Source organism: Siphateles boraxobius, unplaced genomic scaffold (assembly GCF_051911475.1).
Source record: "Siphateles boraxobius isolate OS27281-9 unplaced genomic scaffold, OSU_SipBor_1 7, whole genome shotgun sequence".
Taxonomy (NCBI): domain Eukaryota; kingdom Metazoa; phylum Chordata; class Actinopteri; order Cypriniformes; family Leuciscidae; genus Siphateles; species Siphateles boraxobius.
Window position 1 is genome coordinate 33,858,892 of NW_027509197.1, and position 226,927 is coordinate 34,085,818.

A 226,927-nucleotide genomic window follows, 5' to 3' on the forward strand; every position below is an offset into this window, starting at 1 on the left:
CGACGACTTGCAATAGAAAAGTGAACAATGATCTTTTCATTTTGTCAGACATTGATGGCACTCAAACTTGTTCAATGTCAACAAATATAAGCTGCCTCAGATATGCACGCTTGAATTTCTTTACATATATTTCATGATAGAGGCCTGGTTTATTTGGTGTGCTTAAAAATGAGCCATCATAGGCCTACTAAGTGAACGGGTGTGGAAAAGTATTCCTCAGGCAGCACCTTGGACAGTTCCTGGGTGTTGCCAAAGCTTCTGAGTCCCAGTGGATGTTTCTCCTTCTGTGCCAGCTGATTTTTTTTTTTAATGTTTTGTCTATATATGCAACAGTCTCAATGTTAAAGTCGTATAAACTAAAAAAAAAAATCTTATGGACGATGTTAGTCGTGATTTCTCATTGCTCTATCTAGCCTCCTAAAATCTTTCACCCCGCGCAAGTGTGACTACTTTACAGGAATTTACAAGATTTTAGATTATATTTTTTTTATTATGTTTACCAGATTTTAGATTTTATTAAATGTTGTTTTCTTTTACTTTCAAATTAAGTTCTATTTTTGTATATTTATCTTCGTATGCTCGTCCTAAATGTGTTGTTGGTAAGCTATTTCGATAACTCCTTTCACACCATTAGCTTCTTGTCTTCATTATAATTTGCGTGAGTGATAACTTGGACTTCATTTAATAATGGACAAAGGCTTTCTGCTCTTCAAATAAAACACAAATATCCAATATATTTTAAGAAGATTTTGTTTGCACGAAAGGCACGAACAGTTGTGGATTATAGACGCTTCGAGGACAAATTCATTTACACTTATTTAGAAGTTCCAATAAGTGTTTGTAGATGAAAACCTCTTCTATACAAAAGTGGATATCTGCGCAAACTCTCCGCTGACTCTTGATGCTTTTTAACGGGATGTCGTTCATTCGTGTAATAATGAGATCTTATTTTGAGGAGACTTTCTGGTTTCAAATAAACCTGGGTAATGTCACAATTTTGGAGGTGCATTTATATTGTGTCTCTGCATCGGGCTCCTCCTTGCTGATTTCATTTTTATTTTGGCATTCAGGTAAGAAACATTATTATTGCGCAGTAAAGGACCAAATCGATAGAGCATCTTAAGACTATGTTAAAAACTACTGACAGCGAATAGTAATGTGTTTAATAATATTCAAGCGTATAAATTCGCATGACCTTGAGTAGTTCCAAAATGTAGCTAACAGTTTCAGAAGTCTAAGTTACAGATTCATCACACGGAATCTTTGATACTAGCCTAAATGTATTATGTTTATTCCTGAATAATTAGATTAGCACACATATGTGTGTTAATAAAATAAAAATCACAATAAATAAAGATAATCATTATTCTAGAGGAGTGGGCGTGGTGTATGTATTTTACATAAATGATTATACCAATGTTAAATTCAAAACCATCTGTTTTATTTTTTAAACCTTCATCATGAACTTATACACACATACAACAGTCTCAAGAATCACTTTTAAATCAACCTCTCTCTCTCTCTTTTTTTTTTTTGGTTGCATCTTCGTTATTTGTTCTTTCGTCACAGCCAATAAAAATGCAGTCGAAAATACCCGAATAGTTTGAGCAGACTAATTCAGTCCATTATTTATTTTCCATCTTAGAAAGACGGGCCTTTCGATCAGCTTTTACACAGGGTGAGTTTAAAAGGTGATAGTCAAGCTTTTATGTACAACACTGAGACTCTAACACCGAATTTTCCCCCATCACTCAAGCAATTCGAAATTCCACAAAGGATCACTGATTGAACATAACATTAGACGGGATTCAGAGGATGGGATTTGTGCAACTCTGCATGATTTTACAGTAATGCAATGCTAAGGCAACATTACAGATTTTGAAGCACTTGCCTGCTGGTTATTACTGGAATGAGTTCTGTTTTTATATAAACACAGGAGATAAATCAGTTTTATAAAACATTAATATGGGGGTTGCATGGAATGATGCTAGGATTTGACTTTATAAAAATGAACAATTCTATACAAAATCACAACAAAATAATTCAGTATGGGATAGATAAGTAGTAAAATGTAATAGGTTGAAAAATATATCAATCTCTATTCATTTCTATAATTGGCCCAGTATTGGATTAAAAATTGCATAGTTTCCAAATTATTGCTTGTGATTTTGTAGCATGGATAATTAACACATTCTGAAGAAGGTCACTCCTGTTCCCACCTGTGTGTGACCGCAACGTAGAAGCGCTATAGAATACAATACATAAGGTGAACGAGAATAAACGAATTCTCTTTTCTCCTAAAGGCAGTAACAACAATAAATACGTACATAAGATTAAGCATATAATGTTGTTGCTCTTTTTGCATCAGCCATAACAGAATACCGTAACGAGCAGTCTCACAAATGTCCATTAGAATCACGACTCGTGAAATATCGCGTTCAGCTGGGCGTTCATGACCCGCTCGTGATGAGAGTGCCCGTCGTACGACATAATGTTCTCCATCGGTATATCACAGCGTTGCGTAGAGCCCGCGTAAAGAGACGCGTGTGTCTGCGCGCCGGCCAAGCCCGCCGCCTGATAGTGCATGGTAAAGGCGTAGTTCTTCTCGAATTCCGAAGAAGCCTCGTGTTTGAAGGAAAAGTTCCCATTGACGCTCAAAGGTGGGCTTAGAGGCCCGTCAAACGAGGGGCTGGTGCAGTCTGTGAGCGCGGTGTCAAAGAACGGCTCCAGCGCGCTCCCGTACGAGTGAGGCTTGACGTGAAAGATGTGAGAGCTGTCCATTGTACCGTACGGAGGACTGGGAAGACCGGGCGTCTGGTAGGAGTAGGGGATAGCGGAAAAGGAAGCACTTGCTGTTTGCATATGAGGGGGCATCTCCTGGCTCTGCTCGGGCAGAAAAGTTCTGGGGTTTAGTTGGAGGCATCCTGCGACCAAATTGGTCGTCGGCTGGGACAAGCCCTTGCACAAGGCCTGCACAAAAGACATCAAATCAGGGCTTTTGCCAGACCTCAGGATTTCCGAAAGAGCCCAAATGTAGTTTTTGGCCAGTCGGAGCGTTTCGATCTTGGAGAGCTTCTGCGTTTTGGAGTAGCACGGCACAACTTTGCGCAGGCTCTCGAGCGCATCGTTGAGACCGTGCATGCGGTTCCTCTCCCGGGCGTTCGCCTTCATACGCCTCATTTTGAACCTTTGCACACGTGCCTTTGTCATCTTCTTCTTCTTGGGTCCCCGTCTTTTCGGCTTGGTATCATCGCCGTCTTCTTCCTCCTCTTCTTCCTCGTCATCCTCATCTTCGAGTCGGTTGAGTTCCACATCGTCGTCGTCCTCCTCCTCCATGTCCTTGTGCATGGGCTCGTCGGTCTTGTCCACGTCTCGCTCGTCTTGGGAGCTGCTGTGACACTTGTCGGTCCAGTTTGTGCTGGTTTGAGACTCCAGCATCATGCTTTCCTCAGTGTAAGACTTCGTCATGTTGGAACTCTGAAAATGGTACATAAAGCCTTTAAATATTCATTTCTCCGTGTCGTCTTTCATAAGAGAGTCATGCAACACTTAAAGTATGACATGCACTAGACTGCACATCACCTGTGGATGAATCATATGCTTATTTATGCAGCTTTATTATGTAACACCGTCAGTGTTTCCTAATCAGATAGAGCCCTTCCTGTTGTACATTTTGAAATAAAGAATTGATTCATTTAAAAAGGATTGTGCTTCCTACAGTATTATGCAAAATGAAGAAAAACATATATAAAAACTGCAATAAATGTGTATTTTATTATATGGGTATTATAAGAAAAAAATCTGAATAATTGAAGAACCTTAATTTTTTTAAGAGAGTAAATAGTTTGAATGTATATTCTCATAAGTAAATTGGTATTGGCTTCCTGCTTATCTGTGCAAGCGATATATCATATATTAACAAGATATATCCTGACTTGAATCGTATTATTCCCAACAACACATATTGCACCGTATATCAGATAGAAGTTTATAAATTTAAACTGTAGACTTTATCTTATTAGTCCCTTTCTTGTGTGATTGCACATAATTGATTCCTTATATTTAAATGTTTGCTACATTTTCCTCAACAGTAATGCAATTCAAAGTGCAATAAACTTATCAGTGCAGGTTGGCACTTCTTCACCAATTTAACATATATATTTTAATGTATACATGCATCAGCTAACACAATATAGGCCCTTCATAATTAAATGTCCGTTCAACTAAGTTCGACGTGGACAATTATCATCTTCATTATAAGAATGATCTAAACGATTTCGAGCTAATAGTCTAAATAGTTCAACACAAATGAGTGAAATACAGACAGTAATAATGAAGACAGTAACATCACATACCTAGAATTTGTTGAATGTCTTGTTATGGTAGTTTCATGCCCCTCGTGGTGTGGGAAGTCCTGCGGATTGAAGCCTAATGTGTCTGCGCCGATGTGATGCTCTGGTTATATAGCGGTGCTGCTGATGCTGGAGGATGCGAGTGGATGTCTGTCTGTGCCACTGCCTCTACAGTCCCACCCTGAGCCCGTGATTGACATCTGGCCCCGCCCCTTCCCCCGGCACGCGCCATATGGCCGGCTACGTCAGGAAAACGGCCTCAAGCGTCACGTGATCTCTTCCATTTGTATTCGCCAGAGCTCCGTATTCCGTCCCTTTGTGGCCGAAAGAAAGTGGCCATCTGTCGCCAGTTAGAGACTCCGTGGACCTGTTTGTACCCGCAGGATGGATTAACCCTTTCAAGCGTGGGACACATTCAATCACAGCCGACTCTTTCTTTAGCCACATCCCGTTGTCTCAATGCGGACAATTCTTTATGCGTGTCCATAAATTAGCTCATAATCACCGAGTAGTTTTTGTCACTAATTATCAGTGGAAATAGGTCCTGTCTAAAAGAATAGGATAAATAAGCCTAAGCCTATATTATTATTATTATTATTGTGTTCTAATATGTAGGTCTATGTGTAGCCTATAGCCTACTTGTAATTAGGGCTAGGCCTATTTACAAATAAAACAATCGATTTTTTTTTCTATTACAGGAGAAGTTATAATATTGATGTTTTTGTGGTTTGTTTGGGGTGCTTGGGGGATTTGTCCCTAATATTTTACAAATATCTCATGCAATTGATTAAACAGTAGGCTAATTGCAAAGGCTCGAGACCCCGGTAATGAGTTCCCCTCTTTTCGACGCTGTTCGGTCGGCACGCGAGCCGCACGCGCACTGACAAAAAGCCTGTTTCACGGCTCACTAACCTGATTCAATGTCCGAAATCTGCTGTTTTCTATTAAATTTAATATCATCGCCCTTCCAACCCCCTGAAAAAAATATAGACCACCGCGATGACCGTTGAAAAGGCGAATATATAAATGAGAGAATAACTATAGACAATGGCATTTAAACGCACGTGGAGCGTGCATTTGTGCTCTGAGGAAATTAGATATAATGGAATATTTTTTTCTGGAACTATTTAATGTCAACAGGATGACATCTGACAAGTAACAAAAACTGTAATCTAATCATGCCTTAAATAAATAATTACGTTAGTTTTAGGATAGGCCTACTGTTTAAATAACCTAATTTCGCATTTTAATTAGTTCAGAAACACACCTTAAAATCAGTCCAACGAATATATCCAGAAATAATTATAGGTTTGCTCAGCTTCATAAGAGCATCTTAAAGATTGATTTTTGTAGATTTCACAGTTCTTTCATCGAGGTGGGCTGGTGCAATTATTTTTATTCTGAGTAGGGCGTCTCGGCTATATCCACATGCTGTTTGTTCATGCGTGCAACATATTTCATTTCCATTGTTTGCTTATCTGTGCTTATCTCTCCTGACATCTGTTAATGGCCCACCGCAGACATTTGATAACCAGGTAACCGTGAATTGTCCACGCACACTCATGGGCCCTGAGTGCTGCTAATCTTTCTCATAAAAATCGACAAGTTTGTGCTGGTCAAAGGTCCGATAGGAAGCCGTCTGTCTGTTTGCTTGTGTGTATCTCCCTGTTACCATGCAAACCAAGAGACGTGAGGAGAGTGATTTCAGCACCACTGACAGCAACTCGGTGGACTTCTGTCACATTAAGCTCATGCTTTACTTCTGCATTTCTCATTTCTTCCACGTCATTGATACTCACATTGGCACTCTTTATTTGTATGTGGTGTTTATTAGTCTATAAATTACAGGCATATAAAAATATACAGGCTCTGTATGATGTCATATTACATTGAAAGGCTTTGCACTGAGTAGCCTATTTGCACTGAGTTTCTCAGGCTTAATACTGAGGCGAGTAAATAAAGAGCTATACAGTTAAGATGCCTAAAATAAAAGCGTACTCCTAATATATATATACTGTATATAAACATAGGCTTATGCTATATAAATACAATTTTAAAAAAATCATGATTTTACCGATACCAAAGGAACAGAAGTAGGTCGATTCCTAAACGCTTTCTTTAACAAGATGTTCTCCTCCTCCCCAACACAACACAATATGAGGTCATACCGATGATATTTATTAATTATTTGACCTTTAACACCCTCTGCTTGAACCAACAGACCTTTCCTCTGACGGAAAGAAACAGTGAATCCAAAGCAATCTCTCTCTGCTTGAATGGGTCTCCCGACTGATCTCCTGTTTCACTGCGAGTTTCGTTGCTCTAATTACTTATGCAAAAATGCAGATTTGTATTAATTAGTTTGTCCGCTGATTAGTTCCGTGGTATTTTGGCGCAATAAATCATGCAGAGGCACTCATTTTGGCTGGTGACCCATCTGTGCAGCTCTGTGGATGCGGGGTTTCTCTAGTTCAAGGGCTGGTTTGGGTTGCAGGTAAGGGCACCTGCTGCATGACGGGGCCAGTGCGGCCTCGAGAGCCCGTCAACATCACTTCCAACGGATGACTCTTTTAATTCAGACATATTTAACAATAAAATTAACGGGTAACAAAGGTAAATCATTTCCATTACGAAGTCGTTAAAATTATATAATACAACAGATCATGTAAGGCCTTTAATAGCACACACAGACACGTAGGCTATATATAGCCTATATAAACTAACGATCTGTAAATCTAATGAATAATGCTTGTTATAAATTGTATTAAATAAAGTGCTTGTGTATTATATAATAGGCCTACACAAGCACTTTTTAAATAATATATATATATATATATATATATATATATATATATATATATATATATTATTTAAAAAGTGCTTGTGTAGGCCTATTATATAATACACAAGCACTTTATTTAATACAATTTATAACAAGCATTATTCATGTTTAATGTTTAATTTCTGATGCATTAAATTATAGGCTATCAAAATAAATAAAGAGTAAAACCTTGGCGTTTGCTTTATTAGCCTATTTAAATGTAGGCTATTGCAAATATATTTTTATTTAAAAAGCTTAATATTCAACGCATTTTACGTTTAATATGCTGGAATTCACTTAAAGCCTCAATTCGCTGGAACCCTGTGTGTGAGATCAGAAGCTTCGGTCTACAATTCTGTAGAGTCTAATCATGGTCACGAGCGACCTCTTCTGATTAAATGGAGAAACTACCTTCTGTTTCACAATTGCCTACAGCTTTCCCAGACACGTAAGGGTAGAATAGAATAGAATAGAATAGAATAGAATAAAATAGAATAGAATAAAATAAAATAAAATAGAATAGAATAGAATAGAATAGAATAGAATAGAATATTAAACAGTTCATGAAATATATAGCTATATTACATATTATATTTCCTAATTATTTATATTTATGAAATACATATGTCCTGAGACCACGCTTTTTGAGCAAACAAGCATCCGAAAAATATCCCCATGTGACAGCTCCGGCCTCCCCTACCTCAATAATCTTTAACATCTTTAATCTTTAAGTTTTACTGTTAAATATAGCTACTAAAGTTTTTTTTTTACTTCACAAGCAAACATTTTAAAGGTCCTCAGCATTATTTGGGAAATGCAAAAATGTATAGTGAACTCATGCATTTCTGCAGTTTTATGGCATACGTTGCTTTTTTTTAATCTTGCAATTATGATGAAACCTATCCTGCTAAACAGCACTGTAAATTCAGCTTATAAAATTGGGCTAATGAAGGCATATTGTGTTTTTTTAATGTTCTACTCATATATCATATTTTTTGGAAACTTTTAGGATTCATAATATCAAAGGGATAACAATTGTTACGCTCATCTGATGTATATTGCTTCAGAAATACTGACAGTGGTCCATAAATCAAGTTGTAACCATCCACTGGGTAATAACATGAACACAATACCTCTTCCCATCTGTTTTATGGCAAAAGAACAGTAATTAAGATTCCACTGAGAAATGTTGGCAATACAATTCAATTGAATTAGCAATTACTTCAATTTAGCTGCAACAGTCAGGCATCACAAAAACAAATTTCAGCAATCCTATGTTATATTAATCATTCTTTGTGAATTATTCTGGAGTACTTAACATAGACTGAAATAATTACATTACAGATGTTTTAATATATGTCTGTTTAAAGAAACAGTGTGCTATTCTGATATAAATATATCTCTTCCCAACAGCTCAAGGGCTGTTGTAAATCAGTTGTTCTCTTTTTTCAGCCATAGATTTCATACACTGACCATCATGCAGGGACGCACTGTGGTTTTAAGGTTAGATGTCTATCACAGGTGCTTCATCTCAGCTGGATTGGTGGGTTAACCATTTCCTTGCTCAGTGATGTAACTTCCTTTCTATCTGCTCAGTAGATTTACAGCTGTAGGGCATTAAAGGTTTACTTTACATCTATCTATCTATCTATCTATCTATCTATCTATCTATCTATCTATCTATCTATCTATCTATCTATCTATCTATCTATCTATCTATCTATCTATCCATCTATCTATCTATCTATCTATCTATCTATCTATCTATCTATCTATCTATCTATCTATCTATCTATCTATCTATCCATCCATCCATCCATCCATCCATCTATCTATCTATCTATCTATCTATCTATCTATCTATCTATCTATCTATCTATCTATCTATCTATCTATCTATCTATCTATCTATCTATCTATCTATCTATCCATCCATCCAACAGAACGGTAATTAAAAATAGATTTTTATACTACTTTACACTTGACTTCACAATTGCAAATGTCACGTGTAACTCTTAATGATAAATGAGTGTTGGATAAGGTATGGATGGTGCACTGCATATCTTCTTCCAGCAGGTTTCAGGCCAGGCGTATTTTTGGGCTCCGTCTCGACCATGTTGTAACTTTTCACTTTTTTTTTCCGGAAGCGGAAGCATTGCACTTGAAGTTCTGGAATAGTTTTGGCAGATGATTCAGTGCAGATACTTTCTAACTATCAGCGCGCAATCATCATCACGTCTTGTTAAGAGATGGTAAGATACATTTTTCTGCTTTTTGAGGGCTATTGCTTTCTTCAATGTTTCTTTTAAATTCGCATGCTTTCCTATTAGCTTGAGGTTGTTTTATGCGCAGATGTTCACTGAAATACAGACATTTAAGCGCTCGTCCTAGTTTAATGCGTGTTATGGCTTGTAAGCACGCGCGCGCTTATTTCTAGTTTAGTTTAGTAGAGTTGTTTTGCATGCGCGTGTGATTGAAACATATAGTTAATAGTATATCCATATTTTAGAAAAGTAAAGTAAAGGGAACTTTTGCACAGTGATGAATATGCATCTAGAATCGGGATAAGTTTCGCGACTGATCGGATGACATTACATTTTTTTTTTTCGTGAATGCCTCTTTTAGTTGACACTGATAATCATGGCTATGATGGGTCATGTCCATGTCACCTGCTACACTCTCCGGTTTGTGTCTGGAAAGTTGAAACCGACCAACAAGTTTACAGCCTCGATAGTATCCTACTCTTGATTTGCTAGAACGTTTATGTTGTTTATGGGAATGTTGATGACATGCTCTTCATAGCTGATAGTATCTGCTTCATTGCATTTTTGATACATTGCTAATCAAGCCAGATGACTAGAAGAAAGTATATAGAAGTCATTAGGGCCATCCAACGCTCAGCTAAAGTGGCAGCTGTATTTAGGCCTATGTTTATGGTATGTTGATCATCCCAAATGACAGAATCATCAAAAGTTTGTCTGGAAAATGTGTTGGATTGTGGACCACCTGAAGAGTAAAACAAAACATGTGGACCATTAACATCTTAACTCTGTGGGAAACTACTTCAGAACAATTACCTCCAGTTAAAGTTGTAAACAAAAGTTCATGCAATACATCTTTAAATAGCCTTACTTTCACCATAATCTTGCCGAATATTGGTTCCAACATTTTCACATTTATAATGTTATTCTGTTCTTTTGAACTTTCTATTCATTAAGTAATCCTTATTTAAAGGGATAGTTCACCCAAAAATAAAATAAAATTCTGTCATCATTTACTCACCCTCAAGCTGTTCCAAACCTGAACATGAAAAAAACCCTAACCCAAACGTTTGAACAGTTGTGTCGCTTCATTATAATAATTATTTTTAATTGCCCATCATCTTGCAGACCACTTGGGATCTTTCAAGGACCACTAGTGCTTCACTGACAGCAGTTTGAGAACCACTGGTTTCTGATCTGAAGTTTTAGTGCTCTTAACCATTGTCAGTGTTCCTAGTTTTAGCCTAGTGGCTCTCTCAAGTCTCCTTAAAAGTTCATTCCACTCTCTCATGTTCGTGACTTTTCCAGAGTTTTATTGCAAGTAGGGCAGCTGTGTTCTATGCAAACATAAAAGTCAGGACTGTGGACTGTCTTCTGGGTGTCTTCAGATAACATTGGTCGGGTGTAAACACAGCTGACGTATGTGTGCGTGAAAGAGTGTGTTTGATCAAGTGATAGCGTTGGTGTGTATTTGCAGAGATAACACGGGTTGAATCCGTGTGTTGTCGCATGATTTACCGCATTCCTGCCACAGGTAGAGACCGTGTAAACATGTTCTTTAAGGAAAAGTTCTCCCAAGATTTAAAGAAATCAGTCATTCACCCTTGTAGATGACTTAGTGGTAGGAAGAAACTGAAATTTAAGCTGTTATTGACTGTAAGAGCTCTCATTCCCATTTGCTGTTGTGTTATTCAAACTTGCTGCATTGCAATCAGTAGAATTTCCATTTAGGTGAGCTATCTCTTTAACAAGCGAAATCAGCAGTAGAGGTTGAAAGTAAGCCGAGTTTTTGTTAACAAGTCTCGAGTTGCTTTTCGTGGAAAATGTGTCACGCTAACTAAACAAAAGGTGTGGCTCTGTTTCCTAAGCAAAGTACTGTTATTTACAATAGGAAGTTAGATTATATTAAAGAGAACCATTTCTATTGATGCTACTGAAAGTCACTGCAACAGCGTATTACGTTTCCTTCCCTGGTCTAGATGCCATCCTGATTAGTTTGGCTTAATGCCTACTGTTTCACAACCAATGTACAATTTTACAAGCCATCAGCTACTATATTCCCATATTAGACATGCAAAACAGTTGCTACATGCCGACTGCTGCTGATGCTGTTATAGTTACTTATTACACGGTTCTGTGGAATACTTGATTCTGATTGGTCAATCGCGCCGTCCAGACACAGGCTCATCTGGGTAATTGAAAACAGCACTATATGCTTGCTAGGAATGTTTTTGCTTCATGGAAGTTTTGCGTTTGGTTTACTAATAAAATATTAAAACTCAAATCAATATTTTGTGTTCAATTATTTAATTATGTCATCAGGGTATCAGGGACTCGCTGTCTTGTTTCGTACAAACACAGCTGGTGCCGTTTTGCAACGGTTTTGTGCACTGGTACTGTAATGGATTGTAAGGATTATAAGTTAACAAACAGGTAAATTTAATCTCAAATCAGTCAATCTCCCCATAATTATTTATGTGGTGAAATGCCATGTAATAAGTGACATTACAGTACCGTATCCCTTAAATGTTCATCTAGTTTGAACTTGCCGCTTACTAGCAACGGTTTTCTTCATGGAAGCTTTGTGTTTATAGACCTTTTAAATATTTCAACTCAATTGTGTGTCTAATTATTTACTTATGTGGCAAGTAGTCGTGTTATCACAGAATAAACCCCGGCATGGTGATCAGTACCCCGATGTGGCGCAGAGATTGTTTTATAGCGTACATTGTACAAAACAATCTTTGCAAATTGGCAGCAGCTGCAGTTGTATGAAACGAGTCCGAGCGAGTCCACGATACCCGAATGACATAATTAAAAAATTGAACGCAAAATATTGATTTGAGTTTTAATATTTTATCAGCTTGCCAAACGCGAAACTTCCATGAATTCCTAGCAAGCGGTTACCCCGGATGAGCCTGCGTTATCAGTTTTTACTGGTTGTTACCGGGGAATAACATACCGTTGGATGGCACAAATCACGATATACCAATCAGAATCAAGTATTCCACAGGGCTGTTTAATCTGCGATAACTACCTGTTGGATGTTCATTATTCCTTACATGAAGAAGGATGTTTTTGTAACACTAAAGCAAGAATGAGAGTGCTAAAATGCATCGGAAAACTTCCTAACCTTCTTCATTCATCTGCCTCATGCTTAAGCATCTTATAAACGGCTTAATTCAGGAGAAGGTTGTCCTAAATTGGTTGTTTGTTTTTATGCACAGGGGAGAAAAACAAGTAAAGGTCCTATGTGGCTAATGTGAATGGCTATCGGAGGCTTTGTCCACAGGAAATGAATTCAGCTAGGGGCCTGAAACAGACACGGCTTATTGAAACCTCGAGAGAAAAGCTTCAAAGAGAATTGAGGGAAATGACACTGTTGTGTTGTACAGTCTACATTACTCTCACAATAATTGTAAGATGAGGGTTTGGTAAATACTTTATAAACCCCACAAAAATATATGGTGACGAGCACAGTTTTCTTTTATTTTCTTCTTTAAACAAAATATATATATTTTTTTTTAAATGGTCAAATAGGTTGTGAACTATGATTTACTACTTGCTATAGCTAGTCAGATGCAGAGGGAGAGATATTTTTATTCTAGAGAACTAAAAAAAAAAATAACACGGCCATAAGTGCGGCAGTATTGAGTCAATATTTTTGGTCGATTTTGCTGTTCTTTTATAAATGCATACGCTACCATTCAAAAGTTTGGGGTCTGACTCGTGCTTTTATTCAGCAAGGATGGACTAATTTGTTCAAAAGTGACAGAGAAGACTTGTATAATGTTACAAAGGATTTCAAATAAATTTTGTTCTTTTGAACTTTATATTCATCAAAGAATCTTGAACAAATAATGTATCACGGTTTCCACAAAAATATTAAGCAGCACAACTGTTTTCAACAATGATAATAATTAGAAGTTTAGTTTCCTGTGCACAAAATCAACATATTAGAATGATTTCTGAAGGATCATGTGACACTGAGGACTGGAGTAATGATGCTGAAAATTCAGCTTTGCATCACAGGAATAAATTACATTTTACAATATATCCACATAGTAAGGAGTCATTTTAAATTGTAATAATATTTCACAATATTTAGCTTTGAGCATAAAAGTCTACATTGAGTGTTCAGCAGAAAACATTAAAAAATATTACCGCCCCCAAACTTTTGAACAGTAGTGTATCTGCCAAATGTTAATTGTCAACTGTTGTCAACTTTTAGTTTTACATGTGACCTTTAAAGCCTGATAGATGAGATATTTTTGAAAAATAAGAACTAGTTTACCTGGTCTCAAAAGCTTTAAGCCCTAAGGCCAGTGCTTGTTAAAGCAAAAACAGTGAATGTTATAAGTTATATGTCCCCCTTTACTGTGGGATAATCAGAATAATGCACAGCTTTAACTGGCTTATTACTTTTATAAAATGTGATTACATTATTAAAGGGATAGTACATCAAAAAAAATCTGTCATTTACTCACCTCATGTTGTTCAAAACCTGTATGACTTGACTTTCCTTCTGTCGAACACAAAAGATGTTTTGAAAAATCTGTGTGTGTGTGTGTGTGTGTGTGTGTGTGTGTGTGTGTGTGTGTGTGTGTGTGTGTGTGTGTGTGTGTGTGTGTGTGTGTGTGTGTGTGTGTGTGTGTGTGTGTGTGTGTGTGTGTGTGTGTGTGTGTGTGTGTGTGTGTGTGTGTGTGTGTGTGTGTGTGTGTGTGTGTGTGTGTGTGTGTGTAAAATGATGACAGAACTTTCATTTGGGGAAACTTTCCCATTATTGTGATTAAGAAACACCAATGTTAAATAAATGTTTATTAATAATAAAAAATGTCATATAATATAGTTTATTAACCTAACTGTAGACATTTTACCGCCTTTGAATGTTAATAAACGACAGTGTTCACAGGTGTCTGTTTATCTACGTTTTCCATTTACTTTAAAAATGACCCATCTAGTCATAATTTAGAGTTTTATAACGACATTTTAAGCTATTTGACATTTGTATCCCCCCACTCCCCCTTGAAATTCATGTGAAAGTGCTGTCATTAAATATTCACTACTTGTACTTCAGGCAATGCTGTAGGCAAGTCCGCGTTCTGAATTAAGCAGGGCGTCGTCTAAGAGTAGTTGGAATGAAAAGCAGTGCACTCATAATCCATCAGGACCCTGTGCTGAGATGTTTACAGTGCTGTTCTAAAGAAGCGTGGCGGTCTGATGGATCTTGCATTGGTTTTTCTCATCAACTCCTTCCTATTGCTTTCCATATTTCTTCCATAATCAGATCCTTAGCTGAGGCCTAGTTCCTGGGATTCCAGCCAGCCCTCCTCTGGATCCAATGTCAGTGCTATTCATCACAAAGAGTTTGTGTGCGTGCATTTGTAATGGTATGAAAAAATAAAACGGATTATTATTATTATTCACTTAAGCTTTAAATGTTGCTGATGAGAGTTAGATATTTCCACCAGTTATGAAATCGGAGCCTCACCTGTTCCAGACTGAATCCCAGTGTCTGGTAAACTACCATGCTCATGGTAACACCCCTGGGCGCTCCATATGTTTGTTTCACACTGCGCAAATTGAAACCCTGGGAACCGCTGACCTTGTTCAGGCTAATGATTAAACGGTTTTATCATAATGCCTGGTACATGGTGTGTCTCTGTGTCTGGATCTTTAACAAACAGGCAGCCGATGATGAGCCTATCTTGTATAATCAGTTTTTTTTGTATGTTGCTGTTCTATTCTGCCTCTAGTTGTCTTTATTTTGGACGATTGTTGTGTTTCAGATCTGATGAAACTCTTAAATAAGGAAACGATTAGGATTAGAAAATTCCAGAACAATGTCATTTCATGACTGTTTCCTGCACCACTATTTTGAGTTGAGTTTTCCCCTGTCTTTCTACTGGGATCTCCTCATTGTATAAAGTCTGTCTCATGAACTGTTATGAGCTAATTCTATTTAATGAATCGTTCAAAAACAGGTCAGTTATTGGTTTGAATCACTCTTGTCTTGTCCTGAGGTCCATGTCTTGAGGTCCATGTCTTGAGGTCCATGTCATTACTTGCATCATGTCCGACCCAAAACTATGCAAAAATTATTGTGATATTATGTGACACTTAAATCAGTTTAGTTACTGACTGGTTGTTCATTTAAGTGTACCAGATAATAGCATTGTTTAGAATATTTGTAAGGTATATACCCTACCTTTCAAATGTTTGGGGTCATCAGATGAAAAAAAGTCTCTCATGCTGACCAATTAAGGCTGTATTTACTTGATAAAAAAGTAACAGTAATATTGTGAAATAGTAAAATTTATGAATTTTCAGCATCATTACTCCATTCTTCAGTGTCACATGATCCTTCAGAAATCATTCAAATATGCTGATTTGCTGTTGAATGTTGAAAATAGTTGTTCTGTTTACTATTTTTGTGGAGCCCATGTTTTTTCATGATTCTTTGATGAATAGAAAGTTTAAAATAACATTTATTTGAAATAGATATTATTTTGTAACATGTCTCTACTGTAACTTTTAATCAATTTAATGCATCCTTCATAATAAAATGAATAATTTCTTTAAAATAAAAATAAATCTTACTTACCCCAAACATTTGAATTGTAGTGTAGTTTGAGCCAATCGTTAAAGTACTTAACCAACATTAAGTATATAACAGTATAACTGTTAAGAAACAATGTTGTTTTGCTACATTTTTGCCATAAGTTGGATGTCGACAGTGGTACACACACACACACACACACACACACACACACACACACACACACACACACACACACACACACACACACACACACACACACACACACACACACACACACTTTGAGGTATGTTGTTTAGGTCTAAGATAATCTGACCAACTTCACTGCACTATAGATGCTGTGTGTTGATTCTGTAATTAATTTACATCATCAGCTCTCTAAACGCTGATCACATCCCACACATCCCCCATCTCACTTCTTGGGTGGTAGAGTTACTGTGACAGAATGTCCTGTTGCTTTCGCCACTTATAAAGTATCAAGATCCATCAAATGGTTTGTTTGACCTTGTGCGTTACCCTGGCACCCTGTTCTCTCTCATTTTACCCTTGCTCTCTTGCAAGCTTCAGGAAACCCAGTGTCTTGACTACAAAGTGTGCCATAGAGCAGACACTTAGATTAAAAAAAACATTAATCAGTGCCTCTTGCTATTATAAACATTTTTCATTAAACTAACAGGGAAAATGAGCAGGTCCAGGTGGCATCAGTGTATATCCATTTTCTGCGCTGATTTATGTGAATAGTTATGATAACAATCAAAAACAAAGATTTTTAAATCAAACTTTTGGTGCTAATTCATATGTTGCTTTTAAGAAACTATACAAATTAGGTAGGTGCCTGACCTTGTCCAAGAAAACGTACAAAACTGCGCAGGGTAAAATAAATGTTTATAAACTTCATTTTGTTTACCTGAGTATCACAAACAGTTACGGTAATTTGTTGGGTCGCCACTTGATGTTGAAAGTATAGTGGATCTTGAAGCAAAAACATTTGAGGATTGCTACAATAACACACGTGATAACTGGACTGCATGAAATGATTTTGCTCTTGTCCATTAGCACTGTAAGAGAACTGTAATGAAAGTGTGTGTGCATCAACAAATGTGAATAGCAAAGACAAATAAATTGCTAACAATAATTTAAAGGGTTCACCCAAAAATTATCCCATAATTTACTCGGCCTCAAGCCATTATGTAAAACAATATTCTGCCTTTTCCAAGCTTTATAATGGGAGTGAATAGTAACTTAGATTTTGAAGGCCAAAAAAGCGCGTCCATTCATCATAATAGTGATAGTCATATAGTCATATAACATTACTTTTTAAAAATTCTCGTTTTAGACCTCTAAATCATGACCGGTGTTTTGTTTTGCGTTTCTCTATCCTCTCCGCTCCCACCTTTGCCAATACGTCATGCGTCGTGTCAGAGGATTCTCTTCCGCCGGAACTCAACTTGCGTATTGAAGCCAGTGATTCTATTTTATATTTATATAAAAATATAAATATATTTTTCACACAAAACGCATCGCTTTGCTTCAGAAAGCCTTGGAGCTGTATGGGTTACTTTTATGATGGATGGATGTGCTTTTTTTGGCTTCAAAATCTCAGGCTCTATTCACTCCCATTATAAAGCTGGGAAGAGCCAGTATATGTTTTAATATAACTCAGATTCTGTTTGTCTGAAAGAAGAAAGTCATATATATCCAGGATGACTTGAGGCTGAGTAAATTATGGGATAACTTACATTTTTGGGTAAACTCACCCTTTAATTAGTATTTTAGTATTACTTTTTCCTTTATCTTGTTCCAAAGACGTTTAAATATTTGTACTGGGAAGCAAGACAAACATACTGATTAAGAACAGGATTTTTTTGGCTGAGAAACCTCCAGCTGCTCTGGCTCTTGAGGACACACTGAGTTTGATAGTGTCTTAATTTATTGTCTCAGTCCATCTTCTCACTCGCTGTCAGAAGACAAGTGGAAAAAGACTCCAGTGTAAGCAGAGAGGGAGAATTACCCAAAGTGCCATTACTATAAGCACAGTGTCACATGTTCAAAACAAAGGAACATCACATTCTCACAAGAGATTGATGTTTAGACTTTAGCCCTCCGGTGAACACTTTTCTGGTTGAATAACAGAGATATTCTGGAATTGTTTCCTCTTCTTCGTCCTTGATCTCTTTTGAAGCTAAAAGCATTTAAGTAGTTTAGGTATGTTTCATGTATTTACTGTCTGCATTGCATAAGTAAGTGACATGCATTTTTGGTGCTCATATTAGGATGTTGTGATATTTACACTGCACATGGAAGACCTGAAACAGTCTATGCAATTAATTAAAACATCATCTATGGAATGCAATGTTCTTCTAATCCTAGAAATAAAGTCTGGGGATCAGCAACTACCTCATACACATCATGTCACGGTAGGGCTGGATGATTAATCGAAAAATAATCGAAAACCGAAATTCGGTTTCGTTTTTTTAATCAATATTTCCGCCCACTGTGTGTTAATGTACTTTACCCTTAAAACATATTACCGCGTGTGTAGTCACGTAACTCCGCCCCGTCCAGTCTGCGACATTGAAGCAACATGAGCCCCTTACACACAGCGCGTTGATCCCGGGAAATTGCCAGAACAAACACCTTCTGTGTGAACGCAAACACTACCCGGTATTGATGCCAGGTTGGGGACATAGTAACATTGCCGTGTTCAGTCCCGGAACGCGCGCTGTATGAACAAAAGCCATAATCAATGCCGTGTCGTAATGATGGCGCTAAGCCGGGAGCGTTCACCAGCGTGAAACGGTTCGTAATGCGCTAGTTTTTGATCGAATCAGAGAAAAACAAATGCACAAGCGTGGTTTCTCGAGAGAAATCGCAGCTCATAAGCAAACTATAGACGCCGCTGGGACATGTCACGTGTCTTTGCGGTTTGTGTGTGTCTGTGTCAACGCACTCTGTTGATTCCGGAAAATCACTGGCAGTGTGAATTAACCACAGTCAAACGAACCCGGGTCAAATCCCGGTCCACTTTATCCGTGTATTTTCCGGAATCTCTGTGTGAAAGGGAACTCAAACACTGAGTCACGCTGAATGCGTGAGAGTTGGCAGCCCTGTCATGTCGCCATTTCAATTAAGTCATGTCATGTCACCATTTCAGTTAAAGGGACACTTCAGCTCTGGGAAGATTAATGACTGTGTATTTAATAGTGGTCATTTATATAGTAGAAATGTGAAATTATTTTTGAAATTGAAGCATTCTAGACTGAGAAAAGGCAGAAAATGTATATTTTACTCATGTGGCTAAAAGACAACAACTCCCAGAATGCACTTGCATTCCCTTAAAGGTGCAATGTGTAAAAAATTTGAGTATCTATTAACAGAAATGCAATATGACATCCATAACTGTTTTCAGTGGTGTATAAAAAACGTACTTAATAAACCGTAATGTTTTTATCTACATAACCGCGGGCACCCCCTTCCATGAAGGTCGACATATTGTGACGCCATGTTTCTACCGTAGCCGACAGCGAACAAACAGCGCTACAGAGCGCGTTTCGTCACTATCACAGTGACATAATTGGATTGTGATTGACACTTGGTCAACTTCATGGATGCGAGAGAGAGTGGTATCACTTTCATTCTTTCTCTTCCGGTTTGCTTCACTTTTGGCCAGTACCGCATCTCAAAGAAGAGACCCACCATTTATTGTCAAAAATGATGAGTGAATGCAAAAATAAATAAATATTTATAGAGGATCCTGATGTATTGGTGCATATTGTAAAAAAGAAAAAAGATTTGAGATGTTTGGATTGGATATATTTTTTTCAATTTGTGCATAATATCCCTTTGAATTGTGGCTCTTAGCTCACCATTGTTCATGTTTGCATTCCTCAGAGAGAAATCTGATGGTTCACGGCATGTGGACATTGATCTTCTGGTGATCTTTGCAGAGATATGGAGCATTATCAGTTTAGAAATGCTGAGCATCAACAATACATGATTGTTTTGTTTTAGGTGTACCACAGGGCGTTATATTTAGCCCTAAAATTGTCAACAGCAGCATTTTACACCCCTTAGGGACTTATGGGAGGGCTACAGAATAACCTTTTCTTTTTACAGATGCCGTGGTCTCTAAAACAATATCACAATGAAGAACTTAAACAGAATGTTATGTTATTTCACATACTAGGCCTTGGGCTTGTGTCTAGAGCCAATACTAAAGGTCATTGAGGGTGGCAATTCACCAAGTCTCTGGCGTAGACTGGATATTGTGTTTCTATTTTGGGAAGAAAACATTTCAGGTGTGGTTCAAAAAGAGCAGCTTTCTGGGTAAGGCTTATCTTGTTCTGCTTTAAAGCTCTTGACATCACTGCATGACTGCAAGATAACATTTCTTTCAGGTCACCTGCCACTCTTTCTTAAAATAAGTTGTGTTTTCCTCACTAGCATATTGTTTTAGCTCCATGTCTGTTAAAATGGATTAAGCTCCTCTTAAAGGTTAAAGTAGCTGAAAATTATGCCTGGGTGAAATTTCTAAAAAACAATAACATCTCAATATTTTTCAGCCTTTTTGGCCATGTTTAATGAAATATATTACAGTATTTGGGTATTAGAGCTGGAACCATCATTTTAACCAAACAAGTGTTATTGCCAAGTATATTTAAAGTTTTTAATGCAAGACGTAAAAAATGCATTATATATGTAGTTAAAAATAAGAAAGCCATGTTTTCACCACTTGAAGAATGATATAATAATTTTCATTAGTCAGATGCAATGACCAATGATGTGATTTTGGAGTTGAACTATTTGTTTGTCCATCCAGTCGAAGATGGTATTAAATTATAATTAATTGTTTTTGTAATTCCATTTGATGATGCTAGTGAATTACATGCATTATGTAATTCACCTTCATGTTTAACTCAGAAGCAGTAATAATTAATCTTTCTTAATACTTTCATACTGGATGAGACAAGGAAGGATCTGGGAACTATTCTGACGATGCTGTCCTTTGGAAACATGCATAAATATTCATGTTTAATTTTATATTTCCAGTGAAGTTATCCTGAATATTCAATGAATCACTCAGTCCTACTAAGAATCAACCTGTTTGGACCGGATGTGTTCTTAATCATTAGTTCTATGTGTAAGCATGATGTGTTAATTGTGGGATGTTTCTTAGGATGCGCTTTGATGTGCTGTTGTTTGTGCCTGATTGACTTGGAGCCCCGGGCCTGTTTTTGTTTGGGGCCTTTGGGACGTGGGGACGGAGACAAAAAGCAACCGGTCAGATCTGGAATGAGATGTGGGAACTGGGACGTCCTCAGTTCAACAGAAGGAGGTCATAGCGAGTGCATGTGTGGGGTGCATGCAGCATTTTAAAAATAGTCATTGTTTTTCAAGGAATTTTCAGCTGAACAAGCTTTTGTTGACAGGTTTGAGAATAGTGAAGTATGATCGCGACAGCGTGTTTATTCAATGGAATTGAGGAGGTCACTGATTTTTCTCACAGCTCTGACATCCAGCTATTTTTCATAGACTCTTTTGGTTTACAAGGTTTGGAGTTAGTCTACTTCCTTTAACAGCACTGCAGGATATGGGTTTTATCACTATTTTTTTTTCATCTTTAAGTCTGTTCACTCATAACAAGAGTGCTGACAAGGCAGTAAAAAACATAAGCTTGCAGAAGAGGGGTTTAAGCAACTAAATGCAAATGTCACCAGAAAGAAGTGGCAGTTTCACCGGAAGCTCCACTTTGACAATTTGATTAAACATTACGAGGTCAATTTCTTTTTTAAACATGCCCTGTCACGTATGCATTTAGAAAATGGGGTGAATTAAAGCGATAGTTCACCCAAAAATGAAAATTCTGTTATTAATTACTCACCCTCACGTCGTTCCAAACCAGTAAGACTTTCGTTCATCTTCAGAACACAAATGAAGATCTTTTTGAAGAAATCTGGAGTATTTTTATGAACTTTTTGAAGCATCAAAGTGGTAGTTGTGAGGTTGTCAATGGAGAGACCAAAAGCTCTCAGATTTAATCAAAAAGATCTTTCATTTGTGTTCCGACAATGGACAAAAGTCTTACGGGTTTGGAACGACATGAGGGTGAGTAATTAATGACAGAATTAAATTTTTTTGGTGAACTAAACCTTTTACTTTCATTTCATGCTGTCTGTCTCTAAACAGTCAAACTAATGCAAATATCTTATATAATGCAACGTTCATAACAAAAACAAAGTTGGATTCCCCGGGAATATTGGAACATTTGGTTTACTCTTGGATGTGTGTGGGGTTTTCTGCAAATGTTTCCTCCTATTTAGCATTCTGCATCTGTTCTGTGATTGGTGGATACAGGGCATGCTTGACATTGCTTAGTATGTTATGTTAAGTCGCTGCTTTCCCCATCCTTCTTCCCCAAGTCTCTACCCATTTAAAGCAGAGTATGTAACTGTTTACAAATCGCAAGCCCATATGGAGCGGAGAGCATGAGTTCTGCTGTGTTTATGGAACTAAACAACTACTACGCTGTTTGTGAAAGGGAATGGACCGTGTTGCTCTCATGTAGCTGCTGTTACATGGGTTATTGACAGATTTAGTAAAGAGACAACAAAAAAGTCTCTATCAACATGCTTGACTGTTTTGATACTACTTTTGTCGAAGTGGCCATGTATCAAACTGTTTTTAGGACTCACATTACTCATATTGCAGTATTTACACACTTTTTGGTAGTATTTTTAAGTTTGAGATGAATGTTTCCCATGAGCTATGTAAAAGATATGAACAAACCTTATTAACTGCAGTGGGAGGACGCATCTCTTCAGTGGGTTGTACCGTTATTTCATGTTTTTAAAGCACTCTGCTGACGAAACCCTGCAAAAAAAATTCTTTCCAAGAAATTTCAGTAGACAAAAAACTCCAGAAAATATGAGCTGAAAATTATAAGTGATCTAGGAGCTTTATACAGCGTTATAAAGTGGATGCCATTGAAAACACAGTAAGTCTATCCCTCACAGCCTCGCTTTCATGCCTGTCATGGAGCTGCTCTGAATAAGGGCTATTGACACTCTGGCAAAGCAACATTTGCTGATGTGATGTATAAATTGGACATTAGAAAAGGTTTATTTGTGTACTAATGTAATTAATCATTGTGTGTTGCAAATTAACAATTTGTTTTTAATGAGAAATGGGGTGTTTGGCTTTTTAAAAAAAATTTTTTAGGAAATCTACATACTGAAGGACACCGTTTGCTTCCTTTTAACTTTCTCCAGGTTGATTTGACATCAATTCTGTCATTGCGTCAACCTAAAATAACAACCTCTGAAGAGATTTCAACATGTGAACAGACATGCAGCTAAAAATGAGACTCTGTTTGCATTATTAGACCTTTTTTCATCAACCTAGTACATATTCAACGAAATTAGGAAATGCCTCTATGGAATACTTGGTTGTATGATTGTTTGTTTGCAGCAGTTTTCAGTCTAATATTGATTGTACGAAGAGTGCTAAATATTTGACTCTGCTAGTTTTTGTCTTTTGTGTATTACTCTGCAGTCTTAAAATTTAAACTCTAATCAATATACATGATCATTTCGATCTAGTTTTTAATGGATCCATGCAATAAGGAGGTGAATGTACAATTAGCCAGATGTTATCGCAAAATAAACCTCTTTATGGTGATATGAGACATTATCTCCCTATTTTGAGAAAATGACTATGACAGGTCAGTGTTTCACAGCATTTTTTGTTTTCCATTGTCCACAAATCTTTTTTAAATTAAATTAAATTGAATTAAACAATTTGCCATAGTTTTGTTTTCATTTAATCGATGGGCTTAATGTAACTTTCTGTAATCTCAGAAAACTAAAATATTATATTAGTATTATATAATATACACGCATAATATATTATTAAAATATTTAATTAATTTAAAATAATAATTTAATTTCAGGATTGCAGAAGTTTTAGGAGCTGCATTTCTTTTAGGGACCCCGCTAATAAGTTTACACGAGTCTTCCAGTCATTTGTGATTTTCTGCATAAGATTTTTTTTTACTTACAGTTTCTGTCTTGTCATAACTATTAAAATGTATATTCATTATACAAAAAAAAAAAGAATTTTCTTCTTTTAGAATTAGGCTACATCATATATCCAGGTTTTCCAAGACTTCTGATTTTTAGCTTATTTTAATATTTATTTTTGTCTTATTTAAAGGCCCCCTTGGAAGTTTGCTTATGCCTCTTGGTTGTAGATTATATAACTTTGTGAAGGCATATATTTAGGCAGGTATATTCTCTAATGTTGATCTGTTTCCTTGTCAATATACTTTGATAATAAAATGAGGTGGTCATGCTGGCTGACAAGATTTCGTTTTTGTCCTACATCTTTATCAGTCTGAAAATAGACACATGCTATTAATAGCAGTGTGTTAATTGTGGGAGATCACACCGCTGAATTATAAATCCATCCCATTTGGTCAGGCTCATCTGTTCCTTCATAAAGTGCCAGATCCAAAACAGGAAATGACTCCGCACCAGCTTGTAATCTTTCAACTAAACAGACATTTCCTGCTCAACATGTTTTTTGACTTTTTCTTTCTACCATCTATTCCAGCTAAGACCCTCATCCCGCCCCCATCTCTCTCTCTTTATCTCCCTCTTCCTCCCTCTCTTTCTTCTGTTTGCGTTGTATTGACAGGAATCTCTGTAGATGTTATTAGTTTCTCATGCTGGTTATTTGTTGTTCCAGTGCTGTCACATGGCCTTCATCTCTTATTTGATTTTCCAATAATATCTGGAAGCAAATGTTCCCTCTAATTTTTGTTCTTGCTAAGCAAAACATATTCCTTTTGGACAGAGCCTTGGACTATGTAACAATTTAGTTCTAAGGTTATCACATTTTGTAGACTCTTTGAAGATTTTTTTTATATATATTAAAAAAATAGAAACAAAAAAATATATATATTGCAAAAACATGCTCTTTGATTATTTAGACTGACTCTATCAGGATGATTGTTATTTAAATCTGCAGTGTGTCATTTCTACACCTCTAGCATCTGCTATTGGACAAAAACATGGCTCCGATAATTAGAGCTGCACGATTAATGGTTGTAAGATTGCAATCTTGATTCAAACACAAACGCTATCTTATTCCTAAATCGCAACGAATCGCCTGTCTATTACCTTTGCAAGTACAATCCCAGGGAACATTCAGATCTGCGTTGGCGCTGCCGCTGAGCCAGAGAGAGCAGTTGTCATCTATGAAGCAGCTTCATAAACAGTCTTTTCAACCACGCAGTATCGTTATATCTGTTTTAATAATTCAAACTATCACAGAAGTACTGGGATAAAAGTTTACATTTTGGATATAAACATTAATGTCTGCCCTAGTGATCAAAATAGATTGATTAACCTTTTGAAAGTAACTTTCAATCGATTCAAATCAAGATTGTATCGATTACATTGTTACGCCAGTAGGTGGCGACAAGCGAAATGTATTATCATTGAATCATTCATTCAAGATATTCGTTCAAAAATGCTGATTCATCCAGTAATGAAACGTGTGAAGGATGTATGAGTGAGTCATTGAATTATGTATTCAGGTTTTTTTTCTTGAAGAATTTTCACTTTTTTTTCATTCAAATTAATTAAACATTTTAAATCGACTGCAGTAATTAACATTCATGTTACTTTTAGTTGTCTGTTCAGAATCGTGATCTCTATTTGAAACAAAAACGAGGTGCTTTTATGCAATTTTTCCACATGCATTATACCACTGTAGATTTCAGATTTACATTTATCATCATGCCAGCATTTATGAGGGTTTATGGGCTCAGCAATAATTACAGAGAATTACAAGTGAGAAGTCATACACATTTAGGATAATATATGTAATTTCAGAGTCTGTTTTTGATTGCGTCCATTTATGCTATGCATGCAATTTTGGCTTTGAGAGTCTGTGTGATTGGAGACGGTGCTGTTTAATGTGCTGGCACCTGGTCTATTACACATTCTGTTTTCAGTTAACACCCTTCACCAAATTCATGTGCAAGTAATGCATCAAAGACATGTCAGCTCATGCATTTCTGTTCTTGCTCAGACGAGCATATGATGTGTGCAAAGTTTTGGTTTTTGTGGCTTGGTTCAGTAGAAGAAGACTTTTAAAAGTCTGCTTCATAAGACACAAGACAGTCATAGCACTCTTCTTCGGACCTGCCCCCAATCCCTCTGGAGAGATGCCTGGATATTGTTGCGCAATTCAGATCTGAGTCTGTCCCTCTTTGCTTTTTGTGCAGGTGAACCGTCCCCCACTGTAGTTTCCCATCCGAGCCAAGGACATGGAGGAGTGCGAGTCCGCCCCTGCCAGTTTCAAGAGGAGGGCCTGGGCTCACAGCCGAGACTCCTGGCAGGCATCTGAGTCTCAGGACCAGGGAGCAGAGGAGCCGCTGTCTGCACAGCCTATGGAGGATAAGACTTCGACAGCCTCGGAAACAGGTACAGTCTTTCTGTTAATGGTATAACGGTTTCATTTTTTCAGGTCTGTTCAGTTCTGTGGTTACCTTCATACTTATCTGACCTTCTTCATATCTAAACTTCTACTCGTACTTTGAGATCATCTTCTGCACTCACTCTTGTTCTCCCTCGAACTTGCACAACTTCTATAGGGAACAACTTCTTATTTATGGAACTTGTTGCCACAGGATGTGCGAAACAATGAAAGTCTTCTTGTTTTTAAATCTCGCCTTAAGACCCATATTTTTAGGCAGGCTTTTAAGTGATTGCTTTTATGCTTACAGTGTGTCCAGGCTGTAAGAATGATTAATTGTCATTTAAAGTTGATTGTTTTATTGAGTTTTTTAGGTGTACTTGAGTGTCATGTAAGGTGCCTAAATAAAATGTATAATAATAATACATAGTATTAGGGTTGAATTTTCAGAAATAATATGTAATCTCAACCAATTAAGCAATGATTGGCGCAGCCATGTGGTTTCAAAAATGCAGAAAATACAGTAGAAATCTTGTTAAAATATTGATGGTATGTTTAAATTTAACAACATGGTAATGAACAGCAATATTTAACATTGTATATTGTTGCGTAAATGTTTCAATATATGAAAAATACCACACAAAAACTTATACTACACAGAGATTTAGCGGTGCAAACAAATAGTTTTTTAATTTAGATTTTAAATCATTTGATTGAAATTGGACAGTTTGAACTGATTCATGAAAATAAAATGTATTATTATATTAACTATATTTTTGGAAGTTTTAGCCAGAGATGTTATTAAATACTCTTGATTCTGTAGAAACTGATTAATTAATCTCCAAATAATCAATATATTTGATATGCTAAGTTTGTAAATTGCTAATAAGGATGTTAATTGCACGCACACAGTTACTGATAACTAATATTTTAACATATTGTTTGCTTGATATGGATTGTATTGCCTCTTTAAATGTCATGGAGCTTTTTTTTTAACCACGATTTTGCATGAATTAAGCCTACAGAATAACAGTCTGCATTTTGTAAATGTTAACATTTATTGGCCTTTAAAAATTCAGTGATACAGAGAAATATCATTAATACTCTTATAAATGGACACCTAAAAAAATGTATGCAACTTTAGGCTGATATTTATATGCAAACCAGAATGGCAAACCATACGATTGTTGTTTTTATCATTTGAATCTGAGTTATCAACGCGGCTTTTGGGGGTTTACTGGAAGTCGTAATGAACACAGTAGACAGAGAGATTACAGAGGTTTGTCTGATTGGTTTGGCATTTGATTCTCCATGCAAGTCATGATAAACCAATTAAGAGCAAAGAAAGTTTTTTGAAAAACAGGAATCACAGAACAGAACACAGTGGTAGTTCAGAGAATGCCGTGTTTGCCGTCACAGTCAGATTTGATGTCTGTTTGTTTGATGTTGCTTTTAGGCAAATTAATTTGGTTATTACACGGAACGGTTATTTGTATTTTTTTTTCCTCAGGTCCTAATCCAAATCAAGTAGAAAACTGGCTCAGGACCTGCAGGTGAGTTACCTAAAAAAACACACTGCTCATAAAATACAAAGGCAAATAGTGTAAGAAAGATGTGTGTACACGCCATGGTGTGACGTGAATTGGTAAGTAAACAAATCGCTCAGATGCGTTCTGGCAGAGAAAAGCCTCCTGTCTCTGACAAGCTGTAAATTTGAGAGAATTGTGTGAATAGTTCAGTTGGTTCAGACCGTGATCTTCCCAGAGTCAGGAAAGTCTTTACTTGTGAGGACTGACTATTGTCCTTTGTATTTGCAGGGCTTTTTTTTGGTGCCTTTTCTGGGTCTGTAGGGGCCCATTAATGCTGAAGCTGTCCTCAGAGAGTTTTTAGTCTTTCTCTCTGTACTGCCAGGCTGTTTTTCTTTTAGATGCAGGACTGTTTAGCTCTTAAACGCAGGAGGAAAGGGCCATTTATTTACTTTGTAGATATACGTCCCTCATGACCAACATAAACCTTCCACGTGAAAAACAAAACCGAGATTCCAGAGTTGTTGGTGCGTGTCCCTGACTGTCGTTTCATCTTGTGATCTAAAAAGAAACCTTGCATGTTTGTTTGAACACTAAAAGAAATTTGGCTTAATGTCATTTACTCAACTTTTTTCGTTGAAGACGCGAGAATCGTTTGTTGTCAGTGATGCGATTAATATTTTATTGCGGATCATAATCTTTGAGTTTAAAAGCTGGTGTGCTTGTAAAGGTTTTACCAACATGTTTGGAATTATTCACATTGATGAAGTTATGTTGCTGTTCCAAAGTGAAAAAAAATAAACTAAAATAAAAACCGAGCCAAACCACATTTGATATGGGCCATTATAATGACATGGTTTGGTAATATATATATTTTTTAAAGTTTTTGAAAGAAGACTCTTATGCTCACCAAGGCTGTGTTTATTTGATGAAAAAAATGCAGTTAAAAAAGTATATTGTGAAATATTATGACAATTTAAAATGACTAATCCCCATTTGAATATGTTTTATAATGTTATTTATTCCTGTGATGGCAAAGCTGAATTTTCACCATCCAGTCTTCAGTGTCACATGAACCTTCAGAAATCATTCTAATATGCTGATTTGCTTCTCAAGAAACTTTTATTATTATCAATGTTGATGAATAGAAAGTTTGGTTACACTTTATTTTATGGTGCATGTGCCAGTGTAATTATACATTTAAATACTGAGTAATAATAATTAACTAGCCTACATGTACTTACTATAGGATTAAGGTTAGGAATAGGGTTTGGTTTGGGCTAGTTACATGTAATTATGCATAATTTGCTGTTTTTACTGAAGTAATTACATGGAACACATGTAACAAGGACAGTGTAAAGTAAAGTGTTACTGAAAGTTCAAAAGAACGGGATTTATATGAGACTTCAATGATGAAATGATGAGTAAATGCCATAATCTTATTTTTGGGTGACATGTTCCTTGATAGTTGATTTAATCAAATGCTCAGAACTAATGTAAATTTCCCCCGTCGAACCCAGTGCCACACACTAGGTCAATAAAAATACCTCGTGCTCGTCCTATTCCCAATTCCTGCTCATTATCATTAAACACACATGAGACAGACATCCTCCTACAGGCTGACAGGAAATGTAAGTGTCTCTACCACCGAGAGTTTGCTGGATATCCGGAGTCTGAAAGTCTTTCGGTGGTGCTGCTGGTGTTGTGAAACATGGCGTGAGCTATTCTTAGCCTTGTTGTACGTGGTGTGTTTTTTTTTTTCTTACGCCGTTCGGATCTCCAGGTGTCTGGATGAAAGTGGCAGGGGATTTCGAAGGCAGCGTTTTGTAAGTGCCAATAGAGTCTGTGTCAGGGCTTTTGCAGTTCTGTGTGTGCGAAGAAAAGAGCACGAGAGGGAAGGATGTTTGAGCTTGTTTTTAGGGAGAGATCTGGCGAGTGTAAGGAGAGGATATGACGTGTTATTGATCTTTCAACAGGACTCCTCTCGGGGCCTCTTTGGATGAACAGAGCGGCAGTCCGTCCAGAGGTGAGTTCATCTTCTTCAGACCAAAAATGATGCGTTTATTTGCATTTACATAAGTTGCATGTCGACGTTCTGGGATCGGTTTTACTGTTAAAGGTTACTCAACTGCTGGCTGACTCTCTTCTCCACCACTCCTTGTGAACTTTGGAGCAAGACCTCACAGTGCACTACAGCGCACATGCACATTCATTGGCACACACACATGCGCGCACACGTATGCTGCTCTGGGGCCAATAGCAGACCCCCACACACTCCAGGCAAAGTAGTGCTTGATTAGATGAAGGGTTCTTCAGAGATTTCAGGACTATACAGGACTGAAGCCAAGAGCCAGATAATGTGTTATGGATCAGGTCATTCGAAACTGCATCAGCAGTCTTTCTGATAACTTTTTAGGTAAGGCAATTGCATTTAAGAGTAAATATTTACTTTTAATCTCTCAGTGCGTGCAAGCCATAGCCACATTCGGGCTCTGGAGTACTTGGATGTATTTAAGTGTTTTTTTTATGTTGAAGAGAATGGGAAATCATCACTTGTTCGTCGCAATTGGTCAGTGTAAAGTGTTTGCTCTCTGAAAGCTGTTCTCTTTGTTTTTCAGGGCCATTAAAGAATGGCTGTAGCTTTGAAGATGACCTGTCCCTGGGAGCTGAGGGTAAGTACCCGCCACTTTATCCCTTATCAGATGTAATTGCTCTTAAGTGTGCTCCTTTGTGTGGAATGTGCCGAAGTATTCCAAGAATCCCACGTAGCTTCTCAGAGGTTAATGAACTGATTGACAAACAAGAATGACTGCTGGCCGCCTTGTGTTATGGCTGTGTTGTTGTTTTTAAAACCTACTGGGTCTGTTGTCAGTTTTTGTGCTGTTTAGTGTTAACTTTCTATTTGGATTATGTGCTGTTAAGGACACACAGTGACATGCTCACACATGTATGTGATATTCTGGTTGAAAGACTGGTCTTGGCACATCAGATAACTTATCTCTGGTTTCATTGTGCACCTTATGGACCGTGTGTTAGCGGGAGAGGAACGCTTAAATAATAAAAGTGACTTTGCAGCTCACTTTTAATTCCACTAGTTCTCAATGTCATAGCAGAGGTGTAGCAGAAGTCTGATGTTAGCTAGGAATTATTTGTGGTGAGGAATTATTTAATTCCGATGTGTAATGTCTAATTAGGGAGTGGATTTTTTTTGTGCTACACTTGTTTTTTGTTTGTTACATTCTGAGGGTCCAATATGGCACATTTTCAAGCCATAGATTTTGCTGATCGGCCATTAATTATTATATTTTCTTAATTATTTATGGTGTTTTTCAAAAAAAAACATTTATTCTTTCATATTATATTTAAATAAATATATTTTATTATATATTTTAAAAACAAAATGTAAAATATATGTATGTATATTTATCTGTGTGTGTGTGTGTGTGTGTGTGTATATATATATATATATATATATATATATATATATACATGCAGAAAAAAGTTTCTCCTCAACTTGTTGTGTTGTTTAAACTAGTCATGATTCTACAACTGTAAAAATACACCCACACATAAAAAAGCATAATTAACCAAGAACATACAGTATAATTGATGGCCTATTACACAAGCAAACAATGCAAGTGCTTTTCATACTATTAATATTGTTTTTACATTAATTTGTCATTAATAATGTTTAAAAAACAACAGTAATAAAACAATATTTAAGTTTTAAGTAGCACACACAGGTTCCAAAGTTAACACTCACCAAGCAAAGACGTGCATGATTCAAAACAAACAATACAGCATACAAAAAATTACATTTAAAAAAAAAAATATATATATATATTTACTTTCATTTTATTTTTTTCTGGAGGGAAAAATGTAGGCATCCTAGATTTTTCGCGGTGGAAAACAATTTTTTGAATGCTGTATTGTTTGTTTTGACTCGTGCACGTCTTTGCTTGGTGAGTGTTAACTTTGGAACCTGTATGTGCTACTTAAAACTTAAATATTGTTGTATTACTGTTGTTTTTTAAACATTATTAATGACAAATTAATGTAAAAACAATATTAATAGTATGAAAAGCACTTGCATTGTTTGCTTGTGTAATAAGCCATCAATTATACTGTATGTTCTTGGTTAATTATGCTATTTTATGTGTGGGTGTATTTTCACAGTTGTAGAATGACTAGTTTAAACAACACAACAAGTTGAGGAGAAACTTTTTTCTGCAGACTTGCCACAAGCCATTGTGCAACTGCATTCGACCAGTTTTCACCCCTCACTGTGTCTGTATGTGAAGAAGCGAGTCCAGACTAGTTCCACTGAATGACTCAGCTCCGATCCGCACTTATTGACAAAAGCACAGGAATCAGGCAGCACCAGTTGTGGAGATTTCTGTGGAAATTCGAGGTTGAGCATTTACACCTGAGGCTGATGGATGAGTGCATGTAAACCAGGATTCTTCAGGCCAGAAAAATCTCTGGCTAATGTCCTCAGCGTCTCTGTGTTCAATCCTGTCCTCTTTAGTGAACTAAAACCTGGTGTCTAATGTGATTTGTAACACGAATCGTTTGGCAGGTTAGGATGTGTGCACATATAATTCTGTCATTGTGCTCTAAGTGCTGAGGAAAAGTGGATTGTCGTCCAGAGTGGATGTTCTCAGCTGAATAAATCACTTTTGGAAATTAACATTATCACAACGTTAAATAAGGCTCTTTCGTAAAAAAAAAAAAATCGGATTAATCACACAATGCTAAAATGACAGCCAGGGCTTTTGCTAACTGCACTTGTTGTGTCAAAGGTCGACAGGTGGTTTGAGAGGAATTTGGTATCAAATTAGGTAGGAATCCAGCACAGTTAATCCTATATTCTTCTTTCTCTCTCTCGTCTCTACAGCCAATCACCTCCAGAACCGCACCACAAAAACAGAGGCCAATGGGTAAGTAGGACTTCCAAAATGTTCCCATCTTGTGTTTTGGTCTAGTCACAGGTGGATGACTGTCTTCTTTCCTCAGCTATGAAATGCCAGCCAAGGCCAAAAGGAGCCAGTTCAAACAGAGAGGCAGAAGTATGAACTCCACAGGCTCTGCAAAGAGCAGCACCACAGTGTCCAGGTACTTTACAACAATGACCATACTAAAGTTATTAACACATGTCAAATCTATGTGCTTGTGAATCAGCAACAACTCAAACAGTGATTGGGCAATGAGTTTGAATACAATAAATGTATAATCATTTTAATTTACGTTTTACTATAGTTAATGATAATCTAGCTATATTTAAATAACTTTTACTTCTGTTTCACATTAGTGATAGACCAGTTAGTCAGCTGATATTTGGCTAGTTAGATAGCTATGGCTAATTATTTTATATGCATTAGACATGGTGTGTATAAGAGTTCAGATGCAAGAGCCTCTGAGTGCCATCTGAAATTTTCTTCTAGAATGCGCATTTTTATCAAGCTCGTGTATTTAAGTTCAGTAATTTCACTTAAATGACAATTAATAGTTAATTTTCATTGCCATTTAAGTGAAATTACTGAACTTAAATATACGAGCTTGATAAAAATTATCATTCTAGAAGACCATTTCAAATGGCACTTAGAGGCTTTTGCATCTGAACTCTTCACTGTAAGTACAGTATATGTACAGTGTGTGTGTATGTGTGTGTGTATATATATATATATATATATATATATATATATATATATATATATAGATGTGTGTGTGTGTATGTGTATATATATATATATATATATATATACACACACACATATCTATATATCTATATATATATATATATATATATATATATATATATATATATAATGTGTGTGTGTGCTAAACAGGAAAAAAAAAAATCCATTTCATTGTATATTTCCTACATAACTGTGCTACAGTAGTTCATACATCTCTCATCATAAAATCTTGATATCATTTTTATAATAAATAAGCGGTGTAGCAACTACTGCATGCAAAGATGGTTGAAAATCACCAAACTTGTCCTTTAGGTGTCCAAATATTTTTGGCGGCCTTGAACTGTAAGCCATGCTTCGGCTGAAGTGTCTTCTGACAGAAGGTTTATGCAGAGTTGTTTGAACTGGACTTATGTTAATATTTAAAATTGCATCTGTGTTAAAAGTAATGTGAAATTTCTGAAATAACCCATGTTGCTAACACTTTACAATAAGGTCTCATTTGTTGACATTAGTTAATGCATGAACTAACATGAACGAACAACTATAACTATTTTTACAGCATTAATTAACCTTTGTCAATGTTAGATAATAAAACATATTCATGTTAGTTCACAGTGCATTAACTAATGTTAACAGACACAACTTTTGATTTTAATTTAAAAATGTAGATGTAAATGCAGAGATTAACATTAACTCAGATTAATAAATGCTGTTGAATTACCATTATTTTTCATGGTTAATTCATGTTAACTAATGGTAACCTTATTGTAAAGTGTTACCTAGATCTTTATATGCAGTGTCTGTTTCACTTTGGCAAATGTCGTTTGGCTGATGCAGATGTGTGTCTTCACGGATGTTGTTTTTCCTGCAGTGTTTCGGAACTGCTGGACCTGTATGAGGAGGATCCAGAGCAGATTTTATACAACCTCGGCTTTGGACGGGAGGAGCCTGACATTGCTTCAAAAATCCCTTCTCGTTTCTTCAACTCGTCTTCTGGCGCCAAGGGCATCGACATCAAAGTTTACCTGGGAGCCCAGATTCAGCGCATGGAGTTGGAGAACCCGAACTATGCCCTAACAAGTATGTCAACTGAGCTGTCAATAGAATCTATCATGTTGGATAGCGTTTCTGCCCCCGTGGTTCACACCGATCGAAATGTTTAATTGAGGGAAATTTTAAATGTTATATGCAGGGTGTAGCGAGCATTTAGAAATGCCTACATTTGTCCCCGCACCTTTTATTAATCTGAAAAATAATCATTACATCATTGTTTCGTTTTGCATGCCTTGATGCTTAGAAATAACATTTTAGCTAGGCAAACGGACAACAGTTAAGTCGACATAGTAAAAATAGACTGTTTACCTTCTTAATGTGCACAATTCATTGTGCATGTAATTGCAAATAAAAAATGTTTGTCCTAGAAATCTTTTATCAAAATAACTTAACTTCCTCTGCTTTTTGAAATGACTTTTCCACCACACACGTTTTCAAAAATTCTCACTCCTCGCTCGCTCTCTGCTCTCAAGTGAAAGCGAAATTTGCACCGTTACGATCTACTGTACATTTTTTTTCTATATTTTTTTTGCATCTGGAATGCCTATGTATTTCTAAGTCTTTTTTCTTAATCTCAGTAATATTTCACAAAACATACTTGTATTTTGTTTGCTTTTAGTCTACTAATGCAGTTTGATTAAATGCATATTAATGACATGCAATTGAATTTAGTGATGAATGATATATCATTATTGACCAATATTTGTTTAATTTTTTTCTTTGTCAGTCTTGGCATCAATTGTTTAATTGTGCATTAAAAAATCTAATAATTGACACTGTTAAATATTAAAACAGCGGTAACATTGCAAATCTCAAAATGAATATCCACTTTTCATTCTGTACATTTATGCCTACATATATTCCTAAATTCACTTCCAGCATTTCAAAAAATAATTTAAAAAAATTCTGTTTTAATTCATATATTTTGACAAAATAGTGTAGAATTTTAATATTGGACATGTATTAAAATGATCAACCATAACTGTTTACTAACCATAAAAATATATATCGACATCATTATCAGCCAGGATTTTAATATCAATTCATCTTTAATTGCATTATCGATCCTCGGGCGAGAGTGAGAAAAAAAATAAACGCTGCTTACACTCGACAGTCTTACGCCACTGCATACAAGTATTTAACCATATAAAGATGTAAGACAAAGACAGCAAGAGAATAGTTGAGGGAAGTTGTGGTGCCTAGAAAAGAAGTGCGTTTGACTTTAAGACCACATTGCAGAACATCTAATCCATGGCGTTTCTCAATTACTCCATATCTTCAACCAAACACTGAGCTCCTAACCCTCAAACACTCGCTGTGTGTGCATGTGCAAGGGCTGTTCAGACTCAGTAGAAGTAGAGCACAACAAAGCCATTGTCCTCCGTGGGCACAGAAATGAGAGGCAGAGACAGACGGCAACGGAGAGAGAAAGTGACAAGCAGGCTGTGGCACAGCAGAGCTGATTCTGCCATCCGCTCACATCAGGATTCGGCCTGTGTGCCAGCTCTGTGCCAGCTTTTGTGTTGGCCTACATTTGCATAATTCTCACTGAGCCAAGACAAAGCATCGGAACAGGAAGAACCTTGGTGAGGGTAGGGATGTGTGAAGTCTGTAATAAGGCCTGTTTTGTTGATCGTGAGGACACTGCATTTGGCTTCAGGTCCGCTTGGTTGCTTAGTTTTAGTAAGTGCTGGTCTGGCTGTGAACCGTTGGGGTAAAATTTAGTAAAAATATTTTGTAAAATACCAGTTATAAATTAATTTACTCACCCTCTATCTATTTCCAAACCAAGAAGAGAATCATAAAAGCCTCTAATTGCATTAAAAAGTGAATAATGTTTAGTTTATCACAAAAAGCTATGATATGACTTTACAGAAGTCATCTATCATTCTATCTATTGTTACATCTATCTATCCATCTATCTATCTATTGTTCTATCTATCTATCTCAAACAAATTATAATTATATTTGATGGTGCAAATGGTGCAGAAAATTGTACACTTTACCTTTTCAATATTCAAAAATTAATATAAATATTAACAAAGAATGTATGTTATGTAAATTATTTTAATTTAACATTTTATTTATTTGTTTGTTTATTTGTTGAAGCCCAATACAATTCATGATATTTTTATATTGATGTTTCATTATATTCATATTTAATATAATTATTTGAAAAGCTTTGTTTGAATGTAGTTGTCAATTTTCTTAATTTATTTTTTAAATAAACAGATTTAAATTCCATTTGATGGTGCTAATAGTGCAGAAAATTTTACACTTTAACTTTTAAATATGAAAATATTAGTATTAATAAAGACTCTAATTTAGGTCAAATCTTTTAAAATAAACATTCCGATTATTAATTCAAGTAATTATTAAACGTACAAGGTATTATTCAACAATTATTGCTGTCAATATTAAAATAAACAACAAGGAAACAATTTACAAGTAATAGAACAAATAATATTACTGACAGACAGCAACCGTTTTATTAGGTTAGTAGTAAACCGTTATTTTGACACTCTTTTTTTAATGCCACAACCTAGACTAACCAACTGTTTATGCTCATACCTCACTAGGCAGGCATTTCGACCAAGAAGTGGATTTGAATGTTTATTCCCGTTTTGTGGACTTGTTCCCCCATGTCTTGTTGTCTTTTCTTGCATAACTCTTGCTTCTTCCTCCCTAAATGCTGGGGGCTGGGATCTCGAATCGGACTTGCTTGTCCCTCTTTCACAGAAAACCACACTCTCTGTTCCTCTTTTCTTTTTCTGGCTCATGTCCTGCGAGCCGTTCCTGAACGCTGACTCAGACAGCCTGGCTGCATTGCAGGAGATAAATGAAGACGATTGATTTCTGAGCACCACACATCACTGGCTTGTTATCACTTGTTATCATTCCATTACATGCCTGCAGTATTTTCAAATCTTTTTCCTTTATGTCAGCCATAATGACAAGCTTGATGTTGATAAAAACCAAATACAAAAAAACTGTCACACAAAAGTTAACCGGATCTTGTTTTTTGCACAGAGAGATCATAAAATACACGCTTCACTTATATAACTCCCATATGAACAACAATAAGTAATTACACTGCTTTAGAAACCAACCATTTGCCTTTAGAAAATCAGCATTACAGAGAAATTGACAATACAATTATTGACTCATTTTGAGTCTGACATGTTTAACCTGCAGTTAAAGTGAGTCAATTCTGTCCATGATTCAGAATAAGGATTCCTGTAGTCAATTCAGTCTAATTTACAATGCGGTTTGACCGTTTCAGAGATTACTTTATTTGTCTGTTAGTTATTTATTTATTTATTCATTTGTTTATTAGTTTGTTTATTTGTTGAAGCATTATATAATTCATATATTATAATATATTATTATTACAATCAATCATTTATTGTGCTTTACTATAAAAAAATGCAATATATTATTAAAATATGTATTTTTAAAGACTTTTTTACTATAGCAGGTGTAGGAAACACTGTTTGAAAAGTGCTTCCTATTGTTTCTGTTTTCATTTCTTAAGTTTCTCCTTTTTTTCTTGACTAAATCATTTAAAGGGGCATTCGGCAACTATTTCAACTTAATAAAACCGTTTAGAAATCATTTGGATGGTTTAACAACCTGTTCTGGTGAGAATGGTGACTTTCCCCGCTCCCCCCAGCTTTCCCAGGTGGAAAACCAAACTTGCAACATGGGGACTAACGTCCCGGTAAGTTGGAAATAGTAAGTCTCGTGAGAAGCGAGAACGAGAGAGAAACACAAACTGCTTTACGGCAATTCGGCATAAACACACACGCCGCCCTCAATATGTATGATGTGTTACCCACCTCAGTAGACTTAGCTCCACACGATAAAGTTGGCCGGCTCCGATAATAACAAATGCACATGAGCAGCGGTAGAAAGCGAGAGGAGTGCGCCGCAAGTGAGATTTTTTACGACATTGTTGTGAAATATACGCCTCACAGCTGTAGGGGGAGCTAGTTGACAAAACATGCGACGACAAAAGTGAAAATCAGCAAAGATATAGCTAGAGTTGCGGAATGCCCCTTTAAAGTTTTGCTCTCCTTTTTCTGTAGGTCGATTTCGTCAAACAGAAGTACTGGCTACGGTGGCAAACGTTTTCACAGAAATCTACTCCCACGTGTCCGGAAGACCCATGGAGAAAATCGGCAGTGGCGACATAGAGGTTAAAATACCTCCATTAAAAAGGAATAATTCCGCTCTGAATGTGGCTAAAATTCTAAAACGGAACATTACGAAACAAAACCTGATGGTCTCCGGCACAGAAGGATCAGCCAAACAGCCTTCAGCGCCTGATGCTGACAGCGCAGAGTGTGAGAACTCTGACATACGGGACGGGCTGACGGATACCGAGCACAAGCCACAGCAGAAAGTCTTTAGGAAAAAAGATTCATCTCTGGCAACAGTGACTGAGGAAGCACAGCAATGTATCTCAGAGGCCTCACTCAACGGAGAAATCCCAGAACCTCTAGCCAAGGACTCTACGTTAACGAATGGTGATCACTCCAGTCCGTCACCAGCTCTGGACAAAGACACGCCACTTTCCCCGGTCCTGGTGAGCATCAGTCGGGCTTCTGACGAGAGTGAACTCAAAGAGCACGAGTGCCAGAACACCATCACTTCCACCCCAGATAAAGAACCATCCAACCTGCTGCCCAACCCACACATAGCCCACCTGCTCAGCCAGCCCAGAGACTCCTTTGAAATGGAGGAGGTACAGTTCCCTCTTGCTTCCACTTTACCAAAGCAATCCTCCCTGCTTTCCCTTGTCCAGTTCTCACGCTGACAATCATCTTAAAGTTTCCCCTAAAGTTTCTTTTGTGTGAGTTTTGTTGTAAAAACAGCAGAGGGTCATGACACTTAAAGCTAAAAATAAGTAGGGAACATGGAGCGCCTGGAGTATTTTCTGGGGATTATGGTTTTGCCTTTGATTACTATGTTGGAGCATGATACTATTTCCTAATAGCAGACAATTTTAACTAGTGATACTTAGAGTTGGGAATCAAAAATCGATTCCAATTCTGGAATCAGAAACGCGTTTTAGAAAATTAAAAAATTTCTATTCCTCTTATTGATTCCTTTGTATGCATTTTAATATGACTTTAAACCATTCAAGCGCAAGAATATCCACACACTGTTTTCTATGCTATGCACACATCCAAAGCATGCGCACAGAAAGCTATACTGTATAGTGCGCGATACAAAACTGAGTTGTCCTCGACGTCTTTTTGCACTTGAACTGACAAATACACAAAAAAATGTACAAAATATCCTCGTAAACACCGTTGGTTATGTCTTAAGTGAACGAAAAAAGTTGATAAGAAAACACGTGTAACAGTATATTGTATTTGTGCAGCTCTTAAAGTGACAGCAGCCTAATATTCCTGCTGCCTTATCTATAATAGCGTTAATAACAAACAACAAGACAGAGAATATGTACTCGCTGTTTTTGAGTGAATAACTTTTGTAACGATATTTTTCTAATGTATATTTTATTTATAAAGTGCAGTGTTATTTTTACATTTGATTAGTGTCTGTATCTGAATAGTACATGAAAATCTTAAAAAACTGTTGTATCTTTGTTCAGTTGTATTTATTTGTGCGAATGCTAATTTGTTTATTGTTTATAGTTTTTAATTACTGAGTGTTTAGCTGTCTTTAATGCTTGAAATTTATATTAGTTAGGCTAGTTGTTTTTGCTATGGTATTTTTTAAACCATAGTCACAAGTTCCTTCTTTAAAATTATATTATTATAAATTAATTGAACAGTCAAATATTAATTTTAAATTACTAGTTAAGGTAAAATAATAATAATAATAATAATAATATACTTTTATAATATTAATGCTTGATGTTTAAACTGACAGGACTTAAAATACATGCAAATGATAAACTTTCACTATATGATGGTTAAACTTTGCAATTACTCCGCGAATCGCAAACGTTACGGGCCGGGGAGCTGCTGGCCCGTACTGATCATGAATTTACTGATCAACTACGATCCCTAAGGCTACTTACAGTAGTGATGGCCGGTTCGTGAACGAATCGTTCTTTTGAACCGGTTCTTTTTAGTGAACCGGTCGAACCAGTACACAATAGGCTTGTTTGAGATGCGCCTTGCCTCGCCTGAAATGTAGTCGAGAGTAGGCGGCTGCAGTGAGAGGAGGTGTGAAAAAAGCGCAGGCAAGCCGGACAGTTCTCGCTTCTCGCAGTGGATATGACACCTGCGAGATCAATGATGGATATTGCGGGATTCACGCTCGTGCACAGTGTTGCTTATAAACTGGATGTAATTTAAGTTATGTTGCCTTTATATGAAAATAAATATAATGAACAAGACAATAACAAGTACTTGTTAATTAATTCCATTCCAAATAAGTGTTTATCAATAATTTTTTCTTTAATACAGACATGGGCTATGTGTTTTTTGTGTGTTTTTTTTATAATAAAATGACATTGCATAAATCATAGATATCGCACTGTCCGAGAGTACATATACACATAAAACATGACATCCGAGTTTTAAAATCAAACATTTTAAAAGAGAACAATACATCACGGTTGTTTAAACCAATCAACATTAAGCTGTGTCGTCAGCGAGTCGTTTCCCATCATGCGTTTGATCAGCGCAGGCGGTGGAGAGCAACTGCGCGCGACTGCAGAATCCGACACGTACGCCTTGCGCTCGCGAGAGTTTTTTGACACACGTCACCGGTGATCGGTTCTGCGCAGATTTTGCTAATCTCAAACAAGCCTTAAATCGGACTGAATCATTCGAAACAGTTTGCGTCTTGCGTCAGTGCTGATCCACAAGTTATTAAAGTTACTCTCAGACATGCCTGACAGTCCCTCGGACTCGAAATAAACCAATATCCCGGAGTATATTTTACTCCAGTAACTCCAACAGTTCACTGAACTGAGACATCAGACATGTTGGTGCTGACTGCTGAGAGAGAAGTGATGAGCATGAGCAGCTGATACTGCGCATGCGCGTACTACCGAACCGAACGCACAGGTACAGCGCCTGCAGCACGTTTTTCGATAATCGAATCACCAGTATATTGAACACAGATTTGATTAGGCTATTTAACATTCAGAAATATGAATGTTGTTTATAAAGCATTACAGCAAAATAATTAACATGAAAGCACAACTGCTACATTTTAAAGGTTTGAAACGCAATTAATGTTTTGTAAAACTGTCAAACTAAACATTTAGGGTATTTGTGTTAACATTAATGCATGATATTTTAAGGAACAGCTTATTTCTAAATAAGTTCATTAAAGTACAGCGAGAGCGGTTCAAAAGCATGGAGCTGCCAGCTCTCTCTCGCGCGTGCCCGCGCTATCAGCACCGTTTTGCTACAGCAATTCTCAAGAATTGTTGCAGTTTCGAATCACCAGTACACTGAACCGAAAACTGTTTCTTTCGGACCCGATATCGATATCGATGCTAAAACGATTCATCGTGTAGGCCTATTCCAAACCGTTATGACTTACATTCTTCTTTCAAATACAAAAGATGGTAGCTTGAAAAATGTCTGTATTTTGTCCATACAGTGCAAGTCAATGGGTACAATGTTGTTTGGAAGCCAGCATTGTATAAAATATATATATTTTTATGTTCTCCAGTAGATAGTAAGTCTTACAGGTTTGGACCAACATAAGGGTTAGTAAATGATGACAGAATAATCTCGTATTGCTCTGTTTGTTTTAGCATCCCGAGGCATGATATAGCAACATTGACTCAACCAATAGTTTGAGTTTGGGGTGTGACTGTCTGTCAAAACCACCCAGTACTTTTACCAGGTCATTTTATACACTGGCCCTTGGTCATACCACATTTTCTAACATTGGCTTATGAGCAGCATCTTTTGAGTATCTAAAACTGGTGTAATGTTTAAGTGTGACTGAGCTGCTGTGTTGTAATCTGTCAGAATGGTAATAATCTATTTCTTTGCAGTTGCAGAGTAATGAGGATGAATCTCTTCCTGGTCCTGGTGGCATGTCTCGAGATGGCAGTGGTGAGTGTGGACTGACTGCGGTTATCAGTTATGCTACCAGGAAACTGAATTTGTATTCGCTATTTGCAAATTTGAAGCATTCAAAACGCATATCATGTAAAGGAGACCTCTTAGCAACAGGTTTTGTATTTATGTTGTTTACAATATGACAACCAGTAAGATTTAAATTTGAATTAAGATAAAAATGCCTTCAGACTCATTCCTCATGAGAATCCAACAGTGTGTGATCATATCGGGTTGTCTTTCCCACGGAGAAAACGGAGGAAATTTTCTTTTATTCATAACTGTGATTCTGTCTATCATGCTGTCCTATAGCCCAGCCCTAAAGAGCTGAAGGGGACTTTAATTATGTCTTTTAGAGACATTATAGAGCAAGTCTGCCCTCGTGTGGTAGAATTTAGTAGATGTTGACTATAAGAATGTTCTAGATTCAAGTTGTTTGAGTCATAATTATGTTCTATGATATGCAACATTATGCTACCAAACTTGTTATTATTACAGTGAATAAGTGTTAGTAAAACAGTGAATAAGTGTTAGTAAAACAGACAAATATGTGGCAATAATTTACAATATTCACCACATTGAACCTATATAATGAGATGTAAGCCTTAAAACAAGCATGAAAGATAAACTGGCTTTAATTTTGAGAAGTCTTCTACCGCCGGGAAATTAGTCATTCGCACTCAGTTTTGCTGCTCGTGTTGTTTTTCCTACAGAGCGGTTATTGAGGACTGCCAGCCAGCAGTCTGACAGCAGCGGGTTTGCAGAGGACCCATCCACAGACGGTTTGGGTTATCACCTGAAGGTACGTGAATGTGGGCATAACCATCTGGGCTCTCAACAATCTATGAATACAAAGTGTAATCCTCCTCGGATTCATGTTTATCAGACCCATGTTTATGTGAATTTAGTTTGCACTGATATCATAAAATGTGTGTGTGTGTGTGTATATATATATATATATATATATATATATATAGTAAATAAATCTGGTTCTGATTGATGGCCTGTCAACTGGTGCATAGCTACTGAAAACTCTACATCTTGAAAATGTCCTCTTTAAGATGCACCAGAACTTGTGCCATGTGTGTTCTCAGGGAAATTCTCAAAACATAAATCTAACTTTCACCATTAATTTTCCTAAGAACCAGTTCTTCATTGGATAATGGAAGTGAAACTTCTCTCTTTTATTAGGTACAAGAAAGCTCAGACAGCTGTGACAGTGAAACTACAGTGACATCGCATGCAGGTGAAGTCAGCACTCCAGTAGCGTTGGAGTACCCCAACTTTAAAATATTTCTGGGGGAGGAAGCCCATCCTCTGCCCAGAGGCACATCTAGCCAGAGTGGAGCCAACAGACAAGTCCCTGAGATCCCCAGCCTCCAGATTCCCAATCCAAACTCTGAAAATATTAGCACCAATGGACCACTCCTTTCTCCTGACTCTGATAGGGCTTCCAACATAGTGCAAGAACCCATAACAGACTCTCCAGAAGTGGATTTGACCGTGATTGTAAATCCTACAACAGATTTAGATGTAACTCATGAAGGCAACATATCCCAGCCTGGTTTGGGCATGGATCCAGACTCTCCTGAAGATCCAGAGTCATCGGATCTTGAGCAATGCCACCCCACGGCTCAAAGGAGGCAGATGCCCCTCCACACGGCCCATCAAAGGTCATCCTCAATGGACGAGGAACGTCCTGGCCGAGTATGGGTGAGGGACAAGGACTTGCTGAGGGAAAGCTTGGAGAGGAATCCTTTAAGGAGATCCAGCTCCCTCCCAATGTCTTCGCTCAACCCAGCTCGAGTGGTCACCTCCATGCGCATCCAACTTGGAAAGGGTTCGGTCAAGCACTGTACCCCACCCTCGTACTCATACCGCTACGATGAGGAGAATCGCAGTGACCGGGAAGAAGTGGATTCCATCATGGAAGAAGACGAAGTTGATCATGCTGACAGACAATCTACGCTCTTGAATTCTGCTCCAGCAAGTAGATCAAAGACTGATAGGGGAACACCACCACCACCACACCATCTCAACATACCCCAACATCTGACTCGCTCTTCCAGCTCGCTTTATAGTGTCCCTGCCGAATGGCCCCAGAGGCCCCTGGGAGAAGGTCCAAGCTGGAGCACATGTAGCGTCCCAAACCTTTCTCATTATACAGGTCCAGCCCACCCTCTTACTCATCCTCCTCCTCCTCATGGGTCCTTCTACTCCCCACAACATGGATTGGCCTACAACTTCTCATATCCAAGACTTCCCCACCACCCTCCCTTCCCACAACCGCAGAGCTCGCCTTGTCCTCAGCCACTTCAGAGCAATACATTTACTCCACCACAGGGGCTGACCTTTGCACCCCAGCACAATATGCATTATGCGCATCCGCACGGCACACCATATAACCCATACTCTTCACCTTATAACGTTTCTCAGGGAGCTCCCTACGGCCCCTCATTGAACATCCAAGGCAGTCCGTACCAAACTCACATCACCCTTGCGCAGTCCCACAGTGCCCCTTACAATTTGGGGTACAACAATTCTTCACATCAGCCCGGAGCCCCCTACAGTCATCCATATCATCCGTCTCCCCTCTACCCTTTCTCCTTTGGGACTCCTCCAGCACCCGCCCCTGTGATGGGCAGCACAGAGATGCAGCTCAGGAGGGTCCTCCATGACATCCGTGGGACAGTGCAGAACCTTGGTCAGGTGAGAACTGCCAAAATTATTTGTAAACCTGTGTGTTGCATCCAAATGGTCTTAACCTATGGTAAACTTGGTTAGGCTGTGCCTGACAAAGCTGTATTAGTAAACGTTTCTGATTCGGATGGTAGAATGGAGTTCTGATGGAGTCTTTGCTATAGCACAGTAGATATATTTGCATGGGGTGGACTTCGGAAGCATCAAGGTGTGTGTGTGTGTGTGTCTGTGTCTGTCTGTCTGTCTGTCTGTCTGTCTGTCTGTCTGTCTGTCTGTCTGTCTGTCTGTCTGTCTCACTTTTTTTGGTCCCCATGAGGAAAACAGCTTATAAATCATATTAAGTGACTTTTTTGGGGGGGAAATATAAAAAGACCTGCGATGGTTAGGGTTAGTGTAAATGGATAGAATATACATTGTACTTTGTACAGTATAAAAATCATTGGGAAATGGAAAGTAATGGGAAAGTCCCCATTAAACATGAAGTGGTTGTGTCTGTGTGTGTTCATGTTTTCCTATCCCGGTGGGGACTTCAACCTGAATGCAGACTGACTCCAGGGGACTCGTGTCACCGTGTGGACCTAAATCGAGGTCCCCATGATGAAACCAGCTTATAAATCATACAGAATTATTTTTTTGAAAGTGTAAAAATGCAGAGAAAATGCAGTTTTCTGTGATGGTTAGGGTTAGTATTAGGGTATTGAATATACAGTTTGTACAGTATAAAAACCATTAAGATAGTGAACCTGACGTGTGTTTGTGTTTAACCTATGACCTGTAATAAGTGTTATGTTTCACACAAAGTTATATATACATCTACATAAAGTAGAACAAGAAAGTGTGTTCCGGATTCTTGCGAATCCCACCCTAAATGCAAATATTCAGCCGAGTCAGCATGCTGCATTATCCTGGGCTCAGTTTATACATGTATTTCCTGCGTCACTCATACGTGATAACTGATCTGTGGTTTTGTTGGCAGAGCTCATCGGTGCATGGAGGGGACACACCCATTGACAGGATCAGTACACCACATTCTGTCCAACTGCTTTATGAGGTACATCATTTCCCCAAAGAGGAAGCAGTCACATGGTTTATTTTCATAACCCTGAGTTGCATCAGTAGAAGCCTCTTATGAAATTGAGATGATAATATAGCTTGTGCAAGAGTTTTTTGGGTAGTTAACCTAATGTTTATGTCCCTACCAACTTGCTGCAGGAGCTCCAAATGCGGCGCAGGAGTCTGAACGTCTTCCGGACTCAGATGATGGATCTGGAACTGGCTCTCATGAGACAGCAGTCTATGGTCTACCAGCATCTTAGTCCAGATGAGAGGTGAGGAACAAAATCACAAGCCACAAAGGGCAAAGTGCTTCACCCTCTGCCTCCTTTTGCCCAAGTCTCACACACTGGTATAGAAAGCCAAAACACTTCTTTTTAAACTGGGGGCCCTAAGGGCGTCTGTAAAAATAAATAAATTCAAATTGAAAAGATATAACAAAATGTTCCTTGTTGCACTGAAGTGAAAGCCACTAAATTAATTGTCAAAGGAATCATACATGCTAATGATTTATAGGCATATTAGTATGATTTCTAAAGGACATGACGTGACACTGAATACTAGAGTAGGCCTAATTGCTGCAAAAATTCAGCTTTGCCATCACTGGGATACATTACATTTTAAAATGTAATAAATAGAAACAGTTATTTTAAACTAATATTTAATATTCCTGTTTTTACAAAAGTAACGTTAAGTTAGTTAGTTTCAAGTAGCACTGAACAGCTGTTGTTTTTCTGTTTCAACCTCAAATTGATAAGATCGCTGCACCTCTACTAGCGATTTACCAAGTATTTACTAGCTGTCTGCAGAACTGATACAAACTTGAACCTGTGCTGTTGCAGGCGGGAGGCGGAACATCTGGAAACCCTGCGGACTGCAGTCAGACAAGAGCTGCAGGATCTGGAGCTTCAGCTGGAGGATCGCCTGCTCTCTCTGAACGAAGAGATGCGCAGCAGCTCCCAGCACAGCAGCCTCTACCGCCACCACATGGTCAGTGGATGTGACTGCAGCTGCCTCATAATAAATTATAAAGGATGCTGTAATAGCTTAGCTTAGACCTATTCTGCTTTAAATACTTTACAAAAAGTATGTATCTGTTAGCAGGTAGTAAAACAAAATATGCATTTCTCATTTTTTAATATAGCCTCTCAGGGTTGGAAGTGCAGAATAAGTCTAAATGTGAATTCTAATGTGAGGTTCACTGGACCTGATATATTTAGAATAACCATAAACTGACATTGCATTTTGATAACGTAATATATAAAACATTGTTGAGTTGAATTTCAGCAAAAAATCTATTATATATCATTAGTGTGATGACAAATTACACTACTGTTCGAAAGTTTGGGGTCAATAAGATTTTTTTTTATTATTATTAATAAATAATAATACTGTTATTATTACCTTTATTCAGTAGGGATGCATCAACTTTGAGAGTAAAGGCATTTATTATACACAAAGGATTTTAATTTCTTATAAATGCTGTTTTTATACTTTCTATTCATCAACGAATCCTAAAAACCAAACATATCCCAGTCTCCTCAAAAATATTAAGCTGCACAACTGTTTTCAACATTAATAATATTAAGAAATGTTTGAGACATGTTTATTTTAATGCTTTCAAAAGCATTAAAATGAATCTTTCAGACCCCAAATTTTTGAACGGTAGATTTTTTGACTCTTTAATAACAAACGCATATCTCACAGGGCATGCAGAGAGGTCACAGCATGGAAAGCCTGTCTAATTCTTCAGCACTGCGAGCCATGGAGCCGGTGAGTGGATTAGTCTCATGTTACAGGGTCCTATACAGAGATCATTTCCATGCCTTATTCTACTCTGTTTGCTCTTCTAATTCTTGTATATGAATGTACAGGTGACGGACCTCCTGAAGGAGCAGATGTACCTTCAATCTGAGCTGGGATATGAGGCTGCCACACTCAGTTCAGGCCGCTCATCGAGAGCATCCAGCCCTGGCAGATCCTACCGATCACACGACTGTTGTTCTCCTTCCCTGCAAAGAGGCAGCGTTTACCGGGCCACCCTCAACCTCACACCCACAGTCCCTCCACGGCCTGGAATGGAGGTTCCTCGGCCCGAATCCCCGGAAAGGATAGACCCGAACCTGACACCCTCTACTTTGGAGTTCAGCAGAGATGAAGACGAGTCGTCACTGGATGGTCGCAGGAGCAGGACGGCGGAGGACTGCTGTCCCACCGAGTGGAGGAGTAGAAGTAGAGGGAATGGTGACCTGCAACATCTTATACAAGAGGTGAGAGAACTTATAGATTTAACCCAATGAGCCGACTGATGTACAGCATTTGTCATGTTATCGCAAAATAAACCCCGGCAGGATGATCCAGGCCCTGAAGGGGTTAGTATAGAGTGCCGAAGTTATGACGTCACTTTGTAGGCCAAAACGCGGAAGTGAGTTATCATTTTAGCACTTCCGGTTCCCTCGCCCTAAAGTCTATGGGTTTTTTGAATGGATTTTTGCTAAATCGCCTGAAATAAGGTCCGTGGTTAGCAAAGCCTCTAAATATTTTCACGTTTTGATCTATGACATAAAACACACCAGTTATGACCTGTTTGTGGTTTTTTAAACTTTATTGTGTCTGCTTGTAGTTTTTTAAACTTTATATAGGCTTCAAAATTTATAAATTTTGGGATAACTTGTAAAGATTATCTTGATAGACAAAACGTGTAAGGGTCACAACTCTTTGTTGAACACGGATCTTATTTTTTGCGAATTTCCAAAAGTCTATGGGGAAAATGAATTGCTTTTCGATCGAGGGAACCCATGCGCCGCTAACTTCCAGGTTGTCCTACAAAGTGACGTCATAGCTTCGGCACTCTATTGTCATATACGTTATTCCGTGCATTGCATGGCTATTTGCCACATAGATAAATAATTAGACATGAAATATTGATTTGAGTTCAAATATTTTATCAGCTCTTTAAACTCAAAGCTTCCGCGAAGAGAAACCGTGGATATCAAGCAACTTTTAGCCAGGGTTATTATGGTGAACTGAAACTAAAATTAAAACCATAAAAAATTGTGTGGCCTGAAATTAAATATTTAAATATATATATATATATATATATATATATATATATATATATATATATATATATAATTTTTATTTTAGCCAAGGCAACACTTCTTATTTTCATTTAATTTAACTTGATGTACTAAAATAACTAAAACTAAAACTGAAATAAAAATTAATAAAACTATACAGACATATTTTTTTAAAAAACTTATAAAAATGACAAAATCATACTGCAAAATTACTAAAACTAACTAAAATTAAAAGGAAAACGGAAACTATAAAATAAATACTAAATTCAAAATATTAATAAAAACTATAATATGATACTAAAATACTCAATTATAAAACTACTCAATGATACTAAAATAACACTGCAAACAAACAAGTTAAAAAAGACAGACATTTAAGGGTTAATTTACTACACAGCTTTTCACTACTTGCATAATGACGGGGACTTGCAATATTAATTTGAGAAGAAACCGTTTTAAAATTGTACCTGTTTATTATCTAATAATCCATTACAGTGGACAAAACAATCGTTCTAGCAACAGAAATGTTGTGACTGACAAATCTGAATCAAGCATTGTAGAGAGCGGTGGGATGTAATAAGACATTTCTGACAGCTAAATGCCACGACTGACCCATCAGAATTGAGTACTCCAGAGAGACATGGAAGAAAAATACTGTTAGATTCTGCCAAAAAATCTAGAAACGATGATATGGAGGCACAAATGCAGCATGTGTTTTCCGTCCCCGTCTCAAAAGAAAGTGGAAAAAGCATATTTGACTGTCTTTGGCACCGTTTGAGCGAAACCTAGCTGTAATGGTTTTTGGTGTTTGTGATGATTGACAGATTTGCTCGTGAAATATCATGCATCAGTTTAGGCTGATTTACAAGTCTGTCATGATGGTCCAGCAATTCTGATGCTTCTAAGGGAAACTTGGACTGAATTGGTTCCTTGAAGTAAATTTCAAGTCCTGTGGGGTGATGTAACAGCCTGGCAAGACCTGATGTTTTTCATCGGCGTGTCAATATGTATTTGACACTTTACAGCACTGCTTGTTCTTGGTATTTCATGGAGGGAGAAAAAAAAATGTAACTATACTTTTCGGTAGTATGATAGTAGTTTGTTTTTTAAAAAATAGTGTTTTCTTTTTTAAAAATAGTGCTTTTCTAGAAACGTTCAGGACAGTAATGAATCTATAAAATGAACATAAATTACAGTGGTAGTCAAAATAAAGAACATTTATTATAATCTCCAAGCCTAAACAAATTTATTCAAAGTAAACAGAAACTAGCGACTTGTGGGGAATGTGCTATACAAATAAACTTGGTCTCAAGTTACTCTCACATCCGGGACGGATCCAAATTTGTGCGCTTTGTGCATGTTTTGCATACTTGATTATAACTGCATTATCTTTAGCAAGTCACTTTGAAATATAATTTCATGTAAATAATTCAAATGATTCCCATTTTAGGTGGTCTTACTGTATATTTAGAGTTTGATTTTCCTGCCTTTAAGGCGGTCTAACATCATTTATTGTATCCTCCCGCAGATTAAAGAAAGCATCGCTCATGAAATCAGGCAGGAGATTGTGAACGAGCTTCTGGCTGCTGTGTCGCCACGTAGATCTCCTCTTCCAGCCAGGAAGCCTCCTGTGTAAGCAGCAGAACAGAGGATGGAGGTTGGTTTGATGAATCACATTATGCTCAATACAGATCTGTTAAGGGCTTGAAAACTTTTCATCTTGGACACGTATACATGTCTGTATGTGTATATATATATGTATGTTCTGTATGTATGTATATATATATATATGTATATATACAGGGGTTAAATTGGGATTTATTATGTGGGGGTGCTCTCCGTAGGGGGGTCCGGGAATTAAAACAAAAACAAAAAATAAACCATTAAATAGCACTTTCTGAAGAGTTTTGTGCAAAGAAATGGAGAAATTGAGTATTACATGATATGTGAAAAACTGCAAGGTTAAGAGCATATACTTTGCATTGTTGTAGTATCAGCAGGTATTAGGACATTTAGCATTTACATTACTGTTAATCAGTCATCACTTGATTACACATTGTATTACCTTGTTATGATATAGTGACCCACACAATGTGCCAAACATAATGTGCCACATGAAGAGACAGTGCAGCATATGACCGTAGCAACAGCTGAGAAGATTTGGGTCTGTGGTGATCAGATCCACCTCACACACACTTATTTCTCCAATTCTCTCTCTTTACTACTACAACACACACACACACACACACACACACACACACACACACACACACACACACACACACACACACACACACACTCATCCTACTCTGCATCATTTCTCATCAAGATATGCACAAGTCACAAAAATAAAATCAATCTATCCTTGTGGAAAGGTTGCTTGGTAGCTAAAAGTAGGTCTAGCAAGTCTGATATTTCTGTAATTCACACAGATCAAATACAAATATGCTGACTGAATAGATTGCTAGTTTATTTTCAGTAGCCAGCTAAGTTAGCAGTTCTCTTGGAAGTTTGCTGATTATCTGGTTCCTGAAGTAAAATGCTCAAAACATCTCCTGAGAAAAATCACATGATCATCAACTTAGTCTTCTTGGTTATTTAATTTTGATTTAGTCTTATATAGTCTTATATATATATATATATATATATATATATATATATATATATACATACATATGACACAGTCAAACCAAAAGTTAATCAGACAACGGAAATTTTTATTTTTATTTTTTTTTACTAGTGGGTGAAACCATAGTTCATTTATGTAAGTGAGGATAGCAAAATAAAGTAAACTGTGACATATTATACCCAAAAAGTCTTCATACAGTGGACTACCAGTAAAATGTATAAAAATTTGGGACCAAAAATTATTCAGACACTTTGACCTGACCATGATTTAGTGTTTTTTTCTTTAATTGCTAATGCGACCTTTTTACACCACATACTGAACAAAATTAAGCATTGCTTGGTAATTGGTTGACCTAAATCGGTATTATCTAATTGTGTACTTTAACAGCTGACAGCAATTCAACCTAATTCATTTGTGAGACAGTCTAACAGAAGGATGGCCAAAACCAGTGAAACGTCAACTGATTTGATAACTCTGAGTTCTTGTCATTTTATTACCATTTTCTAAACTATAGCGAATAAACTGTTATAATGTGAGAAATGTTGAAGGTGACTGTGTGTGTGTAACATATATGGTGTTTATATATTAACATGAAATCTTGATGTTTGGACGCAAAAATTTTGTATTTCTCAAATACTTAGGAACACTTCTTAACTCTAGTGAGCTGCCTACATAGACAGCATATTAAGACATCATAAGCATGCAGCAGTAGTTGTTCCAAAATTGTAGATGTATTCAAAGATACGTTTTTGGAATTCCATATATTCTTCACATAGAAGGTAAACTACTGTAGAATGCATTGATGAGCTTAGGCCAAGATGGCAGGATATTGAAGCAAGTGTTTGTGGATTATAAATATAGGTCCTTCTCAAAAAGTTAGCATATTGTGATAAAGTTCATTATTTTCCATAATGTAATGATCAAAATTAAACTTTCATATATTTTAGATTCATTGCACACCAACTGAAATATTTCAGGTCTTTTATTGTTTTAATACTGATGATTTTGGCATACAGCTCATGAAAACCCAAAATTCTTATCTCAAAAAATTAGCATATTTCATCCGACCAATAAAAGAAGTGTTTTTAATACGAAAAAAGTCAACCTTCAAATAATTATGTTCAGTTATGCACTCAATACTTGGTCGGGAATCCTTTTGCAGAAATGACTGCTTCAATGCTGCGTGGCATGGAGGCAATCAGCCTGTGGCACTGCTGAGGTGTTATGGAGGCCCAGGATGCTTCGATAGCGGCCTTAAGCTCATCCAGAGTGTTGGGTCTTGCGTCTCTCAACTTTCTCTTCACAATATCCCACAGATTTTCTATGGGGTTCAGGTCAGGAGAGTTGGCAGGCCAATTAAGCACAGTAATACCATGGTCAGTAAACCATTTACCAGTGGTTTTGGCACTGTGAGCAGGTGCCAGGTCGTGTTGAAAATGAAATCTTCATCTCCATAAAGCTTTTCAGCAGATGGAAGCATGAAGTGCTCCAAAATATCCTGATAGCTAGCTGCATTGACCCTGCCCTTGATAAAACACAGTGGACCAACACCAGCAGCTGACATGGCACCCCAGACCATGTGGGGACTGTGGGGACTTGACTGTGGGTACTTGACACTGGACTTCAGGCATTTTGGCATTTCCTTCTCCCCAGTCTTCCTCCAGACTCTGGCACCTTGATTTCCGAATGACATGCAAAATTTGCTTTCATCCGAAAAAAGTACTTTCGACCACTGAGCAACAGTCCAGTGCTGCTTCTCTGTAGCCCAGGTCAGGCGCTTCTGCCGCTGTTTCTGGTTCAAAAGTGGCTTGACCTGGGGAATGCGGCACCTGTAGCCCATTTCCTGCACACACCTGTGCACGGTGGCTCTGGATGTTTCTACTCCAGACTCAGTCCACTGCTTCCGCAGGTCCTCAGAGGTCTGGAATCGGTCCTTCTCCACGATCTTCCTCAGGGTCCGGTCACCTCTTCTCGTTGTGCAGCGTTTTTTGCCACACTTTTTCCTTCCCACAGACTTCCCACTGAGGTGCCTTGATACAGCACTCTGGGAACAGCCTATTTGTTCAGAAATTTCTTTCTGTGTCTTACCCTCTTGCTTGAGGGTGTCAATGATGGCCTTCTGGACAGCAGTCAGGTCGGCAGTCTTACCCATGATTGCGGTTTCGAGTAATGAAACAGGCTGGGAGTTTTTAAAAGCCTCAGGAATCTTTTGCAGGTGTTTAGAGTAAATTAGTTGATTCAGATGATTAGGTTAATAGCTCGTTTAGAGACCCTTTTCATGATATGCTAATCTTTTGAGATAGGAATTTTGGGTTTTCATGAGCTGTATGCCAAAATCATCAGTATTAAAACAATAAAAGACCTGAAATATTTCAGTTGGTGTGCAATGAATCTAAAATATATTGAAGTTTAATTTTTATCATTACATTATGGAAAATAATTAACTTTATCACAATATGGTAATTTTTTTAGAAGGACCTGTATATGTAGAATTCAATCTAGGGCTGTCACTTTTGAGACGAATCAAATTCAACGGTTATCGAATATCAGGTAATGTATTCGAATATATTCGAATTTCTACGAGACCCCCCCCCCAATCACAAATTTATTAACAGTCTGACAGTCATAAACAGGACTCAGGCCTGTCTGAAATATTTTTTTTGACTTAATGTTTTTAACAGCAGGTTATCAATTTTATCTATATAAAGTGCCACTAAGCTACATGGAAAAAAACTGCATCGGAACAGCACGGCACAAACAATAACGTGACGGCTTAAACAGCAGGAGTAAGGCCTATAGCCTAGCCTCATTTCTTATTTCAATTCATTTCTTAATATTGTTAGCTAGAAACACCAATTTATCAACTTGATCTGGGTCAAGTGCGGCTCTCTTTTTATTGGCGATGTTCCCCGCGGTGGAGAACACGCGCTCAGTGCGCACACACGTGCCTGGCACACACAGATTTGCGCGTCAATGTTGAGAGAAGTGGTATACGGTGTAGCTGCAGAACCCAAAATAATTCCAGACTCGACTTTTTAGATGAGTTGAGGTCGTAATTCTCCGCTCGGGCTGTCGTTCTGTGCGTTATCTTCCATTTTCAAAACAGGGAGGCTATTATTCGCTTGATTTGGTCGTGGGCTTACGCTACAATACGTTTAGAGCGCCCGCTCCTGGATGAGATGGCAAACAATAATAAAAAACAAAAAACAGTCTAATCATAGACTGTAAAAAATGCGCTAAACATGGCACTTTAAAAACCGGATAGTTTATTTATAGTTCGAATACGGATATTTCACGTCATGTTCGAATGCATATTCGAATATCGAATAAAAAGTGACAGCCCTAATTCAATCAGTCCCGAAATGCATCAATAGAACGGTTTAATATAATTGTAAAAAGGTCTGTGTAATTTTATGCTCCTTTGAGTATCAGACTATATGCTTTGGAAGGCAGTAGGCAGGTTACAGTCTTTTCATTCAGTATCACTGTTTTGTTTCCTTCTGCAGGTGATGAAGTTGTAAATCCTGTGAAATAGTCGCAACGAACACTGGTTAAAGCTTTGCACTGAGAAAGGCCTAGCACCTCTTTCTGGTTCTGTCTGTGAAGCCCTTCCAGACTCCACTGCTTCTGGACTGTCGAGTTGCAGTGAATCTGCTTATGTGTTCAAGTCCAGATTCCACATTTGCAGCGGTTGAGATCTTCCACTGTCCAAATTCGCAAAGGGCACACGGCTTATTGTGGCATCCACCTGGTACATATTACAGAAATGTAATGAATCTTTTGGGATGTATTTAAGTATGTGATGCAGGTCTTGTCGAATGTTTGAAAAGACTTGTGGGTGACTAAAGTTTTCTGTGTGAGCGTTTCTTCGTCTGTCTAGGACAAAAATGTCTACTGTAATCAGACTTGTTTTCTAATTCAGCCTCTGTGAGGAACTAACTGTGCAATACATTTCACTTTTTTCTCTTAAACTTGAACTGACCAATCACAACTACTGTTCTACTCAAAATGCACACAGCTGTCTTCATTTCCTGTTGATAGTCTATCACATACTGTATGTATAGATAAGACACGTAAGCCTTCGGAGCACATTCATAAACATTTTGTCTTGTGAGAAGAAAAAGCACTAAATTCTCTTTATTCATACAATATATATACACTAGCACGCTTTTAAAATATTTTTTTTTATTCTTAAAGACAGCAGAGGCTAGTCTGTCAAATCTGCTTCTGGATTTAAAGTGTTCAACTTAATTTTCCTCAGTGTGAATGAGTTTTTGTTGTTGTTTTTGTTGTCTAAGATTAAATTAATTGTAATACTAATTGATTTATGCGACTAAGGGGGTGTGTTCCCTTTCCGCCTGGGATGCATGAGGGATAATCTTTAATGCAAATCATTAATAAAGATTTATTTATTTTGTACGTACACTTGCCGAGTCATAATTTTGTATGGTTTTTCCTGAACAAAATGGTGTACAAAAATACTGAATGTTCCTGGTTACCACAGAATAAAATGCTTATTAATCTTTTCTTTGTAGAATTCCATCAAACCATTAAACCTTTTGATCGAGATGTGCAAGTATGCCGGAAAGGGGCTTTGTGCATCTAGCAAACTCCATGGTAGTAATGCATAACTAGCAAATTCATCCAAGCTCTAATAACACTCAATTTGTTCAGAAGAGTTCACATAAGCATTTTAATAAAAGTGAGCTGCACATTTCTGCTTTGAAACCATCTATGCCTCGCCTCATCATCTTCTGAAGGGTAGAATTACAGTGCCTACCGTTTTATTTTATTATGCTTTCCTATTTGGTTTATGAATGAGTTTGAAATTAAATTTACTAATGATTGTTATTATTGAGCTATCAATAGTTAAACAGTCTTCTTAATTAATTGCATTTATTCACTGCATGTTTTAAATGTTTTATTATTTACAATTTATTTTTACAGTGCATTTAGGATCAGAATATCTTGCCCAGGCCAAGAATCCATTAGTAAGGGACAATCCACTACTAGCTGTGCATTAAACTGTTTTATTGCACATATTCCAGCCAATCAAAATAGTAATCAGACAGACAATTGTATTAGTGTTTAATCTGGTGAATTGGCTTTTGGAAAGTAAATATGCACTCATGTTGAACTTCTTTTGTTGATCTTTTTAAAATCAAGAATTACATTTTAGAGAATAGTTTTTAATGTATGTTCCTCTGGTTTGTTGTGTTCTAATTAGTGATATCAAATCGATTAATCACATCTAACATAAGTTTGTTTATTTATATATACACACACACATATATATATATATATAGTCTTCAGTGTCACATGATCCTTCAGAAATCATATGCTGATTTGAAACATTTCTTATTATTATAAATTCTGACAAACAGTTGTACTGCTTCATATTTTTGTGAAAACCAATAATTTTTTCCCCATGGTTTCTCTGGTGAATAGAGTTCAAAAGAACACAATTAATATGAAAGAAATTTGTAATGTTATAATTGTCTTTCCTTTCACTTGTTTATGGAAATTAATCCATCTCAATTCCCCAACGAAAGAGCGGGGACGAGACGAGAGAGAGAGACTTTTCAATGGAAAGCTTAAAAGGGGTTGAATATGAAACCTTTTTAAGTGTTCTAAATATTAAGCACCTGATAAAACCTTATTGTGCTTGATCTGATACAGGCCCACATAATTTCATCTGAACTGAAAAGTTCTTTCGTTCCCGATCGAACTTGTCCTTTTTAATGCGGGTAACAGTGTTAATGACAGACTCCTACTGCTGTGTTTAGCCAAGTATGACGATGAAAATACCTGTGGGTCAGAAAATTATTTTGATACATAACTCAATCCGGCCCACTGTTACCATGGAAACATGTCTCTGAGATAGTAGGTTGGCGGGAGAGTGAGTTTGATACTGCGGGCACGCTTGAAATGATTCAGAGGGTGTACATTAACATAAAAAGGCTACATTAGACCTGCGGGATACTGATATAACAGAAATGGGTTGAATAACTCTACAATCGAGTGGATTTTCATTTTGAACTGTTTGAGCAGCTCAGCTGTGTCCAGTCAACAGTATGAAGGTGCTTTTTGTTTGTCTACAAAGGAGACAGACTGAAAATTAACTTTATTACAGCGGCTATTGGATTTCAGTCACCGTCATGAATGTTTCCCGACCACACAATCCCACTTTTCTTTCTCACCCTGCCTCTTAAGGAAAAACACCAGTGAGCACAAGGACATGGTTGTACTTTTGTCCTTGTGTGTTCTTGAACGCACAAACGGACTCTTGGACAGGACAGCCTGGTCTGATGACATCACCTGACATCTACTCTTTGCGTTTTCATCAAACTTCAGTGCACAAAGATTTTGACAGCTTGTGTGACTGCTGTTTAGATTAATTGCACTCGCTGTGTAATAAAAGCATATCTGTTAAAGCTTACTCAACGGTCTGTCAGACGAACTGGGACGTGGGTAATGAACAGTGCCTTTTTTGTGCCTTCTCCACCCTTTGACGTTCATTAAGCTCTAGTAATTTCCTCCCTGATATTACCTGCTCATCGTGCGTGATGAGGGTCATAAGGTCAGGCCTCAACCTATAAATGGGCAGCAGTGATGACAGGGTGTAAACATGAGTCAGGTCAGGTGGTGTAGTTCTGTTTGTTTCTGAAGTGAACAGGTTGAACTGGTGTGAGTTTGTTTTTTCGGGCTTTCTATACTCCCTCTTTTTTTTCACAAGACTTGCCTCATACACTAGCTGACTCCTAAATATAATACTATCTGTTGAATCTAGTCTAACGAGCGGAAAAAAACTAGAAAACAGCTTGTTTCGGAATGAGCTTTGGCTCGGTTGTTTTTATAGAAGAGTTAAAAAATTAAAGAATAAAAAAAAAAACGAACCAGTTTTTGTTTGGTCATATTTTTTCAATGCTTTTGAAAGAAGTCTCTTATGCTCACCAAGACTGCATTTGATTAATACAGTAAAACAGTAATATTGTGAAATATTATTACATTTTAAAATAACTTTTCTATTGTCAAATATACAGTACATTGTAAAAAGATTATATAATCAATTGGTTGACAACATGTTTTTACATTACTTTAACTCGTCGAAATAAGTTAAGCAATTTTCAAATTTTCTTTATAAGTTATACAAGATTCAACTCGTTTTTTTATGTCAGTTTAATGTAATATAAGTTGAAATGACTTAAACATTCAAGTTCATTGTAATTAAGACGGCAACTTTTTTTACAGTGAAATGTAATCTATTCCTGTCACAAATCAGAATGACACAAACAGGTAAAGTTAACAAGAGGTTTATTTGAATGCACTCGGGGACAGATACGGCAGGTGAGTAGCAGGTTTGAAGTCAGATGAATCTAATGATGGTAGCGTTATGGTTGATTAAGTCTCTTATCTGATGCAGGTTGTAGAAGATCTGGTCGAAGGCTGATGGAGGACTGGTTGAAGAAGGACCGCACTGGAGAGGAAGACTGGATCGAGGGAGCAGACGGGTAAGTATCACAACAGGAAGGTAAACAGCAGGTTGAAAGGGTTTCTTTATAGGAGTCAGGTTTGTCATGTGGATAGACGAGACCAGACAACTGGGAAGGTGAACTGGTGTGGCTTTTAAGCAGTGGGTGAAGTGAATGTGGATTGCAGACAGGTGGTGAAGACAGGTGCGGATGATTAGAATTCGGGTGAGGCTGAACGAGTGGGCGGAGTGTAAAAGTCTGGCACTGAAACTGGTGTATCCGTGACAGTAACCCCCCCCCCCCTCCACGGCCAGCTCCTGATGGCGAAAGGGTCCGACGATGGGGACGACCACGACCTCTTGGCGCAGGACGATTGGGATGTTCAGAGTGGAACTCCTGTAGGAGATTGGGGTCCAGAATATCCTCTCGGTGAACCCAGCACCTTTCTTCAGGACCGAATCCTTCCCAATCAACGAGGTATTCCAGGTGGCCGCCCCGTCGTCGGGAGTCTAGGATATCGTGGACCCGGTAGATGTTTTCGTCCTCAGGGTCCACGGGAGGAGGAGGAGGTACGTTCTCAGCACCAGACCCTGGGGAAGAAGGAGTGAGAGGATTAGTGTAGGGTTTGAGTAGGGACACGTGAAATGTAGGTGAGATACGGTAGTGAGCAGGGAGTGACAACCGGTAGGTGACCTCGCTGAACGGTGCCTCTGTATGGTGAACGGACCAATATACCTGGGACTCAGCTTACGACAGGGCTGTCGGAGACGGATTTTCCTGGTGGAGAGCCAGACCATTTGCCCCGGTTGGTATAGGGGCGTAGCAGACCGTCTTGCGTCGGCCTGGCTCTTGTGTCTCCGAACAGCCCTTTGCAGATGGACATGTGCTGAGTCCCAGACTCTCTTGCTCACCTGGAACCAGTGGTGGATTGCTGGAACGTTGGAAGGCTCTCCTGACCAGGGAAACAGGGGCGGCTGGAAGCCGAGTATGCACTGGAAGGGCGTGAGTCCTGTGGTGGATTGCTGGAGAGAGTTTTGTGCATACTTGGCCCAGGGAAGGTAACGGCTCCTGCAGTCCTGATGATCGTGACAATATGACCGCAGGTATCTCCCGATCTCCTGTATTTTCCGCTCAGTCTGGCCGTTGGACTGTGGATGGTAACCAGAGGTTAAACTGACTGAAACCCCCAAGAGGTTGAAGAAGGCCTTCCAGACACGGGAAATGAACTGAGGTCCACGGTCAGACACAATGTCTTCAGGTATGCCGAAGTGACGGAATATTTGATTGAAGAGTGACTCAGCGGTTTCAAAGGCGGTGGGTAGACCAGGTAGAGGGATGAGTTTACAGGCTTTGGAGAATCGATCAATTACAACCAGGATGCATGTATGGGAATCTGAAGAAGGTAAGTCGGTTACGAAGTCCACGCCGAGATGAGACCGAGGCCTTGTGGGCACTGGAAGTGGTACTAGTTTTCCCTCCGGTAGGCGACGAGGAACCTTCGCCATGGCACAGACTGAGCAGCCCCTTACGTACCGGGAGACATCCTGGGTCATATCGGGCCACCAGTAGCGTTGTTGGATGAGCGAGAGGGTTTGTTGGATGCCTGGGTGTCCAGAGCCCGGAGATGTATGGACTGAGTCCATGAGGGACAGATGCAGACGAGTGGGAACGTAGGTCCATCCCTCAGGACCTTCCGGCGGTGATCGTGTGGCCGCGGCGATGTGGTCATCAAGGCTCCACTGTATGGGACTGACAACCAAGGCTGGAGGGAGAATGGGTTCCGGGTTGGAGGTGATGGTATCAGGTTGGTATAGGCGGTAAAGAGAGTCGGCCTTGATGTTCTTGTCTCCTGGGCGGTAGGTAACCTTGAAATTGAATCGGGTGAAGAATAGTGACCAGTGGGCTTGACGGGTGTTGAGTCTCTTTGCATCTCGGAGGTATTCTAGATTGCGGTGATCGGTGATGACGTCGAATGGATGTTTTGCTCCCTCCAGCCAGTGTCTCCACTCCTCCAGGGCGAGTTTAATAGCCAGCAGTTCTCGGTTGCCGATGTCATAGTTCTGCTCCGCCGGGGAAAGCTTTTTGGAGAAGAAGGCACATCAAGTTCAAGTTCGTTTATTTATGGAGCACATTTACTACCGGCTGGCAACAGATCAAAGTGCTGTACAAAAATTACAATAAAATACACAATAAAACAAACAGTGATCACTTAGGATCACTTACTCACTCAGTGAGTACAAAATCCAATTACGTATTAAAAGCTGAGTCAAACAGATGAGTTTTCAGAGCAGATTTAAACTCAGATAAGGAGGAGGCCATTTTAATTTGGATTGGGAGTTTGTTCCACAATGTGTGGCCCGCTGCTTCAAACGCTCTATTTCCCCTGTTTTTCAATCGGGTTCTTGGAATCTGAAGGAGGAATTTGTTTACCGATCTAAGCCCTCGCTTAGGGGTATATAAGTGAAGTAGGTCCGACAGGTATAATGGTGCAAGATTATTTAGTGATTTGTAGACCAAACTTTTTAAATCCCTTCAGGAATCTCGCTGCTGCGTTTTGAACGACTTGAAGGCGTGAAATTTGAGTCTTAGCCACACCATAATATAGAGAGTTGCAGTAGTCCAGCCTCGATGTTATAAAGGCATGGACAGCAACCTCTAATGAGGCGTTAGAGAGAAAAGATTTAATTTTAGAAAGAGAGCAGTAAGTAGAAGAAGCTAGAGCCCACTACAGAGGCAATTTGCCTATCAAATTTCAGACTATTGTCGATCATCACACCTAAATTACGCACTTGGGATGAGGTACTCAAATTTAAGAATTACAAATTTTGTGAGGTTTGTCTACTAGTTTTGGAGGGGCTAAAAACAATGGCTTCCATTTTATCTGAATTTAAAAACAGGAAGTTATTTGAGAGCCATGATTTTACGTCGTTCAAACACGCCGATAAGACCCGGGGAGCTTTTTAACTTTGTAATTACTTCTTTAAGAGATTGCAGGGAGATGGAATTAAAAGTAGTCCAAGAGACCGAAGGAATCTTTAGCAATGTCATTTCACCCTTGGTCACATATATTTGAGTTCTAAGATTGGTAATTTTTGTTCCAAAATAATTTTAAAAAATCTTCGCATAAAGCAGTGGTCGCATTTTTTAAAAATCGATACAGAAGGATTGAGTACTGAATCTATAACCGAAAAGAGAATTCTTGGAGTTTGATGGTGTTTTTCAATCAAGTTGGAAAAGTAGACAGACTTGGCTTTCCTAGCAGCATTCTGATATATCAACAAACAGTGTTTGAGTATATTAAAAGATATTTGCAGTTTGTCTTTCCTCCATTTCCTTTCTGCTTACCTACATGATTGTCTCAAGGCACGAATGTCATGATCTTTCCAAGGCTCAGATTTACGCTTTGGCTTTAGAGACTTGTAAGGTGCAACATCATTCAGTGTTTCCAACCATATCATATTTATATATGCAAGAGGCTGCTCAACATCTAAATCAGGTAACAAATACTCATATGACCAGAAGGAAATATTTCCATTGTAGCGTTCATTAAAAGCCTCGCAAAAACGAGGTGAGTACACACGGACCTGTTTAATGTCAGAGACAATTCTGCAAGGGATTGCGGGGAGAGACATTTTAAACATGATAGGAAAGTGATCAGAAATCAGAGATTCAATCACTTCCATATCAATAATAGACAGACCCAAGGATAGTATTAAGTCCAACGTGTGACCTTGATTGTGTGTAGGTTTTTTAACCAATTGTATCAGATTAAAAGAGTCAATTATATTTAAGAAGTCTGCCGATAGATGTTTTAAGCACAGCATACCTGAACATTAAAGTCTCCTAAGAGTAGGATCTGATCATGTGCAATAATTAGATCCCCCACAAACTCAGAGAATTCTTCAATAAAGTTTTTCGTCAGATGCGGGGGTCTATATATTACAGCTATGACAATCGGTTGAAACCAGTCAAGCAATAATAGCTGTACTTCAAAACTTGTGGGGTTAGTGGAGGATAGCATTTGACAGCGTGCTCAAAAGCTTTCTTTGGTAATAATAGCTAACTCTCCACCCCTGCCAGCAGGACGGGAAGCATTGTAAAAACAATAGTCAATAGGAACCAGTTCTGAAAAAGGGCTCAGATCTCCTACCTTCGTCCAAGTTTCAGTAATAAACATGAAGTCCAAGTTGTGGGATAGAATAAAATCCTTTAAGATAAATGTCTTATTAACCAAGGAATGTGCGTTTATCAGCACGATTTTAGGAGAATGTAGAGTGCTGTATGAGGTCGAAGATTTCTTCAGGGGACGAAGATTAGCAGTGTTTACCCCCGTCGGGCGAGCTCGAATAATCAACCGTTGATAAAAATCCTCTGGAAGTTGAGCCAGCGGATCGGGAGGAACTGGGAAGTCAGTCTGACTGTATGTAAGCCAGCGAAATGAGGGTACCGGCACATACCGAACCACGAAGCCGATCCGCTCCATGGTCTGCGGCCGAGACGTAGAGTTGAGAAGACGACCAGCTCGTAGGTGGATCTTTAAACTGACCATTTTCCCGCTCCGTTTCCCACGTCTTCTCCGACGTTTCCTCGGGGTAACATCCACTTGCCAGCGACAAAGAAAATCTGGGATGTCTCTTAAAGTGCTCCTGTAAGTTTTGTTTGCAAAATTTTACAGTTTTGCGTCGAAAACGTCCATGCAGTAATTGCGAATATCCAGTAGTGGATGGATGGCATCCACATGGATGGAGTCGGAGTGGTGTCCCCTACCGCTGCGAGAGAACCGCTCCTACCCCGGTGGTGGAGGCGTCCACCTCGACGAGAAACGGTCGATCAGGATTGGGATGGACTAGGGTAGGAGCGGAACTGAAGGAGGCTTTGAGCTTCTCGAAGGCGAGGGTGGCTTCAGTGGTCCAGGACAGAGACTTGGCCCCTTTCTTTGGAAGTGAAGTGATAGGTGCACTGATTTGACTGAATCCTTTGATGAAACGGCGATAAAAGTTTGAGAAGCCCAGAAAACGTTGTAACTCTTTAATGTTGGTGGGTTGTGGCCAGTTGGAGACGGCTTCATCGATGTAGATGATGACGAATTGATGTAGGTAGTCACGGAATATCTCGTTCATGAACCCTTGGAAGACCGCGGGAGTGTTGGACAGTCCGAAGGGCATAACCCTATATTCATAGTGGCCATAGTGATCACACAGTCCCATGGCCGATGAGGTGGAAGCTTGGTCGCCAGTTGCTTGTCGAAGACATCCTGGACCGCCCGGTAAGGGACTGGTACCTCAGGGAGTTTGTCGGTAGGCCGACTTTCGATAGAAGTGGAGCCAATGGAGATATCAGGAACCGAAGTGGATGATGAACGAGGAACCTTCATGACGGAGTGCAGGCAGCGATTGAAGTAGTCATCTCCCAATTGCAATATCTCATCTGAGGACCAGTGGATGTTGGGAGAGTGGAGTTCCAGCCACGGGCGTCCAAGGATGATCTCTGCAGTAGAGCCCTCCAGCACCAGAAACGGAATGTCCTCCTCATGTAGACAGCCGATCTTCATGGAAACGAGGGGACTGCTATGACCGATCCGCCCACGACCGAGTGGTTTCCCCAGGATGGATTGCACATGGAGAGTCTGAGGAATGGGTTTCTTACAGGTCTGAAGTCTTTGCAGAGTCGATAGGGAAATTAAGTTGCCCGCGGAACCGGAATCAACTAGCGCTTGCGCTGGAAGAGATCGTTGTTGGTAAGTGAGGATAACTGGAGTCTACTTCATTGGTGAAATGGAACAGTGGAGACAGACTGTTCTCACCGCCGGTCGTGGGGTACAAACAGGGCAGGAAATGAATTGATGACCGGAGGATCCACAGTACAGACACAAACTGCTGGTGATGCGACGTTGGCGTTCAGCGACAGACAGATGGGTGGAACCGACGTCCATGGGTTCTGGTGCTGAAGGGCTGAGCGTAGACGCAGGACGAGGAGGAGGCAGTGCAGGGCTGTCTAGCTGGCAGGCAGTGCGGCGTTGATCCACGCGAATGAAGCGCTGGATGAGACTCTCAAGCCCGATGACATCGTCATAAATGGCCAGCTGTAAACGAATCTCCGGATTGAATCCATGGCGGTAAGCTATTATAAGCGCCGACTCATTCCATCCCCTGGCGGCCGCCAGGGTGCGAAACTGTAAGGCATATTATGAAACAACAGATTTACCTCGTCTTAACCGGAACAGTTAATCCTGCACTGAGAGAGCGTTGGTGGCTTGGGAAAACACTTCCCGGAAGTGTCCTGTGAAGGTGGAGAAAGATCGCGTAATGGGGCCGTGATCCTCCCATAGAGCATGTGCCCAGAGAAGGGCTCGACCAGTGAGGAGGGAAATGACAAACGCCACTTTAGCTCTTTCGGTGGGGAATTGAGATGGATTAATTTCCAAAAACAGCTCGCACTGCAACAGAAATCCGCTGCACTCCCCCTCCTCGCCTGAGAAGGGCGCATACAGAGGCAGATGAATAAGAACTGGTGATGGATGGTGATGGGTTGTGATGAACCCGAAGTATCCGGGACTGTTATCGGGGGTGAATCTTCCTCTCCACCGTGATCTGCCAGTTCGTGCATAGTGGTCTGGTCTTCTGTCACAAATCAGAATGACACAAACAGCTAAAGTTAACAAGAGGTTTATTTGAATGCACTCGGGGACAGATACGGCAGGTGAGTAGCAGGTTTGAAGTCAGATGAATATTAAGGATGGTAGCGTTATGGTTGATTAAGTCTCTTATCTGATGCAGGTTGTAGAAGATCTGGTCGAAGGCTGATGGAGGACTGGCTGAAGAAGGACCGGACTGGAGAGGAAGACTCGATCGAGGTAGCAGACGGGTAACTATCACAGCAGGTAGGTAAACAGCAGGTTGGAAGGGTTTCTTGATAGAGAGTCAGGTTTGTCGTGTGGATAGACGAGACCAGACAACTGGGAAGGTGAACTGGTGTGGCTTTTAAGCAGTGGGTGAAGTGAATGTGGATTGCAGACAGGTGGTGATGACAGGTGCGGATGATTAGAATTCGGGTGAGGCTGAACGAGTGTAGAAGTCTGGCACTGAAACTGGTGTATCCGTGACAATTCCTGTGCTAAAATGTCAGTTAATTTATTTGAAATAGAAGTGTTTTGTAACATTAAAAATGTCTTTACTGTCAATGTTTACAAATTTAATACTTGCTAAATAAAAGTATTATTTAAAAAAAAAAACTTTTAAAAAGTAGTATATGTTTTATTTAATTCATATTTCAAATTTCTCTCATGACAACTCTCTGAGTGTTTGGCATGGTAATGGTTATGACAATGTTGATATATTTTGGTCTAGGTGGAATAAATCTGCTACACTGCTGCTGCAGAGCAGGTCCGAGACTTGCTACTGCCAATACATACTCGACACGCTGCTGTGAGCAAGACATGCTGCTGCTGTACTATATAGCGTACATGAATTGCCTGTAGCAGATCTACGTATACAGGTGGAGCTGGAGGGTTTCTGAAAGAGAGCTGAATCTCCTATAGCAAATGCTGACTAAGTATATGAAGACTGAGCAGCGAGCTCATTGGCTACTGATACAGCAGGAACCAATTAGCTGTGTCCTATAGAGAATGATGAGATTTTGAAGGTTGCACCTTCTAGAGTTTCGTGACAGAACTTTGTATTTAAATTTAACAATAAAATAATACATTTTTAATTATTTTTAAATGCAACTTTTACATTGCATTAAAAAATTATTTGCAATTGTTTGTCTGTATATATACACACTGCAACTAAATAAGGTTATCACTCCTCTTCTTAATCTTATGTAATGGACAGCATTGCAAATATCCATTTATCCATTCTCTAAACCGCTTGTACTCTGTAGGGTCTCAGAGATGCCCTGTACAATATGTGTGTCTAGTAAAATTGAACCAACTGTACGTTTCATTTTCATTCATATTAGTTATTGTTTCCAGACATATCTCCATTTTGCTCCTTGAGGTTGTGTTTCAGACAGGCCACAGACTAATGACCTATTTCAAAGCAGGCAGGTTGATCAATAACAGTTATCTCACTGGCAGATGTCCAGTAGCCCGAGCAAACAGCACAGGTGGCGTCTGTCCTGTAACGTTAGGATCCATACGTGGTCACACTTTGAATCATTACACCTAATATTAAGCCAGTTTTTACATTCATTATCAAAAAAAAACAATGCCATTGCTTCTTTTTTAAGGCATATTAGAAAATTAAGATTTTAAGTAGTTCAAGTTTTTGTAATTATGCTGTGTGCTTTTGTTTATTTTTATTACTCTAAAAAATCTATTTTAATATTTTATTTGTTTTTATTTTATTTGTTTTTTTTATTTGTTTAAGTTTGTTTAAATTACTAAACTTATTTTAGAAACTTATTTCTTAATTATAACCAACTCATTTCAGTGAATAATTATAACCAACACATTTCAGTAAGTTGCCAAGGCAAGAATTTCCTATTTAATATTTATATTTTATGTCATATTTACTTGTGAACAAAAACAATTTAATTTTGGCTAGCAATAACAACACTGTTACATGGATCCTGGGGTTATTGAAAACCTGGAAATACCAAAGGAATTTTCTAATTATGCTCAACTTTAAAATATTAATATTTAAAGCTACATTTCTACATATTCTTAGGGGTTTTTTACATGTGCAAAACTCAATTGCACAAAGCTCTCTATTATATTACATGTGATTTTCTTTTTCTAAAGGACGGCTAATAGAAAATACAGTATATCAGCTAGAAATTGCTCTTTGTGAGGGCAATCTTTATTAAATTAATAAATAAAAAACCTATATCAGTCACAGATACCTGGAAAAGGCATGGAAATCCTTTGGATCAAAAGTTATAGGAATCTTCATTTTATATTTTAAAACATTACTTCACAAAAACATTCTTCACTTTTGTCTTAAACCCTTGATTCATACTACATCCACTCTGCCTAAAAATAAAATGGCAGGTTTAGCAGGGCAGTGATTCATTCCCACCTCCCAAGAATCCCTGAATAATTAAAAATCCATAAATGAAGTGCCAGTGTGATCAAGCATGTTATACATTATAAAGAACATTCTCTTGTCTCACAGTTTACCCGTGTCCATGAAGAGAAATCTGGCCATGTGATGCGAAAACTGCCGATAGCATCCTGAATCAGGATCATAAATAATGTAGGAGCATCAGCAGGTCCCGGTGGGGGCTTATATTGCATTGCTCTGAGTCTTGCTAATGATAGTGAGAGAGAGCGAGAGAGAAACCAAAGCAGAGAGAGATCTGAGCGTGTCCCAGAGCAGTCGGAAAACTCACACTGAGAAAGTCCTGCAGCCAATCTTTGCTTCTGTGAGGTTTATGGGACACGGGACCAAAGCAAAGTGAGTGGGACAACTGGACAGACTGACTGTTTGTTCTGCTGTTTGCCTCTGTGGCTGATCCTCTCTCTCTCTCTCTCTCTCTCTCTCTCTCTCTCTCTCTCTCTCTCTCTCTCTCTCTCTCTCTCTCTCTCTCTCTCTCTCTCTCTCTCTCTCTCTCTCTCTCTCTCTCTCTCTCTCTTCTCTCTCTCTCTCTCTCTCTCTGAGTAAAGGAAGGCGGGCCATACAGGAGAGAGTGAAAACACAGGGGCTGATAAGTAGGGTTCCAGTTTGTCTCCATCTCTCTCTCCGTCAGCTCTCTCTTTCAGCATGGAGCCCAACAGCCCCAAGAAAATTCAGTTTGCCGTTCCACTCTTCCAGAGCCAGTTGGATCCCCAGGCGGCCGAGCATGTAAGTAGAGAGAAGCTCTTTTATTGCATTGTGCCTAATGGAGACTGGCCTGCATTGCTCTTTGGCTCCCTTGAGACGGTCTTGAAGCATCAGATCTGTGGAGATTGGTGCCAAAATCAGTTTTATGATATGATGTCATGCATTGTGGGATTGCAGTGCTTGGTAAATATGTAATTTTTTAATGCACAGAACAGTTATGCGTCAAACAAATAGGGTATTGCATGCACTTTAGTACGAGGAAGAAATTAAACATTTACTCTTCGCTTTTAAATTTAAAATAGTTATTGTCTTGCAATGGGTGTGAGTTTGGTGGTAAAGGGAAATCGTGCATCATAAAAATTGTAATTGTGGTTGCATGCAGCAGACTACATTTTTGTTGTGTTCCAGCTATAGTAGAGCTGTTCATTGATGGATCTGGATTCAGCGGAGAGGCTGCATGCCTGGCAGTAAAAGTGTTTGATGTTCGTGCTGTTGCTGAGAGTGTGATAACAGGAAAGTGCTGGGCTGATTTTATGATGATGCCGGTATGTCCAATCAGTGGCACGCTCTCTTGTGCTGAGTAAGTTCTCCATCAGTTACTGTAAGGCGGCATTCACTCTTGCTTCTTGGAGACTTTTTTTTTTTTTCTTTTTTTTTTAAAGGAACCTGGACCAATGCAGGTTCAAGGCTTAGTGATTTTATGTGCTGGAGCAATCAGGCTAGTAGTAGGTCAGATTGTTCAGTAAAAAGATTTTGACTCTGATTTTGAAAATTTTGATATAAGCCTTGTTACAACTGGCTTTGGTCTCCTTTATATTATAATTTGCAGAAATAATTTTTTTTTTCTTTAAAAGCTGATAGTGCATTCATCTTTTTCACAGGAATCAACATACCAAAAATCAACATATGCTGGATAAACGTTTGGCCAGCTTATTGGCTTTTGCTGGAAACTGACCAGTTTTGATTTGCTCTATCTGCATCCAAGACGCTTGGAATAGTCGTTTTCAAAAAGCTATTTACCAAACTAAAAAACATTACCTTAGTGACACCACCAGCATTCGCAACATTCAGTAAGGTCATGAGAAACTTCGTGCAACCAGTGAGTTGGTTGGGGATTGATGTACAGTACATGATGTTGTGAGAACGCAGTACTGGCCTGATAGGTCAAGTGATGGCTCCTGAATCTCTTTCACACTCTGGGTCATTCTTATAGGTTATCTGTTAGGTATATTTAAAGTTTAGGTATATTTAAAACACATGGATGGAGGACGACATTGTTGAGTGTGAGCTCATGCTGTTTCCCATGTGTTAAGACAGCATGTTGTGAGGCTAAATGTGATCTAAACCCAGCAGCCTTCTTCAGGGAATTGATTATATTGACCCAGTGAATCACCCAACAAATGCTGGTGTCCGGACACATGGGGTAAATCAGTCAGCATGAACATTTTACGCCCATGTTCCATCTGTTATTGTCAGCTAACACTTACAAAAGTACTAAAAGTATCATGTTATACTACAACTAGAGTAGATAGAGATCTAAATTGGATGAGCCATGTTCAAAGTTGTCGGATATCTTGGATCACAGGAAAAAAAAACCTCTCTGAAAAGGTGACAGAATTATTCCTACATGTGTTATTCATTTGTAAACAATTTGAAAATGTGTAAACAGCTTTTCACCATGTCTGGACTCTTAATCATATGTCATATCTTAATCATATTGATGCTTCTTTAAGTAACATTTTGAGGTAGCCTACATGTGAAATGAACTATATAAGCAGAAGAATTGCTCTTTATGTCTAAATGTGATTTGTACACATCTAAGCCTTAGCTGGTTTTCTGGTTTATTATCTGTTTTAGAGGGCATTTTCCAGCTGGTCAGGCCGGGGGACCAGCTTAAACCAACTAAGATCAGAAAACCAGCTTAGGCTTAGGATTTGTTTTCCCAGATGGATGCTGTATAATATTAAACTAAAAAGCCACTTAATGCTGTGTATCAAAGTGATTTTACCACAGTTAAAGGGGTTTTAGACACTCTGCTCCGTGTCAGGCCTAAGAATCCCTCTTATATAGTATACCTCCACTTTTTTGAATAACAATATTATTATAGAATTGATTTATTTCTCTCTTCAGATTCGCAAACGCAGACCAACTCCAGCTACATTGGTTATCTACAATGATCCCAGTGCATCAGGTAAAACCCTTAAACCATTAAACATGTTGCATGCCAGTTTATATTCACTGAAAGCGCTGGTTCAACCTATATGGGCAGTTGGGTTGTAGCAAACAAAGCCCTATTGAACTACTATTGAAGCCCTTGTGCAACCTACATGCATCTAAATTAAGACAATAATCTACTGTGAACTCTTAATGAATGTCTCTCATTAAGCAGAACATTTAGGGTAAAGTTCCCAGTATTCACTCATCGTACAGATCTCAAAATCTATTCGTTTGCTTTGGTTATTTAGCATCCCTAATTCATTAGGGCTAGAACTCATGACTGCTCTTTTCCAAAGCAAACCAGAGTTGGTGTATTTGAGCATCATTTGGTGGTGTTTTTCAAGGTTTGGTTGCTGTAAGGGTTCAGCTGTGAAGTATTCCTTTTGAATTTCTGCCTTTGTTTACATAAAGCCGTGGGTTTCTGTATTGTTATGAAAATAGGCCCTCTCCAATTCTCATGTACAATCATTATATGATATTGCCGGAGGAAATGTGCTCTTCTGGTTTAAAGGACAACATGATAGGCCTGGCGAGGTCATTTCACGTCGGAGCATCTGTAATCTAGCCTTGGGTCGGAACAGGACAACACACTGAGAATGTGGCAATGGTCAACAGGCTGCTATCAGCACAAACAACCCACCTATGGCGTCAGCATATGTGAGCGGCCAGTCTGTGTAGACCGTTGAGCCGTAGCTCTGTCCTATTTTTCAAGTGTTGTCTCTTCTGGGTGAACTTTCAGTTTAACCTCACTGTAGAACGATAGGGCTAATCTATGGGAGGAATTCAGGGTTGTTTGGGAAATGGATGGGATGTATTTTGCTGAGATTCAATTATACCTACACTTAGAATGTGCTTCAGCAAATGACCCTTGATAGAAGCCCGTTCTCACCTCAGAGTAAATAAAAAAGGGAATTGTGATTTTATATCCCATCATTGTGACTTAACAATTACCATCTACTCCACAGTTTCACAGACAAGGCTTAAGTCTAGTCCCAGACTAAAATTACTATTTGAGCTGTTTTAACTGAAAGCAACTGGCATTGACATATCATAAAATATGTCAGTGCCATTGTTTTGTCTCAAGATGCACACCAGTAATGTTTTTTCTAAGGCACTCTTGTAAAAGCTACCTAAATGCCCTAAATGAACTAAGGCCTAATCCTGGCTTAGTGTAAGCACTGTCTGTCTTAGTGTAAGCCTGTCAACTCACAATGTGACTTTATATCTTCAATTTTATATCTTACAGTATGACAATATCTTTCAATATGACTTTATTATCTCCAAATGTGATCTTATGCCCCAATGTGACATTAAATCTCAAAATGTGACTTTATATTTCACAATTGTGACTTTAAATCTCACAATGTGTCTTTATATCTAGCATTAGTCACTTTATTTCTCACAATAGTGACTTTATATATCACAATATGATGTACCTCACAATACGACTTTATTATATCCAAAATGTATCTTTTATGTCCAGATGTAACTTTAAATCTCACAATATGACTTTATATCTCACAATTATGACTTTAAATCTTACAATTTTATCTAAAATCTTTCAAGGTGACTTTATATCTCATAATGTGACCTTGAATCTCACAATTTGACTTTAAATCTCACATTATAACCTTACATCTCACAAGGTGACTTTGTCTAGTAATGTAGCCTTAAATCTCACAATGTGACTTTTATCCACGACTTTATATCCCACAATATAACTTCATATCTTCAAATGGGAGTTTATATGTCCCAATATGTCTTTTTATCTCACAATATGGCTTTAAATCTCACAATGTGACTCAGTATCTACCAACCTGAGAGTTTTTATCTCATAATTTTATCTCACAAACACAATAGTTTTCAAGAATTTGGAAAAACATTGCAACTTCATTTCTCATGATTGCACATTTTAAATCACAATTGCAAATTCCGATCTTACAGTGTAACATTTTATCTCACTTCATTTCTATAATTTAAACTCACAATAACTTGCATGGAACATTCATGTAGTCTTTACCTGAGAACTTTTGCCATCAAACTTACATTATGCTGATGAATTTCATATGTGTTCCAAATGCAAGCAGAAACGATAAAGTTTTCCACTTGAGGGAAATACCAACACACTGCGTCATCTGTAAACACGGTAACCTCGACCCTAATCCCACTCAACAGCCCACATGAGAAAGCGTTTTTTTTTTTGGCACTGTAAATGTGGAGAAATCATTCCAGAATCCAAACAAATGTTGCCTTCGAGTCGTGTCAGAACGATCATGTTCAAGATTTGAGCCCTACTGCAATGTTTTTACTTGGGGAAAATAAAGAGTGATAGCTAATTGGCATTGCTCATACTTAAGTTTTAATTGTAAGACTGTATAATTTACTTTGTTTACATTTTGATAAACAGTAATAAAGATTGACAGAAAGCACATATAGCTATGTTTATGAGGCGCCAGGCTTGTGGGACAAAACGTGTGGTTGCATGAAAATGATAAAATACACTGACAAATCATCATTTCTACACCTAATGCACATCCTTTGATCTCCAGTCTTGCATTAGCGCTAAAAAAGCTTCCTGTTTTTGTCAAGTGAAAAGAGAGAAAGAATTATGAAATTGCTCAATGCCTCCAATTTATTCTGACCTAAAATCTATAACACATCACATCGTAATTTTGAGTTCCAAGCTTGTAAGTCAGAAGCACTTGAAGGCATAAAAAACTTTACAGAAGCATATGAAGTTTTTTCACATTGTGACAGTGAATCTTTTGAATTCTCTGGGTACTTTGAGATCAGACATGAGGGATTGTTGAGAACTGCAAAACAGGCTACAGAACAGAAAAAAAAAACAGTTTATGTATCAGTTCAAATAGTTTCAAATTAATCTGTCCTGCTTCTTACACTTCCTCACAAAATTAGTGATTTTACTAATAAATAATGGTAAATTAATTATTCACATAATTGAATGAATAAATTGACATACAGGATGGTTTCAAACTGATTTTCAGCTCTATAAATTAAATTGTCACCTCGGGCAGTGAGAAAATCATATTTTTGCATATTTTGCATATCACAAATGTATTAAATCCGGATTCTGATAGGTCCAAAAAAATAATTGTCTTCCCAAACCTTTTTTACAATGTTAGTTGATATGATATGATTGTGACAGAAAATATAAGCACAATTACTTAAAATGAAATATATAAATCATTATAGACTATGAGTCTGTTTGATGTTGTTGAAATCATAGCCAGTAAAATATGGAAAGATGATCTTTGATCTTGCCTGATTTTTTGTTTTATTTTTAAATAAATATCTGGCATTGTTTACTAAAGGTAGAGACAAAGCTGTGAAACATTTTAGATCTATTATTTATATTAACCATTTCATTTTGTCAGAACAGTGTTTTTCAAAAATATTATTATAATTTTTTCATATTTACATTATATTATATTGTATTATATCATGTTATATTATATTATATTATTTTTTTAATATGAATAAAGTATTGGTTTGAGGCTATTTTAGGGGTGGTGAGTGATCATTTAATGTAATAATTTTGATCAAATAAATGGTAAATAAAATTGTATGTGTGCACGAACGTTGTAGTGATAGTATCTGTTTTCAGAACTAATGGCAGATAAAGCCGTGACATGTTTTGTTTTGTGTCTCAAGAATCAGTGATATATAATCTTCAAACATCCAGTGTCTTCATAAATTGTTTAATATCAGTGAATAAACATAGCAATGATCCGCCTCATCCGAGTGCTGTGGACTCTTGGCTGGAAAGTCACAGAGATCATATGTGCCCATACTCTTGTGTTTGACTTGGCAGGGTGTCATGATAAAGCTAAACTAAACCCTCCTGCTAGAGCCAGTATTGCCATCTGCCAGTTCTGCTTGAGAAGAAGGCTTTTTTTATGAGCTCACAAGCTTCCCTTCGCTCGCCAGGTCTTACTCAACAGAGATGACATGCTCTCTAGCAAAGCCATTCAAACCTGACAAATGACTGGGAAATGTTGTTCATTTGTTTTCCCTGATTGATGTAGATTGCTTGTTGTTGAGTTGCGGTTGTGATTTTGGATGTAGATCGCAGGGGCGTGTAGAGGAGGTGGGACGCACAGAGCTGCATTCACAAAACAAGCACCTCTTTGTTTGGCTGGCATTTCTTCCTCTGATCCAAAACACTTGGAATCGGTCCCTAATAAAGAGCGTTTTTGAAGCTTTAAGAACTTGCGTCACACGAGCGCCGCTTGTCATAAACTGGGAAACGTGTAACTGCGAGCAGAAGATGAAGTTGATGAGCGGCTTGGCTTGTTATTGCGTTTAGAGGGGTAATTTGGTGCCGTGCTCATTGAGCAGAACCTGTGCCTATGGCTGGGACGTTTTGTACGATTCGTCTTTTTAACAAGGTCCTCATGTGTGGAGCCAGTGGGCCCATAAAAGAAGAAAGCTCTTCTGGCTACTGTGGTTCACTGTGTACCTCTGGTTCTACTTAAGATCAGGTCTGAAGTCATAATCCAGCGTTTGCTCAGACTTCATTTATGGGCTTAAGTGTCTATTAGGTCAGGGAATAAAGATGTTCAGTGGCTTTAAGAGAAACCAGGGGCTTTTAAAGTCTTCTTTCCCCCTTAAACAAGTGGAACGTCAGTCCTGTTGATGGTGCATACGCTCCTCACAGTACATAATAGCTTTCATTGTGTGAATGTACGATACAAAACAGACTACATTAACAACAAATTAGTGTTAAAAACATAGTGGCCCCCAAAACGTATCTGGATTTCATTCAAATTAAATAGCATTAACAAACAAATGATTTTGTCGGAACTAATTTCACTTTTTTTAAATCATGTTTTGCAATGACTCTTAATCACACAGTAAATCAGATTGATCAAGCAATATTTCTATTGTTTTTATTGATGAAAAGGGCTATATTTCTTCAATATAAATACAACTTTCAGCTGCAGCTTCGTTGAGCATAAGAGACTTCTTTCAAAAACATTGCAAAGATATGTAATATTATATCTGGATGTTTCATCTGAACACATTTTTTTGTGTGCAATAATATCTGTGAACAAAATGATAAGGAGTAATTTGACGTTTCTGGTTCATTGAAGCTGCAGCAATAACAACCTTCCAGTGAATATCAGATTACGAATGTTCCAGATCCTCACTGCATACTATGCAAATTTAGAAAGGTTTATAAGAACACTCCAGTTTTTATAAAATCATTCAGAGCCCATAGACCGCTAAAGAGGGGCATCCATACGCTTTGAGAGCATGCATGAATCTGTAAGTTGCCCTGAGAGAAATATAATGACCATGGAAGATTAAATTTGTCTTTCAAGTCCTGAAATGAACAAATATCTCCACTTTTCAACATCTGAAATAATGTATAAGCCCCACTTAGTGCAGTCAGGGAAAGAAATGGGTCAGCCTCCTAAAAGCAGTTTGCATTATGAAAAAGAAACTTGGGAGTCGCCTATCACATTCCATTCTTGAATCAAATAAGACATAATTGCATGGTCTAAATTTGGCTTTACCCCTAGTGTTCTTTAAAAGAATTTGTGGATATATAAATTTAGAATAAATGAAGCACAGATTGTTTACATCATGTAACATATTACATTGTAAATTCCAAAAAAAGTGAAATGAGAATAGTATGTTGTGCTAACAAATGCATATTTAGTGTTGTACACTTACACTTACATTTTCAGTGCAATATACTATGTGTGTTTTCCAAACAACAAATTTATTTAAGTTGAGCTAACTAATGTAACATTTTCTGCAACTTGCATTTCTCGGTTGTATTTACTTGAACAGCAATTGGATTTGCTTGTTAAAACCATGCAAACCGATTGCCTTTTGCAAAAACATGTTACTCAAGAAACTTTACTTGAGATTTAAACATCCATAACAAATCAATGAAAAAAGGTTCCATTAATCACATTTACAATTATACACACAGAGACAGTTCAAAGTTAAATAAAATATGTTTTTATGGTTCTTCTACACCAACTGAGATTGCACATTTGCTATTATGAATTACACTCGCAATACAGTATTAGCTTGTATTAGAATTATGTTTAAACAGATCAAAAACAGAATCTAATTTAGTTTGTGCTTCTTAGCTGTAGGATGAGCTTAAGTATGGCACAGGGTTGGTCACCACAAGTTGGCATGGTTTACATAATTATTTTCAAAAAGTCACTTTAGTTTTAGTTTTTTTAGTTCTGTCCCAAGTCAAGCATCACTCTTTGGATGAACTTGAAAGTGTTTCTCATGCCTTTAGGGTATTCCAAAAGTAGCAGCAATCCAAATATGGCAAATACACTTACCTAAAGGATTATTAGGAACACCTGTTCAATTATCATTAATGCAATTATCTAATCAACCAATCACATGGCAGTTGCTTCAATGCATTTAGGGGTGTGGTCCTGGTCAAGACAATCTCCTGAACTCCAAACTGAATGTCAGAATGGGAAAGAAAGGTGATTTAAGCAATTTTGAGCGTGGCATGGTTGTTGGTGCCAGACGGGCCTGTCTGAGTATCTCACAATCTGCTCAGTTACTGGGAGTTTCACGCACAACCATTTCTAGGGTTTACAAAGAATGGTGTGAAAAGGGAAAAACATCCAGTATGCGGCAGTCCAGTGGGCGAAAATGCCTTGTTGATGCTAGAGGTCAGAGGAGAATTGGCCGACTGATTCAAGCTGATAGAAGAGCAAAGAGCAACTTTGCCTGAAATAATCACTCGTTACAATTGGTATGCAGCAAAGCATTTGTTAAGCCACAACACGCACAACCTTGAGGCGGATGGGCTACAACAGCAGAAAACCCCACCGGGTACCACTCATCTCCACTACAAATAGGAAAAAGAGGCTACAATTTGCAAGAGCTCACCAAAATTGGACAGTTGAAGACTGGAAAAATGTTCCCTGGTCTGATGAGTCTCGATTTCTGTTGAGACATTCAGATGGTAGAGTCAGAATTTGGCGTAAACAGAATGAGAACATGGATCCATCATGCCTTGCTACCACTGTGCAGGCTGGTGGTGGTGGTGTAATGGTGTGGGGGATGTTTTCTTGGCACACTTTAGGCCCCTTAGTGCCAATTGGGCATCGTTTAAATGCCACGGCCTACCTGAGCATTGTTTCTGACCATGTCCATCCCTTTATGGCCACCATGCACCCATCCTCTGATGGCTACTTCCATCAGGATAATGGACCATGTCACAAAGCTCGAATCATTTCAAATTGGTTTCTTGAACATGACAATAAGTTCACTGTACTAAAATGGCCCCCCACAGTCACCAGATCTCAACCAAATAGAGCATCTTTGGGATGTGGTGGAACGGGAGCTTCGTGCCCTGGATGTGAATCCCACAAATCTCAATCAACTGCAAGATGCTATCCTATCAATATGGGCCAACATTTCTAAAGAATGCTTTCAGCACCTTGTTGAATTAAGGCAGTTCTGAAGGCGAAAGGGGGTCAAACACAATATTAGTATGGTGCTCCTAATAATCCTTTAGGTGAGTGTATATGACAGGCGAATTGCTCTGTAGGCTCTGGAGATTGTCCAATACTTCCCCCAACAATGATGACAGTAGACTCTGCGTCAGGGTAGAGAAGATTAGAAGAGAGATGCACATCTTCATCCAACGTCAGCACCCCAACAGATACTTGTGCCCAGACTTCATTAATATCAGACGCCTGTATAAAACCAAACAATAACAATAACAGGGAAATCTGGATAGACGTGATCAGTTGTCACAGTTTTATCTCTACTGCCTTTCAGCCATGCTCATTGAAGGGTTAGTTCACTCAAAAATCAAATTTGTCATCAATTACTGACCCTCATGACTTTCATTCATCTTCAGAACACAAATAAATATTTTTTTTAATGAAATCAGGGGGTGGAACAATATCATTTGTGTTCTGAAAATGACATATTTATGGGTTTGGAATGACATGAGGGAGAGTAAATTACATTTTTCATTTTTAGGTTAACTAACCATTAAATGTTTTTAAATTAAGACCTTGCTTATGTTTCTTCATCTTGACTCATCAAAAATATGAAAGGTCAAGTAATTAAATGACGTTTTTGGAAGATCACATCACCTAGGCTGGTAGCTTCACCCTGCTGGCTTACACTGAGCTGTCACATTGCAGCCAATGCCATTTTTGTACTGCGCTCACAAGGATTTAATATCTCAGTAATATGTCAGCAAATACAAGCAACTTTTACACTACTGTTCTTCTTTAAGGTGCAACTATGAGAACTTACAGTACAAGCCAGGTGTTGTAAAATTTACTGGGGTTACCAAGCAAAACTGGGACAAACTTTTTAACCTGAATATACTGTGTACCCACCTGAAAAACTTACAGCTGTGTTTATTTCATATTTCTCTTTATTCTATTGCATTTATTTGTGCTGTGGTTTGAAATTGTGTTTGACTTTTTACTTGTTTTTTTGTTTTCTTTTAATTTTTAATACAATTTTGCATTGAAGAAAAGTAGATTTTTGTTTGTATATAATTCTTAGAAAGAAAATCGGAAAGCGCAAAAATCGCTATCGGCAGGTCACACTTACAAAAAAAAATCAGAAATCGGAATCGGCCAAGAAAATTGCAATCGGTGGATCTCTAGTTATCATTAATAACGTGAAAACAGTTGTGATGCTTAATCTTTTTGTGGAAACTGTGATAAAAAAATTTCAGGGTTTTTTGTTTTTTAAAAGAATGACATTTATTTGAAATATAAATTCTTTGTAACATTATAAATGTATTTTCTGTTACCTTTGATAATTTTATTGCATCCTTCCTAAAAAATTAAAAATATATATAAAAAAATTGGGTGGCACTTTATAGTCCACTTTAGACATCCTAGCTTTGGGAACTAACTCTCCTTATTAGTAGACTGTTAGGATAGAGTTCGGGTTAGTAGAATAAGTTGACATTTACTTGCAAAGTTACTTATAGTCAGTCAAATGTCAGTTGGGGGATAGCAGTGTTAGCAGATATTAAGCAGAGTAGTTGACTTGTAGTTGCAAAGTTACTTGGTAGAATGTCTAAAGTGAACCATCAAACCAGTGTTACCAAAAATCGTACTGGCCCCAAACTTTGGAACTCATATAAGAACCTTTTTTGTGTCATTGAATGAACTTTCAGTGAACAATTCCTAAAAGAACGACTGTTTTTTTTTAAACCTTTTTCCACCTTAAAGAACCTTTAAATAAATGGAAAGGTTCCGTGGATTTTAAAGATTCTTCGTAGAACCATAGAGATGCCAATAAAGAACTCTATTTTTGATAATGTAGTATCTTTTTTCTCACTTTGGAGTGCTAAGTTACTTTTTAGCTACATTTTCTGCATCTATAAAGCACCGATAACAGTAAGTCCCCCTTCTGTTTTTTCCCCCTTCAGGAGATGACAAGCAGACTACAGGAAATCAAACAGAGGTGAGTACTCTAAAGCAATAACAGAGAACCCAGCACTTAACATGACCATTAGATTTGATCTTTCTCACTCACACCGTATCAGACATCACACGCTATTTCTTCTCAGCCGTCTTAGTGGATGTGGCGGTATGTAAGCTAAGCCTCCGGGTTCTCCTCTGCACAGCTCTCTATGCTAAGATGCTCAGCTTTACTGCGAGATGGATGGAGTTCTGATGCAGTTTTCATTGATTACCTGCTGGAGCAAAGCTCCTGAAATAGAGTCTGTGTGAAATCAGATCCCCTCTCTCACGCTGTGCTTTTCCACTGTCCACGCCAGGCCCAGAGTGCCCAGCTGTCTCCAGCCCAGAGGAAACAGAGCGTCTACACGCCACCGACCATGAGAGGTACCATATACACCATCTGCATATTTTGTGACGTTTCAGGCTCTTACGTAACCATACACCATCTGAGTCATTCCTGTTATGCAGTACCTGTTTGAGCTCTTAAAAAATGCATGTGCTTGTGGGATACACCAGACTTTTAGAAAAAAAGGCCTTGACCAAACTCAATACTTAAACTTTTTAATTATAACTTGATTATATTTATACAATAGCTAGAAATTTAATTTGATGAACAAATGTCTCAGTGATGATTGAGAGTTAGCTAAACTTTCATATTTGTCTACACCGTTAATAATATTGATATAATCATGCTCAAGTCAAACAAACCATTTAATATTTAGACAGTTATTTATAATATAAATAAATGTATTATAAACATTATTTGAATAACAGTTGTATACTAGTTAAAGGCAACATTTTTACTTAAATTAACGTCAATAACTTAAATTGAAATAAAAAAAGTTAAAAAAATTATTAAAATTTTAAGTAAAATGAAATGAAAACCGAAAATATAAAAATAAAAACTATTCAAATATTGATAAAAACTATTATATTATATCAATTATACTAAAATAACACTGTGCTATGCAGACATGCACATTAGCCTTCTGCTTACTTTATTGTAATATTTTTTCATTATTACTTTAATTCTTCGTCCTATTTATTTAATTATTTGTGTGTGTGTGTGTGTGTGTGTGTGTGTGTGTGTGTGTGTGTGTGTGTGTGTGTGTGTGTGTGTGTGTGTGTGTGTGTGTGTGTGTGTGTGTGTGTGTGTGTGTGTGTGTGTGCTTGTTTATATGATTTATAAGGACACAAATGTGTATAATGACATGGGTATTGCACTTTTATAACACTTTTTTATGTTTTTGTTTTCTCTCCAAAAGGATGTCACCTCCTGAAGGATTATGTCTTTTTTTATTATTATTATAAGGATTTTACAAATGATTAACAGGATGGAAAATGATTCTGATGACAGGACACAGGAAAAATCTATTAACTGATTATCAATTAAAAATAACATCAGCTCAAAATTGAGAGAACATTGTGTAAAATTAACTTAATTATTATGCAATTTCAATCTTTTAAAAAAGACTATATTAATGCAATAAATGTACTGCATAGTAGGAATGATCTGTCTATGCCATCTGTGTGTTTGATCCACAGTACACTTACTTACTCAGCCATGCCATCTTCACCATTAACATTCACACTACACATAATGCAGCGATGGAGGCGGTGATTTGCATCCAATGACCCACACATGCAGCCCACTCAACAGACTACTCACACTGTTCGTGCTTATGGATCAGTCGCTAATATTAACACAGTTCCTCCGCTCTCAACCACATACACTCCCAGAGGTCTGACAGCATAGTGAATATGCGTCTATTTTGCAGCATGTGTTTTTTTCCAGCATGATTTGAGAATAATTCAAAGAGCATCTTGAGCTTCATTGGAAGCAATGACATCTGAGAGTCACAATTTCACAAATGTAATTATTTGATTAGTGGCCTAGAAATAGTGCAGTGTTTAAAATTTAAACTGAACATTTCCTTAAATATATATATAAAATTCAGGTTTAAATAAGATTCTAAATCCCAGATTTTCAATGTGGTCTCAGACTTTTCAACTATACTACATAATGATATATAATGGGATATAATAAGACAGTAAACTGCATTTGACCATAAATAGTTCTTAATTAAAAAGCATTTTCATTCGTAAAATGTATCCTTTATAAGCTTAATTCAAAGTAAAGACTTTAGTATTTTGCACATATTAATATATGAAATATATAGTTAAAAGCTTTTCAGATTTAATTTTATTTCAATTTTAGATTATTAAGGTATTTTTTAAGCAAATAGCCAGAGATTCATTTTGAGTTTGCTCTTTCCTGATTTTCAGCTGCAATGATTTTATGGTAACACTTGCAATAAGGTCTCATTTGTTAACATTACTTAATGCATTATTAGCTAACATGAACAAACAATGAGCAATGTGTGTTTTACAGCATTTATTAATCTTTGAGAATGTTAAAGGGTTCACCCAAAAATCAAAATACTGTCATTAATTACTCATGCACCCTCATGTTGTCGCAAACCCGTAAGACTTTCGTTCATCTTCGGAACACAAATGAAGATCTTTTTGATGAAATCTAAGAGCTTTCTGTCCCTCCATTGACAGCTGCGCCACTACCACTTTGATGCTTCAAAAAGTTCATAAAGAGACCATACAACTAATCCATATGAGTTGAGCAGTTTAGTCCATATTTTCAGAAGAGACTCGATCTCTTTATATGATGAACAGATTGAATTTATGCTTTTATTCGCATTTAAACATTCATCAGCTCACACATCAGTTGTGGTAAGTGGAAGTTCAAGCATGTTCACTTGTCGTGCGAGAACCAATGAGGTTCATTCTTGTGTTACACAGCACGTTTGAGCTTAAGCGATGTTGGATGACATCACTTCTTGTTGACGTTTGAAGTATTGTCAACAAAACGAAGGCTAGCTGTTATGTTTTGTGGTGCGGGTTAGCCCAGTTTGTTTTTGTTGCCGTTTGTGGAGCCTGGGGTGTCTGCAGAGACCGCGTTTTTTTACAGTGTGTTCAGGGGACAGGCAGCTAGCGGATAGTGAGGAGATGTTTGCTGTATGTGACAAAAAATGTTTTGGCCTAAAAACGCGTGACATCGCTTAGAGCACCTTTAATAACCAATAAGGGTTCATTCTCATTTGTTATGCAGCACGTTTGAGCTTCTGTAAGAACCAACAAGGTTTGTTTTCGCACTTCAAGCAAGCATCTGCAATCTTCTGTTTATGTTCGCTGATCAATGTTTATATGTGAATAAAAGCCTAAATTTAATCTGTTCATCACATACTGTAAAGCGATCGTGTCTCTTCAGAAAATTTTGACTAAAAATTCGTTTTACGATTTCTTTATGAACTTTTTGAAGCATCAAAGTTTCAGTTGCGTAGCTTTCAATGGAGGGACGGAAAGCTCTCAGATTTCATCAAAAAATTCCCTTGTTCATTTTTAGTTCATGTTAAGTGCCCCTATTATGTTATTTTAAATGTTCCTAGTTGTGTTCTGGAGGTCTCCTACAAGCTCTCCAAGATCGAAAAACACTTGAATTTCTAATAATATACACTGGCCCAGTCTGTTGTGATTGGTCTACCGCTTACAGCCCATGTCGGAAACGAAATGTTAATTACCATACCTGAATTTCAGCTCTGGATTTCTCAGAATTTGATACACAGTGATACGAACAATGACGCGGTTTTACCGTATCAATTTGAGACAGAGTCCTCATCCTTTGGAAGTGCATGCAAAGTGGATTTGCTTTTACATTGCAGAAAACGGTGTCTTCTTAACATGTTTATAACAGAAAACAAACTTTTCCAGACCTCGCTACGACTAGTGTTTGGGGGCGAGTCAATGTAGACATTGTTCACAGGCAGCCAATGAAGACCATAGACTGTAGGTTTGTGCAGGAAGTTAGACTGAAACTACTGATGACTCGTTTCAGGCAGTTCAGAATCAGTTCATTCTTTTGGGAGACAATAACTTCCTTTGTCGTGCACTTTGATTTTTGAAACTTTGCGGACCTTTTACATTCAGATCTATTACACACTATGAAAAGTCAAATCTGAAAAAGCATAATAGGGGTGCTTTAAATGATGTAGTTAACTAATGTTAGCAAATTAATCCTTATTGTAAAGTGAGGCCGACTTTATTTATGTTTAGTTTATGCAGTATTTTAGTAAGCCAACAACTGTGAATCGAAGATTGTGACAATTCTAGATGTCACTCCTTAAAACTTTGCAGTGTTTATGTAGCCATTGTTTCTTTTTTCTTGTGGGGTTTCAGCTCCAGTGAAATGTGTCATTTTCTTTTTCTCTTTTTTTATCATTGCACATGCAATGTTATGAGTGGAGTATTTATTTTAATTCGTGTTTTAATGTTACGGCTTTCTTTTTGTTCAATTAATGGGGCAGAATAGAGCAGAAAATGACCCAAGCAGGATTCAAACTCACGTTTTCTGCACATAAGTGCCACCATGCAACATGATGAAGCATGTGTACTGCCCGTCAAGCCACGTTTGCGACAAAGTAGAGGTTTTAAGACAATGAAATGGGGGAGGGAGAGTGGTGAAGTCCGCCTCGCTGACTCATGGACAAGGCCATTTCCTGGCATGGACGTGCTAAATTCACATTAGCTTGAGCTATTGATTGGAGTGGGGGGAGGAGAGAGAGATACATCATTCTAGAAAGATGGCCACAAATGGACAGCCTGGCAGAGCAGTTTTGAATGAACACTCAGCATCCTTTGGGTCGGTGCAGGGCAGAAACAGCTAAAGCAATCGGATTTGCGCAGATGCCAAGCTTACTCGCTCTGCTGGTGCAGGCTAGTTGTGGTTCAGTGGTGTCAAAACCTCATTTGTGTAAGTAGGGATCTTCTGTCCATTAGCCAGAGATTGTGAAAAGTTTTGGGAAGATTGCTTTGAATAGTGACCAAATAAAACAAATACATATATATATATATATATATCGACTACATTTAAAATCATTTTTTAATCGCTAAATTCCTTTTGAAGAATGACATACTATTTGTATGTCATTTTTCAACAGGAATTCTGAAGTGATTTTTTTTTATTTTTTAAAGCTGCTGTAGGTAACTTTTGTAAAAAATATTTTTTACATATTTATTAAAACTGTCATTATGTCCTGACAGCAGAATATGAGACTGATAATCTGTGGAAAAATCAAGCTCCTCTGGCTCCTCTCAGTGGTCCTATTGCCATTTGCAGAAATACACCGCTCCCGGTCAGAAACAACCAATCAGAGCCAGGAGGAATGTCTTAGCAGTTTCAATCACGCTCGTGTACTGTGCTAATGGCGGAGAAACAACCTAAACTGCCAATTTGTCAAGTGGCACCTGCTCATAAAACAAAGAGGTAAAAGGAAAAATACCGATGACGATAAACAAGCGAAAAAGAAAGAATTTGACAGAGCCCATTGACTCGGTGTCAAAACTCTAGCAGCATAACATGTAGATAAAATGTCACGCACTGTGCTAACCAACAATTGAAACCTGCTAATTCACTGGCTTGTCATGATGCTGAAATAATGTACTAGCAAACCTTATCTAGTTGTGGAGGGAGGAGCTGTGGAGGGAGGAGCTGTGGAGGGAGGAGCTGTGGAGGGAGGAGCTGTGGAGGAGCTGTGGAGGGAGGAGCTGTGGAGGGAGGAGCTGTGGAGGGAGGAGCTGTGGAGGGAGGAGCTGTGGAGGGAGGAGCTGTGGAGGGAGGGCTGTAGTACAGCAGAGAGCAAGGGGGTGGGACCTGTAAGTTGTGCTTATTCAAATTTTCAGGCTAAAGGCCCGTTCACACCAAGCACGATAACTATAAAGATAACGATAAAGATAACTATATAAGCGTCCACACCAACGACCGATAACGGTCTTTTAATTCTAAGCACGGGCGCGCCCGCGCTGGGGTTTCAAATTAGCAAAAATGGATGCTGCTGCTTTACGTTACAAAAAAATATCAAAAGAAAAACAGGCGCTTTTGGATACACGATATCCTTAAAAGACGAGAGGAGTTGGGAGAATCCGTATTTTATTATAATTGTTGTTTACAACATGTCGTTGAATATGTTTTTGCGGTTCTTATTGCCTTTACACCTCTTTGCCAGCAGATTTCCTCAGCCAGCATGCTATGTTCCGAGCGAATCTAAACAGTGAATCTACCAAGTCTAATCGATCTAATCTAACAGTGAATTTAGCTGACGAAGTCAACGATGGGTTAAAAACATCGCCTAGTCAACACCTATATGTAGGCCTATAGCCTACAACGCCTTTTCCACTGCAACTTCAGCAATGTTGTCAAAACTAGCGCTGGATAGCCTACCTTAGGTAATTTTGTTACACTATGCTAACTGCATAATATCTCATCATTAATACTTCTCACCATTTATTCCCAGGATACGACCGATTGCTTTCCATATATCCATCTTTTTTAACGTATCCTTGAAAAGGGGGTTTGACTTGTCAAACAGTGGAGGATTTTTTTGTACTTCGACGTTTAACATCTCTGCAATGTCATCTGCCATTTTAAATGCACGAGACCTTTAAATTAGAATGGATTCTGATTGGCTGTCAGTGTTTTATCGTTCGACAGCTGGAAAAAAATCGTTCTGAAAGTGATCCCAACGATATCGTTCCTCATATCTTTATCGTTATAGTTGTGGTGTGAACTTTGTTATTCTTTAATATGGAGAACGATTTTTAGAATTATATCTTTATCGTTATCTTTATAGTTTTCGTGCTTGGTGTGAACGGGCCTTAAGTCAACGTTTTCTCAAAACTCCCTACTGCAGCTTTAAATGCAGTTGAAATCACATTGATTCTGTGGAATTTATTCACATTTAATTACTGAACAACTTCAAAGCTAATGGTACGTCTGTCTAAAGTGATATTTTTGTTAGTATTAAAATCTTAAGGTTAAAATAAATGGTATTTTTTTTCTGTTGTAACTCAACTGTTGCGCTCTATTATCTATGTGTAGATCATAGTTCTTCTATTTAGTTAGTTTATTATTCAGGAATTGCTGTTTTGTAGCTTGGTTTTATTTTACTTAGCTTTTTCATAAGTTTTTTATTAGGGTAGATTCTTTCTTAAACAAGGAAATATTGTTAAACCATTTTTAACACTTTGGTAAATCATGTCATTGTCTTCTGACAATGAGTATGTTGTATAAATGAGAACTGTAAGCGTTAGGGATCAACATAATCATCATCTTCAGGTTTGCAGATGAAACCTTCTGAAAGCTCTTAAGATGCTTTCAGACCTGCTTCATGAGAGAGCTATCAGCTTACAGTGCATTAGCTCTCTATTCTGATACGTCAATAAGAAATACTGTGCTGTTGATAAAAACTAGGGCTGGGCAAAATATTGAGAATGTAAATGATTTTATTTTGCTTATTTGCATTGATTTTGCTGGTGATATAAAATTAAGCAACATTCTGAATATCATCATTTTAATGAGATTTTATAAGTTACCTGAAGAGCTTGTCATTAGACTAATTTTTCAATCTTGCATTGTCTTATGACTTGCTAATATACACAAAGCTGCATTAAAGCTAGCAGGTTTGATTCAATCAACTGACTTCAGTTTTAATGAATCGAGTCAAAACAATTTGCTTGTGTCATCATATATATATATATAAAGGTATTAATAAAATAGTAAAATTATGTGTAGGTAAATTGCTGATTTTCTTTTCTATTTTACCCAGCCCTATGCCCAAATGATGAAACAAGCCTAATGTACTCTTTTTAAAAGTGAATATAAATATGTTTAATGCATAAACACTCTCCTTTAAGTTGAAAAACGTTTTGGTTTGAGACATAGCATGCATACATATCGTAAGTCATTCATTTTCAATTTCATAGCCGACCATTGAGTGTACTTTGATTGATGTCATACATTTGGATGGGGTTCAGAGGTGTCACTTCGCACGCCTGTGCTGATAGCCTGTGTCCACTGTGTGGCGCTGTGCTGTGTGTCCTGTGTTGAGTGCAGAGCTGCAGCTGGTGGTGGAGCAGCACTTTCAGAGGCAGGAGCAGCAGGAGGCGGGGCTCTCTGACAGCCCAGACACGCCCAGTCCAATCACAGCACAGCATTTTGCCAACGAAGCTAAGTGGGCCAATCACAACAGCTCAGAGCCCAATGGCAATGAGTCTTATGTCAGTACTGAGGGGCAGCCAGGCAGCAGTGGGGCCGGGGGTAAGTCCAGAACAAAAACTGGGAAGGGACAAGGTTAAATCTCAGGGTAAAATAAATAAATCATTATGGAGGACCAAAGTATGTTAAATTAAACAATGAAACCAATTAACAATTAAATAAATAAATAAATTAGTAGTTCAATCAATGTTATTATTCTTAAAGATGTTAACTACTGTCAGAAACTACTGAATGTAAATAATAATTGTGAAAAATATTTTAAAATCTCTCGTACCGAAAGTGCATGATTCATCCAGGTGTCATTCAGAAATTAGCCTTTTATTATTAAATTATTTAAATGCAGTTTTATTTTTGCATAAGTGGATAAACATGTTTTAACAATAATTGTGTTTTTATTAAATATTACAAAATAAATGTGTACATTTAATTATTTTGATATTTAATTGTCAAAAAATAATTATTGATTGTATCATTGCAAAATAAATGGGTGCCTTTACTTTGTTATTACAAAATAAATTGATACATTTATTTATTTAATTATGTATTGATTTTATTACTTAATTTTTAGTGCTTTTACCCTCCATAAACAATCTCTTGGTGCACGAGCATGTAGTAGAAAAGCTGATTGCTTGGACGGAAGATCTGCTGGACTTTACTGACAAGTCTTTTTTTTGTCTCTGTCTCTCCTCCACTTTCTTTTAAAATCCACATTCTTTTTTCTATTATTATTTTCAACATTATTATTATCCATTGTTTTGTATATTCATATGCAGGAGACACAGCAGACACCTCAGGAAGTGAACAGAAAAACTTGAGCAGTCCTTCATCTGTCTCTCGATAGCCCTAATAATGTACCTGGCACACCGTAGGCCCGTCCCAAACATTTACTGTCCCCTCTACTCTTTGGAATAAGAAGATATGTTTTCTCTAAATACATGCATTGTACTTTCTGAGCTCTTTCTAAGTTCCCTTCCAGTGATGACTTCCTTTAATTCGTTTTATTTGTGTCAAATGTAATGCTTGTTCTTCACTTTGAAATCTGTACTGAAATTATCTGACCTGTTTGTTTTTCTATTTGATAAAATGGCATTTCAAATATTTCCAATATGTCTATCTGTGGCACCAGAAATGCGGGCAGCATATTTTGGCACTTTCAGATAAGTTGTAACAATTTCTTTATAGGTATTGGTTCACTTGTAAAGTAGAGACAATGAAATGAAAACAATTTTGGAGCTTGAAATAAAAAAACGTGGAATGATGTAAATAATTGTGAGTAAGCACTGTTTATCTAATGTTACTGTCATTTTGGTTCTTCATCTCCACCTCCAAATTGTCTCATTCTCAGATGAATAAATGAAAGCTGAATTTGTTATTTGTACTATAAAATATGTAATGAGGCTTTAAGGTGTAGTATGTAATTTCTGTACAAACTAGTAGCAGAAAGTGTGGAAAGAGAAGAAAGAGAATGACGGTAAGAATTAAATTCCTGCATTTCAGTTCACCTTTTTGATAAAGGTGTGACACCTGTTTTTTTACTTAAGAATAGGGCAATGGTGCGTATCAGTCGGGTTCCGGAAGTAAAATCTTTCCATAAGGAAAACTGATTTTGAATAACTGCTGTGAGCTACGATGCGATTTGCTGCTGTTAATGCAGGAAGCCGATATTTATTAAAATTTATTTTTTAAATAATCGTGTTTAACAGCTGATTTTGTGGTGAAAAACTACATTACCCATGATGCTGTGCAAAAAATCCACCAGTCAGAGTCAAAACAAGCAAAACATGTCAAAAGAGCTCTACAGCTCCGCCCACTCCCATGAAGAACTGCGAATGACGTAATTAAATCATTTATCTCTCAAAATACATACAGTATACATGCATATTTTGCATATATATTGTTTATATATAATCAACATTTTTAAATTAGTAGTTTTCTATTTCTCCATCTTTTTTCAATTTGATTATGCTCTTCGCAATGCTTCATGGGATTGTAGTTCTTACTCTAAAGCCGTTAGGTACATTCTTGTACATTTGTATTTTTTTGTCAATTTTCATATACTTTTTTGCTTCAAATCCTTGTAGGCTAGTTGGCCTGGTTATAACGCTTTAACAAAGGCTTTTTTGAAATCCCTATGGAGAAATTAATGGAAAAAATTCTTCCGGAAACCAACGCCTCTGAAAAAGTGGGCGGGCACTGTTGCACTCTATTCAAAATGTGATACCTCTGTTGTGAGATTTTATTTGGTGAATTGAAATATGTAATTGAAACAATCTTGAGTGACCGGAAATTTTGGTCCTTCCCCAGTGAAGTAGATATGAGTGGTAATGTTATATTTATTTTCTAATGTGCAGGTGTATTACAAAGATGGTCAATGCAATATGTGTTTGAAGCTTGTGATTAGCCGGTTTCTGCAGTTCTGTTTGCTCAAAAATGACACGCATCACCTTTAAGAAAAGAGCTTATTGTAACCTCCTAATTGTATATATTCTATTGCATCAAGATGATCACTCTAAAGAGGTAAGTCAGGTCACACTGAGACTGCTGCATGCTGGGACTCATGCTGTGTTCGTCCTATAGGTAGAGAGCACAGCGATAGCCAACAAGAGGAAAGGGAGAGTCATCCTCCTCTGAGACTCTCTCAGAAACACCTGGACACACTGTCAGAGGAACCCGGAGACCTGTCCCCACGACGCAAAGACACACCGTACCAGCACCAGCCACCATTCGGCCCTGGTAGGACCATAAGCACATAAAATAGGGAAATGTGACATGTAGAAGCTTTCAGTGCGATTTGCAGATTATGTTGATTTGTCGTTTGTTGGTCCTGGAACAGCGTTGCTATAAACCAATCAGATTTCAGGGTTATGTTCTGGGTTAAGGTCTGTTTATTTTTTGTTCCATTTACCTCCATTCATTTACATATGAATCCTTGGTGTACTTGAACCTGAACATTCATAAAATAGAAGCTTGACCAAAAGAAAATCCAATGGCACATCCACACAGCCGCAGAATATGATTGACACGTCAATTTTGAAAACACTTTCTAGTATTACGAATGTCATCATCTTTGAGGTTTCATTTAGTCACTGCCAGTGTGGTTAAATAGTTAATAGTCAATCTATAGCGCGAGAACAAAGGAGATTGACATCGGTTTGTTCAGACAGTAGGCCTATGATTCAAATATTGTATGTAAGCTGTTGTGTGATGGTTTAAGAGTCACACCTGTTATGGAAAGGTATAAGCTGACGCTTGCTCAAATCTCTTCACAGGGGTAAAGGTGCTGAAAAAACAAACAGACCCATCTTCACTTTTCCATGAGGAAGAGGAGAACAACGGAGAACGGAAAGACAGTCAGACAGAGTAAAAATGGCTGAATGACATGAGGAAGTGACATCATTTATAATATCCTTTCGGAGACTTTTTTTTTTAAACTTGTTTATATGTAACTTTTTTTTTCAATGATTAAAATAGTTTGAACATAAATTTCATCTGGCAGGTGTTGACAATTAATACAGTCATGACATGTCCACTCCAAAATACTGTTAAATCCAAAACGTGGTGTCAAAACGCTGAGACTTTAAACTTTCAGATGTTAGTAGTTCATTTTGAGTAGTTTACCTCTTTTCTTTTTTCTTTTTTTACACCATTGTACTGTCTGGTATTGTGTTTTATTTCATGTTAGCTTTCTTGTTGTTCCATTTCATAATGAGTTGTTATATGAAAAGCATAAGAAAACGGATGCTCCGTCGATGATGATTTTGCAATACATTGGGAAGAATGTGAAACCAATCACATCCTGCCACGTTATTTTTGATCACCTCATGTGGAAAAAGCCTGAGGCGGCATTGATGAATCTTTCTCTGACAGAAGCAATATTTTTGTAGGTATGACGTTTTTTTATGCAGACGTGTCTCTGAAGTCCCACACGGCTGTTGTACAGCCCACCGGCTCTCTGGCATGAGTGTCTGAAATGTGGGCATCATACATGGAGTTAAAGCTTGATACATACTAACCAAGGTTTGAAATTAACACCGACCAAATGTGGGTGAAAATCCACTGTGGCGACTGCGAGTAACCCATATCAACACAAGCCATTTTGGCGGGTTAGGATTCATAAATTATGCTCTATCACTTTGCATTGCTATCAGAGCCCTTCCTATAAAAGGAGCCTCAAATATTTACAAAACAATGCATAGAGGGTCACACACTGAGAGAACGCCACGTCTTTAACTCAATGCCCGTCAAGCTTTTAAAAAAAAAAAAAGTTGTCAGCCACCGCCAGTTTTTTGTTGTTGTATGAATATCTGAACAAAAACCCGTTTTATTCTAGATTCATGCATTATTTTTTTTATCAACACTTGTGGATAAGTTTCATAAAAAAAGCAACATTTTGAGCAAAAAGCTGAGAAAATGCGTTTTTGTCAAAGACTACACGTATCCAGATCAAATTCAGAATGATAATCAAAACGATAATCGTTATTTATATGATTACATATGCTATGGCTTGTTTCTGCTTCATATTCGCCTGTGTTGTTTTGATCAGGAGATTCAGTACTTATTCAGAACTTAAAGACGTGTAATAGCGCCCCCTACCATATAACAGTGAAAACACGGAAAGCCGGAAATTTACGTCAGTGGCGGAGAAGCGTTTTCTCATTAATGACGGAAATTTCCGTCAATGGTGGGGAAATAATTAAAATTCGATTCGAACACATTGTTTTTTTTATGACCGTATGCACACTGACGGAGCCCAACTATGACTCCAGCTGTTCAAAATCATGCCGCACCACAGCGTCACTCACATAGGCCTAGTTTTCCATTGAAAAAACCCACAACAATTTAGGATAAATATATATAAGTACTGACTTCACCCTAGGATAATGTGTATTGTGCATATTTCAGTAACAGGTTTGTGGCTTGAATAGCCTAAATATACTGTACTTATCTAGAGAAATAATATAGATCACACTTTCTCTTTCCATTCGCTCTTTTTACAAATGCCTTAATTCAATCTCTGACAACACTTAGTTCATTCTTGAAGTCAACTTCTGTCTGTATTATGATTAGTTTCACTGTTTTGGACCGCCGCCTTGACTGTGTGTGTGATAAACACTTACTGTGTGCTGTTCGACCGGTTAACTCTCCGCCAGAGCCCAGGTAGTCAATTAAGAGGCCACTTTTTTCCAACCCGTTCTCATAAATGTCAAAGACCAAGACCTTAGGGCAAAAATGTCAACTCTTGGCAACTATACGAGAGGTCACAGAGAATTTTGTTTTTATTTCAATTTTATTTGAATGGCATCCGCCAACATTGATTGACTGTCGCAAAGCTGAAAGCAATACAATGATTCAGAATCAGATTTAATAATAAATATTTTTAAATCTAAGCTGTGACTGAAAATCTGGTTTATTTGTGATAGCTTTGTTTTGGCTAGTAGAAGTTCTGAAATTTAGTAGCCAAATATGCCAGTGAGTGAAAACCTTTTTTTCAAACCCCGATGCTAACATGGCTAACATTGTAACACACACACACACACACACACACACACACACACACACACACACACACACACACACACACACACACACACACACACACACACACACACACACACACACACACACACACACACACACACACACACACACACACACACACACACACACACACACACACACACACACACACACACACACACACACACACACACACACACACACACACACACACAATGAAAATAATGAAATTATGTGAAAATAATCAGCCTTCATCAGTTATAAGGTTGTGTCAGAATAGATTTCTACACAATAACAGGGCAATTTTTGAATGTGTTTGAACAGATGAGAGCTTGTTAACAGCGCCATATTCATATTTTTTAAACATTAAATCTGTAGTAAATGTTGAACAAGTATTTCCAACACATGTACTGTATGAATAACAAAATGTCTCAGTCTCTTATTGTTGACTTCAGTATAGCACATTTATAAAGTTTGTAAAGCCTTAACAATTATAGGTTGATCTCACAAAACTAAGAAATGTCTTGGTACATTTCCCGCAAAAAAATGAAAAGGAAAAAAATGTAATAAATTTTGTTGCATAAAAAACAAAGGCTTTTTTTTTGAATGATGACATTTTCACGACAATTAAAATTCCCCTCTTTAATTCATATGAATGCAAAAAAATGTATATATTAAACTTACAATTATACTTTATAAATGTATTGTACAGTTTTTATGGTGGTATTTGTTGTACTGAATTTATGATGGTTTTAATTTTAAAGCAAAAAAAAATAAAAAAATCATTCCATCCAAAAAGGAAGATTTTACACACACACGCACGCACGCACACACACAGACACACACAATGCTTCACCCTTAAAAAACAATTCTTAAGTTACATTTTCAACAGATATTCTTCTTTTTTATGCTTTTCTGTTTAATAAACTTACTTTTTTACAATTTAACCGACCCTGAGCTCAAATGTGCTTTCAATCTCTGTGTGTGTGAAGGTGAAGACAGCAAGTGTAACATCAGCCCACACATCAGACCTGAAATAAGATACAAATAACAACAATCTTGTTTTCGGCCATTTATGTCATATATAATGCAAAAAAAAAAAAAATCAGTATTTTCACATAAACATTATAAAACATGATACAGTGATTTGGTAGCATATGTTTAGCATGTTCAGAGATTCTGAGAATGTCTGTGTTCAGAAAAGCATACTACTCATACAGTTTCTGTAGTATCTAATAAAGTATGTATACAGAGCACAGTATTCTGAAATGATCTACAACATCTGCAAAATGAGCAGTAAACACTGAATAATGTATCCCACAATGCAATGTGCTTAATTTGACCTGCTCATTTCCAGTGTCATGAAAAGGATGCAATATTAGCTTCCAAATGTTAACATGTTTTTACACAAAACTAGATTGTAAATGCAAAATAGGGCATATTACTGTTTTAAATGTGTATTGTTACAAAATGCATTCTGTTTCACTATTTTAAACAGTACATGCTGCACAGTATTCATTAAATAAATTAGTATTCCATTCCAAACACCGCCAAATGTATGTAACATTTATTTAGACACTGTACTAAAATACTGTATGGATTTAAAGGGACACAGTTCTCTTCATTTAGAGAGTGTGATTGAAGGGACATCAACATTGTTCGTTAAAATGAAATATCGCCCCCTTGAGGACATGTACCTCTACTGTTAAGTAAAAATTGGCTCATGATTTCATAGGTTTCATAAAATTTTACAGCTGCACATACTATACGTGTCATGCTACAATAATAAAAAAAAAGCTCTTTATGCATTGTTCTGGAAATTGGAGGGGATAACATTCATAAGTCTACAGAGACACATCATGCCAGAATGAAGTACGTAAAATATTCCAGTCATTCTGACCTAATGTGCCGCAAAGAGCTGGTAAGCATGACCGTATCAAGAATAAAATACGGAAACTAATTGTGGTGCAAAGGGTAGCTGCGTAATCTTTAATAAATAACGACACAGTCTACAAACAAAGAAAAAAAAATGATTACAAAAAAAAACAAAAAAACTAATTGAACAAACAGGAAAAAGCCCAGGAAGCAAATAGGTTGTGTTTCAGGGACTTGCTAAATACTCCTCAAGGGATGATAGAGGTCTGTCTCCAGCAATAACGCAGTCGCCATGACAACACCGCACACTACAGTCTCTAGGAGTCGCTCCGTGGACATTCCGTGCGTCCGTCTGCACAATTATCCCTCCGAGCCCGAGAGTATAATAGCATTACAACACAATGAGGACAATGCTGTGTACATCATCCTGTTTCTGATTAAAAACATTCATGCTCCATACCGTTCGTGAGACGTCAGGCTCTTTTACCGTTCCAAGGCAGAGTTTCTGAGCTGTGTTCCTCTGATGAACCGTCGCCCGGTCCTTCCAAAGGGGACTGGGAACTCTGGTCCAGAGAGTCTTGGGATGAGTGAGTCGAGTCCGTGTTGTTAATTTCATTCAGGGACTTTGACTCCGAGTCGAGACTCCCTCTGGCTGGACTGCTGCGAGACAGTGTGACTTGTGTTTTCCTCATGGACTCCTCTTCCAGGTCTGACATTCTCTCATGTTGCTTATTGGCCAACTCTGGGAAGAGACAGGAAGTGAGATCAGATCTGGGATACCATATTATCTCCTTGCGCTGAGATGAAGAAATGTGTTATCATTAAAAGAAATTCAATTGAGTTTTACTTCCATTATTTATGTTATTTATTACATAAAGTCAAACGTGACACTCAACAAATCTAGCCAGTTCAGATATTTCATGTGTTCTAGCTCAAGCACACCTGTTGCAACTAATCAAGGGCTTCATTAGTTGAGCTATTTCAATGACTTTTGTTTGATTTGCCTGGTAAACTCTACATTATGGGGACAAAATGTCCCCACAAAGATGACATTTATTGAGACATTTATTACCCAAATTATAGTTTTGGTCCCAATGAGGAAAAGAGTTATGAATCATACCAAGTGATGTTTTTTAAAATGTAAATATGCAGAAAGGTTTCTGTGATGGGTTGTGTTTAGGAGTAAGGTTAGTGTAAGAGGATAGAATATACAGTTTGTACAGTATAAAATCATTATGTATATGGAAAGTCCCCATAAAATATATAAACACAACTGTGTGTGTGTGTGTGTGTGTGTGTGTGTGTGTGTGTGTGTGTGTGTGTGTGTGTGTGTGTGTGTGTGTGTGTGTGTGTGTGTGTGTGTGTGTGTGTGTGTGTGTGTGTGTGTGTGTGTGTGTGTGTGTAAATATCATCTTTTGTGTTCAGCAGAAAAAAATAAATTCATACAGGTTTGGAACAAGTTGAGGGTGAGTAAATGATGACAGAATTTTCATTTTTGGGTGAACTATCCCTTTAAGACACATCTCCTTTAATATAACCTATTTGCCATAAAAACATTTTTCAAAATTGAGTCAAGAATCCTAGAATTCTATATAGAACCCCATTGAACTTTTTATTCTAAGAGTGCATGTTGACTGTATAGAAACACGAACAGATGCGTGCACACCTTGAACAGACAGCTCTTTCCAGCGCTCCTTGTTGTTCTGGATGATCTCAGAGAGCAGGTGTCGGACATGTTTCAGGTCGATGCCGCACAGAGAGTAGTCTGTAGTGGCTCCCGTCTCCTCGTTGGAACCCCGACCGCTGTGTCTCTGTACCGCCTCCACCACCGCAGCTGAGCCCCGACCCGTCAAACTGCACCACACGAGCAGATTACAGACAGATTATCATCCCTGAATCAAACACCTTTAGCCTGATAAACATGTGACCATCACCTCACCTTGACCTGCGGACACCCCCAGATTTTACAGCTTCCTCTATGAGAGGACTAATAATCTTCTCTGTGGTGTCGACCAGAACAGAGAACGTGGGTTCGACGATGAAATCGATGAACCCTTTGAAGGAAAAACAATGTTGTTTGTTTAGAAGCCTTTGTCGTTCATTTAACCAGCTAGAAACTTCAATCAAGACATATGAAGTTGTGTCATTAATCAAACCACATTTATTTTATGCTCCATTAAATATTACAAGAGAGCATGTTAAAGTCTCAGCAGCCTCTTGATGGCAGTAAAGAGCTGAAAATGACTGGACTGAAGGCACGTCTGTATGGATATGTTCATAACAGCATAGTTACAGCATAGTTCATAACAGCATTTCTACAGTATTAAATATGCACAGTTTGCATCGAATACATGGATGTTCATGAGTGGTTTCCAGAAACCATCTTGCAGCAAAAAAAAAAAGATACTTGACATTTATTTATCTATTTATTTTTATTGCTATCCTGAAAAGTCTAAAATAAAAATATTTAAAAATTAAAAAATTAAAAATAAATATATGTACAATAGAGAGATGAAAAACAATATATTATTTACTTTACAAAGTATTACTATTACTGTTCAAATTGATTGATTTAGTATAAAGAATGTAAAGGTTAAAGATCAGAAAAAGTAGCATTCTGTAAAAAAAAAATAGATTCTCTAAAATTCTGATATTGCTTCTAGTTCATCAACCTTGAAAATAGAAGGTTAAGTTGAGTGCATTGCATTGTGGGATACAGAATTCCATGCAGTGTGCTTATTTTGGCAAATGTAGCAGATTGTCTGTGTATTCCATACATAAAATATGCCAAGTAAGCAAGCATACATACTACAGTATATACCACAGAGATAATAGAAGTATGTGAGCGCTGTTCCAAACACGGCCTTGGCTATCAGAGATCACATGTAAATATGTGTGTAAGTTTTACCTATCTGAGACTGGGCAATCATGGTGGCTTTCCGGTCACATAGTGGAGAGAACGGCAGACCTAGTTCTGCCTCCTTGTCACCCTGCAGAGACAATAAAAAAATTACTCGTACTGGTTCAAAGCCTTGTGAACAGTCTAATAAAATGTTCCTCTTCCCTCTTTGTTCTTAAAAAGCCAAACAGAGAGAGAGAGACATCATGTTCCCATGACTTCTAAGCCAACAGGATTTTCACTCAAAAATTGCTAGAAAGTTCTCACAAAGTATGTTTTTTGACTGGTAGGTGTATGTTTAATTCAAAAATATAATTTATAATTTTTATTACCGACTACATTGCATCTGCATAAGCTCTTCGATTGATTTGAACTTTCTCCGACAGTTCACCCAGATAATGTATGAGTCTGTAGTAATTGTGTATCTCTGGGAGTTCTGCTTGTGTTATTGGAGATAAATATTATGATGTGTGTACCTGTCTGAAGAACTCCTCCATTAGGGCTTGTGTCCAGCGGTAGTGCAGCTTCCAGCCCTTAGCAGGGTGACTGATATCAGCCGCGTGCAGCATCAGGGACAGCACTTTAGCCTTGTCTATTCTGATAGACACACATTCATCACAGCTTCATCAGTCAGATACAAAGATAGAAAGTTATGAATCCATAAATTACACACACATTCACATTCGCAAACGAAGGACATGGGATGATAGTGTCTTAAGGCCTCGATACACTTCAAGCAAAATAAAAGAACGAAATGGTGTAACATAATTTCGAACAAAATCAGAAAAAAACGAAGTTTGTTTCTTTGACGTGGAAATCGCTAGTTCATTTGACGTCTCCGAATGAAAACATGACCACACTGGAGAGTCGCTTTATAGTAAATGTTGTTGTAATTCTAATTGAAAGAGACAGTTTTTTCATGTTTAATACTGTAAAGCTGCTTGATTTTAAGCAATCTATTGTATAAAGTGGTTTAAAAATAAACGTGACGTGACTTTACCGGAGTGCTGAATTGCGGAGCTTACGCAAACATTCACATCTCTATAATCAGATGCTTTCTTAAGTACTGTTTACTCACTGCTGTCATCTTTGTTGCGTGTTTATTTTGTTATTGAAAGGAAAGCGCGCTGCACATATTTACAAATTCATCTAATCGACGCCCTCAGGCGTCGGGATGTTCGCTAACAGTATACCGCTGCTCATGTAGTATTTTCAAACTTTTTTTTTAAAAAAAGAAAAAAAAGAAAAAACTTTACAGTGAGTATATCGTGGCCTTTAATGACATCATCATCCTCTCTGTCTGTCTCTCTGTTTCTCTACAATTTGCAATAGTTTAACTCTAGTAACTGTAGTAACAGCAAGGTTTTGCCAGAAATACTACGATCTTCCTTTTTATTACAGTAACAGTAACATTTCGCTTAGTAGATTAAGCTACTAATAAGTCAGTTTGGAAAAAAAAGAATATGCCAAAGGAATTATAAAAAAAAAAAGTACTAATAACAGTACTAATATTTCGTACCAAATACAATATATATATGCAAATCTAATAAAATTTTAGATACTGTGATATAGTCAAAACATGTGGCACTGAAGAATGCAGTAATGATGCTAAAAATTCAGCTTTGTCAGCACAGGAATAAATTACATTTTAAAATATATTAAAATAGAAAAAAAAGAAAAAAAATATTTTAAATTATAATATTATTTCACAATATTACTGTATTTTTAGTTGAGAATAAGAGACTTTTTTGAACTGCACTTTTAATTTACGGTCTATTAGCTATATTATGTAAATTTTTCTTTGGCACTTACAAAAAAAAACCTCCAAAATTAAAAGACAGACAGAAATAGACTAGGCAGACATAAAATTAATTTAAAAATAAACTTCAAGACGTCAAGAGTCTTAAAATAACTAGTTGAAGTCCAACAATTTCTGCCAACAAAAAGAATTTATTGCATTAGAAGCACGCATTTGAAATGCCAAATAAAGAGGAAGAATATCCTCATAGATCTGAAATGCTTTTTGTCCCATGAGTTGGGAAAATAGATCCTGTAGTTAGTTTATTTCCAATAATTTTATGAGCCTGTGTTTAATGATAAGCTATAGAAAACTTTAGCAGTTGATACATTTATTTAATCACAGAATACTGTACGTCATACCACCCAGTTCTAATGGGTACTACGCAAGAAGTATGACACATTATAATAACGAAGACACACCGTCACACTCATTCATTAACACCCTCGCGTTCACAAACACTCAGAGTGAACAGCAGGGGCGTCACTCACCCCTCCGGCTGCTGGAGTGTGTTCCTCATGGTCTTGATCTGCTGGAAATGGCAGGACATATCTGTGCTCATGACCATCTCGATCACCAGTGTCCGCAGCTCCCTGTGGGAAGCACAACACAGCGGCTCATCAGAACACAAAGCACATGCACTTTCCCAGAACAGATCCTCCATCCGCAGAACGGGACGTCCGAGGACATTGTTTCCCAGCGTTGAGTGTCAAACCCCAGCATACCTCCAGTCATCTTTAGAGAGGTTGACCAGGATGTTCATCTCATCCTCTTGCATGAGTCTGTAGGCTGCGCTCACATGGTGGTTTTCCAGAACCGAGCGATCGTTGTACAGGATGGCCACTTCTGATCTGTGCAGAAACAATGGAAGAGGAGTCAAAAATGTCCTATATGTTCCAATTACTTTGACACCTTTATGCCATTGCAGTTACTTTTTAAAAGGTTAGTACACCAAAAAAAAAAAATTCCCTTCATGATTTATTCACCTTCATGTCATTCCAAGTCTGTATGACTTTCTTTCTTTCGTGGAAAGCTTATTTGAAAGCTTATTGTCACCAGGGGCTGTCAAGCTTCAAAAGACAAAAAAAAAAAAAAAAAACCACCATAAAAATAGCTTGAAAGTAGATCTGACTCATGCAGTACCTTTCAAGGCTTTTGAAGTTTTGTGTGGTGAAAAGAACGACATTTAAATGTTCTTTTTCACTGAAAATATTGCTGAGTTTTTCAAAACAGTCATGTGACACACAAGAACCAATTGCATTTGGGATCATTGATGTCAAACTTGGCATGACAGGTCTAAAAGGGCCACTTTTAAATTTAACACAAGACCTTGGTTGCACTTGTACATATTCGATTTGTTTTTTGCATATTCATAATGTTGGTAATGAGACTAATGGTGCACTGGCACAATTTGCACATGAGCTTGCAATTTTTGTGTTGGTTGGTTTGGGTCACTATATACTTTCATTGTATGGACATTTTCAGATTTCCTCCTTTTTCCTCCGTGTCCCATGCAAAAAAGAAAGAAGAGTCAAAATGGATTTATAAAGATGAAAAAAAAAATTCACCTTTTTTTCCTTTTTTTTAAGAATACCATATGTGCTGATGCTTTAAAATAGAAAAATAAATTGTATGTTAACATGAAAAACCAGTATTGAAACAAAAAACTCTTACATACCATTAAAATATTTGAGGTTGGTAATATTTTTTTATGTTTTTGAAAATGAAATCTGTTTGAAATGAAGAATGTTTAAAAGAGCAGCATTTAGTTGAAATATAAATATTTTGCAGCATTATAAATGTCTTTATTGATACTGACTTTAAAAACTTTACTGATACTGACTTAAAAAAAGCACCTCAATACGGAGCCCCCAAAGGGACATGAAGAAAAAAATATGAGTTGGGAGGAAAAATTATTTGTCAATGCTTTATTTTCTCTTGCAAATGTTTTGCGTTCCCTCAATACATTATTCATTCGCTCGCAAAATGTTTATGTTCCCCCGAGAAACTTTGCTTTTACTCGCAAAGAACACAAAGGTTTTGCAAGCAAAAGCAAACATTTTTGTGATGGAAAGCAAAGTTTGTCTGGGAAACGCAAAACATTTGCGAGAGAACGCAAAAGCATTGACTTCATATTTTCCCTCCCATCTCATATTTTTCCCCTTAGGGGCTCCGTACCTCAAGAACCCTATATAGCCAAAAAAAAAAGTTTCTCAATAAGAACGGGTTATTTTTCTGAACCAAAGTCCAGAAGAACTCTACTATATCTTACTGTAAGTTCCTGCCAGTCAGTATCCAACTTTTCGCCTTTCCACACAAATATATTTCTGTGAAAATCCCTTTCATTTAGTGAGGCAGACAGTACTCAGGAGATTTACTTTTCATTCACTTGAGGAGTAAATCTGAAGTGCACTAAAAGACAAGGTGTAACATCAGCTGTAATCAGAGATATTAAGAGTAATGGCTCCAATTTGTCCCATCACACAAGCCTTGTATCCCACAATTCACTGATGATGGAGCGCTCCTCCAAAATCACTGTATACTGCAGCTCTGTCCTTGCCATCGGGTTTTGTCCGCTGCAAAAGCAAGTGCTGAGATGTACTTCTTCGAAGAATGATGTCTGCTATGGGCTGTCATGCAAAATGAGGCCTGCTGTACATCTCAAGGATCCTTTGGCATGTATTAATGTGAATAAGATGCGCGGCCTGACGTGAACCAACACAGAGCAACAACAACATGAACGTAGATTCTGACGTAGATTCTCCCACTGAAGATTAATTGAAAACATGACAAATTCCGCTCTCAGCCCCACGATAGCCCACCACAAGGAAGATAAACTGTGTTAGAAATATGACCAGTGGATTCTCTCTCTCTCTATTATAAATAAACACACACTCTCACACACACCTACGCAGGCAGCGTTCTAATGCATCACAGATGCATTCAATTCGTTCCAAATGGTAGGTAGAATCATTCATTTTATGAGATTCCGAGACAGTATCACATGCATCCTTCACAGAGAAGGCAATTCCATAATGCATTGTGATAAGTTTGTATCAGTACAAATATCATATACATGGTGGGTAAAGCAAAATAAATGCTATTTATAAATATTAATGTTACATACACATATTATAAATATTTTATAAATATGAATAAATGTCAAATGAGAGTATTTTTAAATATATTTTATACTGTAAAAATGAAGCACTAAAATTATTGACTGGAAATAAATAAAAACAGAAGACAAAAGCACATTACGAAATGACTAAAAATGAGATGAAAATGAACATGTTCAGATTCAAAATATTAATACAATTATAATAAACCTAAAATAAAAACTAAAATAGCGCTGCTCTAGATCATAAGGCTTGATGTGATGGTGTGTTTGGAAGCTGGTCTGAAGCTAGTTTTTATAACAGTTACCTTCATACAAAAACACAGAGCATCATTACGGCAGCTACTTTCAATTTTGGACAATTTATTGAGATTATTGGCTGCTTTTTATTGGAGGTCATCACACACCTGGTCTGGATGTGGAAGTTATTGGTCGTTCCAGTGTGTTCAAAGTCGTGGATAGCAGCGGCAAACACCATGGCCAATATTTCCAGTTCAGTGAGCCAGTGCTGTGGGAGAGCAGAGCAGTCAGCCATTACCCAAATAATCATCATTACCATCATTCAACATCATTACAATGCATTTCAACAGCTGCGCATATTAACCTGCAAGTTAAGACCTCAAGCGTTCAGCTCGTATTGACTACAAACAGATGTCATATTTGTTTTGTCAGTGCGAGACAAGCATACAGAATTCACTGAGCGCTCTCACCATAATGCCAGTGTGGAGCATCAGATAGTGTGCCGTCTGCGTGACATCAGCAGCGTGGATCAGATTGTGGTAGGGGTTTCTGTGCTTGCTGTAACCCATTTCCAGAGCTTCCACAAATGACACCAAGGAGGACACTGGTATCTACAGAGAAAAACAATCCCAGTTACAAAACTAGACTGCTTGTTATTGTGCATTTCAACCACACAGTTCAACAGTTTGGTGGCAGTAAGAATGTTTTGATAGAAATTAACGATGCACTTTATTTTACAGAATGTGCACTTTCAATGTACTTACAGTGTGCTTACTTAAGAAAGTACTGGTTAATATAAGGTAACAACAGGGGTTAAGGTTAGGTTCAGGGTTACATTACCCAGTTAGCGTCAGTACTACAAGAAGTACATAGAACTGTATGTAAATGCGAAACAGGACTGTAAATATTAAATTAATATTATTTAGTTAAAACATATTAAATTGATCAAAAAATTAATAAAATTAAAAAATAACATTTTAAATCTTGCTTTGCAGCTGTTTTAGTTTAAGTACTATACTAAAACTGACAAATAAAATAAAGATAAAGATAAAAATTTAATATTTTTTTACTACAAAATGAAAACTGAAATTATAAAAACCTAATTCAATATATTAATGAAGTTTTTCTTGTTTTATGAAGTTTTAAATGTTTTTGAAAAGTCTTTTATGTGCACAAAGACTGCATTTATTTGATTAAAAATACTGTAAAAAATATTGTGAAATATTATTAAAGTTAAAAATAGCTTTTCTTTTTGAATATATTGTAAATGTAATTTACTCCTGTGATGGCAAAACTGATAAAAAAAAGTAATTGGGGAAAACCTGATACACTGTACAATTTAAAAGTACGGCTGTGTATTGAGATCTTTTAAAATTCATACTTTAATTCAACAAGCATTAAACTGATTCAATTGACAGTGAAGACATTTATAATGTAACAAATAAATGCGGTTCCCTTTCAGTACTGTACGTTTTTCAGTCCGACTACATCTCCGTTCCCTCCTTCAGGGAATGTGGGTTACATACGTAACCGAGACGTTCTTTTGAACTTTCTATTCATCACAGAAAAAAATTATGAATTTTATAGAAATATCAGCTTCCACAAATATTTTAAGCAGCAATGTTTTCAACATTGATAATAATAATTATTATAATATCCTATAATTATTATTAATAATTGAGCACCAATAAAAATTGAGCACTAAATCAGCATATTAGCATCAGCATAAGGATCATTACATTTTACAAAATATTAAAACAAAAAACTGTTATTTTAAAATGTAATAATATTTCACAATATTACAGTTTTCACTCTATTTTAGATCAAATAAATTCAGCCTTGGTGAGCAGAAGATACTTCTTTCAAAACCATAAAAAATTATTGTGTTAAAGAGAAGAAAAACTGGCTTTAGTTTTGGATTCCCAACCCGAATAGAGACACAGAATGGGCCTTCAAGCTGCAGTCTGAGGCTTTAAATGTCCTGCCACAGCAGATTAATGGAGCATGTTACAGGCAACCGAAAGGCTTCCTGTAAGGGAACAGTTTTCAGCAGCGAAATATACAATCACACGGACAGCAGGGACTCCATACCTAACCACCGAAACCCAAACACAGGCAGTGCGTGTCTGCTTGTGCGTGTGTGTGTGTGTGTGTGTGTGTGTGTGTGTGTGTGTGTGTGTGTGTGTGTGTGTGTGTGTGTGTGTGTGTGTGTGTGTGTGTGTGTGTGTGTTGAGACCCTATCATCACTTGTGAAAAGGGTAAGAAGTGATGAGAGCTGACACAATGGTAAAAAACAAAGAAGTAGATGCAAAATGTCAGATGCCTCATATATCACACATAAATCTCCTGTTACAGGGTAATAACACCAACTTTGGTTAGAAAAATAAAGTGTAATTCCAAAAGGATGAAATCATAAGAAATAGATCACATAACTCATGAATGTTGTTTCAAAAATGTATGACTTTCTTTCGTTAAACACAAAGAGAACATGAAGTGCTTGCTACTTTTTTCTATGCAATTACAACGAACGGAGACTGGCGCTTTCAAGTTTAAAAAATGAAGCAAAAGCACCATAAATGTATCATAAAAGTAATCCAAAAAGTAGTTTGATACCATACAACAGCTTTGTGTCATGAATGAACGTGATGTGAACGAATCATTACTGAGTTTGATATTTTCAATTGATCATTTGATCTGGTATTGATTTAGTTATTGGCCCTGTTTACACTTGGTATTAAGATGCGTTTTGGTCAATCGGATAACAAGTGGATGACACTAAATACAGGTGTAAACAGGGTCTAAAACGGTTTGAGCTTGTCCACTTTCGACCACTTATAGAAGTAGTTGAAAACACATTCGACCGGATTGCTTTAGTAGTGTAGACGCTCATGTGATTGACACTCAGGCTTTCCTTTATGTATTTCTAAATCAGGCGTCCAAATCAGGTACGTATAAATGTCAGGAAACCCGTTTTTTGGCCACATGTCAATGTCCATGGACCACTGGTTCTTTGGTAAGTCGTAAAGAGCACTGTCGAGTCCAACTGCCTTCAATTTAAGCAGATAATCGTTTGTTTTACTCCCGTTTTCGCAGTTTCCCCTATTAAATCCAGTCAAGCTGCAAGATGTTTTGCCACTCAGTCCTGCTGAGGGGTCGTGTCCCGGCGGAAAATTGACGTCAATCCATACCATCTATAGTGGGAATTCAGAAGTCTTTGAATATAGTGCACAAGTCATATGGGTTACATTTATGATATTTGATATGGTTCTTTTGCATTCATTTTGAAGCTTGAAAGCCTCTGTCCTCATGGAGCATGAATGGGTTAAATTAAATGAAAAAAAATAATAATAATGACAGATTCAATTTTATTCAGTGGTAGTATGAGAGTTTCCCTATGGGCGTATGAGTCAGAATCCAAAGTAAGCCATGTGTTTAATATCTCAGTTTTGGTGTGTGTCTGGTTTTTGCAGTCTCTCGTACCCTGAAGCGGCTGATCAGGTCATATCTGGTGAGCAGTTCATACACCAGGAACTTCAGAGCGTGTTCGCTACTCGCCTCTTGGAGCGTGAAGACGTCAAATGACCATTTATCAACATCCTGAAAAAAAGGAAAACTCCTATGAATTGAACTTTAAGGAAATAACTAAATCCATGTTATAATCTACTGCAAAGATAATGTGTACCTTTAGAACTGAAATTACAGATGGTGGATAGGTCAACCCTGCCATGTTGGATGTTCTTCTGTACATTCTGCAAACATCACAAACCATGATGACTTTTTTTACTATTACCAGCTGAAGTTTATTTTTAACAAGGTACATTTCAGTAAAAAAAATTGTAAACACATGTATATGAATTCACATGTAAAAATTGCATTTGGGTAGCTGACATTGAACACTTTTGTGGAGTTCTATAGTGCTATTGTATACTCCAAATTAAAAAAATGTTTAATGGATGTTATGCATAAAATATTTATTTACATGGAAGCCATAAAGGAAAAATAGCAAGATTACATCTAAGGGTCGAAAAGGGGTAAAAAAATAAATAAATAAAAACTTCATGAATGATGCAATAAATACAATTTTTTTAAGAAAACAAACTTTAGTTAACTTTACACTATGACTTTAGTTGAGTGGACCTCAGATAAACGATTTGACCCCTTTGTGCTTATACCATAAGTGACAAACAATGTAAGATCATAAAATTTTTCCTCACAGTTAGAATGGTTTTACTAAAGTCTGAAGTAAAATGGGGATTTATGGAAGTTTTTAAGAAATGAAATGTTTTTGTTCAGTTCACAGAACTATATTCATTGTAGTATCAAGAACCTTCAAGTGAGAACATTTTATAATCAGAAAAAATAAAGAAAAGCAGTTCATTACACTAAAACCTTTTCCATTTTAAATGAGGGTGGAAAGCACTTAATAATGAAAACGTCACGTTACTCAACACAGTCCATATTCCATAATATTAGTACATAATGATCAAATTCAGATCCAGTGTTCTTATTAACTTGGCTCTAACTAATCCCAACTCTGGAAAGTTCATATATGCACAACATTTGTATGTCTCTGTCCAGTGTCTTAGTTCATTGGACTCACAAATGTTAAGACTGAAATCAAATTGATTAGTTCTATTTCATCACAATGTCACAATTATACATATCCCCAAAAGGGACATGGTGGTGGGGGGAAAAATTAGGTTGGAGGAAACAAATATATTTAAAAACTTTTGCAGACCCCTGAGAAAAACATCTGCAAAAGAATGCAAAAGCAATGACACATCATTTTTCCCTCAATCAATTTTTCCCCCCATCACATGTCCCTTTAGGGGCTCCGTACAATTAAGTGACCACTGGATGAATTTTAAAAAATTTCACAATTTTACTTTATACCATCATCTAGCACTAATAATCATCATATCATCAAGGCCCTTGTCTTTTTGTTTTTTATATATTTCAATTTATAAGAAAATAATCATCCATTTTATAACAAAAATCCATCCATTTCATGACAAATATTGTTTAGTGACAGAATTTTAGTGGAGAAATTAAATCAATATATCTTGTTTGATAATATATATACATTTAGCTTCATTTGTTGGAATGGAATATCATATTAAGTTTCATATAAATGTTATGGCCACTTTGTACAAAGTCAAATTATAATTAATAAAGTTTAAGTGTCTGAGTTTGTCAAGGACATATTTCTGAAAGTCTGGCTTATCTTTTTTTCCGCACAAAATAACTGATGTTTTTTCTATTTTTAATGTCTTTAATCATTAAGAGAGCCCCTAATATCCGTTCGATATCACACACGCGGTGATCAGCGCCTCAAGCTCAACAGGTGTCTATGACATTCTGAAGGAGTTTCCATGGAAATGAGGGAGGCAGCTCGCGCACATTACTCAGACACGAGGGTACATGCCACAGAGAAGAAGACTGCAATGCAAATGGAATGGATCGGGATGTTCATTTTTAGTTACTGGAAAAGATGCAGAACAAGCCTTTCAATGTGTGTCTTATGTGTCGGTAATCTTGTAGACGTTTTCCCAGTTAGAAGGAAAAAATGCAAGGTCTGTGAAATGAGACTGTCTGTATGATTTAAACTCACTTAGAGGCTTAAAGGCTCTGTCTCAAAACCTAGTGTGCCGCATTGCTGTCTACAGCCTACATAAGCAGCTGCGTTCAAAGACAAAATCATAGTCTGTTACATTCTTCTGCAATTTTAACAGTTACGTGTGTTGTCCTTATCCTATGAGAAGATGCCTCGCTTAATTATTCACTTTCCTTCAAATTTCCTTAATTATTTCCTTCAAACTGTGAGAGATGCATAAATGGATCAAAAATTAGTGTTTGTTTTTGCTTTGTAGGAGATTCTGTGTTGCAGAAATCCTCTTTCATAGACCCTGAGCCTTCGACACAAACGCAGTTCATGCACATAAAGTGTCTTTAAATTTCCTTAAATTTCACTGATCAAATGGCTTATGAAAATGTTGCAAAATAACCCTCAAAAGTTATTAAACATAAAATAGCATGTACACATATATTATCGATGCAGAGTAAATAAATTATTTGTGCATTAAATTATAGCTGTCACAGGATATGTATGTATTTGCGTAATTTACGGTGAGCTTACAAAAACATGTATAATATATTTGCCGTTTTTGTTGTGAGTAATGGTAAACTGTAGCATGCATTTAGGGGAAGCCTTGATGCTTTCAACTCGATTAAATAAAACTGTCTGAATTAGAAGCGGTTTGTAGCATTTTTCAAGCTGTGGCGAGAAACAGTTTGTTTCATGACCCTTCAATGTTAGAATGTTTCTCAGCCATTAACATGATATTCCATTAAAATATATAAAAAGTAAACTTTAAAACATTACACAAACATTGAAACTTTGAAACTAAGTATATTGACATTTTTCTCAATTCATCTGCCATCTTGGAAAAAATTGTTCACAAAGCTTGGTGCAATGCATTCTGGGATTGTCTTTTCCGTGAGCAATACATTTAAAGCTGGCTTCTAATTTCGTTAAAGTGAGCTATCTTAAGAGACAGCATAATTGTGTTGCCTACGTGGGCAGCTCACTGGGTGAAAATGTCTAGGCAGAATGTTAGAGGGTTAGTCCACGCTAAAATTACAATTCTGTCATCATTTACTCACCTTCATGCCATTTTAAACCTGTATGTATTTCTTTCTACTGCTGAACACAAACGATTATATTTTGAAGATTGGTTGTCCTGAATGAAGGGAACAGAATGTTCATTCCACAGAATGTTCATCTCAGTTTTAAAGAATGGTGTCCACAAAAAGTTAAGTCCACAATTTAATTCCCCTTGAATTTCATTCTATTTTTTGTCCATACAATGGAAGTCAATGGGAACCAAAACTGTTTGGTTACCAACATTCTTCAACTGACATTTGAAGGACATCAGGGTGAATAAATAATGTCAGAATTTTCATTTTTGGGTGATCACTTTAATAAATAAATATTTTAATAACTATAATATAAAAATGAATAAAGTATTTTGTGTAAAATGTTACCGACAATGATTAATTGAGCATAAATCACAATGGATTTATTATTAAATTAATAATTATGAGCAAGTATTTCTTTATCAAAATCAATAGATACCGTTCGACAAAGATCCCAGCCTGAACGGCGTGAACAATGCTGCGGAACCGGGGCTTCTCCTCGGGCCGTCTGCGCACCACTCCCATCTTCCTGGTGAAGGTGGAGGCCAGCCAGTCTCGCACCTCCATGGGCACAGAGTCTGCCTGGATGTCACTGAGCTCATCCTCGGTGTCCAGAAGCCGCCTAGAGAAGAGCAAACATGTTCAGAGAGGATATTACTCCAAAGAGCCTACAGCAGCAGCTGCTGTGAATAGCCGCCAGCCAGATAAATATTGTAGGCTAGTTTGTGCAGTACAAGAGTCTTGCAATCTAGTTGTTTGACTGCAGTGTGTGTGTTTTTTTAAATAGAATTGAATAGTAATATTTGTTGATTCCTAACCCCATTAAATAAGATAATTTGGTTTTCAAATATTAATACTGAGTAAATATATAAAAGTAAATAATATTATACTAAAAAATCAGCATCGGCCATTGACAAACTTGTTGGCTGGTTGACCTATATCTGCATGTGTCTGACCTATACTGACCAACTGGGAATCTGTGCTCTAGTGACAGTGTCAGAGAACATCAGTGGAAGTCAGAACTACAGAGTGGGAAAACCCATAGGAGGCTGCAGCCTACATTCAAATGTGCGTCGGTGGGTGTTACAATCGCTGGAATGTGGAATAACCGAAGTGTAAAGATAAAAAAAACTATTTTTAGGGGACATATTTTTGCCTCTGTCTGTGGGTTGTAATAGGTTGATATAGTTTCACAAAACCTGTCAAGAATATGTCCCAGTCATATTTCACATCAGTCAAAAGAAATATAAAAAGAAAATAAAGCCTTTTAAATAATTAAAATACTTTTTTAGTACCAAAAAGAGTTTTTTGCATTGTAACACTGTGTTTACATGCATGATCATACTGATTATAATTCAACCTTTTTTTTGTGTACTGGCAGATCTTTACATTTATCATCATAACTGTCAAAAATTGTATTTATAAAATTTTCAATTTAGATAAATATATGATCATCCTGCATAAAGCAAAATCGACATGTTAAATCCATATAGGATTCCATTTGTCCCATATTTTAGCATTTTACTCTCAAACAACTGAGAATGCATCAGTATAAATTGCATTTAAATAAAATTACTGATTCAAATTTAAAATAAATGAAAGATGGATGCTAAAAGCTCATATACCGTTTAAACATTTGGGGTGTCCATATAATTTTCGTTTTCCTCTTATCACACAGTTAATGGTTTTACTGAGCATAAGAGAGCATATGTTTAAAATAATACGATTTAAAATAAATGTTTTCCGTTTGAAAATATTTGAAGATGACATTTTCAGCATCATTCTGCAGCAGTCTTCAGCATCACATGACCCTTCAGAAATCATTATACTTATCCTCCTTACTTTTGACATAAAACCTGGAATAAAATAGAATATACAGTATATTGTGAACTGTACATGTTTTCGTGACATTCACTCAAACTCAAATGGAGCTCCACACCTGTTTGATGTTCTGCAACGAAGGTGATATTTATGTGCAGACAGAAAGTAAGAAAACATCTCCACAGCCACTTGCTCATTTTCTCATAGGGCCGTGACTGATCCTGCCCTTGCTCTATTAGAGAAAAAGCCAGCATTCAACGCTGAAGTAGCATAAGCAACTGGCACAAGATTAAATAAATAAGCTTTTCCTGAAAAATGAATGCGGTAGAAAGAATAGCGACTGTTATTGCTCGGTCTTACGCAGACAGCCCGACCAGCGCAGGAAATGCGACATGTTATCATAACAAATATTCTCTAACTTCCAGTAACAAGCTAAAATTGCTCAAAGCTGCTACCATGGCAATACATCCTGTCCCTGTCATTAGGAAAACGTAATTAGCCATAGCCGAGTCTGTCTAAACACAAGTCCATCAAACGAGAGGCTGGCAGGGCTCTAGTGGGACGACGCTAGCGCTCTGTACACGTCAGTGTGAGGCACAACAGAGCGACAGAGCTTTAGGTCTCGGTTAATTAGGATCAAGGGCCCATGGGATGCACAGCTCCGCTGACTTCCGCGGGGAGCAAGATGCGGAACATGAGCACTCTTAACATGTCTCACTTCAGACGAACGTGAAACACCTCCTTCTAACGGCTGGAGGTAAAGATGAGAATGCTTCAACAATAATAGGGTGGACTCGATCCTCAGAGGGAGAGCGCTAGTACCATTCATACATGTTGCCCCTTTCCCATGAGCCCATGAAAGTAAAACAAAAAACAGAGACTGAGAGAGAACCAAGTAGCTCTTATCATCTAGATAGAAGACATATAGCTGCATCCTTGCATTAGAAGAAAGAAATGTTAAAATAATTGTGAAAATCAGAGAATTCAATCATGATCACAATAAATCCATATACTGTAGGATGCCGTTTGTCCCTTTTTTAGTATTTCTCTCTAAATAAGCCAAGAATGTGTCAGGTTTTAATTGCATTTGAATAAATATTAAGAGCAGATTCCATTTACAGTTCAAATGTTGCAGATCGTTCAGATGTTTTTGAAAGAAGTCTCTTCTGCTCACCAAGGCTGCATTTATTTGATCAAAATACAGTAAAACATATTGTGAAATATTATTGCAATAGCTGTTTTATGTTTTATTATTATAATTTTCAGCATCATTACTCCAGTTTTCAGTGTCTCATGATCCTTCAGAAATCATTCTGATATGCTGATTTTGTGCTGAATAAAGCATTCATTTCTTTTAAAAATCATACATTTAAATTCCAAACTTTTGAAAAGTACTGTACCTTTTTGAGACATTTAATATAGTCTGATATGTGCAAAATCCATCAAGTTTTTCTCTGTTGGCTTTTTGTACTTTTGTCTGAATTATATTATGAAATATAAAGACAATCAGGCATCTTTCATTCTATTTATTGGCTTTCAATAGTGCACAATTGCACAGGATTTTATGCTATGTTCATACAAAAATTTAAAAACACAAAGTTGAACTGTAAAATATTTAAACTCATGGACACACTTTAGATTAGGGTACAATTTTCACAAGTTATTATTTACTAAGAATTTTGCCTCACATTCCTAATTACTGCTTATTAATAGTCACGTCAGGTCAAGTCACCTTAATTTATATAGCGCTTATAACAATATAAATTGTTTCAAAGCAGCTTTACGGTGATAATAGGAAATTAAAGTAATAGAGATTGTTTCGGCTTTACAGCAGCTCTAGAATAAAGTTATTGTCCAGCTAAAGACACGCTCCTGGTGGCTCAAGAACGCAAACCTTGAAATAGGTTAGTAATAGTAATAGTAATAGTAATTTTTTTTTTTTAAAGTTGACCAACGCAAACTTCAAAAATGCAAACCTGTGAAAACGCTGACGGCATTAGAAAAGTCAGAATAGTTAGAAAGGTAGATCAGTTTCAGTAGTTCAGTAGTTAAGTTTAGTTACTGGGTAGGATTGAGAGATTTAGAATATGGTCATGCAGAATAAGGCATTAATATGTGTTTTATACTGTAAGTTCTACTAAACAGCCAATATCCTAGTAACATGCATGCTAATAGGCAACTAGTTAATAGTGTTGGACCCTAAACTAAAGTGTTACCAAACTCACAAATCTCTAGTGTTATAAATCGCCTTGGTAGAAGCTAAACTTTTTTTTATTGCGATCTCAAAATTCTGTCCAGTTGATAATACCTAGAATATCAAAATCAAATGCTGGCGGTAGATCCTTTTCCTACTTGGCACCAAAACTTTGGAACAATCTTCCTAACATTGTCCGGGAAGCAGACACAGTCTGTCAGTTCAAATCTAGACTAAAAACACATCTCTTTGGCTTAGCATACACATAACACATTATAGATTGCTATAATTCAATGTTAGGCTGCATAGTTTAGATCAGCCGGAACCGGGAACACTTCCCATAAATCCTGATGTACTTTGTACATCATAAGAAGGATGGCGTCTACGCTAATATTAGTCTCTCTGTTTATCCCGAGGTTTACCGCAAACCGCCGGATCCAGGCCATATCTAGATCTGAGGAAGGACCATCACATGGACACGACGACAACGCATCCCTGAAGTGCCAGCCTCATCAACACTGTGAAGGCCTCATGGACACCTCAACAAACTCATCTCCATACCGGCGTGATGACTCCGACCCCTAACCAGATGAACTGGATAAATATTGTGAAAGTTCTGATCCAATCTGACTTCTGACCTATTATGCCGCCTAAATCATAATCATACACTGTTCGTTTGTTGGCCGAAGGAGGACTGGCCCCCCGACTGAGCCTGGGTTCTCCCAAGGTTTTTTTCTCCATTCTGTCACCTGATGGAGTTTTGGTTCCTTGCCACTGTCGACTTTTTTTTCGCCTTCATTCGCCATTGGCTTTTGGCTTGCTTAGTTGGGGACATTTAACATTTAATTTTGAATTTAACAATACTATTACAACTTTAATTTCCTGTTATCTCTGTAAAGCTGCTTTGAAACAATTTGTATTGTAAAAGCGCTATATAAATAAAGGTGACTTGACTTGACTAAACTGATATGTGTGTAATGGCAACACTTTACAATGGCATTCAATTCATTAAAAGATTTAATGAACTCATATGCCAAAATTAAAGTGACTACAGAAAATTTATCGAGCAGTGATTATCTTATTTATAACCTACACACACATAGCTACGGGCATATGCTGTACTGCAGCTGTAGAGCATTTCAATTGTATTTACAAAGTGGCCCGCTGTCACATGCCACCGGTGTTTAAAACCAATCTCAAATGGCATATGTTGTCTAAAGAACTGAAGAGCGTCGCTTATTTCAACCCCATACTGGGACTGTGAAAGGCAAATGTTAACTTACCTAGTTTCGTCGATGTACACGGCCTCTAGAACCGATGCGGCATATTCAATGTTTTTCCTCAGATCTACGACATTCACCTCCCCCTTATCCAGCTGCTTCACCAGACATCTCAATCTGCAGGAAAAAAACAGACAGAGCTTCAATTCATGAAAATTCGACATCTGATCTGAAAGCACTGATGATATTCTTTGACATTACACTATATGTTACAGGAATAGTTTGCATTTTTACATAATTTATTCAACCTCATAGACCTGTATAACTTTCTCCTGAGTTTGACTCCAAACTCCACATCATCGTCTATTTCCATTGTAAAGGAAAAAAAGCAGCTCTGACAGAAATTCATACGTGTTTGGAATGACATGGTTGGTAAATGATGATTCAAATTTTCATTCTTGCATAAATTATTCTTTGAAAGCCTACACACACACACACACACACACACACACACACACACACACACACACACACACACACACACACACACACACACACACACACACACACACACACACACACACACACACACACACACACACACACACACACACACACACACACACACACACACACACACACACACACACACACACACACACACACACACACACAAACAAAGATAATTAAAACATATCCATGACGGGAAAACACAATCTGTTTTATGAAAGAAACAAAATGGATAAATGAAACAGACACAGCCAATTCCACACCCACAAGAAAACAGAGATCATTAAACAAATAAAATAAAGGATTACAGTTAATCAGCATCTTAATCATCAAATCTCATTTGCCAAAATGCTACGCTCGGTGAATCTTTCATGGCACTCACAAAAAGATTTTTTTTGTATTTTGAATTAGCAAAGCAAATATCTTGGCAGAGTTATTGTGAGGTAACCCTGTAAATATGTAGGTCAAAAACAAAGTTAACATTTGAGAGTAATGAATTCCATGTAATCCAATCACACACTGCCTCCCATTCCTTGTTTTCTGAACAATATCCCTCTTATCGCTCCTCAGAAATGATAGCCTTGGAAAGATTTACACACTGCAACAAGATGAAAGCACAAAAAATACATAAATATAAATACACCACCATAATAAAAACGACCTACCGAATATTTTAATGAAATAAATATTAATACAATCGAATCATACAGGTAAATATTGACAGAACTATCCCTTTAATAAAATAAAAATAAAATCTTATTTTATACAATATTTACTAAAGAAAATATTAAATAACACACACGCACGCAAGCATGCACGCACACACACACACGTTTCATGTTTTATGGGGACATTCCATAATAGTACAAACTGTAAAATCATCCCATACCCCAGAACCTACCCATCACAGAAACCTTTCTGCATTTTTATATTTTCAAAAAACATCATTCTGTATGATTTATAAGCTGTTTTCCTCATGGGGACTGAAACACGATTTCGGATGTGTATTTCATTGGTAAGGTAAAACCTAATCCATCCTGATGATTCCCAGACAAGACTGAAGTACCGCCCACTCACCTGTCAATCACTCACTGCACAAAAACAAGGGTTTATGCTTTGGCAGTTATCTGTGGCTTTGAAAAAAATAACTGTCTGATTGAAAATCTGAAAAAGTACATACATACATATGCACAAGACTTGGAATATAGGACAAATTATGTAAAGCACGTCTGTCATTGAGTTATTATGGGTATTCCACTAAAAGGATAAGTAACACTTCTGTTAATCGGACAAGTGGGCACAGTTATATCTCGAAATGGCCAAATGTCTTCTGATTAATGTCTGCTTTCAATCACCGGGCCACTCTTTTGTTTATAACAGTGGTCTCTAGCAAGCATAGCAACTTGAATAAACACTCATTCCGTAGCGTGCTATTGACAGATAACACGTACGCCTAAACTCAAACTGGTAACATGTATGCCTAAACTTCATCCTGCCACGGATATGCCATTACAGGATGAAAGACAAACAACAGCAGGAAAACAAACTGCAATTACAGAATAAACTACTGCAAATATATATATATATAAAAAACTGAGAAACAGCACTGAAGACAGAGCATGTTGTTTGTTTCAGTTTTGATGAGTATTCTCCTGAAGTCTGGCCTGACATCATCTTTTAGCTATTTCCAATTCCTGTCACAATAGGATCTGGAATGATGTCTGACTCTGATTGTAGTCTGAGGTGGATCAGAATAACATCTGATGTGAAAATGAGGCAAATCATCACAGCAAAGTGCTCTCAAAGCCAAGCTAGTCATTCTTGCATTCATTGCAATTTGTCTGTCAAGTATGTGACTGGAGAGAATGAATTACCCTGATATTCCTAGTGAGGCTCTTTTAGCATGATGCTTTTGTCAAATTACTGGACTTCATCACCTCAAACTGAAAGCCGGGATAAGAAATGCTTTATGATGGAGCAAAAGAACTAAGATATAATGACAGAAACTTTACCACCTGTACATTTCGAGAGAAAGGTTTTTACTGCCCAAAGGAAAACATTATTCAGAGGTGTCTCTTTGATTGCTCAGGAGACAAAATGAGTTCTCAGATGTTTCTTATAAAAATCCTTAAGAACGACAGACACAAATTAGACTATTGTTGACATATTAGGTTAATTAATTAACGTGGATAGTATAACTATTTAATTTGCTCTTAAAGGAATCTGATTAAATTTTTGAGATATCTGAATTTGGATTGCAGGTGTTGTCTTTAACTGTGTAAAGATTTGCAAAAATGACGCATCTTTTGAACATTTTAGATTACTGGGATCTTTTCTCAGGATATTAATCTTCATATCAACTACAATAAACAATAAACTGAATTGCAAAATGAATGACTTAGGTTTCCCGAGAACTTCCACCATCTGCCATTGGTCGACCAAAAAGATAGCACCGCCCCAAACCAACGCCATTGGTTGAGTACTTTAAACAAACAGCAATGTTTTGATAACGCCACAACTATAAAGCTTACATTTTCCTGGGAAAATAACCATCAAATGGATATAGAGTGGTGCAGGGATGACTTATATTTGTAGGCCAACCTGTAAGTTAGCATCGCTCTGGTTTCCTCGACAAAAACCTGATAGGATTTTTCCATTTACTTTCGGATTACTGCAGAAAATAAGCTCTGTGATCAACAAAAGCTTATTATTCTTACACATTTTGTTCATCGTGATAACCTTTACAAATTAGCACAACTTTTATAAATTTTGAAGCATAAATACAGTTGCAGAAGTCAAAAGCTAAATATAGGCTATAAACGATCTACATCGGTTGCATGACTTCAATGTTACACCACTAAGCTTCCGACAACTCTTTCAGTCTTTGTTAAAAACATTTTCCCTGAAAGTTCGAGTTATCATAGTTTCCAAGAGCACAATTCTACACACAACAAGGCTGTAAAAGCAGACTATTGAGTAGATGAGTTCACCTTTTGATGTTATGACGTTTAATGTCCCCGACAACCTCTCTTAACCCATTTAGCCGCTTAATAGCAATCACCCTTTATCAAAAAAAATCACAAGATGTTATTACTGATGTATATGATAGGATAAAACATGTAAATATCTTGAACTTGACAGTATTTAAAGCATTCAACCAAAAACTCATTCAGAAAACCCATTGACTTCAGGACGATGGAACCGGAAGTGCTAAAATGAGAGTTTTGGCCTATAAAAAAAAGGTCATCCCTGCACCACTCTATTATTGTAACGCTGGCAGGAGGAATGAAGCAGAGAGCGAATCCAAATGCAAGCACTTTAATTATCTAACAGACAAGTAATCCAAAAAACTCTAAACTCAGAAAAGGCACACAGGACACAGAACTAGGAACATCAAACAACGACCGACAAACACCAACTGAAGAACAAGGGTATAAATACACAGGCAAACAAGCTAAACAAGATAACAAGGGGGCGTGGCTAATCAGAAACACATGGGGAGACTAATCAACAGAACGGGGAACAGCTGAACATGTACAGACAGGGAAACACATGACAGACAAGAACAAGGAACAAAACACAACGCCCACACCGTGACATAGCCCCCCCCCCCCCCCCCCATGGGCGGCTCCCGACGCCCCTTGAGACAAAAACAAAACAAAACAAAACAAAACGCCCACACCGTGACATATCTGTAACGCTGGCAGGAGGAATGAGGCAGAGAGCAAATCCAAATGCAAGCACTTTAATTATCTAACAGACAAATAATCCAAAAAACTCTAAACTCAGAAAAGGCACACAGGACACAGAACTAGGAACATCAAACAACGACCGACAAACACCAACTGAAGAACAAGGGTATAAATACACAGGCAAACAAGCTAAACAAGATAACAAGGGGGCGTGGCTAATCAGAAACACATGGGGAGACTAATCAACAGAACGGGGAACAGCTGAACATGTACAGACAGGGAAACACATGACAGACAAGAACAAGGAACAAAACACAACGCCCACACCGTGACAATTATGCTGGGATAGGAGAAATTATAATAATATTAAAAGCTTGAATTTACAAAAATAATAATAACATGTATAATGTAAATAAAGATGTTTCTAGCAGGTTTATCGAATATAAGTGAAGACAGAATCTGGTTCTGGTAAAGTAGCTGGGGGCGAACAGCGCTGGAGTGACATGTCAACCTATCAGGGCCTATTTTTACCTGGAGTGCATGAAAGCGTGTGAGGGATGGACTCCATCTGACTTGTGGAGAGTGGCTGAGGAAAAGGGCAGGAGAATGATAAGGACTTTGGAAACATTGTGGAGGATACTCATTCCTTCCGTCCCTGATGGTAATTTACCGCATTTCCAAATGCCCAGCAGTGTAATAAAATGGAGAGGAGAAGGGTGTGTAACTGTGCATCACTCCCAAACACACCTACCCACCCAAGAATGTCACAGTGTGTAAAATTATCACATATGTTCTGCCGGATCCAGAGGGTTTATCCAAACAATGATAACCACACAGCACTGTAGCAGGAGGGGATTTACAGTTTCATTCCATCTAAACACTGTTTTCATCTAACACACCTCACTTCAATAAAATGTTTCTCATGATTTTAAAGACATTTTGATTCAAAATAATTGTTTTTGTGACTTTTTTTTCTCGTTTTTTTTCCCGTAAATACCAGTAAATGAACTAGCGCAAATATCTACTCCCATAAACTTTGCGTCTGAAAGGGAAACTCCTACAAATGCATATGCAAAAATAACCCTGTCAACAACTTTTCAGTGCTAATTTTTCACTCCGTATCTTTAGTAAATCCTGAGAGTATAGTTTTTAATGGCAAAAGAGGGCTTGTGCTGGCACAAGCTGTTAGTAAACAGTATTAGTATTAGTATACAGTATTCCCTTAGCATTCAGACACTCTTGTTTTAATGACAGCAGCACTGATGCTGACATGAACAAAGCATGATGATCATGTGATCCGGCATTATTTGAGTTCCAAAAAACATCTTGAGCTTCAATGGAAGAAAGGAACAACAACAACCACAGCAGCAAATCTGTGGTGTCAAACTTTTTAACCCTTCTGTATATGAGATTTAATATGACAGAAATGTAACGTGATGCAGAGCCTTGAGTGCATCACCCTCCCTCTGGTCCCCCCATAACAGCTGTTGTGCTTATCAGCATTCACATGAAGCCTGTAAGAGTGTGTTTAACATTGAGGACAGCAAGAGTGCAGAACCTGCAACCATGCGCTGCTCGCTTAGATGATATATGACCTCTGCCAGCGTACTGTAATTTCTCCTCTAAATTTTGCACACATTATATGTGCCAGCCAGTTTTATCCAAAGTAATGTGCAGTGCATTCAAAGCATACCTTTTAGAATGCAAGTGGACTACTTACTGAATACTGTGCAAAATATACTTTATATTGGCTACTTTTAGTATGTAAAAAAAAACTTGTCCAGAAAGTGAGCCAAGAAAGAGTTAATCATTCATAACACTGGAAGGCCAAATTAAGTGCATTGCATTATGGGATACAGCACTCAGTGCAGTGAGCTTTGTTGCATATTGGACATTTTAGCAAATGTAGTAGATCATTGAGGTCATTCAGGCATTGCATGCAGATATTTACCATATTTAGCAAAATATATAAGTATATAGCTTACCTATATACTACAGAAATACTGTAAAAAAAAAAGTATACTATGGCACAATGCACACTGCGTATAACCCCCTTATACATGATAAAAACACTGGTCATTATCGGAAAATTTGCAAAAATCCCCACAGGACTGCTCATTTTCAACATATTTTAACACAATGTAGTCACTAATAAATTAACTTTATGGTATTTAAAAAAAAGATTAATATGACTAATAGTGTAATTATGTGTTTGTTTTATGAATAGACTTTCTATGGAGCTGAGATGAAAATTAGCTTGTGCTACAATACATGAAATCTTTGCAATTTATGCATTTTTCAGCTAAGGACACAAATAAACTCAAGTGACATTTTACATGACATTCATTATGGAGAGTGCTATAAGAAGTGTTGTTTTTGCTAATTAAAACTATCAGAAATGTTAATTAATATAATAATAAAATATAAATTATAATTAATAACAAAATAATTTGTAATGTTAAACTAACATAAAACTAATGAAATTGACAAAAGCGCATAAAATTACTGAAATGTAAACTAAAATTAAAATGAACGCAAAAAAATAAAAAATACAAGCTAAATCAAAATATTAATAAATACTATAATAGTATCTAAATATTACTAACATAACATTGATATGTAGTAAATACTATAATAGTATCTAAATATTACTAACATAACATTGATATGTAGTCTGCTACCAATAAAATAGCTGTTCTGTAAAAGAAGTTTCGGACAATTAATAAATACTATAATAGTATCTAAATATTACTAACATAACATTGATATGTAGTCTGCTACCAATAAAATAGCTGTTCTGTAAAAGAAGTTTCTGACAATTTATCAAATTTATGGTAAACGGGTACTGACCATTGTAAATACCTTAAAGTGGTTCAATGACGCCATGGCTTACAAGGCTCATATGGCACATGTCCCATCTTCTCTGGTTTAGTGATAATTAAACAGAAATATCTGACAGAACAATACAATCGACCAATTAGAATCAAGCATTCCATAGAGCTGTGAGACTGCAAACTCAGCTGAAAAACACGAGATGAAGTATGACTGATTGACAGACACCATCCTGTCGAGTGGTTTCAGAGCACAGGCACTTAAACTGACTGTATTTTTGGAGACTTTGCCATGGCCCCTGACACAGTGTACTGGGGAGGGTCTTCAGACCACTGAGAGTGCATGGAAATAAAAACAAGCATCTAAAAGAAGCCTGTCTGGAAATGAATAAAATAAACCCGCACCGCTTTACCTCTAAAGCAGGCCTCCAGAAGCAAAAACATGTTAAAGCAAGCTGGGTTGGTGCTTTTTAGACTCCCCTTGAGTAACGTGCTGCTCCGTCAACCCAGTCCGAAAGTCCCCCGGGGACCCATCTCCACCCATTTTCCGAGTCCCTGTTTTCCAAATCTAAAACCATCCAGGCTTTTCATAGCTCACAGTGTATCCACCCAGGTCAGATTAGAAATTGCAAAACAAAACAAACCCTGGAAGTTTGCTTTGAGCTTTTCAAGAAGAGTTTGTTTTCCAAGGGTGCATGAGAATGCCCTGGAGAAAGAGCGAAGGGGATGTTTCTCGTGGTCACTACGAGCGGCCCAGTGAGACGCTGGCACTGGTAGCCGGCAGGCCATCGTGCCCCAGTCACACAAGTGAAGAGGAAGGTCAACCTCAAACATTTTCCCATGAGCTTGCTGTGCCATTCACACAAACGTCCAAAACTCAGAGCTGCTGCCGTCATTGACGGTCCCTCGAGGGACCCGGCGAGGGCTCGCGATGGAAAGGAAGAAAGGACATGCTACTAGCCTCTCAGACAGCTCTAAATTCCTCACTCCACAAAGATGGCACCCATAGGACCGCTCACTGACCTGAGAATAATTAGAGAGGTGGGGAAGAGAGTGTGATGAGTCCAGAGACGCAAATCAGTTCCTTTTAAGTACGAAAAATCGCATGTTTAATGTGCGTCGGACATAAGCAGTTTCCCGCCCCATTTATTCGGACAAATAAATGGACGTGTTCTCTGATTTCACAGATATCCCGCCGCTAACTTTTTGGTTCCCTAGGCAACAGGGAAAATATTGTCACAAATTGTCCTCCCTTGACACCAACACTGCTTACTAAATGTATTAATAGATTGTGAACACATCAGGCGAAGACTTGGAGAAAGGTGAACTGTCATCATGCGTCTGTCCATTTTTTAAATTGACCTAGAGATTTTTTAGTTTAGTTTAGTTTTATTTAGAGTTTGACAAGCCAGGATATTGAAGAACAAAACCCTGAAACGTATATCAAACATAACACATACTCAAGACAACCTTATGTACCTAATAAAAAAAATTAAAAAAACAAACAGCTGGGGTAAAACAGACGTACAGAAAAACCTGAAATACATCAGGCTTCATACAATAAAACCTGTAAGTTATTTATAAAACAATTTTAGAGCACATGGAATAAAAGAAAGTTAATGTTTTTTGAATCACTCCTGGGCACAACAAAGTACAATAAGTAAGTACAACAGCTTACTCCAGTATCCAGAGATACTGGTAAATGTAATACTGACCGAGTCATGCACTTGAATGATGGCTCATTAATAGCATACAAATGGCTTTGTGACAAAACGTTTCTGAGTAAATGAACAGAACATAAATCAACCAACCACACCAAAATATAAATTTAATCACTAAAATATCTATATTGTAAAATAATAATAATAAATACTACTTCTACTACTAATGATAATAATAATAATTATTGTTTCAATATTTAGTTTACCAAAACTCAATATTTACAAAATAAATTACAACATCCATTCATCAGTCATGATATAATTATATATTATTATTTTTTATTATTTAATCTTTAGTTTACCAAACCTCAAGTTCTCTTTACATGAAAATTACATTCATACATCAGTCACTCATATCTATATTAACACATTATTATTATATTAATTATTGTATATACTACTAATTCTACTAGCCTACCACTACCATTTTTTTAGACTTTTTTTTGCTCTTTATTTGTGAATTCATTTGCAGATTTAAACTTGATAAAATAAAATATCATTTAAATCAGTGGTTCTCAAAGTGTGAGGCGTAGCTCAGGTACTGCTGGGGGGCGCAGGAGATCAGCAGAATAAAATGTATTTAAAAAAGAAAAAGAAAACAGCCATCGCAACAGCGCTCAAGAGCAGTTGGCGCTCTGCCTTTATAAAGCGGCACTGAATGCCAATTTCACTGAATCATTCTTCTTCAGACCGTTGACTTATTGTCATCGTCTGAACAAACCAGACATAGAAGTTGCTTGCCATAGACTTCAGCGTAAGATGACGTAGGCTACATGAAGCTGAGCTTGTTAGGCACTGTTGAAAGAGCTCATTGCAGCACTGATTATATATTGTTCATCCAAATCATCACTGAAATATATTCTCTCTTACTGATATATATTTCAATGATTCAACGACATTACACAGTGAAACTTTTAAAGGGGGTTTTCATTGCACATTTTTCAATTTATAAATCTTTCCATTTTTTAAATTTTAGTGAAACTACTTGGTAGTTAGAGGTGGTAGTAGTGAAGGGATGCCAGATTTTTTAATGGTTTAAAGGGGGCGCAGAGGTGGACAAAGTACTTCCTTCAAACTTCCTTCAAACTTCCTTACTTGAGTAAAAGTACAGATACTACTGGTAAGATATTACACCGTTACAAGTAAAAGCTGTAAAGACGAGTTAAGTTTTTTTTAAAAATGAGTACTTCTGTATTTTACTTAAGTATCAAAAGTAAAAAGTAAATATCAATGCATTGTTTTATAATTGTTGCATTGTTGTATGTAATACTTAGTTCATCATGCCTCTGAAACAACCTAGTGAATACACCTACCAGTAGTAGTATCTATGGAATTAAGAGCTCTTGAATGGTATAAAACCTATAGAAATGAAACAACTGAATTGACAAAAAAAAAAATTGTTGAACAATCCTACCACCCCAACAAAAAAGTGCACATATATGTGTATCCATTCACGCACATTTGAATCAATTGGTCTACAAAAATCCAACCTGATTTAAAAGCCAGCTACACAACCATAGCTGTATAACTGCCCAACAGCAATACTGCTTGAACAAACAGCAAAACAGAAAGATCTATTTGCCATGGATGCGCGCACTGCGCCGAGGATCTGTCTTCGTCCATTTTGCCACCAGTTGATAAGTGTTCAAAGAAAATTATGGGAAATCGCCAGACTTCAAGACAAGTGACCCTACAAGAGTGATTACTGATAGGCTGTCTGTCACCTGCGAAAAAAACAATCATGTTTTAGAGATGAAAAAATGATACCCTGACTGAGGTTACTACTTTCTACTCAAGGACCTTGACAGAAATGTAGTGGAGTAAATAGTGCGATATTTGTCTTTCTAATGAAGTGAAGTTAAAGTAAAATGTTTCTAGAAAAACTAATACTCAATTAAAGTACAGATACTCAAAAACTGTACTTAAGTACAGTACTCAAGTAAATGTAGTGTCCACCAGACGTGACCAAAAAAGTTTGAGAACCACATACATCTTGCAGTTGCTACAAGAGAACCACAATCCCCAAAGATTGTGCGTGCATGGATTTGACAAGAGGACTTTAGGCCCTCTGGTGACGTGCTAAACCCAGGTTGACACAAGCAGTCTGCAGTGATCTGCGGTGAGCAATTTTTAGAGTCAAGCAGAGCTCTTATTAAACAAACATCCCATTTTTCACAAGCCTCAGTTTCTCCAGTCCTCCAAGTACTGAAGCCACATCTTAATGCCTGCAGGACAGGTTGGTTTACACTAGGTTGTAAACTAACCTCTTGGGTTCCCATTTGAAGCAGTTAAGCTGAAGCTCTAAATGCAAGTAACATCAGTCTAGTTGTGTTTTGGCAGCACGGAGGGCATTGATTTACTGGCTAAGACTATCTCAGTTAAACATCTCCCCATCTCCCTATCTCCCTCCACAAGCGATATAAATCCCAGCCCTTCGGGGATGTGGATGACTTTACCTGATGTTCAAGAAATTGGACTAAAAAAGCAAGGCTGTCAGTTAAACGTGTCAATTTGGTGCCATTAAAGGGGTCATGAAATGGATTTTTTCCCCTTGAGGTTAATTTATAATGTTAATAAGGTTTTTTGCACAATAAAACCCCCTAAACAAATATATATGCGGAAAAACAATTATTTTTGACTTTCATTCTGACCCTTTAAGGCTCCTTTAAGGCTTGTCAGTAAATGGCCACTGTTATGATTGGCTAACGTCACTACATAGGAAACAATATCAACGCCCAGTGTTTTGAAAACATAATTTATATAAAAAACATAATTTACAGACAAAGCATTGAAATCATATTTACTTACGGTGTGTGATGCAGCTGCTGTCAGATTCAATACAGTTGGCTACTTCATCGGTCAACTTTTTTTTTTTTTTTGTGAACTCTCCATTACACTGTGCCTTGCTGACAAAACAAAATGCTCCTAACAAACATATACTCCTCTGACGTGATGCGGTACACCATTAAAAAAAAAAACATCCACTTGTTTCCAACGTTGGGATCCTTCTGAAGTCTGTACAGGGACTAATGAGCTGTTCAAAATGGATGTGTCAAAGCAAACTTTTTTCCGTTGTCCTGTTGACAGACTCAAGTGAGTGGAGCATTTTAGAAACTGAACTGTATACAGTATCCAGTGTAGACAGCATCATTGATTATAATGGGATCTATTTACATTTGACATGACACTCGCATCCAATGTAAGCAAATGTCAGCTGTTAAGTGACTGAATGCCAGTGGGCGGGGCCTATGGTGCGACAATGTATAACTAATTGTTGATGTCTTGCTCTGGAGGCAGGCATATGCAAATGTATTGCCCGTGTGACATCACAGGTTACCTGATATAATACTGATCTACAGTTGCTCCAAATAGTATTTGGACACTTATGCCAGAGATAAAAATGGGCTTGCATGAAAAAAAAAAATAATGAAAAAATTCCAACCAAGTGGCATTTTTAAGGAAAATAGCACACCCACTAAAATTAGCCTTGATATTTTTAGTGGATTAAAAATGGCTGCCATTTAGATTTATGTTTATTATTTAATGCAATGACATTTTTAAGTGTGAGCTAAGTGTCCACATAGTTTATGGACAAATCATTTTACACAATATTTACCCAAAATTAACTCAAAAATATTTGAAAACAGAAAAAGGATGGTGATAGATTTGGGAATTAATACAAGGGGATCAGACTTCTGATAATTGGTTAAGCAGGCATGGTTATCAGTCCAATAATCGGCCTGGTCTAATCTCTGGTTTATCAATACTTTCATCTGTGTTCACAATGTTCAGTGAATTTAACACTCCCCTATTCAACTTATGAACAAGTCCAAGGTCATGGTGGTAGACACCGCTACAGTCGCTTGAACAATAACAACACCTAAACTACATAAATTCAGGAAATTCAACTTGTTTCATTTTCACTGTGTAAACATGCTTCCATTACACCCACCACCAGCAGAGCTCATCCGACCGGCTTCCAAAGGCACCAAAACATCAAGTCAAATCATCCAGAACAAATGCAAGTGAGCTTTAGAGATAACCGAGCAAATATATAGTATTTGCTCCTTTCAACAGCTCCTTCTGAAAGCATTTATATACTTCAACCAACCACTGAACCACACACAAAGAATTGTGGGATATAATAGGCAGTAAAGGACACTTATATACCATTTTAAAAAAACAACCAGATGAAGGTATCTCAGTAGAAAGGAAAAACCTCAGAAACAAGTTACTATTCAGAGTAGCAGGATGTTGGTGTCACCATTTGCAATTGTATTTCTCTATTGGCTCTAACAGGCTATTGGCTCTTTTAACTGACAGGCGAGAGTGTTGCATTTTTTCTTCCATTCATTACTCTACAAGTGTCCCTCTCAGTCTACTCATAATGTACCTGAAAATACAGACTGCAAACAACATTTTGTGATAAAACGTTAAAAAACAGAGGCTTATTTCAACTGATTTACTCTTATAAAAACATCTTGTCATCAAATTATAAACTGATGGATTAATCTGGTAAATGAATGAGTCACCGTGCCAGATTTATTTGACCTTATTTCACATGAAAGGTAAACTAATCAGTCAGCGTATTAATATGATGAGCAGTAACACAATAATTGCCATTTATCAAATTGCTTTAGTATGCATTGTTCTCTGTTCTTAAAAAAAAAAAAAAAAAAAACCTTGCCTAATTTTCTTTTAAAAACAAGAGAGATGTCAGGGGACGTGTTCGTGAGGTCAATGGTTTGAAAGCTAAATGTCCTGGAAGAGGGATACATAATATGTGCCAATGGGTAAATATGACTGCTATGACTGACATATTTTTCATTAACTTCCTAAATGATGAGGAACTATGGGCCAAGATTTCCTCTGAAATCTGTGCTGACTTATTCCATAGTGACAGACACCAGATACCATACTGTTTGTTCTCAAAACACAGATTATAGAGGACTGATTCTGGTATGCAAACCTTATTAGTGACGAGTCATGTGATACAGATTGCATCCAAGTCTCATAGGACAAATTAGCCCAACCTAGATTCTTATACGTATAAAAAGCTCAAAGGACCTCAACATATAATCACTTCTGGCAAAGACCGTGTTGATTTAAAATGTAAAAGATACAGAGGCCTAATAGGCTAATTCACAGTGGTTTCAGGCAACAAGTGTGCATAATTTATGAGAGTAAAAATCTACTCTTCGGCTCATATATTCTGCACGGTCTGGCTTTAAGGTAAAATGAATGTTTGTATTCATCAACTGCATTCCACAGTTGCTATTTTTAATATTTATATTAATACACTACCGTTCAAAAGTTTGGGGTCTGTAAGATTTTTTATGCTTTTGAAAGATATCAATTCTGCTGACCAAGGCAGCATTTATTTGATCAAAATTACAGTAATATTGTGAATATTATTATTTTGGAATGCAGCATCATTACTCCAGTCTTCAGTGTCACATGGTCCTTTAAAAATGATTCTAATATGCTGATTTGCTGTTTAAGAAACATTTCTTATTATTAGTAGCAATAATAACCATGATACACCTTTTCTGAATTCTTTGATGAATATAAAGTTCAAAAGAACATAATTTTTTAAGATAAAAATCTTTTAATTTTTTTTAACATTATAAATGTCTTTACTGTTAGTTTTGACTATATATAGTTTAACACATCCTCTCTGAAAAAAGCATTAATTTCTTTCAAAAAACTAAATCTTACTGAAACCAAAATGTGTATTTTGCATATGTTATTATTTACCAGTAATACATTTCATAAAAAAACAGCATATTTTTATGCATTATCTAAGGTTATATATTGTGTGTGCCCCCTTTCAAGAAGACGGGCAGCTGTTTTGTGTTACAAAGAAATTTCATGCAGGTTTCATAACCAAAAATGATCTTAAGCATTCAAAGCCATACCATGCAGGCTATACAGTCCTACATTCCAACTATACAGAATAAAATATTACGATGCAGGCTATACAGTCCTACATTCCAACTATACAGAATAACATATTTGCTCTTATAGGTGATTTTTCCACTAGCTAAATGAGGCTACTAATCTCAAATGTGAGTTAATTCAATTGACATCCTCTGTGCTTTGTTATGAACTTCTATTATCTTGCATGAGCACGATGTCAGCTCTGAAAAATGTAAAAATTCTCCATTGTTTTTCCTTGACATTATGATAGTATCTGCAAAAAATGCAATCTGATAGGTTGTTTCATACTTAACTAATTTTGTTTTCAGTCTCTAAGACAGACTCTAAGATGATCTCTAAGATGGCCTGTGAGAGCCCGCTTTGAATGACATCGCTAGCTCTTGCATAGTAAGTGCGGTCTTGCGAGAGCCACGCTTTTATTTGTCTCAAGTCTATAACTGTTCCCAGGAAGACTGTATGCTGGCTGGGAAACAGCGTGCTCTTTGCAAGATTGATCCTGAGACCCAGGCATTCTCGATGGCTGAGGAGCCAGGATCTGTGGGTTAGCAACTCGCTCTCCGATTGGGCTAGGACAAGCCAATCGTCGAGGTAGTTCAGGATACGCATTCCCCGTTGTCTCAGAGGAATAAGCGCAGCATCCATGCATTTTGTGAATGTACGGGGGTGCCAGAGACAGACCGAACGGTAGGACTGTATATTGATAAGCCCACCCCTCGAAGGCGAATCTCAAGAATGGCCTGTTGTGGTGGGCTATTTGGATATGAAAGTAAGCATCTTTCAGATCCACTGAGAAGAACCAATCCCCTAGGCGAATTTGCTCTAGGATTTGTTTGGTTGTAAGCATTCTGAATGGCCGTTTCATAAGGGCCTTGTTCAGGTGTCTGAGATCTAGAATTGGTCTGAGGCTGCCGTCCTTCTTCGGAACGAGGAAGTAGCGACTGTAAAAGCCCGACTTGCTTAATGATGTGGAAACAGTCTCGACAGCTCCTTTTATTAGTAGGTTTGACACTTCGGTGCGAAGGACGCGAGCTGCGTTGCTTCCCACCGATGTCTCGACTACTGCGAGAAAGAGCGGGGGTCTGTGAGCGAACTAGAGCGAGTAGCCTCACTGTATTGTTTTCATTACCCAGTCTGATAGCCCGGGGATGGCCTGCCAGGCCTGAAATCTGCCGATTTCTGCGCCTCAGTGAAGCGCTCGGAGAATCCCTTCACCGCTGGGCCGAAGAGCCCGGTGTCGGAGATTGGGGCATTAAGGAAAGCAGTTATGTCCGAGTCCTTGATCTCCGTAAGGCTCAGCCAGAGGTGGCGCACCAGCACAGCCCGACTGGCCATACCTTTGCTGATCGCCTGGCCGGTGGTTTTGGTGGCGCACAGGCCCAAGTCAGTGGGGTTGCGCAAGTCCCCAAAGGCCTCAGGGTTGCCATAGTGTGCAAAGTCGATAAAGCCTGGCGGTGTAAGCGCGACCGGCGAAAGCAGATATCGTTCTGTAGGGCTTGGATGGGTGGACTGCCTTGGTTCTCCATCCGCTAGAGGTGGGCGGGCAGAGGTGGGCGGGCAGAGATGCGTGGCAACAGCTTCCTCTAGGGGGGCAACATGTTGTAGCCCTTCTCCTCAGCACCGTCAATGTTGAGAGCATTCAGGAGGCTGAAGTCTTTAAGCGAGGCAAGTAAGGGGCGCGCCATGATTTGGTCAGCTGGTCTTTGACGAGGGGTCTGCTGACGCCCCTGCAGAAACCACCCTCTTAGGGGGAGACCACTCGATGTCGAGGCCTTTGACAGCTTTCGTGAGGGAGCGAATAAGTTCAGCATCCCCACCTGCTCTAACGCCGCCTTCGCTGGCTTGGGATTGAGGGGCGTGGTCAACTGTTAAGTCCAGCCAATCTTCTCCCTCAGATGCAACCAGAGACAGGCTGTCGTCGGCATCTTCCTCAGATGCACCAAATGAAACGAGTCCTGCCACTTGGGAGGAGGGGCATAGATCCGTTTGCGAGAAAAGCACCGGTGAGGGGGTCTCGCGAGGAGAGAGCGAGGCACGCGGGGACTGGGCCGGCGTGGGCTCGCTGGGTACAGGCATCCTATGGCCTCGTCACTTTTTCAGTCGAGCCTCAAGGAGGGAAGGAAGCGCGGGAGCGTGAGGGGCGGGGTCGCCGTCCAAGAGGAGAGATAGCCGCGAGTGCAGGATGGAGATGGGCAGGCTCTCGCAGTGCGGGCAGCTGTCATTGTTGAGTGCAGTCTCTGCGTAGGCAAGGCTCAGGCATGGGGCGCACTCGCTGTGTCCGTCAGTTTCATGCAGAGAGGCCTCTTAGAACCGAGATTCTCAACAGAAAAGAAAAGAAAACTAAGAAAAAGATAGAAAAGTGAGACGAGTAGTTAGATGGCTTGAATGAAGCTATTTAACCCATGTTCTTCTGATCTTGATTTGGGTTCTTTTGTCTGCTCTTCCACATGGTTACTCGTCTGTCTGCTTACTCCGTCATGGCTTCTCCATGACTTCTGTAAATCTTCTCTAATGCATTGAATCTTCTTCATCGAAACTCTCAGGCTTTGTCCGGGTCCTAAGGTTTTAAACTCAAATGTTTGTCCAGCCTCCTGGATGAGTTCTGACCAATTAGGCACTGTCTTTATTTGAGAGGCGGCATTTTCTTCACCTCTCATCGTAAATCATGGGTTATCAGTCATCTCTTTACTCTCCAGCTCTACCAAAGAGTACAGAGGGTACAGTTTAGACATGATTTCTATTATAAGAATGCAAAACATTTAACTCAGATTTCAATCAAGCCATCTTCATAATTGTGGACTTACGATCGCACTGATAGGAAACAAGACACACTTTCATTCAAACATCTAATAGTTATAACAATTACATGACTTATATGTGATCTAAGCATAATGGACACATATAGAGGTTGTAGACACAATATAGAATTATGTAGTTGAACGATGTTTGATTATAAGTCCGTCAAGAATTGTTTTGGGATGAATTTATGTATTTTTATATGTAAAGTCTTTCAGGTTTAAAAGTGATTTCTTGGTCCTTAAGAAGAAGGAGGTCTGTTTTAAATCCTTTTTCTTGGGATCAAACAACCACTGCCGATATCTTGGTGGGTCCCGACCCATGCCATCTCTGAACCAATCAGTCTCTTCCAAACTATCTAACGTTGACAATGTTCTTCCTTTAGTTGGGCTCATCTCTTTGTAACTTGCATGGCCATAAAGTTCTTAGCTGGCGGTTTTCGTTGGTTAGAGTAGACTGGCTGGAGCCTGGATTTTTTGGTTCTGGGTTGGTGATTTTGGGTCTGAGATGTTGAGTTTTGTGTGAAATTATGCTTTAAACGAATCATCTGGAAGATTCATTTGTGTTTGGTTCGCCCTCAAATCCTACAATAGTAAACGTTAGTTAATTAAAGCTGTCCATGTGATGGACTGCAGATGTCATGTAAAACTGCACAATGGGACTGCACTCACTGCAAACAAATGGTAGGGTAAGACTCATTTCCAGAGCCTTGTCTGCAAGTTTCAAAAATCTGCTATTCCCATGCAGGCCTCCCAGCAGGCTGTTATTGGAGTTAGCAAGGAGAAGAACCTCAAGGGGAACATCAGAGGTAAAAAACATACCATGAAACCCCCGAGAGATAACAAGAGTCACACACACACACACACACACACACACACACACACACACACACACACACACACACACACACACACACACACACACACACACACACACACACATTTATCCCAGGATATTTGAAAAGCCAAGAACTCAGAAAGTCCCTCATGCAAAATCAGTACAGATCTGTTCCAAAACCAACTGAGTGCTACATAGTAGCATACATATGTTTTTATCATTAACAAAAAAGTATTAAAGATCATTTTCGGTAATTTAAAAAGTTTAAACAAAATAAAATAAAATAATAACATCAGATAAAAAACTTAAACGAAAATTAGAAATGTTGCCTTGGAACTAACTGAAATAAGATGAAGTTGAAGTATTAAAACCTCTAAAATTAAAATTAAAATTTTAAGCTAAATAAAAATGACAAAAACACAAAAAATATTAATTAATAAATAAATAGGCATCATAATAGGCATTTTGGCTCACTTCTGACACAACAAGTTTTGTCAACCTTCGGTCAAATTCTGAAGGTATCATCAAACAAAGGCAGTCTAATGCACTGCAACAAGCTCAGTATTAAATCCATGATGGTAATAAATTCAAGTTGGTGGACAAAGCGGAGAAAACGTTAAATATAAACATATTTGTAATACATTCAATGACAAAAATTATCTATAAATAATATTTCAAACAATTGCACACAACTATGTATTTTTATGCATATTAGAGTACCAAATCATTGGCCACCAAACTGTTCTAAAATCCAGTGGTGGTCGAAGTGCACAAATCAAGTACTTGAGTAAAAGTAAGCTACCCTAATAAAATATTACTCCAATAAAAGTTGAAAAATACTCCTTTTTAATTTGTACAAAAGTACTTGAGTTTTAATGTACTTAAGTATAAAGAACTGATTGATGAATGTTTATTAAAAATTGATGGAGTTTAATAGATTACAGCTAAATCTGGCATCATTATGAATTCCTATAAATCGTCAAGTAGCCAGAACTAGTTCACAAACAACTGACAGTTATGATAAAATATGATTTTCATTTACAATAATAAATCCTAAAATTCGGCATTAGTAACTTATGCTTTCTGTACACCTAAAGACTTTGAAAAGATTTAGAAAAGACTTTATAAGATTATCAGCTCACATCTAAAGACTTGGGTTCACAGTTTTTAGTCTCAGACTAAAGACTTGCGATAATATCAAACATGTTTGATATGAAAGACTAGAGAAAGACTGGCATAAATCGGGTCGTCGACTGCAGATTATCACCTCACATTTAACGATCGAGACGACGGGAGCGCGCCGAGACTCCAGTAAGATTTCTAAAGACTGCCGGCCTTTAGTCTGGGACTGTGAAAATCCTTTGATGTACGCCCGGCATTATGCACTCAAGCACCGAGGATCTACCAATCTTGGCACATTCTGAGTAACCGAAGACTCGCTCTGACCAGATCATTTGAATCAGTGAGTTGTTGATTTGAGAACAGATGCAATCCAATTCACAAATGAATTATTCAGTGTGTTTTGCAAACCAACTTGACAGGTTAACTGAAAAGATACAGCTTGTTAACGAATCGGACACTGCTATCATGTGATGATTTCTTCAGTTCAAAATAACCTGGAGCTGCATGTAGTGGAGCAAGACATACGATATTATGCTTTGGAATGTAGTTAAGTGAAAGTAAAAGTTTCCCAAAATAAAAATACTCTGATAAAAACACTTTGTTACTGTCCACCACTGCTGAAATTAATTGAGCTTCATCTGAGAACTGCTTTTTGAATGACTATTTGCTGTCTATGTCGAGAGTTCCAAATCAGTCACTTATGAGGTCGCATATCAGTTAGTACCCTGAGTACTGTGTACAACGGGTTTGGAACAAAGCCAGTATCTCCTAATCCTCAAGAACGCAAAAAATTTAAACCTGCTTTGAGACCGCTAAACGGATGTGCCTGACAAAAGTATGCAAAAGAACCTGTTGCACATCTGCTTCCATTTTACATGCAAAAAAATGATTAGCTACCTGCTTGAAATAACAGAGCAACGCAATGAACCACAGCTTAATGTTCTGCCTCTAATGACTGTGTAACCACATTAGACGGGGGCATTTAGCGAAGGGTATTTTGCTTCCATTTCTTTGAAACACAATGTGGCTGATTACAGAGCAAAAGCAGATAAGGTTGAAAGTGCCCATGAGAATCAAAGTCACACTTTAGATGCACTATTTGCTCACAGGTTTGCTCAAAAGAACTCAGTTTTGTTTATGTTTCGCCTTAGTCTCAGATGTTTCTCTTTAAGAGAAATAAAGCTAAAAGGGAAAATTGTTGTACAGCAAGAGTATAATGCTATAAAATTCACATGGATAGCTCAAATAAATTACACTTGTATGGTCCATACTGAGATATCTTATTTTTGATTGGTATATTGACAAGATCTCTTGAACTCAAGAAGAGACATTTCTCAGATGAAACATCTAAAAAGAAGCAAAGTTCTCAATTTGTTCTCCATTTTATCTCATCGCTCTTTAGAAACAGCTATGCTAAAGCACCACAGATGCCAACTTTCTTCAAAGTTACAAGTATAAACACAAACTTTGCAACTTCAAAAACAGAGTTTCCAGACAAACTCGATCGCAAAAGATAAAAATTAAACTGGGGCGACAAGGAAGCCACAGCTGAATCCCTTACCTGAAGATGGGTCTATGGAGAAGCTTTCTTTTGATGGTCACATACTCATCCATTTAAGAGCACGAGTCAAGGGAGTGTGTGAGGCTTCAGTCAGACTGTCCCCAGCTGCTCCTCACATCGCTGTGTGCACCCTGCCCGATCCAGCCTCCCTCTCTTCTTTCTTTCTCACTGACGGCCCAGTGCAAAAGGCCATGGAGGCCACATCACAGAAAACACTATATGGTAAACTTGGAGAGAGCCAGGCACCCTACACCAAAGTTGAACTCTTCACGGTGACTTTTATCTTTCTGTCCTTCATGCAAAAACGCTTCCTCAACGCCTGCCTCCTCTCCCTTATACAGCCACTCTCTCTTCCAGAAAAGCTGCCGAGCACGCAAATTGACATTGGCGGACAGGGTCTGGTCAAAAAAGAGGCTGGACCCATGTCAGAAAACAGTAATTATATTACAATCTGGCTTGTGTTAAGTGTGATATGTGGACAAAGTTATGCGATTCAGAATGAGGTGTGCATTTAAAGCGGTCTTGTCATGTGGAATCTGACTTTCCTTCGTCTTTTGCAAATATACTGTAACCTCAAAACACCTTCTTAAGATGACAACACGGCTTATCCTGAGCTTCTGGTGTCAGATGAATACATTCTGAACACATAAAACATACACATTTAAATCTCAACAACCGTGATTTGTATTGGGAAATGTTCTCTTCATGTGGAAAGACAAACTGATTTGAAGCTTGTTGCATCACGGACTGGTTAGGACACAGTCAGGGAGAGAGTGGAAAATTGTCATGGAAAACTAAATACTGACTGTTTTTGGCACTGTAAAAACTTTGCTAACATTATAAGTGGACCTCAGGGAGAACATAAAATGATAAGAAGAGAAGAAAGATATGACCTCTTCAGGGGAGGCTCTCGTGCTATAATCAAAAGTAACTTGGCTCTTCATAGCTGGAGCGGGGCGGAGAAACGATGCCTTGACCATCATAAAATTCAAGAAAGAGGATGTCAGTCTCAGAGACTAATGGCATGGACACAGATGGAGACGCATCAAAAAGAGAAAAAAATAATATCTGTGCGTTCTCTGTCAACTGTTCAAAATATGTAGTATTAGATAAAGGTTACTTGAAAATGCAACTTAAAGCACTTTATGAAACTTTATGAAAGCTACAGCAGTGCTTATTACACTCTTAAAAATAAAGGTTCTTTATTGGCATTGCGTTCCGTGAGGAACCTTCAACATTCACAGAATCTTTCTATTGCACAAAAGGTTCTTTTCAAACTAATAAAAAGTTGTTTGAAAACTGGGTAACATTTTCTATGAAAACCATGCTTATAATAAATTATAGCCCCATTTACACTTATTTATAAGTAAGTATTACTATTCTATAAATATATTTTTAAAGACTGATTAAGACCTATACTACATTATAAGAACAGTTATAGTTACATTTATATTATTTTTTAAATTACTTACATTAAATTAGATTAAATTACATTATTGCAATACAGGTTGCATTTTTATGAATACATTCATGGAACCATACTACTGACTAATTAATACTTATTATGAGCATGTGCATTAAATTAATTGCATGACTTTAAAGTAATTATAAAAATAATATAAATGTAACTATAACTCATATAATGCAGTCAAGGTCTTAATGAGTCTTTATACGTGTATTTATAAAATAGTAATGCTTACTTATAAATAAGTATAAATGGAGCTATAATTCATTATAAGCTTGGACTTTTTGGGAGCCAAAAACGGGGCTTCCATTGCATTGCTGAAAAAAAAAAACACACAAAAAAAAATACAAATAATAAATTGAACCTTTATTTTTAAGAGTGTAAGTCTGGAGACTAAATTAAAACTAAACCTGCTTTAAAACCCCATGATATTCAGTTTTCTGATCTTCCTATTAACACAGGAAATACAAGATAGGACATTTGAAAGGGCTTGTGTCTTATTTTTAAACAGCCAATGAGCTTTAGTTTCATCATGTTAAATCTAAAAAAAAGTTCTCAAAGAAAAAACACATGGACTAAAAGCCAGAAAACTCGAGTTTTGATATATGGTCTTGAAAGGTTTGGGTAAAACAGCCTATTTCCTCTTTTGGTCAGAAAGGTAGATCCCATGTGCAGCTCAAAAAAAAGTAAAAAAAAAAAAGTAAAATAATAAATAAATAAACCAAAATTCCTATGGAATGAAAGTACAACGCTGAAAACCCAGAGTGTTCTGGGGTCACTGCAGACTTTCACTTTGAAAACTGATCATCAAGATTATAAATATTCAGACATAACATGCATTACATGACACATTCAACAAACTCAACAAAAAAAAAGGCCTGTAAAATCCAGACCATAAAAATGGTGCAGTGGAGAGAAAGACTGAAGCGTCCTAATAAGGAAGTGGACATAATGAGATAATGCCAGGATCTCGGCTCCTCAGCGAAAAACCATAGATATATACACTAAATGTCGCCTTGGCTATGGCAGTTCATTGGAACGAATGCGTCAGTAGAGCCGCTATCATGGAACAGGGGAGCCCCTCCTCTTTAATGCATCAGTGTCAATGTAGGAAAAGGTCTAACGGAAATAAAATCAACATAAATCGTCATGAATGCGATTTTCTAGTTTTTTTGGTTCGTTCCAACGGTCAGATATGTATTTATCATTGAGTCCAGAGAAATTTTAAAAAATTTACAAAATTTCACATTCTTATGAAATGTAATCCCTTGCAGTCTGGTTTTTAGATTTCCTTCATGTGAACATCCATACGCAGCACAAAGGTCCGGCATCATCCATGAATTCTATCAGGTGGAGATAGAAGCGTTACCTATACTTCCTATGACAAGACCCCTGTTTCAAGATGGCGGCAGTTTTGACGCATACTTAGAACCCCAAGGCGACATGAGCGAAAAACAATGTGTGCGTGCGCCCGCTTCCTGTTTATACCCATGCTGCGGGGCGTGTGACGCGATTCTCGCACGTCAACGTCTATTGGCTCGTTCTGTAGACACTCGAAGATGATAGGGCTCCCTGAAGTGATCCCAATTACTTCGTAACATCGACGTTACGTCTCCCATTCCCTCCTTTAGCTGGTAGACACTGTAACTACAATCAGTCAATCATCAAACATTGTCATGATGTCATTTGAGGGAAGATCGACAGTGAAGCGATTGGAAATTGAGATGAATGGGAATGCTCTCAAGGTATTGTACACCTATTTGGCACAACATGACTTAATACCAACATAGTAATACTTTATTTTTTAAACTTTTAACGGACAAAAAGCTAAATCTTTAAGAAGCATATGCTGTTGTTTATAGTTAATTTGCAAATAGCTTATCGAAACACTGCTACCTTCTTCCTTCAATCCACAAGTCTTGTATACTTACTGCATGCTAGTTTTTGAAACAGTACAGGAGACCATATGCAGCCATAAAACATTTGAGATTGGGGTATAGAAGCCTTATCCTATACCACAATCCTTGATGTTTTTTTAAGCCAAAATGGAAACGTGCAGATGGAATAACCACAATGTGGAAAACACTACTTCAGCCAAATATAAAATATCTTACAGACATGACTGAACATATCCATATGGTATAATACAGCAGAAAGTAGCTACTGAAGGGATCAAAGATGGAGGATAAGTCTAACACCCAATAAAAGCCTCCAGCCATAATATCTATAGCAACAAACTTCACAATCCAGGATACAGCAGATATTCAAAAGGACAATACAGACTTAAAGGATTATCATTGCCATGTCTGTTCTCCTTGTGTACCACCTCAAAGAAGGCACATGACCCTAATATTGAGTTGACACAAAGGTCAAAAGTCACCACCATACTGCATCATAGAATTGAGATTGCCATAATAAATCTAGTGTCACATGGAGCATTCCACTTTTTTAAGACCAAATGCACTTATAGTCAATCAATTAAAACACGTCATGATATCTAAGGCAGTGTTTAGTCTAGCAGGAGAAATAGGTTCCCATGTACCCATTTAGCATTTTTTTGTAACCTGGTTTTTTGGGACCCTAATGGTGTCTAGTTAAGCATTTTTTTGTTGTTGTTGCTGAGGTCAACTAATGTCCCATGGGGTTCGTTTGGCGGCCATCTTGAAGTGATGGGCAAAAAATGCAGATTTTCATATCTCCTGAACCACACAACATACAAAGACAAATTAACCTACTTTTTCATATAATTCTGACACCAGGAATCAATTGGAAAGGTCATTGACATGGTACAACCACTCTTTATTGTTAAAGAACAGGCAAATAACACATTTTAGACTCAAAATTATGTAACTTTTGCTATTTTGTTTTTGCAATAGTTTCCTGCATTGGTCCTGTTTGTCATAGACCCATGAATGAGGCGCCAAATTGTGCAGATTATTGAGGAGAGGTATGATATATCTTTCATAAGCGATCGGGCATACAATGTTCGCCCGACGGGCGAAAAATTAAGCAAAAAATCCCATAGACTTAACATTGCAATGGATTTTGGCGAGTCATAGCTCTGAGACAGGATTTTGTGGAAACATATGGGTTACCACATTTGAAGAGGCTGGCAGACTCTGTAATAACATACCTCACAATGGGGTGTAAGTTGTACCCCTGGGGGGCAAGAGTTGCCCAAAACTGCCCCATAGACATATTATGGTGAAGAATCCCTGGCCATTAACAGGGATTGCGTATACGTGTTTATCCTACAATGTAACTTGAATAGGAATTGAATAGTGTCATAGAGACAGGGGGTGGTCTCTCAGGATCACCATGAAGCTATCAAGCCATGCCCTAGCAACCATTTAAAGCACCCTAGCAACAAGTTCCATTGACTTCCACTAAAAGAGGTTAAAGGGATATATTTGGATAGAGGTGTCATAGAAACATGAGGGTGGGCTCATTTGACTCGGGGCAGTAAACAGCCAATCACAAATTCCCTTCAACACTTCCTAGCCATGCCCTAGCAACCATTGTTGAGCATCCTAGTAACCCAAACCCAAAGACGGATATCTTCAAAAGCGGATATCATAGAGGGATTGCAGTTGGTTTATATCATTCATACTGACAAGCAGCCTGTGGAGTATCATCATTGGGAGCACACAGAAAACACCAAAAACTGTTTTTGTACATTGTACACAGAAGCTGGCGATGATTGCCCCGCCTCCAGGGTCTTCTGATTGGTCCGCTGTTTTGGTACTGACATTAATGAGCGGTGCTGCGTGTAAAAGTTGAAATTCTTTTAACTTGACACAGCGTCTTAAAAACACATCTCTCATGTGCGAGACACTGCAAAAGATACAAGACACGAGAGCAACAGTCATACACGACCATCTAGCGCCTGTTTACATAGAAAAACAATGGAAAACTAGCGCACTGGAATGGAAAAAAAGGTTCTGTGTGAACGGGCCCTTCAACTCTCAGCACCTAATCACTCTCCCATTGAAAACAATTGGATAAATACGCTAGCCACGGGAAAAAACACTTTGGTGGACACAAGGCCTTAGGCTGTGCCTGAAATCCTCCCCTATACCCTTAAATAAGACACTATTGTAAGGGGACAGCCATTTGTAGTGGTGTCCGAAAACATAGTGGACGTTATCAAGTGCACTCATTCAATTCCACAATGCACTGCAATAACGATTGTACAACCAATGTACACTCAATGGCTAGAGAATACCCATAATGCACTATGAGAGTCGAATGAATTCCTTTCCTTTTAATTATGCTTGACCAGAAGATGGCTTCCGCAGGTGAATCATCCATCCATTCATTTTCCAATCCGCTGGTCCATTGTGGCTACAGCGTAATATCATACAGGTATAAATTCCTTTTTAATTGATTATTAAATTGTTTAATTAAGGTTTATACATGCTAGTTTACATGGCAGAGTCCAAGATAAATCTTTTAATTGCTAATGGAGATGCCAGTTTGCTATGATTCAAATGATTATTAAACAGCAAGCACAAACTATGCAAAAGCGGCATCCCTTCCGGCGCACTCAGTGTCCGAATTTATTCATTCATTTTTATTCACTCCTTCAAGTGGACTATATAAGTGGAGTAATGTAGGGAATAGTGAATGAGGGTATAGGGGGCGATTTCGAACACAGCATTAGAGTTGATTTAATTATTAATTTAACATTAATTTATTTCTGTATTTTATGTTTACTATCCAATATAACTCCACATCATAGAAGGAAACCTACATTCCTTTAAGTCTTCAAATTTATATTTCTGTCTTGTAAGGTGTTGTTTATGTCTTAAGGCTTCTCTCCATGAAGACTTTGCTGCTGGTTGCACTGGCCTCTATCAAGAGGGTAGGGGACCTGCAGGCATTTTCAGTCAACAAATCGTGCCTAGAGTTCGGGCCGGGTGACCACCATGTTGTACTGAGACCTCGTCCTGGCTATGTGCCCAAGGTTCCTAGAACTCCCTTCAGGGACCAGGTGGTGAACCTGAAAGCGCTGCCCCTGGAGGAGGCAGACCCAGCCCTGGCTTTGCTCTGTCCCGTTCGCACTCTGCGTCTGTACGTGGACAGAACTTAAAGTCTCAGGACATCAGACCAGCTCTTTGTCTGTTACGGAGGCCAGCAGAAGTGAAGGGCTGTCTCCAACCAGAGGATGGCCCACTGGATAGTGGATGCCATCGCCTTGGCTGACCAAACACAAGGCGTGCTCCGGTTGCATGCTCACTCCCACGAGAGGCGTTGCAGCCTCCTGTGCGCTGGGACGTGTCTCCTCGCTAACAGATATCTGTAGAGCTGCGGGCCGGGCGACACCTAACACGTTTGCTGTGTAACCAGTGTTATCAAACCAGTGTTATCCAATAATCTCAGTGTGTGGGTTATCACGGAACAATATTGACAGATACACTCTGTGTAAGCCCTCTCCTATCGTCCTTCCAGGCAAGAAGGGGTAGAGGCTTGCACAGGGCGCTGGATGGGGTGCAGCAGCTGTGGCGCTTTGGTAGGGACTCCTATTCGTCGGTCACGACATACGTAGAGAGTGGCCGACTGATAGGGAACGTCTCAGTTACGTATGGTAACCCTCGTTCCCTGAAGGAGGGAACGGAGACGTACGTCCCGTTGCCACATCTGCTGCCGCCCGCCGGGGCGGCTGTACAATGATAGAACGCCAATGTGCTTTGGCTCGTTTAGTTTCACTGAAATTAGATTGGCCTCTCTAGCGAGATTCCTACTCGTAGGTCACGACGTACGTATCCGTTCCCTCCTTCAGGGAAAAAGCAAGAGACTCTCCAATTAATTGCCATGCTGTCTAGGAAAAACAATTGAGACATTAAAGCAATCTCATTTGTGATTTATTGGGAGAATTCTCTCTGCACTACTTCATTCAGAATGTTTCATAATCGCAGAAACTTGTGACCTCCCACACAAAACTGCTGAAGTGTGACTACATTTTCCTGTGGCTACAAAAAAAAATAAAAAAACGGTAGAGATCAATCATTGCAACAAATCTCAATGGTCTTGGCTCTCCAGAGCCATATGGCCCCGCCATGATTACAAGTGACCTGAATGGAAACAATGTTGTGCTGTGCAAATAAATTACAGAATTGTTCTAGTGGGACAGTGGAACACAGAGTGGAAGTTTGAGACAGCAAGACGTAGATTAATTAGCACACGCAGGCTAACGTGACGATAATTAGTTTGTATGTGGCACATTCTGTTAAGACTGAGCTCCGACTGAAAGCCCTTGGGAAGCATGAGTCATTCCCCGCAGGAGGCTGAGGAAAACATCACTCAGGACCCTTTTACATCGCTCGTGCCATAATGAGACTAAAGAGTATGTTGCTAGTGGTAACAGCCCTTTTGATGAAATTCCTTATGATGATATTATGAGAATTGATCTGACATTTAAAGTAAGCATGGAACTTCTTATTAAAAAATCTGCACACACATAAAATAATTTCTGCAATTCAAAGTGACACTAAATACAACATAAGGACAATGTGAAGGGTTTTCAGGTTGTGTTTGTCTGTGCTAATGGGTTTTATTGCTTTTGACTGAACATTTGACTGAGGGGAAAATAATCTTTTATCAAAAAGATCAAAAATAAATAAATGAAGCTGTTCATTATTGAATTTGAAAACACATAATAACAATTTAAGCACACTTTTTAATCTTAATAGACTTTGAAATTGAATTAAAAAGCGGCATTCCTTCTCAGAGGAATAAAAATGTCTTTTTTTATTCCTTTTTATTTTAATGTCTCAGTGTTTTGTCCTAGACAGCAAAATGAGAGCAAATGGAGACGTTTACTTTTTTCAAGTGTAGCTACAGATTTTTCTCCTTTAGAGTTTCAGAAGAGATCACAACAATGGCTCAATGGCTCAGATGTTCCAAGATACCGAAGTCTGCAATCAACAGTAAGACTTCTCAATATGAACTCAAAAAGTTCCATAGCATTTAGATTGTTAACCACAGTAAAACCCACACATTGCACCTCACTACCATGGTAAAAAGTAACTATGTTGCTTCTGTGGTATTTGTTGTGATAAACAGTAGCTTAAAGACATTTAGTATAATACAAATGCACAAAATTGCTATAGCTTAATAACAAAAATACTGTAATATTCGATTACTCCGCAGCATGATTTGTGTAGTGCATAAAAATTATATTAAACATTTATTGACATTTTTTAAATAATTTTATTAAAAAAATAAAAAATAATGCAGTGATGTCAATGTTTGATCACAATACACAAAAATACACACGTCTATTTTAGAGCATTTTCAGACTTCAGGAAAATTGCTTGCAGGGTATTATTCAAAAACTCGCCTTTTGTTTTCCACAGAAGAAAGAAAGTCATACGGATTTGGAACAGTATGAGGGAGAGTAAATTATTTTCATGTTTTATTGATCTATTCCCTTAAGTCTCATGAGATGTAAACGAGACACCTTTGTGCAATACAATTTTCCTCTGGGTTGGGTAAATTCACACTCTCTTTTCTTTCTCATCTCTCTCTCTCTCTCTCTCTCTCTCTCTCTCTCTCTCTCTCTCTCTCTCTTTCTCTCTCTTCTGGGGAGATCAGGTTGGGTTAGTGACATTGAAATTACTGCAGTACCACCAAGCGTGGTATTCTTTTATTCTTCACAGACATGTCAAAAAAAGCACTTACATTTAGCTCTGACAATTCGAGATGATGTCACGGAAATAACGACAATCCAAAATTTGTCGCATTCAGTAGCTAATGACTTTGTTTGTTTCCAGAGCCAGACATAGCAGTTTTGTTCCGATCTAAAACTGATAAAGCAATACTAATTTAACCTTATAGCCTCACGCTGTGATTCATGTTGCTATAGCAACCATCATTTGTGAGCGTGGAGCGGATAGTGCTCCTATCGAGAATAAATTTGATTTTATTTTCTATTCATTTCAGTTTCTTTTATCACTCACAGCCAGCTTTTTGTGCTTTGCAGCTTTACATGAGTTATAAAATGATTGCAAGGCAGGCGATTGTTGATTTTCAATTTTTGATAGGTGCTCTCAACATGAAGTGATATAGTATTGATTATATTGTTTTGTGAATATTCTACCTATATTATTCTACAATGGCACAAAAATGGCTCAAAAGCCTCTTTAGGAAAGCAAGGATTTGGTTGTTTGCCTAAACCATTAGAGGCATCAAGCATTTATTGATTGAAGGCAAGAAAATAGTAATTGCATTGCTACGCTTTCATTTTCAGGCAAATTTAAGTCTGGATGCCTTATTTAGACAGTCAACATCAGGTTAATATAAAACAAAGAAAGAGAGGTAGAAAAAAAGAAGAAGAAGAGAGGGAGAGATTAATCAAGCAAGGACAAATCATGGTCTAAACTGCTCTCAGAAAATTTCTCAGATGACTGGACGGCTTCTAAATATGGATGCAGATAACTGTCGTACAGGGTGCACATATGGTGCCAAGCTCTGGTATTCCAGTCCACTACACTAATTGTTGAGCTGCCAGCTGAAGCCTGTTTCAGCTCTGGAGGTTTGTGTGCTGTTGGTAGTGAAGGTGCTCATGCTGCAGGACACCCAAAAATCATTTTAACGCTTTTGAAAAATCTGATCACAAATAAGATAAAAAATAAGATATGACATTCAGTTTTCTTGCAGCTAAAAAATTACATTATATATACAGAATAAAAGGTTTTGGTTCAGTAAGATTATGTTACTTATAATTAATTGTGATTATTTTATGCTTCTGAAAAAAGTCTCTCACCAAGGCTGCATTTATTTGATCCGAAATACAGTAAAAACAACAATTTATGAAATATTATTTCAACCTAAAATAACTGTTTTCTATTTTAATATTTTTTAAAATGTAATTTATTTTTGTGATGCAAAGCTGAATGATTTTCAGCATCATTACTCCAGTCCTCCACTCCTGTCACGTGATCCTTCAGAAATCATTCTAATATACTGATTTGCTGCTCAAGATACATTTCTTATTATTATTAATGCTGAAAACAGTTGTACTGTTTAATATTTTTGGGGAAACTGTGATTTAGTTGTTGAGGATTCTTTTATTTATACTAATTTCAAAAGAACAGCATTTATTTGAAATTGATTTTTTTTCATTACAGTAAATTTTGAACAGTTCAATACATTGTTGTTGATTTTTTTTAACATTTATTTTAGAAAAACAAAATAAAGTCTTTCTGACCCCAAACTTTTGAATGATAATATATATCAATATTTTCTATATTACATTATATTATATTATATGTGTGAAGAGATAAATCCAATTGAAAATAACTTTCTGTCTGTTCGGACCACAAAGGGAGAATGTTAGCTTAATGTCCAAACTGCTCTTTTCCCCACAATGAAAGTGGATTGTGAACAAGGACAGCTGTGATCACCACCATTTTGGAAAAACATAACGGTGAGTAAATTATGACAGAACCTTCATTTTTGAGTGAACTATAATTCTAAATAAAAGTGCACTAACCCAAACATAGTTTTGTTGCTTTAGGAAACACACAAGTGACAAAAGTAAATGGCTTTCAGGTAAATCATAGACACACAGAGGAAGTGGATAAAATAAACTATAGCATTCATTCTCTCCGCATGCAAGAGTGTGTGTGTGGCTTATTTCTGACAAGAAGCAGAAACATACGCTCACTTCTGGCATGCGCACGGTCGCCTCACTCTGACAACGCCGAAACAACAGTAGATTAATAAGCTACATGTTCCCAAAACAAGCTAAAGCAACACAACAAAACATCCCAAAGCCTTTTTGCTCGCAGGATGCCGGTCTGTTTGTTAACATCTGCCAATTTATGGACAGCTTGAAATGAATACAGATCCAGAGAAAAGGAAACACTCAGTTGCCAGGAGACATCACCAGAATGTTTTAGCAAATGCTGGAGAGGTGGTACGAGGCCTGAGACAGAAACCTGTTGACAGGAAGGCCACACGACACAATGCAGAAATATCTGTAATGTCCAATATGCAGATGTCACAATTTCTTTCTCACATTAGCAGCTGGTTTCAAAGTACGCACAGTATAATGCTCAAAACACAGAAAGTTGCGCTTATAGGCTCATTCTGTTTTAAAATTACTAATAGACTTAGCCATCATCATTTTCTACTTGCTATTGCGAGTCACAAGCAGAATGTATTGAAGGAGGGGCATTTTTAATCTAGAGAGCATTTGATTGGACAAAAAGTTGAAGTACAAGTCATAAATTTTTTATATATTTTTCCCAAATGAGAAAGACCCTACATTTTACATGCACATACATGCTTAGGGCCAGATTTACTAACAACTTGCACCAGCGCAAACTCACTTTTGCCGCTAAAAAACTATGCAGTGAAAAATTAGCGTTGAAAAGGCGTGGGCACTTTTGCAGCTGACCTTATTGCATATGCATTTGTAGGAGTTTCTTATTTCTGGTCAAAATATATGGGAGGAGAGTATTTAAATGAATCATGCAAGGTGATTTACTAAGGTTTGCGCTGGTCAATTTATTGGTATTTGCACGATTATTTAGCGCCCCCCAAAAAGCATGTCTTAAACCAGACGTTAATTTGCGCTGGTCTTAGTAGATTGTGTTGGTCATTATGGAAATGATCCGGCTGCGTCTGCGTTCCATCTGCGCTTTTTTGGAATTGCGCTCTCACACTAATTTGCCCTTTTTAGTAAATCTGGCCCTAAATGTTCATTTTCTCAAATAGATGACATCAGAGCTAACAGACATGAGCTAAAGTTTGTTCTTATGAGTTTTTAAGTCAACATATAAATATTTTAAAAATGGATAAGTTGGGCAATTTAAAAAAACTTTTCCTTTTTTCCTTAAAAAAAATCAACTTTACTTAATAAAGTTGCCCATCCCCTATATAGGCCTAGTATATATATGAGATTTTCCCCTTACCTGTTGGGGCAGAGCGTGGGAATTTCTGATTCTCTCCCCTATGTTAATTGATAATTAGCTGATTATATAAGTGCTCTGGGTTGTATTTGGAGTAGACACTCACTCCCTGTGGGATAGTTTCTCCCACGAGTGGCTCGTGACCAGGATGTAGCTTCTTACTGACTTCTTTCTCATTTGTTTCTTATGCATTTCTTATATCATGTAGTTTTTGTTGTGGTTTTTACATGTGTTTTCCTTTATTCTATAGACTTATGTTTATTATTATGTATGGTTATTGTAGTATTTGTTAAATGAAATAAAACAACTTGCATTCATTAGATGTCGGTGTCTGATCGCTCTTATATATTGCTTATATATATTATGCTCTATTTTTTCTATTGTGTTTCAGAGAAAGAGAGCCAACACAATGCTGCCTCTTACATGAACAACCTGTGCACAGCTCTTTACACTTTTATTTCACTCAACTCCCTTATGGACTGTGTTGCTCTAATGTAAAGGTCAGTGCAAGAAAGCATTTGGTGTCTCTGAAGTAGTTTTGCTGTAGCTGAAACCATGAATAGTCTGTGCATTTGAATTTACGAGTAAATAACTCAATGACACGTTAAAATAATGGCAACTTTGGCATAGTCATTAAAGCATTAAGAGTTTTTGCAGCAATGCCAGTTCTTAAAAGAACCATTTTTTTCTCACTGTGAAGAATATTGTAATAATCTAAAGACCAACTTTTTGTGCAGTGGAAAGGTAAAAAACAACAAAGCAAATGTGAGATTTAAAAAAAAACACAACTTTACTTAGGTGAACAGCAAACATTTCAGTCACAACATAAATTTCTTCAGTGCCTGATTCTTTTGCAATGGAATGATTATTATGGATGTTTAAGGTTCTTCATGGAATTATAGATTCTACCAATAAAAAAACATTTATTTTTAAGAGTGTGGTGTCCGATTATATATTAAACGAATAAGGCTAGTTTATTGATGTTTTTTTTATAGAATATATATGCTTCTGTGAGTAAAGAGCCACATTAAGTAGCCTATATGAATGTTTTCAATGAACTTTGTTTTGGGACAGTTTAATGGGGGCCTCTAGTGGATACATTACTCACATCTTCTGAATTCCAAAAGATTTGTAAAAGGATCATTTGCTTTAACAGCATCTATAGAATTGAATTCATTATTGTTTAGTCATTTAATTGATGAGACCACCATGCATTATTCATAACAGCTCGCTGAGCACTAAGTGCTTAAAGCACTGCTTATATAATTAGTTTGATTGATTATCTCCTGCATTATATGGTGTCACACGCTGTCAGTTCACATTTTATTTAAAGGTGCTCTAAACGATGTCGGGTGACGTCACTTCTTGTTGACGTTCGAAGTATTGTCAAACAAAACGGAGGCTAGCTAGACCCTCCCTCCTCCTCATCAGCGCACTAACCCCCCAAATCCTTCTTGTCGGTTATTGGCTGGAACAGTTTGTTTTTGTTACAGTGTGTTCAGGGGACAGGCAGCTAGCGGATAGTGAGGAGATGTTTGCTGTATGTGACAAAAAATGTTTTGCACTAAAAACGCGTGACATCGCGAGCACCTTTAAGTTCACGCCATAGGACTAATTGTGGTTGAATACCTTTCACACTACAAAAAAACCAATGGGATCTCATTGGTTGGATCAAATGAAAATATGTTCATGAGATATGTTCAAGTCATGGCATTTTAAAATGATTATAAATAAAAATTTAGACTTTTTAGAGAATTAGAGACATTTTCAATTGTGACATGCATACTGCATTGACTGCAATACAATCTGTACAAAAACATTTTACTTTTGAGTTTTTCCTTTTTTTCACACAATATTTTTTACTGAGATTAAGGGAGAAACTAAATGGGACATTTTACTTTTGATTTGTTTTTACTTTTTTTTTTATTCTCAAAGCTGATTCTCATTATTACAAATTACTGTAATGCAATACATATATTTATGTTGGTCAAATATATTTTAACCAGCATCAATTCCACAATGACAAAACAATCCTATATCATATTTTTTTCCAAAACACATTGTTTACTTTTTAATTTTTATATGAGAATTTAGGAGGAAATTTCATGAAAATAATGTCACAATGGTCCAAAAGAATGCTGTTGTCTTCAGGTTCATTATAATTTCTTATTTTTTTCTATTGATTTTGGGGTGAATTGTCACCTGACAGGTTTTGTGAGATTCACCTAATTACAGTAACCACTGTTTTCCACGTAAACTTCTTACACCTTCAGGACATAACTGATTTTGACACATGAATTACCAATCGACTCTTGTTTCCTAAGGTGAATACTGATGCAGAAATGTCGTTGCCCTCTCCACAGATTCTCTGAAGTACACACGCTGTGGTCCGCCTAACTGATAGTGGAGAGCTGTGCTTTGAAGGAAGGCCATTGTTGAGTAGCACCTCTCAGCGTGCATTACATAAATGTGGGGCTGTTACTTAGGGCAGGAGAGTGTTTAGCATCAGAGGCAGCAATGTGGGTGTGTGTGAGGGCCACTTCACCCGAACTAGACTGCTCTGATTGGCCTGCACACAAGAGCTTAACAGAGGTTTCCACATAAAGGAGGGCCAGTGAAGGCATCAGGGCCCTTCACAGTCAGTAATGCTTTGTATATGTATGTATGTATGTGTGTGAGAGAGAGAAAATGCATTGACACATGTTTTATTTATAAGCTACACACTTTGAACACTTTGGCAAATATAATTAATTCATGATTATTTAGCTACTATTCACTTAAGTACTCATGTATTCATATTATGTGAATAGTAGCTAAATAATCATGAATTAATAATATTGTGTATTAATGACAAAAGGAATTAGCATTGCTTGCAAGGCAGCAAAGGAATATTGTTAAAGTTTGAGGAAAGGGATTTAGCTTTGGTAAAAAATAATATTTTAAATAATATATGAAATAATAAATATTAATATTTTCATAGAATAATATCGAATATTTGTCCAATTTAAAATAAAATTCAAATGCAAAAATGGTGCATCTGAATTTTAGTTGTGCATCATCAGTGGCGCACGAGATGCGTTGATGATGTAAGAGTTTTTGCGTTTTAATGTTTTTCTTATCCAGTTGATCCCACTTGATGCAGCGCTGCTGCGTTGTTTATTCAAAACAATGCCAAATACATGCGCTAGACAGAGATCTCTGAACATGCTCCTTTCCAAAACCCTGTGAGGCAGCATTGACAATAATTGAACAGAACTGAATGGACTATTGAATTGACTATTTTACCCGAAATAAACACATTTTTGTACATGTTAGAGTATTGTGCTGTTAGCTTAGCAACATCAAACTCTATTTGAAATAATTTGTGAGTCAAGTCTCCATCTCAAGTTTTGGATGCTGCCTATGTAGGCAGTAGGCAGCTCATTATGTATTGAAACATTTCCTTTGTGACAGTGAACTGCAACTAATCACAAATCATTATTTAAATAGATAAAAGAAAGAAGACCAATCATAATTCCAAATACGGCTACTATGATGACGTCGTCGCTGTTGGTTACATTATGAATGCTACGTGTTCTATCAATGTTCCATGAAAGACTGAATAGTACAAAAGTACAACCAAAGCTAAAATTGTCCACAAAACAGTTCCGAATTAGTCTGTATGTTAAACGTTTTCAGGCTGAATCAATAGCACAAGTTCAATACTTGGCGTCAGGACTTTAGTACAAATCCTAACCAGAATGTTTTAGGAATATCAATACAGAGCTGCCATGAACGCACTGCGATAATCTCTTCAGCGTTCCATTCCAGAGCTGCCCCACTTGTGTAATCCGTACATCATAAGACAGCATCAGACAGCGAGTGCAGTTTGTATCGTGAGGGCTGTCACACATGGAAATGGAAGAACACTTGTTCCTGGTTGATGTTTTGTCTGGATCGAGATGCTAAGCTATTAGCAAAGCCTAATTACAGGGATGGTCTCCTTGAAGCACCATGTTCATTGGCACAGGTGAAAGCGCTGGGTTGTAATGTCAATATCTCTCCTGCTCCTTGATCAGCCCATTTAATCTTGATTTCAGCTGCAACCTTCATGTTAGCACACCAGATCTTTACCCATTACGCAACCCCCACACTATGGAGGTGGCAACGAAACCATTAGTGACCCAGCTGGAGTGATAAGATTGCGGTTCGATTCATCCAGCCTGCGTTACTTGTCATGCATGAAATGTTCCTCCAATGAATTGCTGTGACACAAATAGAGACCAACTTTGGACTTACCTTTGAGATGTGCTTTTGTACTTCTGCCTGTAAAACAAAAAATGGAAACACATTATCCATAATGAGCACATGCCATGGGAGTAGGTATACTTTTACGTGTGTAAAGTACATGACTGACAAGAACAGCATGCTCTCTTTCTAGTGTGAACAAAGCCAGGATTCTCCAGGAATTCTCACTTCCCCACTGCAGTGATAGTAATCGTATGGAACTGCTGTTATCGGATGTGTTTTAGACTGACGGTTTGATAATCTACAGCGCACTGGGACTAATTGCAAATCAATCGCTAATACATTTGTTTATATATATTAAACAGCCTTAATAAATCATTTTGCTTTTGATTGTGTTTAATCCACCTAGAAGTTTCCAAGGAGCAACTGTGACCTGGATTTTGAGCAGTAGGACCATTTCAACGCATCCCAAAACAACACTGTCTACCTAGGATGGGATGAATGGATGAGCATGATTGGTCTATAGGAAAAGATCCAAAGAGGCTTGAATGAGCTTTGCAGGGAGGTGATGGAACTAGACTGGTTTAAATCCCGGGATCATCCATTCAGTGACTCCGACTTTCTACAAATTTGTTTCTGTTATAGGTCACAGCGCCTGATTAGATTGCAACAATGCATTTAACATCAGACTAAAGGTTATTTTGTTTAGCAGTGACCACAACAACAGAAAGTAATTTTTATGATGGAAAATAGGATAACATGATTTAAGTAAAATTAAGCATACTGAATAAACAGTCAAAGTATATATATTTTTTTTTGAATAAGGTTTGCTGAAAGATTATTTATTTAATAATTTTGGCAGAAAAATAAGTTGGAATATTAATGTAAAATTAATGTTACTCAGTATAACATGAACTACTGGCACTTATGAATGTACTAACTATAGTGTTTGTGTTGGAACTTGGTTTTATGAATTGTATAAGTCTCTAAGAGTATATCCTCTTATTTCTGTTTTGAATATAACGTTTGATAGATAATGTATTATTATTAATGTGGCTGAAAAATAAGTTTGAATTCTTAGTTAACTTTGATGTTTCATAAATGACGCATTAATTATGTTTGCTGAAAAATGAATTTATAGTTAACGTCAAATTTAAAATGTTAAATCAACATTACATTTGAATATTGTGCACAATACTAGAGTTGGTGGTGAAATCCAAAATACAACGTCAACATTCCTCATCCTTCGTTTAAAATTAAATCACAAAATAATTATGTTTGGATAGTTTCACCATGAAAGGACACAATCCAAACACCGCTGAGCCCAAACCCGACAAGATTGATTTGAATTCATTAACCAAAACTGTCAGTAGAAGCAAGTATGTGAACAACAACATTGCTTGATTAGGCTTGACAGTCTCATTAGTATTACATTCACACACTTGCTGCCCCAAGAGTCAAGATTCACCCACTACCAGCATCATAGCGTACAGTGAACACAACCATACTACTGCTCATAAACAGCTCTGTCATTCTCTCTCTCTTCCCGGGAATCAAACCACATTTTCCAGACATGCTGATGAAAGAGTATGAAACAAGAAGCACTTACATTCCTTTCAGCCTAATCCACATCTTCTCCGTCTGGTCGCACTTGGAGTACTTCAAGGAGTTCTCCAGCCCGTCCGTGTCGTTGGCCAGAGACTCCATGGTTTGCACGAATGCACGAGCGTGTGGAGTGTTCTAAGACGCAGAGGGATACGCAGGTATGCGATTCAACACGTGTAGCGCAGAGCTCCGAGTCTTCAAAGCATCTCCGGCAGTTCGAGCTGCACACGTTTCCCAGAGGGTCCTGCTCTCGGCTCCAGAGTGCATCAGCCCGTTGGAGTGAGTGTCAGCGCACAGACCTGTCCCTCCACTACGCACTGAGGGAACGCTGTCACACACACACACACACACACACACACACGTCACACAAATGTTTCTCTCTCTCTCTCTCTCTTCCTCCCAATGTCCGGAAAAGCAGCGGTGTGCCTTGTGCCTTGAGTATTTATCACCCTCTCGGAATCTGTTCCCTCTTGCTCTTTCGCCCTGTTTTTTTCAGCCTTTCAATCAATCTATGATGGAGGCTGTCCTGTCTCCTCTTGACATCTCTAATCTCACGCATTTATAACATTGCAAATACACAAACACTCACAAGCCTTCACTACCACACTCGAAAGAAAAGGGGCACCTGTGTGCGTCGCTCCTCAAATGGAATCCGTTGGCTGGAAACGGATCAGCAATTTCCCCCTCCTCTTCCACAGCCGGAGAGACGCAGAGGGAGAAGCAGAGAGAATCGTTTCCTCACATCCTCACCAGCATCATTATCCTGGCCACCAGGGGCCGAGATTCTCCTGCCATTCACCAGCTTCCTCGAGACGTCGCTCTTCAGAAGAATCCATCATGAAGCCGTATTTTACAGAGACTTACCTTCCATTGGCAAGCTGAATGATAAGCTCCCCCGGCGGCATCTCCAGGTCCCGAGTTGGCGTTTTAATGAAATTAACCTGTGCACTATAGCATCCCGCGCTCGTCTCGCGCACGGCAGCCTAGTTTCAACATGCTCTAATCCTTTCATTCCAGCGCAGCTGCAAGAAGCAGCGTGCTGATAAAAATGTCATGATTGTTCGTGAAATATAAGGCGTTATTAGGCAGGCACACACTCAGAGAGACTGTGAAGGTTTTGGAGGAGAATCAAATCAGCAAACATGCTCCAGTCCGAGACAGAGGCACCTTGCCTAATATAGCAGCACCCCTATCTTGTTTCTGTAAATAAGAATGGAATGAAGATTGTGAGTTTTTTTTTTTTTTTTTGGTGCTGTTGCAGCCAGGCATGGCTGATTTTCATTCATTAGGGGGAAGGGCACATCTCCTGCCTACGGAGCATCAGCATTGATGGTGATGAGCATCAGCATGAATAGGCTGAATCTTAAATAATCACTTCTTCTGGGTTACCGTTCTATTTGATTACACTCTACAATGTAAAATAGCTTAATCATTGCTAAATTAGCATAGGAAAAAAACATTCTCATTAGTTCATTTCATCACATAGGAATTGCTTGAAATTAGTGCATTCTGAGAATGACAGATTATTTCTGGGCTCTGATTACTCGAAATCTTTCTTTGTTTCATGTAAAAGTGATTTTGATTGGTTGCTACATGAATGCCTTTTTCTGTAATAAGATAACCACATTTTGTTAAAATTGCATGAAGTGGAAAAACAGCCTCTCGTCTTTATTTTTACTTTTTCCGTTTAATGAGATTTTACATTACATTACATTAGCATGTCGGTTGACAGTTGGGATTGTTGATTAAGCCATTTGTTTCATATAAAACAGTTCTGATATGTTCTGACAATGTCTGTCTGTGTAAATAAAACATTTATATTCACTTTCGGCACTAAAATGATGAAATACGTTGCCATGGCAACACACTGCCATACAAATGGCTTTGGAGGGAATGATTACGGCTGTAAAAGAATGACTTGAAGGTCTCACAGACACACAGACAGGCAAACTTAGACAGAAAAGAGCTGCAACAAAGACTACAAATAAAAACTGTGCTGGGTTATTTATTTAGGTCCACTTATCCCGTAGGATTGTCGTCATGCTGATTGTGATTATCGACTGAAAAAAGCAAGTAGGACAAGAGTAAGAAGGTGCAGTTTGATTCAAAGCACATTGGGGAAGCTTTTGTGCTTGTCAGCTACTGAGCAATTAGTGAAGATTGCTCAGGCACGATTTAGACCTGTACATTATGAACACCTAAGAGGTTCTGGTTGTGACAAACACCTCCAGGACCTCCTGACGTGTCGTACTGCTGCGTTTTGTTAAGTCAGAGAAGTGTCAATGGTTAGACGGTGCACAGAACTCCATTAACCAAACATAACTGTTATAGTGCTGCCTTGCTGTCTACTGCCTTTTAAGGCAGCATTCTAAATAAAATGAAACCTTATACGTGATTTATTTGGATTGCTCTACATCTGCAGAAATTATTTGTGTATTGCCAACATCGCTTCATATGCAAAGCATATGGAAGACTTGACTGATTTATTTCAAGAGTTAGTGTTAGCATGTTGCTATGCTAACATTGCTAGACCTTATGTAGCGCCACCCATTTTCAGCGCCGGTTCGTTTTGTTCTGTCTTCCACTTTGTATTTCCATAGCATAAGGGCAAGATCTTACGGATTTATGAATGAACCGCTCGTTTTAAAATCTTCCCGGTCTACTGACATTCGACATCCACTTCAAACATTACAGACCTCCTGAGAATTTCGGTAAATCTACAACAGGGATGAGCAACTCCGGTCCTCGAGGGCCACTGTCCTGCAGAGTTTAGCTGCAACCCTGACAAAAATTATTTTTTAGTAATCCTGAAAACATTGATTAGCTTGTTCAGGTGTATTTAATTAGGGTTGGAGCTAAACTCTGCAGGACAGTGGCCCTCGAGGACCGGAGTTGCCCATCCGTGCTCTACAATGAGTAAATCCAAAAGTAAATCCGCCTTAGCCACCATCTTTGATGTTTTTATCACTGATCTTATAGCGATGCATTATGTAAAATTGTCTTTTTTGTATTGAATCAATATTAAAACTAAAAACTATTAAAAAACGCTTTGCTTAACTGAAAAGCTGAAATGATATAAAATGTGAATATTAGATGAAAAACTTCAACTTAAAAAAAACGTAATGAAAAAGAAATGTTAGCTTGGAAACTAACGTAAATAAAATAAGTTTAAATACTTAAATTACTATAAATGACTTTATGAAAATGAACGAAACCTAAATACAAATAACAAATATAAAAATAAATTAAAAATATTTTAAAGATATTATCAAATACAATAATAGTTTATAAATAGTAATAAAATAACACTTTATTCAATTAATTATGTTTATAATCATAATTTTTCTAGTTTCATCTGACATTTTTATTTAGTTTTTATTTATTTTATTATTTTGCCGTGCTGGTAGCAATGCATTGTGGGATTCTTTTCTGCAAAAGATATATGTGATGCTCAAAAGGTATCTTAGGAGGCAGCATGATCATGCTACCATTATGTATCATGCAAATTGCTGCCAATGAAGTGAAATCACAATGTTTTGGAACATAGCCAGTGTTCTGTTGATGAACTCCAGTGTTTCAGAGTTCATCATTCTTTCATTCAGGGCTTGGCAGAACCTCACATCTGATACGGGGTTGGATGCGGGTCATGTGTCCATGGATGTAAACAACCATCAGTCATGTGTGTTAGCTGCAGCATTAAAATATGAAACGTTATACCTTCACTTTTTTACAATGACGGGCTTCAACCTCTGATAAGAGAATAATAGGGGAAATCTCATAAAACCTGTCTGGCTCATATTCATATCCATATAAAAAGAAATTATATTCTGTGTAGAGAATATGGAGCCTATTTTTAGGATCTACACACACAAATAAAAAGTACTAAAGTTATACATCACATCAGCATTTTTTTATACTTTATGCCTTGATACTTTATTTATGCCAATCATTGTATTACAATAAGGTGATTAAAATGAGATTCACCATTGAGAATAATGATAATTATTTAAAAAAAACACTCAAACGTAAATATATAGACGCATTACCGTAATAATACTAATTTAAGGGTATTGTGCTTAATTTGCCATTAAAATAACAATACAAAAGGCTTCATTGACAATATTTCATTTAATTTTATGGTGAAATGAGACCTGAGCATGTTGTAAATTGAGATTCACCCAATGACCCTGATTTGTAATTCACAAACATTTGTTTTTAATCTTGATGGGTCTCAGTTCACGGACGAACATGCTTTGACGTCAGAGAACAATCATCATCAAGCAGGTAATTGTTATAATGTGAGAGTGGGTGTTTCCTTTTGGTTGTGCCTCTTAATTAAATGGAGTTTTAAGAGCCAAAAGCTTAGAAAATGTTTATCCCCACGGACAGCTCGACATATGATGTATAATACATCTGACACTTTAAATACATGGGCGGCTCATGTTTAATTCGAATAACTCCTCACAAGCTTGGCTTTTACTTACTTATGACAGCTTAAAATTAATAAATGTCCTGGACTTCTTTGGATGTGAAGAGTGTTTATACATGCGACAAAGAAAATGTGGCATGAATGTAGTCTTTGAAAGATGTGAGCACTGAAAGACACTTTTCCTGCACTGCAAGTATTATTCAGAATTATTGATTGATATTTACTAAAGATGACAGGAAAGCAAAGTGGGCTTGAATGTGACAGATTAAAACCACATCCATGTGAGCACAATGGGTTTTTATATTACCCACTGTGCCACAAATCCCACCAATTCCTATTTTAAACATCCCAGAAAACATCTAGATCTGACAAATGACCCTTCGCAAAGCACTGCCTTAAAAATACTACTGAGCGGGAAATGTTTTCTGATTTACCTCGGCGGTTTCAATTAAATTGTATCACAGATTTAATTGAAAATCAGTGTTGTTATTGTTTACTAAAACTAATTTTAAAAAAAATCCATTTGAATTCAGGCTGAATTTAAATAAAACCTAAAAACCTAAACTTAAAAACCTAAAGCTAAAGTCAAGTCACCTTAATTTATATAGCACTTGATTTTTTTAAAGCAGCTTTGCAGTGAGACACAGGAAAAGTAAGGAATAATGATTCAGAATTCAATTCTGCAGTAAACCAGCTCTAAAAAGACAATAGAGTCACTGTTCCCCTCAATTCAGTTCAGTGTTGATTCAGTTCAGTTCAATAACTATGTAAAGTCCATTAGTTATGAAATTTGTTCGATACAGCTAAGCAGTTCTACAATAAACGGACCAAAAAAAAACAATAGTGGTGTTATTCACTTTGAGTCAGTTGAATGTTGATTTGATTCAATTCAATAAAAGTGTCAATATTGCAGAATTTGTCAATTATGGAACAAAATCAAATTAACTATTCTTAATTTTGTGTGACGTCACACAGTGGTGCGGCCGCCATTTATAGGACCGAATTGCAACATGCCGTCTATCTGCTGTGCTGTAAACTGTGATAACAGCAAATCACAAAGAAATGTTGAGAAATTAACGTTGACCTGGAAATTTAAATAAAAGTAAAATTAGCAAATTACAGGTTAGAAAGCTAAATTAAAACATGTCGTTTACAATTGGAACACGTATAACCTTATTCTAGACTGCTATCTAAAATTTCATTAGTAACCTTAGTAACTGCTCACTGTTTCTGCCTTAAATTAATACATTGTTTAAATTAATAGATTTTTAGCTAACTGCATGATTTATATACATTTCTGAAATGCATAACTCGGACACTCTAAATTGAAATGTAGACATATGCATTTTCTGTAAAGCTGCTTTGAAATATTATTTGAAAAGGGCTATACAAATAAATGAGAACTGAAAATAAAGGTGTCCAAACGTCACTGATAATACAAGAGATGTGCTTTATCGACATTATTAGCAATTCAGTTCAGCGATGCTTTCATGTTCAGCAATTCAGCGATTACTCGTGTAACGTTAATATCGCTCGATTAACAGTGTGCCACTTACCCTACCTGTTATCATTTTCTTCATGGGGGCATTTAATACAATGCTAAATCAATAATCAGATATACCTATGTACAATAACATTACGATGTCCAGCAATCGATTTAAATAGTACATTGGGTTTAATTTGTCGTTTAATGACATTCGACATCCGACTATTCTATTATTTACTTTAATGGTCCAGTGGCAGAACTTTCGGCAAGCGTGTCAGAGGTTCGGGGTTCTAATCCGCACTCGTAGAGTGTTTTTCCCCTTATTAAAACCGATTATGTGTATCAGTGGTTGTATATCAATCAGGAACACATTTGTGTGCATTTTATTTTGTGATTTCACCGGAACGAATAGTGTCTCCTAAACGGATTAAAGCTCGCGTCCGTGTGAAGACTGTGCGCGAGTCACAAGAGAACACTGTATCTGCACCTCTGATCGCAGAGTTCACAACCACTTTGATCACTTGATTTCAAAAACAACACATTTCAGCGGGCTAGATCACCTCTCATTTAACAAACGAACGAAAAGAATCCTCTACAAGATAACTAGAGATGTTTTATTTATTTGTATTGGTACATCCGTGCCGCGAGATGTTGCAAAAGTGGTGGGGACAATATCGATCCTGGCTAAAAGTGATGGGAACATGTCCCACCCTTAAATTACGCCCCTGCCTCCATTCACCTTCGCCGGTGTACGGAGAGAGATTGTGGACGAGTTAGATGTAAATGTAAGCAAACGTAAAATTTGGCAAGTTTTTACTAGACATTAGTGGAGTCAGCAGTTCGTTTAACAGGAAATACGGATCTATACCTACAGTATCTATTTTTTTTTGCTTTTCATCTGTAGTGAGGTGTGCTATTTTAGTGTGCGACATTTTTCCGATCATAGACTGTAAAAAAAGATGGACGACGCCCCTTCGCTCTCTTCCATTGGTGAGAAGTGAAGCCGTCAGTGTCCCGATATGGCGCTGACATCTTAGGACTTGAGTCTGCGCAGTTGCGATTTCGAGACCAGACCTGCGCAGTAGTGAGCAGGAAGTAAAGCCGCGAAATCAACGCCCTGCCCTCACTCTCGCTGAATCAATCGCAAGCACACGCCCCTGCACTTTTTTTAAGTGGCCTGTCTGCTCTGTTCTGCTCCAATTTTGATGTCTGGTGATTGCTGTACCTCATTAAAATAAGGTAAATACAACTACTAACCACATTGTCATATTTAAAAAGTAACACATGGATATATCCTATTGTATAGGATATATTAATGTATTAATATAGGACCTATACTGTAAAATTTGAGTAGCCTACTCATATTACAACAATTAAACAACTATCACAATTTGGTGGACAGCTAAATCAACTTCATATTTAGCTCATGTAGTCTGTTTTAGCTAGGTTAGCATCCTATAATTTATTAATTTATTTTGCATGCGCAAAAAACTCAAAGATTGATCGGACATGCCAGATCGGTTAGCACATTCTACTGCAGAACAACCCATTATGTCGGTGTGAAATAATTAATTATAGAAATTTAGATATTAAATTTAAAGCTCCAATCTCCTCAGTCCTCCAAAGATCCCGAAAAAAAGTCTGTTGGTGCTTCAGTGACTACTTCACTCAAAGAACCTGTCAATCACAGCTGTCAATCATGATGCCACAGCGCCGTTTTTATAGCATCAAATAACTAACTAAAAACAAACTTATTTTAAAAACAAACAGTTGAGATTACATCAGCATGATAAAAACTACAGTAATTGACAGAAACTATCTTTGGAAATATAAGATATGTGAAGTGTAATTTAATTGTTTAGTTGGTCTCATAGTGTTGAATAAGATGGGGAGGGCGGTGTTTATGACCTATACTAGGTCCGGTCACCGGGGGGCGATCGAGACATTTTGGCTTCCCTTTTCAGGGCTTGTGCGGCACGCTTGTTTCTGATCACCAGGGAGAGGAGACGCAATTTAACGCAAAGGTCCTAAAGATTGTGGCCACAACAAAAAACTCATGTGACTGAAACCCATGAATAGAGCAGCTCTGCAGAAAACAGTGATGTCATCATCAAGCTTAATTCAGTTCAAGTTTTCTTCTCATCCAATAGTGTCAGTGTAGTCCAATCAATAATAATACTCAATATTATTATGTGGAGAATACAAACTAATACTAATACAAATCTACTAAAACTAATAAAAAATTACAACGGCACATAAAATTTGTTAAAATGACAAATGAAAATATGAAAAATAAAAGCCCATATAAATCCTTAAAGGGTTAGTTCAACCTAAAATGAAAATTATGTCATCCTTTACTCACCATGGTGTTGTTCTAATGCCATATGCTGTTCTTTCTTTTTCGAACCACAAAAGGAACATAAAAAATGTCCCGTGAATAGCGACCGGTATCAAGCTTTTTAAAAAGAGGCAAAAGTTTTGCAGAATAATCTCATGCAACACATTCTGTATATTCTAAGTGTCCTGGGGGTATACAATAGGGTTTGGTGAAAAACACAGCAATTGTATGTTATATTTAACAAAAATCTTAACCTTGGCCGTTGGTTTTCTGTACACAGTACACATTCGTGAGACACTATTAGCACCACAGTTCACTCCGACTCACCTAAAAACACACAAATTGTGAGAAATTAAGATTAACGATGCAGAATGAAATACAATCCAGGTACTTTCTTCTCTAAGGTGAATATATTCATTGTGTTCATCACAACAAAAGGTTATCATGTTCACATCTGTCAACTGTCATTCTGACTGTCGTCAGACAAATAGAGTTCTGCTAGGACTCGTAGGAGATATTCAACTTAGTTAAGAAAGTACAAAGAAAACATTTAGTATACTTTTTTAGAGTCGGAGAGTGAACTGCGGCATTGAGTCTCACAAATGCGTGCCATGCACAGAAGACCAAGGGCCGAGATCAGGATTTTTGTTAAATACATAAAATGTCAATTTATTTTTCACCAAACACTATCATATACCCAACACTTCGAATTGTGTTGCATGGGTTCATTCTGTTACACTTTTGCATCTTTTTTTTAAAAAGCTTGATGCTGGTTGCTATTCAGTGCCATTATATGGACAAGTGTGAGCAGGACATTATTTTTTAAAGCTACAGTATATTATATTGACAGCTAGTCGTTGAAATGGGTACAGCGTTGCAATTGGAGATATTAAATATTGGAGAGAGTTGTCTCTCCCGCCCTCTCCTCCTCTACTCGACTCTAGCTCGGGTTGCCAGATTGAGGACATGCAACAGGAGTAGCAGAATTGACGATGGAAGGCGACAAGCCTTACACTGTAAGTTGATTAGTTGATGTATCCATGTTTAATATGCCTCTGTAGCTTTTTAGATGTGTGCCAAGGCTTTTTAGGTCGGGTAGAATCTGTGATCTCTGACCTAGTTTGTTTGCTGGCTTCCGGGCTGCAATACGCTGTGTTTTCCACCAAATGGCAACCTGGGTTGTCAAAATACTATTGGGTAAATTGGCAGCGAGCAGGATCCCACAAACCAAAGCAAAAAGAGACATTTTGTCATGAAACGCACATTTCAAACTAGAATAACTGGTTGTATTGTTGTTTTTCAGAGAAACAAGTGACCTTAGCATGTTTCCTAAATCTCTGAAAATACATAATGCCATTTTTGTGCTTTAGTGCAGTCAAAAAAATGACATACATCACCTTTAAATTTCTAATTTTTTGGTCCGAAAAAAAAGAAGAAGAATGGCATTCTGCATTAGAACAACACCAGGGTGCGTGAATAATGACTTTTTAGGGTAAACGATCACTTTAAAAAAAATTATAATACTAAAATAACACTTCTGAAAATATCCAGTTCATTCCTATGGGGTGTTTTCCAAAGCTTGTCTGGGTTAGCAACATAAATCAAGGGGGCGGAGCTTGGTAAAGGTTAAATTATACCATCACTATGACCTTCCTAACTGCTCAGTTAATAAATATTTAGGTTCATGGCTTATCAATCTTTAAAGCCATTTCCCAATTATGGATTACATTACGAAAGGTTTGTCCCCAGCTCTGTAAAGATCAGGGGATAATTATGGATCCATCATGTGTGCTGTGTGAGCCCTCTTTCCTACCCTGTAGTAGAACATTACAAAACATTCAGTATTAATTACGTTTAACATCATGTCTAGAAAGGTCACTTCATTTCAATCAATATAAGCCATTACAGTAAGAAAACCAGAAGGGAACAATTAATGAATATAGCACACAATTAACTGAACTGATGCTCTATAAAGATGTCAATCAATGTAACATCAAACCGTAGACAGGATGATTGTATATTCAGCTATACATGATCGCACCCACATGTAGCATTTAAAGTGATAGTTCATACAAAAAATGTGACATCATTTACTCACCCCAATGTCATTCCAACAGCATTATTTGTACCTTCTGCGAAAGACTAAAGGAGATGCATAGTGATTATTTCTGTTAAAAGGTAAAAAAATAAAAGGCCAAAAAATCTCTTATGACTTGAAAAGAACTTCTGACCTTTTATAATATTTGTATGGTGCCTTTTTAGAGCTTAAAAGTATACATCACAGCAGCTCCAGCCCGATCTCACGGCAATTCATACGAATTTTACGAGGTGGCTAATTCGTACGAATTCATACGACCTAGCCACTTTTTAATCACTCGTATAAATTCGTACGAATTGGTCGTGAGATAGCGTTGGCAGCTCAGATACTCTGCCTAACATTTCATTTTGTGTTTTATGAAAAAAAGAGGGTAACACTTTATTTCGATGGTCCACTTTAGACATGCCACTGACTATAAGTAACTTTGCAACTACACGTAAACTAACTCTCATTAGAGAGGCCTTAAGTGTATGTCTACAGTGGACTATCAAAATAAAGTGTAAAAAGAAAAGTCATATGGTGTGGAATTACATGAGGGCAAAACGTTTATTTTGCTTAAACTACTGCTCTGATTTGCTCTTAAAATTCAGAGCAATATTGTGATACTGCTAATATTGTTTACGATATTGATACATTACTTGTGTTTTCCTCAATTCTAAGTCACTTCAGATAATAGTGTCAGCTAAATGATTCATGTAAATCTAATATAAATTAATGTAATATAATTACAGCATAAAAATGACCAATGTGGCCACTATAAGGATAAGGAAAAGATAATAAAGGCCAGTAATATGCAGTAAATCTCTTTTGTAGTGTTCCAGCAGCAAGCTCTGAAGAACTTTATCAGTCTAGTCTCAGGAGACTATTAAACCGATGATACTGATGATACATCTTTATTCCGACCGCCTAATGCAGAGGCCAAAGACTGTCACCATGGATACCTCACATGGAGACAGCAAGAGTGAAAAACAAATACCCTGATTGTCACAAATGTGGGGGCATTCGGCAGAATCTCACAGGAGCATGCAAATGACACGACCGGTACCGTTGGTTACAGGCGCATTTTGAAGATTTAGAAAGAGTTCGAAAAAAGTCAATGGAAAACAAATTAAAGCCAACAGACACATATTGAAAGCACCAGAGGCAGGACAAAAGGTTATAATGACAGCTTCAAATGCTAAGTTGTTTTTTTTCCGTTTTTCCAAGGTCATGACTGAAATGGTGCACTGATGAACCTTGTGTTATTGTTAGATGTGTTTTGTGTGTCACTCCACAAATTCAATGCTTGTCTAATCTGTGTCACATTGAACAAGAGACAGGAAGACTCCACCTCTGCCTCATTACTTATTGATTAAGGCCCTCTTCCAAATGACACACTAAACTTCTAGACAACTGCTGCCCTTATTTGAACAAAATTACCAGACAATAAAGGCTTTGTGATATGCCAACTGGCCATGTCTATCTCGTCTCTACGTCAAACATCAATTAGAGTGCATATCTACCCGCCTTTCCTCATCAGCTATATGATTGTAAATAATATATAATTATTTAAAATAAGTATAATTATTATAAATAATTATGGTTTTAAAAATATTGTTCATGAAATAGAATTTACCTTGAAACTGCTAGTAAATTTCAAAAATAATTACAAAGAAAAGCAAGTAATACATTGAGTTAAACTTGAAATTTTGAAGTAGAAAAACTAAACCAGTATTTTTTGTAAAACATCTTCCAGTAATTTTTGTTTTATTTACAACTTTAAATTTACAACTCTTTTTTTTTTTGTTTACAGTGAATTATGAATTAATTTATTACATTTCAGAACCAAAAAACTTTGGTAATAAGAGCTAAATTTCTTTGAAGTCTTACGGTCCTTGCTCACTGGGTCCAAAATTCTCGCATGTTATAAAATACATACGACCTTCATGTTATGTCAATCATGTTTACATGATTGCCTCCGAAACATTCGTCTGACATAAAAAAAATTCAGATCGGGTTCTATTTTCTGAGTTTTTCGCATCCGTAGCAAGCATTTTGAGAGGTGTTTTGACAATTCAGAGCCACCGAATGACGGATATAAAAAAAAACGCATACGAAAATTTCAGACTCAGTGTGCAAGGACCTTAAAGCATAACATTTTAAATCGTTTTTTTAATAAATAATAAAATAAAATGTATTCATTTTATATAAAAATATATATATATATATTTTATTTAATTCCCTAGTCAGCCTAACTGAGACGAATCTCAAACTATGATGTCACCCAAATGGATTATGTCATTCCTGGTAGGCCATTAGGTCATGCACACACCACATTGTGCAGGGACCTAATGCAGCATGGGTAATTTAGGATAGACTTTCACAACCTCTGCATTTGTCCTATATTAGCAGTAGCATGTTGTGACGTTATCCAGTGCACAGGGAACGGTCAGTTCTGGGGCTACTCAAGCCCAGCTCGGCTAATTTAGCCTGTACTGACTTTAATTAGCATGGTTGTAATGTGATTCTGCAAGAACCACAGCAGTCTGACTTTAGCCAGACCACAAACAAAGCACAAGAACAACTCTTTACCCATCCTCTCTATTTCTCTTTCTTTCTATTTCTGTCTGAACACAAAACTGAAATTCTTGCAAAGCCTGGAAGATCAGAAACACTAATGTCTGTAATGATGTGTCATTACTCCCAACCATTTCCCTAATAGACAATTAAATTATCTGTGTAGGCACACTGAGCAGGTTTCTCTTTCTTGGGATGTTCATATCCACTATTATGAAAACAGTTTATGAATGTATTTGTCCTTTGCTTCTGAAGTGCTTAACATCGTCCATTATTGTGATTTTTAAGCTCTTGCATTTGCAATGGTAATTAATGTCATTTCAGTGACTCATACAGAGATTTTCTCTATAGGCAGATAGAAACATGCAAACAGTGGCGGTTCACACTTGAGCTCTGGCCAGTTTTCATCTCGATGTATGATTAATGTTCTAACGAGATGAGGGACGTGACTTTGAGCCGGTCGTATACAGGACACACAACAATCGGGTAAAGACCTTCTCTGAAATCATTGTGTTTGCATGAAAAAACTTGTCAAAGAAGAGATAAATGAAGACTAATAATCTAAAGTTGGGAGATTTTTATTATTATTATAATTATTATTATTATAGACACAGTACAAAGTAGTACAAGGCAATTTATTGAATATTCACAATGTTTTTACTATGATTTTGCTGACAATTAATAAATAAATAAATAACCAACATGATTTTAATGTTCTTTTTATTTGGTCATTAAATTATCTTAAAGAGTGTGTCATTAGACTAATTTCATGATCTCTCCTTTACTAAAAGTATGAGATTCATGGCAGATTTATAGATTTTTCTGTTAAATATAAATCCATACATAACCATTAAAAAGTTTAGGGTCAGTACAAAAAATTGATAGAAATTAATACTTTTATTCAGCAAGGATGCATTAAATTATATTTAGTGACAGTAAAGGCATGTATAATGCTAAAATGTTCTATACATATACAGTATACAGATTTCTATTTCAAATAGAATGCTGTTCTTTTTAATTTTCTATTCATCCAAAAAAAAGAAGAAAAAAAATGTATCACTGTTTCCACAAAAATATTAAGCAGCATAACGTTTTTCAACATTGATAATGATATGAAGAAATGTTTCTTGAGCACCAAATAAGCATATGGACTCTTTTCACATTTCTGGGATTCTCAGAAGCGGAAGTCGTCATAGTTAGGTAAACTTCTATAGCGGTGGATGGGAGACGACAGCAAATATAATTATTGTATTCCCATTTGCTCTGACAGCAAAAGAAAAAATCAGCGATAGCATTTCCAGGTCTTTCAAAAAGAGGGGACAAATATGTTGATTATATTGTGATTTATTACATTGGTCAGAAGAGAGAAAGATGCCATTGTATTAGAAATCATTGTAATAATTATTACAATAAGGTAATACGGTAATATAACACAAAGTATAGTGTTATAAATGTGTATATATATACAAAAAAAAAGACAAATGTGTGATTTGATTATTGTATATAAGTATATTAAAATAGAAAACCGTTATTTTTACAATATTGCTGTTTTTTTTCTGTATTTTTGATCCCAAAACTTACTGACCCCAGACATCGGAATGTTTCTTCAGAAATGTCTATGCTGCAAATTTCAACTAAAGGTTTACACAAAAACTAATTTGCTTTTAAAATAGCATACTGATTAATAAAGAAGGATTTCCTCATGTCTCGAGTCTTCAGTCCAAACCCTATGTGGGCATTTCCAGAGATTGACAAAACCCTGATGAATGTCAACATTCTGCGCAATCGTCAGGTGTTAAGAGGTCTTCTGAGTTGCTATGGCGACCTGAAATGTTTCACCATGGAGAAACTGCGGCGCTGTACACATCACACGCCCACAATCCATAAAACCGCAATAACTCTCAAGATGTAATTGCTGCTCTGGGTAATATGTATAGCATTCAATATGTAGTGTGTCTTTTCTGTGCAAATAACCAATATGCATGTATGAGTTCCATCTAACTGTATAAGTTGTAAGAAAATGTAGCAAATAAGTTATGTGTGATTTGCCTTAAGTGAGTATGAACTTGTCCAAAGGCAACATATGGTGTCCTCACAAGAAACTTGAAGATGGGTTGGCATGGCAGTTTGAGCGTGAGGTATAAGGGAACACACAAGCCATGTACGTCTGGTGGCAGTTGGTCACTTCAGGGGACTCTTACCTAATTCTGGGATCTTTGGCCACAGGCACGTCCCTTCCAGCCAGTCCTCGGCTTTGGCCTCTCACTGAGCCCCACCTGTGCCCGAGGGCCCGAGAGCCAGGCTGCATCGCAATCATGGAGTGCACAGAATCGCCTGCAGGGAGACACAATATGTTCCAGATTATTCTCATGATGAAAGACTGACGTAAAACATTAATCATTTCCACAATCGTGAACCATTTTCATGTTAATGAACACACTTTATACAGATGATATTAGTTCAAGGGGGGTTAAACGTACTTTTAGTAAGATACTAGTCTTTAAACAGCATTAGTTGTATTGACTTGTACTGATTTTTGGAGTTTCTTTTTATAATACAATATAATACAATATAATATAATATAATTTGTTTCACATTATATTTTTTTAACTGTGCTTTTATATCAATGGTCTTTGTTCTTTATTTTATCACTTTTATAAACCTGATAAAGGAATGTTTATTTAATTGATAAACACTTGAAAGCTGCATGCAATAAATACATTTTCTTAATATTGATAATCATATTTAACATTTAAAATCTATTTTGATCATATGTATGTTAAAGTGAATAATTGAATTTCACTAGTATTATCAAATACTGAAATTTTGGTGTTGTGATAACTCAGTTTAGTTTTTCTTGAAAGTGCCTTCACCAAATTAGTTTTTAGCTCATCATAACTCACACAGATTGTGCAAAAAGTTAAAATTAAAGGCAATAATTCAAACCGTGATCAGAAGGTATTTAAAAGCTCTCCAACAAGACTTCTGCTCATTTCCTCATTGCCGGTGGAGAAATATGACGATTTGGCGTTCTATTAGAATTAGAATGTATAATTGTCATGCTGAAGTTTCTAATTATTACCCTCTATTGGCATTTAGATGTGGACTTCATTAATCTCCCACAAAATTATTTCAGACACACTCTCAAGGTTCAGTGTGCCTGAAGCTCCAGATAGGAGAAATTAATTCAACTAAACTTTGTTTCACTGTGAAGTACCTTTCCTTTCCTCCATTTAGTAATTGTACAAAAACAGCTAAAGGACAAATTCACTAAACCATTTCAGCACTTTTGCCCATGTTATTGTGACACACACACACATGTTGTGTTTTCATGTTTAATGGGGACTTTCCATATATATAATGATTTTTATACTGTACAAACTGTATATTCTATCCCCTACCCCTAAACCTACCGATCACAGACAAATGTAAGCATTTTTACATTTTCAAAAAACATCCCTTAGTATGATTTATAAGCTGTTTTCCTCACAGGAACCAAAAATGCCATACTTCCCGGAGGTGCATGAGGAGCTCACTAGGACGTGGACTGCGCCGTATAGCGCCAAAAGCCGTCCTAATGGGTCTTCGGATATCCGCCAGTGGAGTGTGCCGTTGCGATGCAACTGTGTCCGGCGTCTGCTGCCTCTTGGTGGGGTAATCCTCGCCTCTAGTCCAGGACCTGTACGTTTTCGTCCGGTCTAATGGCGAATGCTTACACAGCCTGTGGACGGGCTACTTCCGCTCTCCATGCCATGACGCTCCTGAAGGTCCACCAGGCCCAGGCGCTCATGGACCTGCACGAGGGTGGTTCTGACCCAGAGCTCCTACGGGAGCTCCGTGCAGCAACCGACCTCGCCCTCCGGGCGAAGAAGAAAACTGCACGTTACGTTGGTCAGGCGATGTCCACCATGGTGGTCCAGGAACACCACATTTGGCTCCACCTGGCAGACACGAGGGAGACCGATAAATATCGGTTCCTGGACTCCCCCCTCTCCAAGGCTGGGTTATTGGTGTATGCTTGGCGGTGTACGATGCTATACCTTTTCAGCCTCAGGCCCCTCTTCTATCACTGAATGTGTCCCGGACGCACCCAAGAGGCCTCTGCACACTCACTCTGCCCCTCGACGGAAGCAGGTAGGTGTTGCACCACACACTCAGACCCCACTTCGGGTTGCTATGTCGTCCGAGTCGGGTCCCTGCATTCTGCCGTGCCTCCCCACCTCGGGTACAGGTGGGGAGGCAGTAGAAGTGACGATTTTACAATTCTGTAGCACCTACATACACCAAACTTTACAGTTGTATTCCTAACTATATTGTGAAGGTTTGTTCAGAGGGATTTGTTGATATAACATTCTTTGCCTTATTTATATGACATTTTATGCCTAAAAATAGGGCGGAAATCAATTTAAGGCTATTGGCAGTATTTTCGGATATACATGGTAATAAAAGGAGATGTTCATAATCCCCTCGATATTTCCCCAAAATATTTTTTTTTGTCACGCATGAATGCTTGTGTATTTCCCTCATATTAAATATGAAACGCATGTGTAGACTGATATCTTTCTAATGTCTGGACTCTTTTAAGGGGGTATCCTATGGATAAACAGACGTTTCAATATATTGGTATTAAATGCATTTTACGAGAATTTATATTTCAAGTTTTGACTGCAAATGTCACGTCCAAAACGCTGGAATTCCCCAATTTTAAATAATTTATCCTCAACTAGTTTTGTGGTGTAGGTCTACGTATTTTATAATGTTAACTTCAAAATTCAAAAAATACTAATAGTAATTTAAAGATGTGGTAGCATTGGATCTGGACAGGAAGGATAACTCTTGAAATTGGAAGGGGTGTGTCGCGATTCTGCAGGTTCGTGGATCTGAGTAACGCGATTTCGGTTTCATATCGCATATCGTTACAGACTTAGAATTAGGGGTGGTGAAAAAAATCTATTATTGATTAATCGCGAATATGTTATGGACGAGTATGAATCGATTATTAAATCTTCCAAAATCGATTTTTTATTTATTTTAAAAAAATGCATTATTTTATTTTGTAAAAAATTTTATACCGGAAGTTGAACGTCACGAACGCGCCCAGTTCCAGTTAGCAAGCGCGTGTAACGCACTGTCTATGGTGTAACCAGCCAGAGCGAGTTAGAGCAGGTGTGTAAAAGCCTGTTTGAGCCTATTTACAATCGTATTTGATTGCAGAGCGCCGTAGCGCAAACACTACCTCTCGCTCGTTCCTCTCTCTCTCGCGCGCGCTCTCTTACCCTCATATGTATGGGGTTAGAATTTCGGTCACAATTCTGCGCGCGCAAGATCACATTTTGAGCGCGCAAAAGGGCATTTTGCACGCGCGTGACCTGAGTTTTGAGGAGAAATTTTCGTCTCGCAGATAAGAAAATATTATGTGCGAACTAAAATTAATTTTGCATTTAAAATAAGTGTTTGGATGTGCGCAGACATTCTCTTTTGCATGTGCAAAGTTTCACTTTCTTGTTCCTTTCTGATTGGCTGGCTTGAAAACCAATCACAAGACTCCCTGCATCACCGACTGTGGAAGAGGAAAATACATGGTGGAAGATGTTTATGTTTAATTTGTTTAATGGATTGAAAACTTCAATTTAAGTTCAAGTAAACAAAAACATTCACAGCAGAGAAGTTCTGTAAAAACAACTATCTTACAAAAAATTTTTTACTGTATTTTCTTATATAGTATTTTAGGATGGATAGTGTTCACATTGGTATGCAGGCTTGTTCCTCTCACTGCAAAAAAAAAAAAAGAAAGAAAAAGATGTGGGTAACAATGCAAACATATGCAAATATAACTGTAAGTGAAAATCTTGGGTGTGTGACTCACACGACTTCTATATAATTACTCTCATAATTAGATTTTTATTTTTTTGCAGTTAGGGGAACAAGCCTGCATCCCAATGTGCACACTATCTATCCTAAAATAGTATATAAGAAAATAAAGTATATTTTTTAGTATGATAGTTGTTTTACAGAACATCTCTGCTGTGAATGTTTTTGTTTAAATAATTCCAAGGATATCAAGTAGATTGATTATTATTTTAACGTTATTACATTGCATTTCTACGTTTATTTGATTGCTTTTTTATTCTAATGTGAGTGATGTACCGTTTTTACACACTTATTTCATTAAAAGGGGAAAAGTCTGTCCATCTTCATTTCTGAAAATGTGTAAAATTTGAGACCCCAGCTCAGTCACATTCATATTTCACTAATGTTAATTACATAACTTGCAGTTCAGAAAGAAGTTAGAACTACCACTTGAGGGGTAGCAAACACTGGGACTTGTCATTATGTACAGTAATAGTACGATTTGATTTCGATTAAAAATAAGCTAAAAAAATAGCTTAAAATAAGCTAAAAAATAAACTGTGGTCGTCGAGTGGTAGACATTTGAACTTAAATCAAGCCATTAAACATAAATATCTTCCACCATGTATTTTTCCTCTTCCACAGTCGGTGATGCAGGGAGTCTTGTGATTGGTTGACAAGCTAGCCAATCAGAATTTAGCAGCTGGGTTGTGTTGAGCAAGCGAGCTGTCTGCGCTTAGAGAGCGCACGGCTGGTATGAAATATGAAAGGAGCAAGAAAGTGAAACTTTGCACATGCGAAAGAGAACGTCTGGGCACATCCAAATACTTATTTTAAATGCAAAATTGATTTACGTTCGCTTGAAATATTATCTTATCTGCGAGATGAACATTTCTCAGCAAAACTCAGTTCACGCGCGTCCGAAATGCCCTTTGCGCGCTCAAAATGTGATCTTGCGCGCGCAGAATTGTGACCGAAATCTAATCCCATACATATGAGGCGCCGTTTAGGGCTTATATCAAACTTTATTCATGCACACATATATGAAACACTTGCATACACATATATTAAGTAGTCAAACATACATGTATACTGCTGAATGCTCAAACAAATACATATGAAATGCACAACGACACACGCAAACTCTACACACACGAGATGCGCGCACATACAAACTCTCCACGCACATAGCCTACTCATATGAGACACGCGTGGCACACACAAACTCTCCACGCACATATGAGACATGCGCGCACACACTCATATGAGACGCGCGCGCGCGCATAAACTCTCCACGCACATACTGACGCGAGCACACACACACACACAAACTCGGGCACAAACTCGGAGACACAAACTCAATGAGACGGAACACACACAAACTCTCCGTGCACATACTCATATGAGACGCGAGCACACACACACACACAAACTAGCGCACATACTCATCTGAGACGCATGCTCACACAGTACATGATATGATTCTCAGTGTGAACAGAAGTCACACATTGGTAAGTGCATTTTTTGTTAACAGAGACAGAGTCCATTGCTTTTATTGTTTTTGGTTGTTTTGTTCATTTAAATAGTCTTTAGAAATAAAAGTTTATTGATCTTTGAAAAGGTGTACCTTCATTATTATGCCATTATCATTATTTTAGAAGAAAATGGTCTCAGAACGACTTTATTATCAATATTATAGTTTATCGCAATAATTTCTTGGACAATTTATCGCCCAGCAAGATTTGTTATCATGACAGGCCTATAGGTGTTACTGAAGTTACAGTAAGTTGTTCAAAAATGTTCATTTTGTCTTCTTAATGATTAAATTGGACAATTTTCTTCTAGAAAGGTGTTCAGGTGGAGAGAAAACCTTTTCTTTACCTTGATATGTTCGACTGCAACCTACAGTCTTCCTCCACCTGAACAACACCTTGTCTTTCTAGAAGAAAATTGTCCAATTTCTACAGTATGTTGGTTCTGATCTACTTCCTAAAGGAAATAAGCCTTTCGTTTATTTGTTATTGTTTAGTTCAACTTGATGAGTCACAACACAATGTGATGTATTCATTTCTGTGTTCTACAGAACATAAGCTACATACAAATAATTCTTAAGTTATAACTACACGACACAGAAAGTGCTTTGAGTTGTTGGTACTCAATAAAAGAGTTAAGTAATTCAGCAGCTGACTTTTTTTAATACTGCAATCACTTTGTAGTGTATTTTCGTTTACTGTTGTGAAATGGAAAATCAATAATCTCTAATCGAGAATCGTTAATAATCGAAAATTGACTGTAATCGAATCGGGACTTCAATAATCGTAATCGAATCGAATCGGGAAATCAGACAGATTAACCACCCCTACTTAGAATGTTAAGTTCTACTACTGTATAGCTATTTTGGTGAAAGTAACTCAAAAGTAATACAGGAGTAATGTAACGCATTACAATTCTGAGACAGTAAGGTAATGAATTACTTTTAAATTAAAGTAACAAGTAATGTATAATGTATTACAGTTTGGAAGTAACTTGCACAACACTGGTCACTGCTTATGCTTTATGAGGATTAAAAAAAGGAGTGGGTGGATTTTTACCATTATGTTCAAACACCATGTAAAGGTGAGTTTTGCATAATAGGTCCCCTTTACAGTGCAGCATACTGCGACAGTCTACTGCATCCTTCCCAATTGTGCGCTTAGGATTGCAGGACTGGGAATTTGCATGCAAACTGTGTTTAGTACATATTTTAAGGGTCTATTTGTACCTTATTTGCATATTTCCTTTACTGAAACAGGCGCTAAAACTATGCAGACATTGCTTTCAAATAAATGTTGCTATCAGCAAGAACATTTCATTAGTGAATTCCCCCCGAATTACGCTTGAAGTGTTTTTGTATGGCAGTACACCAAAGGAAGAAAAAAAAGAAAAAACAGGAAAGTGAAAGAGAGAAGACAGAGACAAGCGTGAGAATGTGGTAGCATGTGTGACTAAATATGGTGAGAGAGAGCAGTTGGTTGGACACAACAATTATGGCCTAATTTATGATTCAGTGTCAGTGAAATTGGGTTTTACAGGTTGCCATAGAGATACATTCTGTAAAAACCCTGCAAAGCTATTCATCCATAATATCAAATGTTATTGCCCACAATTTTTCTTCAGTGGAGGCTGATGCACAACACCTATCAGAAGAGCGGAAGATTTGCATATGTAAACAATAACATGGGTCCATCCTAAATAGCCTACATGCACAAGTGTTGTCGATGTGTGTGTTTGGGTATATGTGGCAGCATACGAGCGGCAGGTGTGAACGCGATCAACTCGATTAAAATTTCCCTTCTTGTTTGCAGAAACAACTGTGTCCAACTGAGCTTTTGCAGCTGATATCAATGGCTTGACATCTCACTCACAGGAAAACTGTACTGAAGCCTGCAGGTGATAAAAACAAACTGCAAAACCTCATTTATAAAATGGATAGTTTATCTAAACTGATTGAGCCATTGATGTTCAAAGCCATTTTAAAAATACACATTTGGCCACATATTCTGTCAGTAGAATGGCAACTTTAAACAGCCTAATGGTAAGCTAATTAAATGCATTACTTGGTGGGAAAAGTGTTATTATTAGTAGTAAATATTTATTAAAGCCTTTTATTATCCTGTTTACTAAAAAGCAAGGGCCATTTTTCCAGTGACTCTTCCTTTTATGCCAGTAGGTAGCAACAAATGACTTAATGATCTTAATGATGTGTCATTCAATCATTCATTCAACCGATTTGTTTAAAAAAGTGAGTGGTTTAATCAAAATCACACACTTCTAGTTCACAAACTCACTTCGAGTTGATTTCTATTCATGATCTTGTGATTGATAAAATATGGATTAATTTGGATTTACATAAGGTACAGTACATGGCACATTTTCATAAAGCAAAAAAATATATAACTAATGCTGTAAACTATATAGGGAGTCCATTGGTACTACATTTCTATAATATTGAAGGTTAAAATGAACTGATTTGTATACACTTAAATTACACACAAGGAAGTTTTTATAATAATAAAGTTATAATACTAACTTTATAATACATAATTATGTTTTTACTCCAATTAGTTCCCTTTCAAGGGAACTCGAGCTGCGTTTGAGACGCGGTGGGAACGCTCTGCGTGATTACGTCGTGAAGCACGTGTAAAATCAGTCCAATGGAAGCCCGCTACGAAATAGGTGACGTCACTGACCAGGAAACTATAAAGCACCCTTGAAATCAGACCGCGACAGCTTCTGCGCCTTCAGCAAGCGCTCTCTGTATATCTGTCCTTGTCTATTTATTGTTGTCTCTCAAGCCCCTTATATATATATATATATATATATATCACCATGGCGAGCAAGCAGAGTTATAAGCATTGTGTTGTTCCCTGCCCTCGTTATATCACGGGTGGGGACACACACCGTATGTGTATTGCTTGTTTGGGAGTGGAGCATGCCCAGTCAGTCCTCGAGGGGGCTGATTGTGAGCATTGCATGAGTTTGTCTATGAAAACTCTCCGCTCTCGGCGGGCGTTCTTTGAGGAGGACGGTTCGGTTCGCGCTCCCCGAGGTGCGGGTCCCGCTGCTGCCGAGGCACAGCGTCGGCTTTCATCTTGGGGTTCGCAGATGGATCTAGTATCGGGGTTTGAGACGGGCCCCGCCCTTTCTCAGCCCTTACCTGCTGGATCCGGTGTCTTTGCCCAGGAAGGAGCCCGCTCTGCGGCTTCTCCTTCCCAGGCTGACCAATATTGCGGCTATCCAGTTCTGAGGATCTGGATGTCGCTGATATGGGGGATATTGAGTGTTCGCCAGCTCATTCCCCTGCTGATGAGGAGCTTTGGGAGGTTTTATCTCGTGCTGTTACTAAATTAAATATTGAGTGGCTAGCCGATGATGTTGATGTTGAATCTAGAAAGAGTCTTTTAGATGAACGATATCTGCCATCCAGATCACGACCTCCTCGTCGGGAACTCCCGTTTTTTCCCGATCTCCACACCGAGGTCTCAAGATCGTGGATTAAACCGGCTTCTTTCAGAGTGCATAATCAGCAGACTAGTAACTATAGTAAAGTTCAAGGGATTGATCACTTTGGTTATTTGACTATGCCTCGTGCTGAAGACACGCTAGCAAGCTATCTCTCCCCCGAGTCATCGTCTTCTCTGAAAGCCCCGACATTACCCACTAAACCTTTGAAAAATACATCTTTGTTAGTGGGTAAAGCGTATTCGGCAACAGGTCAGGCAGCGGCATGCTTACATACTATGTCGATTCTCCAAGCATACCAGGCTGACCTGCTGAGGGACATGGACAGTTGTGAGGAAGTTAGTGCTGAGGCAATTCGAGAATTGCGTCGCACGACAGATCTGTCTCTCTGGGCCACCAAGGAAACAGCCAAATCTGTGGGCCGTTCTATGGCAGCCCCGGTGGCCGCGGAACGTCATTTATGGTTAAATCTTTCAGATATTAAAGACAAAGATAGATTTGTTCTTCTGGATGCACCGCTTTCACCATCAAGTCTGTTCGGCGACGCTATAAATTGTGTTGTCGATCGGTTCCAAGAAAACCAAAAACAAGCGGCTGCGTTTCAGAGGTTTCTTCCTCGCCAGTCCAGTGTCCCCGAGGCTGCTCGCAACATAAAGCCTGAGCAGTCTCGTCCGTCTACGAGCTCCGCACACACACACAGATATCAGCAAAAACAGAGCGTCGCCGCTCGGGCTCCTCCTCAATCTGGGGTTCCTGAGTGGCGGTCGCAGCCCAAGCCTGTTAGAGGTAGACAGGATCTGAGGGCTGTCATCACTAAGAGAGCTGGGTCTAAGAAGAAGTCCTGACGCCAAGGCTATCAGGCTTCTGAGGGTGGTCCCCTCCTTGGCACCCTCCGGGGGGCGATTCTCCGAGGAGAGTCGCAGCGTTGCCACTTCGGTTGTTCCCTGCCGGTTCGCCGCTTCAGGGCGCCGAGGTGTCAGCGTCCCCGTGCAATCCTCTGAGGAGGGTTGTAGAACGGTCAGTTCGGTTGTTCCCTGCCGGTTCGCCGCTTCAGGGCACCGAGATGATTGTTCCATCAAATCCAGAGGCCAGTCCCGAGGGACTGGTTACCCTATCGGAATTTCTGGCAGCGCGGAAACTTCGGCCAAATATTTCTTCATGGGTCCTGTGCATAATAGAAAAGGGTTACAGAATTCAGTTCGGTTCTCGTCCGCCCTGATTTCATGGGGGTCCTCTCTATGTTAGTGGACTCACAGCAGGCTCTGGTTATGGAGCAGGAAGTACTGACACTTCTTCGAAAAGGAGCTATAGAAAGGGTTTCTCCTCCCAGCAGAGAGTCAGGGTTTTACAGCCGTTACTTCATTGTTCCAAAGAAGGATGGAGGGTTGCGTCCTATTCTGGATCTGCGCCATTTAAACAGCAGAGTTCAGAAACTCAAGTTCAAAATGCTTACACTCAAACAGATTGTATCACAGATTCAGTCCGAGGACTGGTTTGTCACAATAGACTTGAAGGACGCGTACTTCCATGTATCTATCCATCCTCATCACAGGAAGTTCCTGAGGTTCGCTTTCGGGGGCGAAGCTTACCAGTATCGGGTCCTTCCATTCGGCCTAGGTTTATCACCCCACACCTTTACAAAATGCGTGGATGCAGCTCTGGCTCCTTTGAGACTCCAGGCCATTCGCGTATTGAATTACATCGACGATTGGTTGATTTTAGCTCAGTCAGAGCAGTTGGCAGTTCGGCATCGAGATGTCGTTCTGTCCCACATAAAGAATTTGGGGTTGCGGCTCAACACCAAGAAGAGTGTGCTCCTCCCTGCTCAGAGGACCACTTTTCTGGGGGTAATTTGGGATTCGACCACAATGCAGGCACGTCTGTCTCCTGCGCATATCTCTGCGATTCTCATAGCCGCAAGGAATGTGAAACTAGGCCAGTCACTCACTGTAAAACAGTTTCAGAGACTGTTGGGTCTCATGGCAGCTGCGTCCAACGTAATTACTTTTGGCCTTCTGTACATGAGACCCCTGCAGTGGTGGCTCAGGACCAAGGGGTTTTCTCCGAGGGGAAATCCGTTCCGCAGGATCAAGGTCACGCGGCTATGCCTTCGTGCCTTGGTCATGTGGAAGAAACCTTGGTTCCTCGCCCAGGGCCCAGTGCTGGGGGCTTCTTGTCGACGCGTCACGCTTTCGACGGATGCTTCACTCACGAGATGGGGAGCGGAAATGAGTGGCCGCTCGGTGCAAGGTTTTTGGCAGGACCATGAATGTTCCTGGCACATAAATCGTTTGGAGATGATGGCGGTATTTCGAGCGCTCAAATATTTCCTGCCAGACCTGAGAGGCCCTCATGTGTTGGTCTGCACAGACAACACATCGGTGGTCTTTTACATCAACCATCAGGGGGGTCTGAGGTCACGACACCTTTGCAAACAGGCCCATCTGATCCTCCTTTGGTCCCAAGGGAGATTGCTGTCACTCAGGGCAGTATATATTCGAGGGAAACAGAATGTGGGAGCAGATATTCTGTCAAGACAGGGGCTGATGCCCGGGGAGTGGAGATCTCACCCAGAGGTGGTGGAGCTCCTGTGGGAGAAGTTCGGTCAGGCTCAAGTAGACCTTTTCGCATCATTAGATTCAACTCATTGTCCCATGTGGTTTTCTCTCACGCACCCAGCTCCTCTCGGACTGGATGCTATGGTGCAGGTGTGGCCGAGGCTGCACCTGTACGCCTGTCCCCCGATATCGATGCTCCCGGGGGTTCTGGAGAGGGTTCGCCGAGAAGGGGCTCGTCTGCTACTAGTAGCCCCTTACTGGCCGACCCGAGTTTGGTTCTCGGACTTAGTGTCTCTTCTGGACGGCTCTCCCATGGAGATTCCACTCAGTAGGGACCTGTTGTCCCAGGCAGGGGGCACAATATTTCACCCTCGGCCGGAGTTGTGGAAACTGTGGGCCTCGCCTCTGAAGGGGCCCGGCTCAGGGAATCCGGTCTCTCGACTGAGGTCGTTGAGACCATCCTCCAATCCAGAGCTCCTTCCACGAGAAGGCTTTATGCATTGAAATGGAAATTATTCTCCACTTGGTGTGATGAACGTCGCTTAGATCCTGTTAACTGCCCTGTTGGTTCAGTTCTTGATTTCCTGCAAGACCGTTTCTCTGCCAGATTATCTCCTTGCACCTTGAAGGTTTATGTGGCGGCTATATCTGCCTACCACACCCCTCTGGGGGGTGCTTCTATTGGGAGAGATCCTTTAATCACTCGTTTTCTTCGTGGTACATTGAGGTTGAGACCTGCACTGCACTCTAGAGCAGCGGCATGGGACTAGGTCATTGTACTTGAGGGTCTGGCCTTGGCTCCCTTCGAGCCCATTGAGGAGGTTTCAGAAAAATTCCTCACCCTAAAATCTTTATTTCTCCTTGCTATTTCCTCTATCAAGAGAATTGGTGATTTACATGCTCTGTCGGTTGCTCCTTCATGTCTGGAATTTGCACCTGGTATGGTGAAGGCATTTCTCTATCCCAGGTCAGGTTATATTCCTAAGGTCTCACTGAATGTTGGGGGCCCAATAGTGCTGGAGGCCTTTTATCCTCCACCCTTTAATACCCCAGACCAGGAACAGCTTAACCTGTTATGTCCAGTCCGGGCTTTAGATGCCTACGTTCACAGAACTGCCCTCTGGCGTAAATCTGAGCAACTATTTGTTTGTTTTGGGTCACTCAAGAGAGGATGCCCTGCATCTAAACAGGTTATGAGTAAATGGATAGTCGAGTCTATTTCATTGGCTTAGGAAGCGGCCGGACAGCCTTCACCTATGGCTGTGCGGGCCCACTCTACTCGGAGTATGGCGGCCTCTATGGCCTTAATTTCGGGTGTTTCCCTTCTTGACGTTTGTAATGCGGCAGGATGGTCCTCTCCGCATACATTTGTCAGGTTTTATGACCTTGACCTCTCCACTCCTGGGGCGAGGCTGCTTGCTTCTTAGTGTGCGCAGGACTTCACACAGAACGGGCATTTGTCATTATGGCATAGTGGGGATGGGGTTCCCACCGCGTCTCAAACGCAGCTCGAGTTCCCGTGAAAGGGAACGTCTCAGGTTACATATGTAACCCTGGTTCCCTGATACGGAACGAGACGCTGCGTTTGCCTGCCATACTTCCTGCATGCCCTGATCGACTTGCTTCAGGCCTTTCAGAAGCTGTCGCGGTCTGATTTCAAGGGTGCTTTATAGTTTCCTGGTCAGTGACGTCACCTATTTCGTAGCGGGCTTCCATTGGACTGATTTTACACGTGCTTCACGACGTAATCACGCAGAGCGTTCCCACCGCGTCTCAAACGCAGCGTCTCGTTCCCTATCAGGGAACCAGGGTTACATACGTAACCTGAGACGTTTTGTATATACAGTATTTAGCTAAATGCTTCTCTGTAGAATTTTTCTAGGTGACTAACAAGTTTTTTCTGAGGTAAATGTCTATATTTGGTTGACTTAAAATTGTGGGGAGATTAAAAAAATTAAAAAGTAGTTTTTAATTTTAGATGCATCCAAAAATTCTGACTTTGGTTTATAAAGAGACTGATAATAATTTAATAAAAACTATTTCTATATTCCTCTTCCTTTCTAATAAGTCTTTACGGCTTACATTAATACACACATTCATACGATATACTGTCGAGCATACTTTTTAGCACGCAAAGTAATTAATTATTCAAAATTAAGTAAAAAATTCCTAAAGTACCTACTCAATAGCAGTGTTGGGAATGTTACTTTAAAAAAGTAATTAGTTATAGTTACTCACTACTTGTTCCAAAAAGTAACTGAGTTAGTAACTGAAGTATATAGTAAAAGTAACTCGTTACCAGGGAAAGTAACTATTTGCGTTACTGTTAAAAAAAAAAGTTGCTATATGTCAAAGAATTTGGATTTTTTTTTTAGCAGTTTTCACAAGTCAGTTGAAATGAGTAGAACAGACAGGTGTTTTTACATAACTTTCGATATTTACTGCACGTCGACAGACAGCAAGAGGTTTATCCTGCACTTCAAGTATTATCTTTGTAAGATAAGTAAACAATTACACCATATAAGGTGCATTTAACTCTAGCAAATTAAATCAAACTCCCTCAACCTGAGACAACTGGTCAAGTAAACAACCTGTATTTCCAAGTGTTTTGTTCACAACAAAAGTAAACTTTTAAACAACAAAAAAGTATGTTTAGCCTGTAGTCTTATTCTTAATTAAATAAATCAAACTCCTAATGTCAGACAACTGGTCTGGTAGACATTCTGTACGCTACTTCAAGTGAGTTTGCAGTAACTGTAGCAAATTAAATAAATCAAACTCTAACAACGCCATGCGTTGCCATTTAATTCGCTATTAAATAAGAGATCTAGCGCTAAAATGTGTTGTTTTTGAAATCAAGCTGAGCGCTCGTTGCCACTGCTATCAGTTGCATGGATACAGTGTTCTCTTGTGGCTCGCGCAGTCTTCACCAAAAACGGTAAAAGAAATGGACACAGCGACCCCCTTGATTTCAACAGAGAAACATGAAGCTCATTAGAAGCACTCACTTCCTGATGGCTGAGCGTACTGCGCAGGCTCAAACTGAGATTGACGACGTGGATGTGACGTAAGCAACCTGTCTGACAGTTGTAAATCTTCTAGTATCTGTGAAAAATACCGAATTATTTCCAATTCCTCAAAAACGTTGTTGAAATATTTTGTCCCGTTGCTTTTATGGACTCTCTATATGGGCTTCTCCCTTGACTTTATTCCTCCATGTCCCCCCGACTGCCTCATAGACAGTAAAAGATTGCCTGCGAGCTTCTCCTCCTGCCTATATGGTAATTTCTCTACTGTGCGACAGAAAGTCCCGTGGTTATGACGCAATCGTTAGCCTATTTTTACAAAAACGGCTTCTCCGGGGCATAACGTAAGATACAAAGTAATGGAGCCTTTTATACATTGTCATGTTTCTTTAGAAATAAATAATGGACAAATTAAGTCTTTGGACGCCTCAGATGTAAAGTTATTCGCTGTTAAAGTGACGCCAAAATGAATGGGAGTCAATGGAATGCTAACAGCAGGTGATGGTCTGCTACAATGGCGGCCCCCAGGGAGGCTTCAATTTCCGGCTGATGGATTACCCCCTTGATCTTCACTCGGACGCGCTCTTCAATCTATTGCCGTTGCGTAGACTCTCTATTCATTCCGGTGAAATCACAAAATAAAATGCAATCAAACGTGTCCCTGCTTGATATAGACTGTAACCACTGATGAACATATTCAGTTTTGATGAGAGAAAAAAAATATATATATGAGTGTGGATTAGAACCCGTAACCTCGGACACGCTTGTCAAAAGATCTACCACTAGACCATTTAAGAACTCAAACAAACTTTGCGGATCGATGGATTTATTTACGGGTTAAGCACAGCTTGACAAGTTTGAACCCAGCACTTCTGAAAATGCACTTCCGTATGCGTCTCTGTCCCCAGCACATTTCAAACCAAACTGCTGCCCATGGTAGGGCACCGCATTCAACGTCCAGTAACGTTAACGGCGTTGTAACGACGAGAAAAGTAATTAGTTAGATTACCCCGTTACTGAAAAAATAACATTGTTACCTAACGACATTCTTTTAAACGGCGTTATTCCAAACACTGCCCAATAGAGTCATTGAATCAATCACCCGAATGATTTGTTCAAACACTGATTCATTCAGAAGTGGAACAAATGATTGAGCTGACTCATTCACTCAAACGATTTGTTCAGAAATGCTTCATTCATAATGAAACAACCTATTGTGTGTTGTTTGAAGAGACAAACTATTTTCAAACTATTTACGCTAAAGCTAACTGGCAAGAATGTAAAGAAATGTAATGGCAATATTTACTTATAATATTGCTTAACTAACTTTACATCTCTTTATATCTTAGGGCTGCACCAGGCATATTACTGTCTGTACAAATTAAGCCTGCTACAATTAACCATGTGCTGCAAATTTTTAATTATTAAATAATAATTATTATTAAATTATATTGTAATAAAGCAAGATGTGTGAGCTTTTTTTGTTTTCTATGTGACTCTGGCTGTTGAGTTGTCAAGTATTGTGCAATTAAAAAATTGTGTTGTTACCTGATTTACACAAATCATTTTGTGTATGTGATACATTAAGGCTGTGAATTCACCCTTTTTCTAATAATAATAATTCACAGTTGTGGGGAAAAAAGAGGTGTCTAGGCATTGCAGACCGATAGCAGGAAATTTGATTTGCTCATGGCAGTTCAACAGACCTGTGAGGACATGTTTTACGTTACCATGGAAAAGAAGAGCAACAGACACTCAAGAAAATCCTTTCAAGGCTCAAACAAGTGCAATGGTTTTTACAGTAGCATAAGAACAACAATAGATTGCTATGGTTATCCAGGAAAAGCATTCAATTGTGAAGTTAATTATGAATTAACTTGCATGATCACACAAAGATAAATTATGAATCCAGTGGCTGGCTTTCAAACAGATGATCCACTCATTACGACTTATTCAAGTTCTGTGACTTGTATAGCAATATATTTGAGTTGTATATTTGAGCAGTATATTTGAGTTGACACTGAGAATTTTTTTTCTTGTCAAGATTGGGGGGGGGGGGCATTTTAAACACTCATTTTAGCTTTAATTCAATGACTATTAAAGCCAATCAATTTTTTTAATTTTTAAAACAACATGCTGTCTTTAAAATACCATGTTATATATATTTTTCACAGTAGAATGACACATTGCTAGGAAGGTGATCCTTCACATGGGGATAATCATATCTGAAGTTCCTTGGCATAAAAAATTCTGAAAACACCCATAAATGAAAATTCACTAGAAATCCTGCCCTTCATCGTAATTCTCAAATCTCATTTGTGTACACTATAAAAAAACACTGGGTTAAAAACAACACAATATGGGTTGTTTTCAACCCAAGGGCTCTGTAAATATAGGACAGAACACATGTTGGGTTGTCATATTTTGTCTGTAAAAATCATATTTTACAGTATAGTATATTTTATATACTTTTTAATACATATTTCCAACATTTAAGCTAGTTTAACAAATATTAGAAGTAAAAATTAAACATTTAGAAGTAATTCAAGTGTAATCGACCAGTCTCTGTTGTCCCGTTTCCACCGTAACAGCACTGGATCTCGTGCCGGAGCTTGTGCATGTTTAGCGGGGAAACTTCTAACTTCAGACCGCCACCCTGCGTTTCAGTCGTAGTCAAAATAGGAGGCAACCGGCCCAATAACCTGTCCATAAACAATCAGTGTACAGTTCGGAGAACATATTTTAACATAATATGTATTTATATTCTGTATCTTTTTTAATAAAATCATAAAATTGTATGCATCAGGCGTTTCCATCATCCGAAAAGATCGATGTGACCCTCGTTTAGGTGAATCACATCACGCCCCTGTTTGTTGCTTTGCATAAAATTAAACGAAATACAGCACAATAACTAATTAATAGATAAAATAAAATGTACACAAACCTGTATTTTACCGAAGACATGTACAATTTTGACGGAGCTGCACTGCTCTATCCTGAAGAGGTCGCAAAAAGGCTGTAATAAATAACTCAATCCAAGGGTTGTTATGTCTGACCCAAGATCTGGGTAACACAAGAAAACTACCAAAACACTGGGTTGTTACGTCTGACCCAGGAGCTGGGTAACAAAAAAATCCCAAATACTGGGGGGGGGGGGGGGTAATTACCCAAATAAATGCTCAACCCAGGATTTGGGTAGAAAAAATAACCCACGTGTGAGTGTCAGTGAGTGTGTGTTTGTGTAGTAAAGGTTTTGTAAAGATTTTGACCCAAGAACTGCTAAGAGAACAAATGTAAAGGTTTTGACCAAAGGACTGCAAAGAGAACAAACTCTATCAATATGAAGGTTTAATTACAGCCAATGTGCTCATAAGCAGAGAAATCTACAAGGGGCTTGTGCTTAAAAAGACACTGAATAAAAGTAAATGACAAACACATTCCAGAAAAAGTGGCTCCTTATCATTTTCTGAAAGAGAACATTCAATAATTAATTGATGGAATGAAAGGAATTCAGAAATGCTCATGCACTTTTTCATGAAACGTCAGCCATCAGTCAGACTGCAAGCTCATTTCCTGCAGTTCCCAGCCTGGGTGATTTGAGGTGTGTGAGTCTCTCTGCTACGGCCAGATGGTTACACTTCAGTGGATTAGATGGAAACATCACGCCAGTTATTTACTCACAGTATGAGTCCATTCAGTACAGATGCTATAGAGAAATTTCTTAACTAAAATTTCTGGGTGAATACGTGGGTTGATGTATGTTTTTCAACATTGATAATAATAAGAACCATTCATAATTGAGAACCAATAATAATTGATCATAATTGAGCAGTAAATCAGCATAATAGAATGATTTCTGAATGATCATGTGCCTCACATTAATAAATTACATTTTAAAATAGAAAATAGAAAGCATATATTAAAATATTTGAAAGTATTGCCTGTGAAGATTATCTTTTTGCTACCCACTGGAGTGATGTTGGGTATAATGTATAAACCTGAAAATAATAATTTTCAATTTAATCTACATGTGTTTGTATAGTACAGAGCACCAAAGATAACATTCGGGGGGAAAAATTGTATATCACGGCTACGAATTAACAATGGTCATGGTCAGATCCAAACTACTCATGAGCATTCAACCCCGTGGCCCGAGGATGGCTCCAAACAAGAAACTCAACTGTACAGCGCTGAATAGCCTTACCACCAAAGATAACATCCGACGGCTACTTGCTGAAAACCTCAACAAAATCCCAGAGGAATCAATCGACTGGCCAGCACTGCGCCAGGCTATTCATAGCGCAGCCACAGAGGCGCTAGGCCAATCAAGGAAACACCACCAGGACTGGTTTGACTGTAACTCAGCTGAGATACAGTCACTCCTAAAAACCAAACATGAGGCCCACAAAGCTCTCCTGTCCTGCCCTGGATCTCCCACCCTTAAAACCTCCTTCATTGCTGCAAGAACAGCAACCCAGCGAGCCCTCAGGACTATGGAGGATACCTGGTGGGTGCAAAAGGCGCGAGAAATCCAGAACCTGGCAGACTGCAACAACAGTCATGGCTTTTACGATGCCATAAAAGCATTGTACGGCCCCAGGAAGCGGGTGATTGCCCCAGTCCGATCAGCTGACGGCGCCATCCTCTTTAAGGACCGCCACGAGATTCTTGCCCGTTGGGCAAATCATTTTGACAGTCTCCTCAACCACGTCAACCCTGTCGACCCACATATTCTGGATAATCTCCCAGACCTGCCACCCACCATGCACCTGGACACCCCACCACTTTACTCAGAACTCCGGCAAGCTATTGCAGGGCTGAAGAACAACAAAAGCGCTGGACCCGATGGAATCCCTGCAGAGGTTTTTAAATACGGAGGATACCTCCTCACGCGTCGCCTGCACCTCCTGATCCAAAACATCTGGGAACATGGGACCCTCCCACAGGACTGGAAGGATGCTAACATCGTGGTAATTTACAAGCAGAAAGGAGACCGTGCAGTCTGCGGCAACAGCCGTGGGATATCTCTCCTCTCCATCGCAGGGAAAGTCCTGGCCAAGATCATGCTCAGCAGACTGGTTGATCACATCTCGGAAGCTGTGCTTCCGGAAACTCAGTGTGGCTTCCGGAAGACCAGATCCACGACAGACTTGGTTTTTGTCTTGAGGCAGCTGTTGGAGAAGAGCCGAGAACATCACAAAGACCTTTACGTTGCCTTCATCGACCTCAGCAAAGCTTTTGACACCATCAACCGTGAACTGCTCTGGAAACACCTCTCCAAACTTGGGGTACCACCCAAGTTTCTCCGCATCCTACAGCAACTGCATGACAGGATGCAAGCCAGAGTGCTCACTGGAGAACTCCAGTCAGAGTCCTTCGAGGTAAATGTTGGGGTGAAGCAAGGCTGTGTCTTGGCTCCGGTGCTCTTTAACATCCTCCTCTCTGCCATCACCTGCCTTTTCCATCGTGTCATGGGACATGAAGACGGTGTCCATGTGGAATACCGACTTGACGGAAGCCTCTTCGTATACATACGTCGGCATACGTCGTGTTCCAGGCCCGCACAAAGACAAAGACCCACCAAATCTGTGAGCTTCAGTATGCTGATGACTGTGCCGTCTTAGCTCACAGCCCAGACTCTATGCAGCACGCCCTCAACACAATATCCCGTCTGTACCAATCCTTTGGCCTACAGGTCAACATTCAAAAAACTGAGGTCATGTCCCATCTCACTACCTCCACCCCCACCCCCCCCCAATTTTCACATAAACGGTGTTCCACTTAAAACAGTGGACCACTTTACCTACCTCGGCTCCACTTTGTCCTCATTCTGCTCCCTGGACAAAGAAATACACACCCGGATAAATAAAGCCTCACCATCTTTTGGACGCCTACGCAACAGGGTTTTTGAAAACCGTAACCTGAAGGTCAGTACCAAGGTTGCTGTTTACAATGCGGTATGTGTCTCTACTCTGCTCTACGGGGCAGAGTCATGGACCCCATACCGCCAGCACATCATCAACCTAGAGGCCTTCCATATTCGCTGCCTACAGAAGATCCTCAGGTTGTCCTGGGAAGACCGAATCCCCCATACAGTCATCCTCAGCGACACTGACTCAATCTGTATGGAAGCAGCTGTTGCCAAAAAACATATGCGCTGGATAGGGCACACCATACGCATGCCTAAACACCGATTGCCCCGTCAAGTCCTCTACAGTCAACTAATGGGCGCAAAGCGGTCTGCTGGAGGGCAAATGCAGCGCTTTAAGGACTACACCAGGGACATCCTAAAGAGAGCGAACATTCCCCCCACGCAGCTTGAATCACTGGCACTAGACAGACCTGCCTGGCATGTCACCTGTACAACTGCAATCTCTCAAATACATCAAACCAACCAAGACCGACGATCCGAGAGGCGCATCAAGAGACACCAGTGGGCGGCTGGTACCCCCCTGGTGTCTGGTTTCCCCTGCTCCATCTGCGGACGAGTGTGCGGCTCAAGGATCGGACTCAACGCCCACGAGAAGTGGCACCAACGGCAAGGTCGCTAAGCCCACCCCCCTCCCACCCCCACCCCCTGGAGCAAGCGTCATCATCGTACACGATGGACAGCTAAGAGTGTGTGTATGTGTGTGTGTGTGTGTGTGTGTGTGTGTGTGTGTGTGTGTGTGTGTGTGTCTAGCTGCTGTGGCATGTGTTAATGGCCTTCATTAGCACCACATAGTGAAGCTACAGTGGGGAACAGGACAGTCACAACAGGACTGTGATGTGTAAACACAGAAAGACATGACACAGACTCAGACCAAAAATTCTGTTAAACACTGAAGACCTCAAAGGACCCCTTGATTGATGAAGACCAGGTTCTTTTTGTTAATAGAACAGGTCTGGAATATAATTGTCTAAATATACTACACCTTGTCAAATGTCTGATTAATAGCATCCGCTCTCAAATTGAAGCTAAACTACATTTCTGCTGAAAGTATCTATCAGAGAAGTTATAGGTCTTGAATAAAATATGACACATTAGGGATGTAATACCTCACTTCTGCCAGTGCAAAAATAGAGCTCTAATTGGAAAGCTCATCTATTGTCATTATAATCATGGGCCTCATTGCTCACTGACACTGACTCAAAGTCATGTGACAAACTCTGGCACTAGACATCTATGCATCCGCCTGGCCTGATGGATAACGCTCAGCCAGCTTAGTTTCTGTCGTTACTGGAGTGTTTCAAGGAGGTTGCTAAGGTGTTGCTATGCTGTTGCATACAGTAGGTATGCTTGAAAGGTTTCTAAGTTGCTAAAATGTTCTGGGTTATTATTAGAACATGGATGGATGGATGGATGTTGATTTGTTAGTTACTCTTACTAAAAATTAATAAATTAAACAACAACATGCAAACTGATTGTCTTAAAAAAACTAAATAAACATTGAATTGGATCAATTAATGTAGAAACTCTATTCTCCCTTAATTATTTCTGTTTCCTGTCAATTGTTTATTACCACTTATTTTAGTCTAATGATACAAACTTTCACTTCATGACCAAATAAAAAACATTACAATCATTGAATATTCATGTTGCTTAATTTTCTATTGACAGCAAATTCATTGTGTATATTTTGAATATATAGTATATTGTAAATATTCAATATATAGACTAGTCCCAATTAGCACTTTCATAAGTCACTCTGGCAAGAAAGCTTAGCACAAGTATTAAATAGAAACCTAATTATCATGAAAGAGAAATATGACAACAGTTTCAAATTGTTTTAGAAGAAAAAAATTTGTGAGCCTTGTTGTGTCTGAGAATTACATAAAAATTAAGCATTGCATAACCATTACATAACTATTTTTAAATGCTGGCACGAGTTATTGGGACAAAAGGCATGAATCATGCACCTGTGATTAAACAGTGAAAGTAGCATGCTAGTGCTGAACTCAAAAGAAAATGCTGGTTTTTAACTTTGAATATCTGAGATTGGCACCTGGCATTTGGAGGCAGATATTAATCAACTCACAGAGAGTTTCATTATACCTCAGCGGTTCATTGAAGAAATAAATCCGGATTTACACATGCTACAATGAGCCCAATTTCCTCTTCCTGGAAGGATAAATCATCCTCATATGGATAGGCAGCCTTTATGTTGTTGATTGGGCTTCACCTTGTGCTATCATTCCTGTCTGTCTTTTTTTCTATTGTTGGCCTGATGGACTTCTGCCTTAATCCATTTCTGGGTTTAAAAAAATTCATTAAAGGTCTTTGATCTTACAGCACACATCCTTCAAGGAAAACAATATAACAAAAGTCTGGAAAAGGGAGGAAAAGCAATAAGATCAATTTAATGAATGCATTATCAAGCATCATCTCAAGGTGAGTGTATGTTCCTCTCTTGATTTAATAGGCTCAAATGTCAAATGCTATATCTAGCATGATTCGTGAGTAACAATCACACTCCCATCTTTAGAGCGATGACAGACTATACACTGAGGAGAGGGGGATGGATCTGACCTGGCCCAAAGCCTAGAGCTGCTCTCATGGTGGCCAGTAAGATGTTTGACAGATAAATATGGTTAGCTCAGCCATTTAATCATTTCTGTATTTCTTTCCGTTTCCAAAACACTTAAGAGTTCGCAACAACTGTAACAATAACGATAAAGATATAATTCTAAATATCATTCTAAATAAAAAAGATTAGCTGACCACACCACAACTATAATGATAACAACTCAGAGGAATGATATTGTCAAAATCACTTTCAGGATGATTTTTTTCCAGCTGATGAATGATAAAAACATTGACAGCCAATCAAATCCATCACGCTTTAAAGAGGTGGAGAATTTAAACCAGCAGACAACCAAGAAAAATAATAATGCGCAACAATAATAAACAGAATAATAGTGTGCTCTGTGGATAGTTATCATTATAGTTATCGTTCTTGGTGAAAAATGTTGCCTTTCCAACTAGCTGAAATAAAATAAGTTTTTATATTTTATTTTATTTAAGATAAAGTTTATTTTATTTCAAGTAACAAAAGTTTTTGGGGTTTAAGTTTGAGTTAAAGGGTTAGTTTAGCCAAAAAATTAAAATTCTGCCATTAATTACTCACCCTCACGTCGTTCCAAACCCGTGTGACTTTCGTTCAACTTCAGAACACAAATGAGAGCTTTCTGTCCCTCCATTGACAGCTGTGCAACTACCACTTTGATGCTTAAAAGAATTCATAAAGAGACCATAAAACTAATCCATATGAATTAGCAGTTTAGTCCAAATTTTCTGAAGACACTCGATCGCTTTATATGATGAGCATTTAATTTAGGCTTTTATTCACATATAAACATTCATCAATACACACATCAGTTGTGATAAATGGAAGCTCAAGCATGTTCGCTTGACGTGCGAGAACCAATGAGGTTCATTCTTGTGTTACGCAGCACGTTTGAGCTTCTGTAAGAACCAATGAGGTTCATCATTCTCATAAGGGTGAGCAATTAATGACATTTTTGGGTAAACTAACCCTTTGACTATAAAAACCCTGGCTCATGCACGGAACAATAAAAAAGCTGTAAGATATGAAACAACAGACAAAGTAGTAGAGAATGTTCACACAGAAAACAATTTCAACGCAGTGCAGTGGAACACAAATATGCATTCTGTGTGAATTGTGCTCACTGACTTGGGTGCGCTCCAGGCGCTATTTTAGCACACCTAACTGACTAAAAGATGTAGCGTTTGTCTCTGTGGCAGCGCTAGACTCTGTAAACACGCAAATAATAAGCACTCAACCCTTTAAGATAATCACAAATGCTCTCTTGCTCACTAACTTTTACATGTTCTGATTTGCTGACATGACGCATGTCTCTGGAGGGCAGGGTTTTGTTAATAGGGCAAGTAATTGAAGCAATTTGAGTGGTATAATAAATAGATAAATTAGTGGTGGAAGTTAGCAAAACGGCTGAAAACGTCCATTATAGTGGCAGTTTGCAACAAATTTGACTGTTTTCAGATATGCCCTCTCTGTCCTATTGTACGGTCAAACATGTAGTCCCACCCAAATCTTGCATTGTTGGTTGAGCCAACCAATGCGCTGTTATGTCTGTCCAAGTTGGGTAAACACATACTATATGCAAAGACAATTGCAGGGTTTTCTAGATCCTCCTTCTTCCGTTATTCATTATCTGTTTTTCAAACAATCATTTCGAAAACTTTGAGTTTGTCGGCAGACTCGGCACTGCATCATCGTTACCCTAGATTTACATTTATGTGGGAACATTCTTCAAACAAAGCATAACTCTTCACATAAGCCTTACTGATAATACTTTTCAGATGCATCACATTTTTCAAAACACTAAACTGATGGCCTTTTATTTCTTGCACTCTCTCAGGAATTGTATGGGTAAAGGGAGCCCTCTAGTGACAAGAATTTCATCTTGTAATGTAAATATGCCATCATGAGATTTTTATTTAAATGTAGCTCAAGTGCTATTGTTTTGAAACTATGGGAGTAACTGTAATTATGTGCAATGGGTAAATAATTATATGGTAGATTAAACAGAAAACAGAGGCAACAATTAATTGCTAAAGATTCATTATTTAAATGGCATTTTATTTGAAAATTAGCAAGAAAGGAGTGACACCTTTTTTCTAGTGACTGAAAAAATTATATTATATCATAATATATTATAATATATTCTATATTAAAATATATTATATTCGTTATATGATATTATATTATATTATATTGTATTGTATTAGATTATATTAGATGTTTTATCTGTGCCTACATTTCTAGAAGCAGGTCACATCCTTTCAGGGGGTCATTCCAGGATCTGAGCATCTGAATGCACTCAATGGCAGGCAGGTGAAAAGCTGGTTAAGATGTAGAGACCTTGTGATTTCTTAGGACGCATATTTCAGTGATATCTCAGGATGTTTGGATAGTTTATGTGTGCTATTCCAAATAATTCACTCACAACCCCTTTAAAGTGTCCCTAATTTAGTTTTTGGAGGTCTCCTACAACAGGTTTATATGCATGCATCCTTGGTCAAAAAACACTTGAATTTTTTTTCTCATACTATATATACTGCACCTCTTTTCTCACAGTGTCTGAAACTGTTTGATAAAGGATCCGTTCCCTCTAAACCCCCCCTTTCTGTGAGCCTACTCTGCTCTGATTGGTCGGACGGCCCAGTCTGTTATGACTGGCCTACTGTATACAGTGAAACTAAATGCTCATTACAATATCTGAATTTCAGCTCTGGAGGCTTCCTCTGCACTTGTATACACAGTAATATGAACAATAACGATTACATCGGTTTTACCACATCAATTCAAGCACGAGTCCTCCTCCTGTGGAAGAGCATGAAAAGTGGATTTGCTTTCGCAGTGCAGATTACAGCATCTTCACGACATGTCGACCACACAAACCAAACACTTCCAGGCCTCTACTACAACTACACTGTTTGAGGGTGAGTCAGAATAGCAGAATAGACATTGAACACAGGTAGCCAAAGAAGACAACAGGCAAATATTATAAAAATTTGCTACAAACCTACGTAGGTTCAAGCAGGATGTAAAGCAAGAGAATAAACAATAAACAAATCTAGCATCCTTTTGTGTATCACTGTCAATTCACAAAACCATGTTTTTGGAAATGTTGTGGAAAAAGACATAGACATAGCAACAACACTTTTTATCATTCAAATGAGTACCATTGTGACTTCATAAGATCCGGAAGAATCACGTTGCAGTCCAAACAAGCCATTCATTGTAGTTCTTGAAAAGGAGATTCTGTTTAATAAAATATTCAAAATAACCTTGCAGAACTTTTTTATGCTCAAACAGCAACATTACACACTAACTAAAGCTGAAAAAGTGGAAAAGCATAATAGGGCCCCTTTAATATAATGTGCATGTTTATCAGACATGAACCTGCAAATTCATCCAATGAAACTGCCCTGGTCCTTGCTCGAGGTCACATAATTATCAGCAACAATGAACAGGAAATCGTCTTTGCATTTCCACTAAATCAACACCCTTATTCTCCAAGGTTAACAGTGCAGGCACGTCACAGGAAGAGTTTCTTCGGCTGCTCCAGCAACAGAGTATTAAATCTAGAACTGATACGCAACAGCAAGCATGGGTCTCAAATGGACAGAAGGCATTTGGAAACCTTCTTCATTACATAGGATCACTCGTCTGCAGACACATTTGACAAGGCAAGGGCGAGTCATTATTACGGGAACTCAAAGACTTAATTATGGGCTTTAAAATATAGATCACTACACCAATTACCACAACCACTGACGTAACTTAAACTCAGTTCTTCCTACGCAGTTGCTGAGGGAAAACTTGTTTTGGCTGGTGGCGCCATATGACCTGAGATAAATGCTCTGCAGATCATAAATTAAAGATATAGTTTTTAGGGCTATATGTAAGAATTTTCATGTATTAATCGCTTTTTTGTTGCCACTGTGTGAACAGCTTGTAAAGAAACATGAAAAATGAGACCTTCTCTAACTGGTTGTCTACGAAAACCTGTAGACTGATTTTTGAGACTCGGGACGTTTCTGCCCAAAAAAGGTCAAAAGGATGTGATGTTTACGTGGACTCCCAAGAGCCTCTCAAAAAACATATGAAATGAATGCTTATACAATGTTTTATAAAATCTATGGGCCCTATTTTAACAATCTAAGCGCATGGTCTAAAGCACACAGCGCAAGTGCTCTTAGGGCTTGTCCAAATAGACTTTTGCTAGTTTAATGACGGGAAAAATGGTCGGCACGCTAAAAGGGTTGTCCCTATTCTATTAATAAGTAATGGGTGTGTTTTGGGTAGAGATGACCGATTCATCGGTTTTGCCGATTAATCGGCACTAGTTTTTCCGGGTTGCGTTCCGTTGCTGGAGCGGCTGAGAACTGTGCGGAGTCATTACACAGTACGAGAGCGCTGAGAAGATACTGCTGGCATTATACAGAGCGAGAGCGGCCTCTAGAGGACAAATAACAAACTATCACTGACTGAGTTGTTTACGTTAGCACGTGAGGCTGCATGCAGAAGCACAGAGAGCGCTGACACTTCAGACGCACATTTAAAACACCGACAGCGAAGCGGTATGAATACATAACACTAAAGTATATTGCCATATCATTATAAAGTAATTAATTTGTTGACTACAGCGGATTGCTGTTTTTTTAATACATCACGAACATCAGGTCGCGGAGGAGGAACGGCAGTGGTTTATAAAAAAATGTTTAAATGTAAACAGTATGTTCAGCAATCCTCTTTCACCTCCTTTGAGCTAACTTCTTTTGAGGTGGTTTGTTCTGATCCGGTACTATGTGCCGTAATTTACCGCCCGCCTAAATATAAAAGGATTTTATTGCTGATTTCTATGAATTCATGGCCGATATCTTGACTAATTATGAACATGTTCTTATTGTTGGTGATTTTAACATACATGTATGTTGCCCTAGTAAACCGTTGGTAACTGAGTTTTTATCATTGATTGATGCTTTTAATCTGACACAGTCTCTACGTACAATTACACATGAAAAAGGACACACTTTAGATCTAGTCATGTCTTACGGTTTGCCTGTGTTAAACCTAGAGACATACGACGCTGTATTTTCTGATCATATGCCTGTGACATTTGAGACTGTATTTTCCCGTGCTGTGATCAAAACTCCCGTGCCTGCACGAAGCTATCGGATTATTAACTCCTCCACTGCCCCGCAATTCTCCATGGCTTTCGACTAGGTCTGTCCTCCTAACATGTATGATGTCCAGGAGCTCAGTACCTGGTTCCATTCTTCCTGTAAAGCTGTCCTGGACTCGGTGGCGCCATTTAAAGTTGCAGTAAGGAGTTTTGAGAAAATGTTGACTTAGCCTGAAAATTTGAACAAGCACAACTTACAGGTCCAACCCCCTTGCTCTCTGCTGCGCTACAGCCCTCCCTCCACAGCTCCTCCCCCACAGCGGAGCCTGCCGTGAACGCGCAGGCTAGTAAGCAGGACCACCGATGACGGCGGATTATAAACAGTTATGGAACATTCACTAATAGGGATGAAACATCAACAATATGCTTTACATTGACTATGGCCTGCCCATACTTTGACTACAAACTTGGTCCTCAAATCATTATGTATTTTGCAATACATGTAACTTTATAACGTTGCACTCTTTCTATAAGTTATAAATAGCTAAGATAACGTTAAAGGATTAGTTCACTTTAAAAAAAACTTTTGCTGATAATTTACTCACACCCATGTCATCCAAGATGTCCATGTCTTTCTTTCTTCAGTCGAAAATAAATGAAGGTTTTTGATGAAAACATTCCAGGCTTTTTCTCCATATAATGGACTTCAATAGGACACAAACTTTTCAAGGACCAAATGACAGTTTCAGTGCAGCTTCATAGGGGTTTAAACGATACCAGACGATGAATAAGGGTCTTATCTAGCGAAACGATCGGTCATTTCAAAAATAAATACAAAACTTTAAGTTTTATAAGCACAAATGCTCGCCTTGCTCTGTTCTGTGATGCACGTTCGTAATCCTGTTCGAACTCGTTCATCAAAATGAACAAATCTTTTTCCGAGTCATTTCGTTCGTTGAATGAACGAAATGACTCCAAAAAAGAGTCGTTCAAAATGAACAAATCTTTTTTCGAGTCATTTCGTTGAATGAATGAAATGACTCGAAAAAAGATTCGTTCATTTGGATGAACGAGTTCGAACAGGAGAGTCACGAACGATGGTACAAGAGAGGGGTGATCAGCGCGTACACGAGCGTGATTGACACTGCTAAGACATTCCTCCTGGCTCTGATTGGTTGTTTCTGACCGGGAGCGGTGTATTTCTGCAAATGGCAATAGGACCACAGGGAGGAGCCAGAGGAGCTTGATTTTTTCCACAGATTATCTGTCTCATATTCTACTGTCAGGACATAATGACAGTTTTAACAAATATTTGTTTACAAAAGTTACCTACTGGAGCTTTAAGGTTAGACAAACCAGAACTAAACCTGAACTGTGGCTTAATGCCGGGACTCAAGCTATCAGACAGGAATGTCGCAGAGCTGAGCGTAAGTGGAAAACAGATAAATTGCAAGTGTCCTTTCAGATTTTTAAAGATTGCTGGCTACCAGAGTGACTGTTAAAGAGGCTAAAAAAGAGTATTTCTCTAATATTATTTCATCTCACGCCCAGAATCCACGAATGCTTTTTAGTACTATTGACTCTCTTTTTAACGCTCCACAAACTGCTGGTTTGGAATCCTCCACTGAAATCTGTAACAATTTTATCCAATTTTTTATTGATAAGGTCGTCTCTGCGAGGGCTCTTACCTCTCATCCTGGTTTAGATCCCTCTGTTTGTGTTGCTTGCCCTGTTGCTTTTAATCGATTTGAGCCTGTGACGTTATCACATTTGAAGGATGTGGTTACTCATATTAAGCCTTCTGGCTCTCCCTGTGATGCTCTTCGACCACGGTTGTTTAGAGAAGTTTTTCTCACTATTTGGTACTGGGTACTTGCTATTGTAAATGGTAGTCTGTCATCCGGTGTGGTTCCTGCAGACTTTAAGGATGCTGTAGTGACACCCCTGATAAAGTAACCTGGTTTAGATCCTACTGTGCTGAATAATTTTAGGCCAATATCCAAGCTCCCATTTGTATCTAAAATCTTGGAGAAAATTGTGTATTTACAACTAAAGTCTTTTCTTGATTAGCAGGGTTTATTAGAAATTTTTCAATCTGGATTTAAAACCCTACACAGCACGGAGTCAGCACTGTTGAAGGTCTGCAATGACATCCTCTTGGCGTGCGACTCCAGCAATAACGTAATTCTGGTCCTGTTGGACCTTACCACTGCCTTTAATACTGTGGACCACAGCATTTTAATCTCAAGGTTACAGCACCAAGTAGGCCTCTGTGGCACTGTCCTGGAGTGGTCTAGATCCTACCTGTCTGGCAGAACATTTCATGTTCAAATGGCTGAGTTTGAATCCCGTGCTGCTCCGCTGTCATGTGCCGTCCCTCAGGGTTCAATCTTAGGTCCCTTGCTTTTTTCATTGTATCTGCTTCCTTTTGGGTCTATTCTTAGAAAACATGGTATTTCTTTCCATTGTTATGCAGACGACTGCCAGATTTATGTACCCTTAAAGCGACATGACACCTGTTCTATTACACCTCTTTTAGCATGTCTGGAGGATATTAAAGCATGGATGGCCTTAAACTTTTTAAATTTTAATGAAAAGAAAACAGATGTGATAATGTTTGGACCTGGTGGCTCATATGAGATCCCCCCTGTTGAGCTGGGTCCTCTAGCCTCGCAGGGACGTGCACAGGAATTATGAGGGGCAGTTGCTCTGACCTGAAAAAAGGGCTTCCCCTACATTCAGTTGTGCTTCTTGCTCGTATTCAGTTCTGATGGTAGGCTACGGGCAACTACGCATGATTTGAGGTATGATTGCGTAAAGGGAACAGGAATTCCGGTAGGCAACAGAATCGACTGCTAAACCCAGGGCCGATCCTGAACTCCCCCTGGGGCCCTAAGCAAAAGGGGCCCTCTACCTGACCTGTGACGCCGTGAGCTATGTAAACCATTTGCCATTGCCACACAATCACACCTGACACTTCAGTGCTCCCAATACAATCCTCCCTCCTTTAAACAAAACAGTCAAAGAATAAGTACAACAATATAGAACAGAATGAGGTTCAAACAAACAATATTTATTGAATAGAGTATTTTCTATAGAATGTTAACATAACAAGTGAATATTAACGTAAACATAAATAAGAAGAAAATAATAAATTATAACCCTGAGCTTTGGCTTTTGGGATTAACTTTGGTTCTCTCTACAGCCTGGGTATTTTCGGCATCAGTATGATTTTTATTTATTTATTATTATGCATGTTGAAGCAATTCTTGATTTATGGTTATTATTTACTGAGGGATGTGCATCCATATTGACCAGTATGTCCAGCTAATCAACATTTTAAATTCAATATAGCCTATAAACCAATAGTCAATCAATGTCAAACTGTCAATACATTGCTTTCTATCTTGCTTAATTAGTTCAGTTGTTTAGAGTTTTTAACTACACTGAGACTAGATAATCAGTTTCTTGTTTTATAAATGTGACTTTGTTTGGGAGTGCCATCATTCACGTGCATGTATTGTACAGTATGTCTGGTCTCCACATTTCTGCTTGAAAAATGCGAGTTTTATTTCGTGCACGCGCATATGAACGCACGATAACACACGCGACGCGGTTATGTTTTCCGAGCTGCAGTAAACAAACACCGTTGCACTTTGTCGTTTATCAAAAACAAACGTAATAATTTTTTTTATTTTACTCTCACTTTTGTCAGGCACAAAGTGATGCAAGAGATGCACTGCCTGCCCAGCTAGGTTAGCAAGACCGAAAAACATCAAACTTTGCTGACATCAAACTTAGAGAGGAGAGAACACAAGTTTACCTGATTGTTGTTCCCGCAATTCACTCTCATGGGTTTTTTCTTCTTCATCTTTTCGTGACCAGAAGGATAGTTTCGCTTCATTTTGTCATGGATGTTGTACACATTAATTGAACCGGGCAACCTGAGCAACCCCCCTGTGCACGTCCCTGTAGCCTCGTATCTTAAACCGACAGTTTTAAATCTTGGTTTTAGACTGGACAGTGATTTTAAACTGGATAGCCAAATCAATGCCACAGTCAAATTAAATTTTTTTCATCTAAGGAAGTTGGTAAAGGTGAAACCTTCCCTTCCAGGCAGCAGTTAGAAACCGTAATCCATGCCTTTATTTCTTTACGGTTGGATTACTGTAATTCCCTTTATTTTGGACTCAGTCCAAAATGCTGCTGCACGGGTTTTGGCTGGAACCCGGAAGAGAGAACACATCACTCCCGTCCTGGCTTCACTTCACTGGCTGCCTGTGCATTTTAGAGTCCATTTTAAAATCCTCTTGTTTACTTTTAAAGTTTTAAATGGTCTTGCCCCGTCTTATTTAACTCAGCTACTCAACCGCTACACTCCCTCCCGGTCACTCCGGTCGGCTGACCAGTTGCTCCTGGTTGTCCCCGGATTCAAGCGGAAGCGCAGAGGAGACAGGGCCTTCTCTGTTTGTGCTCCTAAATTATGGAATGCCTTACCTTTGACCATTCGTCGGGCTTCCTCAATACCGATTTTTAAAACTCTTCTTAAAACTTACTTCTACAGTTGGGCCTTCAACCCAAACTGAGACTTGATCCTATCTGTTAGTATTTGCTTTTAAATGTTTTATTTTTATATAGTTTTATTGAGTAGATTTTCAACCCCAGTTTATTATTTTATGATATTGTGACTGTTATTTTTGTTTTGGTTGATGTTTTGCTGCCTTTATTGTACAGCACTTTGTTCAGCTGCTGCTGATGTGAAAGTGCTTTGTAAATAAAGTGATGATGATGATGATGACTAAATGCTGCATCAGCAGAGAAAGAATAGAAGTATGTTTGCCGTCGAGGCTGAGAGGACTCTAACATTAGTACCTCAGTCAAGTAGTTTTAAAAAATGTGACAAAAACACACGCAGACCTGACCCAAATGTTTTATGTTGCAATTGTTACCATCTATTTGCATTATTTTATATCCAGCTGGTCACTTTTATGCATTCATTAGCCGACGAAGTTGCATATTTAAAACTAGTGATGTGATTGCTTTCTCAACATTGATATGTTCATGTAAGTTAGCCGACAGAAACATAAACAAATCAGAAACACTTTCGATTTAAGTTCTTTTTTTTATCACTACAATACATCTTGTTATTTTGATTAGATAATCATCAAGTGTTCTAAAATAGAAGCAAATAAAGTGAGAGACTATACATAGGCTATATTACGTATAAGTAATATAGGTCTTTATTAAATTTTAATTGCCATCTTTAAGCATGACTCTCTGGAATTATATACAAAAGATTCTATTTTTAGCATTAACTAAGGTTAATAAAAGTTGTTAGTTTGTTAATTTCAACATTAACTAATGCATTTGAAATGGAGTTTTAAATCTTATTTTATCTGTTATTACCTTAGTTAATGTACTATGGACTAACATGAATGATAAAGGTTCAATTGTATTGCTCATATTAATACATGCAGTAAAAACGTATATTGCATAGTGCATATAATATAGTTCATGAAAGCTAGCTAATACATCTTTGTTAACAAATGCGACTTGCAAAGTGTTACCTATGAAATTTACGTATGTTTCTAGGTTAGAGCTAAAAAAACTTGTAATATTTTAATGTTTAAATTATTTTCTGTATAGAGTTCGTTCTGTAGAACTTCTTATTTTAATATATTCATATTTATATATTTATTTAATTTAGCACATTTCAGTTCAGCACTGTTTTACTTGTGAGTGTTCTTTTGTTTTTAATCCAGTATCCATTTAAAAAAATATCGGTTGAATTATCGGTTAACGGCATTTACGATCAAACCTAAATATCGGTATCGGTAAAATCCACAAAAAAAGCAATCAGAGTGTAATTTCCCATTCCCTTTAAAAGCCAATTGCTCTTGCACCATGGCAGATTCACTATCTACATGGCGGAATTTGCAAGCGGAAAGACAGAACGCGTCTCCAGAAAGGAAACGGATCTGCTCGTGCGCAAGGTTAAAACACGCAAGCAGACCATCTACGGGACAAGCATAGGATTCCACCATATCATATGTACACAATATTAATATTTTACATTGAATTTTTTTTATTTTTAATACTTGGCTAGTTTGTGACCCGCCTATAGGCGCACATTACAAGCACGCTCTTTAAATAAAATAAAAAATATTGCATCATTGACTTTAGACCAGGTTTCAGTTGGTTAATGGCGCAGTCTATTTCAGTTGCCTAAAAATAGCAACGTGTCAACAATGTGCCTGAACACACCTCGTTTCCAGACCATGGGTGCAAATGTCTTTGCTATTTAAACAACGTGGCGGAGGAAGTGCTAAGTGCGTCGGGCTGAAACTAGCAAAAAAAAAAAAAACTTGCATCGCGCCTCGTTGCTACATTGCGCCGGGTGTTTGATAGGGTCCTATGTGTCATGCAAAGAAAGAGATTAATTCAAACTGTAGTCTCACATAGCCAGATCTATATAGCCCGTAGTCTCAAATATACTTTATAATCAAACTATCATAACATGTAATGACATGATTACGGTTTGTGATGTTTTCTCTTAACTGCTGTTTTCTCACCGCTGTCTTTTTTGTTGCATGTTTATTTTGTTATTGAGAGAAAAGCGCGTAGCACATATTTACATATTCTACTAAACGTAACAAGGGTGTCTGAATTCTTCATATAGCCCCTAAAATGTGCAATATTGAATTTGAAAATACTTTTTGTGAGCTCCACTTTTATGGATAAGAGTAGATTTGTGTCTAAGTTACTAGGGGTCAAAAAACACTGAGCGCAACGAACGCTGCCAGCGCTTATGCTAATCTAACCACCAACAGCTCTTCAGTGTGATTGTGAAATAAAGAGGCTGAATTCATTCCTCTTAATTGCTCTTCATTTGGCTATACGACAAAATCTTTAATTGCTTTCCTCGCAGCCATCCAGCACGGTTGGCAACCAAAACAACGGCGAGCAAATTAGCCCCCAATCGTAGCATCCCAATCGACGCCGCAGAGAGGCCTCGTAATGAATTCCACCGGCTTTGTTCTGCCCACTCAACCCCTTTACATCCAAGAGGCTTGAAATAAAATAGTAAGATTCAAATCATTATAATGCATTCTCTAAAGAAACAAGACCTACGATGACACTCTGTTTAATACTGTACAGGGGTTGCCATGACAAAGACAGCAGTGAAATACTGGCCATGTCATGTCATTCTTGGAAGTGCATTAATATTCATATTGCTCACCTAGTGTTTTGCGTGAGTGGCCCATGTGGCCACATCACATGTATATATGAAACCAGTTCAACATGAAGTTTGAGTACAAGTACTGTATGATACACATTACAAATAAAATTAACTTGCTGAACAAGACCAATAAATTGGTCAAAAATGTATCTCTGCTGGAACACTAGTCTATAAAATCTTATATCAACCATTTTTACATTTTCTAATAAATTGACCAACTGTACCTTTTAAAGGCTAATTTGAAACTGAACTAATATTGGTTCCCAAGCCAACAGGTCATTTTGTGGATGCATGCAAAACTATGACAAATTCTACCATAAATTTCCACCAAACAATTGTTTCTGTATGTTTTCCACTTTTACTATTTTGGTAATATTGTTTAAAAATTAGCTTGGAACAGATAACATTTTAAATATTGAATTCAGCTTTTGCTGAAGAAATCCCTGGTGAATAGATGTGGTCTAAAGGAAAGACACATATCTGGCATAATATTAGCATGATGCTTATTGAATGAATTTCAGAGGGGTCAACTTTTAAAATGAATTCATGTAAGTAATTTTCCAGTCAGTTAGCTAGCCCAATATGAGGTTTTAAAGTCGACATGAAACAGAAGTTGTGATAGTGTTTTCTTCCCTATTGTGACTTATATCTGAGTGAAAGAAAGGTTGCAACCAAAATCGCATACTTCCCTACTATATAGCGAAAAACAAAAGAAGTAGGCTATGTCAACTCAGTACTCAAAAAAGAAGGGAAAAGTACCCAGATGACCTACTTCTTCAGGCGAGATTCTGAAGAGTGCATAAAATGGACACTTCACTATCCCAAGGGAGAGGTTTTGTGAATGACAGTGAAACAACGTAACTGACGCTGGTTGGTCACATGATAATGACAGCATGGCGAATATAGTATGTCCGGATTACATTCATACACACACACTCATATTATATTAGAACATGGGCCTACTTTTTTTGCGGTCATGTAAGTAATTACTTAGGCTATTCAAAATAAGTACCTATTCAAGAGAGTATGCGATTTTGGATAAAGACAGATTCTTGAACAGGAAAAAAAACAGGAAACAGGAAAACATGACTTGATTTTGTTCATTGGGAATTAATTGGATGCTGTACACTTTGCTATTGGTTGATCTCAAGTGAATGACAGGTTGCCCCGCCCTTCCGCCATTAAACACATCATCAGAGAAGAGTTGGGAAAGTTATTTTGATAAAAGATTGTGAGGGCACGTGAACAAAAAATGGATAAATAATTTATAATAAATACAGCAATATTCCATAAAAATAAGGAATTGCCAAATGTGACTTCATTTTGTGTTGTGTAGGCCTACAACTATAATAACAATATAAATTATGACTACTAATGATATTATAAATACTTATATTTTGTCGATGTTTTGTTGCCATATTATACATATAGGGGGATTCAAATCTTAATTCGCACCTCGTAAGTGACAAATGAATCCCCTGTAATTAATTGTGAATTAATTTTTCTCTGATATAAAAACATAGCTTTGATAACTGTCACTAAAAAAATAAGCAGTAACCAAATGACTGACATCATTTAACTGCCTTGAAAGTTAACAAACAAAACCGTCATTGGACCATGTCGAACTTTTCCTCAGCACGGACAGAGTTGAAAACAGCAATGAAACTCTCATCACTTGCCTCCCTCAGTGATGACAGACTCCCTCTGAACTTCCCGGCTGACCTTCTGAACTGAATTTTTAATGACCCGAGTCTGGCTCTTGTTCAGGTCCCGGTCCCGGTTCGTTCTGCCGTCATCGGATTCTTTGGGCTTCACGGTCACAATGTTTCTCCTGGAGAGCTTGGATGAGAAAGTGCCCATTTGGAAAAGCAAATCCCCGAGTTTATCAACAACATAGGAGATAGAGCTGAAGTGACGACAACTGCACAAAGTTTCCCTATGTTTTCGAGATAATTCATCTCAGTTCACTCGTAATATTTTCATGTAGGCAGCATGCTACTATCGACAGACATGCACGCCCTCGCCCTGGCTGGCAATATGTATTTCTATTACTAACACAGAGGGCGCTACAACCCCGCCTGTTCTGAGTGGAGACCTTTTATAAACAATACCGTTTCAAACAATATATTGAGCAGAAGCAGATTAATTTGAAGCAAGTTAGTCTCCTTATATATTTAAACATGTTTGCAAATATCAAAACAACACTTACCTTTGATGAGTTAATAAGCAATTCCAAAAAATGTTCCATTCAATATGTTATGTTTATGAGGCCAGTGTAGTTTATAGATTGAATTACATTTAGGCTACTTTGACTCAAATTTACTTCTAGTTAAAGGCACTGACAAAAACATTGTTTGTAAAAAAAAAAAATTAGAGTAAAATAAATATACAGACATATAAAGTATCTTAATATACATATTTTATTCAGTATAATCCATTCCACACATTCATACTTTAAGGAGGAAAAAAAAAATATATATATATATATATATATATATATATGATGACAAATTACTACCTTCAGAAAATCACAACAGGTTTAAACAAGTATTTTAAGATTTAAAAAAAAACAACACTATATTATGCAATCTATGGACAAAAACATCAAAATATATAGGCCTAATGAAATTTATAAAATTACAAAAGAAAACTGAAGTTAGATTTGATGTAACAGGAACACTTCTTCAACTAGTCCCTTTCTTCTGGTTGATATTTTAGTTTATTGCACAAATATATAGCTTAAAGGTGCTCTGAGCGATGTCGGGTGACGTCACTTCTTGTTGATGTTTAAAGTATTGTCAAACAAAACGGAGGCTAGCTAGACCCTCCCTCCTCCTCATTCGCGCACTAACCCCCCAAATCCTTCTTGTCGGTTATTGGCTGGAACAGTTTGTTATGTTTCGTGGTGCGGGTTAGCCCAGTTTGTTTTTGTTGCCGTTTGTGAAGCCTGGGGTGTCTGCAGAGACCGCGTTTTGTTTACAGTGTGTTCAGGGGACAGGCAGCTAGCGGATAGTGAGGAGATGTTTGCTGTATGTGACAAAAAAATGTTTTGGCCTAAAAAACGTGTGACATTGCTTAGAGCACCTTTAACATCCCAGACGCTAACCAAGGAAGTTAAATGATTGTTACTATCAAAGACCAAGTTACTGAGTATAAGAAGCTTGTTTAAGAACAGAATGTTATTCTCTATTTAATTTTTATTTTTTTATTTTTTTTTATTTTAGCTGAATTGGATCTAATCATTTTACTAATCAGATAAAAAGGCTGTCAGCTGTGACCACACGATGTCACTATCAGATACACTCAAAAAAATGAACGAGGAAGGTTGTGCACTTTACATAATATATTTATATTTAGTTTACTTATAATAATTGTGTTTTTTGTCTTGAAATGTTTTTTTCTATTAAGGTCCACGTAATTATGTCTCAACTTAACAGTACAAAATCCTAACGCATTGTCTAAACACAAACCATTTATGTTAAGTAAAAAATTCTTACATCCAGAGGGTGGCAGTATTGTGCGACACCAACTGCCATTTTGCCCTAACTTAATTTGATTGTGTTCAATCTGCTTAAATATAAGTAAAATTTAAGTTTACTTAATCCGTATGTGTTGGACTACATGATTGATTTGTGTTGCATTAACTGAAATTGGGCGGTGCTTGTTAGTTCCCAGCATGCTTTGCATATGGTTGAATTAAGTAATAAATAACTAATAAATGTTAAAATGAAGTGTTATTTTATGCTTTTTTGAGAAAATGAGAAAAGGGGAAGACTTGATAGTGTGTAATTGTGTTTAATGTTCAATTACATTGGAATTATTAGAACCATTTAAATTACAGTGGGTTACCATTGTGGAGAAGAGTGGAGCATTTTGTCTGACTGTGGACTGATTTAATTACTTTCTATTGCTTTGGTTGAAGGAGCATGTAAATCTTAGCATTAAAGATGCTAATATGTGCTACTGCTAGCAAATAGCTAGCTATAGTCTATCAATTAATTACATGTCACTAAAATAAATGAAATCTTAATGGATGAATGAATATATAAAATAGCTGAGTCAGGTTACTCAGGAACCCTAAAAATTCATTTTGAGACTACTTAAATCGGGTCGCTTGAAATGACTTAATTCCATGATGTTGAAGTTACATGAACAAATATGCACTACATTGCATTGTGTTTTAGGGTTAACAGAAATGTCTAAAATTAATGGATAATGTCCTGACAGAAAATTACCAGGCCATTTTTTACAGTGTGTTGTTGTAATGCCTGTGGCTGTACTCACTTGTCTATTTAGTTATATTCCCAGCTAATGTATTGAACGAATGTATTGCTAATGTTCCCATAAAGTTATGACAATATTATTTCTGACTGTTCTCTGAATATTCGAAATGTTGATTTTTAAAAAATAATTAAAAAAAAAAATTTGGTTATGCGACCATTAAGGGAATATTCCATTTTGCAAACATTATGGTATGGTTACTATTGAATGTTCTCTAAACATTCTGAAACAAGTAGTAACAGTTAAAAATGTTAGACAAATGTCCAACTAACATTTTAGGGGGAAAAAAATATTCCATGAATGATTTATAGATAATGTTTTTGTGCTAACATTTTAAGAACATTATTAAAGACCAGATAACTTGAATGAAAGTTCTATTACTGTTACTGGAGGAACATTTGTTCATAACTTTGAGAGAACCTTGCCAGAACTCTCTGAGAATGTTCCCTGTTAGCTGGTTTAGCACCTATAATACAATTCCAATGTGCTAAATCAAAGTCTGAATATGAGTTTGCAATGGAAGCACTGGTGGCTTTAAAAGAGCAGTTCACCCAAAAATGAATATTCTGCCAATATTTACTCACCTTCATATCATACATTATTTTATTATTTTTTTTGTGTGAAAGAATGTTCAAAACAAAAAGGACAACTACAAAAAACTCCATAGAAGTAGTGCATATTACTCATATGCTATATTCTAAGCTTTGTGTGAGGAACAGACTGAAATTTAAGTTATTTACTAAACTTGCCTTGAAAATCGTACTTGACAGCCATGGGCCCAATTCACTTTGAGGAAAAAGAGCAGCTTAGACATTTCTATATCACCATTTATTTTCTACAGGAGAAAGAAAGTGGTCACACTTTATATTAGGTGTCTTTAACTACTATGTATACTTACATCAAAAAAAAATTCCAATCTACCTATTGTGTTTATGTTGTATTGCAAAAACGATACGGGTACGGTAAGGGACAGGTTTGGTGGTATGGGTAGGTTTGAGGTAGAGGAAGGGTCAACAGTGTAATTGTAATTGTAGATGTAATTACATGCAGGTATTTATAAAATGCAAGTACAATGTAAAAACATGCGTGCACTCAATAAGTGCATTGCATCTAATGTTAGTACATAGTAGTTAAAGACACCTAATATAAAGTGGGCCCAAAAAGGTCCTAAAGCTTAAAAAAGATGTGAGGATGAGAAAATGAGGACAGAATTTTGAATTATGAGGTGAATTATCCCTTTAACATTGAGTGGTTGCACCCATAGTATAATGTTCAATCTTGAGCCAAACCATTTGCTTGTGTAGCGTCTTGTGGTCTGAAGTTTTTCAGCTGTTCCATGAAACCTGGATTTGGACAAGAGGCCGGTCGAGCAGATTTCACCAGTGCAAACGTGTCACCAAATGCCTGGTTTTCCTTTAACATCAGATATCCAATGACAACTGAGACAGAACGTGAAACTCCGGAATTGCAGTGGACAAGTACAACTCCTTTCTGGAGAGATAAAAACAACTGTTCAGTCAAACAGCAGGACAATAAATGGTTTCCAGAAGCTACTAGAATCCCTCTATGGAGGCATCTAATTTCACATCATTACATACTCCATTATAAAGCATGTAATTAATCCTATGCTAATTGCAAGGAATTACAAAATTGCAAGTTACGGGTGAAAGAACCACATTCCGTCGAGTTGAGAAGAACATCAATTGATTAACCGAGCTGTTGTTTCCCTTTGCATCATAGACGACATAGTAAATTAGGTGGCGGGAGGTTCTACGCTCATTTTACAAAGGAATGGAAACTTATTTCCAGCAGCTATTGTAATCATAAACCTTAGTGAATTTGAATCATGAGGCAGTGTCAGGTTAAGGGTGACTGGCGACACTATTTAGTAAAGAGGTTGTATGACAAACAATGGCCCGTTAGTGATATGATCTTTCTACAACTTGCTGAATAATGCATTGTGAAAACTCAGCATCCATTATTCAGCACTCCGCATGGTCACCTGGAATAAGAGAGTTAGCCATTGGATGACCGATGCAGTATCACACTAAAGCCCAACACTCAGGAAATTACCCTGAGAGAATGAAATATCCCTCTTTTAATGCTGCCAGACCTCCATACATTGGTGTTACATTGTGCAAAATGCAAGGATTTGAGCAAAAACAAATGAATTTGTGCAAAAGCATTCTTGGAAATCCCATGATATTAACCGAATGTATATTTTATATATGTATATAATTATGACTATGCAAAGAAACAAAAGGCAAATGTTACCTCAGCTTTAGCCTGGTCTATAAACTGTGCACACTCCTTGATATATGATAGGATATTAGTGTCAGGCAGATCCATTATGCTCAGTGTCTTATAGATGAACAAGTCAGGGAAGGCATTTTCCACACCATACGCAACATTCAATATATGTGTGACCTGAAATCAATGGAAACACATTATATGTCATAAAGTTACATTGTAAATTATAATAAAATGCTATAATAATAATAATAATAATAATAAACTCTAGTAATTAGGAAATCAGTCAACCACATTACCTTATATTTCCTCAAAGTACCAAAGTCATGAGCGGCATCTTGTGACCCTATGAAATAAACATAATTAAAAATACTTAATTACTAGGATATATAAATATCGCTAATACTTTATTTTACAGTGTCCTTGTTACATATGTTACATGTATTTACCATAGTAATAACAGTAAATTATGCATAATTACATGCAACTAACCCTAAACCAATCACTAATCCTACCTTAACCCGAATAGTAAGTACATGTTGTTAATTAATATTACTCAGTAGGCTACTTAAATATATAATTACACAGTAACAATGACACCTTAAAATAAAGTGTAACTTAAAAATCTAGAATATATTACATTATTAGAATAATTTGTAATAAAGTTTTTTTAATCATTTATAGGCTTTTATCATTTTACTTTATTTATAACCTAAAATATAATTTACATTTAATGCATTCATTATGTACACAATATACAACATTAAAATTGATACATTACAAAGTTTTTAATCATATAATTCTATACATAACATCTTATAATGACTAAAATCATCGTGTGAGGTTTTACGTATTTTTGTTACAGTGTCAAAGGAGAAGATCAACTACTCACCAAGCAACATATATGGTTTAATATATCCAACCTGGAGATCCCAGTTATTATCCTCAACATATCCACATGCAGTTTCAGGCGGTACTGTTTCCTCAACCACCTGTACAGTGGAACCTCTCCATGTCTCAATAATCCGCCTGCCGCTCAAAGTTGTTACTCTGGTGCATTGTTTTCGCAATTTAGTTTTGGAGAAGGATTTTATTTCTTGTGCAAGCGACTGCATCACATTTGCGGCGGGGATGTCCCAAGCAGAAATGTAAAGGCTCCTAATCTTAGTTTGTGCTGTGAGACTGTGGTTTGCTCCCTCCCTAGTAAATGAATGCCAGTCTAAATTTATGTGACCTTGATACTACCTGAAAACTGAGAAGATTCATTAGCGCACCTCAGCATAATTACCTGGGGAAGATCAAAACAACAGTGACACCTAAAGGAGAGAAATATAACTCCATATGTTTACCTGCATTAATGAACCTGTTCCCAATGCGCACATTATTCACGTATTTTCAGAGCAGGCAACTTTATAAAGTAATTTATAAGTCAGCGATTTTCTGGGTGCAGTCGATTTACGGTCGTCTCGCGCGAATGTCTTTGGCGCAACACTGCAGTCCAGCTAATATAATTATTATTATTATTTTAAAAAAATGTTGCCATATATTTGTGGAAATCTAAAGTGATGTTACATAACAACAGTAGCCTGCGAGTGTTTTGTCAATAACTGCCCGATTTGTCAATAAGCTCTAGGTGTAGCAAATTACAATCTACTTTTTTTGTTTAGTGAATGGTTTGAAAACGCTGTTGAAGCTATAGTATAGGCTACCTATGTAAAAAAAAAAAAAAATATATATATATATATATATATATATATATATATATATATATATGGACGGTTGGACGGGTCGCGGGAATGGAGTTGTTTCATGACAATTTTCATTTGTTTCATTTGTTGTTGAGTTAAATCTTACCCGGATACAATAGTGCTATTTTCTGATTGGCTATTGTGTAGCCCCTTTCTTTCTTTTGATTGGCTGATAAGTGGCGGTCTCGACTAAACCCAATTTATACTTCTGCGTTGGGTGCACGCAGTAGGTACGGCGTATACGCACAGACGTGTACCGTACGCCATACCCTTCGCTGTGCCCTTCGCTGTGCCCTTCGCTGTACCCTGACTGATTGGTTGAAGAGGTGCAGAAATAAGGCTTATTTATACTTCTGCGTCGGACCTACACCAGAGCCTCTACGCTATACACTACGCGTTGTTTTTCATCTATACTTCTGCGTCGTTGTCCGCGCAATAACACATGCAGAGGGAGCATGTGAAACCCGAGGGAGGGGTTCTAGCAGACCAATCACAGCGCTTGTGTCCGCGTAGAATTGACGTGTTGTTACATTTTTGGAGAGGTGCACGTAAGTGTACTCCAAAGGCCTCATTATGCTTCTGCGTCAACTCCACGGCGTAGCGCCGTCACTCCTACGGCGTCATGGCCGTTTTATGGTTCTGCGTCGCGTGATTTTTTTCCCCAAACCACTTCAGTGGAAATCCCGCCCTGCAGCCGATTTAAAAGTTTTCATTGGTCATGTCAATCACTGTACTGATTGCCTACACCAAACACTGATCCCTAAACCTACCCGTCACTGTAACCTAAACCAATGAAATCGGCTGCAGGGCGGGATTTCCGCTGAAGTGGTTTGGGAAAAAAAAATCACGCTTCTGCGTCAGGTCTAGTTGCATCGCGGTGCATCTGACGAATCACAGCCCTTGTGGTCTGCGTCGCCTCGATGTGTAGTCATAATTTTTTGGAGGTGCACGTCCTATGGGGTTAGAATTCGGTCACAATTCTGAGCGCGCAAGATCACATTTTGAGCGCGCAAAAGGGCATTTCGCACGCGCGTGACCTGAGTTTTGAGGAGAAATGTTAACCCTAACCCTAACCCTAACCCTAACCCAGATAAGAAAATATTTCGAGCGAATGAAAATTAATTTTGCGTTTAAAATAAGTATTTGGATGTGGGCAGACTTTCTCTTTTGCATGTGCAAAGTTTCACTTTCTTGTTCCTTTCGTACCAGCCGTACGCGCTCTCTAAGCACAGTCTGCTCGCTTGCTCAACACAAACCAGCATTACAATATGCTATAATTCCAGCAAATCAGAGATGAGGCTGCTAAATTCTGATTGGCTGGCTTGAAAACCAATCACAGGACTCCCTGCATCACCGACTGTGGAAGAGGAAAATACATGGTATTAGATGTTTATGTTTAATTTGTTTAATGGATTGAAAACTTCAATTTAAGTTCAAGTAAACAAAAACATTCACAGCAGAGAAGTTCTGTAAAAACAACTAGCATACTGAAAAAAATATACTGTATTTTCTTATATACTATTTTAGGATGGATAGTGTTCACATTGGGATGCAGGCTTATTCCTCTCACTGCAAAGAAGACATGTGGGTAACAATGCAAACATATGCAAATATAACTGTAAGTGAAAATCTTGGGTGTGTGACTCATAAGACTTCTATATAATTACTCTCATAATTAGATTTTTATTTTTTTGCAGTTAGGGGAACAAGCCTGCATCCCAATGTGCACACTATCTATTCTAAAATAGTATATAAGAAAATACAGTATATTTTTTTTAGTATGATAGTTGTTTTACAGAACATCTCTGCTGTGAATGTTTTTGTTTAAATAATTCCAAGGATATCAAGTTGATTATTATTTTAACGTTATTACATTGCATTTCTACGTTTATTTGATGGCTTTTTTATTCTAATGTCAGTGATGTACCGTTTTTACACACTTATTTCATTAAAAGGGGAAAAGTCTGTCCATCTTCATTTCTGAAAATGTGTAAAATTTGAGACCCCAGCTCGGTCACATTCATATTTCACTAATGTTAATTACATAACTTGCAGTTCAGAAAGAAGTTAGAACTACCACTTGAGGGGTAGCAAACACTGGGACATGCCATTCTGTACAGTAATAGTACGATTTGATTTTGATTAAAAATAAGCACAAAAAAAAATAGCAAAAAAATAAACTGTGGTCGTCGAGTGGTAGACATTTGAACTTAAATCAAGCCATTAAACTAATTAAACATAAATATCTCCCACCATGTATTTTCCTCTTCCACAGTCGGTGATGCAGGGAGTCTTGTGATTTGTTGACAAGCTAGCCAATCAAAATTTAGCAGCTGGGTTGTGTTGAGCAAGCCAGCTGTCTGCTCTTAGAGGCTGGTATGAAAGGAGCAAGAAAGTGAAACTTTGCACATGCGAAAGAGAACGTCTGCGCACATCCAAATACTTATTCTAAAAGCAAAATTGATTTTCGTTCGCTCAAAATATTTTCTTATCTGCGAGATGAACATTTCTCCGCAAAACTCAGTTCACGCGCGTGCGAAATGCCCCTTTGCGCGCTCAAAATGTGATTTTGCGCGCGCAGAATTGTGACCGAAATCTAATCCCATACACGTCGAGCTACGGTGGAGGGGTTCGCGGCGACGCAGAGGTGTCTGCGGGGGTACGCCGTCGATTCGACACAGATTAGTGTTTCGCCAACTAGTGTTTCGGCGCTGTAACTGCAGAGCAACGGAGACATAACGCAGAAGTATAAATGCTCACGACGGCGTCGCCTATTCGAAATTTTGGCCGCTGCTGTATATTAAATATATTATAAATAGTTCTTCCGCGTGAGAAATACAATGTGTGGCGGGGAGTGCATGACAAAAGACCGAAATGAGTGACTGTCACGCTCAATGCGTGACACTTGAGAGCCCTGAATCATTTTCATACTTTATGTACTGCTTCATACGCGTCTGTTTGAACAAGAATAAAGTTCAACATAAGCCAACAGCTAATATCAATGAAGTGGAGTCTACGTTTCAAATCAGTTTTTTTTTAAACTGTATTTTGAAAAACATGACACAATATAACATCACGAACATGAAAAGAGTGTTTACTGATATAAAAAAAATGATTTGTGAGTTTTAGTGGAACTAAAGGTGTGAGAGTAAACCAAGCGGCAACCTCCCTGTCTCCCTCTTGAAACCAACACGGAAGTGAATTAAACTGCAATTCATCGACTGGCCGCTTGAGGCTGACTGCAAAAGTGAGCCAAATCTGTATCTCCCCCATGTTAAAATGCCCAACTTTACAGCCGAAAAAATTATGTTTACAGCCTGGTGCCTTAAGTTGTTTTGGTCTATACAGCTAATTTTGCCCTTCATGACAACTGTGAGGGGGGTGAATTTTTTTATAACTCATCCGTTTAAATTATATTAAGCATTAAATTCCTGCATAATCAAGGGCGTGGCCACTTGAGTGACAGGTGGATTGCCGCTGCTGTTATTACTAGCCGTTTGTCTGCTCTCTGTTAGCCATCATGTCACCTCAGCTGATTCCAGCTGCTGAACTTGTCATCTCTGCCGTGTTTGTACTCTTTTCGGGATTATTTCATACAGTTTATTACACGCCGCCCTTATACCTTCGCCCACGCCGTTGGATTCCGTCGTTGTCGAGTATCGAGAGAACAACCAGCGCTGTTCCCTTTCGAGAGGTCTCTCCTATTGCGTAAGTAGCTTACGCTATGGGAAAACTCCTTTTCTCGAGAATATTGAAGTCTTTATGTAAAACGCATTGCAGCTGCACAGCTGACAGCAATGAACGAAGGCAGCTCGGTCATTGGCTGTGCTGCGGCAACTTGCTCGAACCAATGACGGGGCGACTCTGAATGCGCGACCAATGAGCGCGCTTCGCGCCCGCGCGCGTCAGAGCCCGCCAAGATGGGCGTGGCCAAGAGCTATATATTGGGCGCCCCGTCATGAGAGTTCTTTAGATTTAATCTCCTTCAGCGAACACCTTCTTCGCTGGATCCTCCGGATTATTGAAGCTTCGCCGTCGAAAAGCATACCAGCGGGATTTGCTACGAGGACGTCGGCACCTTCAGCCGCCTTCTAACGCGATCCTACTGAGCCATCCGGCGTACTGCTCACGCAAGTATTTACATCTGTTCGCTCTGCGACACTTGTAAAAGAGCAAATTTTCCAAGGCGTTGTTTCAAATGCCTTCCTGCGCGTCGTGCAGAGACCTTCTCCCGGACGGGGATCGTCACATCATCTGCGCTCGCTGCCTGGGCCGGGACCACGCAGAAGCTGCTTTGACCAAGGGCGGATGCCCCGAATGTGACGACCTGGGTCTCTCCGCACTGCGGGCTCGCCTCGCCGCTTTCGCCGTGAGCGAGCCCATCGCCGCCATCCCTCTGTTCGAGCCGCGCACTAAGAAAAAGCGCCGCTCACAGAGGCTTCCTGAACCTGAGCTCAGTGACGTCACGCCGAGCCAGTCTCCGCGTGCTTCACCGCCGCTCTTGCCTTCCCCATCGCCGGTTCAGTTCACCCAGCCGGACCCACACCCCTCTAGCAGAGCGGTGGGCCTTGTGACTTTCGGCGCGTCCGAGGACGACGGGGGAATGGATGACAGCTTGTCAATCGACGCTGCATCGGACGACTGGCCGGGCTCCACTCTCGACCCCGCCCCGTCGACGCTAGCTAGCGCGAGCGGGGGCTCCACCATGGATAGCGAGATTATCCGCGTTCTCTCTAAGGCCGTGGAAGACCTCGGGCTCGATTGGTCTTCTCCCGAAGAACCAACCCGGAGCCGACTGGATGAGTGGTTTCTGCAGGGGCGCCAGCAGGCCCCTCGGCAAAGGCCTTCTCCCTTCTTCCCGGAAGTTCACGACGAACTCACCAAGTCGTGGAAAGCCCCCCACTCTGCGCGCCTAAAGCCTTCTTTTTCTTCCTCGCTCTCCTCTGTGGACGGCGCGAAGGAAAGAGGCTACGAGGGAACACCGCCCCTCGAGGAGGCCGTGGCCAATCATCTCTGCCCGCCCTCCACCACCGGATGGAAAGCCAAAGCTTCCCACCCCTCGAAGCCCTGCCGCACTACTTCAGCTCTCGCCGGTCGCGCCTACGCCGCCGCCGGCCAAGCTGCATCAGCGCTTCACTCTATGGCGGTACTTCAAGTGTTCCAAGCCAAGCTTCTCCGCTCTATGGACGAGTCTGGCCCCGAACCCGAAGCCTTTAAGGACCTACGCAGCGCGACTGACATAGCCCTGCGAGCCACGAAGGCCACCGCCCAGTCTATCGGCCGTGCCATGGCTAATTTGACTGTTCTCGAGCGCCATCTGTGGTTGACTCTGACTGAGATGAAGGACGCGGATAAGGCGCCATTTCTCGACGCGCCTATCTCCACCAGCGGGCTGTTTGGACCGGCGGTTAAGGGTTTCGCCGAACGCTTCACTGAGGCCCAGAATGCTTCACAAGCTATGCGGCATTTCCTGCCCAAGCGCTCCAGCTCATCGCAGAGCAGACAGAGGCCGCCGCAGCCGCAGCGGGCTAGAACAGCCCCCACCGCCTCTCAGCCCGCGCCTCAGGCTGACGCTCGACGCCGCTCGCGCTCTCACAACCGCAAGCCGCCTTCTGAGCGACGGGGTCCTCGGCCCAAGATTGTGCTGAACCCCGAGCCTCGAAAGCCGTCCTAGCCACAAGAATGAAAAGAGAGAGTGCGTGTCTCGCAAAAGCCGGACCACTCTCTCTGCAAAAGCTCAAGCATTACCCAGTCCCCTTACAGGCGGCTGGATATGTTCATACAGCAGTCAATGGGCCAGTCACAGAGCTCGCTCACCTGCAAACAAACGCCGTTTTTACGGCGACGCACAGAAAACACAAAAAGAGTCTTTTTCTGCCTGTGTCACTAAGGGTTCACATGTCCACAAGGTGTGCATTCCCAGATACTGTCAAAACAGTGCCAAATTCATTCCCAGCTCAAGCTGCGCACCCCATGAATGTAGATCACGTGCCTACGGTCATGTACGCACCACTACACACAAGCACTGTTCACACAGTTATAAATTCATCCCCAGTAAAAGCGGGAAACATTATAAAAGTGACGCGTGTGCCTACCACTGTTTATGCACCCCCACTTATAAACACTGTCCTTACAGTGTCAAACACAACCCCAGCCCAGGCTGCGAGTTTTACAGACACAGCGCGCGCTGCTGTAATCACACACGCGCCCATTCACTCAGCTGCTCAGCGCGCGCCCGCGCCTCTGAGAGCTATGAGCTCAGGCGATTCGCTGGCCGGGTCCCTGCGTCACAGCGGCCCGCCCCTAGCCTGTATTCAGCCCATATCTGTACACGCAGCGGCATGGGAAAATATTCCAGATATGCCGAAATGGGTATTGAATATAGTAAAGCACGGATACTCGCTCCAGTTCGCTCGCAGACCACCACGTTTTACGACTGTGGTCGAGACGAAAGTGAGAAAAGAGTGCTCACATGTTCTACGCACCGAGGTGCGCAAACTAATAGAAAAGGGCGCTGTGGAAACTGTTCCCCCCTCTCTGAGCGAGGCAGGTTTTTACAGCCGCTATTTTCTCGTCCCGAAAAAGGATGGCGGTCTCCGCCCCATCCTAGATCTCAGACACCTGAACAAAGCACTAATGATTCGCTCGTTCAGAATGTTAACAACCAAGCATATCCTCGCGCAAGTACGCCCAGGAGATTGGTTTCTCTCAGTGGATCTGAAAGATGCTTACTTTCACATTCCAATAGCGCCTCATCACAGGCCGTTTCTGAGATTCGCTTTCGAGGGACAGTCGTACCAGTACACAGTACTTCCGTTCGGCCTGTCCCTGGCTCCCCGTACATTCACGAAATGTATGGATGCAGCACTTTCCCCCCTAAGGCGAAGGGGAGTGCGAATACTGAATTATCTCGACGATTGGCTGATTCTAGCACAATCAGAGAGTCAGTTAATAACACACAGATCTTGGATTATCAGCCATTTAGAATGCCTGGGTCTAAGAATCAATTTTGCAAAAAGCATACTATCTCCCAGCCAGAGGATTTCTTTCCTGGGAATAGTTCTAGACTCGATGCAAATGACAGCGCGTCTCTCATCAGAGCGCGCGCTCACCATCCGGCGCCTTGCAACATCATTCAGGGCGGGCGCGCTCGCCCCCGTCAAGCGGTTTCAGAGGATGCTCGGTCTCATGGCCTCAGCATCGGCCGTACTCCAGCTAGGATTGTTGCATATGCGCCCTCTCCAACGCTGGCTCAAGAGCCGCGTCCCTACTCACGCGTGGCGTTCGGGCCACCTTTTAATCAGAGCGAACCACGGCTGTATAAAAGCCCTGACGCACTGGAAAGCCGCCGACTGGTACCAGTCAGGCGTGAGTCTGGGTGTGAACACAAGGAGAAAGATGATAACGACAGATGCCTCCAAAATAGGTTGGGGGGCCCTTTACGAGGGCAGGCCTGTCTCCGGCTTTTGGTCAAACCCGGAGAAGCGCCTACACATAAACTGTCTGGAAATGAAAGCGGTCGCTTTGGCTCTCAGAGCCCTGCTCCCACAGCTGAGAAACGAACACGTCTTGGTCCGAACGGACAACATGACGGTAGTATCGTACATAAATCGCCAGGGTGGACTCAGGTCGAGCTCCATGCATTCAATGGCCAGGAGACTCATTTTATGGTCCCAGCACAACTTGCGCTCGCTGAGAGCAGCGCATGTGCCAGGTGCCCTGAACCAGGGGGCGGACATGCTATCCAGAGACAAAATTCTCCCAGGAGAATGGGCTCTCAACCCGCTGACGATTCACTGGTTATGGAAAACCTTTGGCAAAGCGGAGATCGACCTCTTCGCCTCCAAGGAGAACGCGCACTGCCCTCTTTTCTTCACGAAAAGCATGGATGCGCTCGCCCAGAGCTGGCCGAGCCGTCCCTTATATGCCTTTCCCCCGATCGCGATGCTACCGCAGGTCATCAGTCGGGTCAGAGAGGAGAAAGACGCAGTGCTGCTGATAGCCCCACTCTGGAAGAACCAAACATGGTTTCCAGATCTGATGCAAATGCAATCTGCACCACGGCCGATTCCACTGAGGCCAGACCTCCTCAGTCAGGCCAACGGGATGATATTTCATCCCCGCCCCGATCTGTGGGCCCTTCATGCATGGCCCCTCAACGGGTTCCCAGGAACCTCACGAGCGGAGCACTAAAAACCATCGCTGAGGCGCGGGCGCCCTCCACGAGACGCTTATATGCCCAGAAATGGAAAGTGTTCAGTGTCTGGTGTAATGCCAAGGGCCTGAACCCTGAAACATGCGAGATTACGAACGTACTCGCTTTTCTACAAGGGCTTCTGGAGGCGGGCCGCGCCCCCTCCACGCTCAAAGTATATGTGGCGGCCATCACAGCATCACACGACCCTGTAATGGAACGTCCATTGGGAAGAAACGACCTAATTATTCGTTTCCTAAGGGGCGCTAGGAGGATGAACCCTTCACGCCCCCCCTCAGTGCCGATCTGGGACCTAGCTACTGTCCTAGACGCTCTTAAAGGGCCTCCGTTCGAACCACTCCGAACCGTGCACCTTAAACAGCTCTCGCTCAAGACTGCGCTCTTGCTGGCACTCGCCTCGGTCAAGAGAGTGGGCGACCTGCACGCGCTTTCGACAAGCGCTGCCTGCCTAGAATTCGGACCTAACGACTGCAGGGTCGTCCTTAGACCGAAACATGGGTATATTCCTAAAGTGCTCACCACTCCCTTCAGAGCACAGGTTATCTCCCTAACTGCGCTATCGTCCCCAGCAGACGAACACGACGCTAATCTACTCTGCCCCGTTAGGGCTCTCAGAGTGTATTTGGAGCGTTCTGCCCTATTCAGACAGACAGAACAACTGTTTGTATGCTTTGGCGGCCGTACGAAAGGTTCCGCCGTTTCAAAGCAGAGAATCTCTCACTGGATAGTTGAAGCTATAGCGCTGGCTTATGAAGCTAAGGGACTTCAATGCCCCTGGGGAGTCAAAGCACACTCCACCAGGAGTGTGGCTTCTTCCTGGGCATGGTCGAGCGGGATACCGGTCGAGGATATTTGTGCGGCGGCAGGCTGGGCCTCACCGTCCACATTTATCAGGTTCTACAACCTACAGGTCCCGACACTGCATTCCAATGTACTATCAGCATGATGCTAGTTGAACTACGAGTTCGTATCTAGATTATGTATGTGCTTGTGTCACACTGAGCGCCTTCTAGCCGCTCTGTATTCTTTCCCACATATAAAGCTCGCCTCTGCCGGCTAGTTGGATGATAACTTTGCTTTTTTAGCTCAGGCACCTGCCTCTGGCTATCATAAGGCGAAGTTCAGCACGCACGGCGTTTTGCATGGTGTTCCCATAGCGTAAGCTACTTACGCAATAGGAGAGACCTCTCGAAAGGGAACGACTCGGTTACTAACGTAACCTCGGTTCCCTGAGAGGAGGGAACGAGTATTGCGTAAGCTGCCGTGCTTGTGCTTGGTTAGTTCGCTTCAGTCGTTTTAACCTAAAGAACTCTCATGACGGGGCGCCCAATATATAGCTCTTGGCCACGCCCATCTTGGCGGGCTCTGACGCGCGCGGGCGCGAAGCGCGCTCATTGGTCGCGCATTCAGAGTCGCCCCGTCATTGGTTCGAGCAAGTTGCCGCAGCACAGCCAATGACCGAGCTGCCTTCGTTCATTGCTGTCAGCTGTGCAGCTGCAATGCGTTTTACATAAAGACTTCAATATTCTCGAGAAAAGGAGTTTTCCCATAGCGTAAGCTACTTACGCAATACTCGTTCCCTCCTCTCAGGGAACCGAGGTTACGTTAGTAACCGAGTCGTTCTTCAGTTGTTTTCCTCTGTGAACATGCACTCATGGATGTCTGACAATATCGTTGCTTTTTGGAGTTCAGATTTAAAAACGTCTAAGGTATAGAGGCCACACTCGTTCTGCTGTAACTTACCGTTGATCTTACGGAGCAGATAGATGTTATAATATGCTTTTAGTGTTCAATAAAAAGTAACGTTACCGTCAGATTAAATCCTGCAGGTGTCAGTGCTTTCTTTTCGTCCCTTAAATGAGCGCGGATTTCTAGTGCATTACTTGAACTTCTTAGGTAATATCTATCAGAATTTAAAATGGACTGAATAAAGCTCTCTACGAACTTGACGTGCATTGCCGCGCTGACTGACATGTATGCGCATTTATCACTGTCACACACACACACACACACACTCAGAGCAAATATTGTAAGTTACTGCATGAGAATAATAATGCATCACAATACACGTTAGTCTCATGGTTAGTTATGTCTTTTAACTATTATAGTATTTCCAAGGGCAAAAACATAAACTTTAACTATTGGCTTTAGGTCTACTTCAAGTCAGCTGTCACTTTAGCGCGAGGCCAGTAGCACATTAGCTTAGCCTGAGCAAACTCGATCACGTCGAGCTAGGCGGGCGTATTTTCAGCATCCAGGCACCTCAACACCACCCACGTCCCGCCTTTTTGCCCATTTTCGCTTATCCGGGAGTGACGCACTGTGACGCGCTTCCAAGATGGCGACGAGTGACTCCGCCCACTTTAGGCTTCAAAAACGCTCTTCAGAAACCTACGGGTGACGTCATGGATACTACGTCCATATTTTTTTACAGTCTATGGAGTAAACACGAAACACACATGATCTTTGTCATGCGGTGAATCCGGCCAATTCTGGAACAGCTGTGTCGTCATCAGAGCTCGTGCAGCCGCTCTTGGGAAGCTGCGCTGGCTTTTTTTTTGTATTCTGTTGTTATTTGTTATTATTTGTGTATTGTTTTTAAGCATTAAAGGATTAGTTCACTTTTGCTGATAATTTACTCACCCCCATGTCATCCAAGATGTCCATGTCTTTCTTTCTTCAGTCGAAAAGAAATTAAGGTTTTTGATGAAAACATTCTAGGATTTTTCTATATAATTTCTATATAATGGACTTCATGGGGAACCAAACGGTCCAAGGTCCAAATGACAGTTTCAGTACAGCTTCAAATGGCTTTACACGACACCAGACGATGCATAAGGGTCTTATCTTGCGAAACGATCGGTCATTTCAAAAATAAATAAAAAAGGTTACGTTTTATAAGCACAAATGCTCGCCTTGCTCTGTTCTGTGATGCACGTTCGTGACTCTCCTTTTCGAACTCGTTGATCAAAATGAACAAATCTTTTTTCGAGTCATTTTGTTAGTTGAATGAACAAAATGACTCGAAAAAAGATTCGTTCATTTTGATGAACATCTGTGCTGGCTGAGTTCTCCGGCTACTCTCGAATCGCTCTCGCGGTACTTTGATGGCATACGTCACAGTCACGTGGCGTCGGCGCTGTATCAGGTCCAAGGGGGTAATCCATCAGCCGGAAACTGAAGCCTCCCTGGGGGCCGCCATTGTAGCAGACCATCACCTGCTGTTAGCATTCCATTGACTCCCATTCATTTTGGCGTCACTTTGTCAGCGAATAACTCTGAGGTGTCCAAAGACTTAATTTGTCCATTATTTATTTAAAGAAACACGACAATGTATAAAAGGCTCTAATACTTTGTATCTTATGTTATGGCCCCGTAGAAGCCGTTTTTGTAAAAATGGGCTAACGATGCCGTTAGAGAAATTACCGTTTAGACAGAAGGAGAAGCTCGCAGGCAATCTTTTACTTTCTATGAGGCAGTCGGGGGGACATGGAGAAATAAAGTCAAGGGAGTAGCCCATATAGAGAGTCCATGAAAAGCAACAGGACAAATTATTTCAACAAAGTTTTTGAGGAATTGGAAATAATTCGGTATGTGGCACAGCTACTAGAAGATTTACAACTGCCAGACAAGTTGCTCACGTCACATCCACGTCGTCAAACTCAGTTTGAGCCTGTGCAGTAAGCTCAGCTATCAGGACGTGAGTGCTTCTAATGGGCTTCACATTTCACCGTTGAAATCAAGGGGGTCGCTGTGTCCATTTCTTTTACTTTATGATCAAGTCGGACAAAATTTCTAACCGGCATGCACTGACTTCAAGTAAGCCGCCGATCGGTCTGCGTAGAGCTGCATGAAGTCGAACAAGCCTGTAAGCTATTCACTGCAGTGCAGAGTCAAATGACGACCTCCTCCTCTCTCCAATGGGGTGGAATTAGTCCAGCTCCTCCTCTCTGGAGCTCTAAGGGAGTCGAGGGATAGAGTTGTGGGTAGGGTTAGGGTGTGGTTGGATATTCTTGCTCCACCCATTAGGCCCAAATTACAATCACTCCTCCTCGCTGGATCTCTAGCAAGAGGAGCTCCACATAAGATCCACTCATTTGCTCTGCAAGTGAGCAGCTTTCAAACTTTTTAAATTTCTTCTTTATTTATTTGGTTATTTTTGCTTGTATTGTTTTTGCCCCTTGGCTGTTGTTGTTCTCTTATTGATGCTATTTGTTATATATCTCTTAACTGTATCTTTTTTTTCTTAGGCTACTCTGCAAAGAACAAAAAAAGAAAACAACTTT

General features: G+C 38.5%; 5 protein-coding genes across 14 annotated transcripts; 2 read left to right on the top strand and 3 right to left on the bottom strand.

Moving 5' to 3' along the window:
• Window positions 1–1,419: 1,419 nt before the first annotated feature.
• Window positions 1,420–4,813, bottom strand: neurod1 (neuronal differentiation 1). Its single transcript, XM_077215204.1, has 2 exons — window positions 4,356–4,813; window positions 1,420–3,477 (listed from the first exon to the last, which is right to left on the bottom strand). The coding sequence occupies exon 2, from the start codon at window positions 3,466–3,468 to the stop codon at window positions 2,416–2,418; it is 1,053 nt and encodes a 350-aa protein (XP_077071319.1). The 5' UTR covers window positions 3,469–3,477; window positions 4,356–4,813; the 3' UTR covers window positions 1,420–2,415.
• Window positions 4,814–9,315: 4,502 nt separating this feature from the next.
• itprid2 (ITPR interacting domain containing 2) lies at window positions 9,316–56,700 on the top strand. Of its 3 annotated transcripts, XM_077215862.1 has the most exons (19): window positions 9,316–9,425; window positions 26,285–26,483; window positions 27,986–28,028; window positions 29,978–30,027; window positions 30,620–30,673; window positions 32,899–32,941; window positions 33,018–33,116; window positions 34,572–34,780; window positions 38,842–39,500; window positions 42,750–42,810; window positions 43,527–43,615; window positions 44,005–45,522; window positions 46,490–46,564; window positions 46,726–46,841; window positions 47,409–47,556; window positions 48,274–48,339; window positions 48,441–48,836; window positions 51,175–51,303; window positions 55,782–56,700. In XM_077215862.1, exons 2-18 carry the CDS (start codon window positions 26,327–26,329, stop codon window positions 51,280–51,282), a joined length of 3,891 nt encoding a protein of 1,296 aa, XP_077071977.1. In that variant the 5' UTR covers window positions 9,316–9,425; window positions 26,285–26,326; the 3' UTR covers window positions 51,283–51,303; window positions 55,782–56,700. The 3 variants fall into 3 exon arrangements, with proteins under 3 accessions (XP_077071977.1, XP_077071978.1, XP_077071979.1); XM_077215863.1 differs by lacking the exons at window positions 9,316–9,425; window positions 26,285–26,483; window positions 27,986–28,028 and adding an exon at window positions 29,639–29,827; XM_077215864.1 differs by lacking the exons at window positions 9,316–9,425; window positions 26,285–26,483; window positions 27,986–28,028; window positions 29,978–30,027 and adding an exon at window positions 30,207–30,417.
• A 12,301-nt stretch (window positions 56,701–69,001) lies between these two features.
• ppp1r1c (protein phosphatase 1, regulatory (inhibitor) subunit 1C) lies at window positions 69,002–94,695 on the top strand. 3 transcript variants are annotated; one of them, XM_077216009.1, is made up of 7 exons: window positions 69,002–69,145; window positions 69,355–69,532; window positions 71,642–71,702; window positions 81,153–81,187; window positions 81,504–81,570; window positions 91,886–92,041; window positions 92,578–94,695. In XM_077216009.1, the coding sequence occupies exons 2-7, from the start codon at window positions 69,452–69,454 to the stop codon at window positions 92,670–92,672; spliced, it is 495 nt and encodes a 164-aa protein (XP_077072124.1). In that variant the 5' UTR covers window positions 69,002–69,145; window positions 69,355–69,451; the 3' UTR covers window positions 92,673–94,695. The 3 variants fall into 3 exon arrangements, with proteins under 3 accessions (XP_077072124.1, XP_077072126.1, XP_077072125.1); XM_077216011.1 differs by lacking the exons at window positions 91,886–92,041; window positions 92,578–94,695 and adding exons at window positions 89,147–89,350; window positions 90,082–90,572; XM_077216010.1 differs by having other exon boundaries at window positions 69,061–69,145; window positions 69,359–69,532.
• Window positions 94,696–95,884: 1,189 nt separating this feature from the next.
• Window positions 95,885–208,174, bottom strand: pde1a (phosphodiesterase 1A, calmodulin-dependent). 6 transcript variants are annotated; one of them, XM_077215964.1, is made up of 16 exons: window positions 207,827–208,174; window positions 171,018–171,150; window positions 154,356–154,382; window positions 116,750–116,863; window positions 111,891–112,073; window positions 108,438–108,504; window positions 108,236–108,352; window positions 105,226–105,366; window positions 104,923–105,023; window positions 102,123–102,248; window positions 101,889–101,990; window positions 100,076–100,196; window positions 99,609–99,690; window positions 98,640–98,754; window positions 98,367–98,554; window positions 95,885–97,442 (listed from the first exon to the last, which is right to left on the bottom strand). In XM_077215964.1, exons 1-16 carry the CDS (start codon window positions 208,005–208,007, stop codon window positions 97,174–97,176), a joined length of 2,067 nt encoding a protein of 688 aa, XP_077072079.1. In that variant the 5' UTR covers window positions 208,008–208,174; the 3' UTR covers window positions 95,885–97,173. The 6 variants fall into 6 exon arrangements, with proteins under 6 accessions (XP_077072079.1, XP_077072081.1, XP_077072085.1 ...); XM_077215966.1 differs by lacking the exons at window positions 171,018–171,150; window positions 207,827–208,174 and adding exons at window positions 155,914–156,237; window positions 156,535–156,910; XM_077215970.1 differs by lacking the exon at window positions 154,356–154,382 and having other exon boundaries at window positions 207,827–208,088.
• Window positions 208,175–209,928: 1,754 nt separating this feature from the next.
• Window positions 209,929–213,877, bottom strand: dusp19a (dual specificity phosphatase 19a). The gene is made up of 4 exons (XM_077215621.1): window positions 213,571–213,877; window positions 212,978–213,024; window positions 212,703–212,855; window positions 209,929–211,919 (listed from the first exon to the last, which is right to left on the bottom strand). The coding sequence occupies exons 1-4, from the start codon at window positions 213,791–213,793 to the stop codon at window positions 211,701–211,703; spliced, it is 642 nt and encodes a 213-aa protein (XP_077071736.1). The 5' UTR covers window positions 213,794–213,877; the 3' UTR covers window positions 209,929–211,700.
• Between the last annotated feature and the right edge of the window lie 13,050 nt (window positions 213,878–226,927).

Bases quoted from the DNA above. Each gene is read 5' to 3' on its own strand.
- neurod1 (XM_077215204.1), bottom strand. From the start codon at position 3,468: ATGACGAAGTCTTACACTGAGGAAAGCATGATGCTGGAGTCTCAAACC.
- itprid2 (XM_077215862.1), top strand. From the start codon at position 26,327: ATGGAGGAGTGCGAGTCCGCCCCTGCCAGTTTCAAGAGGAGGGCCTGG. The intron at 30,028-30,619 runs GTGAGTTCATCT...TTTGTTTTTCAG, and splicing joins GAGCGGCAGTCCGTCCAGAG to GGCCATTAAAGAATGGCTGT. The intron at 32,942-33,017 runs GTAAGTAGGACT...TTCTTTCCTCAG, and splicing joins ACAAAAACAGAGGCCAATGG to CTATGAAATGCCAGCCAAGG.
- ppp1r1c (XM_077216011.1), top strand. From the start codon at position 69,452: ATGGAGCCCAACAGCCCCAAGAAAATTCAGTTTGCCGTTCCACTCTTC. The intron at 81,188-81,503 runs GTGAGTACTCTA...TGTCCACGCCAG, and splicing joins CTACAGGAAATCAAACAGAG to GCCCAGAGTGCCCAGCTGTC. The intron at 81,571-89,146 runs GTACCATATACA...TGTTGAGTGCAG, and splicing joins CACGCCACCGACCATGAGAG to AGCTGCAGCTGGTGGTGGAG.
- pde1a (XM_077215964.1), bottom strand. From the start codon at position 208,007: ATGGGCACTTTCTCATCCAAGCTCTCCAGGAGAAACATTGTGACCGTG. The intron at 171,151-207,826 runs GCAAGTGATGAG...GTCTCCCTGCAG, and splicing joins GTCTGTCATCACTGAGGGAG to GCGATTCTGTGCACTCCATG. The intron at 98,755-99,608 runs GTAAAACTTACA...TTTCCTTCAAAG, and splicing joins GATTGCCCAGTCTCAGATAG to GGTTCATCGATTTCATCGTC.
- dusp19a (XM_077215621.1), bottom strand. From the start codon at position 213,793: ATGCAGTCGCTTGCACAAGAAATAAAATCCTTCTCCAAAACTAAATTG. The intron at 212,856-212,977 runs GTAATGTGGTTG...CATTGATTTCAG, and splicing joins GTACTTTGAGGAAATATAAG to GTCACACATATATTGAATGT. The intron at 211,920-212,702 runs GTAACATTTGCC...TTATCTCTCCAG, and splicing joins TAGACCAGGCTAAAGCTGAG to AAAGGAGTTGTACTTGTCCA.